This window comes from Engystomops pustulosus, chromosome 1, assembly GCF_040894005.1.
Source record: "Engystomops pustulosus chromosome 1, aEngPut4.maternal, whole genome shotgun sequence".
NCBI classification, from domain to species: Eukaryota; Metazoa; Chordata; class Amphibia; order Anura; family Leptodactylidae; genus Engystomops; species Engystomops pustulosus.
Window position 1 is genome coordinate 55964526 of NC_092411.1, and position 288358 is coordinate 56252883.

A 288358-nucleotide genomic window follows, 5' to 3' on the forward strand; every position below is an offset into this window, starting at 1 on the left:
ATCATGTACTTGTTATTTGATACACAACATAAAGTGAATCGGAATGAGCAAAGTATGAAGTATTGACAAAGACCGATTCTAATGGTGTCTCACTTATGTTCTAAATGCTTTGGTTTTAACAAAAGAATATCAGTATTTTAGCTAAACTACAATACAAAATGAGAGGTACGCAACCTGTGTTTCCTTTTTCAAGGGCCCCTACACTCATGAAAAATGTGTTAACCAGCTGGAGGTAGATTGGAGGAGTTAGTAATTTATAATACACTTACAACCATGTTGCAATCAAATGACCCTCATTTGTGTGGCATCAGTGCTCTGCTGACACGCCAATGACAGTAAAAAAAAGTTTTCCTATACTGTAAACCAAGACAGGAGTAAGAACTTTCAGCTAGTGCAGGGGTAGGGAACCTATGGCACGGGAGCCAGATATGGCTTTTATGTTGGCTGTATCTGGCTCTCAGACAGATCTTTAATAAATAGTGATGGCTGCTGTGTGTGTCTTAGACTGATCACTGGACACAGGCATCTATGTTACCGCTGCCTACGTCCTTTGTAAGACCCAGGCGCCATTGCATAAGCCTGGTCAAAGAGAAGTGTGGGAGCGATGAGGAGTTGACTGCAGGGAGCGCTGGTAAGTGAATATTCAATTTTTCTTTTGCTGTGACTACCTATCTACTGGGGGTATGTGCTGGGGCTACCTATCTACTTGGGGGCATGTGCTGTGGCTATCTATCTACTGGGAGTAGATTCTGGAAAGGAATCTAAGTGGCACCCGGTCTTCACCAGAGCCCGCCGCAAAGCAGGATGGTCTTGCTGCAGCGTGGTACCACCAGGTCGTTCCACAGGCGCAACTTGTCCACGGTGGCAGCCAAGGTCGAGGTACAGGATAACTAGGCAGTCTCGTAGTCAGGATCAGGCAGACGGTCAAGGCAGGCGGTAATAATGCGAGGTCAGGAACGGAGCAAGAGGTCAGGGCTGGCAGCAAAGGAGCAGAATCAGGAACAGGTCCGAGGTCCCAACAGGAGGTCAACACTTGAGAAGGAAACACTGTGGAAAGCTTCCTCATAGGCATGAAGCACTAAGATCCGGGTGGGAATGCTGGGAGCCGCCGGTCTTTATAGAAACCCGGGAAGTGGGTAGTGTCAATCAGCAGCGTGTTGGCCCTTTAAATCTGTGAGTGCCGGTGTGCGTGCTGGCCAGCCGAGACGGGAGCAGGAATGTGGAGAGGTGAGTGAGCACTGAGGTGCCACCACGGAGAGGGGCACGGGTGTGCCTGAGATCCAAGACTACCTATCTACTGGGGGGCATGTGCATATTGTACGGCTCTTACGGAATAACATTTTAAAATATTTGGCGTTCATGGCTCTCTCGGCCAAAAAGGTTCCTGACCCCTGAGCTAGTGCCTTGTGTATAAGCCCACAGAAACAGATGGGGATGAGTGGTAGCCATTGACTAAACAGAAAATGGTGGATGAAATCTTAATCTGTGCCTTCATGGCATTTGAATTAACATTGAAATCACAGGGAAAAAATATTTAGCTCTCATGCCTACTTGACTGTCAATATACAGTAACATATCACAAGGGTCTTCCTACTGGAGAAATATTCCTTAGTTTTATGTAATCCACAGATAGGGTAATTTAAAACAGTATATGGACAATATGAGGTTTCTACTGGATAATGCGGTTGATAAGAGGTAGTCCTATAAGCAACTCTCCCAAGAGGAATGTAAGGTACCTCACAATATCTACGTTAAATGGCAACAAAAGTGGCTAAAATATTTACACAATCCAATTGTTATGTAGTAAGAGACCAGCTTTGATGGACTAAAAAACAGACAAGGACAGTAAGGCCTTAAAGGGGTTTTCCCATGAAAGAAAAGTCTCAAATTGCAATCCCCTAGTGATGTTAACACAATACAGATAGTTTTTAACACTTTACTTAACAATTTGCTCAGTGTTACTGCTGTTTTAGCTCCTATCACTCAGTGATGGCCATTGCAAAATTCCAGGGTGCGGGCGGGGACTCTCTAAGCAGACACATTGTACTCCATCTAGTTCTGGGAGCTGACAATGTTGTCAGATTATCAGGGTACAAGGTTTATATACACTTTCATTTAGGTTGTGAACATTGTACTAGTAACTGACATATTGAAAGAGAGATGAGACAGATCAGAAATGACATCCTAGATGCCTATAGCGAATAACGACACAGTCATCTCTCCTACATCTCTGCTATTTCACAACACACAAGATCTGCCGTACCTTCCCAGATAAACAACTTATCTGTGTGTAGCTTGTAGTTGTCTCCAAGCTGATGCTGCTGCCTCAGGAACTCAGATTCTGTGTCTCAGTAGTGATTGCAGCTGTGAGTGATCTCCGTGCTGACTGCAGGGGGAGGAGCTACAGTGCAGAGACAGAAAAACTCCACAGCACGGCTGTCGCACAGAAATCCAGGATGGCGCCTCCTTATCTTAAATCAGAAGTTACAGGGTCGTGTCTAGGGACAACTAAAATTGTGTACACCAGGACTGATAGAGACAGGTTGGACTTATATCTGTGAAATTCTGTATTTTTGTTAATAACAGTGAATTAGAGAATGTGTTATTTTGTTATCCTGAGTACATGTAAGAAACTTGTCTTCGTGGGAATACCCCTTTAAGTTAAACCCCCTATCCAGCTGGCCTTACCTAATTGCCCAGCCTACCCTAAGACTTGGTGACAACTAGTCAGTGTTCCCTTCCTGTACCAAAAACTCTGAGACTAAGACTAGATACAAACAAAGAGGATAAGTCATCTATTATGAGTCAGAAACAAGAGGAAAATGGAAGGCATCAAAAGGCAAGACAGGTGTCAAGAAAAAAGGCAAAGGGTCAAAGAATCCAAGATACAGAAGTTCAAGCTATACACCAGTGTCACGCACACTGGTCCAGTAGGTCCACTTTGGAAAATGACGTAAGCCAACACCTGGGACTGGAGTGGTACCGTGCTTTCACCAGAACCCACCGCAAAGCAGGTTGGACTTGCTGCGGTGTGGTACCACCAGATCGTAGTCGGGGACAGACAGGAGGAAGTGACAGGATCAGAGTCAGGGATGTAGAAGAAGGTCAGGACAGGCAGCACAGGATTGAAGTCAATAACGGAATCGAGGTCACAACAGGAAATCACAATAATAGTACAGGGCATAGGAACAAAGCTTTCTCTAAGGCACAAGGCACAAAGATTCAGCAGGGGGCACAGGAAGGGTCAGAAACTTATCTTGGCAAGCTGCCAGCCAGTACCAATTATCGGCATATTGGCCCTAGGAGACGGGGAACACGCTCGCAAGACCCCAGGGAGTGAGGAGACCGACGCTGGAGCCGGGAGAGGTGAGTAAATGTGTGGACAGGCTCTGGGGGCAGAGTAAGGCTCACGGATGCACCTGCGACCTGGGATATGGGTCATAGGGGCACCAGTGACCACCAGCTGGCTAAAAACAAAGACTTATAGCAAGCACAGATGAAAAGGTAGAGAAACCTTTTATGAGATGTCCTGGTCCAGAAGGTGATTTGGAACAGATTCATGACATCCAGACAAAGCAGTATACATATGTGAATGGAGGAAGATTTTGTCCATCTCAATTAACTTAACTGCTTTTATCCCAGTATAGAATCAACAGAAGACAGATGGTTGTACTGGAATTTAATTAAGATAAGCCAGGAAAGGAATAAAGCAGTGTTCAAACTAGTAAAGAAAGAATGTAACATTAGAATACAATTACACTCATCCTCTCCTTTACTAGCACATCCTCAGCCATACTTTATGTACACAGATATTATGCTGATTTATATAGATTACTTGTTAGTTATGTGCTCATCACCCACCCTAGTTTTTCCTAAAAAAAAAACTAAATAATATAAAATATAAAATTTCTGTTTATTGTAATGCAGAAAACAAAGGTCATGGTAAGGATGGTAATTTGGAATGGGTATACCGTCTCCTCAGTTTTGAGGACTTGCTATTGATAGTCTGTGCATAGTAAGCAGACTTTCTCATTGACGTGCTGTGAAGAAAACAAGATTAAAGTAAGTCAAAGCAGTCATTCCTTCCAGTGGATAAAATGTGCTGGCACTCCTCCTTCTCTTTACTTCTTTATTGGGCACATAGAACAGTAAACATTTTGGAACAGTTATACACTTTGTACATCAAACACAACTTTGATTAAGAACTTTGAAGTCTGGAAAGTATGCCCATTCTGGTACGTGATTTAGATGTGATCAGTAAAGAAGAGAAGTATTTATAGATTACCAGTGCCAACATCTTCACTTACTGGATGTTGGGCATTGTAGAGTGAATGTTTTCTGAGCGAATCTTTTCTGCTGTGCTCTCACTTCTACCTGTTATGGTATTCTATCATATTCTGCTCTGTTATGGTATTTCATGTATCAACCTTGTTCATTTACTTGCTGTTTCTATTACTGTATATCACATATAAGTTGTATTACACTCAGGTCCCAGTTGGTCACTGCTTCCTTGTGCCTTTCAATATTTGTGATATATCAGTAATTGTTCCACCAATCACTAGCTGCAGTGGTGACCTAATGTACTGTGATTGGCTGAGTTCATGATATTTCCTGTGTGTCAAAAAAGGACCAGCAGGAATCAAGAGACAACATGGGTATTGAGGGTAAAGGTAAGTTTGACTTTTACCTCTTTTGCCTCTTGATAAGTTACCTACATATGAACTCGAGTATAAGCTGATGAGAGTATAAGCCGTGGTACCTAATTCTAACACAAAAAAACTTGGAAAACCTATTGACTTGAGTATAATAAGTCTAAGGTTGGAAATCTAGCTAGCCAGTCTGCACTGTCTATGCCCCTAGTATATAGCCATCCAGCCCATGCCCTCTAGCTAGCCAGCTCCAGATCCCCCAGTATATAGACAGCCTCTTGACCCTCAGTATATAGCCAGGTAGCACATGCCCCCCATACATAGCCAGCCAGACCATGCTCCCTAGTATATAGCCAGCCCATAGCCCCGAGTATATAGCCACCCCCGGCCCCCACTATATAACCAGCCAATCAATGCTCCCCAGTATATATCCAGCCTGCCTATCTCCCCCAGTATGTAGCCAGGTCCTGCCCCTTAGTATATATCCAGCAGCCCATGCCCCCAAGTATATAGCCAGCCAACCAATGCTCCCCAGTATAATGCCAGCCTGCCTATACCCCCCAGTATATAGCCAGCCCCTGTCCCTTAGTATATAGCCAGCAGCCCATGCCCCCATGTATATAGCCAGCCTGCACATGCCCCCTACTATATAGCCATCCAGTTCCCTGCCCCCAGTGTATAGCCAGCTAATGCCCAAAAGTCCAGCCTGTAAAAAAAACCTCTGTACTCACCTTTCTGACTCCCTTCACAGGACCTCTACTTTCTATCAATGCTCTGATTCTACGTCTCTAGGACCCCGCAACCAGCCTTCGCACACACCATGACATCAGATGCTTGCGGGGGACGTCAGAAAGGTAAGAAAAACACCTACTGTCTGACCCTAGTCAATAGCCTCTCACATAGCCAAACCAGTTCCCTACTCTGTACGTAGGATACCCAACCAGGTTGAAACAGTGCTGTCTACAGTTGGGAGTCTGTTCCTTCTGGAATAGATATACTGGTTTGACTTAATCCCATATCATGATTTTAGACTTCTTGTAGGTCATACTTGGTGTTAGGGGGGCTGCCTTTCAAGGTAGCAAAACGAGGCATTGTTTTCCATTTGACAGCTTGGAAAACGTATTTGCATACTTCCCGGAAAGGTAAGAACAGAGGTTGTTTTTTATAGACTCTTGTAGAAGCCGGGTTAGGTTTTTTCAGCACATTTTTTGACTTATACTCAAGTATATACAGTAATCGACTTTATATCTTATAGGTGTAAAAATAATATATTGAATAAAAATAACTTTGAAAAACCTGTTTCCTATAAAAGGGTTACTTTATTTAATAAGGTTCCTCCTTGCACACAACATATGACATGTATTTGGTACAATAAATGTGGTACATTTTTTAGCAGAAAAGCTTGAAACTTAAAAATAGAATCAGAATCCTAAGTAAAAGTTTTATGCTGTTTTGCATCACTTTTTCTAGCTGACAGCAATGTTCTCTTTTGTAAATTAAATTATTTAATCCTCACATGTTTTATTAGTATGCAGAACCTGTTAATCAGACAGCTTATATTTGATTTACTTATGTTTGCTGTGTTGGTTTACAACATCTCAGTGCTAGAAATACTTCAGGGCACAAGCGAAGAACATGATTAAAAGAAAAAATAGGTCTGCATTATTAATCATGAAGGGAAGAAAAGTTACCATGAAAAAAGTGAAATGTCTGCTCCAGACATGGTGGATTCAGAAGGATTCTCTAGGTCTTTTAGTGAAATAGGAGAATGTGCCTCCATTAGATGGCCAAAAATGTTGATAACCTTTGTATGGTTAAAATGCGAAATTACATTGTTAGCGATCCTCTTATTGCCATTGGTCTAGATTTTCTAATATCCAGTGACCTGCTGCTTATGCTGGGGATTAATAACTCATTTATATAACTGGGCAAGCATGTAATACATGTCTCATGGAATGGGTTCATAGTCAGGAGACCTCTTCTCCATCCCCAAATAGGTAGTTATTGTTTATGGGGAAAGAGAAGTTGCAGAAGCAGCCAATATGGCAAGATATCTCTATGGACTTGTAAACAAATGGGTGGGGGGCGTAAAGGGCTGGAACGAAGGGACAGGGAGGAATTTCAAAAGCAAGTATATTGGTAAGGGTTTGAAAACATCGTTAAAGGAAATCTACAATTGCTTTTATGCATTATGAACCAAATATACCTTTAAAATGCTGTAGCTACACTGATGCAGAAATATATCTTGTTTAAACCATGAACTGCGTGGTTTTGCTAAAAAAAAATTATAAAATTCAGGACCTTGGGAAAGCTGGGTTGCAACCTGGCTGCCTACATAAACACATTACACTGAGCTTCCTGAACTGTCCAGACAGGACTAATCAACCTGAGCTGGATGACAGTAAATATCTCCTCCGCTAATAAAGTCTAGTATCTGTATGGCATACTATACCAGACATTGTTCTAGTACATATGCAATAATCTACAGAGATAGATATTCCATGCTGATAATTTACATTGGGTGTGGAGCAACTTAATTGTTTTGTTTTAACTAATTAAAATAAAATGTATCTCTTAGTGATTTAAAGGGTTAACGCTTGGCATTATTTTGAAGTGATTAATCCATCACAGTCTCTCGGTCCAATACAAGCTTCAATTGGTGGGCTTCCATTACCATATATTTGGCTACACAAAAAAGCTGAGCTACGGTGTTGCATGGCTGCCATTGAGGTATAGGTTTATTATATTAAAGGACATCTACAACTAGATTTACTGATGGTAGACTGCTTGTGTCAAACCCACAGAGTCCTGGCACTTGTTTTCTTATTCTTTAGTTCAGTGATTCCAAAAAAATCTGTTTAAATAAAAATATGTAAATCAGCCAGAGACGCTCCGGCCTACATCACCTGAGTGTCTTCTGGACGCTCACCAATTATGCACGCCACCATTATTTATAGTCCCTATTGGCGCCCACAAGCTCTTCAGATAGCAGGTGACATCACCTGTAAGTCTGCAAATCTCATACATGCGCAGTAACACTAACCTTGCACAGCCAGCTGGAGAAGTTAAAGTGTTACTGCGCATGTGCAGACAACCGGGTGATGTCATTGGCTGTCCTCAGAATTTTGTGGCCGGCAAAAGATAAAGGGGGAGTACATAATTGAAGAGTGTCTGGAGACAGAAGGTGCTCTGGTGACATAGGCCGGAGAACCTCTGGCTGATATACATATTTTTATAAAATTTTATACTTTATAAACTATCATTTTAAAGGGGTATTTCGGGAATATGAACGTCTGATACAAAAATCCACAATGCTATAAAAAATGAATATAACAAAACTCAATGTCATTAGTCATAAAACCCGATCATTTTTGCTTTAGTTTGTTGATTAATCACTAAATTATAAAATATTTGCAGGATAGAGTGAATTATAAACAATGATCTAAATAAAAAATCGCATCTGTATAAGTGAATTGTACATTAATCTGAAATATTTGGTTTAATTCCATTCTTCATGATGGCTTTTGCCTATTCAGCGTCTAGTACTTATTGGTTCATTTGTAACCTTGGATTCTTTTTATCATTTCTTTATACAAATGCCATTAGCTGTCAGGCTTGATATTTTCCCAGAAACATAGGTTTATATTGCTTATGGTTTACTTAATTTGATATAACTTGAAAAGAATGTGAAATATGTATAGCAAAAATAATTTCTGCGAACAATAACCCTTTCATAAAAATCATTTCTAGAATTGATGTGTTCTCAATGTGATAAAGTGATCAATTAAATGTACAGCAGCGGTGGAGAATGTTATGCTCTCTCACATTACCAGGAATAAAATAACTTTCAATCACTGATCAGTAATCGTATCACACTTTTCTTTTTGCTTTTTGTATCTTTCTTTTTTGAACATATATAACATAATTATTTCATGTCATCCTATCACAGTGTTTGATCACTTAAAGGGGTTGATCACTTTTACTCATGTTTTTGTAATGTGTGTGTAAGTTTGGGGCCATAATATTAGGTAATTTACCGATATATATATTTATATCTATTAAATGTTCTACACCACTTTCTTGATATGTAAAGTATGACCACTGGTTCAGACATGTCTTTTAACTCATCAACATTTGTGTTCAAAAAATGGCTGCAGATGGAGGGTCATGTGTTCCCAACTGTCCATGACCAATAGCTCTTCCTGGACCTTAATCTTGTGAAGTTTTCATTGGAAATTCTACTTCTACTCACGTAAAGCTATTATCACATATCATATCTTGCTCTCTGGTAGGGTAGGAAAAGCCACCAAACATTTAAGGAAAGATTCCCATTGTCAAAGTGACCATGCTTAAAGGGAATCTAACACCACGATATAAGGTTGTGAACTAACTGCTATGTTTCATAGGGCTAACCCCATACATGTCACCCATACCTTTGTCTTTGTTTTGTAGAGGCCCCATCTCTGTCAAAGCTTGTTTTTAAATAAATATCCAACCAAGACTGAAGAACACTTCAAGGTTTCAGCTCCACAGCAAAAACTACACCCCTAACACTTCCATCACCTTCTCTTATTCTTCTTCCATTAGGTAAATCACTTCTAGGTCCAGTAAGATATGGAAGTGGAGCAGCTATGTTAATACCTCCCATAGCACCTCATTTGAATAATAGTAAAGTGAAGTTTTAGACTGAAGCAACTGAACAATAAAATACAATGGTATGGGGGGTTTATGTGGGCATAGCCCTACAAAATAATAATGATAATTCCTTTATTTAAATATCGCACACAGATTATGCAGCGCTGCACAGAGCTTGCCAAATCAGTCCCTGTCCCCATGGGGTTCACAATCTAATCAAGCTACCAGTATGTTTTGGAGTGTGGGAGGAAACCGGAGGAAACCCACGCAAACATGAAGAGAACATACAAACTCACTGTAGATTTTGACCCTGGGACTTGAACCCAAGTCTTCAGCGCTGCAAGGCTAAGCCACCGCGCTGCTCATATAACATAGCATTTACTTCCGAAAGGTAAATCATGATGAACTCCAAACAGAGATGGCACATTCTAAATCATGATAAATTGCAAAATAATTTCTACAGAATTTCTGAGTTGTCAACCAGAGCAGAAATTTATTGGAGGGGGGAATTCATTAAGTCTGGCGTTTTGAACACCACTCTTAAAATTCCTACCGCTGGCAGTCTGATGCCCACATCCACTAAGGGGATCCGGCTTCTTAGTGGATACAGACACAAATTAAGATAGTGGGACATAAATGGAAGGAGGGAGCCCTGTTACATGTAGAAGTCTTACCAACCTCTTTCCATATACAGGCAGTCCCTGGGTTACGTACAGGATAGGTACTATAGGTTTGTTCTTAAGTTGAATTTGTATGTAAGTCGGTACTGTATATTTTTATAATTGTAATCCCAACCAAATTGTCTCAATTGTGACAATTGGATTTTCAAACTTTTGGATTGTCATAAGAACCAGGATTAACAATAAATCTTAGTTGCAGACACCTTTGATAACTGGTATAGCTGTTTATTGTAGCCTAAGGATAAAGTACAGTAAATTACCAACATCCAAAGGTCCGTTTGTAACTAGGGGTCGTCTGTAAGTCGTTGGCCGTCGTTGGCAAATCTGCAGGTTAGGCCTCACATTTATTAGCCAGAAATTATAAAAAATTCAAAGAGTAAATTTGTGGATAAGCTTCAAAAGTGAGAGAAATAAACTAACTCTGAAGATGTCCAATAATAATAAACCTTTGTATATTTATATAAGGTAATAAAATGAGTCCATTCCATAATCATATAGATATAACATACACACAGACGATACTAGTCTCCTTCAAAAACCATTAACTTTTAACTCCACCATAAATCTTCTACATTTTTCTTTAATGTTTTATTACTTTAATTTTGTACTGACATTTACATTACATCATATAGCTACACGACAAAAAGCCAGGTTTCTTACCTCCATCCTAGCTTGTACTGTCAAGTGCTTCTCCTAATACTACATAATAACAGCCAGAGAAATATATAGCATCAGTGTGGGATGTTTTCACTAGTTTTATGCCTATTCAGCCATCTTCCGAATGATAAATTGAAATCATCTTGAGATTTATTGTGCTGCTTTGCTTAAACCACTAAAATGCAAAGCATAGATGAGGTTGTTTATGACTGATGGAACCTAATAGACTAAAGCCTGGCTATTTATTAAAAAAAATAATTAAAAAGCATAAATGACAAACTCTTCTACTAATTCAAAAAGGCTTGTGCCTAAGTGAATAGACCTCGGGGGGTTATTTTGGATTCATGTCAGACATATAGAAGCTTCTTTCCTGCTCGTTTTGAATTGCAGACAAGTTCTTCCAGACATTTTGTTTGTGGTTAGGGACAAATCCAGACCATCTAAAAATACAACACTGTGGATAGCTTCTTTTAATGCGTAAAAAAAAGAGACGAAAGGCGAAAGACACAACACAATTTATCTATTCAGTGACATACTGCATTAAATATTTGCCAGTCATTCAGACACAAGCATTGGATATATTTAGAACCAAATGCTGTCTTCTCCGACGTGCCATTTTGATGGAAAATGTCTCAAAAGTTCAGGAATTTTACATTAAGGTCATTGTGTGAGCAATACCAGTGATCAGCGCTGCAGATTCCAGATTATAGATGATAATAAGCTGGGAGTTAATGGCAGCTTTTTATGAAACTACATGTGTCTTTCTGCTTCATCACATTCTAAAAGTTACATTTTATCATATCTTTCCGTACTGAGGAGACAACAGATGTTTGTGAGTTGCAAGTTTTACTCGCTCTGTGTGTTATAGACTGTGAATTAATGTAAAGTCACACAAAGCACGAATAATGAAGTCTTAATGCAGATGTTTTGTTTTAGTGCAGATAAGAAGAGGGATTTAATGTGTTTGATTAAAAAATGTAATCTTAATTCATTTGTCTATAAAATCAGCTAATGCGCCCATGTGTTCTCTGGTTTGATGCTGACTTAAAGTGAAATCTCATTTGATTCACAGGAAACCTAGAAAATGTAAAATCCACTGTTAATTATCAGTTGTCTAATTACATTTCATTAGTGATTTTTTTTCTGTTCGGTATAGAAATACACAATAATGAGAAAAAAAGTACCCCTCATTGTCTTCCGTATGATTTTACCAATCTCTAATATTGCTCTAGAGGAATTTCGGTGCTCTACAACATTACAACTAGGTTACATTCTGGACTTTGGGCAGTTTTTAGCCATTCTGGTGTAGATTTGCTGGTTTTCTTGGGATCATTGTCCTGTTACATAAATCAGCTAGATGTAGTCAAGTTTAACTATTTTGTATAAAATGAAGATCATGATCAATTCATTGGAAGGATTTGTCAAGAGGCGCCCGTCTTGATGTCCGGCCCTACCGCCATCCAATGCTCTGGATTTCTAAGAGGCCATGGGCTCCTTTTAAATCCAGTGAACAATCATGTGCCCAGATCAATTCCACGCCAGTTCCTGCCTGGCATACTGTAGAATCCAACTATAACCTGTGCCAAGATCCAGGCTCAGGCTATAGTATATTTGGCCTGATGCATGTTCCCCCATGTGTACTTTTCAAAAAAAAGGTGGGAAGAGGGGGGAAAAGTCTCAATGATATCCGTTTGTCAGCAATCACAACATTTTCATGCCATGTACACCAGATAACTGGTATACATGGCATATGGGGCGTTCCACTACAGGGATCTGGCGGGACACGAAAGAGCATGGCCACTATCACATGCTGGTGCAGGAGCCAACGTATGAAGAATCTTCCCCAATGTCAGTAAAATTTATCAAATCTTTTAGGATCCCCCATTACATACTGCCAAGAACAATATTTTGGATCACTGCACTTGTTTTGCTACTTGACCTTATCTGTGCTTTTTCAAAGTCTGGCCAAAGCAACATACAGATATAAGTCAATCCATAACTTGAATTTGGTTGAGGAAAGACAGATCTATATAATACAGTGGATTTAAAAGAGAAAGAAAGACAGAAAATAAAACATCACATTGTAGGAAACACCACTAGGAGGTCAGGTAGGTTTCCAAGTAATAGCACCCAGCTGTATGTTTCCTCCTGTGAAATTTCAGTCTCTTCTGTCATGTCCTCTCAGTATCAGAAACTTTGCCTTTCTACAACTTAACTGCCTTTGTTTCGACAACGTTGACTCCAAACAAGTGTTCCCATTTTTGTTTTTTCCACTCTCTCTAGTCACAATGTCATCTATCCAGAGGTCATTTTTGATTTAGATGTTTTGAGTCTCTTTCTCAAACTTGTCACCTTCCATTTATGAAATTATGTTTCATCTATTTTTTTTTCACTGATCACTGATCAAAGGTCAAAGACTGTGAGAATTTTGTTTCAAAGACCATTGACGTCATATCAATCAGTCACATGGCTTGTTTTTAACAACGACCACAGCCACAATGTACAGAGCTGCACTTGACAAGGAGTGATGAGACTGCAGCACTTGGCTGAATACTGTAGCCAAGGTCAGACTTGCCCACTAGAGTACCAGAAAATCCTCTCAGGCTTTAGCATATTATAATAAGTCCCCAAGATCCAGAAGAAAACAGATGCATTTTGAAGTGAATGAAGAAATAACTTGACACTAAGGTCTATTTCTTGTTTAAAGAGATTCACAAATATTATGGATTATTAGGTTTTATGGATGATACATTTTTAATGGGAAGTTTAGGAATGGAGGTTGGGTCCTCAAGATCACCACATCTGGTAGGCCCAACACAACTCAGGCCAACACTGGTGACAAGGCAGTGCCCTTTATGACATCACATTGTCCCATTGTGACAGAACAATGCTTCTTAATATCTCAATGTCAATCATGAAATTACAATGTCCCTTTGTGTCATTACAATGCACATTATGACATCACAACAACCATTTATGATGTCACAATGCCCCAATATCATCACAATGGGGCTCATTTACCAAGGGTTCGCACGTGCACCTATTTCGAACAATGCACAATTTTCAGGGATTACACAGTTTGCACACAAGTTTGTGCACTGGGATTGTGGCTCATGTGACCCTTTTTTTGGTGGAGCTGCTCTGGCTTCCATGTGACACAGTTTAGGGGGCGTGCCGTCGGTCGGTCCGACTGATTCAGACTGAGTGCGGAATTTAACTTTCAAATTGTGTCACAAGTCCTAGCACTTGTTGGACCTGAGCCGGGAAGTGACACATTCACGACTTCAGGTGCACTATCTTAGCGAATCGCGGCACAGTGTATTATAGATGGACAATGCACTTTCTGTGAATTCCAGCAGCAATGTAAGTAAATGTGCCCCAATGTCCTTTTGCAACAACAGCATTTATAACATCACAATGAACCATTATAACAAAACAATGCCACATTGTGACATTCAAAAGTCCATGGAGGTATGCTGTGATTTCATGTGATCAGATACATACAGTACATGGGATAAGGTAAAGGACCTGGTAATGGACCTTAGTTGACATCACCCTGGTCATATGACCTGAAATGCTAAATACAAGGAGGCTTATGGCATGGAGAGGAGTATATGGGAGGGGCCTGCCAAACAGCACATCCCCCCTTTGATACAAAGTAAGATAACATAAAGTTGATTTTTTTTGGGTAATGGGTGGCATTTAGTTATTTTGGCTCTATGGAACCTGTCACTAGCTGTATTTGTGAAAATGGGGTGACTTGTTCCCTTTAAGAATATTAAAAAATGTACAGAATCCCACTGGTCTAAACAGCTTTACACATGAGAAAGTGATTCTTTTAGAGCACAAGTGTCAAATACAAGTCATCATGTGTGCCACCTTGAGAGTGCACACAGGAGCGGAGACTAAGAGATCGGCTACTGCTTCAGGGATGGGGGAAAGGTGAGTTTTTGTTTTGATTTTTTCACAAGGAGCAGGGCCTGCTGGGGCAAAGATGTGAGCACTGTGGCTGCTGTTGGGGGGTAGATGTGGGCACTGTGGCTGCTGCTGGGGGGAGATGTGGGCACTGTGGATACTGCTGGGGGGATTCGGGCACTATAGCTGCTGCTGGGGAGGGAAGATGTGCGCAATGTGGCTGCTGCTGGGGGGTAGATGTGAGCACTGTGGCTGCTGCTGGGGGGAAATGTGGGAACTGTGGCTGCTGGGGGGGGAGATGTGGGCACTGTGGCTGCTGCTGGGGGGAGATGTGGGCACTGTGGATGCTGCTGGGGGGGAGATGTGGGCACTGTGGATGCTGCTTCTGGGGGATTCGGGCACTGTGGCTGCTGCTGGGAAGGGAAGATGGGGGCAATGTGGATGCTGCTGGGGGTGAAGATGTGTGCACTGTGGCTGCTGCTGGGTGGTAGGTGTGGGGCCCTGTGGCTGCTGCTAGGTGGAGAAGTGTGAGGCACCATGGCTGCTGTTGGAAGGGATGTGGGGTGCTTGGGGGAGGTTAACTGGGTACTGTGGCTGCTTCTGGGGGAAAAGGGGCAATGTGGCTGCATGGTGGGGGCCTTCTGGCTGCTGTAGGGGTACTCTGGTTATTGGTTGCTATGGGGACACCTACTGACCATGCCAGTGTCTGAGGCCCCATTCAGATGTGACTATTGCTTTGTGGCTGCTTTTCATAATGCAACCACTCTTCCTGCGATCACCTATTGAAATAATATTGCGTTTGCATCACATTTATTAAATGCAGGAGGAGTCTGTGTCTTTTTAAATACAACGCAATCACCACATGTGAACGCAGCTCCAGGTTATTGTTATTCATCAATACGTTCAGCTTTGTGGTTGCGATTGTAATGGTAATTCTGTATAAATCACAATTATAAAATTACATTTGGCCCCTTTAAGGCAGACGTGAACCCCCCTCCCCCGATGAAAATGAGTTTGACACCCCTGTTCTAGAGCACATTTTCCTCATATGAAGATGAATGCTTCCATTTCTATTGACATAATTGCCATATTACAAGTACAATTCCCTCAGCTACTTTTCACTGTAATTTTGGTAGTTCAGTATAGATAAACTACTAGCTGCATTGAAGAGGCATTCTGTGATATTGTCATTTAATGTACATCTCTGTTACAGCCTTAATTCAGAAAACATTGCCTCTGTCACTTAGTTGTCTTTGCAGCTTATTTTTGTTGTTGAAACACATTTTTACTCGAGAAGAACTTCCTGTATGTTGGAATTATCGCACTGTTGCCTTGGAGATGGCTACTTTCTCGTCATAAAAAATATGAGAAAAATATGGTACAGCTGTTGTGTTACTAATATACCAATTGTCCCCCCATCAGCGAGGCATCTGTCAGAAAGTGTCTTCACACTTATTTACTTAATTATATTTACCAGGAATAACCTTAATATGTAGTCATTTTATCTAGCCTGCTGATAATGTACAGTAATAAATGGTATAGTGTTGGTTCTTACAGTAAAGAAAATTAATGTGGTGTAACTCAAAGCAATGGTATGGGAAATGTTATTGTATATGTAAAGATAAAAACAAAAAAGGACACAAAATGACCAATGCCATAGTGTAGTGAACAGAAGCACAGTGTTAGGATTGTGGATAGGAGTCATATAAATACAATGGATAAAAAAGACTTTTACAAACTGTAAGAGGTAAAAGTTATGGGCAAAGAAGACGCCCACCGGAGCCACCATTGGGCGAGCCTCCTCCATTAACCCCTTAACGCTGAAGCCACTTTTCACCTTCCTGACACGGCCCATTTTTTCAAATCTGCCCTGTGTCACTATAAGTGGTTATAACTTCGGAACGCTTTAACATATCCAAGTGATTTTAAAATTGTTTTCTCGTGACACATCGTACTTCAGGTTATTTGAAAAATTTTGGTGGTATGTTTTGCATTTATTTATGAGAAAATCAGATATTTGGTGAAAATTTGGAAAAATTTTTGATTTTTGAACTTCAAAATGTTCTACTTTTTCCATACATAGTCATAACCACAAAAAAACGTAATAACTAACATTCACTAAATGTCTAATTTATGTGGACATGGTTTTTTATGCATACTCTTATTTTTGTAGGATGTTTTGGGCCTTTGAACGTTAGGTGCGATTTTTCACATTTTCATAAAAAACGCAAAATCCTGCTATTGAGGGAGCTGCTCAGGTTTCAAATCACTTTGAGAGACCTAAATAAAAGTAAACCCCATAAATTACCCCATTATAGAAACTACGCCCCTCAACGTACGTGAAACAACTTTTATGAAGTTTGTTAACCCTTTAATTGTTTTACAGGGGTTAAAACAAAATCGGATGCAATTTTGAAAGTAAAATTTTTTTGGCTAAATTAATATGTTTTTCAAAAAATGTACAAATTCTCAGTGGATAAAATACCAAAACGCTCCACAAAATTTGATACCCAATCTCTTCTGTATATAATAATACCCCATATGTGGTGGTAACCTGCTGTATGGGCACACGCCAGGGCATCGAAGGGAGCTGCGCCATTCAGAACAGATTATGCATTGTCAATTTTTATTGGCTATGCAATCTTTATTTTTTTTGACAATTTGGACATATAAGGGCTTATTTTCTGCGACATGAGATGCACTTTACAAATACTTCATTTTAGTGGGTCATTAGCTTATTGATGAGATTTTATTAACTCTTGAATGTATGGGTGAAAAGAAAATTGTCAATTTTGGTTTACTTTCTTTTCGTATTTTTTGGGGGTGGTACACCGTACACTAAAAATACTAAAAATATTATATTATCTTCATTCTATAGGTCACTACGATTACAGTGATACCTCATTTATATAGTTTTTCATTTATTTTTACAATTTTACTGGATAAAAACTAATATAGAGGAAATCTCATTTGTTTTTGCATCGCCATCTTTTCAGAGACGTAACTTTAATATTTTTTGGTTGACAGAGCTGGGATGCAGTACTATTACGTCAAATGTCGGGAAGGGGTTAAATAAACCATTCATGTTCAAACCGATGTATATCACCCTGCCCAAAGAAAGACAATGGGATACATTTACTAAGGGCTTTGCGCCGCACTTTGGTCAGACTGTTCACGTTCTTCCTGGCGAAAAGGAACATCTCTCATAGCACTTCTGGCTCATTAGCATAGTTTTAAAAGTTGATTTTAGAAGGAAGGAAGCCATGAATAACAACTATAAGAAGTTTACCACAGTGATGGTGTCTGGATTTAGCAGCAAGTACCCCTGGTCATGCTTGATTTTGATGATAGATTCCTATAAAGGGATTTTACCTTATGTTTTTGTAATGTGTGTGCAAGTGTGGGGCAGGATATTAAGTAATTTATCAATATACATCTATTAATAGTTCTGCACAACTTTCTTGATATGTATAGTGAAGCCTCCTGTCAGTGTCCTCATCAACCAGACATTCCTGTCCATAAAATGGCCACAGTTGGAGGGTCATGTGATGTTATCTGTCTATGAACAATCATCCTGCTAGGGCTTCATGATAGTATTCATGAATTTAAAGAGAACCCGTCATGCAAAATAACTAAACTAAATATATTTTCATAAACTGCCATTAGAGAGCATTGCCTCTATCCCTTCATTGTCCCTCTACATGCTTGTAAACCTAAGCAATGAGGTCCTAAAGCTGCATGCAAATGACCTGTGAAATGTCCAATGAAGCATTAGCATATTCAAGCTGTCCACCTTATTCATGAGTGGGAGGCACAGCCACACCCCCAGTGCATGACTGACAGCCTGTATAATGATGTGAGGCTGTATAATGATGTGCTTCCTGGTGTTGGGGGCCATGCCCCCTGCAGCCTGTGTGTGTGTGTTTAGGGGAGATACAGCAGCTCCAGGCAGCCATGTTACAGCAGAACATCTCAGATTCATGTGTAGCTGATGTCTGTGTCTCTCACCTGTATATTAGGAGGATGCAGCATGTCAGCAGATGCAGCACACACACTAGCAATGCTTTACTATACATTACACACAGACATGAGCAGGGGGAGGAGAGGGGAGGGGTAACAGGAGTGACATCACTGCCTCTGACCATGTGACCAGCCTCATTTACATGATAAAAAATGAAATAAATTTTACAATGAATAATGTATGAAATAACTAGATAAAGGCTGGGATGGGTCCTTGTGAGCTGCTCCAACAGGTAGTAGTGACAGGACAAGTGACACAGACCTGATGACAGGTGTCCTTCAAGATCAAGGTCCTGGCAGGATGATTGCTCATTGGTAGTTAGAGATCACATGACCCTCCAACTGTGGCCATTTTATGTTCAGGAATGTTTGGCTGATGAGGTAAAAGACAGGAGGCTTCACTTTACATATCAAGAAAGCAGTGCAGAACTATTAATAGATGTATATTGGTAAATTACCTAATATCCTGCCCCCACACTTAAACACACATTACAAAAAACATGAGGTAAAGTGGGGAAACCCTTTAAGGATGGATAATACTGCATAGTTATTGATCTTGAAGACTTGGGTGTGACATGTGGAAGCATTATGTGTCACCTGGTGTAACATATACAGTATGCAACATGCATTCATATAATTTTTTTGTCTGTGGTCCTGGGACAGGTAAGACTTTCTTTATAATCTATAGGGATATTCACTCACTTATGGGACTTACACGTCTTATACATATCAGGATTGGAGTTTATTTATTAAGTTATTTCATGTCTGTGTAGATAAAAAATATGGACTGAGCATCATATAGAATATATTCCAGCATGTCGCTCTGCCCACTAGGGAAATAAGTACTATACATAGAGAGGAGCACTACACACATCCCCGGAGGGAAATACGTTAAACTAAATATACCTTTTTGTTATCATAAGATTGAAGTCTAGAAACCAACTGCAGGCAAAGCGAGCAACACTTTTTGTGAGCTGTGAATTCAATCTATATCAGCTAGAAGCATCAAGGCAGCTTCATCCGGCCTCCAGCCTCAGAATACAGATAAGCCAGATGATATATCGGGTACACTTAGCTGGGAAATAAAGTACATCTCAGTCCTTGAACTCTTCCATTTTGGAAATGTCATTTTGTTTTTTGGTAAAAATGTACGATATACAATATTACATGAATTCTGTGTATTGTCATCTTATGTCAGCATGTGAAAAGTGACTGCATTGAAAGCCTCATCTAGGTAACTTTGGTCACTTATGGCATACATAATTGTATGACAGCCTACAATTAAAGGGTGAGTCTGGACACAAAACATATACATGCACAAAAAACCTTAAAGGGAACCTGTCACCAGGGACCTCATTTTCACTAAAGACATGCTACAGAAGCCCATTACAGCTTCATTGCAAATATGCCTTTCTGCTTTCTCTAAACATTTGCATTACAGTCTAATTGTGTGTTATAACTTATCTTGCACCCTGACAGAATCCTCTGTGTAGACCTAGGAGTTGGGCTTTGGATTGGATGCATCCTGCTCACTCTTCACCTCCTAGCCCCCACCTTTGTGCTCCTGTACAGTTCATCCCTCTCCCTCTGATGGCAGCTCACCTGGCTGTGAGCTCCGTGAAGTAACAGGAGGGAGGAGCTGTACAGGAGCACAAAGGTGGGGGTAAGAGCTGAGGAGTGAGCAGCACATGATGTTTTTTGAAATGTGTGCTTGGTTTACTAACCTTTATTCCTGGTGGTAGATGTCCTTTAAAGAAAAGGTTTATTTTCTGTATTTGCTGATGTCTTAGATTCAGTGCAGTGAACTCCTAAGCAAGATATTTGATTCTAGACTTACTGTGCTGAAAGGCTACATTAGGCATATTACAAGTCTCTGATACATTCTATTCTGCCTTTAAAAACCTTTACTGGAATATTTTCCATTAAAGCGTTATCCTTTTTCCCCCCATTTACTTATTCACCTGCATACATTGCCTCTGGCGTCTCATGTTAAAATTAGATAAGCTTTTATAGTAACTTTGAGAAATTCATTTCTCAACAGGAAGAGTGCCTTTTACAGAACAAAAAAAAAAGAAACTAAAAAAATAACCGTACTTGTGAACCCGCAGCTAATTGAAATCCTTGTCATGTCACAGCGCTGGGGTACAGTGCAGACACATTCTCTCCTATGCAAGACAAGGTGAAACCATGGCAGTGCAAAGTGCAGAATGTACAACAGCAGTGACTTCATTATTCCAGTACAATCCATCTAGAAGTATACAGTGTGTGTATTCAATGGATTCAATTGATTAAAGGTTATTTTACAAGTCATGTATTTTTCATGGGCATGAGTTATTTTAGTAGTATGTTGTTTTTCATTGATTTATTGGAAGTAAATGAATTAAGGGACATCTACTTTCACAATCAGGCATGATAAACCAGGGCCACTTAGTGTGGTAATCTTCTCATATTTGTTATTTATGGCCTCCGTCCTTCTAAAATCAACGTTTAAAATTATGCTAGTGAGACAGATAGATTAGGGGCGGTAACAGAGCCCCTAGTGTTGCAACCTCACAGGCTGTTATACTGTCTCCCCCTTACCCTGCTCATGTAGCACTTCCCCATTCCTCTGTCTGATGTAATATCACTGCAGCACACAAAGTTTCTTTGCATACTGTTACAGCCTGTGTAGCCACAGCATGGATGAGCTCTGGTAATGCTCTTCCTTAGCATAATTTAAAATTTTGATTTTAGAAGGAAAGAGATGATGGATAACAAATAAATGAAGATTAGATGTATAAGTAAGTGTCCCTGGTTTATCATGCTTGATTTTGATGCTAGATTTCCATTAAAGGGAACCCGTCAGCAGAACTTGACCTGATAAACCACTACCAGTATGTTTCAAGCAGCCAAACACCTTCCACATCATGTTTCTATTATGACCCAGTGGGGTGGCATCTTCGAGAAAATCTTCTTTGCAGTGAGATGCAAATTGTTTAATCAAGGAGGCGGAGATTTTAACACTGAAGCCAAGCTCTCTCTTCCTCAGAAATCCCCCTTCACTGTAATTGGTGGTCCTGCATCAAGACACATCACTAGCCAGATCTCCTGAAGTCTGATGCATGTTTTTTTTAATCACAGAGGAGGGTTTCAGAGCACCCCATCTTGACTTCAGTGTTAAACTCTCCTCCTCCTTGACTTCATACACCCAATTTACAGCTCACTTCAAAGTTGATTTTCTGGATGAGGTCACCAGGACCAGGACCATGAAAGAAAATATAACTAGAAGGTTTCTGCTGCTTGAGAATATTTTGGTAGTGGTTTATTAGGTCAATTGTTGATGACAAGTTTGCTTTAAATTTCTATATTGTGAGCATTTTTATACATTTTATATTAAGGAAAACACCTCTACAAATGCCTTATAATTATCATAGAGGGAGGCCCTTAGAACTCCTTCTATAATCCAGATTAGGGGTTGGTGGTAACTGCCAGATCCATCGCATGGCTCTATCTAACCTCAGCAATGACAAGACACGTGTACTGCAATGCAGGCGCAAGCAGACAACTTCTAGTCCCCCCCCCTGTAAATAAAAAAAAGTTAAAATTAAATATATTTTTAAAAAAATCTAAATATTTGATTTCTTTGCAAAACCATATTTTTATCCACTTTGATGAACCCTGTAAAAAGAATTCAACTTTCTGCATGGAAGGTAAATCCTATCATATATTGCCAGGCATTGTAGATTATTTGTACAACCATTGCTACTTTACTACAAGATACCATGTGATTTTGTAATTAATGCCAATTTGCCTTAAAAGGTTTGTCCCATTGCAAACATGAATGTGCAATCTGCAATTTGATCACTGTAAGCTTAATTGATCAGTATGGGCTTATTCCTTTTTTGTTCTGTTTTAGATCCACAGATTGATTTCTTGAGGATGACCTTTCACCAACCATAAAATCATAGGCCTCACCATCCCCAAGTAATCAATGTCGATATTTTTAGGGAAGTACCAGGCTTTTTGTTGTAGCCCAAACATGCCCATCACCAAACAGGCTATTAAGGTTGGGTTCAAATCACATTTTTAGTATACTTTGAAAAACTTTCCATACACTGAGGGTACCCATTGACATATACTGGCAATCAGAGGCATAGTTGTTCCCTCCATCTGCTCACTATTCCATGCATCTTGCATTGCATGATGCCTAGTGCAGCCATACCACAAAATGGTCGCAAATGACACAAAGGTGGTGCGGACACTTCTTAAATACCCGTACAAGCAGTTTGCACAAGAAATATGACAGCCTTGAGGGCAGTTTCAATGACTTGATCTTAATAGGGGGGCAATTGTTTTACAAACACTTTTTTCATAGTTGTACGAGGATAGAATAAGAGGTAAAGATCCTAGGCAGATGCATACCTGTACTGCAGCTCATCTGAAAACCAGCTCCCTACTGCTCCTGACAGTAAATATCGACCAACTTGTTATTGTCATACACACAATGGTCCCATGCCATAAAGTACGAATGAGACATAGATATAAAGGTAAAAAGGTTTATTCAACAAATAACAAAACAAACAAGTGAAAAAAACATTAGATACAGAACCTATCTACAGTGTGAATGTCTTTGAAAAACCTACATCTATACATAAAAAAAGGTTTAAGGAGAAAACAACAGAGGCATAACACCAAATACATAACATAGCTCCAAAAATACAATTTATTAAAATTTAAATAGCTTCTAAGAATATTACATGTTTAACTAACTAAATACTATGACGAATACATAAAACGGCATATATGAGTTAGCTTTACACCAATGGCCTTTGTGATCAAATACATAATCCCATTTGTCACTCTCCAACCATGTACCGACCAATTATCTGCTTCTACCATTAATAACATTACCTTTAATGCCTACATGTAATTATTTATTATCTGCTTCTACCATTAATAACATTACTTTAATTCCTACATGTAATTATTTATTGCCTACACAGCAATGGCAAAATGTTCTGAAAAGCAAATGATTATTTATAAGATAAACACATAGAAATAGTCACTTCATTTTCACATAATAACCATTAAAATAAAATAGGTAAAAAGGTTCTGTGATAAGCGTTAAAGTCCCAATGCAAAATGGCTACTGCCCCACCCCCTCTAAAATTGGTTATACACTTTTGCCCTGGGGACTACAGTCCTATTGCTTAGGAATAAATGTCATGACATCATTTGCTCCCAAACAAAAATTCATATAAAAATATTTTTTTTAAAATGCCCTTTCCAGATATTCCCAGTGTCGAGAAAGGACAAAAAGTAGAAACCAGCTGGGGACTGGTAAGTATCAAAATGACAGTGGGAAGGGATATTTTTTTTCAACAACTTTTCTTTTTGTCTCTTTGTTTTCATCCCACTAGGAAATACCCTAATAGAGTCCATACCTGTATTGCGTATTTTAGTGACATATACTCTAAAGGTGTAAACCGTAATACTCATACTTGTAAAATAATAATAATAGAAAACATATAGACAGTCTGTTGTACCACCAAATATGAAGGTTCTGAAAATATTAGGAAACCTTACCTAGTACAAGTCTCTAATTCTTTCCCAAACTGAATCACTTCTCAAGCAGGAGAAATCTGAAACGTTAAAAGGAAAAACCAACAGAAGTGAAATTCCCATCAGTTTCCTCTCACCTGTCAACAAGCTACGGACTGTTTTTTAACAGATTGCCAGAAGTGGAAATCTATGATCTGTCCACGAGATCTCAAAATATGACTTGTCATGAAGGATTTTAGGTTTCAGCTTCTATTCTTAAACATGTAGCAGAAGCAATTTTGTAATAATAATATATAAGTAAATTAAAGGACAACTACAACCATATTACTGGTGGTAGTGTGTCCTAAATCGGTTGCTCATTCCATCTAGAGGATGGGTGGACGGTTCTTACAGCTTTTATTGCATGTTTACTACCGCAATATTAACTTTGTAAAAGTGCCAGAGGCGATCAGGCTGACGGTGTCCGAGCGCCTCTCTGCTTCACCAGCTTTTAATATATGTACCCCCCCTCCCTTGCGAGCATTATCCTGCTCCAAGCTGGGGAACTAGCAGAGACCACAGCCCTGCTCTCTCCATGCCCCGGCTCTCTGACATCACCTGCCAGATCCTAATTCCCCAGCTGGGAACAGGAAGAGGCTTGAGTGGGGTCATGCATATATTGAAAGCTTGTGAATTCGAAAGCCTGAGCGCCTCTGCCACTTAGAAAAAGTTAATATATTTCGGTATTAAATATGCAATAAAAGTTGTACAAAACAGTCCCCTATCCCCTAGACGGAACGAGCAACCTTATTAAGAAAACTCTACCACCAGTAATCCGGTGGTAGATGTCCATTTAATGTCCAGGAACCTTCAAATAAGTGGTCACCACAAAGACAACACTAATCCAGCATCTAAGGATTGCTTTACTGTAGGAAAATATAAAAGTGAGATGAGTGCTTTCACTAGTAGATTACAGAGAAGTTATTTTCCTTATACATTCCTGCTACATCCCTGAATGAATGGTTGATGTAGTTCATTTATTTTCCTATTTCCATAATTTTGGATGTGTCATCTAAATAAAATTTAATTTGAGGCATAAAATCGAAATGAGCAAGAATTTAGTTGAAAACCGACGTAAAATATGTAAAGTTTTTGAACTATTCTTGACAAATGAGCATGGCTTAGCAGGGAGGAGGTGTGGCTTAGAATGAACGGATGCAGCTTAAAATTCAACATGAGTGTCAAAATGTTGTGCAAAGCAAGCCAACCAAATACACATTATTGTCAAAGGATGTTACCAACTTTAGCATACAGCTTGGGTCACTGTGATAAATTTGGCACATTTTAAGATTGTCTGGTTTAAATTTACATCGTCTAAAAATACCCGATAAGTAAATCTACCCCAATGTATTCCCCATTCCAACACTTGAATGAGACACCTCTGACAGCAGCTTATCTTTAGGTACCAGAAGGAGATCCCGGCACTCCGAGGTAGCAACAAAGTTTTTTAAATTGTTAAATAATTAAAGAAATTAGCATCCAAACACCTAAGGACATTATCGTCTCCCTTAGCTTTCTTAACTGCTGACATCTGTCTTCTGATGACATATTTTGACTTCTGGGTCAACAGGTCTCATTGTTCCAGTTGCTATGTTACAATGATAATGTTCTGATCATGTCATCTGATCACTTTATGAGAAAAGTACTACTGTGATTTATCTAAGGAATGTAAGTAATGGTGCTACTTACTTGTATGGAAAATATGAAAGGTGATTGCCTTGTCTGTAGCTTTATTAATATTAGGAATGGCTTGATCAGGTCACATGATCGGAATATTGTCATTGTAGCATAGCAACTGTAACATAGTAACTGAAAAGTAATTTTTTAGTATGTGTCAGCAGTTGAGAAAGGCTCAGGAAACATGTCCATAGGTATATGGATGCTACTTTTTATATTTAAAAAAAAAAAGGAAAACTTTATTGCTACCTCAGAATGCCAGGATGTCCTTGACTTTCACTACATTGTCTTACTGTAATCCACAAGCAAGAGGTAAGCATAGTTGAGTGCCGTCCAATCTATGGACATATTTCTAGGTAGCACAAGGGTATGAGGTGTACAAATTCAACATAAACACACTGAAAAGGTAAAATCAAAATCTGCACACTTGACTATTTGACTGGCCTTTATGCACACAACCATATATGGTCTTTTCTATTTTGTATATATGGCTGTATTTGGGACGCAAATATGGGACGTATTGCAACAGTATGGAAATGTATTGCACCGTATCCTTAAAAAATATGGTGGACTAGGAAATGATGGATGGCTGACTATTGGCTGGCTGACAGAATGCATTTTCCACTGGTACTGGATACTGCACGTACATACAGCAGCATACGGTGCACAGCTGTATATTCCCATTGACTTCTATGGGCCCTATGGAATGGAAATACGGTCGAAAATGAGACAAGCTCTATATTTTTATGCATCCCTTTCATGGTGCAATATGGTGGGCAATACGGCCATACACATGGATGGCCGTATTACCCATTGAAATGCATGGGGCCAAATCCTGGCCGTTTTATACGGTTGTGTGCATGAGACCTTAGTGTTACAGAGTGTAAATCTCTGGAGAATATTTTTGTGCTGTATTAATAAAGATTAGTATCATTATGTTATTAGGAACAAGAGTGGCATTTGTTTCATGGCTCTAACGGTCTAAGCATGCAGCGGCATTGGTATGGTAGATAATTCTAGCACAATATCTGCAACAGAACTAAATATACACAGTATAAGCAGTTTATATTGGTTTTTCCCACAATTGTGGTCATTGTTTGTAACATATACACTATTTGGTTTGGTTCAGACGTACTGTTTTTGGTGCAGTTTTTCATGTGAGTTTTTAGACATAAATGTCATACCTGTATTTTGTGTACTGTATATTGTATGCAAACTCACAACCACAATTACAGGAAAAATTTTAAAAATGCATGCAAATACCCAGGTTTTTTTTTGGAAAGAAATGGTGTAGCTATTCTAACATGCAATACAAATATTTTGGAATGTAAGGATGGAATGTAGAAATCTAATGTATACCACACTTGAATTTTTAATAAAGATGAATATATAAAGTTATTTTTCAGGACCCTCAGCCGGTCCTATGCTTTATCAGGACCCTCAGCATTTTGTCTAATTTTGAATTACTTAGTGCAGCTTCTAAAAGCGAAATAACACTACCATAGCGATACAGCAGCTAGAAGGGCACCATGTTTGTGAACGTACCTAATAGCCCTTAAAAACTATGCCATTGTATCTAAGGCTCCGGCATATGCTACGGGGAATGTGCTCTTGAAAGGAATGTATTAAAAAATATTTTGTTACATACTGCTGTCAATTTATATATATAGTAGAAAAATAGACATATTTTAATACCTGCCTAAGATGCTTAACATTAATGCATAGTGATTTAGAAAAATACTTTGTGAAAAAAATGCAATATTATTAAAAACATCAAAACATACAATTTTCTATAATAAAATAGAATACCCTTACATTGGAAAATCTGCCTCTATGTAAGTGGATCTGTGCAAACTAGAAGTGATAATAGGAGACAGATATCTCTTTGTTCAGAATCAGAATACAGTATATAGCAACCTAACGTCACAACTGATACCAACTGCCCACGATTACTATTGTGATACTATTGTTTCCCATGCCCTAGTACAGTGGATGGAGGGGAAAGAGAACGGCTAGGCCTGTGTATTCTACCTCCATGAATTCGGGAATTACTCTTAAGTGGACTAGGGCCTACAGTAACATGCTCATTCTTCAGAGAAGAGGAAGTCTCACTGGTGCCACCACCACAAGTCCTGCTGACGTAGGTAGCTTCTTTAGAGGCACTCAACAGTTGTATCCCCTGCTGCATAACACTCACAAACATTTGTGCAGATTGCTGGTGATGTTGAGACATTAATAACAGATTTGAGGCAATTTTTTCTAAAATTGCATTCTGCTGCATGATGAGTTCGGAACTGGACTTCTCTGAAGCCATAATCTGCTTGAGGGATTTACTCATATCCTTCACATGACCATTAAGAACATTCAGCTTTCTGGACATAGTTTTGCGGAACTGGCTCTGTTCTGAGTAAATGAGGGCTGTGTGCTCAGTGATATCATTCCTGATCGCTGGTGGTACTTGATCACTGCTGAAGGGAGACATCATCGGCAGTTCATTGAACGTCTCGTCAGATACAGCCTTTTGAACGTTTGTGCTGTGCTGCTCTTCTTTTTCAGGTTGTATATCTTGTAACATGAAGTAATCTTTCTTTTTGTTGCTATCAAAATGGCTTGAGAGAGGAGCCATATAAATTTCTGCTTTTTCTTCTTCTTCTGCGTCACTGAATTCTGACTTGTCATGAAGGATATCGGTCAATGCCATGCTGGTCGATATTTCTAAATAAAAGCATAGAAAAGTGGTTATAATTCAAATGACTTATGTAGTAAAAAAAAATTAAAATTCCTGGATATTGATTTGATCTGGATTTTTTTAAAAAAGAACTTTAACAGGATATTTTATTTTCAAATAAGAATTTACTTCTGTTCAGACGAAAAAAAAATCTAAATCGCTTTCTTAATTTCAATCAAAAGTTTAACTATCCTTCAATATATAAACAAGCATAAACAATTATTAAAATGTTTGGTATGTATCAAAATGCTGCTTTCTCCATATCTTTCTTAATCCCCAGCAGTCTCTGTTTCTGGGTACCTCTCAATAGCCAATCATTAGCCTCCAAAGTTTTTGAGGAGTCCAGTGATTAGCTTTAGTGGTTAGTGGTGTAAACTGAAGTATAATTGGACGCCCATATATGTAAACAACTTCAGGGAACTCTCTCACTCATAAAGTTGCGGAAAAAGTTGGTAGAATTTCTTTTGGTTTTGTCGATTAGGTCTTGTTGGCCAAGGGAGTGATATTTTGATTACTAGATGAGCTAATCATTCAAGATTTGATTTGCTGAAGCGCCATTAAATTTTTCAAATGATTCAGTTGAGGTCTGTATTGAGATTACTCCAATTGTTCTGGAAATGCATTTATAATGCCCTCTACTCCACTAAGCCACAGATTTTTATGAAAAGATTCTCGCTTTGGTAATTTTTTATGATTTTTTCAAACAAACCTCAACATAATAAAATGATTGAATCAAGCAACTTTGTAAAATAAAAAATGCAGTGTTTTAGTGTGGTAGTGGGAGTTATATACCGTACAAATTTCTAGGACAATTTAAGCAATATTGATTAGATCTGGTGCCGGAAAATTAGCATATTAGGACTGAACCAATGAAATTATTTTGCTCCTTTTAAACGCTAATGGTAACTTTTTTATTTTCTGTATGCTTTGAAAATATAAAATGCGTATTGCCTCCCTGGCTATGAAGCGATAATTATTTACATGTAAATTTCAAGCAGCCATATCTTTTGATTAGGTTGGCAGAATTAAAAAAAATGAGCAGGGACAATGTGACAATAAAATCATTTATTTTTAATGTCATTTAGCACTATGTACTTGGCGATAGGCCCTCTTTACTATGTTCTCTAAACACTTTATTCCTCTGCACTGTATAGAGGGTTACATGAAATACATCTTTAGATCCCTTTTAGTTATCCCTTTCAAAAACTTTGATTAAATCCTCACAACAATTTTATATAAAAAAAAAGGTTTGTCCATGAACCAATCTGCAATATGAAACCAACTCTGCAATATGAAACCTGAAAAAAGCAGAATGTTGCGGAATAAGGACTAGACCTCATCATCATACGATCCAACTACTGTCTACAGATATCTTGTCAAATTGGATAATCTTGAGAGGAAAATATAATATTGATTTTTGCCAACTCTTAAAATAAACAATTGAATTTCTATTATGAGAGGAAAAAGTGTTGTTGCTAAACCATAACCAAACATCCAAACAGATTATTTTGTTATCATTTGCTTCGGAGACTTGACAAGGAAGCGGTCAAGTGTTGATTTGTTACAAGCAAGAATCATCTTTCTTATGAAGCGACCTGAATGTATCATGTTCTGTGCAGAATTAAGGTTACCGGTGTTATCTCTCTGCTATTATCTCGCTATTCATTGTATTTCTATAAACATTCTTACACTGGAAGTTTTGGAAACAGGGTGAATCAGAGAAAAGAAAATTACAAGCACATACTTTAATCAATTGCAAAGCACCAACTGAAGAGCAGGACCAGACTGATAATAGAAACTTGGCCAAAATCCAATCTCCTGGGCTATTCTCAGTCGTGAAAATCAAGATATATTCTCGGCAGTGACAGAAAATGTCAGAATCGGCAGATAACTGCTACAGTACAGAACCCCGGCCCAGGCCTCACGGGTGATAAAAATTTTAAGTACCAATGTTTATCTGTTCTGGAGGATTCTATTTTTCCCCCCGTAATGAATGTACATGCCGATATTTTATGTCAAAAATGTTGATAGTTCTCTGTGTATGTATTTTCTATTACGCTCAAGGGCAATGGATCTCGGTGCAGCTGGTAATAGACATTTTAGTAGTAATTGTTTTATTAGATAACATAAAGTGCCAAGCAAACTTTTTTTTTCACAGCTGTTGAACTTCTAACTGCAACATGAATGGGGAATGAAAACTCCCAGCTAATTAAATTAACCGTTCTGTTAAATAAAGCAAAACTTTGTCATGAAATACTAAACAGATGGGTCGCTGATTTGTTCTCCAGCCCCAGAGCTCAGCTATGTTGCTTTCAGGCCAAGGAGTTGATGTGGATGATTTGACATTACATTGATTTTTATTTTTCCCTATTTCTCCGCTATTACCCTTCTGGATATGTTGACAGTCTACTTGGAGTAATGGGTATAAACAAACAAGAGACTGGTTGACAGAACAAAAGCCATGACCTGGATATTGATGAAATGTAATTGAATGCAGATGTGCTCCTTGGTTGTACTTCACTTTGCCTACAGAATACTACGTTTGTCGGAAAGAGATAGGACTTATTAATAGAAAACCTAGTGCATGCTTCATAAGCTCGTGATGACGTCATCTGATGTCTGAGAGAGATTTTTTTCTGCATCTTGTGCAAAACAGGTGAAAAACTTGTGATCAATGTGCCTGTGTCTCTCACAACTTTGTTATTTTTCACACCATGTTTACTCTTTTGACTGGATTAATTTACCGAATGAGTGTGAAAAAAATTCTCTTTCAGAAATATACTGAAAAAGACGATAAAGACTTATAAAAAGCATGAGTCTGACCACTGAGTAAGATGAGCAAGCATTTGTGAAGTTTAGGATTTTGAGTAGATTTCGAGCAGCACCTTAGGCCATTCTTGAGCTTCCCAAAACAGATTACATTGATGCAGGTATAAGGTCACTTAAGATAATTTAATGTTCACAGTCCTGGGAAAAGGGTCTTCTCATTTTTTCGATTCTCGAAAAGCTGTTTTTAACCTTCTGTGAGATATATACGCTAAGCTTCATAGGCATCAGACTAAGACTATGTCAATACATTGCCATTCACTTTATAGCATTTAATACACATTGGATGCATGCACAGATACAAAGAAAGATGTCCTTGACTCGGTACATAAAGCCTATTCAGCAGAGCACATGCATACTGTGTGAAACGGTAAAACGTCTCTCTAAATCTCTCGTTACGGTGATCGCAGTTTCAGGGAATGCACCATACCTGCCGCATAGCATACAACAAAGAGGCAGCTCCACGCCTGACCTTGGATACGGCATGGGAGCTTAGCTGCAGCACCAGTACAATTCATGGTCTGGTTGGGTGCTGCTTTTGGAAATGTTTTTGAAATCCTGAAAACCTTTTTCTTAAATACCGTATTATTTGGACGATAAGACGCACATTTTAGCAAGTAAACATCTTGCTAAAAAGTGCCAGCATCTCATAGTCCGAGTGTGCAGGATCCAGCAATGCCAGACACTCCTGACCTCTGTAATGGAGATTTAGGACATGTGGTGATGTCATCAGCTCATGTCAAAGTCTCAGGTCACATGACTCAGAAGCAAGGCTCTGGTTACATGGCATGAGCTGCCTGTGTTCTGCAGCTACAGATTGTTTGTAGCTGGGAGCTGCAGGAGAAGTGGAAGCAGTTTTACAGAGGGGATAAAGAGCTCATGATATTTATGTATGTGCCTGTATGTATGCATGTGGGTGTGCATGTATGCGTGTGTGTGTATGTATGTATGCGTGTGTGCATGTATATGTATGTGAGTGTGTGTATATATGTATGTATGCATGTGTGTGCATGTATATGTATGTGAGTGTGTGTATATATGTATGTATGCATGTGTGTGCATGTATATGTATGTGAGTGTGTGTATGTATATGTATGTGAGTGTGTGTATGTATGTGTGTGTATGTGTGTTTGGGGAAGTGGGGGGTAAACACAGGGGATGGGGAGCTGATGGGTATGTAAGTAGTAAATATAAGTGGTTGAAAGCTAATAGTGTGTGTGGTGGGGTGAGGTTGAATGTAGTAGAGCTGTGTCTGTTTGTGCACAGATGTAACAGAACTATCTGTTTGCATGTTACAGAGCCTTTTGTGTAGAAGCCATTACCGAGACATTTGTATGACAACCAGGAAATTGTAATTAGTGTGAAATATAATTTTTTTTATGTCCAAATCTGGAGTGTTCTTATGCATCTTTTTTCCGAAAAATACGGTACATACTGTAGCATTTTAGAATGGTTAAAAAGACTTGAGAGACCTATCCACAGCATTGTAGGACACAAGTTTTGTTGACTAAAATGGATCAAATTCCTCCACATTTTTCAAAAAGTCGCACATGATAGGATGAATGAGTTGAAATGGTTTAATTTACATGTCTGTTCATCAAAACTCCATATTTATACCCTTCTTTCAAAAACATTCGATGCCTTGCTCACTATTTATGAATTTGGGAATCAGGATGGCTTAAAATTCATTGGCCTCACAGATGAACTTCTATAATTCTATAACTTCACCCCAAAAATAGGGGATGATAAAGGGTCTGGTAGATTTGGTAAATTTAGGATTTGGTGCAGGTGAGGATTGTTGTGCCATTTTTAATAGATTTGCCCAATGACTATAACCAAATGCATTTTAAGTGTCATTTGCTTCCTTATGGGTAATAGAAGCACTCATGTATACCACAGTATCAAAGTAAGATTCAAATGCCATAGATTAGACATAGTTTGGTCTAATCTATTTACTATACTGGCAATGGCCAATCAACTGAAAAATGCTCAGATAAAGTTTATAACATCTACAACTGATGAAAAAATGATTTAGTATGGTGGATTTCAAAATACTAAAAGCTTTGTTCTCAAGGGAGATACTTTGTGTTCTGAGGGTTGGAGGTGTTTCCAGAGCCCCTCAGTGATGTATTTTCAGTGTTTGTTGCATTGAGAAGGTCTACCCTCCCCCTGCACTTCCGTCTGCTGCTAGATTACACATGCAGAGGGAGGAGGGTAGAGAGCAGGGGGAGACATATTTTGCTCACTGTAACAAGTAGTGAAAAGACATCCCTGAGGGGCTCTAGTAATACCCCCTGAGCTGCATTGCTCATTAGCATAACTTTAAAGGTTTATTTTAGAAGGATAGAGGTCATGGATAATAAATATGAGAAGACTATCACAGTCACAGTGGCTGGTTCTATGAGCAAGTGCCCCTGGTTTATCGTGATGGAATTTGATAGCAGATTTTATTTACGGACCTAATCAATGGATATGAGATCAATATTGGATCTGGTTCTGGAAGGGAGGAGTTGTATATAGTTGAGGAGACCTATGTTATTAGATACATTACATGTTACAGAAATCTGTACTGCCACAATTTTTTCCATCTAGTATTTTCTAGAGCCTAGAGCCAGGCATTGTCTTTTCCTCTGTTACTTGTGCCCATTACTTACAATAATAAGGTCACTTTGTTTCTCTGCTGTTCTGTCTTTTGGAAAGAAGCTGATTTTGTTGCCTGATCTTAGTATATAGATTAAATATCAAGTCACTGATATGTGTATATATTTTTCGCTTAAATTAGTGATTATGACAGTATAATTTATTATGTGCATTATGGGAAAAGATTCAAAGCCAGATAATAATCCAAGCTTCAAGGGTTCATGTTTTATTTAGTCATTTCTTTGTATCGGGGAAATAAATTTTGCAAACAATTCCACAATTCAACCTGTGAAAGTCATTCAGACTTCGGCAGGAAGAAGTTATTGGACACGGTGAAACCATAGAGTAAAAATAATGACCCGCTGGAAGCAGAAAAGTAGTAGATTGTGCCGATACTGGTGTAGAGGAAAGTTCCAGGTGGCAAATCATAGTTTAGTGTCACTTGGCTTCTGCTTTACAGAAAGTGAATTATAAGTGATCAACTCTGGTTTGTAGTAAATTAGAGAACAATTACATAATTTAATTACATTATTTTGTAAACATTTTCGAAGATCACAAATGCTTCCTTGTCTCTTATAATATTTAAGTCTGTCTCTTCCCAATACTCGGATTAAAGACCTTTTATCACCTCCACCAACTGAAGCGCCTTACAAACTTTAATAATTGTTTTTGTACGGATTAAGAAGCAGTCACAATTTCTTAGTAATCATCTATTAATTTCTGTACCCAACATGCTAATGTTGTTCTGATGTCAAAATGATGGTCCTGAACGTAAGAAAGTGAGCACACAGTAGGGGTGCAAAGCAGTCCTACAATATATGCACATCAACAACAAAAAATAGGACACAATCGCACTCTGCACACCCAATAAATTAAGTCACTTACGAATCACTTTTATTAGTTCATAGCCACACAACATACACATTAAAATACATATATGCAATTAAAAAGGTTCTGCCCATGGCCCATGATGAGATCTGCCATACAGGGGATCCCCTTTACATCAGATATATAAACACATTGCATAGACAACAAGATGCCGTTGTACAACGCGCAATAAGGGGAACCAGTGTCTAAGTATAATAGAAAAATGGTATATGAACAAAGTCACTAGATACCAACAATTATATTAAAATACAGGGTCCAACAGATAAGGGGAGACCCCACAAACAACACCCCATCCCACGCATCTCGCCAGTGTGTCTGACTTCCTAAGGAGTCTGATCATAATTTTTCTATAATACTTAGGGACCGGTTGATATACAACTGCATCTTGTTGCCTATGCAATGTATTTATACATATTATGTACTTATCCTGTATGTATTGGATCCTTGAGATATTACTATGTGAACGGGAACCCCTCTATGGCAGATGAGTCTCATCATGGACCATGGACAGAACCTTTATAATTGCATACATGTATTTTAATGTGCTTGTGGTTTGGCTATGAACTATTAAGAATGATTTATAAGTGACTTCATTTTAATGGGTGTGTAAAGTGCTATTGTGTCCTTGTTTTTGTTGTTGAGATAGTCCTGGACAGGAGCAGATATTTAAGAAATGGAAATGGCCCCTTGATAGAAGATTGCCTATTTAGCATGTTGGGTGAATGAAGAAAGTTTCAACTGTGCTAAAATCAGTGATATCACAAAAACTAAAAGAATGAAATCTGTTGCAGTTAGCAGAGGTCATCTGTAAAGGGAATCGGTCATCGGGACTTCACATTTGCACCTAAGGACAGGTTCCCATAGACTTTTTAAAACTAAAATTACAAATACCTTGCTCCCTGCCTGCAAACTGTTTCGAGTCATGTGAGTATATACCTGTATATCTGTGGCATCATAAATAATGTGCTCACATCTCACTCTTACCCCCCTCCCTCATGCAGATGTGAGCTGACCTTGTGTATCATTAAGCTCATGTCTGCATAATGGAGAAGGGAGAGCAGTGCAGATAATTACAGAGGAATTTGGATGCCCCCATGACGCAATGAAGTTTGCTGACAGTGAGCCAAGTAACTTTTATATACTTTTAAAAGTGATTTGAAGCAGTAATGTTAAATCTTAAAGGACAACTGTCATCAGGTCTCTGCCACTAGTCTTGTCACCTCTACCTGTTGGAGCAGCTCACAAGGATCCCATCCCAGCCTTTATCTAGTTATTGCATACATTATTCATTGTAAAATCATCTATTTTTTCTCATTTAAATGAGGCTGGTCACATGGTCAGAGGCAGTGATGTCACCCGTGTTACCCCTCCCCTCTCCTCCCCATGCTCATGTCTGTGTGTAATGTATAGTAAATCATTGCTAGTGTGTGTGCTGCATCTGCTGACATACTGCATCCTCCTAATACAGGTGAGAGACACAGACATCAGCTACACATGAATCTGACATGTTCTGTTATAACATGGCTGCCTGGAGCTGCTGTATCTCTCCTAAACACACACACACACATGCACACACAGGCTGCAGGGGGTGTGGCCACCAGCACCAGGAAGCACATCATTATACAGCCTCACATCATTATACAGGCTGTCAGTCATGCACTGGGGGTGTGGCTGTGCCTCCCACTTATGAATAAGGTGGACAGCTTGAATATGCCAATGTTTCATTGGACATTTCACAGGTCATTTGCATACAGCTTTAGGACCTCATTGCTTAGGTTTACAGGCATGTAGAGGGACAATGAAGGGATAGAGGCAATGCTCTCTAATGGCAGTTTATGAAAATATATTTAGTTTAGGGGGGTTATTTTGCATGATGGGTTCTCTTTAAGAGCAGATTGGAAATTAGTATTAAAAGGGAACCTGTCATTAGTTAATGTGAAATCCTGAGGACAGATTCCCTTCAGGTTGGCCATAAACATTAGATGAATATCAGCTGCTTGGCTTATGTATATGTGTGGTTTTTTACTCACCCCTGCTGGCACTTTGGTTGGGCATCTTTGATTCCCAGTTGGCCATTTATTTATTTTGCAGCCTTGAGATGTATATATGTAGCACTGGCTCCTTATATTGAGAGTCCTTGCCTGAGTAACCACATGAATGCATAAAAGCAAAATGACAACTATCTAAGTTTCTACAGCTAATGATAAATTCAGAGAATATACAGCTTGTAAGGAATTGTCACAGTTAATTACCATGCTACAGAAGAGACTGATCAAAGTACATTAAGATACATATTTAATTCATCCTTTATGCTACAGAAAATCTACACAAGAGTGATTGGATCTGATGGCAAGCAGATTCTAAGTGCTCTCAATTCTAGTAAAGTACCAACTACTCTCTCCCTTGGTACCACTTGAGGTTGGAATTTGTTATAAACTGGAACTCCATTTTAGATGTCTACAAGAGAAATAAAGTAAATACAAGTGGCAAAGCTTGTTAAAGAGATTTCAAAGATATACTTAGGGCTCAATTGTTAACTGTCAAGATTTTTTGTAAAAAAAAAAAAAACATAAAATGAAAAACAAATTCATCCAAGAATATTCAATTAATTTGAAATTTTTGCTAAATTGTGTTGCATAAGGTAAGAAGACCTGCCCGGTCTCCCATGCCACAGTACCTCTGTGATGTGCCCCTGTTTGTTTACAGGGGCAAAGATGCTCCGCTACGACAGCTTCCTGTATCATGCTTTTGGATATGGTGATATGTGGGCATGTCCGGCTGCCCAGAAGCTGTCAGAGAGGAACTTCTGTGCCCCTATAAATAAACCGGGGCACGATACGGCGGGAGAGCGGTGCGAAACTGGGAGGTAAGGAGGAGTTAAGGATATGTTAATTTATGCAGAACCCCCTCCCACCACCTCACTAGTTTTTCTAACTATTGGGCAACCCCTTTACAGCTACATTCAAAACTCCTTTTAAGGATATGTTGAGTGTATATGTCTGGAAAGCTCCTGGTCTATATGCTGAGCATATCAATAGACATTTACTGGCAGATGGGGATATCCTTTTTGCCTAACTCTGCACCGTATACGGTGGATCCTGCAGCAAACACAGGATGGAAAGACTCACAAAGCTACGTCTTTCCATCCTACTCCTGCCTACTAAGCACCACGTATGATCAGTGGAGGTTATAATAGTCTGTGGGGGACAGAGGCATGAGGGCTGCATACAACCCCAGACTCAGCTGGGCATATGTTCTAGGTGGTCCCCAGTGATGTATTTGTCCATATAAAAACTGTTTTAGGGAACACTCTGATCATTGACAGCCATTTTTGTTTACTGTGGAACAGGAGCATGCAGTAGTATATGTACAGTGGGCATCCTATGTATTCTTACAATGGAGGGCAATAGCAAGAAATGAACACTGCCTTACTGCCATCTACCAGGGATTGCAAGGTAGATCAGGGCCTGGTATTTGCAGTGCATGTGTTATTCTAAAGGGTCTCTATTATAAGTATCAGTAGAAGAGTGATTATTGAAAGGGCACATTTTCACCAAATGATTGCTCTCAAATGAAATATTTTAATCACTGGAAAAAATTTAAGAAATGTTGAAATCACAACATTTATAGCAAGTAAAATCTATGATTGGAGCCCCCTCCTTGCTTGGTCACAGCCTATTCATAAGGTGAGGGTGCACAGGTCATTTGTGCAGCAGGGCACTGCTGTACTACTACTAATGAATGCACTACATTAAATTACTCACATCACAGTTTGGTATAAATAATAGGTAATAACACCCCCATACTTTGTATCAGAGCTGGAATTCACTGTACGTGGGACTATATAATGTATAATGTAGGAATAGCTGCAAGATGGAGGTAGACTGCGCACATTTGTGTCAGGACCAATCAGAAGAAGGTACACACAGGGCATCATAAGGCTTGTAGGAAACTACTATCAAGTGTGGATCCTCTGGATACCACTAATGTTATTTTCTGCACAATGGGTTCGAATATCTGCACAATAACATTCATCCACTGGTAAAACTTCCAACTTTACTATAAGTATGGGAGAATATAGAAGTAATTCAATGAGACAGGCAGTCTCTTTAAAAGAAACGTGAAAGACCATAGAAAGTGGAAATTTGCCAAATCATAGTCACAAATGACTAAACATTGTAAAATCCTTCTAGTGGTCTGCAAATAAAGCTTTTATATACTGTATTATTGGCACTGAAGGCCCACTCAGTAGGAATGTGGTTATTGGCTGTAACCCACTTAGGTCCATAGTGTATTGTTCAGAATGGCTGTTTTTTTCCATTTCTGGAGAGCAATGTGAGCATTTCCCATCTGTAGCTGATACGTAACTAAGCCTTACATGTTTTCAAACATGAATTACCACCTTGCAAAAGTTCTCAATAAAAGCACATTTCCCACACTGAATATTTCCTAATCTTTCTACATTATGAAATACAATATTCAATGAAACCCCAATAGTGTTTACAGTGTAAAAATTGCCTAAGGTCCTGAATAAGAAACAATGGAAACCTACAATTTGTCCATTATTACTTCTTTAATGTGAGTTTCCCTCAAATTACACATTCTGGCCTCCAGTAATTACATGCATCGGGGTCTTAAATTGCCCCAAAAGAATGGAGTAGAAGTAGGCAGGGTCCGGTGAATAGGGAACAATAGTTTTTTTTTGGAAAACCCCTATAAAATGTACCTCCAGGTTCTGTGATTTTTCATAAATGTATAGTACAAGTAAAATGTAAGAACGGTGGCACTTCTGCCTTGCAGCACTGGAGTCCTGGGTTCGAATCCCACCCAGGTCAACATCTGCAAAGAGTTTGTATGTTCCCTCCGTGTTTGCGTGGGTTTCCTCCGGGTACTCCGGTTTCCTCCCACACTCCAAAACATACTGGTAGGTTGATTAGATTGTGAGCCCCCTGGGGACAGGGACCAATTTGACAAGCTTTGTGCAGCGCTGCGTAATCTGTGTGCGCTATATAAAGAATTATTATTATTAAGAACTTTAGTAAAGATGTATTACAAGCATCTTTTCTTCAGCCTCCACCCGCCTCCTCCCCTGTCCACAAACTTTTAAAGTACAACCCACATCTACAGCTGGATAAAGATAAGTGATAAAGTGACATAGTGGCGGCATTTATTATGCCTTGTATACCTGTTTTCTAGCCTAAAAAGCATTAAAAAATGTACTTTACAGACGCTTTTTTAAAACTGAGGGTTGTGGTCCAAAAGGTGGGGCCTTTCAAATTAACTATAGCATGCGTCAGAATAGGGAAAATGTAGGTAAAATGTATGCTATTTAGGTCCATAGCTTATGGAGTTATAAAGAGGCAGGCACCCCTTAGTAAATCCAGCGTGTCCTGCATCTCTGCTGGGATTATAGAGAATTGCCCATGATGCACCAGTCTTAACCCCCCCCTCTCACTGATCAAGTATACAACAAGTTTGATGTGGAGAAATAAGGATTTTAATTTTATAGTAAACAGTATATTGCAACATTTTAATCACTCACTGGGGCAGATGTATTATTGTATATGCGCCAAAAAAGTGTCGCATACAGTGTTTTTTAGGCGCAAAAGTGTTGCAGAACATTTATAATGCGTTTACGTCAGAAAGAACAATCCAATTTTTTTGGCGCAAGTGGGCATGGCCTATATTTTCCACATCATCCGTCACATTTACGTTTGCCAGCTTTTTTAGGTGCAATTTTTGGCGAAGAACAGACCAGGAAAAAAATGGTCTGAAATCAAAAGAAAAACAGCCCATGTAAGATTTTGGCGCACATCTCATTTGTGTCGGCATTTTTATGGCGTCCAACTGATTAGTTCCGTCTGCGCATTAATTACTTACAGCCGTGCACTACTTTAACTCCTTAACACTCTGCGCCGTAGCTCTACGGCGCAGAGGTATAAGGAGTGTATGAAGAGGGCTCACGGGCTGAGTCCTCTTCATACAAAGGTGGGGCTTTTTGCATTTTGCAGAAAACCCCCACCGCTAATAACCGCGGTCGGTGCTTGCACCGATTGTGGCCATTAACCCTGTCATTGCCGCCGGCAAAGTCGCCGCCGGCAGCACGCGGGCGCCGCCATCTTTTTTTACGATCGCCGCGCCCCCGAACGTCATCGGGGGGCGGCGATTGGTTGCCATGGTAGCCTCGGGTCTTCTTTTGACCTGAAGCTATCTGGCTTCTGGAGATTCATTACAATGAGCCAGTGGCTCATTGTAATGAATGACCTGCAAAAATGCCATATATTGCAATACAGAAGTATTGCAGTATATGGTAGGAGCGATCTGACCATCTAGGGTTAATGTACCCTAGATGGTCTAAGAAATAGTGGGAAAAAAAAAGATAAAAAAAAAAGTTTAAAAAAGAAAAAAAAATTATAAATATTTATAATATTATAATAATATAATATTTATAATAATATAATATAATATTTATAATATTAAAACTTCAAATCACCCCCCTTTCCCTAGAACTGATATAAAACATAATAAACAGTAAAAATCACAGACACATTAGGTATCACCGCGTCCCAAAATGCCCGATATATCAAAATATAAAAACGGTTACGGCGGGCGGTGACGTCCCAGGCGGAAATGGCGCCCAAATGTCCGAAATGCGACTTTTACACCTTTTTACATCACAAAAAATGAAATAAAAAATGATCAAAATGTCGCACAGACCTCAAAATGGTAGCAATGAAAACGTTGCCTCATTTAGCAAAAAATGACCCCTCACACAGCTCCATACCCCAAAGTATGAAAAAGTTATTAGCGTCAGAAGATGGCAAAAAATTTTTTTCTTTTTTGTACACATTCATTTAATTTTTGAAAATGTATTAAAACACAATAAAACATATATAAATTTGGTATCACCGCGATCGCACCGAACTGAAGAATAAAGCTGAGGTGTTATTTTGAGTGCACAGTCAAAGTCGACTGCTCATCCTGAGCTGGTGCCGGTACTTACTGCTTACACCGACCATTCTAAGTGGTAGGTTTCCTTTAAAAAGAGAACCAATTCCCACCTCTACCATCTTCAACGTTTTGCAGCCTTTAACTTATGACTACTGATTCCAGTTCCTTAGCACATTTTCTGTTTATTTCAGTATCCTATAGGTTTTTTAGACAACTATCAGGTTGGTTGTCCCAGGCTACATTTTGTATCCCACGTCTAGCCATCAGGCAGTAAAGAAATTTATTTAAAAGAGGGGGGCAGAAAGTAATGGCCCTGGATGCTTAAGAAATGTGGGAGAAGAAAATTCCAGCAATCCTGAAATCAAAGAGGTGGGACTTATTAAAGGATACTAATAGATTGCGGAAATGATGAAATACCCTCTTCTATGGGTTCAGTACAGTGTATAGCAGTGATTGCAAACCTTTTAGAGACCAATTGCCCCAACTGCAACTCAAACCCACTTATTTATTACAGAAGACACCAATACTGTTGAAACTAGTAAGGGAAATGCAGATTATGATTAGAACAAATAGCTGGAATCCCAGGGTTCAGAGAAGGAGCTGACCCTATTTACACCTTCTCCCTCTGCTGCAGTTCCAGGATTCCCACGATGTGTTGCTTTAAAATTGCACTGAGCATATTCTGGGCCATTGGGGACTTCAGGAGGAAGGGCTAAGTTCTGTCTGGAAATAGCTGTGCTGTGGCAATGGTCTGGGTGCCCAATGAGTGCACTCCGTGTGACACCTCTGGCCCCTGTGCCATAAGTTCGCCACCACTGGTATATAGATTTTTGTAATATAATATGTAATATAATATGTAAAATATGTAAAATAAAATTCACAGATTTAAAACCCAGGTATACACTAGGAGTGCTTATTCATACGGCCATTTGGGGGGCTGTGATATGGTCACATAATTTGCATCCGGATCACGGCTCCCATAGACTTCCATGTCTTCTGGTCAAAATGTGGTGACCTATATTTAGACATATTTGCAGCCCGGGGCTCAACCTCTCACCCCTCCGCCACCCCTCCCTACGTTCACCTGGACCCAATCCTGGGTGTGTGAATGCAGCCTAAATACAAGTGATTTAAAAAACAGATAAGGAAACAAATTGGAAGCAGATATCTATACATCATCAAAAAATAAAATAAATGCTTTTGTTGGTAAAACAAACCCACAATCATTGGCAGGTTTTACTTACAAAGGTATCAGCAAAAATAGCAAATCAACAAGAAGATGTAAGTCAGCATTAACAGCATAGTATAACTTCTGCTTTCCTCTACAATATAGCCGATGCACAGAGGTGTTTCTTCTATACAAGAACCAACATGCCCAGAAAGTCATTGGAGAGGCAACCATTGCCTAGCTATACTTCAGGACACCAACATACAAATCCCACACTGAATAAATGTAGATCTGCATAGTGTTATATACTATGGATATAAACTGGTAGATTATTATTGAGCGTCATATTTGATTCAGTCAAATGAAACCACTGCAACACGCAACAATCAACACTTCATCATACCCTTCATACCCAAATATGATTACCATGTTGGTATTTCACAGCCACATATAATTTTTTCTGATAATCTATAAGACAAGGACACATGTTATTTAAATTTATGCGTAAAAAGGAAAAGCAATATTCCCAAGAACACCCTTTAATTCTCAGAACACAATCCAACACTGTATGAAATCTTAAAGGGTTTTACTCTACTTAATGAGCCCATTGGAGGAGATTCACCCACCCATGGCAGTAGGTTAATTTATCTTATAAATGATACCAGCGTATAGTAACTTTCTAGTTCCCTGACTTGTATATCTTGCCCTGCCATCATAAGTCCTTCTGGCCAAATATAAAACCTTTCTAAAAGGGAAAGATTTACCAATCTTATCATGTAGATTGTAGGAACATCTGTGTCTGGGGGCATCAATTGTGACTACAGGCAAATTCCTAAGCTGCCAACTAAATTTTATGTTAGGCTATAGATGCTGGACTATTGCGTAGCCTCTACATTTGGTGTGTCATGCTTAGATAGAATCACAACTGATACATGAATTGTCTCACCAAAGTTTGAGTGTCCTCAGTCTAAGGAAGGAAGTAGAAGGCAGGGATACAAGAATATGAGCATACTTAAAGGGGTTGTCCAGCCACATCAAGTTTAGTATGAACTCTACAGGCAGATTCTTCATTTTCAAACTACTATGCCTAAATAGTGCTCTTAAAATGCTACTGCTACAAATGTAAGATGAAACACCCATCAATTTTAATAGTGAAAATGGGCTTGAACTTAAACATAGTTTAGATTTTTACTTCTGGACCAAACTGTTCAGCAGGCAATGTTGGGGGGAAATTCCATAGAAGCCTTTTTTATTCTTTGAGGCTTCCATTAAACCAATATTAACGAATTTCGCCAATCTATTGAATGGTGAATTTTTAAATAACCTTTTTTTTAAAACAATAAAATGGAAAAAGTTATTACAAACCATTAAGCTAGTAACCTGAGCTAACAAAGCCTCTCAAATTTGTTTGCCATTTTACATAAAGCTTTCAGTAATGTGTGTGGGGCAAACTTTGATAGGCTGTTACACTGTCTTACCTTCCCCCTTGCTCTCTCAGGACTTCACCCCTCCCTCTGCCTGATATAATCTTACTCCAGCAGAGGAAGTTTCAGCATACAGTGGGAGTGGGAAGTGCTCCAGGCACAGTGTAGCAGCCTGTGGGTCTACAGGATGGAGGGGCTCTGATAACATCTCCAGGAGCTCTTCAGGCTCATTCGCATTTTTTTTAAATGTTAATTTTAGAAGGAAGGAGGCCAGGGATAACATATATAAGAAAATTACTGCAGTCACAATGCCTGGATCTATGAGTAAATTTCCCTGGTTTATGATGAAGGATTTGGTGGTAGAATTACTTTAAGGAAGTGATGAATTATTAATTAGCATGCTTATAAGCTGATGGAAATCATCCAAAATTTTGCAAAGCTATTTTTAAACATTTTACAATTCTTCTGCCTTCAGCAGAGCTAAATGCATTTCTCTTTTAACAATCTTCCATTTCCTGTCAACATATTTGAGAAAAGTAACTTAAGAGACTACACGTAAGGCACAACAAAATTTAGAACAGTCTTTTTTATTACCTTATGTAATAAAGTTTTTTTTTTCATTTTTTGTACAACATACATTAATTTGTGTATCAGATGTTAAGGGATATGAAGAAAAAATTTGGTGACATCACAATATCTTACAACAATACACAATTAGGAGTCTGAATTTGTTCAATCTCTATGTGTATAGCAAGGGTGGATAGCAAAGGCACACGTAGGTTTATGCAAAACTGGGTAAAACCGGCTTGAAATAAATACAAAGATATATAAAATCAGGGGGACAAAGAGCCACTTGTTTATATAAAAAAAATGTTTTTCAATTTTCCATTGTAAACTTAATACAGGGTCTCTTTTGTGGGAAGGGGTGGATTCCAGTATTTTTTGTTAACCAAAATAGCCCCACTGAAATGTAAACCTCTAATTATAGATTCCTTCATGTATTTCTTGGTTACATAAATTTACATTTAAAAAATCCAGTTAAATTTTATTGACATCTGTTACTTTCTTAAAGTACGGACTAATTTATTCATAAAAATGGGTGGGGCTAGTTATTTTTAAGTTTTTCTTTTTAGGCCCAACATTTGCATCTAAAAACCGTTTTAACTAAATGTTATGTTGAAGTTTCGTCTTTTAGATGGACTATATTCTCCGCAAAATATATAGTAAAACTAAATGTATCTGGCAGAGTATGATAGGAGGAATGTTGAATTCTAAAATAGATAATTATTACAAGTTTGAGCAGGATTATTATGCAAGATGCGGAATAAATCTTAACCGGACTCTTGTTTGCTCCACCCAAAACACATTGATTGACAGATTTTGTTTCTACATCTGTTTTAGAGTATACAGAAGACTAAAAATCATCCTGTGTGTGGAGATCTTTGGAGCTTATTTTGTTTGGTATTAAAATAACTACATTAGGACCTAAAAATTAAGGCTAACAGTTAAAAATTTATTTGAAAATTACATCATTTGTAACATAATTTTTCATTACTTATTTTCAAACTTATATAGAAAAAAAAATTAGCTGGCTTCAACTAAATAGGCAGTGGATGCATTTATCATTTAATATTTTGCTTGACTATATCTTGACTTGGTGGCTTTATTTTCTTGATTTTTTTACAGCATTTAAAGGGAAATATCTACCGTACTTTTCCTATCACCTACATTTGTGTATTGCAACCAAACCTCAATCACTACAAGGCCTTCGAAATGTAAGCCCAACCTACCTTAAATAGACATACACTATACATTCTAAATCCTCCTTAACCATGTTGTTATCCATTTATCACAGACATTGTAAACTATCTACATTATCACATTAATTTAGTTCTTTCCAACTCATTATAAGTTGTCCCTAATGCTTGTAGTGTAAAAAAGTTGACCCCTCTTGCTGTAGCTGAATAAATTGCCCCAGAACAGATATATATCTCACACACTGAAAACAAACATATTTCAGTAGTTAAACAGAAATAAATACTAATAATGTGAATAAAACAGGCTGAAAACAATGACATAAGAACCTGTTGGACATACAAGGAACTGCAGAAAACAAAAAGTATAAAAAGAAGTTAATCCAGAAAAGAGAAATGGAATGATATGCAACCACCCTTGTTATACACAATGTTCTAAACCATCTTGATTTTCTGAAAATCAAACCCTAATGGGTCTCAAAATAACTCATTTCAGTCGATTAGAAAATAAACTTCAGGAAAAAAAAACAGATATAAAAGCCAACACAAAACTTTCTTAGGTTTAAAAAAAAAAACCTCAAAAAGGTGTCAAAAGTATGATGATGTTAAAAGTATTTTTAATATATCCAGAAATTAAGCAAAGGGACAAAAAAAATCACCAAAAGGGATTTTTCTGTGTAGTGTCCTTGGGGAATTCCCTATTCTAGCAGGAGCCAGCCCGCATTAAACTAACTAGCTTCATTTCAGACTGTACATATATACTGTGAGTGTGGTTAGGACGGTTTTTACGGAAAGCAGCTAGTCACATTCCGCGTTACATCCAGTGTGCACACCAGACATGAAGACAGTACATTAACTGATGCATTATATCACCATACCGAAATGATATTATAGTGTAGAAAGGAGAAGATTGGGAAAGGAAAATGCCACCCACAATAGTGGACATACCATTAGCATGACACAAGGGTGGACTCCAATTGGCACATCCAGAATGATCACATGAATTACCAGTTGCAGTGTTGTTGGCGGGTTGATGGAGTTTTGTATTACCGCTACATTCTTCTCCTAACTACCATGTTATGAACTCCAACATACCCTGCAGGCACTGCACTAGTCAGGAATAGAGGGGTATGGTTAAATAAATATCTGCATCTATCTGTCAGGAAAGGGTTTAAGAACTACAACTCACAAGTACACAAAACTCAGGGTGTAAGGCACAAATTTACATGTGGAAGAGAAGGTTATTCACAGATAAAGTCTTCCCATAAACAACCTGTGAGATCAGTCTTTGTATGGTTTGAAGGCTGGCAGATTACTCAAGTTCACACCAGTGGTGGATTTTTAGTTGTCGACTTACATGCAACATAAAACTGAATGGCACAACACAAAATAGTGCCTTCACAAAAATAGTCACTACTGACAAGGCAATGTTGACAGCAATGGTATATGAAGAGAAGTGCAAGATAAGTCACAAGGAGGATTTTACAGTTCCTACTTGAAGTCAAATTACAATGAGATCCTGGCTTGTTAAAAAATAAAATAAAAAATAATCATCATAGGCTCAGCCAATGATTTCTTTCAACGAAAAGGAAAATAAATATTCCCCTTTTATTCCTGTCCGATCTGGATGGTCCTGCAACATACTCAACCAGTAAGTCACAAACCCCTTGCCAGGTCTGAAAGAGTTAGGATTTTGAGAAATGGTGATGAAAAAGAAGGAATGGAAAATGAAGGAGTAAAAACATAATCCAAACACAAATTTTAGAATGCCAGCTCAAAATTATTTCCTCTGACAGTTTATTTGAAAAAAATAATAATAAAATAACTCAACTACTCCAGTTAGCAGTATCATGTTAAATAAGAATCATAAGTTCATTGTCATTTATCTCTTTAAATTTTGTCCACAAAGCTGCTCAGAAGGTGAATTCCAGGACAGTCATTTCCTTAGGAAAGACAAAATGAACAATAAATAATTGAAGTTACTATTGTTAACTGGTCACATGTTATTCATTAAAGAGAAGAGAAGCAGAGATCGAGAGTAGCCGTGCCCAGTTCGTCGTCCATCTGCTTATCAAGTGGCTGTAACACTGATGGGCATTTCACAGTATCTGTTTGTAGTAAACGTCTGCCATTATTAAAGTATGAGTTAGATCAACTGAAGTCATGCGTCTAGTTCTCCTTCCTGTTGTCGGTTACTCTTCTACCCTCCACCTTGGAGTCCAGGAGGTAACGTTCAACATTCAACTTTGTGCTTTTGGCTCATGAGATGTGATGCTCTGGGGGTAAAGTCATTGTTGTGTGCAAGTCCTGCAGTTGCAAACATAAACCATACATCACAGAATTTCATAAGAAAATATCTCATTTTCCTTTCCAAAGAGTCATTAGCTAAACAATAGCCTTCTTGGAAACTGAAGTTCAAGATGAAGTTGCAGTACACTGGCTCAACATGGCAAATTCTTTTCAGCTGGTATTAGCTCTGCCCCAATTATGTACATGCATCATTGGGCATGATAGATGATGAAAATGAAGGTTTGGGTGGTACATCTGGCTTTAAGGAGGGAGTACGTTTCACACCTGACCTGGGCAGTGAGTTGTAGGCATTGATACTAGGCTGCCTAGAAACAGTCACTGTCTGCCCTTGAGCAGCATTGAAATGTATAGAGTCTACTCTTTGCGGAGCAGGAGGAGGGTTATCCCCTCTACCAAAACTCTGATGTCTGGAGAGATGAGAAGAATTTGATGAATTAGTATTGTTTCTTTTGAGGGTTGTCGACTGATGAGTTCTTGTTAGTGAGTTTGTAGGATAGTTTCTCTTGTATTCCACACTGTATGCTGAAGCGTGCATGTCAATGCGCTTGCCCATTCCATTTTGTGACATTGAAGAACTTGGTGGACCTAACGAAGCTTCTCTTTGTGGTACCTTTGGAGGTATGCTATCTAAACTGTCCACCAAGTTGACGCCATGATTAGGACTCTTACTGGCAAGATGTTCTTTAATTGTTTTGTATTCTAGAGTGGAGTTCTGGTTTTCGATAGAAATTTGTGCCACCTCTGTCAGTTTTGGCTGGTCCACATAATCATGTTGGTAACCTTGTTGTGTTATTGGCAGTACCACTACACTTGGAATGTGGCTGGGTGATGCACGAAGAGGCAAATCAGTGGGTATAACAGGGGATGGCATAGGTGGTATATCTTTTGTACAGGCGTTGATAATATTTTGGTTTCTTTCCCAATCTCTGCTACCCCTGCTAGGCTTTTTCTTCTGTTGCAAAGTTGGTGTGGACTCTGGCGTGGGTAATGCTGCCAAGTCAAGGTGGTGCTGTTCAGCTTTAATTAACAGCTTAGCAGTGGTACTTGGTGTGGCAAGTTTTCCATTATGCATTAAAGGTGTAAGGATAGCCTCTGGCTTAGGCTCCTTGCCCTGACCATCACTGAAGAGGCCGCTTAACTTGGTAACACTTGCCATTGATCCTCTACGGGAGTGACTCAGGTCTCTGTCCTTCCTCTGGACCACATCCACATCTCTTCTGCGATGGTCACAGATACAGTATACAATAATACCAGAGAAGACAGCACCCATGACGAAAGCTAGAATTACAGCTATGGCCAAGAGTGTAACAGGAACAAGTTGATCATGACCTTTTAGATAACTTTCTCGAATTATTCCTGCAATAGATAAAAGAAAAAAAAAACTACACTTAATAAAATATATTCATTCCAAAGAACTTTTTTTGTTTTGCAAAGTGCTTACAGCTAATCAAAGCATTTCTAATTATTTCATATATAAACATGTAAATATTCTACATAATATATTCAATATTCAATTCACATTCTACCTCTATTTGTTTGGTAATCTTAAAAAAATCTACTGCAACTACACATATGTTTTCCAATCATCTAGACAGCAGAGAAAATTAATGTGTCATATTGTCATGTTTCATTAAATAAATAAAAATTAACATATACAATTCCAAATGCCATAACAGTGACCTGGGGAGAATTTCATGTACCAAATATAATCCTGACAGCATTATAATTAATGTAATGAATTATGTGCAGTATAAAAAATGTCATACATTGTCAAAAATAATCATTTATGTCAGAATTAGTGCAGAGATTATAGTGGGATATATCTAATTGGATTAGTTTGTACATGAATAAACAGAATACTACGAATAGAATAGCTCTGTTATTGGATATACTTGATATAATGTATCATATAACTATAAACACAACTAACAGAAGAAAAGGTTTATAAAATTTCCAGATACATTAAAGATTTATGGTTTCTGATTATTTCTAAGTAAGGATCATGTATCATTTATGCTCCAAATGTATTTATAATTGAAAGGGTAAATGTATCATTGGTGTTATGATATAATGACATCAAATATCACCAATAATGGTGACTTTGTCATAATCTCCTTAAAAAGGCTGGTGACATCTCTATACTCTTAACACTTAAAAATTCATTAAGAAAGTCAGGGGCCCAACCTTCTTGGAATAAATATATTTAAAAATTTTCCTTGATAAAAAAAAAGTTCTTGTATTGCTGTATTTTGAAGGGTAAACGTTTTGTACATTCATGACAAATCCTGCCTATGGACTGGTGATAGTATTAAAAAAAAATCACTTGCAATATTTGAGATTTCATGCTCATCAGTTCTAGTATGATATGTACATATGATATAACAATGAGAAACAAAAGAGATTTTAAAAAAATATTCAAAACATTGATAAACAGTAAATAATATCATGTCTGTATACTGGGAGAAGGAAAAAAATTATAAAAAAAGACCTTTTGAATCTAGATAATTTCAGTAGTTTGTGTTTTCTGAAGACGTAGGTGTATTTTGTGTATTATGTTACACATATGTAAACATTTTTTTTAATTAAAAACTTTTATCATTCTAGCAAAATATGCTACAATAAGAAACTTATTGGTCTAAAATGGAATTGAATTTTTCATTGAATGAAAAAAGAATTTTTTTTAGCTTCTGATCACTATCTTATGCAAGTTGACCATCAATTAAGAAAAACAAAATGAAAAAAAGAAAAATGAAGTCCTAAACCAGAATTTCATGCAACAAAATAGTGTCAACTTATTGGAGTCAAATCTACACCATGGCTAAGCTCTCATGGGGACTGGGAAGTGATGCATAGATTTAGCTTCAATAAACGGATTCCATTTTTTTCATGAGACTTTGTTTTAGGCTCAGAATAAGGAAATTGGGCAACTTCCATGAATGGGTATTAACTTGGTGCTTCTTTACCTTTGTTCTTCTATAGGTTAGATAATGATTATACTGTATCTGATTGATCCGGTCATTATGGTTACATGTGTCTATTATCTGTATCAAAAATTCTTGGGTGGATCATGGTAGAAGCCATGACATAATACAAGCCAGGCTAAAGGTCTGTGTGATTATGGTCATTTTTAAGGTGAAAGTCTTCTATGTTTAATGTTCAACATTTCATTTTCATAAAATTTAGATATTTTTGTGCAAAGGCCATCTCTAATTAAAAAAAAATTACAAAAAGAGTTGTTCAAGGTGTTCAATTGATATCTAGTTTTCCGTTTTGCACTTTCCGGATGTCAGGAAAGTTGGAACGAAAGGGCAAATTGTTTTGTGACTATTAATGTCTAAATTCTGTAATGGTCTACAATGTTATTTATCATGGTATATAAAAAATGTTATATTTATTTAATTAATCATGAAAAATCTAACTATAGATAAATATCTGCATAGTAGCACAGCATTATAGGAGTTAGGTGTGATAATCTATCTTAAGGAAATAGATTACAAAATCTAACTAAACTAAGAACAAGTTTACCCAATAAAATAGTTACTTATTTCATTCACAAACATTTGTGTTCAAGCAGTTCAAATTTATGATGTATGTGACCAAATCTACCCAATATAAAGCTTAAAAAACTACAATTCCTATTGTACACACACAAAAAATTGTACAGTATGATCAACACCTTTGTCTATTATAGTTGCTAAAAGTTTGTGAATGACATTAGTAGCAGTTTTACATGAGCACCTTGCATCTTAGGTGTACATTATCTACAGTTTGTCTAGGTTTAAAGATATAAAATTAGAAAAACAAAATGAAAACATTTACAATAAAAAATAAAATGTCTTGCAGTACCCACCTAATGTTTCTGTGTTAGCTTTATTTGTGTGTACAGTCGTATCACCAGTTCCCCTTTTCTCTATGGCAAGTAGTAATGGAACAATGGAGCCGCAAGAGTCTACAGGTCATATCCTGTAGACCCCGTTCCAATTTGCGTTTAGAGCAATGCAAATGAGCTGCTTTTGTTTAAAGAAATCGTTTGTGTGGACATCAAAAACAAAAAGTTTCACAGCGTTGATATAGTGCCATTTGAAAAGAATGGTTCATAATACTGATGGAAAATAAGTAGTGGGCAATAGAATAAGAAATGATAATGGATAGTTATAAAGATAGAAAAGAGGAATGGAAGATATGGAAGTAGTTGGTGAAACTAGAAAAGTTCATCATTTTGAAAAAAAATATATATAGTAAGACACCAAAATACTTCTTCAACTTTGTTTTTCATTTAATTATTTAGTTTAAAATTAAAAAAATATATATTTGTTATGTGGGAAAACATCTGGGCAGAGCAGGGTGTGGTCTAATAGTTTTAATTTTAGAGTAATCCAGAGAGGCCTTCATATGCGAATTACCTGCCAATATGTTTATTGTTCTCTGCCAAAAACAATAAAAGGAGAGCAAATTCTCACTAATTATTCCTTCACATGTTTTAGGGAATTCAATTGCTGAAGAATACAAGAACAATATCTTTGACTAATCGGCTCGCTCTACCGATGTCCAAAGGAAATGTTTGTAGAAATAGGACCAGCTCTATAATTTGCGGCAAAGCCACTCAGCACATGCTAAATGGTTCATGCACCTAGATTCACCGCACCTTGAATATGCACAATATAGGCTGTAAATTAGCTACCATCACGTTTTTGCGGCTACCATCACGGTCCCCATTTACGTTTGTGTGCATGAGGTCTAAGGCATAGTTGTATGCTCACAGATTTAATTTTTCTAATTTCAGTTAGTAAAGTTTGTTGCTTCTTGCTACCACTAATTCAGAAAGCCAGAAATTACTCTTCTACAATACAATAAAGCCGTGCTGCAAGCTAACCTATGAACAATAGTTCACACCAAGCATGGAACGTGAAAAAGAAATAAAAATACTGGTTTAACAGAACAAAGAAAAGCCTGAATGGTCTACATTAACCTACATGGTCTACATCTCCTAATCTTGCCAATCGAGGAGCTGTCAGCCATGTATTCTATTGATTGGGCCGGTTATACTGTACATGATTGATGGATCAGGCACTAGCATAGATTTGTTAGAGTCTACGCATGTGACCCCCCCCCAGGGTTGAACAAAGGCCCTTCTGTGCAGACTATACATTCATATACAAATTCACATTCCATTGGCTGAACTTGGTCAAATCCTTAGCTAATAAGTACCATTTCACTTTAGCTGTAGTAGTTTCTTTTAAGAAATAATAATGATCTCATATTAAAAAAAACAGTTTTGTCTCTTTCTTTTACAGTAGCCATATCAGTATTTGGCACTCATAAGCTCTGTGACTGTTGTGATAACGCTCTTTGGGAATGGGGTGTTCAGTGATGATTAGATGTTGGTCAAAGATGCATTGGAATTACCAGGTGAAATATATTTTGACCTAGTATGATTTTCATGTTCCAGGAGTATACTTGAAAGCATTTGGCATGACATGGTAGATATTTACCAACTGAGTGGTATACATGCCTACTTGTTAAAAAAAAAATATGGTTGAACACAAGATGCAGTAAAGCATGAATAAAAGGAAAAACTGCATACTGCATGTAGTCCCCGGTCTTGTAGACCAATATACGGTAACCCACTACACCCCCTGCCTCTTCTTTAGACTCAACACTTGTTTCCCAACTTCAATATAACCCCTATGCCTCCACTCCTATACAGTATGGAACCTTCTCATCCAATAATTATGGACCATTAACCTCTACACAACTATACATTAAACCGCATTCCTTTACACTTTTCTTGTCTTTCTTTGCTGAATCTCTCATAGTTTATGACACTGCAAGCCAGGGTGGAAAAAAATTAAAACAAAAAACTTTCCTACTCTTGAAAGCAACCTCTGTAAATAGATGTCCTAGTCACAGGTCCTGAAGTGTCGAATCACAAATAAAGTCCTAGTGGCCTACAGAAACAAGATTGCCAAGACTGGAGGTCTTGATGCAGTCCGTGCGAGGAGGTTCAAACACCCACATGAAATCTCTTATTTATTTTTGAAACTGGAAATACTCAGGTTAAAATAACATGGTATCACATGGATTTAAGCTCTCCATAACACAGAGAATGGAATGTACTGCAAAACCGCAGAATTGTACTGTAAAATTTCACTGTGGCGTGTTAATGATCTGAGGTTAAGTAGATATATGTACAAAAGAGGCTCTTCAGGCTTCTGCAGACGCAGCGTTCAATTCAACCACTTGTTAGGAAACTAGCTGACTTTATACCTAGGTTAATGCGCTACGAGCAAAAGCATACAGTCAAAACTGTGCTGAGCTGGCTGAAGCCACGACAAATAAATGCACTCCAGACGTGCTCCACCATGAAACACTCACATTCAGAACATTTTGTGTGCATGTACACAGATACACATCATAACTATGAGATTGTTTTGGGAGGCTGTTAAGAACCTCCAGTATTATTAAGATTCGGAGCAAGAATTTATCATCTCCCTGATGTGAACGTTGAAAAACCCAGCAGTTCAGTAAAAGAATGCACAAAACAGGTCAACTCCCTCTTAGAGGCATTAATCATTAACAACAGGGGACATTTACTTGGCGCTAACACAATGTTCTCCTTGCACAAAGCCAAACCTCTCTAACTGTATAGATTGATAATTCAGTATGAAAAGGAGATTGATAGTTAAACTAAAGATTGAACCTACATGAAAGAACTGTGTGTAATAGTCCAAAGCCGATAAAACCAATATATTTTATTTAACTTTGCCAATGTATATTTTAACTGAAGTAGAGGCGTAAACCAACATTTTGCAATATGCTGAGAGAAATGAATCATTTGATATGAAGCTTATCAACTGATAAGAGCAAATAATTATGATGGACACATACATATTGCCATATATTTTAAATATCTAGGGGTTTAATATATGTATCAGCAGAGTGTGCACGTTTTTTAAACTGGGATCGGAAAAAAAAGGATTTTACTAGACCTTTGATGGCAGCTTATCTACATCAAGAACAAAAGCTTTTGGCTTGTCTGAATTCAACTCACAGTCCCCTGATATTTTATGTTGAGGAAGCGTCGGAAAGCCACCATCTACATTAAACAGTTCTTCAAAAATTGATGCTTTGGGCTGACGTTGATCAAATGTATCTGATCCTTTATATTTGATTGAAAGGCAACGGACTGCTGTATATCAGGCCATTCTGTCCAGGGGTTGGGCTGGTGGACATGATATTTGTATAATTAGTGTACATCATTACCAAAGCCATTTAGTTTGATTTTCAGGGTGTTAAAATATTTACTTAAAACATTATGTTTAATGTATTTATGACAGCATCCCTCTCTACAACCAGAGTATCAATAACGATACATATGATTTTTCTTTTAAATACAGTAGTGAATAAGTAGTTAGTAGTTGTAGTACTAAATTATCCATGTTTACAATCCAATTTAACAGTGTGGAGTCATTATTGCTGTCTAGAATCAAACTGGGAGATTTATCAGAAGTGTCTGAGAGCAAAAATGGTGTTGCTGCTCATGAACGTATCAGAGCTCAGCTTTTATTTTCCCGCAGCAGTATAATCTTAGCTTATTGGTTGCCCTTTGCACTTCCCCAAAGGGTAAGAATTATCACCACACCACATTTATTGTACTACTTTTTGAGACACAAATGTCTCAACTGAGACAAAAAAAAGCCTTAATGGAGACAAAATTGGGAAAATGTATGATAAGTCACACATGTTGCCACCCCTCTAATAGTGCCAGATACATCAGGAAGCTCTGGCCTTCTTACTTATCTGGTGGCTGGGCTGCGCAAATGTAAGCTATTAACAAGAAACTGTTCCGTTTGAGCGGTTGCAGGCAGAATGGAAGGAATGAACTGCACCACCCACTCTGCCACTGGTCACACCCATTTACATCTAGTAATTTAGATTATTTTAGGACTTGTATGTCAGATAACTATTGTACAAGTCCTGGTAAATGCCCTCAATTGTCTCAAAAAGTAGTACAAGAAACCAAAGTGATATTAAATCCCCTCCAAAAACTTTTGAAGATTTTGTAACAAGCAGTATTCCAACATTTCCATTTTCAAGGTTATCAGACAATGGTCATTTTTAGGCAGCCTGTAGAATATATAAATGATGTCCCTACAATGCATACACCCCAGAGATAATGGGTTAAACCGGGTTAAAACCGTTAACTGACCAGTGTAATGGGGGCGACACAGAATCTGTGATCTCAAATAAGGTATATGGACTCTTGGTGCATATTTGAGTTTCAAGGACTTTAAGAGATCAATCAAGAGACCCAAACACAGATCCTGGCATCTCCCTTAGAAACATTGCCAACAGCTTCCACACACAAACTGGCAGACTGCTAAGAGGCAATCTTAATTCGCCACGTTTCTCTGTGGCAGAGAAAATTGAGGGTAAATGTAATAACTCCATTTAGAAAATACAAAATTACATAAATATGTATTTGTCACAGCCAAATGACAGTACAATTTGTCTAGGAAGAAGAAAAGTACAATTTACTTGGGTCTGTTCAGTACAGCGATGTTATTACCAGTGAAATCCACTTTGCAATAAAATGAGAAAAATGATAGTCACAAAGGCCAAATCAGACACAGTGATGAAATGGTTACCGAGGTTTTCCAGGCTCTAAATCTATCAATGATGCATCCTCAAAGCTAGATCTGGATAAACCTCCTTGATCATCCTGCTGACCTTTGCTTTACTTTCATGGGATATGACAGGTGGCAGATTTGTTGCTGAAATTTTAAATTTTACATTCTAGATTTGTTGCAGAAGATCCAAAAAGTTTCTGCAAGTGAAAGAAGTTTGTGCAGCATGAGCATGAACCTCTCGAAACCTCTATGCAGATGACTAGACAGTCACGGAAACGGCTGCAAGAGACTTCTATGTCAACATATTCTCGTCCTTGACAAAATCAATATATAAAGTATTCCAATCTTGTATTGTGTGCTAAGGAAAGCTTCTCATACATTACACACCGACATATATTTTCACGAAGTCAAGCTGTTTCACTTTGGCCAATGAACCTTTCAGTACCAGACCCGAAATCTCCAACACTTGTGTCTTCCGCCTGTTCCGCTGTGCACGGTTAGCTAAATGCAAAACCAATTGGCACGTTTGAAAAAGTATTTGAAGAAGCCGTCTTCACTTTAGTGCTTAGAGAGTAATGTAGAACAGATGGCTTTGTATGAAACTTAAACATTGGCAAATGGACGTGGAATGCCCTAAATTAAAGACAAGATTTTTTCACGAAGCTACTAATTAGTTTCAAACTTCCAATAATGGAGCGTGTTGCAGCCGGTAAGTTTTGCATGCAGTGGGTGTTAAAGCTATTTTGAGCTTTTCATCTTCAGGCGAAGCTTAACGCGGATAAATGTGATTCAGCCCACTTGCCTTCCTACCACCTCGAGATATCATTTGCCTGTTGTGCCAATTATAATCTGCACATCAGAGATGCTTAGTGAAATTGCGAGCAATTATTTCCCATTTATATATTCCTTTTTTGCAAGTCCTGAATTGAGACGATTGTTGTATTTGGATAGGGAAGCCGTCTTTATGCCAGAGTCATAACAAAGTTGCAGGAAACATGCAGAGAATTAACTAATATTGTCCCAGAAGTATATAACATGAGTCTGTGCTAAGACCTCTGATGTAATATGCATTAGTCTACCACAATGATTTAAAACGTTTTATTGACAGACTAAATGGCTGCTTTACATCTCACAAGACAATAGCACCACTCCTGTCAATTGGAAGTTTATGGTATTACAGCTCAGTCTAATTTAAGCAAATATAATGGAGCTGCAGAACCAAACAACGCTCATTGGTGCATATTCTGGAGAATAAATACATTATTTTTAGCCATTTACTACCCTGTAAATATTTTAGGTCCTTTTCAAGTCTGTTACAAGGCATATGACCTTTGTTTTATCAATCTACAGACTGCCCTTCCTGTAATATTAGATTTCTACTGTATATTACTTTCTATATTGGGAATTTGGGTAGAGGGGATAAAAAACATTTTTGTTCCTAATTATAATTTTCTTTTAAGCCTCTAATTTTAGATCTGTGTTTTTGTTCCATTGAGTCATTTGAGGCTTTTTTACAACTAACGTTAAGAAACATGTGCAATGTATTATTCAGGTGCTTCTAACCTTCACCTGGGAGACAGCAATCACATTGAAGGTCTAGAGGAGTTTTTTTTTTTTTAAAGTCTGGTCTTGCAAGCACCAGGACAAATAAATCTGAGAGACGTCCTTGGTGGATACATCTAAATAAAGCTAATGCATCCTAATTGAAAAGTCTGCTTGACAAATCCTGTCTAGCTTTATTTGGTTGAGGACGCATAATGCAGCCATAGAGCTGGTAACTGTAGAAGAATAGAGCAAAAACCCCATGATTTTAATAAAACATTTTGATGTAATTTATGCAAAGCCACTGTAACAGACATATAAAACTCAGCCTGCACTGTATTGTTGCTCTATTTTACGGGTCTACATCAGAGCTGCTTTTAATCTTTATAGCAGGAAGTGCTTCAGACTGCAAACACCCATAGACTAGCATTTAAATGAATGCAAAATACTTGAATATCATTTGCCATTTTGGACACTATATACTGCTATAGCTTTTGTACACGTCATATTTCCATGTGTACTGTAAACTAAGGCTTTCTTGGGTTTTCAATTCCACTGAAAACCCTTCAGCTGGAAGAATTTGCTATGAAAAAACCCCCCACCTACTTACCACAGTGGAGGTTCTTCCAAGGCTCCAGTGGCGGCTCTCAGTCTGCAACGATCCAGTCTTCCAACAATGCGCAAGACAAAGCTTTGTAATTTTGGAAAAAGATCTTCTTTGTAAACCTCCTAACACTGAAAGCAGATTTTAATAATCATTTTATTCTGCATGTGACCACTAAGCCAATTAATGGCTTCCGTGGCCATGTCTCAAAGAATGTCTCATGCCCACTAGGGTAATCGGTTGACTCACCAGTCACGTGCATAATAAAATTTAAGATCTGGCAGGATTGGAAGCACCAGAGACAGGAAGCTGCCACTTGAGCCATGGGGGAGGTGGGAGTGATGCCTATTGGAAGGTACAATTAATCTCCATTCCTCTTTTAAAGGGATCAAATTAAAGTTATGCAGTCATGTAGAATCATGAGTAAGGGTGTCTAGTACACCAGAAACGCGTCGGCTTTTTATATGATGTGTTTAACGTATTAACAAATGGATTAATAAAGCGGAAAGCTGTTTTTATGGAGCTGGATGCTTCAACTCTTTCATGTTAATATTGAGGTCTGCTTGAAGACTTTACATCCGTGCTGAGGACAAAACAGCAAGTGGTCAATTGGGTGAGCTGGAGAGCCCTTATAGTGACTTTACAGTATAAGTACTCGCTGACCAAGGAAAGGCAAGGTTGATTTCTATAACAAATATAGTCAAATAAAATTGACCCAAATCAATAATGTTATTTGACTCTATGGATTCAATAGTATTGCATCCCATCATAATACTGTGCCTGTTTTCATGATGTTGAGTCAAGCTTTTACCAGCTTGCCAAAAAGTATAATGACCAGTTGGCATCTCTATCAGCTGTTAATCACAAGGGGAATAGTAATGACAGATCCTTGGCTTAACAGAGACAGGAGACACTAAAAACATAGACAAGGCTACCCCAGACCGTGCTGACAGCATCGCTTACTTCTACAGAAGTCACATAAAATATTGCCGTGTCCATTACAGACCAATACAGCTGGAGAAACCATCTATACCACCTTCTCTATTTCAGATGGAAATGTGCTATTCAGAATTAGGGCATCTGATCCTCGATGGTGTCATGAGGTCCACGACAAGAGTTCTGCAAACAGATGCTTCTTATCAAACTTATCAGATCACACTAGAGTTCTTGGACTAGATTCTCTCTGCTGATACCGCAAACTGCTCTGGTTTGCATCTGGGAAATATAATTATATGTGCATATGCTAAGCACACAACCCTTTTGGGTATACTGGAAACAATGTCCTTGTAGGAAAATGGATCACAGAACTATAGAGCCTTCATCAATTTAAACTCTACTTGCCGTAGTCGAGTTGACAAGGAAACACTGTTTCTTAGCACATAATAAAATTTACCCAAAAAATGGGCATGCTATGACAATAGTCACTTTGTTATGTGGAGAGGTGTAAAGCTTTCTGGAAAAGTATATAGGTCTTAAAAGAAAGAGGTAATGGAAAAACAGCAGGTCTCATTTTTACTGAACGGAAAGCTGGAGACTGGTATCCATTTCAGATTGGAGAGACATCTGCTTCCTGAAATATTTATCAGTGTTATCACAGGTGCCTCAGCTGAGCATTTTATCGACAGATGAACAGGACGCTGCAGCTGCCTATGAGCATGTGTGAACTGTGCCACTTGGCAGCCATTTTTTATTTCACTAACAATAACACCGGATTACAACATACCATATGGATAGTCAAAACATATTTATAATAGCAAGTATATGTTTCTTTAGGATGGGGTCAAACGAGGAATTGCAAAGATCAGAAGTCATGGGGTAAACCAACAGCATAAAGAAGTGCATGTCTTTTTGCTCAGTGGGAGTTTATCTCCATTAGCCTGGTCCTATGCGATGCAGGCATACCACATACAAATCCAACCTTGAAGGAATATACCACTCTGGCAAGATCCACTCTTCTTTTAGCTGTTAGTGACCCTGTTTTTACAAAAATAGGATTTAAAAGTTATGCAAATTATGTTAATGGTACCTGAGGCCCATCAAGCTCATTTGCATAATTTTCAAGCCTTGTTTACATAAAAACACATGCATCAGCTGCTAAAAGAAGAGCAGATCCTTCCAGAGGGGGTGCATGCCTGCATGCAAGTGTGATTGGTTTACAATCTTTTAAGAAGTCCTCTAAAACCACAAATGGAGGCACAGCTCAAGCGTTGAGTCTTCTTTATATAAGAATGTAATATTCAAACAATCTATTAAGAAGTTTGATATAATTGAGGGGCCCTTCAGGACCCTCATCTATTATAACCCATAGGACCCTTATCTACTGATCAGAAGAGCGCACTTTTTTACATTACTCAGAAGAGTCTTTTGGTTCAAACTGCCATACTTTCTCCATAGCTTTTGTTCTTTTAGCTTCTCTAGCTTTCTTACAATCTGTGACATTATGTCTTATGGACACTAAACTGCAGAGACCTCCCACTTGACAGTTCACTTACACAGAGTGGTAAAACTAATGTCACTGATAGTTAAAAAAATGGGGATGGCTAGGGAAAAAAAAATTATATATACAAAAGTAATTGGTGGCTATTATATTACTATTCTTCTATGTCGCTATGTGTTTCCTATTCATAACATTTTCATAATTGACAAACATGCTAATATATGGAATATCTCTATCATTGTGCCTATACCAATGAGCAGTGGCTGGGAACCTATATCACGGGTGCCAAAGGTGGTACTTAGGACCCTCTCTGTGGGCATGTGGGTCATCCTTGGCTGACTGGGACTGCAGGATGAGGCATTGAGCACTGTCTGGCAAACTCTGTGCTGGGGCAATGGCCCATGTGCCCACAGAAAGGGTTCTAAGTGCTACATTCAGTTCTAATTTAAAGCACCACACCTGGACCTAGAGGAAAAGTGAAGATGTGCAGATAGGGTTAGATTACCATTGCAGCTCTTGCTTGGGGCCCCAATGATCCTTCCTGTTTGGAGGCCCCGGAGGGAGGCTACTATGATAATCCAAGTTTGCCTCCTTTTTTTCAAGGGAATTGGTGTCCTTAGGATGCCAATACTGTTAAAATAGGTGGCATAGCACGGAGCGATATGTTAGCAATAAATTATTGCTCAAATCATCATGTTGGCACTTTGCAATGAATAAGTGGGTGACACTCAGTCTTGCCAATCTTTCCCCTTATAGCCATAGGGCACATATATACAGCATATACATTATATGTGCATTATACAGTTAAGAAACACATTACAGTCTCCTCTTGTCCTCTGAAAGTGTCAACTTTGCTGAAACATATGCAAATGTTAACATTTGCATTTTCACGTGTTATATCACAGCGTAAGAGCTAATTTATGTAAATACAGCACAAGTTTGATAAGCCTATTTATCAGCGCTGCATCCTCGTGTTTACCCCTGATAAATATTCTTGGGCAAACATTGACTTAAGCATGTGTCATTTTATATTGTGTAACGTTAATGCATGAATTGAAATGAGATGTCCTCTTTTATTAAGGGAGTCGAGCACATCAAAACCAGGGGAGTGATTTTTTGTGTCACAACATTTAATACATTAACTGCGTCGTCAACACAAAGGCCAGTTAAATCTTTGTGAAGAAATGTTTACCCACAAAAAACAATGGCCTTTATGTATTTACTGATGTGTATAATAGATACCCGATAGGGGAGAAGATGTCAAGAGCTTTAGTGCAGAGACTGGCTTGATGCTTATATTTTAAGACCGGACAGATTATAAGATTAAAGATTTTGCAGTAGGCAGATGTCTCCTTATCAATAACGTTAAACGACACAACAATGTGACCACAAGGTGGCACTATTCTAGTAATGTCTATGAATAGTTTATTTTTTCAGTGGAAATGTAAGATGCAAGGTAACTTTTATGTAATCCAAATACACACAGTTAATCCATGCATGGTTTATTCACCTGTTAAAAGACAAAGCAAAAATCCTACTAAGCTCTGTGGAGAGATTATACAGCATGTTTGTGATGGATACATTTTTATTTATTTCTTTTTAACACATTTGCTTTCTATACCTTTTTCATTGATTTCTTACATGGATTATAAAATAAAAATAGGATAAATAGAGCACTGGGAAATGTCAGGAGATATGGTGTAGCATGGACCTAAAACATGATGGAAAAACCTTGCTGCATAGAGCGTTTTTAAGTTCTGACTCCACTTTTGTTAGAAATAGGGAAGATGTACACGACAATGAATATCAATTCAAACTATTGGGTTTGAAAAAACCGATGCCAAACTGATGCAATTCGGTTGAGAAAAACGGTCTGCTTATCTGCAGGTACCTTCGTTTTCTCAAATATATCGACACAATGCTTTTTCATATGCCAACAGAGCCCCATGAACCCTGCTGACTAAAAAGTGGTATGTTGAGAAGCTCTCATCATTCTACAAGGCAAAATAATAACGTTGCACTGTTTAACAAAGTATTTCTTCAAAAGATCGCCGAGCCAAGATGTACCGGTAAACAAAAAAAAAAACAAAAAAAAAAAATCGATATGTAACGATTGCTATTCATAGGCTAAAATATGGATGGTAGATCTCTCCATTGACTTTTAAAAAGAATGTTAACACAAAAAAAAAATATCCAGTCTAAAGTGAAATGTGAAATATCTGGTCATGATTTGTCAAGCTACGATGTTTTAACGTAATTATATAATTTTTTACTATAATGCTTATCAATCTGAGTCACTGTACAGGTTATCAATTACAAGTCTCTGTCTTCATCCAAAACTGTTTAGTTTTAACCCAAAACCACTGAATGACTATTGAAGTATTTAACATTGATTTTGACTGTGACTTCAATTGACTGTGGAATATCATTTGGTCATAGTGATCCTCAGTTTGAAACCTAAAAATATCATAATGTTTGTAGTGAATGCTCAGACCCTTTTCTTTCATGTCCCCGGCCACAAGTCGTGTGTGAGGAATAGAAGGACCATTAGACTAACATTACTTGTCATCTCATCCCACTTGTTTATTCTAAGCTCTGACCTCTGTGTTCAGTAAGGAAAAGTCAACTCCAGTAAACATCAATATAACTGACTAAGTCTAATGAAAGAGAACTCCAGACAGAATGCCCCAAGGAAAAGTCAGCATTCAGCCAGGGTTTTTACCACTCCAATGAACAGATCTGGGGGGTTGTTTATCAAAAGTTTAAACTTGGATTTTGAACTGGGGCAGAAAACCCATAAGCACCATTAAAAAATAGTCCATTACATCCATTAACCTCAATGGAAAAAGAAGGCACAGTGGAAATGGAGCATGTCTTGAAAACTAACACTGTGCATTTAGAGTGTTCTATGAATAGGTCATACACAGTCCTAAGTGTCCTTTAGCTCTATTATAGATTAAATGACCTATAAAACAGGTGAATTCACATAGTAAAAAGCTAGATTTGAAATGTCATGTATTTTGCATATGTACTTTTAACTGTAATTTAACGTAATAACAAAAACTGCAGTCACTTAGTTACTAGCATTCTTAATAGAAATATAAAACTTTCATTACAAAAAGGTTTTGTATAAATTAAATAAAACATTGCAAACCTTTTCAATTTAATTACAATTTCCTGTTTTTCTTATTTTTTTGGTTTATTTTATGTTACTTTGGCAAATGTGATTTTACTGTTCACTTAGGCATCCCTCCAATAGGAGTTTTCCAACACATCTGCAGGGCATTTATTCTTATCATGTCATTGGACAGGAACACATTTCCTGTTCCTGAGAACATTTCCACTTAATCAGCTAGTTATCCTAGTTCACTGTGATGTCGCCATATAAATATTGGCATCTATATATTTTTAGGGGTAATATATGCCGAATAATCCACTAATAATAATAATAATATATATATTTATACATATATTTTCAAATTTGGATATGATTACATGATTTGAGCCAGCTGAAGATATCCTCTGTTGCTTGCCAAAGTGTTGAGCAACCAGTTAGCTGGAGATATGGCCTTGATAAAAAGTAATTCCAAACATGAAATGTTCTCAATTTTACAAAAAGTGTTTACAGGTGCTCATATTAACCAAGAGATCAAACCTTGCTCCAACAATATAAAAACTGCTAACTAAATCCTCTACACACCACTAACGACAACAATCTACCACTTTTTGCCAGCACTAGACCCTAGATCTGTTAATGGAGACTGGTCACATTTATGTGGTGTATTTTCATCTAAACAATGGCGCTTAATTTTTGGAATATATTTTGGCAGGAATGTTTCATAAAAAGTGTTTCAATTTTATTTATTACAAATAAACCTGTCCAGAAACCAACCCATTATCCAGACCCTACTCACTGAGATGTACAGAGGTATAATAAATCATATCATCACACGCCTACACATTTCAGTGAATATATATTGTTGCTCTAGTATGGACTCACAAATTGATTTCAGTGATACCTATTATGCAGACCAGATTACCTGTAAAAGACTTTTAGGCGGTTTTTGAATTGTGTTTTGAAAAGAAATTCAACCACGACGAGGAGGAGCTTCAACCAAAAGCAGATCCGTTTCGACCCAAAAGCTTGCCAATTGGGAATTTAACACTAGTGTGCCAACAAAACACATATTTTCCAAACCCAATAACAGATGTCTTTAGAAGCTTCTTCCCCCTGTCTTTGAATTGGGTTTCTAAATACAATTCTGATACAGTGTTAAAATGAGTCCTCAGAATTCTGGACGTAATTTTCTACTTTGAAAAGACCACTTCCCAGTGGTTACTTTTCAATGCAATTTTGGGTAGATTGTCTTAAAAAGGTTTCAAGCATATTTCAACTTAAAGCTCTCAGTCTGTTAGATCACCCCTGTAATGTAAATTTAACTAGGTATTACATTAAACATATTAAACATATAGGCACATAAACAATTTTGGTATCTCAGTCTGCAAGGCTGTAAGCTACCTTTTTTTGAGACCTAGGGATTAAGTCACATATTTACTGAAATGCCATCATTAATCATGATTTGTCAAGAGTAAACAAGAACGTAAAGTGATCTACGTGGAATAATTTTCCATGACAATATATTAGAGAAGCAGGAAGACAAGAAGCGAATTGTTAACAAACCCGAAGTTCAACCTCGAAGACAATGGTTCTATTACTCGTGATGAGGAAAGAAGAGCAGCTCACAACTGCGCCTAATTTATCAAGCTCATTAAGTAAGCTGGGAAGGCTCCAGACACTAGGAGACATCAAGATAAAACAGGGAAGTAGGCAGCATTTACCTATAAGTTATAAACATCTAAAGAAAGGTGCAAGGAGAAAATAAACCAGACGAGGACCAACAGGGAAGGTCAATGGAAATGCAGCTTAATGAACGAAGAAAATGACTTAATTTTCTCCTTATTGCATGTAGAGCTGCATCTGACACCTACAGGTTCAGTTAGTATATCTATTACACATAGACACAAGCAGTATGTCATTACCAATAGGATAAAGCCTTGGAATATCACAGAAAGACTGGTTTTCTTAGATGTTCTTGACTTAAAAAGGCATCAACACCTTTGCTTACAAAAGACCATTCATTCTAAGCCTGTATTTGTAAAATGTTCTTTTGTTTTATTTTTCCAGGTATACATATTGACTTCCAATGGATAGACATTAGTAAATGTATGAATTGAGCTAGCTACAGACAAAAAGATGGGGCTTTCATTCAACAAGCATATCATTGAGCTTTTGGAGGTGCAACTAAGCTTATAGATACAATAAGCAGGAAAACTTTGGAGCCATAGTTCAATGGTTTCAGTAAATGTAACAATACTTCCTAATGATTGAAGAATTGCTTGACCTATTAACAATTATCATTTCTATGGAGATCTTTACAAGTCAACTAAAATTCTTCTAGCTATCCAGAACTGTATTACTTTAGTCATATTCCTTATATTCATGCCCATAGGTCTTGCTATATCAGAGGTTAAAGGGGGTTGTCCCAAGATTTAACATTTTTCTATCCTTATGCTTGTGATTCATGTCTGATCAGTGGTGGCCCTACCAATAACTGTAGCTGAGTGGGGTTAAAAGGGGTTGTCCAAGAGTTGTGAAAAAAAACCAAAGGTGGCCGGAGGGGGCTTCTTAAATTAATAAAGATCTACTTATTATTACTTGTTTTTTTTTTCACAACTCTTGGACAACCCCTTCAAGTTGCCTTCATCCTACTAAAGTTGTGCATGTCAATCTTGTGTGAACTAACATCTCCTCTTGATACAACTATAATCCACTGTTTGTAAATAAAATGCTAATCTAAGAATTCATCAGTTTTACTTGAGTAGCTCCCTGTTAAGTCTGAATGTTAACCAAATTTTAATTTAGCCAAGAGTTGTCTATGTCTATGGACAACTATAAGGAACAGGTATAACACGGTCAGCATTGGACTGGCCAACCTGAGTTACCAGAGGATCTTTTTCTTGGGTTCATCTTCTTCTAAGGATCTTCTTCTATCCTAATTCTGAACCAAAGAGAAACAGTAGAAGACAACTTAATTTAGAGGCTAGTGGGGTGTATATCTTAGGTGGTGATAAAGGGTGGGCATCCAGAATAATTTATCTGGTGGGCCTGAGGATCCTCAGTCTGTCCCTGGCACAGCTGCATAGAACACTGTATTGAATGAAGCCCCATTAGTCCAGCTGGTAAAGACATGATTCCCAAAATCAGAATTACATGTAATGTTCTTACGCTATCCATTAGAAGTTTTATGATAAATATATAGATACGTTTATCACCAAGAAGTAGATTTAACAAATATATGCTAGGATGAATGGAAAGAATTTTAGATGTTAATGTCACTTTAAGGGAAGGAACCGAGGAGGGAGGCTAAGTACAATGGTAGCAGGAGGAGGGAGAGGGGTTAGTGTAGGAAATGATTTTAGTAAAACTTGCATAAGTGAGAAACACACAAAAGTCTATGAAAATTAAAAAAAACACTGCACAGTAATAAAACATACACTGGAGTTGTATCACAATTGCTAAGCATATGAGGATAAGCCAGCTTTCTGACAAGCAGCAGTATGCTGTGTAGATATTCATTTAAACATATTTTTTTTTAACTTGTATGAAAATGTATTTGTCTGCACAACTCCAGAGTATATTTAGCTAATTAAGCAGTGGTGTACAAATGTCACATCCCGATGAGCCAAGCAATTTCAAGGGCCACCTAGCACATCCTAATCCTCCAGGTACCTGTGCTTGTGCATATGTTGAACATATGGATGTGACATCATCAAACCACTAGTGTCATTGCAAACCAAGCAGCAAGTGAATTAAAAATTAGTACACAAAAGGTTTTGACTGTCAGTGTGAAAATGAAAGAAGACACCTTCCACAGGAATTACACTTAATAACACCACATAGCACTTTGCAAAACAAAAAGTGAAAACAAAAACTGTAGTCCACAAAATCAAAGTCATCAGCAAAAGTGAAAAAAAACTAACACAAAAATTAAAAACAAAACATCAAGCATTTAACTGGATTTTGTGTAGAGCACGTTTACTCGTTGTCTTCCCGTTTTATGCTGTTGCGGTTTATTTGGCAATAAGTGGACAGACAGACAAGGAGTATTAAGCACACAAATGTGATAATGATAAAACACCCATGCGTAACCTCTGCCACCATTGTCTTGTATTCTTTACATGTTGGTGTGTGGGATGCTTTCAGCTTAGTCAATATGATAGTCACAATACCATTGATGGAAGCCCATCTCCCAATAGCAACAAAATAAGAATAAAGCAAACAATTAAAACCATTATGCAATGTTACCACCTAAATATCAGACACGTGTGAAAATGTATTGTCTATTGTCTCATTGACTCCTCTTTTATCCAATGACATCTACAGATTCTTAGCATGTCTCTGGGTTGCTTTTCTATTTGCAGGGCAAGTTTTCTGGTTCAGCACCTCGTTCATTAATCATGTCTTTCTTTAACACCCTGGAGAAGCAGTCGAGCACAATGTGATATCTATTATTTGGCGTAATGACAGGAGAGAAACATCAAGATAATGTTAAAATTAGTTCTTTGGATGATTCGGAGGAGATAATGGGCTGGTTCAGTGTGCCATCTCTTCATGAATAGGTCAGAAATCATAAAGAGTTCCAAATTTCTACCCTTTTACAGAAGATGATTGAATTACTCATTGCATAAGGCATTCTTCTCTTTTCATGGGTTAATAATCTGAGGCCACTACTTTAATCAGTAAAATAAAATTAGCCAATGGGTTCTGCTGTGTAGTCAGTGGCTGAGGATATCATAAGTTAGGGGTCGATTGTTCTAGGTTATAGGTCAATGACTTTCATATTGTCTGCATTCCCTTATTGGAATAACAAAGGACATCACCCTTTTATCCTACCAAGTGCCCATTATGAGGTAATGTGTATAGAAAATGGGTCACACATGCAGGATGCTCGTAACCAAATGTTCACGACAGTTAAGAAATGGTAGTCATTATCTCCTTAAACTCAAAGTCATTATCTTCTTTGATAGGTTATAGAAAAACGGGTGTATTAAATTAGTGTACAGTCACAAAACAATTTAGGCCTAATATTATTATAGTCCCGACCTAATAGCTTACAGATTCCAGTCTGACATGGCTGTGTAGAGTTGAACTGAAAGGTTCTTCTGATTTTTCTGGGACATTATTTGCATTTTGTGGCATTTGCTTTATGATAAAACTATACATATTTTAGATGAATAAAAAAAACAAAAACAAAAGAAACATTGAAATACAAAACAAAACATCAACATATATTATGCATGTACATAGATCGCTTATCTGAGGACCACCTGATTTGTCCATCATATTGAACTAATTCAGCTGAAAGCATCCACACCATGTAAAATCACCTCCCTCCCCGATTGACTTCTCATAATACAATTATTTATTTATTTTTCCAAGGCCTTACCCTTTTTGTCCGGGTGATTATGGAAAGTGTCAGCCACATGGGGGTCTGTGTTCTCAGAAGAGTCATAGGTGTCCTTCCAGTCCAAGATTGTACCCCTATCGTAACTCTCGTGCCCTCTGGAGTGGGAGGTTGTACTGGGATCTAAGGAATTTGAGCGTTCAATTTCATCAGACACATTATTAGCAATAGATTTTCTCATAAGAGTATGATTGTTTGATGCTTTAGAACAATGCCTACATGAAACAGACATATTTTCATTATTTTGTTGTAGTTTTATAAAGAAATCAATAAAATCATCTATCCCTAAGAAGGTAATAGTCTCTACACAGAATTTTTTTGTGTCATTTACAGAAGTAGCTTTTAATACTTTCTAAACACAATTTTTTTCTTTTTTTTTTTTACAAAGCTTGGATTTTCCTATGTATTTGGTAAATATATTTGTTTCTGTAAAAGTTTGGTGACAACTAATATGGTTATTAAAATTTCCACCAATTGTGACATCATCTTTTCCAGAAACATGAATAACAATTCCAGCTACAGAGTTATAGAAGTATACCTTGTCTCGTGGTCAATCAGGACTATAGACTAGGAAATGCTCTCTGACCTATAATGGTGGCCAATTTTAGAAAACCGAATATTTAAACAAAGTTCCCCAAGTAGGACTGGAGGTCTTAGAAAAGATTGAAGTGAAAAGCTTCATTTTAATTTAATCTTAGGAAATGTAAGAAAAGGGCCCAGAGTTGTAAATATTTCATACTCTAGGGTTTATGGTTTAGAGCAGCAAGTGAAATATTAATGTTCAATGTCAACATTTATAAATTTCTTTGCATTTTAGTGAAGATTTTGTCATTTGGATAATGTTTTGCATTTGGCAATGTAATATCTTCCAGCACATTTTGCAATAGGCCTAGAATGAGTAATGTAAAGAAACTAGAACTTTATGCATAACAAAAGGGCCATTTCAGAAGATTATGGAGTGTATAATGCACTTAGCCTCCGGCAAGAGATACTGTAGACATACAATTATTTGTTCAGAAGCTACACATCAGGTGACTGAATGTCTTTATGGGTAAGAAGTATATATTAAATGTTTTGTCTCACTTGTTTTTTTCACTTATGAATATAGTCAGTTGTTTAAAAGGGGATACCATGCGTAAAATTATTTTCTGACCCAGATGATGGTCAGAAGATTAAATGATGTCTGTGACCTTGGACCAATTTCTAGATTGAGGCTAAAACATGGTATAGATCGTGGCTTCTATAACTGCTATACATCTTGCCTTAGGGGCACAGCTCTCTGGGGCATACTTACACTGCAGTCATGATAAGTGTTCAATGTGCAGCACAGTGTATGATCATAGCCATAAGGGTACTTTGACATAATGAATTAGAGTAAGGGGTATTTGGCTTTAATACCATGAAAAGCACTTCTTCATAGACCTTTCAATTTGTTCTCATTTATGACCGCAGACGCTACCAATATGATTTTAAGACTATGACATAGCAGAAGATGTTCATAGGGATCTTTTATTTATATGCTAGATGCCCTTATACATTCAATACCATTTTGCTAAACAGCTGCTTCTCCTATTCCCACCTATGAAATATCTATCATTAGAGGAAAGCATTACGAAAGAAGAAATTCAATGCTGCAATGCTATAAGCATCTCTTTGGTCGATGGACATCTACGATGAGAAATAGGAACACAGTTCCTTATGCAAGGACAAAAAAAATATAAGGTATTGTGTTCCTACTCTTTATCATAGATGGCCGTTGTGTGGAGAGACTGCATTTCATTATTTCAATTATTTGACCTGTTGTTGGTCCCTTCTGTCTTAAGGGGTTTTCCCACGAACATAAGTTGGGCCCTATCTACAGGACAGGGTCTAACTTGCTGATCAGTGGTGGTCCCAGTGATGAGACCCCCACAGATCACTAAATCGAGGGGTCCGATGGGGTCCCACGTATTGTCTCTAGAAGATAGACTATCCCCATACAAATTAGATAGTCAGCTGGTTCTGCAGAAATAGGAAGATTTAGCTGTTTCTTGTATTATTTTTACTTTGTACTGTGCTAGTTGTATGTTTATGTTGAATTGGATCCTCTTTGTGCAGCACTGGCTCGTTGTGCCTCGAAATTTCGCAATATTGTTGCTACACTTAAACTTTCTACATGGTTTCTCCTAATCCATATGTATAATTACTATTTGCATTCTCTTCATTACAGTATTTAAAGTGGAAGAAAATGCAGCACGCCGTGTGCATCTTCCTTGACAAAACCGCTTAAAATAAATGAATAAATCGATACATTGAGCAAACAATGCCGCGTGTGTTTGCCCGGACTATAGCGCTTTCAAACATCTGTCAGTAATGTTCCATGTAGAGTCAATAAAATACAAATCTTGCTACAATGAAACAATACATATTTAAGACAAATGCTACACTGTGTGACCCACTTGTGGTGTCATTTCTTCAGGTAACAAAGAGACACCCTTCCTTTTATCAACAAAGAGGCTTTGTCGGGGAACTGAGCACAGAGTAAACAGTACAGCTTGAATCTTAAAGGCTATTGTGCTACGTACAGAGTAGAGAAACAACGGTGCACAGCATGATACTGACTACGTGTTTGGTCATTTAAGGAGAAGGCAAGAAAAGTAGCACCATCTTGTTCGCTTCTGTACCTTTGTTGTGCATTGTTTAGAGTCTACAATGGGCTCTTGTCCTATTTAGCACTGATTTTTCTTTATATGGCTTTTATTCTGTAAATTGATTGATAGATGACATTATATGTGATGCAATTAAATCAGTTCCCAATTTAAAATCTTAAGATTCTCTGCTTTAAAGGATGTAATTTACCTTTCTTGGGTTTCATTTAAAAGAATCATGAAGTAGTTTGCATTAAATTTACCTTTTGATCTTATATGTTCGTACATCATACCTTAGCAAGCTTTCATTTTATCAGGAGATGGATTTAATGGAAGTAATACTTTCCCCAACTATAATTTCGTGAGTTAATGGTTGATATCAGCCTGATAATAAATCACTGCCATAAATGAAAGATTGGGCTATTATGATAATTACGTGAAATCATAATCTTTATCATGATTAGATTGATCATCCGAGTTTCATTACGCTTAACCTGTCTAGTGTGATTAGTTACAGAATAGATTTAATGGAATCATTTTAGATCATATTTCTTAAAGGGTACCTCCAACCAAATGATGTACTTACCCGACATTTCCCTATCTTAAAGTATCACAATTTTGCTTCATAATTTATTATCAATAAGAGATATTTTTAAAGGGGCTGGACATAACAACCAATCAGACTGCTACTACAGTATATATCTCATATCTGGTTGAAATAGACAGCCCCCTTATTTGTCACAAGTGCCATTTTTAGCATTGTGTGTTGATCCAGCAAACATCATGGAGAAGAGAAAAGTTGTATGCATAACATGGTCTGCCAAATTTTAATTAATTAATAAAGTTATAATATATCCAGCAATTGGAGTTCAATATTCCCAATCCTGTTCTTCTTGGAGGAGAGGAGTCTGAAAACAGAATGCTCACACGCTACTCTACTTGTCAAGATGAAATGAGAGATACTCAACTAAAGAAAATGAAATCATTAGGTATGGGGGCATTGAGGTTTTCGACCATAGATTTTCTCTGCAGAATAGAGGGGCACTTTCCAACCGATTTTATAGCAGTGAGAACACTATTTTGAAGTCCCGACCCGATGTGCTTTTAAAATTGCAAATTTGAACAGCATATAATGTATGCACTGTATATTTACTTGACGTCTTTCCAGCTGTTAAACTACACAATCCAGTAAGCTCTGTCAAATCATTATAATTGTAGCTTTCAAGGCTTGTTGGGAAGTGTTTATCAACAAGAGCAAGACGTGTCTTGGATCAACAGTTGTTCTAAAATTGATTTAGATTCTACATAATAATTACTATTTTGCTTCTTAACACCACGGAATAGATACAGAAAATCTGTAATATAAAACTGAAATGTATAATATATCATTTAAACCAATCTTAGAATTATTGGATTGATTTTCCACTAGATTTAGTTTACTTTGTGTTATGTTTACACTGGACATACATACAGAATAGGTGTCAGTCCAGTTCTTGTTCAACCAACTTATGCATATGTAATTGGCTTGGCTAAGTGTACATGTTTTTTTTTTCAACACGTAGAAGGGAGCAAGCTGATGGCAGACTCTTCTAGTTACTCCTCAGCATATTTCCCCTGGGAATCAAAGGATTGGGTGTGTTAAGCTACAACTGCCCAATATCAAAACCATAATTTGCCATCACAGAGGAGTTTGGAGGTCTCCATATGTATGCCTGGTCATTTTGAGGCCATCAAATATGGACAATAATGATCTAATATACATGGCCATCTTAATATGTCTAATGAAGTCTTTTCCCACTGTGAACAACCCAAGAGATTATAGAGAAATATGGAAAATATGACAATTGTTTGGCTTACCTTAGTAATGACATTAAACACATATTGCTATGATATATCAAGAATATCTTATTGTCCGGAGGATGCCCTTTATCTTTCCTACCATATGGCATGAATGTCTTTACTGAGACATTACGGGTTATGACTCTTTTTGACAGTGATATGTAGATTTGCATTTTTCCAAAACATCAATATTTGTAAATTTTTACCATTACTAAAGACTGGTGGACACACACGGACTTCATCTATTCTAGATGGACTACAACAATAAAGATTTATGTTCTACACATTATATGTTAGTGACTACAAAAATTGAGTTAGATGAAAGGGGACAATAAGTACTACTAAGTAGGAAAGGGAATATTACATTGTAATAATGGTCTTAGTCACCAAAATTGCCTCTTGCCCAATATTAGTTTTATAAGAGCAGAACATAATATTAAACCTTCATAGGATAGGCTTAGTTATTGTACATCGGTGAGAAATTCAAAACTAAAATCTAGTTTCGGTATATGTTTTCTTTGCCTTTAAGAAGTACAAGTGAGCAACTTATACCACATTGTATTTAATTAGCGACTTTAGTGACTATGTCTTCACATGCCAAAATAAACCCATCAGAAACAATAGGGAGCTGTCTGAGAAGTGCATAGAGTTCTGTATAAATTTAGATGTGCCATTTATCCACCTACATGCACAATAGGAAGAAATATCATTTTTATTGTTAATTTGTATGAAAATACTGTCAGGAAAGCAATTTGGAAGGTCATTAACTAGGCATTATCAGATTAAAGGAACTGAATATATTATTAATGCTATATCAATTTATTAGCTTTGTCTGTGGCAATGGATATGAGACTTCCAGAATTATTCCTACTTAAAAGAAAGATTTTTCCTTTGCCCGCAATGTTTCAAGTTTCATATCTTATATCCCCTTATCGGTGAAATATGAGACTTCTACTGGGAGATAAGTAAATATTAATATGCCTGCTACTCTGCATTAATAGCTTAGGAGGTGCAAATTGCAACCTAGAAGATCTCTGAAGAAGGAACATTTTTAATCTGGAAATATAGTATATAGAACATTTAGAATCTGTCTTTTCCAATTATTTAAGATTCTTGTGCCATAAATCCATTTTCTCTCTATTGTTCAAATGATTACACTTAGAAGTCCAAAAAAAACCCATGTTTTTTTTAAAGCAATTTTGGTTAACTCTAAACCACAGATAGAAATAGTAGAAAAGATCTAACATGGATAATATTGCTATTTTCTACAACTGCTTAAAGAATGGTTTACAAAACATGTAAAAACTGACCATACACTGTGTAAAATATTTCCTGATCTGGAGGTGCAGTTGAAAACTCTATGGAAAAATAGTGGAGGATGGCATTTGTAATAATAAATTTGTAAAATAATAAAATAAATATATTTTTTTTTTTTAAAAAGAAACAAAATAAAAGTATAAAGCAAAAACCTTTTTTTTTTTTTACAACAAAGTTAAAACCTAAAAAAAAGTAAATGTTAATCTGGTAGGTTTTTCTTACCATTTAGTGCCACAAAAGAATCTGGAAAAGAAACAAAGAAGGAAAATGTTACTATTGCTTCCTCTATACAATGTATGGCCTATGAAATCTAACACCTTCTTTACAGTCCACCTACAACACATCAGCTCAACACTATAACTGCCCTCTCCATTTCCCCTTTTGCAAACATAGAGGTTCCTCTCATGTCAGAGTCACAATGATAGAATTCTTTCAGCTTGTTAATGCAAAGTGTATTTGCTATTATTGTTGCAGGTAATGTTGACTCTGGGAATTTAGAAGGCTTATTTCACCCAAAGTAAACACAGGGTTGATTCTTTGCTTACTTTGGCAGTCGCCTAGGCCGTCTGTATTGCCATGCTCTACGTCTTGCTCAAATGGCACTCTGTGAAGAAGGAAGAAAAACAGAGGATTAGGAACCCCAGCACACAGGCTACATGCAGCTGGTGTTAAAACATCAAAGCTCCATGTGCACATTCGGACAAAAACACAAGTCAAAAAGTGCAAAAATAAAAGACATAAAAACAGAATGCATAGAGACAGGGTGACCTTGACTATATTCCATTAAAATATAAGTCTAACAAGCTCCAGGCTATTGTGTTTGGGACATCTGTTCTGTTTTTACAAAATAATCTCAATTTGAAGTCTAGAAATAAGCATTTTAATAGAATATTTACAGTTAAATTAATCAAAACTAAATGCACTATAAAGCAATTCGAACAAAAAACTTCTGTAAGCGTGAAGCCTAGTGGTGATATCACATGTAATCCAAAAGTCTGTACACCCCAATGCATCTATAATTTATGTTTGGAGTCGCAACCTCAGATGTGTATTATTAGGAACCAAGCAGCATATATTACCTAGGGGCTTTACGGGATCCACATTTTATAGAGACCATAAGTGACCGGATGTGCTAGGTATTCACTGGAATTCACCATGTGATGGATGTACACTACATCAATTGGTGTAGAAATAAAGCTTAGTAGAGACCTGTGACCACGTCAAGTGGTGGTGCCGTTTTTCTGGACCCCTAGCAATCTCAACTTTGAGGATATGTGAAGAATAGTTAAAAATCCCAAACCTTCTAAAAGCCTACCTGGCTATCAGGGAAATACTTCTTCAGCTAAGGGATATTCTTCTTACCCATGCATACACATGAATGCTCAATACTGACCCAGTTTTCAGTTCAGGCCAAAAAGAAAGTAGCTGCTAGACACCAAATAGATAAGATTCATCATACCTTCCTTGTGACTTGTGCCCACTTATAGACATAAGAAAGTTTTCCCTTCCTGGAGAAGCCAGGAACAGCTTCAGACAACTGTTCTCTTATAAACAATGTTTTTCTATCTGTAAAGCCAACTTTCCCCTCCGCTATCTCATTGCAGCATCTATAGTTCACAGTATGGTTTTCTATAGTTTTGGTTTGGTTTTATATGCTTATCAAGCTAACATTTTACAAGGTCTTATTTTTGGCCGGGGGCCAATTTGTAATGGGTATGGTGATTAAAGATCACAGATTACCATAAATATCATTGCTGGCTTCTTTATACACATAACAGTTATGTTACTACTAGCTTTTGCAGCCACACTATGCCAACTGAGATCCTACTGTTGTATTTATTAAAGTGTATACCAAAAACTCCATAAAGTCTGAATCTCCAGATCTTTGTGGACTTCCTTCACATACAGAGTTATTTTCTTCCTAGTTGTGTTATACTTATGGCATTGTGAACGCCATTAGGAGACAAGAACTCAACAAGGTGAATAGTGACACTATCTTTCTGGAGCTGAAGAATATGTTAATGATATGTAAGGAATATAACATAAATAAATTATCTATCTATATCTCTCTCTCTCTCTATATATATATATATATATATATATATATATATATATATATATATATATATATATCTATATATCTATATATCTATATATCTATATATCCATATATATCTTATAGTTAGAGGTTATTCATATAATATAATATGTACTCTACGAACAAAATGAAAATATAAAAAACAATCCTTTTCTAACAAGATATCTCAAATCTTCTTGAGGTGTCAATTGTAACTCTGTGAGGCTTAAGCATTGTATAGTAGCTAGGAGAGAACAGCATGTGTCACCCAAACAACCCCTTGCACAATAATCATATTGTGTCTATGCAATAGGCTTTGTCCTGTCAACTGTGGCTTGGAATGCTGCTCAGATGTCCATGTATTTTTAGAAAGTTACTCCATACGTCTGTCAGATGTGAGCCCTCTACCCAGAAGTGTTTGCTTCTAATTCAATTTTGCTAATGAAACCAATGTGTCGATGACTTACAATGGGTGAAGCAGCTTCTTATTTTTGCTTCCAGTAAACAAACTCAACTTGTACATAATAAATATTCACATTGGATGGAGGCTATGACTTACTACAACAATGAAAAGCCAAATAAACCCAAAATAACGATTTACCCATGGAAGTCATTAAGCTTTTAGTGGTTTGTGATGTAATAAGCTGCACTTATTATGACTATTCACATCTGCTTTCGATTTATATTGTTCTTACTACTCTTTCTTAGGCACCTATAATGCTGCAGACTCTGCAAACTCTTGTAATGGATTTCACTTAAAATGGCTTATGTGCCAAATATGTAATACTAACCATTTACGCAAGAGCCAAACTGGCCGTACCAACAACAACCACTCTCAATGGAATAGTTGACCATGACCACACAGATGGTAAAAATATGCCTTCCATTGACTGTGACCTGCGGTGATCACGGTCAATGGTCAGCTATGCTAAGCGGGCCCCAGAGGATCCAGACATTTAGAACATTTGAGAATGTGTGTGGCCAAATGAATGAATCACAGCATTCCCGTGAGGACAGGTTTTAATGCCAGTCGTATAGGAGATGTATTGAAGTATATCCAATAATAATCAGACTCTCTACTGTGTAGTGAGCAAAATAAGATTCTCTACTGTAAATCCCCCATTGAGCACAATAAAGTTCCTGTGTTAGTATTGATCTGCAAAAACAAATTCAAATTGTTTTCTTTGCTTTAAATTTCTATTGCATATTCCAAACATTTACTGTGTGGATAATATGTGGTGGCTCTGAGTAGTTCCATGAATTGAAAAGTCCTATTATAGTGATTATAATTACAGATATCTGGCATGGAGGCACATGCTTGCTAAGGACAACTTTGTCTTGTTACAGAACTTGCACTGTTAAAAATTTCTTTGGCAAATCTTTATACTGCAGAATGGAAACATTGTGTCATGTGTCAGGCTGGCTGTACATTATGAATTCTGGTTTCTTCTTTTTTTTATTATTATTATAATTACCCCTGTTTCGCAGCAGTCAGACCTCCGAGACAAAGTCAATAGCGTAGCCAATTAAAACATTCACTGACATAATCTCCGGAATGGTTAAATCTTGTGATTTGTGTCAACTTACTTAGTACCAGGTGACAGCTGTGAACATGTTCCCGCATCTCGCAACCAAACACAGTATGGGTCTCTGGAAGCAATACAAGTCCTAGACATAAGGGATAGAGAACACACAATGAGGATTTCATCTCAGTTTAACCCAAGCGGTGACAAAAAGAGCATCCTATCTACTCAGGGACAAGCAACAATCCATTAACAATGTAAAATCGGTTGGAAAAAAGAACATACTTTTTACACTTCATATGACGTTCACATCTTGCAAGCGGTACCCAGACGATACAGGTGGAAAATGCAACATATAGAGCATTGTTCTGCTTGTCCAGCTGCATTCCAATAATCCTCTTGTCTTCTGTTCCTTCATAGTTACACCTACGCAAAAAATGTGACAAGGTGAGTTGTGGTGGAATAGATCTTTATGTCATATAGATTTCCAAACTGAATGGTAGACGTTTACTGGAAGAATGATTCTTTCTCTATGGATTTACTGTAGTTGAGAAGAAAAATAGATTTTCCTCTGATCATCTGATTGAAGGGTTATGTGGTGCTTCAACCGCAAGCAATGCAACAAGGGACACTCCTTATATTGTGTTGTGGTTATATATGTTATAGGGAGAAAGCTGCAGTTCTATTAACATCCACTACACAATGTCCTTTATGGTTCCTAATACCTCTGCCCCATACGGTCAGCTTCATCTCATACATGGAAGTTAGGATTTAGTGATCTAAACTCCAGTACCTAAAGATAAAATACTAAAATTAAAATTCTTAGCTTGTCATCTTTTATGGGTTTCCCATTAGAGAGGACATGCCAAAAGTTTATACAGGTAGTCCCCGGGTTACTTAGAAGATAGATTCCTGGGTTTGTACTTAAGTTAATTTTGTACGTAAGTCAAAACTGTATATTTTATAATTGTAGCTCCCGTCTTTAACTAGGGGTCATCTGTAAGTCGGGTGTCCTTAAGTAGGGGACATCTGTAATAGATTTGGGACATTCAAGAAAATCTGGATCCCCTGACCCATCTATTGAGGACAAATATCTAAAAAAAAAGATCATCAAGATATGGGAACTTAAATGTATAACAAAATCAACAAGACTAAAATGGAACAATTTACAGTATACTGTATCTAGTATAATGAGGACTCTCTTTTAAATTCTTAGCATGCAGACAGCATGGTATATAAGATGGCACTAAAAACTAGATAGAAGGGTTTCAACAAACACATAACACGTATAAACAGTTTATTCTTGGGTTATCTGGGGAAGCAATAAGATTCACACATATCTCCCTCATTTCATCTATTAGAAGGCGGCTGTTGAAAGCTTTTCTCACACATGATAGAGATAACAGATGAAGCCTACATTCTTATTACACCTCATCTGAAAGATAAGGAATAGAGGCATAGAAATAAGTCTGCCTGGTTTTATATACGCTGGGATGTCAAGATGAGTTGTATACTTTGCTGTATGTAGTCTTTCAATATCGGTAAGTGTTAGTTAATGTAGACCTTTACTGTCATGAACCTTCCTTTCAGTTACACACAGTCTCACCCCCCACTGCTTCCTTAGCAGCCCTTTCTGCTCACTACATAAGTGCTGAGCAAGCATGGTTGATGGTGAGATCTCTAAAGCCAAAACACAGAGAGGCTAGGGTAGTCCCCCAAACTCATTTGCATGATTTTAAAAGTAGATTTTAGAAGGAAAGAGGCTAAAGATTATCACAGTCATGTTGCCTAGATGTACGAGTAAGTGTCCCTAGTTTATCATGCTTGATTGTGATGGTAGATTTCCTTTAAAGGGAACCTGTCATCACATTTTTCACAATACAGCTAGTGGCAGGTTCCTATAGACCCCTTGTAACTATCTGGCCTCTTTTTTTAGCTAAAAATAGTTGCCCATAAAATCAAAGTTATAAACTTGTCTGGTATCTAGGGATCTATACAGTGAGTCAAGGGGTATGGCCTAATGTCATGCGACCAGGGTGACATCATCACAGGTCCTTTAGCATCTTAACATTAGAAAACTTTACCCCATGCACATATCTGACCAGATAAAAAAAATTTACAGCATGCCTGCATCCCCTCCATGCAGGCTGTTGCATGGCTGTGGCATGTAATATGATATGCTGTGATTTCGTGAGATACATGCTTGCTGTACAGTTTGCTAATGGTAGAAGGCTAAAGGACCTGTGATGATGTCACTCTGGTCACATGACATTACTGCTGCATGCAGAGAAAGCATGGGAAGGAAATGCTTGATTCAGCTAGAGAAGGCCATGCCCCCATCGACTTGCTATTGATGTCCCTGGAGAAAGTTCAATATTTGGGAATCTGAGGTGAACATTTTTTTAGCTAATAAAAGGGTGTCAGTTAGTTACTAGGGCTCTAAGGGAACCTGCCACTATCTGTATTTGTGAAAAATTTGGTGAACCTGAAATATTAGGTTCCCCTTAATATTATAATATGTTTATAATATAGAGTGTAGCAATAATCAGTCAATTTTATAACTTGCACAGTACAAGTTTATTACAGCAGATATACCACATAGGTGGAAGCGCAGCTTCCCTGACCCTTAGTTTCCTCCGACATTGTCTCATATATACGTACAATGGGTTGGTCCTTCCAAAATCAGGAGCTTTGGACAACAATGACCCTTATGTCAGATATCAATTAGCAAAAACACACAGTAGAATCTGTACTTGGTAGAACACTTACTTTTCAGTATTGTACACATTCATCTCCTCCAAAAAGAGACTGTCACTGAGAAAGCCACTGTATCCAGTCCTTGCCAAAAACTTGAGTACAACACCCCTCTCCGATCCCAGGAACACCACTGTGTTATTATGGTATGGACCTGCGGCAGTGTCAACCGCAATCTTTGTTAGCCGGTACCTGGAAACAAATTTTCAGAAATTTCATGTATTATAACTGGGTCACTATTTTTGTACTATAATCATTGCAAATCATTCTTTCATAAATAACTTTAAAGGTTATATTAATGTTAATATTTCCCACATACTGTATGTGGAGGAGCTAAGCTGTTAACCATCTGCTTAGCAAAATCGTACATTTAAAAAAAAGTTTAGATAAAAAAAGTAAACTTTCAATGTTAACTTAAAATGATTTTATATCATTGTATATTTAATCCAATATTTATATATCCCGGCCATGGCATTATTGTTTTTGTGCAGATGTTTCATGAGTCTTGAAGGATTTCTATGAAACAGTGAATTAATTAAAATAATCTGTAAATCTCATCTAGAGACAGAGGATAATGGCACAAAAAGTAAATTGGCCAATATGCTGGTGTGATATTGAAAGTCCCCTTACCACCACCATCAAATCTCAAGAGGCAAACTAATAACGAAGGACCTCCTGATCTCTATCTTCACAGACATCTGGTTTTAGCACAGCTGAAATGACATTTCATATCTTGAAAGCAGCCCTGGGACATTTGTGGCATCTGCCCTGAGCTCTCATCACTTCATATTGGAGAAAAGCCAAGAACAGCAGATATGTTTACAGACCTTCAAAGTATCCAAAGCGCGTTTCCTACTATCAGTACAAACCATGTTTTTTACTGCGAGACATTGGAAGTGACTTACCTAACCATAGTTCGAAGAAACAATGGCTTGTTTACTATAGAGGGCACTGCCTCATCCATAAGGGGATGGGTTTTAATGAAATTAAGAGTGTCATCTGGCAGGTCGTTGGATGTGGCATATCTTTCTACTGTTGCGGATCCAGCACAGCAGCCTGGTCTGGAAGAGAAAATGGAAAAATTATTGCATCAAACACATAAAAAAGCATCATACATACCATGGTTTCCTGAGCACAACCTCAATAACACTTGTTTACTCAACAATTCAAATTGCTCTATATCCAAATGGAAAAGAAGGATTCCATAAACAGGGCTGTAATTACATCCTCTCCAAGCCCCATATAAAACTAAGAGAGGCAATTATTCTTCAGGATTGACATATATTAATATGGTCAAATCCTGACAGATTGCTCATTATCATAAATTCATCAAACTGGCAATTAGAGTTTTATTGGAATAAAATGTCAAAACAGACATATCCAACGTTTTTATTTTATAATAAAGTAACAAACATGTTCTCCTCCTTTATAGTATAAATGATACATAATGTCAAGTTTTATGGCCAAATACAATATTTAACAATTACTGTCACCCCCCCCCCCTATTTGTTGCTTTTACTGGCTCATTACCTAATATTATGAGGAAGATAAACTATACACTTCATCATTTTTAGAATGGGAGACATATAATTAAAGTGTAAAGTAAACCTACATTTATACATTGCGGAAAAGTGCACTAGACACAATTCCCAAATATACTGTATAATTAGAAGGAGTATTCCTAACAAGTTGGAACATACAGTGAGGAGTTTCTTTACAAGTCGAAGCAAGATGTGAAAACCTTTCAGTTTGGACAACCACAATCTTTTTGGCTTCTATAAGATATGGAGGGGATATTTATCATGACTGGTTACGTTGATACTCCCCCTGCAAGCGCAATCTGCCTGATATACCAAGAGGCTCCAGCCCAGGATGCCCTTTTGCCACCTTTGCAGCCCCTCCTGGCATTAAGGTGACGCAGGGCTGGAAAATTAATTGCATATTTTTCTTTTCTTTTTTGACAGCAAATTGTGTTCAAGCATTGATGATTATACCCCATGTTATTTTGTTGGCATAATAATATGGGCAGCAGAACCCCTTGTTGAGTTATGGGCCCTTTGCTTTCCCCTAAGAACATAATTAGTAGTATATAGGTTTATTTTAAGCCCATCTGAATTTCAAGAGGTTCTACTTTATTATTGAAATATTTTGCAAGGAAAGTTTTGAAATATTACAGATATGTTAGGTGGTACATTAACTAAATACAGATGTATTAAACACATTGATTTTTAGCAAATTATATAGCATTGAAATGAAGGATATAAGATGCTTGAAAATCAATCTAAGGCTTATCAGATGTGTATTGCTGTTTCAAAGATAAATAAGGGAGCATTAGGTTTTACCTGGGCTTAGGCACACGTTCATCCGGTACTGGGGTCCATGTGGAATCAGGCGACTTCTGCTCCTTGAATCTCCCAGTAAACACGCTAGCAATGTCAGCCATGTCGTAAGCGCAGACAGCGGATCCAGGGATGCTGCAATGTGACATTTCCCAGAATTTGTTACTCATTCCACAGTTATGCATACAATTTGTCCCTCAAACACATGCCGCATTGAAGCCTTACTGTCATAAGAAGCTTAGCTCTGAACTCATGACCCTCATCTATTGACAACTCAGGGCGATCCCATGTAAAACAGACAAACGTAGCGCCAGTCGAGTTCCTGTTAGCAGCCTTTTTCTCAATGGCGTCTAAAAAAAGACCTAATTACAAGGAACTTTAAAAGAAAGAAATATCCTGAGAAAACATCTCCACCGTGGGGATTGCACAGCAGGTAATGGGCTGTTAGAATTATGGCCTATTATTTTGAAGTGTTGGCCCGTAGACATTATCAACACATTTCTAGCGTTAATTCACAAAAAAAACCTACTGAGCCACAGAGAGCAATCTTGTCTTGCAGTGAATGCCGCCTAACACTAAAGCATCCAATTAAGACGATCAAAATTACATCATTTGGCATTTGTGTTTCCCAAGAATTTGATTTAAAAAAAAAATGGCCCAATTTACTATCTTTTTCAGGGAATGTGATGCATTTTAAAGGATGTTCAATAGCTGTTGTGTTATATTTTGCACCACAGGTTATAACAGTTATAATTATTTAGATCCTGTCAATAATAAACTTGAGTTCTTATTGCACAATGAGGATATGTTGTGCCTCAGACCTCTATAACATCAAACATATAATTTATTGCTGCTGTTGGTAAAAACATAATATATATTTTTCTTACAGATTTGAAACCAGTTTAACTTTATAATCACTTCCAATTGAACCCCTTACTTGGTTCACTCTAACACCTTTCCAATCCATGATGTACTATTAAATCTAAAGGAGTTAGGACGAAGGGCAGCAATATAGCAATCTAAACATGCCATCCCTAGAAGTAAATATTCACATTAACATGTAACTGATCATCTGCATTTTACCACTTAGATGCCATAGTCAATAGCATCCACAGCCTCCAAGAGGCTTCACAGATCCACAACCTCCTAACCTAATTCCGCAATGAAATTAAAAAGATGCCAACCGGTTTCCATGCCAGTGGGGGCCTTGTAAAAAGCTGATAAACTAAATTAACAGATGTACGGTAATATAGTGTATTATTGAAGTGCAGTTCAATAAAGACAAAAATAGGTCAAAATGAATATGACATCAGAATATCACATGACATTACTGCTGCATGCTGAGAAAGCATGGGGATGTGTTGCTGGATTCAGCCTGAGGAGGCCACACCCCTCCTCAATTCGCTATAGATATCCCTGGATTCCTGACAACATTGTAAAGGTGATCATATGGGGAATTGAGGGAAACAAATTCTAGCTAAAAGAAGGGTGTCAATTAATTAATAGAGCTCTATGGGAACCTGCCACTAGCTGGTTCAGGTTCCATTTCAGTGCCAAATTAGGCAGTGATATAAGGAGTTAAATGGAAACTTATGACAATATGTATTAGATAGTCTTTTAGACAAGTGAATATTGTTCCTCCCTTGCTATGGATGAAATACTGCATCGGCAAGCTTTTATATGGTTATGGATTCGGCTGATAAGATGGAAACATATTATAGGGGTGGTCTATGTCTTCACCGACATGATCTTTAAACACTAAAGTAACACTTAAAGTAAGAAATACCTAGCAAAAGCTTTTAGAAGGGCTTAAAACAGCAGCCGTTACCTGTTATAGGGTGTTGAAAATGTAGCCAATACAACATCGCGCCCATTAATATGAATGACATCGGTAACAGCTTGCAGTATGTTGAAGTAGAAATGGGAATCACCAGGAACAGAGCAATTCAATCGAGCTTTAAGAAATGAAGTCCACTGTTTCTCGAGCACCCTCTGAGAGCCCCCCATGTCATTCTTGCAGACCTGGGCAACTCTCGGAAACACCACCTACAGAGAAAAACAATATTTCAGCAACAGTGTCAAAAAATGCCAGGATTTGTAATTGGATACAATAGCTATATAATCCTCCAGAGAAAAAATAGCCACCAAAGGGAAAATTCAGTGCAAGAACCGTGTGTTGTAAAAGATAAGAATGTGCCATTTAAAGCTGTGCAATAAATCCCCTAAAAGATCAGATGTCTGCAATATATAAATTAATTTCTAGAAAGACTGCTTAGCTTTCCATTTCCACAGACAAAAGCACATTCTCCTTGTGCAGAACAGATTACTCAGAAAGCCGGATGCTTCTCCAAATCTCCACTTTCTAGAATGTTGAGAAGATCTTCGCTGACTTTATTCCATAACCCCCCGACAAATCTTTTTCTTTAGAATTCTGCCTCTGCTGTCTCATTCTCTTCTAACAAGCAGAGAGTCTCCATGACATTTCAATCACTGAAGTCATCCGGATAGTATTTTGTTTTTGTTTAATTAAAGATTATGCAGAATTAGCATTTGCACTTATGAATTTAGAAGCTTGTTTTACTAATCGTTTCAAGCGCTACATATTCCCCACAATATGTGTCAGATGAACTATACAAACGGTTTCCCTCTCTACATGCTAACCAAACAAAAGCTGACTCAATTGGAAATAAATATAATCAGAGACAGCCATTTAGCTTCTCTGCCTCAACATTTGCTGACTGTTTAGTCCATTCTACGGTGAGAAGGATTGTCCAACCCTACTGATAACACATGCACACTCATGTACACTTGAGGGAGTCAGGAGAAATGATGTTGGCTGAGAAGGTATTCAGTCAACAATCCTGAAACTTCACAGTAGTAGAGAGCTTTCGGCCAACAAGTATGGTATATTATATAAAAAGATGAATCCTTTATTTGTCTTTCGTATACAAACAAGATCAAGTCATTTCATATAGAATGATGTGAAACAATATCCTGAATGCTATCTAAGGCTCTGGTCTTTATATTTCTCCATGTGGATTTAGTAGGTTACACCCCATGATTAAATTAGAATGGGGGCCTTTTACCAATCCATTGCAGAAGTAAAGATTGATGTGTGGAGGTATAGCTTGAAACTGATAATTTAGAATATCTACCACAACCCCTCCTTTGCAGTATTTGTCTCTTCACAGGGGATTGAGCTACCTTTGTAGGCCCTCAGAGATCATTGGTATGACTTATCTATCATGTACTGAATGTCCAGGCAACCCCATATAAATTATACTTTGCATAGAGATAAGGACCTTGAACTATCCATAGACCTACTGTCAAAGGGGACTCAAATAAACCTAGAATATGTTAAAAGTCAAATGTTACCATCAATGGAGTCTGGTATGAATGAATGCATATTCACCAAAATAACATTTCCTTGACAAGAGAGCATGGCCCCAGGTCATGTACCCAGTAGGAGGTGAGATACATCCTGGAACAGTTCTAAATTTAACAGACTGGAAAATAAAGGCATTTACTGATGTGACGCACTTCTGGTTTTTACATATCTATATACAGGCAGTCCCTGGGTTACGTACAAAATGAGTTATGTAGGTTTGCTCTTAAGTTGAATTTGTATGCAAGTCCAAACTGTATATTTTAGAATTGTAACTTAAGACAAATTCTTTTTTAGTCTTTGTGACAAATGGATTCTAGAAATGTTGGTTTGCTTTAAGAACTAGGATTAACAATAAAGCTTCATTGCAGAAACCTTTGATAGTTTTTTATTTCAGCTTGGGGCTAAAGTACAGTAAGTTACAAATTACCAGAGATCCGTTTGTAACTAGGGTTTGTCTGTAAGACGGGTGTTCTTAAATAGGGGACCGCCTGTACTCCATCTCTGGAGATTGTCCATCTACATAATACTCTTTGAAGAACAGAAACCATCCCAGATATCACATTAGCATCTTACATCATAACTTAAAAAAGAAAGTTTATTTCCAGCTCTATATTTGTTGGATGTCAGCATATGTTGCTGTGAAATACAGGCTGATAAGTATATGCACTGTGAAGTGACAGAAGATCATATTCCAATGCTCCTTCTGGTCAGTGTTCCTTGGTTATATATTCTTGTCCCAGACAGTTCATAAATAAAAATAACTCTTTGAAATTTGTCTGACTGTCTGGGGTATTCTTCTGTATACATCATAATTATTTTAAGACTTTATCAAAGTCTTGATAAATCTGGTTTACTTGTGACTCTTGTCACAAATGATACATCTTTTACAAAGATAAATCCAGTACTTTTAGGTTACATTTATTGGATGTTTTATTAATTGTTAAACTTTGTGATTTGCGATCATATTGCACCGGTCAATCCAAATCCAGAAACAAGGAAGAATTCCCATCTTAATCCATTGACAATGTGTCTACTCATTGTGCTTTTTTAAATGGCTATTAAACCTTAAAGGAAACCTACCACTTCTGATGGTAGGTATTAGATGTAAACACCGGGCACCAGCTCAGGGTGAGCTGGTGCCGGAGCTTACCTTAGCTAGTGTTTTAAACCGCTGTATCGCGGTTTAAACACATCTTGATTTACAGCCCCGAGGTAGTTGCGGAGCTGCGCAGCGCCGAAGCTACCTCGGGGCTGTAAATCAAAATGTTTTTACATGTAAACGGTGTTAACATCTAATAGCTACCATCGGAAGTGGTAGGTTTCCTTTAAAAATAAGGCTGGCTGGCTACGCACTTTAGATGATTTTACTCTCCCCCAAAATATATGCACATTTAATTTGAATGAATATGTGATCTCAATAAGGAAAGTGAATATGGCTGTTGGACTCCTCTGGCAATGGCTTATCACCATTAAGGAGAGGACAGGGAAAGTCAATCCATATCTCCAGTGTGAGTTGGGACACCTCCAGAACCTTTAGATCATCTGCCCTTCCTGCTAAATTTTGTGCATTTTCAGGCAAATGCACCAGCCCTTGGTAAATCTCTCCAAAAGTATTTACAAGTTTGCTTTTATTGCTAAAGAAATTTTCAAACATTTCATGACTTATACACTGATATTCTTGATAAGTCAGTGATCATGGGGTAAACATATTTCTAGATCCCTACACATAATCCTATTAATAAAAGCTACTGTAGGATGAGCTCCTTTCCATCGTGAAATAGATAATAACATAGAATAAGATTGCATTCAGCTGTTCATGTAGATAAGATAAGCTTTAAGTATCAAGTCTGCTTTTCTGCAGGGCAACAAATGGCAAATATTCAGTTTTCTTAGAACCAACTGTAAGAAAAAGTACTGTTTGGTCTTGATATCACATGGTTTAAATCATAGATTTGATCTATAAAGAATTTTCTTTGTGGGATAGAAATGATGTTTGACCTTTGTGTGTATGCTTGGCAGATGAATACATATGTTTATATTACTAGAATGGAATTTTTATCCTAAATATAGAACCTATCATTTGAAATGAATAGCAGTTTACCCACATATCTGTTCCAAGCATTGCAGACCTCCAATACATGGCATTTCCCTGAAGCAGTAATATCCTATCCCAGAGTACTGCACTTGAAAGACATTATAAAGTTTCAAGATCTGCAATGCAATCTTCCCAAAAGGTGGCCTTGTCAGGGTGATTAATGGTTCTCATTGCAAGGTCTCTTATTGCTAGGATGACTTAAGAGCAGTTGCACAGGTAATTTACGTCCATTTCTTGCCCTACCTTTCCCATACTGTTGTATTCAACTGCAATTTCACGATAGAAAAAGTAGATAAGGTCTCCATAATCCACAGCGTGTACAAAGTATGGCTCTGGAAAAAAAAGCAGGAAGATGTAGGAGTTACTACTTTCTATATGTACATTCTTTTTTTATTTGGAAAGTTTAATTACAAATTATATGTTCAATTTTTTTTTGCAAAAAAATACACCCAGTAGTACCCAGTATTTTTATACATTGTGTGATTAACTTGTAGTAGTAGTAGTTTGTAATCTTTCTAACAATCTTACTTTGATGCATTTGGGTCATACCCAATGGTAATAGATACTGGGTGACACCTACGGGTGCCAATGTGTATGATGGCCATAGTGACAATGTAGTGTCTGTATTGATAAGATAAAGCTAGCCTTCAGACCTTTTCCTGTAAGGTTCAAGAGTACATACTATTTCATTACCTTTTAACCACTTGGAATCATATTTGACTGTCCGAAGAGTCGGGCTGTCTCCTAGACTCCGATAAATGACGGCATCAATTGCAAGGAAGTCAGTCACAGTTGCAGAGTAAAGTTTTCCATCTAGAAGAGAAAAGATTATCTAGATTTAAGAATTGTGAATAAAATGCTTTAACATATAACTTCATGTCCTGGTGCATTACGATGCTGCCAAGAGCAAGATGTTAATATAATCCTGGTCCGATATTGATAATGATCTATCGTAAGAAAAGGTCATCAATTTGTAGCCTTAGACAAACATATTATAGTTTTAGAGACAATTTGCATATAGTATTTCAAAAAGTTTGACTATAGATTTATTTCTATAATCTTTGTGAACAAATCAAGAAAGTTCTGTGCAAAAACCAGAAATATAATCTCAGCTGTGAACTGTGGGTATATGGGAAGCACAGGACTATATCCAAGAACTTGTGACCAGATTGTTCCTCATTGGCTCGATGTTATAGTGTCTACACCGTGCTTCAAACATTACAATGAACACACTGCACTGAGCTAATGAACTAAATCCTCATATTAGCCAGACTTCAGTTTAAATTATACATGCACATGACTGCACAAACCTCTACGTTACATGGGATTGTTGAGGGAAGGATTAGGTGGTTGAAGTATTAAGGAAAAAATGTATGGCTCCCAGTAGAACTAATGAGCTCAGGCTTCCTATGGATTTGTGTCTATTCGATGATTGTTTCCAGAAGAGACCAGGATGAAGCAGATCCCTGTTCAAGCTGGTAATAATCAGAATACACCCCGACAGGCGTAATATTCCAGATTTCCAGTACTAATTTAGATTTTAAAGTGGAGTATTAAGTTTCATTTCACTCATACAAGTCTTTTTTGTATTACATAAAGTAGTTTTACAGAACTCAGTGGTAGTGGTGGTGGAGGGGGGGGGGGGGAGAATGGGGGTGATGAATATGGTCACCCATGCTGCCGATCGGCATTCTAAATCACACTAAATCTGACAAAGCAATTGCTATTTTCCACCCCACAAAAAAAACAGGCAACGGTTTCTGAAAGTTTTATGTTATCACAGAAGTTGTTCTCGCTAACTGCTAATTAATTGCATGTGAGGTCTCCTCTAAATCACCACCTCAAGATCCTGCTGTCACAGCTCTAGTTAGAGTCGTTTCTAATATATTTTGAGGCAAAAGGGGTCAATTTTTATAATAGGCCCATGTATTTTAAGGTTAAGCTAGGAAAACAAAAGATAAGTGTGAAATTATTGTTGGCTTATTAACATAATTTCCAAGAAAATATATAATGACTATAACATTATGTATTTTTGTAGTTTTTGTTTAAATTCCCATTCAAATTGCATTATATTTCTATTGTAGCAAATTGGGTGTTCAAAGAGAGGACATGAACAGAAAGTAAGCATACGCATTGAGATAAGGTAGGTTGAACCACCTCATTTAAAGCAGGCACAGTTGACCAGCATGTCCATTTGGAGACATGAAGACTATTCCTTGACATATGATGTCCAGGAAAAAGTGGACAGAGTAGGTTGTAAATCACAATTCTTTGTTCCCATTGACTATAATCTGTCACTAGAGGTGTCTGGCAGTCTACTTGTTCATAGAAAGGGTCAAGATTTGCTTTTCCAATAGCTGTTAAACATGTTCAGACAATGTCTACTTCTTGAGATCTGTTTACGCTTTTCTTTATGGTATTTTGTTACAAGAATTAAAATTTGTAATTCCTGACTCAGTTCTCTGTCCCCCTCACAGTTCTCTGTGCCAATCTAATAATGCGAAAATAGTGCTGCAACCTGTGCCTTTTGTACATGTAACCCAGTATTTAATGGAAGGTGAATGCAAGACCTTCTGTTCACCTTCCATATATAGCTTCTGTTATGCTCTTTTACAAGCCAATAGTAGAATGGAAAATAAGTTGTTGGTGTGAACAAAGCCAAAGAAAGAAACACCATTTCTAAAAAAAAACCATCCTGAAATGTAGTGAAAATATGATATAGAGTCTCGTTACTAGAATAGTTTGTGAGGAAAGGAACCACAGTCATGCTGATAATGGAAACATAATGTGGCCAACATCTTATGTTCTAGAAACACGGTAACATCCACAGCAACATTACAGAACTAGACTATACACAATGTTCACTGTTAATGTCAAATGCTTACTATAATATAGGAGATGCATAAATTATGTTCTCACGTATATGTGTTTACATGGTCATTTTGGACCGTGCTCAACACAAGCAGAGTCATGGGAAATTACGCTTCTTTCCACTCTCATTATCCCCTTTGGATTATTTTTCTTTTCTTGTCTCCATTATATTTTACTCGAAGTAGAATAATGAGAAACAGCTCATGACTTGGCTCTCATCTACACCTTCCAGGGATAAGTGTCCGACATCCAATTGATTGATACCTTTGAGGCATATTTCAGTGGTGGTCGAGTATTATACAATACACATGCTAATAGAAAGAGGCATAAAATGGCATCTAAATCACCATAAGAAAATATAAAGTTTCTACAAGGCCACTTGGGGTTAGTACTGAAACATCCACTGCATATAATATATAATGTGATAGACCGCCCTGGGGTCCAATGCAGTGATGAGTTCTTTCTATTTTGCCAGCAATAAAATTTCATTCAGACACATCCATCTTGGCTTTCGAAAATAGATTTGTTTTATGTCTCAGTCGCTGTACTGAAATGAACAGCATTGTAAGTGTGAGGTCATATGCTGAAAGTAGTGCTACAAGAAAAATGTCATCAAAATCAAGAATAAAGGAGAAAACAAGTTCATGTTCTCTGGAAAATAAAATCCCAATTTGTGTTTTAACAGATCCCATTAGTTCATAGGCCTCAGTGGAAAGGTAGCCTTACGGTTTAGACTCTAGAGTATTGTATTCCCATACGAAATACCTCCTCAGAAATTCAATATAATAACTGACCTTGAGATTCAGCATAGAAATTATGCATTGACCTTTCTGAACTCCTAAAGTAATATTTCCAATTACGCCTGACATTTCATTTAAACAATGAAAGTTTTATACATTCACAAAATGGCACTTCAAAGTCTAATAGAAATTCCACCGAAACGACAAGGATCTATATTAGCAGGAGAGGACACATTTTCAATATGCTCCACTAAAAATGTAAACTACAACATAAAGCTCAAAGTGGAATTTAGCATTCATGAAAAATTAGGCATCTGATTACCTTCGCACTTTCATTCTCCTCTTCTAATATACAACTTAGCTGATGTAACATATGTTGGAAAGCAATAATATGTTATGAGAGGTTATATGTAAATATGTAAATTGTCACTAATGACTATATCTAAATGCTATACAGCCTCTTCTCATCTGGCCGCTGAGATATACTATACTGTAACATCCCCTCCAAGGCTTGCTGCACTCTTACCAAGCTTAGTTTCTTGAACTTTATAATAAAGTATACCCCACACCTAGTAGACTTGCTTACAATGAGCAGGAAGATAAATAATAAGGCAATATACAAAAAGAAAAAAAATCATACCTGCAAAGAGGGCAACATTGGCATGCTTGGCATCATATGGACATCTGGCCATGCCACTTATTTCTTCATCTAAAAACTCAAGCGTGTCCATCTGATGGATAAAAAAATTAAAGATGTTAAAATGGATAAACATATTGGTAGAACCAGCTAAACTGACAAAGCTACTGGCAGACATTTAGGTTCTAGTCACATCTGTATTGGAGGCTTTCTAGCAGATTCTACAAATTTTTCGAGCAAAACGATGGTCACAACGATGTATACCAAGGGACCCAATTATGAGACAACAGGGTTCAGCAGGTACAGTTGTCTTTACTCATGTGGCAGGTCTGGCATGACATCAATTCTATTTCCCCAATGAAAGAATTTCTAACAGAAGTAAACTCCACGTAAGGCCAGACCTGCACAACAGTATTTTGGTCAACATTTTGTATCTGTATTTGCAATTTAAAACCAGGAGTGAAACCTAAACCGATATAGTATATGACAGGTTTGTACGCCTGAGACCCAGATGTCAGAGGTTTCGTGATAGAAACAAAAAATGGAAGATCTTCGTTAGGTTCCCCATAGACGTCAAAAGACCATCCGTTTGTTATAGTAGAAAAAAAAACACTGGTTGGCGCACTATTTTTTCCACTATAAATAACAGGTTTAGCTAAACCTACCAAACCCAGGTGAGAATTAAGTTTTATGTAAATAGGATTCATTTCAGGTTTAGGCTATCAAATACTGGTGTTAAATAGCAACCAAGAATACCGCCTTGAAAATTGGCCAAAATCCACCTATTTTATAAAATGCAGCAGAACAAAATGAATTATGCTACATTATGAGTGTTTTGCTTGTAAAAACAAAGAGATGCAGTTACTAGAGAGCTACCCTCACCACGACCATATATCACCTAACACACTCACAATTGTATTTTCGCCAATTCTAATTCTCATTTTAACGTCAACTGATATTTTATCCCTTTATGGGATTTCTCCTGAGCTGTGTCTGATTATGTGGTCTGTGGTGACTGGCACTTTCTCAACATGCAAAGACATAATAAAGTCCCCTCTGTTCAGAAGAACAAACTTGGAAATCTACCAACAAGAGTTTGAATTGTAAGAAAACTGGGCTTTGGAGGTCACCAAGTGATCAAATAAGCCCAAGAGCAATTATTATGGTGGTCCATTGATTCTACCTACTAGCGTTAATAAATGTCTTTATAAAATTGTCAAAAAATGCTAATATATTTCAAAATAGCCCATAAAATGTGCACAATTCTTTCAATTAGACCATATAGGATTATTGTATGTAAGTGTTCTTCATGGCACCTTGGCCACCAGGAGTCAGAGCAGAACCAAGTAATGGGAAATATAGTATGAGGAGGTATACATTAACCCCAGCTATTTTGTAAATTTGACGACAATCCATCACAAAGATACATGCAATAAACTGGTGAACCTGGCATAAATCAAAAAACCGCTTAGGGTTCTTGAGAAACAACCTCGCTTGCTATACCAGGTAGCAATTAACTTTTTACTCGAATGGTACAAAGCTTTCATCATTCAGCTGAGGACCTGTCATCATTTGTTTCCTGTCATGAATCTCTGCTGTCCAGTCTTTCAGAAAGCAATTACTTTTCTAGGCAGCACAATTAGACTGGGGTATGGAAGTGTCAGTATGAAGAAAATAAGCAGAGCCTGTACTACACGAGAGCACTACAATATCAGATGCCCATCTGCATTTTCACTTTGCAACCCAAGAAGGAGTCTTGTCTGCTGTTCTCGAGTCAAAGGTTGATGACGAGCCATCTGCAAAGCTAGAAGAACAGACAAGAGGAACACAGGTGTCCTTGTTGACTTGTGTGAGTTCCCTTTACCCATACCACTTGTGGTACGAATGACATGGGCAGCGGGTGATGAAATCAGCAGAGGCAAGAGATTATTGTAAGGAAACATCTGTGAGACACAAGGAGATGGATGACTTGTATTGTGGAAATGATGCTGTCAGAAAAAAAAAATCAGACCCAGAAGAACAGGAGCGACTTCATGAGATTTTTTACATGAATTTATTGTAACAAACGAGAATGAAGCGGTGACAAGGGGAGTTAGAGAAGTCACTGCTTGGCACAGTTATTGGAAAGCCAGCTGCATTCTGCTCCCTGCTACAAGCAGAGAATGGTGGAGGAGTAGAAGAAAATATGATTTTCTAACATATCAGCGCAGATAAACAAAGCACTGTAAAAGACAGAAGCACACTCTGTATCTGTTTGTAAAATAACTTGTCTATTCATTGCCGGAACAGGTGGCCACGCTTATTTCTGGTCTCCATAACAAATGACAATGTCAGTCATGTAAATACTCATGAATTATTTCATGAAATTAAAGAGATTTCGGGGAATAAAAGTTTTATATGATATTTGAGTTGTTTTCTGCTTTTTTTTCTCAATCGATAAAATATTTTATATATATATATATATATATATATATATATATATATATATATATCGAGTATCCTTTTTGATACATAGTGATGTCACCATACTCAATGACTTAACCCTTTGAAGTAGTTTTCCCTTTTCAGGACTCTTAAAGGAGTAACCCCAACTCCACAGGATACGGGATAAGAAGGTGATTAGTGTGGGTCTGACTGCAGGGACCCTCATCATTTATAAGAACAGGACCCCCATGATTGATTGTATTCTATGGAAGTGCTGGAGATAACCAAGGACTGTGCTGTGTGTGCGCTGCCACTCCATCAATTGGTGCAATTCCCGGTTCTCCAGATCACAGGGGTCCCAGCAGTTGGAGTCATACCCTGTAATCCACAATCCTTTGGATAGGGGATAGTTTCTAAATTGTGGAAAAACTATGAATGGAGCTGTACCAGCTGACAGCAAGTGCTGCATCCATTGAAGTACATGACAGCTGCGACATAAGTGAGCTGGGACAGGTGCTATACTGTGGTAGGAGATGTGTGCTTCCAGCTCTGTCCATAAGGTACATCATCTGATCAAGGAGTTCTGGTGGATAGGTCATAAGAATATTTAGGGTCAGGAAAACCTCTTTAAAAAGTAAACACTGACACCTATCTAAAAATATATGATTTATGCATACCGTTGGATTATCAAGACTGTTTACGAGACAAGGCATGATTAACTGATCCCGATGCCAATGGACCTTGGGATATTACAATGGACAATGTCATCACTGCTAATGTTAACCTATAAACGAGGAACAGCCAATACAGCAAATTGATGCCCCTAGCAATTAGCCATGGCTATGATTGCCTGGAGGGGGGAGCCAAACAGAAAAATCGGGTCCGCTCATCTCTAGTTGTTGCCAATTACTAGCAATGGTGGTAGTAACTTGTATATACTAAAGAGCATGTCTTCACAGAGGGGACCACTGATGTACCAAATGAGGGATTTATTTTCCCATATTGCCTGCCTTCACATACATTTTATGTTTTTACAAACGATTACACAATACATGTGTCCTGTTGGCAGCTTCCCTTGACGTTAAATATATGTGTGAAGAAATGGGGTTTGCTTTAATCACTTGTATTTTCTTGTACTTCTAAAAAAAGCAATTAAAATCAGCAAACACTCATAGCTAAAAGCAATAAAAAGCTCTTGATTATCATATTAAGATGTTATTTCAAACAGTGATAGCAAATAGTTTTGATACGTCTTCATTGGCCTAAAGTATCTACTGAAATGCTCACAGAGGCTATAAACAATAAGCAGCCGACCCCGACAGCTATGGATGATTATATCAGTGAAGCAGACAGCCCCCAAGCAACAGTTTATTTTTCAGGGCAGAAGAAAAGATAAAAGGAGAGATAGTAAATTCCGGCACATACAAGTGCACCTCCCCAACAGCCGATTCAGCTCCCTGCAGGGGCTGGTGGAACAATCCGGCTGATAAGACTCTTACTTTTGTGAAGAGATATCATAGGGAAGCAGGTAATTTCTGCATAGGCTCATTATTTCTGTGGCACAAGATGCAAAGAGAAATTAAATCACTCAGTAATTATTATAAGCCGCACCAAACAAACATATTTATGGCTTATTACAGTCATACGGGAATGTGTTTGTTGCTTTTTGGGTTTCCTATTTTACTACAAGGGCACTATGTAGGGTTTTTAAATATACAGAACATGCATTTTATTTTTATCATCCATTTCTGTCAAATTTATTACAGTTCAGTTTTCTAAAATTGACCTTTGTTATTGGCTTCATATCCGATCAGCTTGCAATGTTTACTCTTGCTTACTCTTGTTTGCACCTGGAAACCTCTGGTGGTGGCTTATCTTCCATAACAACAAAAGGTTGGGTATGTTAAAGTCCATTGTGCCAGTTGTTCCCCCTGACATTTGCCCCTGGTGCACATCTGATGGTCAGCATTGAAATTGACAGACTTTGCCAATGTTATCTTTACGTTTATAGCCTCTTTAAAACCAGGTATTAGTAATTGTTAAGGATGCTTAAACATAAAAATCAAGCATAATAATCCAGGGGAACTTACTCATAGATCCAGGAACCGTGACTGTGGCAATTTCTTATATTACCAATGGCCTCATTCTTTTTAAAATCAAATTTTACAATTATGTTAATGAGCAAGAAGAACTATGGGCATATTACAGAAGCCCTCTGTGCTCTAGCTTCACAAGCTGTTGTTACACTGTGCAGAAGCATGTCTGAGTGTCACCCTCCTCCTTGCACTTCCTGCCATCTTAGCAGCTGTAAGTAATGAGCACGGTGTGGGAGTGGGAGAATGCTCTTTCAGAATGTAACAGGGGCTCTGGTAACATGCTCATAGCCTTTCTGGTCCATTATCAGAATTACAAAAGGGGATTTTAGAAGATAGTAGGCCATGAATATCACATGATATAATATAATAATATAATATAACAACATGTGCCTGGATCTATGAGTAAGTGCCCCAGGTCAAGCTAGATTTTGATGGTAGTTTATCTTTAAGATAACGCAAAGAATACCCAATATTTGAAAAAAAAATTGTATGCTTGGTAATTCACAGTGGTTTGCGTGCTTGTGTATTATGGTCAAAATAAGAGCCAAATATATCCATCTCTTTTGCAGGACTTTGGGGGATAATAGGTTGTCAGTTCTCGTGGATTATATTTATGGCAGTGCTTGACAACTTACCTGATCTAATAACACGTAAGTGGCCAGCATAGTGGTGCACTACATGTAGCAGTGTGAATGGCACCTTAGAAAAGCAGTTAAAACAAAACAGGACTTACCCTGTAGTTTCTACAGGCAGGATTGAAAGCATTTGTTCCACAGACAAACAACGTTTCTTCATCCCTTTTTAGTAGAACCTTTATAAAGTTATGACATTCATCCTGTGGAGAAGGTAAAATGTATGCAGATGTTACGCGGCGGCATAATCCTAATCATTTATCCCATTTATCCACTCTGTTACAGTCCCTCTCCCTTAGAACTCTAAAGACTTTGCAATGATCATGTTCATACCCCCCATAGTTGTATGAAAATATAGGGAGGATATATTTATCACTGTGGCATTTTCTGGTGATTTTCTTATTTCACAATATGGCATTACCATCACATTAAGTCATCCAACAGGGGCTAACTCCATACCTAGAATCTATTATAAATGTGATATTTTACAGTAAACAATCAACCACTCTACAAAGGAAAGTCGCTGAGTTAATTGAAAAAGCAATTACCACCAGAGCGACACCGTGTGCCGTGATCCATAGCACATTACAGGCGGCACCACAGATGACTGTCCATGGGGTAACTCTTGGTGTCTGTGAATTGAATGGAAACTGCTTACCTTATGCTTTCCCTTCATTCTGCAGGTGTCTACATCCGGCTGCTTAGATTTCCATGTCAGTTTCTGTAAGGAGCAAGAAAAAAAAAATCAATTAGATTCCCTAGGGCGGTGAGGTCTTTGATTTTTAATGTCAGAGTTGAAGTGAGGAAACAAGCAGCAGGATATAGGTTTACGTGTCGCATCTGTCTCCTTTATGATTAATTGTCGTCGATGTAAAGTAGCATAGAATGTAATGTTTAAAATGTCCAATATTTCTTGTCTGACAGGTGCATAGACAGTGGGGTAATCCTACAGTGCAGTCCTAAGGGACATCTTTACTCATATATACATAAACCTCATCTCATCCCGTTCCTACATTCTTTACTAGGCCATGACATATTTATTGCTTCAGATCACTGTGTCAATTTTAGCACTCTATCGCAGATTCAAGATCTTCATACTTCAGCACCAAAGGTTGAAATGCAATGTAAAGAGGCCAAGGACTGAAGTATATCAAGGAGAAGGATTATTAAAAGTTCTTCAGTTCCCCATAGGCATAACAATATGCTAATGAAGCATGCAGCTCTTGCAGGCCGTATAGAAGTCCCTGGGTAGAGTTTGACGCCATCAGCATAATAAAATTGATAGAAGTATAATGTTGAAAAAAAAAGATGCTCAGCATTCCAAAAGCAGAATCCGAGTACTTTGATGTTAGCACTGGCACTAAAGCTACTGTAGTGGGACGGCACCTATGCATATTCAAGAGATTTTGAAGGCTTCTCTGTGGGCAATTGCACATACAGCATCCTTGTTAACTACATGTAAGAAGTAGGTCACTTCATATGTGCACATCACCACTTCACAAACATAAGAAGTCACGGTATCTTTGTGAGCAAAGAAAGCCTTTCAACAACAGAATAATGGTTTGATCTAATCAGAGAACACTTTCGTTGGAGTACTCTTCTTGGATCTATTTAGAAAATTTATATGTACTTTTTTAGCTTCAGGTATGTATTTGCATGTCGATCTTGGAGCTGGAGATGTGACAATTACTAGACTTTTAACCAGGTATACTAAAAATTGTAGGGTGGTACACTACTGCTCCATAATAGGGAACCATATGGACATAAGTACATGTCTTATGGGGGTGTTCCCACCAAGTAAGGCAATCTCCATCAGCTCCATAGAGCTGACTGAAGCAGAACGGATATGTACAACATTCTGCTCTAGTCAAATCTCCTCGGACCCCGTCAGACCCCCCATTTTCATGATCTGTAGGGAAGACTGTCACCGATCAGCAATCCTGGGTTACAGGATTACAAGACTAAACAAAACTTGGGAGTCTGACCTGAAATAAAAACTAATCATAAAGATTTTCTTGGCTCTTGCTCTCAACAGCACCACTTCAAAGAACACGTCACCACAGCTAATTTAATGAATAATGCATGGAGCAGGGCCAAAAGGGAGGAGCATGCCTTATTTTCATTGTATTCCTAGGACCTTGCGAGAACCTGGACTCAGGCCCTGCATAAGGTATAATTCAATGAAGCAGCTGTGATCTGAGGGTTCCTTTAACCTGTCCATCCATGAATTTGCTGTCTCATATGTAACATGGAGAGACAATAACAGGTGGAATCATATTGTGGCAGACTAAGAATAAAAGCCTTATGCAAAGAACAGAAATCTTATCCAGCCTGTCCTATGCAAATCACCAACCAGTTCAGTGAAATGTACTTTACTAAAAGCTTCTGTCCTATCGCACAGGATTAGGATGTGTGTGGTTTGTTTGCCTTCTGGATCATGTGATTTCCTCAGTGGTTGGCCTAAAACATCTGATTTTGATAAGTACATGCAACAACTGGAGGACACAACACTTCCATGTACATTTTTGTCCTTAAGATGTTGCATCTGTGGATTTGTGCAATAATTTTTTCATGTCATGTGTTTGTCATTGAGGGGGCGGGCAATATAGAAAAATACTTTCTACTAAATGATGTGGAAGCGCAGAGGTAAAGATGGTTTAGGTGTTTACAAATTGACCGATAAAGTGCCAAATGTCCATGACTGCAAGTGCTTTAGCTCATTTCTTCTTCAGTCACAGCTCAGCAACACCCAGAGGCTTTATGAGTCAATAAAAGGGCAAGGTTGGTTAGCGCTTAGCAGAATTGCATTGTGGTCCTGACAATGTATATGAACCAGAAGAAAAAAATGGAAACCTATAGACAGAACTGGACAACCCGAAATATATCCATTATCTAAACTTTTTTTGGTTCATTTTTGGTTTATAACAGAAACAGTACAGTCACAATATAACGTTGAAGAGAAAATCGAAGAATAAAAGCCTGGCACGAAGGCAATCACTTATTAACAGTGAGACAAAACACTGGTAAAATGGCTGTTTGTGGTTTAAGTAAATGTTAAAGCATAATGCAAGTGCATAACTCAGCTGGATGAAAGCCATTTGATGGATAATCCTGCAGGGATTCAGAGACATTTTCATAAAGAGAACATACTGCACCAGATAAACCCCCCTTCACAAACTCATGTATTAAATAATTGTGTTTTTTTCCCATTTTCAAAGGTGCTTTGTCATCCCAGAGTTTGATGGGTACAGACAGAATAAAAATGCTTCCTATGGGGAAGGAAATACTACAATATACAGGGTATGTAGTTTTGGTTACTTTAGAAGCTATACTGTATATATACACTTGCTATAATACGTTTTACATTGTGAAATCAGAATTTTATTAGAAAACTAATTATTTCCTTTATTATTAATGTACCTAAAGAGATGTAATGTCATTTATTCACAGATTTAATTTCTATAAATGCTCAATGATTAATTTAATTTTGTATTTTTGAATGATCAACTTACGGACAATTATTATTATTATTGTATTTCCGCTTTATGTTACTTATGGAATTTCCAAGGGATAGGATAAATATCTTATATTTGGGGGCCTCAATAGTAAGGGCAAATGGGAATGAGGCTTTGTGAATTGGTAGTTGTGGATGAATAGCTCTACCTTGTCACTTCTATTGTGATGTCCAAGTAGGGAAATAGTGCTAAACTATAATGCATATCCATGAATTTCGATGATCAACTTTATGTCAGGACCATGGCAGATATATGGCTACTGTCTCTTTAAATAATGGCTTAGGTACAGGGCCTCTTGATGTATCCGGCAGGGGCCTACCCAGCATTCTTTTTCTACGCCAGGTCCTACAGGTCCTAGAAATAAGCAGAGCAGACGACTTTTCGCGTATGAAATGTCGTCTGCAGCAGCGAGTGCGCTGGATTGGGGACAGGATCGTCCCCGTTCCAGCGCACTCCTCCACTGGCTGAACCCCCCTTGCCTGGGAAAGGGGAAAATAATCGCAAGTGCTAGCAATAAGCAAGCATTTGCAATTAGTTTAGGGCCTCTACGCCAGTGTCCTGGCACAGAAATCCTGATATGTACCCCGCATAGTGACTATGTGCCACCTGGTCGCGTCTCCGTTACTCAATCCTATAGGACACTTCGCATTTGCCACTTATTTTTCTGTCAAATTCTGTGAAAATCATCAAAAATAATAATAAAAAAGAAATCTGTATAACTCCAATAGAGGCCCTATGAGACTGACAAGGGCCATAAAGCTTTACATAGCTCATAATTAGTTCAGAAATGTACAATATCCCTAATATACTTAATCTTAACCTTAAATTGAAAAACTTTATTACATTTTAACTACACCATTGTAGGTAGGTCACTTTGTGAGAGAGATGATATTCAAACACATAAATCTTACTCACTTTACTGAAATAAATTTCTTCTGTGTGTGACGTGTCCAGGTCTATTGTGTAGATGTGGTCCCTGGAAATTAAAAAAAAAAAAAAAAGTTTTTAAATACAAAAGCTCGAAATATTACTATTCATAGAATTGCAGCCAGTTATAAGCAAGTACCGAACCTTATATCTGCTTTCTCCAAGCCTTAGGTTTACAGTATAATTGTGTGTTATAACTTACCCCGCACCCTGACAGTATCCTCTGTGTAGTCCCAGGGGTTGACTTTGATTTGGATGCATTTAAAAAAACAACATGCGATTTATCTGTGCTGCAGACTGCTCATCTCTCAGCCCCCACCTTAGTGCTTCTATACAGCTCCTTCCTCCCCCACTGATGTCAGATCACAAGGATTTGAGCTCTGGGAAAGAGCAAGAGGGAGGAGCTGTACAGGCCTTTCTATGACAAAAGACTTCACTAGAATACTCAGCTTGTTCATGTGCATACAGTAAATGCTTTTAAGCATAAATGTATCACTTATTTTCCTTTTGAATTTATCACTGAACATTTCATATGTTATTTTCTCACTATGGAAACTGCCATCTTGAGTAAACTTCTCAATATTTACTGATCTTTATCGCAACCTCATAGCCATGAATTGTCTGGAGCCAAGTCTATGGGAGAGTTTTCTAGGCCCTCTTCGTGCTGCTTTGTGACTTAAGCTTTTGTCAGGAATGGATGCAGTGATAGCGTGCTGTGGGTTGTTTTCATCTTTTGAAATCCTGTTTGTCTTATCTGTTATGTAAATTAGGACCCTTTGAGAAAGGCTTGACCAAAGGTACACATGGTAGGGTGTAGGCTGGGCAGCACATTATCTCTTACAGATACTTCGGTATATAACATAAACTTGTCAAACCTTTGAATTCTTTTCTATTATATTGTCTCATTAACTCTTGGTTAGCTTCTGTAATTTAGTGTTATTTATGACGTGCTGCTTTGGTGTCCTTCTGTTATGGTTTTTACCAAAATTACGATTTTTTTTAAAAATGAATTTTCAATAAAATGTATCTATTTTAAACACATTTCATGTTAGTTTCCTATCATATTTTTTTGTTGTTTTGGTATTTAAATTACGTGACTGCTGCAAAGAATATGCCTGCAGAATTTTAGGCTTAGTGGACATGAAGCACTATTTTTTTTCAATTAAAGTGTTTGGGATTTTTTTAGAACGTGCTTTTCATGTAAACCTTGGTTAAAAATTAAGTAATTATCTGGCAACACATTCCGAGATCACTGTGGAGTAAGTTGCAGAACTGGCATTAAACGGGTTAATAGGAGCATCTGGGAGCGGAGTTAGTAAACCATTTACATTTGAAACCACGTGCCAAAATAACTAGAAATGAGTTGAGGATTTCCAACAACTACTTAACGCTTGTGGCTAAATTCTTTTGTAATTAGGTTCTGTTGTCTGCCAAATGTTGCAATATGGAGTGTTCTGGATTTGCTAAAGAAAAGAACTTCTGTTTGCTTCCTAGGAGCTGGACGCTGCACTTTATCATGCAGTTCACTTTAATGGCTAAACCACAGTCTGGGTCATTAGAAGAATAACATTAGCTTTCAACTTAATTTGCTGTGCCCATTTTGTTCTTCAGCAGAGCAATGCCACAGCACTACACAACAGACAAAATAATCGTTTTTAGCTAAATGCTACAAAGTGAGCATTATCGGACACCCCCCATGTCGCCTGGGCTGTGCCTTTCCACTGTTAATTTACGGTTTTCATTTTTGTTCTTGCATTGTGCTTCACTGAACCACATTAGAAATCAGTCACAATGCAGCAATATAGGTCTATTCACTTGGATACCTAAAAATTGCCAAAGAATCCTCATTAAATATGGCTGCATTGAGAAGACCTGAAAACCTTTCTGCTTGGTTTGCTCTCTCACATATTGCTAAGTCAAGTCCATGACATAGGCAGCCTGGTTTCAATGAAACCTAATAAGAGTATAATTGTACTTCCCACCTCTGTTTGCTAACACAGCGAGACGCCTCCATTCCTGGTTTACTGACTTGAGTCCTTTCCGTTTTAGACAAAAAGACTTTGTTTTACCCAAACACTAAGTTCCATAAATTGTATGTGATAAACCAGCTTTTCATTCCGCTGCTTTAGCACAAACAGAAACCAAAATCCTCGTGCTCACACCTCCGTCTAATGTTGCCAGATTTTGTTACCATGACATAGACTTGTTCAGAAAGACTATTCTGCAATGCTACTGGCTGTTTGTGACCCATGACCACCCATATAATGTACATCTACAGGAGCTTTGCTATAACAGCTGCTGAATGAACGACCCTGCGGATTCCAGAAGGGTGTGAATCTTTTGACATGTGCTCCTGTGCACAGTGGGAAACCTTTCGGGGCTTCAGGCTAGGTGGGTGTTTTTGTAAATTCTTCTATCTTAACCCATTTGTGGGGCTACACACAGCTTATTCTGAAACTAATGTAACAAATCAAATAATATAATTAAATTAAAATGGCTCAATTTTTTTTCCTAGTCTCTGGTACCAATATGTAAAATTGATTTAGGGATCACAGTTCCCTGATCTTAACGTGACCACACAAATGAGTAAAAACTGATCAAAACTGCTAGCTGCAAAAAGAAATGTAATTCCTTAAACAAAACAGAATCCTATATAATTGTGGCTAGATACTGTTGTCATGCATTCAAAGCTTAGAGGGGGAGGATGGGTGAGGAAAAATGAAGAATTAATTAAAAGCACCTTTTAATTTTTTGAGACCGAAGAAATCTGGGTTTAGAAAACTAGATGTGGTCAACAATTTCCAGGACAATCGGAACAACAGTTTGGACAGACTGGGTCCAGACCCAAACAAATGTTTTGAAAAATTCAGCAAAGCTTCAGTGAAACAAATGATTTGCCCATCTCTAATTACAATTAGAGTTGAGCATTCGGTTTTGTCAGCAAGACTTGGACATATTTCCACCTGAATTGGCAGCTAGACTTGACCTAGGAATTGACCAAGCAACTAGTATGGCTATAGGTGTTGGGTTCGCTTATCTCTAATTATAAACAACCAACCACACTCATCTTCTTAAATTAAGTTATCCTATAATTGTTAGTCCACTCATAATCTTTTCTTGAAGGATATTCCCAGTAACATTTTTGTCCACCTCCTATTGTTATTGAACATAAAATGTTCAGTCTGAAAAATTATCTTTACTAAAAAGTTTATGTTCAGTGGTTGTTCAACAAACTTCCATCTAATGCCTACGGCCACCATTATAGTAACCATATACAGATGGGTTACTTACACATAATGCAATTGACACCCATGTTAAGTGCCAAAGTAAAAGTTCCAATTATGACAGTCCTAGGAGGACAGTCATAACGTATAGGTATGCCACTGTGATAAACCGTTTTATAATTGCCTAGGGTATATTAGTGAACACCTACGGAGAAATAGTGAAATTGTATTTACATTTCTTTAAGGTGCCAAGCAACATTGGAAGCGTGAACCTAACATGAATTATTATTTTACCTCTTACTTGAGTGTAGATTATACATTTTGCTCATCTTAGCTGGTAAATAATCATCTATAACATTCAAAGGCCGATAATTAGAACAAATCCGTATCTCCACATTTATTCCAGTCTGCTAACACTAGGCAAGCAAAGCTTATCGCCTCTATTGTCTGCCATGGTAATTACCCGGGTCCTTTTAACTGGTACAGTATTCTAGAATCGAAGTGGTAAGAGCAGCAAGATGAAACCGTAGACTGTGATAATGAGAAGAATATCACGCCAGTCAAAGGTCTAAGGCTCGCAGTAATTAAAAAGAGATAAGATACTTCAGCATTGATGTCACAGTGATCGGGATGATCTGTGCATATTTCTCACTCACACCTTGTAATGGAAAAATAAAAAGTTATGTGAAAGAGGAAGCCTCAATAGCCAATCAAAAAAAAACCTTAGAGTCTTGATGATGTCTGCATTGGCATAATGAGGTACCAAAAGCTGCATGAGGTCTATCAGATCTCATCCACACATTCCTGGAGAGTGTTAGACAAACAATGGGTTTTCTGTTAGGGACAGATGAGATTTTTTTTCTTGCAATAACAAGTCATTAGGAATCAACTCAAGCAAGTAGCAGGGAATTGTGTATTTTTTTTTCCATTTGCGCATTAATTCTCTAGAAGCGACTCAGCTTGGTCATTGTATCAACATTTACATTCAACATTTTACACTTTTTATTTAATTTTAAGACAGACTACTCAATGGCACAATGCATTTTATTTGTTCTTTTGTCAAACTACTGGCAGATGTGTCTGAATGTGGGTTACTATCCTCTCTCTATGGAGAACATAATCAGCTGAGGTCAGGGGCATAGCATGACTTCAGCCAAAGTGAGCCTTAGTGGGCCAGAAAGGTGTCCTATCCAATGGGAGGAGACTGATACCATACATAATTTAGTATAGTTGGGGTGCAGATTAGGCATTAGGATCAAGCTGCTTCAAGTTGAAGATATATGAGTATTCGAAAGGTTTACAAACCTAGCAGCTATATACAGTGTCCGATTCATAATCATGATCTGTTGGATGTCCATTTTGTGCCTTTGTGTGTTGTTTCTTCCTGGTTTGTGCCCCACAAATACCGGATACTGTTTTGTATCTGAAAGAAAAAGAAATACATTTAGCCAAGGAGACCCGTAAAGACAACCCAAACTTTTTTTTTGGTTTTTGTTCTGATATAGGCTACAATGTTCACACAATACACTCTCGCACATTAAGAACAAACTATTCTTGAGATGTCCTTTAGAGCACTGACAATTGAAAGGTGACACATTGGAAATGTAAGAAACTGAACTCAACAATACATCAAAAGGTTACAGCTCTCAAGTAGTAATTCACATTGGAGCTCACAAAAATTTAAGACGCTTAAGGGTTTCATGGATCAACTTTCTTGAAAACCCCTTTAATCCAGAACAATCATTGAAGATTTATGACTGGAAATCTAAAACCAATAATTTTATAAAATTATATGTGCTGAAATATTCAATTTTATGAACAGTACATGACTCTTAAAGTCATTAGAAGTAATATATGTTATTTTAAATTAAATAAAGGCATGAATTCAGCGTTTTTGACATTAGTACTTTTATAGGCTGAAGTCGACATTCAATAAAAGGTCAATAGTACATTACGCTGATCAGATTACAAAAGAATAAGGAATAAGCTATGTTATATATGTATTTATGGTAAAAAAAAAATAATTAATCAAACTTATATATTACATACTCTTTTATACGTCAGATAATACCCACATTCAGGGACAGCCATACAAAGTTTATTTGTTGCCAGGACAGAACTTGATTTGACAATAGATATGTGCCTGCAACTACACAATGGCATAACCAATTGCAGTCCCAGTTTAGACTCAGGAGAAAACTAACATTTATAGGGATGGCTTAAAGGAAACCTACCACTTGAAGTGGTAGGTGTAAGATGGGAATACCAAGCATACTGGGGCTTATTTTTGTTAGTGTCCTAAACCGCTGTATCGCGGTTTAAAACACTTTTTAAACTTTATAGCTGAAGCTGCTTTGGCACACGGTGGTACAAGCTCGGCGCACCATGCGCGCAACCGTGCGTGCGCCTACATAGGAAAAGAGAGCCGCGCACACGGTTGCGTGCATGGTGCGCTGAGCGCGTACCACCGTGCGCCGAGGCAGCTTCGGCTATAAAGTTTAAAAAGTGTTTTAAACCACGATACAGGGGTTTAGGACACTAACAAAAATAAACTCCGGTATTCCCATCTTACACCTAACACTTCAAGTGGTAGGTTTCCTTTAAGGGGAGCCTGTTGTGATGCAAATGCAGTGCAATATAAGTCATACTTTATTTCAGCAAATAATTTATATTGTTTCTGTAATAAAAAGTTGTACAATTTTCCAGTATAGTGTCTAAATCTATTCCTCATGGTTTTCTAGATCTCTGCTTGCTGTCATTCTATAGGAAGCTCTATTGTTTACTTCCTATGGATACAAACTGGTCCTTGGTCAAGTGGTATCACACACGTACACGGCTCATGATAACACAGAGTAATCAGAGTTGTGTGTTATAATGAGCCGTGAACCTAGTGACATCACACGAACAGTTTTTATCTACAGGAAGTAAATAATGAAGCTTCCTGTTAACGGATACAGAAAATATATTGGAAAATTCTATTACATTTCATTATATATAACAATATCAATTATTTGCCTTTTAATTTAGATTTTCACATCGATCCTAAATCCAGAATGAACAGAGGAGATCTAAAAGAATAAAATGACTTTTTCTAACAAAATCTTTTTGGTCTAATTTTGATCTAATTTTGCTCATTTCCAATGTGATAGGTTAAAGCACTCTATATTGGGCTATAGTGTGTATAGATCTGTTTTTGAGAGATGGTTTCCACCAGACTACATCTATTTCCCTATAAACATTTTAAGACAGTTAAATTAGTCTATGCATGTGAGGTTTGTCAGGAGGTAAAGCTTTCTTTTATCTTTGTTCGTCCACGGATTGATATTTCACTTCATTATATTAAAAAAAAAACATTTTATTTCCTCAGCTTTTACAATAACATGCAACCTTTATACTGTACCGACTCTGCATGTTATCTGTCATAATCAACATAAATTAGATAATTAGTTCATCAATTAGCATCTAATTCATGAGGCTATCTGCCAAATCGTTCTCTCTTAAGTAACATCATAAAATAATATCCTTTTCTAAATATGACCCCCCCCCCCGTTTCAATAAAATAGAGCAATTCATCTAATTATAGGTTTTTTTTTAAAAAATGTGCACCATAGTGGTCATTTTTACTGTACCACATCAGATCTTTTCCTCTCTCTGATCATCATGAACATTGCTTCTTCTTGGAACAACCCTTGTTTTAACATGTAAAGTCTCATCTGAAGCCAACATTTAGAATAAAACTTTAATGTGTAATGGAACTTGAGCCAGATCTTGCACATTTTTAATTTTGCTTCCAGATATAAACATTTAGTATGTTATGTTAATTTTTCCTGTCCCAGTAATTTAAATACATGTAATTAAATTTGGTGTTTCTTAATATCTCAATTATAGTTTAGTGGTTGCATTAAAATGAGTTTTGTAAATATCGTAAGAGATCTTCGGCTTTCGCACAGACTTAAATGATGCAGAAAAAGTCATCTGCATACAAATCCAGGTTAAGCCAGTCGGAAGCGCACTTTTCAGTAACACTAAATCCATTCTGCCGGCAGATAATGCTCAAAAGTAGAGGACTGGTCATGTTCTTAAGAACCTACAGCTTTTAAGACGGTTAGTTGAGGAGATTAACAGTGGATATGCCAAGAGTTTATCCGCTGTACAGACAGAAGACTTTGGCTTGAGTCTGCAACTTAAAATACTTTTCCAAGAAAGTTGTAAACCTATCATAGGCATTTTCTTTAACATAAGGCACATGTAGCTTTCTCTATAATGGATAAAAGCTTCATAAATGAGGACAGTAATTACTAATCATATTCTTATTATTACTCTATTGACGTATTAAAGGGGTTTGCCCATGAAAGGAAGTTCTCAAATTTTAACCCCCTAGTGATGTTTATACAATAATGATAATTTTAACCCCTTACTAAACAATTTTATTGTTGTTTTATCTCCTATAACTATAAGTGATGGTCAGTATTACATTCCAGAGTGTCTCTCTAAGCAGACACTTCATAATCCCTCTAGTGCTATGAGATGTTGTGTGCTGCCAATGTGCTTAGATTATAAGGGCACAGGGTTTATCTACACTTTTATTTAGCTCCTTAACATTCTACTTGTATCTGATACATAGAAAATGAGAGATGAGGCAGTAACACCCATTCAGCTCAGTAGAGTACATCTCTACACACTGTTGCCTGCTGGCAGGAAATGCCTGTGATGAGTTGTTCTTGTAATGCAGGGGGAGGGGCAGGAAGGAGAGAGCACTGCAGTGTGCAGACAAGAGAAGCTATTCATGAGATCAGTCCTACCATAGTCACAAGATTTATGGCCGTATCCAGGGACAACCAAAATTCTAAAACACCAGGACTGATAGAGACAGGCTGGAATTATATCTGACAAATGCTGTATTTTATTTAATAACAGGGAAATAGAGAATTTGTTATTTCGTTATCCTGAGTATATTTAGGAATCTGTTCTTCATGGAAATACCCATTTAAAGTCCTGGAGGATGCAGGTTACATACAGTTAAATGGAGCATCCCACACCCAAATCCACAATAAGTGGAGGGTAGCCCAATAATAACTTAGTATGATGGTCTGAAGTCCTTCTTTCTAGAGGAGTTTTAAAGGAAATCTACCATAAAAATCAGCATGGTAAACCACAGACACTTACTCATATATCCAAGGACTGTGGTAATCTTCTTTAATCATCTGTATTTGTCATCCATGGCATCCTTCCTTCTAAAAATGAACTTTTAAAATTATGCTTATGAGTCTGAAAGACTCCTAGGGGTGTTACCAGAGCTGTAGCTTTACAGGCTGTTACACTGTGCAGGAGCACATCCGCCCTCCCTCTGTGTTGTAAGACTTCCTCTACTGCAGTCAGATTACATCAGGCATAGGTAGGGGAAAGTGCTGAGGAAGCAGAGGGGGAGAGCAAGACAGGCTGTGAAGCTGCAGCATAGATGCACCTTTAGAAGCCTTTCAGGCTCATTAGTATAATTTGAAATTATGATTTTAGAAGGAAGGAGGCGATGGATAACACATAATAGAAGACTTCTACAGTCACGTTGCCTGGATCTATGAATAAGAGCCTCTGGTTTATCATGCTCGATTTTAATGATGGTTTCCTTTAAAAGAGCAACTCCATTTAAAGCATTATTCTATCCACAAAATGGGACTACCCCTTATAACAAGAACCAGAGCATTGCTCTTTTCATCTGTCTCAATGACCCTGATGGAATGACCCATGAGCAACATGAATCAACATGGTTTATGAATCAGGCCATACAGTTTCCTGCGCATAAAATAATAATAAAATAATATTATAAATGTTGTTTAAGAACATTTTTTTTTAACCAGATTCAACCATTGTCTAAAGTACAAAGATTTTCCTTTTACTGATCATATAGTAGTAACACATTTTACAGAGTTAACTTACATTGAATGGAATATTGTAAAATAAAAACGTAGTTATACAAGGACAGTGTAAAGCTGCCAGAAAGGGGAAGACAATAGCATGTTAATTGTCTGATACATTTCAATGGAGCAATCATCATAGGTACAGTAATGAATAATTATCGATACAATCTATTGTCCCTGGTAGAACTTGCATATTGATGTTGGCCATCCCCTTTTACATCGGTATTAAAGATGAGGCCACCTGGCAAACAATCATTTGCTCTCTGGCAATAATCCCATTTAAAAAGTCAAACAAGTGCATTTTCCAAGACCTGGGGCTATAACTGAATACATCTAGTGTTGGGGCAACCAATACTATGATGCCTTTATGAGGTTATACTTCACACCACATATTTGTAGGTGTACTTGCTTTGAAACTTGATGAAACATCCCTCCACCCACCTGAATGTGCCCAGGGAACATGGGTCAGGAATGTTAAGCTTCATTTACATAAAGGAATGCTGTCCACTTACAACACAAAGAAGACCCAACCTCTAAATTCCCTTCAACGCCTGAGATTTCACCGTAGTGGAATCACTAATGTAGAATATTTGTTAGAATGACAAAAACAAGCATCTTAATCCGATTGACTTACAGTTGCCATGCGAAATACTGATTGGCTCAGAATCTTCTGGGAATCCAGCCCCAGCAACTTGCAGTACTGTGAAATATAGCAGCAAAGCTTCTGACCTCATAGTAGTTTAGCTCGAAGACTTTACTTTTCACTTCACCCTGCAAGACCAAAAAAATATATGTTATTCTAGATTCTAAAAACCACGGAATGTTCAGAGCAAATAACATTGGATGAAGTTTCACAGAATAAATGACTAACATAAAATAAGGGCACATGAATAATACATGGATTTTTACTGTATGTAAAGATAATACAAAAACTAATTTTATATTCTCTTTCAACTATTCAATGCTGCGGGAAAGAGCACTATCTAACATATCCACCAAACAGATGAACATATTAATATTAAAGCACAGCAAAATAAACCAGTCCTAGGACATCCAAAGTAAGGAATCTGAGAAGAACTGAAGATACCAAGAATATAAAACAGAAAAGAGCTGTAAATGCAATAAGAGCTTGCAATCAAAAATGAGAATGACTGCCACCATACAAATCACCTAAAGCAACCAAAACAAAAAATATTAATTCACAATTACTGAATTCATGATCTTCATAATATCTTAATTATCGGCTATACAGTAGGACTGTTGCTCAGTCGTTCAGTCATTACAGATTTACTTAATCTTATTCATTTAATCCTGAAGAGATTTTTATACACATGGGGTATCTATATATCACTTGTATTGAACATTATTCATTACTGAGCACGTGCTACTACACACATCCAAACTTAGGAAAACTGGAACCATACTTTATGCGAGTATGTACGCCATGTATTTATTGTTATCAGACATGTTTATGAAGAAGGTCAGAAGATGGTAATTCAACCTTCCCAAGTGTGTGCCAAAGTTATTTAACCATGCTAGTAAGATGTTGCTTGAAGATGGACTTCTATTTTTAAGTGGCTTACCAACTATTATTGGAAATTGTAAAGGACAGCGGATACTCACATAGACAGTAAACGGGAGTGTTGGAGATAGTTCAGTGCTGTGCAATATCAGACAATCCCATACTACTAATTGCAGCCGGAGGACTCCATCAATTCGTGGTGGGATCAGTGTGGGTCCTAGTAATTGGACCTTCACTGATCAGCTAGTTATCCCATATCCAGTGGTTAGGGGACATCTAAAATAGTTGGTACAACCTGTTTAAGAATCTTTCTTGACAAGTGTTTTTCTTATGCTCTATTTGGCCTTGCACTGTTTAACTACTGATTCTACTGACTTTATGCAACCACCACCTGAATGCTTGTTTGAACCGATTCCTCATATATAAAAGTGCATACATAGCTTGTCTAAGCATGCTGGTCAATTAATATGAGGAGCAGGGAATAAACTGTATTCAGATTCTTCTGGAGTTAGAAGAGATTAAGCATATATAGATTCAACCTGCCCAATCCTTCTTTCTCCATCATGTGTTGTTGTGGATGAGTCAGGAGGCATCCAAATAAAATAGACTGACAGCGGATGATGCCAAAATGTGCACCTTAAGATATATTGTTGACACCTATAATCAGTTAAGGATATTCTTAGAAATTTTCTGAATTTTTTTTTTAGATGTTGTAGATATAACATTAAGTCCCACCATATTCCACAATACCGGTCCCTGGCCTCCAAGATACAGATACAATAAATTAACTTTGGAATACAGCTTGTCAGTAAGCCACACATAGTTCAATTGTTGAACTTTAATATAACTTGTGGTTTTGTGATGCGGTTTCAAATAACTGGATACATAGTTATGAAAATATTTGGCAGAAGTATGCCCTTTTTTGCCTTTTTGTTAATTCTTCTTCTGCCGAAGTAAAAGGTAATCTTTTAAGCTCAAAAAACATGGCTTGGGAGACTTCAAAGAAGGCCAAAGTAATTAACTATAGACTTCCATCAAATCTCTGTGACTGGACTCATACCAGTGACCGACTGTTCAATCATTTATTCAGGCAGGGGGCAAAGAAACAAAAGGAACACCAGAAAGGTATGCAGGGCTGAATGCAAGGGTTTCAAGAGTCCTCCTAAATGCTAGTGAAATGTTACTAGTGAGGTCTCTATTTGTGTACTGCATTCATCTAAACAGCCAATATAGCCTTCCCTTGAGGGTTCTGCTTCCTCTTCTATGTCAACAAGTTAATGCTGTCAACAAGTTAAGAACACACATATTGTGGAACAGACAGCCTCGCTGAAAGCAGCACACAGAGATCTTTCACGTGCTAACACCTAGGCAGCATACATCTGCTTGTTTGATTTTCTCCTGTTGTGGTTGGGACATATCCATCGTGCATTGTTTTCCTCCGAAAGCTTTGTCTGACAAGCATAAAGCCATTGCGATTGGTTCCTGGATGTAAAAGCAAACAGAAACTGCAGGGCTCTCTCTTCTTAAGAATGTCCAAGTGAGCATAGTACTCCTGAAGGTTGACAATAGAGATGAGATGACTGGGGATAGAACCCAAAGTTTTGTAATAACAGTTTATAAAACCGATGGTAGACAGGCAATCTAGGAGTATTGACAACTTTTTAAGCTAGTTGCATGTTCAAGCTTATGTATAAAGTAACAAACTATCTAAGAGTGTGTGATTATTTCAGATTTTTAGCCTTCATATTTTTAATGATCTCGCTGACAATTACTAATCCCCTTGAATGGAAATATTCTTCTCAATTCTGTGATCAGTTTAGACGGGACTTTACATAGCATTTTACCTACATATTTATGGAGATATATTGAGGCTGATAACTCCGAAGATGTGCATGGAGAATGGTAGAAGGCCCCTTTGAGACACCACGGACATGGGCAACCCAAATATATTAAAATATTTATTTGCTTTTTTTAAAAACATATTCCACTAACTTGTAGTAAAGGGTGAAGTTATCAACACAGTAGAGAGAAGTGCGGCATCATATTATGTGGCTTAAAGATTGTATGGTTGAGAAGATCTGCAACAACCATTTTTTATTTAGTAATCTATTATATTGTGGATTGGGAACCCTAATGGGAAAGCTCCTCCTTCAACTTGAGCAAGATTTGTTTCCGTTGTACCTCTGTAGACTTTTACATAGCACATTATGTAAATAATATTACCCTTTCAAAATAAAGTAAAACTTTTAACCACAAACTAATATACATAAAATCTGCATATTTTACTGATGTAGTTTGTTTGAGTAGTAACCAGGAGCCAGTCTATCTTCATCAATTGATGTTACCAAGTTATTTAAAACTTTACTAAGCACAAGATTCCACCAGCCATTTTCTTGCCGAGTTGCTGAAAATAGCAGAATTAAAAAAGTAAATATATCTGTAAGCAGGTTGCATCTTGGCTTCTTAACAGAGACAGGGAACTTTAATAAATGCAGCTCTAATGAGATGCTGCCACTTTGGGCAGTGAAGACAAACGGCCCACAATGAAATTGAAAGCGGCTGAAGGCGATCGATGCTGGTTGTAACCTTTACTGTAAACAGTCTCTGGGGATCCCATGAGCCACCTGTTCGGTGATATTTGCATTGATATATAGAAGAAATAGAAATGAGAAAGCAGCTTCCAGTTTTTGATAAAGCATCTGTTCCTCTTCTCATGTTTTCTTTTCAAGATGCTTTTCAAAAAGGGGGAAATGGAGTCGGGTGAAAATCCCAAGGCGTTATAACTCATGCACAAAAATAACAAAACCTGCTTATTTTACTTCGTGAAAAAAAAAAAGGATGACGCTCAAATAACAAGAAATAAAACCCTTGTGTGAGCTTGCAAAAGCCTTTGTACGTGTTGCAAACACTGCATTTGTAAGTGTGACCCTGCGCACCTAGAACACCTTACAACCACGTCATGCCAGCCACTTTGGAAGATGTTCTTATATACTTCAATCACTTTCCCTTCCGTATTGTTACACAAAAGATAAAGGGATGCTACCTGTAATAGAGAAGCAAGCTAACAAAGGCGAAACGTATCACCTGACAATAATCACATATCCTATTTATATAGCTGGTCAGATCTGGTGAGATCTGGTTTAGCCAATTGGACTTTTGAGAAAGTTTAATATATCAGATACCTAAACAGGACCAATATAAAAGTATGTACAATTAAAGAAATTAAAGAAAATCTACTATTTCATTTGATCACCTAAACACACCTTGAGAATTCTGTAGCTACATGGATGCAAAATCATATCTTGTTTAATCCCCAAGTTAAGTGTTTTTGCTGAAAAAACAATTATAACATTCAGGACCTTATGAAAGCTGGATCCACATTACACACAAGCTTTCAGAACAGCCAAGATGGGACTAATCAACTTGAACTGGATCACTCATACACAGCAGCTGGGGATGGTGCAGCAATCGATTATTATGCCTGGCAGGGATAACACTGCTATTACACCATCCTCTGACACAGTGCATAACTAATCTGAAAAGAAAAGCGTCAAGCCCAGGCAAAGAAGCGACAGAGCTTTATTATCATAATTTTATAAATGTTTTTTCAGCAAAACCTCTCAGCACAGGGATTAAACAAGATATGATTCTGCATCAGTGTAGCTACAGCATTCTCAAGGTATGTTTGCTTCATAATGCATCAAATCAAATGTGAGGTTTTCTTTAAAGTAAACCTGTCACGTGGGTAGTATCATGGTATGAGAGAAGCTGAGGTCTTTGATATACGTTTATTGGAGTCCTAGTAGGATATTTAATCTCGTTAGGAGAGACACAGAGTCCTGTTAATCCCACCCACATACAGCATAAATCATTTTAGGCCTAATTCATACTCCGTAAATATATTTTCCACTTAAACGATAATAGTGAAATAATTGATTGATGTCACTAGACTATGGATGGGTTCTGTTATCTGTTTGCGCCACTTCCATTGGGATTCTAGAGACAAAAAATTGCGCTGCAGCTCCTGTAAAATTTACCGCTAGTAACGAAAAAGCTCCCTTGGCTGGACCATTATACAACCTCTTGTGTCAACCCCCTCATCCTCATAGTCTGTAAGCTCTTGTGAGCAGGGCCCTCATTGTTCCATATGACTGTTTGTTCTGTGTAAAATATTTGTATATGTCTCCTATAATTTGGAAAGAGATGGAATAAAATAATGGAGGTCCAAACACAGGTGTGAACTGGGCCTTAAAGGTTCTGTGTTTTGGAATTTTAATAAATGATGATCTTAAATAACTTTTTTTACCCACAGCTAAACAATCACAGTGCAGCTTTCTTTATTTCACAGCAATTTAAGGATGTTATGGGCAGCTAGTCAAGTTGGAGATTAAGCATCAGACATTAAGAGAACCTTGGCTTGGCAATTGACAAAACGTAATAATTATTGTACAATAAAGATTTATTAAAAGATTAAGCTTAGTCGGGTGTAGTATTTCCATACATTCTTCCCCTGAATAGAGTTGGCTGCTGTATATAAAGCTTGTCTTCACATGTGAATTATTCTTAGAAACCCTTTGTCTTTCTGTTCCTTGGTAACAATTGTTAAAAAGCAAAAATTCTTGTCAGAAAGCTCTAAAATTAATTCATAACTAAAAATGAAGGGGAGCTGGTGAAGATGTATGTGTTTCTATATATTATATAAGTGTGTGTGTGCATAAATTTGCAAGTGTATTTCTGTGCGTGTCTGTGGCTTTTTCTCGATTTCTTGAAGACATTCCCCCATTTTACATGTCGTTCTTTTAAAAAGACGGCTAAAAATAGTTTAACTAAAACAACAAGTTATAATGAAACCAACATGAGCGAGAACAAAAAAAAAACAAAAAAAACATAACAATCCTGAGACTAAGAGCTCATGTTTCAGCTCTTATCAGAAATATACTGCATGCCATAAAACACAAATCTGGGTAAATCTGCATAATACTATTAGAATATAGCATGCTGACAGCACTGATCTGCTTTAGAGATTACATGAAGGAATTGCCTATAGCTGTATGTATCTATCAACAAACTACAGACAAAAACAATCATACACTCGGCTGGAGAACTGTACGTCAGCTTGTGTCTATAGTGCATTGGGAAAATGCAGGCTACCATAAATAGAATCATATTGAAATGGATGGCTTATAAGTACGTCAATAGACTGTTCATACAAAAGGCCACGATTTTCTAAAAAAAATCTTAATAAATTACAGCTATTTATTCTTTAATTGAAATAAAGACAATCATTGTAAAGTAAAATAAAATAAAGCAAAAACAGACAATTGAAGGGAACCTGTCAGCAGAAATTGATGTAATAAACCACTATCAGTATGTTGTCAACTGAAAATATACCTTCAATGTCATGTTACTTACATGTCCTTCTTTCATCATATAGTAAATCATATTGGAAGTGAGATGTATATTAGTTGTATAATTCATAGAGGTGAAGGAGAGTTTAGCACTGAACTCAAACTCTTCCATCCTCACAAAGCTTCTTTGCTGTAATGAACCACCCTGTGTTTATGGACACAATGGGGTTTATTTACTAAGGGTCCGTGGCCACACTTTCGTCGGATTTTCTGATGGTTACTGGTTTTGCACGGCTATGACAGGTATTTAACTGGGGATTGTGTTGCACGCGATCAGATTGTGGGGCAGCTGCGCTAGCTTTCATGCGACAGAAATCGGAGGGTGGACAGTTGGTCGATCAGACTGATTCAGACTGAGCACGGGATTTAACTTACAAATTCTGTCACAAGATCAAGCACTTACATGCACCAGGAAGAAGAAGGTGAACTCTGGCGGACCTGAGTGGAGAAGCGACACATGCAGGATATCATTGGACAATGCAATTTGAGTGAACTCCACAGATGGGTAAGTAAATGTGCCCCAATAACTAGCTTTCCAAATGTCTGATTGAATACTGGGGCAATCTAAGGCAGGGAGGGATTGACTTCACTGCTAAACTCTCCGCCTCCATGACTGTATACAACCGGTTTACACTTCACTTCAACATTGATTTTCTAGATTATGTCACCAAACCACACCAAGAAACATGATCTCGAAGATATTAATCTGTTTGGTTTGTCTGCCCTAGATCCCAGAATTCCCTAAAAACAGTAAATCCCTAATTGTTCTACAGCAAACATATGTGAAAACCGTATTTCAATTTACTGCCCTATTTAAATTCGAGCAACCATATACAGTAGCTGGTGCTAACTGAGTGATCTGCCAGTTCTCCTATTACTCCATACATAATGAATGTACTGAGCATTAATCAGAGTAGGGCTGGAAAAAGCCTGGGGGTGGGGGGACATGCGACAATAGTGACCTACATTCTGTCTTTACAATAATATCATGTTATGAGCAGTAATACAGTTATAACTTGGTGTAATGACTTTGCCTTTACCTTGGGATAGGTTGACTATTGTTCTACCAATATTCTCAATGAGCCTGCGGAGGAGGAATTTCTAACAACTGACCAGGAAAATGGAGCATCATCATATAACAAGAAAGCTGACATTTCACATTCACGCTCCATCTCTATAATCCCCTTTTGGCTCTAATAAATGATGTTTTTAGATAATCTGGAAGATGATCAACTTGTTTCGTACTGCCAAACTCACCACCTTTAACATGTTATCAAGTACAAACAGTACAGTGTAATGTAGACCATACACTGTAAAGCTTGAAATAATAAAAAGGCACAATGGAAAATTTATATGAACAGGCTGATACAGACCAAAATACAGATAACCGTAAAATCAACCAGCTGTATAAACCAAATACCTCATTCTCAATGTGGTAATCATTCACGACTCAGTGCGGACGCTCATTGTAAATATTATTCTACTCCTTACCAGTAAACTTGATACAGCACAGAATTTAACTATCCCTTTTTTACCTGGCTCCTGGACAGGTGTGTTATTCAGCCTCCTTCCAAGATCCACAGTAAGATGCATTACCAAAGGTTTTCTCTGTATCCCACCCTACAGGAAAGACCTCCTGTCTGTCATGACTGAAGATCTAAGCAGTTTTGGAGAATGCCCTACTTGAAAAAGGCATATCAGGGCAGGATTACCGGCAGATAAGCACAACTTTCTTTCCTGTCTCTGCTCAGCATTAGCACATTACATAAAGGTTGTTAAAAGAAACTCGACACAGACAGACAAATGCGTTCTTAATGTAAGAAAGAGGCCAACGCGCTTGAGTGATCAACGTACACCCCTATCTACACCCGAATGGTTCTATTCTTGGTAAATTCAGAACTTTCATTGCCCTTATAAAGTGGCCACATTCACAATACACAGCAGATCCAATACCAAACTGAGTTTTGGAATGGAGCAGATCCCCCTTTTCCACATATACTGAAAAACCACTTGAACATTTTCCCATCCAACAATTACTTCTTATATAAACTTCAATGTTTTTCAACTGTATTCTCTGCACTCATTCATGCTTACCCAAACCCAGGACTGGCTTATGGTCTCATGTTAATGGAATGACCCACCTATAAAAGGTGGTAAGGAAAACAGATAGGAATGTTGAATTTCTGCATGTTCATTCCTTTGTTCTTATGATGGATAAGTCACATAGCTAAAATCCCAACTATCGAAGACTATAGTCATGGTATGCAACCGTTTCCATACATTTGAGGAATTTGTCTCTGTCTCGCTTTGATTCCCTGGTGGGAATAGAATTGTAGGGGAGTAGATAAACTTGGAATGTGAATAACACCAATACATGTGAAATTAAACCAAAATTATCTTCTTCTGTTCCAATCTGTGAGACCTTTTGGACTACTTATAATTTCACATTGCCTAAAGCTGAATTTTAGCAGAGGAAATGACTTTATAAAACAATTTCCATACAAAATTATAGCCATGGTTTAGAATCGGAAACTCTTATACATTAAGTACTCACAGAAACTAAGCAGGAGGGCTACTGTATGTAAATCTTCACCTTTACCTCCATTATTCTGTTACCAAAGGACATAATCTCGCTTCTTTCAGATTTCTATGTATTTACTATGTGACATTCTGCAAGTCTCCTATGAAAACGGCTCATTAATCGAATCAGCAGTATCAAGCTCCGCAAACTGAATTATTTCCATGGTAACAATGGACGGCTAGCTGAGAAGTCGGTGTCTGTTACATTGTAATTTAACATGTAAAAAACAAAAAAAAGGTTCACTCTGGGATCTAAATCAACACCCTGGTGCCAACTAGAAAAATAACTTTATAATAAAATTTCAGCCAAAGCATCCGCCATCGTGATGTTTTACCCCTAGCGTGGGATTTGGCTACTGAAGTTGAGTAAGCTTTGCCCGGGGCAAGGTTCTGAGCACACATTAGAGGGAAATAATTGGATAGTTGTTGTAGAAGCAGATTAGGTTATCAGAGATATAACCCCCAAGTGCCTAGATGTACCGGATAGCCAGGGGTTGGTAATGGATGTAATAATTCTTCTACAGCATACACATGTCAATACACCGAGATCCAATAAGAAGTTTCTTTTTCAATCTACCTGCCTGTGCTTTACTGCAAGCCTTCAGACCCGCAAGCCTTCAGTTGCCACCAATTATCCCGCTTGTATGTAGCACCGATACTCTACAGCACCCACCCTGCAGAACAGCTCCCATGAATCATCACTAATCCTTTTTCATAAAAAACAATTCTATATGCCTAATCCAGAAAATACAGGTAGACTGCATGAATGGAGCGAGTAATAGAAGCTGCAAAGAAAATACATATACAGATTTCATTCAGCAATAAGCTGTAACTTAACCTCTTCTGTAAAGCCTGTCCCACGGACGGCTTCACAGCCCCACATCCTGTTTATAAGGAAACACAAAGAACGTCATTCTTTAAAAGAAGTAAGGAAATCGCCTGTTTCCACAATATATGTTATCAGGCCCAGGGCAAATCTATAGAGTTTATTTTTAGATTCTTAGGAGTTAAGTGAGAATTTAGTCGTTAATGGAAAACCATTAGTGTGGACTTTACACCTTGGCAAAACAGAGGCAGATGTGTGAGTGGAAGTGATATTTGACATATCAATTTAACAGACGTTATAAATATGATGGAGATAGGAGTTCCAACAATGTCTTATGCCTCACAACCTACAAAATAAAAACCAACTGACACAGAACTAAAAGTAATACAAATTGATATATAATTTATCAGTACATAAACATCAATAAAATATATGTTTTTATTTACAAGATGAAAATGCAGCATTACAGGAGTCATCTCGGAGTATATTATAGCTATCCAAATTCACAAATAGTTGCCAAGCACATATACATACATACATACAAGACAACGACACCCTGACACGCGTTTCGCCTATTGTAGTTTATGTTCTAATAAAGTAGATATGAATTTTCATTGACAAACAAAATAATCCATGGATCCAGCTTTTTGGAAACAATAAAGCCAACTTTATTTGTCGTTACATGGCATCCAACAGCAATAAACAGGTATACAGGACAACTTCAACGCATTTCTAGCACTAAACCGTGGTCTTACTCATGAGTCATTATATATTATATATATATGCATACACACATATGTATACAAACACATATACGCTTAACTACTTCCACTTGCCTGATACAGTGTTAGATTCAATGCAGTACCAGGCGCGGAGCAATGGATTTAATATTATATCAGGTGGTGGCGTGGGACAACAGAAGTGGTCAAAATAATAGTTTTTTTGTAGCCCCCCACACAGGCCGGCTAGATCGTTTTTGCAAAGCCTGGACAACCCCTTTAAAAAGGGGTTTTCTAGGTTAAAAAATATTGATAACATATAAATTGAATAGGTATTAAATATCAGATTGTTTGGTATAAAAACATATCAGTTCTCAGCAGCTGATAATAGAATAAGGGTATATGCACACGTGCTCTCACCCAGCCGTAGGCCGGGGAGTCACCAAAGCCGTCTATGTATATCCAGCAGCAAGATATGTCCCCACAACAGTTGTGTGAATGTGGCCTAAAACAGGAAGCTCCGTTCCCTGTGTGAAACTGCAGTAATTAAACTCTGCCACTAAACTGAGAATGACCCCCATTATTCTAATATTGAGGACCCTTCTTTTTAATAACACATGATTTTTGCCACAGTAAACCTACCGTATAGGAAAGTGGAGTTATCATTTATCAATATGTGTCCCTTTGAAGAGAACCTGTCATTAAGAAGCCAATTTACCAAAAGTAGGCTCTGGTTCTAGGCCTGCATGTCCCTAGACCTATATTACACCAACTTTAATCAACAGCAGATAATTAATAAAACTGACAAGACAACAGATTTCAACCATAGACTGATAGAGTCCAATGCAAGTATTCCTCCATCAATAAGCAGAAGAATGTGCTGTGATCTGTGATATATCATTACATCTGTGGAATTTTTCCTGAATTTATTTGGATCATTCTTTGTTTTTCACATTGTCCAAACTTGTTTATTGAGCGTTCAAGTTTTCCTATTTTTTTCACCAACCTCTTATTTACCCCTTTGATCTGCGCTGACTCTGGCTTTATCACTGTAATTAAATTGTTCCCACGTTCATCTCTTATTTATCTTGTAAACCCTTCCTAGCTTTATCATTATCATGGTGCAGCTTCCCCAGGTCCCCTCCAATATCTAGCAATATGTAATTTATCTGTACGAGCAGACATTTAAACACTGCTTTATTGCAGGAAATGAGGAAACAGAATGCCATGCTTGATAGACCTATTTAATAATGGTGCACTTGCCTCCTACACTGTATGAACCCTATGTCTAATTATAGGTCTGCACACATCATGGTTTCTAATGGAGCCCATGCTGTGTCAGTGCAGTCAGTACACCATTGGAATATAGTCTACAGCTCAATTTTTCACTGATTAGTTTCCCGTCGTGTACGGTATGGCATTTATTTACGTACTTGTATCATGTATGTCACAGCATAGCAATGTGTGAGACAAATACAATAAGCCCTAGTGAAAACAAGTGGTGGCCTTCTAATGGAGGTCTGCCATATTACTCAGACTTTTCATTGTTTGGCATCAAACACCTGGCATGTGAGGGCACACATGGACAGATAATTGCTATTGACATAATAATATAGAAATAAATATCTTGAAAGAATTTAACAGGCAAACTGAAATACATCCCAAAATATGGCAAAATATTAGGATTTGGCTTAAATTAACAAAATAACAACACATACATAAGCATATAATATATTAAGTGAAAATCTAAAACCTTTATGACTTTCAAATCTTAGGTCAACAAATATTTCATCTCTTCAGTAACTCATGGCTCAGTGGACTATATATGGGTCATGTTTATTTATGTCTGGCCAACTTTATTGGCTTTCTGTGGGCCTGGTGCCCACAGAAAGGATCCTATAGTTTTTACAGTATTGTTCCTGCCATCGGGGCACAGTCAGTTTTGTTGCCAGATGCCACATCGAAATCTTAAAAAAGTCATTTCTAAGAGGCTATTCTCGCTCTTTGTATGCCAGATGGATGCATCCAGTCCTAGCATATGTCATCAGTTTTGTCAATCTGTAGAATACAACTTCTGGCTGGACACAACCAATATGTGTGTGCAGTCTAACTCTATAGGAATCTGACACCAGCTAACTCCACTCTTCCTATTGGCAATATGAGAAAGGACTGTTGGCCTTCAGCTACTCAAGGTATATCGGCACTCTTAGTTAACTGCATACACTTACCAAAAGCCATGGATCGAAATTATTCTAAATATTCATAGTATGAATAGCAAATAAAGTGCTATATGTCAACACTCAAAGACTGTAGATGATTCAATGAACCAAAAAAACAAGTGACTTCACAACAAACCGAAAGGTTTCTAAAAATGCTCCCAATAAAACACCCTATCAATCAAGGCGATTACTGCATAAACAGTGGTATAGACATATAGCACCAGCCTAGACGCTTTCACTGCTTTGATGATCATTTTCATGTATCCAGTCAAACCAGTTAATTCTAATTAGACCTAATTATTAGTCTCCTGACAGCTGGCTCCAACAATAGCACACCTGTTGTTATCAGGAATAAGAATGAAACAACAAATCTGGCTTATAACAATGTCTCAAGTCATGTCCCGCGGGATTTACATGAGGCATAAACTACATTCTAGTCAGTACATTTGTGTTTTATGCTGGGGGGATAAAGCATCTGTGAATGCATTATGGAAAATTATTCATCACAATAGTTCTATGGAAAGAAGCGGAAAATGTTTGGGGACTCCATTACCATGTCCAAATGAGTTTGATGAGAGATTAAAACTGCTGAGATACGTATGGTCAACAAAGGGTAACCCTATATTCTAAATTATATACAATGGTTGGCAGTTTAGCACAGTGTTATTACCACAACTTTACCCCAATTTTTGGAAGTAAGGTAGTGGGTAAACTTTCAATCATGGTAATAAAATCTGACCAAGTCTCCATATTATCGTAGCCAATATGTATAAATGCGAAACCCAAAATTGACTGTCTGCCTCCAAATAATTCTGGGTTACTTATAATAGCTGTGTATATTTTGGCTAAACCGGCTTCAACAAACTGCAAGCACAATCCATTTTGAATACAGATTTGACCCCAAGTTAGCCATCTTGACCAGAAGTTTGAATGCCAAATATGTTGTGATTATTGGAAATCAAGTCCATTCCTAAGTCTATGACTGCATATTTTGAGGGCGCCCACATGAGTAAACGAGAACTATAAAATACACATGAAAGGGTCCTGTTACAATTTTTGCTATTAGTGTCCATTCATAGCTGCAGAGCTTGGAAATTCACCATTCAGAGGTCTGAGAAACCTGGGTGACAGCTCATGTTATGACAGCTATTTTTCAGTTGTCACCGATTGTCAAAGAACTTTACTACAAACATGTACTAAATGTATGCTGCAATACAATGTTGCCGGTAATATAAACAATAAAAACACTAAGCAAACACAATAAGGGCATTTTCCCCTTCAAATAAGACACTTCAATGTAACAACTTAATGTATAGCAGGATATGCAAACTGATCCTCTACAAGTGCTTTCATGTTCCATACTCATGCCAATAACAATCAAATCCACAGACAACAAAGTGGATGATTAAGGGGAAAAACTCACATGCTAAAAATAAATAAGACTTAATTGCGTTCGTGAATGCATAGCATTTACTGTGAACTTGAGTTTTTTGTCGGTAAGTACAATGCTATGGCTCATGCGATCCAAAATTTAGCTGCTATTATTCTCGCCCCCATTAAACAAATACGTCATCGGCAATTTAGTAAATGGATAGGAAGTAGTAGCTTCTGCAACTTGATGCATTAAATTGCTTAAAAAATTAATTATCATTCATGTTTAGACAAGCTAATACTAATTCAATGTAAAGTGAAGCCTCATTATGACAAACATCCAAAATGTCATTAAAAATGGTCTTTTAAAAGGGGTGGTTAGGCCATACTATTCATTGTACACTACGGAACAGATAGTCTGCCAAGGGAAATCTGATCTGTATATAGGGTTGATTTTTTTGGAAAAAAAAAACACTGAACCACAAATAACAGCATGTTGGATTGAAAAATTATCACAATAAATGCATAAAATTAAACAAAAAAACTTGCGAGTAACATTTTTGAATCCCTTTGAAGAAAATATCATTAAGGGCAGCATCATACTTGCCGAGTTTGGTCAGTGAACTTTAATGACCGAACCCACTAGTAGGGATTAAAATGCAGGCTCCACTGTAGCTCAGGGACTTGTGGGCATTATATATATCAATATGCTCTCAGAGCCTAATCCCCAGGAATGGGTCCGGTCCAAGAACAGGACCAAGCACAGTTGTTGGTGGAGATATTGGTTGTTTCCTAAAAAAAAAAAATGAGAGGCCCCTTAAAATTATGGAGCTGTGTGGATAGTAACTCCAGTAATTTCACTTAACACTCACCAACTTTAAACCAATACTTAATGGAATACAAGTGTGTATAATTATGGAACCTATGGAAAGGAATTAATGTACAATCATACATGGTCAAGGAGATTCAATATCAATGGATACCGTAATAATTTTTAGTGGTAGTCACTTAAAAAGCTAATTTATTTCTTACCAAAATAACTTAAAAATGACCAGACAATTGCTAAAATTCTACAGTTTAGACTCTCCAATCTTAACTTTTGAGCGCAAATTCTTCCAATGCTCTCATATATGTTAAGAGAACCAGGAAACTAAAATGTACTATTCTGCAACAAAGTCTAATTTCTCAAAGCAGTTTATTGTCAGCAAACAATTGGTAGATCAAAAGCAGATTCATAACAACGCCTAATTTTGTCTGACCATATCAGACGTCTCAGGAAAACGAGCTGTATACGCTGGAGGTTTTAACAGGATGTATCCAAGTTCAGAGAAACCTTTTCTTCTTTGTTCCCAGAAAACTGAACAAACAGAAAATTTACCAATCATGTTTTTAATGTTAGCTCTATACTGGATAACGGAGCAGCTCATTGGAATAACCAAATTGCAGCTGTGTTATTCTATAGACGTGGCTCTGCTATTTTAGTAAAATAATATTGCTATAAGAGGTTTTCCATATATAATGTGTTTATATAGATTCCATTTAAAAAATCAATAGGATTCAGCATATTCCCAAGATGCTCAAATAAAACACTGCAGAGGGCTTTAATGGGTCTTAGGCGTCAAAATATTCACATGACCTGAATAAAGCGCTATCCCTAAGCAGAGATATTAAACTAATGAATTACATTAATGTCAATATAAAGTTGTAGAAATATTAAAAATTCTAATTATTCCGTAAAATGCTTTCAACAAGACCAAAAAAAAAGACAAATAGTAAAAATACCAAAAGGTCCAATATGAAGCTTTGGGCTGAAGTTTAGAACAGTAATGGGGGTTTGTTTAGATCTTGAAAATAACTTAAAAAGTGTTAATAATAAAAGTTATGTATTTTCTGGATGTCTTCCTGTATATCAGTTAAATTTTAATTATGGTTCAACCATTGCTAGATTTGTTTATCAAAAGATTCTTTGGTGGCGTCAAGTCCATGTGATCTAGCAGGACAACCGCCTCGTGAAGCCAGAGTAAGATGGGTCATTGGCTATTATAGTTTGGGCCATTTAGGCCAACATTGGGATCAATGGTCTCTACAGAATTGTTCGTTTGTCCAATGCAGATAAAATATTTGGTATAATGCCCGCGTTCGGGCAAACAGATTTTATTTATCCTCGCCTAGATACAATGTTTCTTCTCACAATGAGAGGTCAAAGACAACACAATATATTATGTTTGTTGTGTCTAATTAAAAAGTATTCCTATTTTTTGTTAAATGAGATAAATATGTTATGAAGTATATGGTAATCAGACTAGGATAAATGTATTGAAAAACACACACACACATGCAAAAACCTGGAAGAGCTCCCATTCCTTCATATGTATGGCCTTATTTTACCACCCAGCATTCTAGGTCACCAGTGCTACGTGAAGAACTGGATTGACACGGAGACCTAAGAAGTAAAGCCCTGGAAATTAGCTTAATGAAAGAGAAGACTGACTCTCCTTTTGCTTTATTCCAGTTAGTTTCAAATATCCACTCAGCTAATTAGAGACGGTGACATGACAGCACCCGTCTTCCTGTGCGGCCGCGGCTTTCTATAGTGCCGGCTGCTTTATGCATGTGACAAAGCTCACAATGGTATATTGCTGGAGATGTGCTCTACACGGAAACACAAGTAACTAGACAGAAAAGAAGCAAAATTACTAATAATTACCTTCCAAAGATCAGTAGTCTGTAGTGTGTTCCACTAAAAGGCATATAGTTATTTGGGCACACATTGCTCAGATGGGGAGGGGGGGGGGGCTATGTATAATGCCACATTCATTTTTTTGTGACATGCCCAACAACAAGGTGTTTTTCATCAGTAAAGGGGTGTATCTTAAGATGTCACCCGTAAACAACATGGTGACTACATATTTTTTCCAATAAGCAGTGTCACACATGCCACAATTCTGACTGTACTAAACATGTAAGAATCTGAGAGAAGAATGAACCCTGCCTCAGCATAGAAATCTGAGGTCGTAATGTTCCTAATAGAGTCCTTCAAGTACTTTTTCAATGAATTGTGAAACCAATAACAGTCACAATCATTTATTTCATAAGTGAACTGTGCAGACAATACATAGTTAAAGGCACGTCTCTTCAGATGAAAATATTCTATAGGTAGCAGTAGATCGATATAAAATAAACAGGCTCTTATCACTTTGATGTACCCGCTGCATGTTGCACCTACATTGGTTCACTCAGGTCCCAGCTGGCAATGCTCCTTTAAATAGACTGCTTTAGCTGTACAACTCCCCTCATTAAAATCAGCTGTATGGCTCGACGCCACCGGTTCTCAGACGACTTAATCACACATTGCCCTAGTAAAGGCAAATACCCACTTTAGATGTCACTTGGGAGTGGGTGTGTCACTGAAGATGCTCTTCTTCTTGTCAACATTTTGTGTGGTTTTAAGCAAAATATAATCACATTTATTAAGACAACCCAAAAAGTGCGTACACAGAGAAGTAGATTCTAGAAAATTAACGTCATGCCGGATTTCCAAAAACCTCAGATGCGATGGATTTGTTTGAGGTTATGTTTGATGTTTAGAAGTGGACAAATATGTAGTCACTGAAGTCAATTACTTTTTGGTTGTAATGATGTCACATACAAAATATGACCACTGCAGCCAATCATCAGTCTTTTCGTATGCCAGTCTCCAATGCTTCTAGTGGCTAGCCAACGGTAAGTCATCATAGGAAGCATTATCACCAGCAGTGGGCGCCAGCACAAAGATTAGGCTATAACTATGGTGGATTAAACAGATGAGTGTTGCCTTTTTTTGTTTCGTCGACTTTCTGGTTGTTAACCCTTTTCTTTACATTCTAGACAATACTTTAAAAAAGAAGGGTGATGCGTAGTGAAGGACCCTTGCAGTACTATTATTAGTTAAACCAGCCTTAATTGGCCGAATAGAAACAGGTTGTCTTCTTTTTTTGAGAGCATTGCTGCTTCAGTTCACTGACACAAGTGTGTTTGACAGAGGAGTACAGTCTTTATATATAGCAGCACAGATACATTTGTGTCAGTAGCAGTCTGTTTTTGCAGGTGTCTTTGGCCTCAGTTAAGCCTGAATTATTCAAACAGACAAGCCGATGCAGGGAGCAGAGCCGCTGTTGTTACAATATCTCCTATCTGGACAAAGACATATAAATATAAGTGGCCTAACGCTGACAGGTGTTTATATAGTGCTTGTAGGATAAAAGCCGAGGACTTTTATTATATCGAGACTTTATATTAAGGGTTAGAAAGCGCAGTAATGAGTCAATCTCTGAGGCTTCGAGTACAATTAACTAGGGATTTTTGTTACAAACCACTAGTGTGCCAGTCTAGGCGTTCTCATTTATAGAAGTATAAAAATTGCATCCAATTCCTTGGTGATCAGTCGCAATGTAGGTCATAGTGGAATAAAACAATGCAGAAAGCCTTAAAATAACAACATCATTTATTTTACTACAGTAACACCTAAAAGCATCCAAAACACAACTATCAAGAATATAAACAAAAAATTAAGGGGGTGGTCTCATGTAAAGTTACTAGTATACAGGCAGTCCCCAGGATACGTACAAGATGAGCAGAGAGGATTGTCTAACTAGGGGTCATCTGTAAGTCTAATGTCCTTAAGTAGGGGAATGCCTATTGTCCCATAGGTGGGGCTTCAACCATTAAACCTCTGGGAACAAAGTAGCCTAGTTATGAAAGTGCCAACCTTTAAGCTTGACACGCCGGGATCACCTGGAAAAAAGATGCATAATTAGCAGCAAGAAGTGCGTGGACAAGAAGTCCGGTGCTCCGGCCATCTAATCAGGCACGCCCCCGTCTTCCATCTCTCTCATGATATCACTCCCCTCTTCTAACATGGGGATGGTTTTCAGAAAATGCCTTTGAGATAATTGGGAAAACTCTTTACAACTACATTTGCCTGTCCGAAGAATTTACAAAATCAAAATGTATATGGAAAATGGATTTTTTAGGGTCACTTACCTAGTTAAGTAATGTAAGACAATTGCATAATAAAAACATGTAATAGGAAGCACAAGCAATCATTGTAGGGGAATTTCACTGGGAAATTTCAACACTGTATGAGTCAGTTAGAAGGGATAAATATCATCAGAATAATTACTAGAACCTTGCTGGAAGTGACTTGGTCTAACAAAATACTGAATCACTGACACACTGTAAAACACAATAAAACAACCAGTTTCTACCTCTATTATATTATCTGTTATATCTTAAACAGTGCCAGCTGGAGGACTTCTCAGTGGGTGGCATAAGTCTACCTCGCCAACTTTGTGAAACACAAGCTTCATAAATTGGTACCAAGCCAAATACATGTGATTATTATTCAGTTTATTTTATCAGCCAACGTTAGAAAGATGATGAAACTTGCCTTCATTCACCCCTGACCATATCCAGGTTTTTAAGGAGCAAGAAATTGGGTTTATAAAGTCTGTACTAAGTGGATAAAAACTCAACTGCTGTTTCTATTCTACTCCAGGTTTCTGAGCTCGAGACCATGTCTATAGGGGTAACAGGGTTTGTCTACACTTAGAATATGTATGGACAATGTGTAGGAACAGAAGCTCATCCTACAAGCTTGTCAATTGACCCAGAAATGAACCTTAATTACATATATATGCATTCTTATATAATAGAAAAGCAAATAGTTGAAAACATAAAGCTGCAGTTTGAGCAACAGTTTCTTTAAGAACAGACAACGGAAAAAGTTTTCGATATTACAAGGATTTGTTAGGAAAAGGTCAAACACGCTATGGAGCAACCTGGCAAAATCCCAGTTTTCAACTTCTCTGAAAAGCTCACACTGTTAGTGTCCCCTGTGGGCTCTATACTGTCAACAACAAGATGTTCTTAGTCAGCACTAAAATGCTGGATGCCTAATACAAGAAACAAATGAATGCTTGACCAGCTTTTTTCAAAACAACATGGTGTGTCAAAGCCGGTGTTCTTTTGTTCAAGGCAAAACATTTGTGCTCAGCTCCTAGCTTCATGGTAGAGCACACAACAGCTTAGGTAAAGGAGGATGATGTGATCACCCCAAATAATACAAACTGGACTTAAAAAATGCTAATATTTATCATCAATGCCTCATAAATTTGACCTCAATCACCTCACCTTAACAAACAAGCTTGGAAAAACTCCCAAAGCAAAAAAATAAAATAAACGTAGCAATAAAAATGAAGCCATATGATATAATTTTGGGCAGAGTTCCCATCACATGATAAGATATACAAAGCTGGCATTCATTGTGATATTTTTATAAAATGAGTGACAGGATCTTGGCATCTAGTGCGACATAAATGATGATATTCAGGATTATAAAGTATCCCCACCCATAAGGCTTACGTCTCGTAAGACTTTGTTACTTATATTACTTGCTATCCTTGCTCTACCTGTGCAGCAGTTTTATATTTAGATGATGAGATTCATTACTTTAATATATCTAGACAAGTAACAACTTCTATATACTAGAATTATAGCTATAGGAACTATCAGGGATGGGTTGTTCCATGACAACCTACAAATATTAAAGAGTGTTACTTAAATTCTGTCAATGATCCTTGTACCTTTTTGTCCTCACTTAAGTGACACTTCTTTTGTGAGCTAAAGACTCAAGAGCTAAAGTGTGTTCTTAGCAACCAGAATGTAAAAACCTCAAGCTGGAGGTGGATGGTGATAATAGCAGAGAAGGAGAAGCCAATTAGAAGTTGATATTTCATACCAGTATTTATACAAAATTAGAGGAAGAAAACCTTTGGAAGGTCTCCAAATGGCATCTGATGGAATGGACCCTTTAAAAACTTTGCCATACTTCTTCAAAACGTCAAGCACTTTTTCAGACAATACTCTTGACTCTACAAAGATTGGAGGGCGAGTTGCTGGCAAATGTCTTGGTAAGAATTTGGCATAAACAAATGTTGCATCTTTTCATGATGTAAAAAAGAGTCAGGAAACCCCCATAAACATAGAATAACAAAATACAGATTTATATAGAAGGTGCAGCTGAGCTCCTACACAAGTAATTGGAAGGTAGAGCGAGGTTCATGTGTCCCACTATTAAATGTACAATGGATCAGGTCCACTCTCTGTTATTTTAGTGATAGAGGTCGGCAGAATCAGCTGATTAGTGGGGTTCCCACTGTTTAGCTATGGATCTCTATTAATCTGATTGTTAGGATAGGTCATTAATAATTATTCTGGAAAAAAAACAACAATAAACAATCAATACTTTTACCTCTGAGGGTAGTGTCATATGGGCCATTTACAATGAGGTTTAGAAACACAATGCAAACGCCCTGGCAGAACTTGCAACCTCGGCCCAGTTGCATATGCACTTCCTTTGAAATTATTCGATTGCTAACAACCACCCCCTGTTTTGCATTGTTAACAAGCATCTGGCGCTTTACTTGTAAACGATCGTATATATTTCAACAAAACATACAAGCCGTCAAGCCAAACTCTGCCCTGGCACTTGCATCGAGTTTCTAAACGCAAAGTAAGTGCCCTGTATAACCACAACCTTAGGGGTACAAAGTCGTATAACTTTTGAGTTGCACACCTCAAACTCGCTTGTGGGCAATAGGCACTAGACTTAAAATTACACATTTCTGATGTGATCAGCCACGCTACAATTACATCTCAGCTACCCAGTGGACAAAGTTGTGCTATGAATAATATAAACTATTATTGTAATATTACTTCTCAACAAATATAGGACTATATCTAATAAATATAATCTGCTAACCTTCTTAAATCATATAGTTCTCCATATGTTTAGAGCTAGCAGCTCAGCAAAGAGTTAAATGCAAGTCAGAATATCCCGAGCTATTTATAAACAGCTAATTGCTTTCAAGTGAATATTGCCATCAGCTGTGACACAGGCCTTGGAGAGGTCAATAAATGCTGCTTCAACAATGTGGCCGAGATGCATTTTATAGCTACATCATAATATGTTATGGTGAATGCAGTGACTGCTTGATGGCTTCTTCTACAGTCTAAATGTGAAGAAATGAATCTTCAGTATTTCAATTGTAGAACTGAATATAATAATCTTATTAGAACCAGTTAATGCTTCGCCGGTGTTCTACCCACACACAACACACACCGGCTCGAGAATCAGGAACGATCTGTGCTTGTTTGGTTACTACTCCATACATTTTATACCTATAGAACAGATGAGTATACAGAATTTAAACCCAAAACCTATAAAGTTGACCCCTAACCTTTTATCTTTTAGTCTGAGGATAAAGATGATGGACTAAGTTGACAGGTCAGGTTCTATGTCTTAAGAATGGAGATGGGTTGCTGGTACAGGCAAGTACAAATATGTTCTTAAGGATTTACTGTAAATGATGACATCTGTTTAATGGACTGGAAGAGGGATGGGGGGAGTGAAAGTAATGCAACCATCCAAATGACGTATTGAACACATCTAGTCACCTCATAATTACTGGACATCAATGTCTCTACTCTATTTGGGTAAATGTTATTATAATGATATAGATGATAATGGTGAAAAAAGAAAAAAGCATGATAGCGAATAAAATCACTTTGACCAAAGACATTATATTATCATCATCAATAAGGACCCAAACTGCTATGTTGGGTCTGGGATTGTGGTTTTGTGTCCCAAACTTCAGGCAGCACTTAACGGGGCTCATGTACTAAAACTAAGGGTTTTCAGGGCTACCAAGGCTTGCACAGGTATTTAAGAAGTGTCTGTAATGGGATTGTGGCACACACATGATCCTTTTTTGGTGCAGCTGCACTGGATTTCATGTGACACAAATTAGGAGGTGTGCCATCGGTCAGTCCTAGTGATTTGGACTGAACACGGGATTTAACTTTCAAATTGTGTCACACTTAGATGCACCACTAAAAAGATGGTGAACTCTGTCGGACCTGAGTGGGGAAGCGACACATGCAGGATATTGGGCGCACAATCTTAGTGAATCGCGGCACAGTGCATTATAGTCGGACAATGTACTTTCTGTGAACTCTGGTGACCGGATAAGTAAATGTGCCCCAATGTTCGTTGTTTGCCCCCAACCCCTACTGGGTACACCTACAATCACTGCAGGCACCACTTGTGGGTGTTTACTCTTTAAATGCCCAATAACATCACAAAGGTCAGTGTTTGGATTCAGGTAATAGAACTTTCAGGTTTGGGTTTGTTCAAATTCAGCCAAACCTCAAATCATATCAATAATTAGAGATGAGCGAACATGCTCGTCCGAGCTCGATGCTCGTTCGAGCATTAAGGTACTCGAGACGGCTCGTTGCTCGGACGAGTATTTCCCCTGCTCGAGATCGAGCATTTAATTAAAAAAACACAGTGAAGAACAATGAAGAATAGAATAAAAACAGTGACCACAGTGAACACAGGATCATTTAAGTGAAAAACACAGTAAAGAACACAGTGAAGAATAGATTACAGATGTTCGGCACATCTGCTTACTTGTCGGAAGATACGCGCGGAACCGTGCGAACAAAATAGTATGTGAAGAACAATATATATGTGTGAAGAACACATTGCACAACAGCACAGAGACACCGGGGAGCAGCACAGAGACACCGGGGAGCAGCACGAAGACATGGGGCAGCGGCAGCACGGAGACATCAGGCAGCGGCACGGAGCAGCACGGAGACATCGGGGCACGGAGACATCGGGGCACGGAGACATCGGGGCACGGAGACATCGGGGCACGGAGACATCGGGGCACGGAGACATCGGGGCACGGAGACATCGGGGCACGGAGACATCGGGGCACGGAGACATCGGGGCACAGAGACAGCGGGGCACAGAGACAGCGGGGCACAGAGACAGCGGGGCACAGAGACAGCGGGGCACAGAGACAGCGGGGCACAGAGACAGCGGGGCACGGAGACAGCGGGGCACGGAGACAGCGGGGCACGGAGACAGCGGGGCACGGAGAGAGCGGGGCACGGAGACAGCGGGGCACGGAGAGAGCGGGGCACGGAGAGAGCGGGGCACGGAGAGAGCGGGGCACGGAGAGAGCGGGGCACGGAGAGAGCGGGGCACGGAGAGAGCGGGGCACGGAAACAGCTGGGCACGGAAACAGCTGGGCACGGAGACAGCGGGGCACGGAAACAGCTGGGCACGGAGACAGCGGGGCACAGAGACAGCGGGGCACGGAGACAGTGGGGCACGGAGACAGCGGGGCACGGAGACAGCGGGGCATGGAGACAGCGGGGCACGGAGACAGCGTATCTCCCGACAAGTAAGCAGATGTGCCGAACATCTGCAATCTATTCTTCACTGTGTTTTTCACTTAAATGATCCTGTGTTCACTGTTTTTATTCTATTCTTCACTGTTCTTCACATCTGCTAACTTGTCGGGAGATAATATACGCGCGGAACAGTGAAGAATAGATTGCAGATGTTTGCATACATCTGCTAACTTATCAGAAGACATTCTTTTTAAATTAATTAACACATTTTATTCCCGAACCATGGTCCCTTTGAAAAATGCTCGAGTCTCCCATTGACTTCAATGGGGCTCGTTACTCGAAACGAGCACTCGAACATCTGGAAATGTTCGGCTCGAGTAACGAGCACCCGAGCATTTTAGTGCTCGCTCATCTCTATCAATAATTCAAGTTTATGCCAGCTTCATATCATACACGTGTTCAATTTGTCTATGTTCTCAGTAATAAGAACTGAATCAATGGCAGTCATTCATTATATATCAATCCTTCTTTTCACTGATATGTACCTTACGAGGGTCAATAGGAGAACCTCATGCACGAAGATGGTTCCAAATGGCCCGTTCAGCTGACATTCAGCTAAGAGGTACGGTGTAACCTGAGAGGTTAATAGTAAGCGATATGCTAGGGGCCACAATACATATATAATTGTATTCATTGTACAGTGTAAGTTAGATCCCATGTGAGCAAGGACATAGAAAATCAGATGTCATGAGTAATTATATTATCATTTCACGAGATGTTTACTTAGGATCATATTCACTGTGTATTAGAGATTATTTAATGTCATTGAGAATGTGAAATCACTGACCTTCAGGAACACAACAGTAGCTTAGCAGACACCTAACAGGTAATTTTTAACCATTAAATATCTGCAACACATAATTTAGACTGCGATATGTTATAGGAACTGGTCGCCAGGTAGGAAATAAATAGTCCTTTTTTAGAATTCCCTTTTATATGGTAATCTCCAACTTTTAATCGATAAAATGTCTCCTCCAAAGTCAAGTGATAATGAGCAGAGAAGAAACAGAGTTTGCCTGAGATGAGTCACTATTAAAAGCTGGGGAGTGTCACTTCAGATACTCATACCTTTCATTCTATATAACCTAGAAAAATGCTTTTGGTGTCTGATGTTGTGGTTTCTAGATACTATAGAACTGAAGGTAAGGGTAATCTGGCAGCCTTTAGACTTGACTCATCACAGGCAAATATCACTCTTCTCTATGCATTCTCAATTCACAGAAAAAACGGAATTTGAGAAAACATATTATACCCTACCTGAATGGTGTAGTAGTTAAATAAAACCTGGTAAGCAGCAAACATTCCATAGATTAAGAATGAATTCTGAATTTAGATTTGGAATGAACAAGTTGAAAGTGACAGAGGAAAGTTTTTGCAAGGAAAAAGCTATTTAAACGTCTCTGAAACAAGCGTCTGAAAGTCAATACTTCAATGGCCAAATGGATTAGCGCAGCCGCCTGAACATTTTACTACCATTGTTTTTCCTCATTCACTAATGTAGGCTAATTAAAATAAGAGGGCCTTCTTTACTAGAGTAATTCTGCAACACATATAGATTATTGGTGCAGACCAATCTATTCCATCTCTGTGGAGGTTGAAATTCACTAATTCTAACAAATAAAGAAAAGATATATTCATTAAAGTAATGTCTTGGGTCATGTTCAATGAAAACAAAAGTTCAGGTAAGTGTAACTTTTCACGTTCTAAACTACAAAGCAGTGCGTCTGATTACTCCATAGTTCTCGACATATCCATTCCTTTTTTTTTTCCCCTGAAAAGTTGAAACAACCCTATAGGTATTGGATATTCACCTGGTCCTGTCAAATTCAGGAGGTTTAGCCCATATTTATTAAATGTGGTTGGTCATCTCTTTCTCTGTTAGACTTTAGTTATCCTCAAGGACGTAACTTGAAGCTGATGGGGCCCCAGAGCAATGTCTGTGCCAGGCCCCCCGACTATAGGGTATCATTTATAGTGCTAGTCTTCTCATTTGGTAAAGTGACACCTTATGAGCCCCCGTAGTCTCTTGACCCTGTTGCGACTGCACCCTCTCCACCCCTTCAAGTTACGCCTCTGGTTATTCATTTGAATGGTTATCCACTAGTCCCACTAACTTTCTACCAAACTTATATGTAGCAACTGGAGATGCATGGACCAGAACATCTCATTTGACTTTGGAGACTCGGAGCTGTTGCCGGATCAGCTGTCGAACAGCCAATCCGGCAATTTTTAACCCCCCCCCCTAGCTACCAGCCATGACTGTGATGGCTAATAAAATCCTTGGCTAGTTTGAAGGGGCGTTAATATGCCAAATTTGCGGTTTTGAAGCAAATCTGGTAATATATGTCTGGGTCGTGCCTGATCCCCAAACCCAACCGGGAAGTTCAGATTTTCTCATCTCTAGTAACAAAAGAATCATCTCAAATAATCAAACTATCTTATCACACCTTTCCGAGATCCGATCAGAGCACAGATTGGATCAATATCCAGACTGGTTTAAAAGGGTGTTTTGGGCATTGTTGTAGATTATACATGATTGACTATACCTATGGCACCCTACCTACTGAGCAGCTGAAGAAGAATTTACACTCATCATACTGCATTTCAACACTTTGGGGTCATAATGTGAAATTCTCATGGGTGAGATCACTTTGAACTTAAGTTGTTGAAACAGAATAACTTACTATATTGAAAAAAAAAAAGCTCTTTCTCCTGATCAGGTACGGGCAGTAATATGTTACAGAAACACTCATTTCCTATCCTGGCGCCGCTCACCTTGAACCTGCCAGTGATGATTTATACAATGGCAGCTCTATGGTCATTCATATCTACGCTACCTCTGATAACCTTACCTGCAGGAACACATACAGCTATAGTTCTCAGCCGCTGAACTTCAAAGTTTCAAAGTAAACGTATTTGAGGTTGTTCTCGGTAGAACAAACAGAAAACAGACTGCAATTATGTCTGCAGTAATAGGATTTCCTTGTTTGATACAGTCGTTCAGCACTTCAGTCACTCTCTGTTTGCCCAGATAGGATATGGCACCAGTCATACCACTTATCATTATTCTACCTCAAACGTCAGGTACGGCAAACATCAATGCCACATAGATTACATTGTGACACAGAACACTTGTTTAGCAGTGGTGAACAACTGAATGCCAACAAAGTCAACCATCTATTAGCCAGTAAAAAAATGGAGAATTAAGTGCAAAGCAAAATACTCACAGTCCTTCTATCAGACAGATGTCTAAACGGCTCAATTAGTTTTCCAAAAGAGGTCTGTTTTCCAATTGCTTTTGAAATGTCATTAACATCATATTACGCTTGATGCCTCATACACAAAGTTCTGCTATTAGATTGTCATTTTAACAGAGCGATCATTCAAAAAAAGACTCAAATTGTTTTTATGCCCACAGAATTGACTTAACACGTCCGGTTATGGAGACTTAATTTTCTCTAGATATATTTGAAAAGATATCTTAGGCTGACCACATATATTAGATTATTTTCTGCTAAACCGGTTGATTTTGGCAGTCGTCTAATGTTATTGTGGTGGGAGGGGGTTGGAAACAACTTGTGGAAGTGTCTTATCTTCAAAAGGATTGGGCATATTAAAAGGTAAGTGGGAGACAGCACAACTCCATGCAATGAAGATGGTCTCACAATGTGGTTGAAATTGCATAAAAATAAGTCCAAACCCTCTGAATCTGCCATACTGTAAGAGGAAAAACAAAGGAGCAATACCAAAACCTTAAAAAGATTTCCAGGTGGACATACATTTCTATTAATGGCCAATCACATTTGTTCATTGCCCTTTGCCCATGTCCGAGTTAGTGATCACAAACCTGCTCCATGCACTGTATTGGACCAAACCAAAAACTGCTGGACTGAACTTGTCATGTCTGATCAGCAATTCTTTGTTTGGCTCAGTAAAGGCTTCACGCTCTAGAATAAGTTTGTCGGAACAAAGAAACTCATCAGAAATGGGTCTAGTTCTCTGAAGTTTTGGAAGATCCTTTTATTAGGCTACATCAACTCAATGATATATGTAATAAATATGAGTTCCCTTAACCATTAGAATATAAAATAATATACATACTCCAATCCCATCTTCAACGTAATATGCTTTCCATGAACAATTTGAGGCTACTTTTCTGGAGGTTGCCTAAGGGCATATAGTTTATAGAATCAAACCTAATTATAGAGGCCGAAACTTGCTAAAGGAAATTTCAATTTTCATTAAGAAGGTATCAAACATGACATGAGGGAAAATGAAGACAGATTTGTCATAATTTCCTCATGTACACTCATGTCAAAAGACTAATAGAAAGATTAGGAGCTGGGAAAGCATTGCTAGTTTATGTAGGGTACTCATAATAATTTACAATAAGTAACACAACCGTTCACAATTTTCAATGTTTTCAAGCACCTGAAACTACAGTAGTTTTCAGAGATTGAAAAATTGGTCAATTTGCACAAACTAAAAGTCTGATATCACTGTAAAAGGTTAGCTGTCAAAGTGCACAGAGGCGCTAACTTTCCAGGCACTGATTTAACAATACAGGTTGATCACATATTCCTCAATGTCAGCAATGTTTACACGACTCTGTAAAAGGTTACACTGAGAAATATTAACTGTAACGACTTACTGTAGAGTCTCTCTCAAGGTGTACACCAGCTATACACAGCAAAATAATATTTTCTGAAATGTATTTATAGAGGTACTGCGTATGATTCACTTATCAGAGGTCATAATATATTGCATGACAGATGTGCTGCTGTATATACTTGTCTTTGACCACTATAGACATCACATCAAGAGTCTTCATTCACTTTTTAGTTATGCAAAATGGAAAGTGATTTTATAATTGCACAATATCTATACAAGTGCACCATTCTGTACAGTACATATGTTATGAATCAATACAATAGTACCAATAAACCTCTAGCGCCATAGTGTTGAAGTCTAATAGAGCTACTTTTTCCTAATCACAATCACTAAATCAAGGACCCAAGAAGACCATTTAAAAAGGTACCAGTTTGACATTTGAGTTTCTGAGCCACAAATTTTTATAGACTTCAACAGATTTTGTTTTAATTACGAGTAGAAAAATTGTAGGCCCATTGCCAACTTGACTCAGGAGACTTTTTCAAGCACAGCCAATAATGCTTAGCCCTTTGAGATGCTTTATTTTATAGCCGAGCTCCATTTCTGTCTATGACTGCAAAGTCACTGCACTATACTGCAGTATAGATCAACACAGATAATAGATTTCCAATATAATCACTGCACAGGGAAGACGGCTAACATTGTAAACTATCGTCACTGGGAGGTATCTACCATGGCTTTGTGTGACATGCACTAGTCTTGATACTTCCCCTGTCTACACATAATGGGACTTATTTACTAAGGGTCCCCGGACCTCACTTTCGTCGGGTATTCCGACGTTTTCAGGTTTCGCACGGCTGGGACAGGTATTTGAAAGGGGATTGTGTCACATTGTATTTTGGCGCAATCGCGCTGGCTTTCATGCGACAGAAATCGGGGGCGGCCGTTGGACAATCTCACGGATTCGACTGGAGTGCGGGATTTAATTTTAAAATTGTGTTGCAAGACAATGCACTTACATACACCGGGAAGAAGGTGAATTCTGGCGGACCTGAGCGGGGAAGCGACGCATGCAGGAAATCGGGCGCATGATCTAAGTGAATCGCGGCAAAGTACATTATCGTCGGACATTCCGGATCGGGGATCGCGCCAGGGAGGGGTAAGTAAATGTGCCCCAATGTGTCTGATATACTATACCAATGCAGCCTTTTGCTAGATCGGGTGCACATTCAATTTTAAGCGTGATTAATTCTACTCCTGGTCCAACCTGCCAAAGAATTGCACTATAACCTGGTACAGGCTATGGTTAAAGCAGTAGGGTGGCATGGAATAAAAAAAAAAACCTCACAATTATTGGCCAGGAATTGTAACTTATTTATGGCTTGATAAATCTTTCCCCCCCTCCCCAGGTGATCTGAATACAGGTTGGACTAGAATAAATCCTACTTTTCAAAAGATCAGTCCCACGGTCCAATGGTTTGAATACAGCCGTATATCATCTGTTCAAAAAATGACCGGAGAGAAGTTTTATTCAGACCTCTCTGGCAGTGGCTTATCGTTACTCGAGAAAAAAAAAAGGGTCAGGAGCGGGCAGGCCTTATAGTAGACCTTTGTATGATCCCCTACATACCCCTTGCAAAAAAATATTCATATTTGTACACTCACACGTTTATGCACTCATATATTGGTGCAAGTTTCTTGAATAATACACACATTCATACACTCATATGCTCAGCTGTGTAATGTTGAAGATGTGCACTGCACTATATACATATTCTATGCTCCTTTCTTTAATGTGGAAGGCCGGGTCCCTAACACTGTTGGTCCCATAGCATTTGCTATAGCTACTGCCCCTGTAGTTACGCCCCTGGCTCTAATGTGTATGACAAGCTCTACATTTAATGTGTCATATCAAACTGAACAATAAAATCCTTATAAATATAATCATTATTTCACAGATAGACTACTGTAGTTCAATAAGATTTAGTAAAATCCTTGTTTGACTTGCTCTCTAGATGTTAACATATAATCCACTATTATTATTTTAATTCTATTTATTGGAATCAATAATAGACCAGACAGACATTAATCTTTTAAATCTTTCACAGTTGGGTCAAAAGAAAAGAAAAAAAAAAAAGAAAAAAAAACAGAAACATCTCATTTGCTTCAAATCCCAAAAGCTCCCAACCCATTAGCAAAGTGTAGTCAGAGGACAAGATATTGGAGACATTGCGAGCTTTGTCTGCTTGGCTCATTAGTATGGCAGTCATACATAATTCTGTGTCCCATTTCATGAAAGCGCAGAATATCTGAGATGAGAGTTATGATTGTACATGCAACTGCAGTGATAAAGGACAAGAATAGAGAGACAAGAAAGCGTGTTGTCTTATTGAAGTAAACAATTCTACCAGATATTGTGCTATAAATGAGATATGGGTTCTCAATTGAAACGGGAAGACAATGGATTCAATAGCAGCGAGCATCGCCAATTCAACTTGTCCTAGCTCTTTTAATCAGGACTGTTTTCCATGCAAGTCGTAGTAGAAGGGAAACAATCAAAGCTCTTACATTCTGAATGCTATCACGTTCTAGGGAGCACTGCACCATGAATAAGCCAATTCAGACATGGGTCATAAACAAACACTAACACAGGGTTTAATAAATATATTCAGTGATAAAATATGTTTTTATGTCTTTTCCTTAAGTAACGTTCTTTTTTATGTTTTGGATATAATCATAGTGAAGAAGTCTGTGTTTACAGGCAACAGATTTTTTTGGCAAAATTTTTTAGAAAATCTCGAGCAATGACCTTTTCATAATTCGGCCATAAAGAATAATCTGTATGCTAGTCTCCCATGCCATGTGCATTCAATAGCCCCTTCGACAACGGCAATATTGAGGATCTTAATCTAGTGCAAACAGGGTCTGTTATGAGCAATGGGGGCTCTGCTCAGCCGGGGAGATCGGCTATGAATCTGTATATGACAACACAACTTTAACAAAGCACAGGATGTATTTGCATGAGTATTTACCGTAATTTCTTAAAGATGTAATATATTTTTAGAATTTTGTCCCAATATGCTGTGTTCATGCGAGTTATTATTTCATATTCATGTCATGTACACACCATATAGTTACGTAAGTTCGCAGGTGTGTAGGACAGGACTTGTTTTTATACTTGGCTCCTATAACCTACTGTTAGATATTTTTTTTTCTCTTTAGGTTATTGAAATAACATTTGGCTTTGGTCTACATCCAGCCTCGACATTTAATGGTAACAGGCGACAAAATGCTGCCAAAAACGTCAACAAAAGTTAGTGAAATAAGTCGTGCCTATTCTCATCCTCCCCATTGTATATTGCAATATACATTTCAGTGCTAGGGATCTTATGCATTGCTGAGAATGACTCATTGGATCCAAAATCACTACATATGCATATTAAGCCATGAAACCAGATATAAACAAGGAAATTCTCAAACTCTACATGAACGGATCCATACGTTTGGACTTGTTCCACATTCTTGAGGAGTAAGAAAATCTGGCACAACAATTGTAATCTGTAATTCGGGGATTTACAGTTTTCATTAAAAGTCAAAAGATAAAAACAAAAATGCAAAATTAATTAGAAGCGATAGTTTCCCAGAAAAGGTAGTCTTTCTTGTGTTCAGGCTTCCACTATCTTAGATATTAATTAAAAAGGTGTTGCTATGGATAACTTTTATTTCTTTCTCAAAACCATTCAGATTTTTGTTTTTTTAGATGGTTCAACGAAGAAAATTAATACAGTAATTTGCATAAAGTTGACTTATCTATCATGTAACCTGGAAACAGAGTCCGATAAATGCATTACAAGTATTTCTGCTTTGCACGGAATGGGGAATTATAAACATAATTTATTGGAACTTGTTCCAAAATAGATTTTAAAATATCAGTTACATGTAACATGAGTGTTGTGTAAATGCTGTGCAGATGCTTCAAGGGCAAATTCATAAAAATATACACATGGTACCAGCTCTAAAACGCAAAGCAGTGTGTGGCCACATCCATGAAATATTATTATATTATCCTAATAACTAATCACTTTGTACAATGCTGCAAGTCTTGGCATGTTCCTTGACTTATGTTTCAATCTGATTATTGAGCACCATTCAAAGGCTTAGACAGTTCTTATGGGCTGTTTGAAAGGAGTATATAGTTTCACTGGTGCTAAGCCGACATGCAAATCAATACACTCCACTTTGCAAATACCCTGAGCCTTTCCACACATACAGGTCAACCATTAACTTTTCTTCTAAAATATAATCCCCTGACATTGAATATTTTAACTGTGCACTTTCGACGTCTAAAAATGCCCAACTACTATACCAGGCCATTCATCAGCCGGCATGACAGCCATTATTTCACCCTGAATGACAACTCCTTGACATGTCTGAATTTCAATTTATTTCCAATTCTACTTCACACTGAAATCAGAGACTTTAATTAAACGCAGTATTTTTAAAATATGTAACTTGTGCCTGGGTGCGCAGGCATTTTCAGTCAACTTGGCAATATGCTTATGCATTAATAGCCGGCTGCCGGGCAGATCAGCATAAATACACTGCACGAGGAAGCCAGTTTAATGGATTCTATCAATTAATTTAAATAATAAACCAAATCCAACTAACTGTGAAATCTCATGCTCAGAGGTTACAACACACAGAAGCTGTTTTTTCAGATGCCCTTTTCACCAACCTGTATTATACAATGTTTAAAGATTCCTACAAATATAACAATTTAACAAAGGAGCAAGCACATTCAGTATAAGAAAAGACTGATGGATTTACCTAAATGTTTTAACATTTTTTTAGATTGTTCACTATTTTTTAGAGGATTGGAGAAATGCTAGGGCATAGTTGATCCTGGGTTCCTACATGGGCATGGTGCTTGTATTTTTATGATGGGTTGTCTATTGGAGTCTGGAGAAGGTCAATATAGTCTACTGCTATAGTAAAAAGGTGGTTAGTTTTTAAGGAGAAATATTATCATGACTTATAGAGAGGTCCTGAATATCATAATTTAAAGCCTCCCACAGATCAGCTGTCCCCAGTAAACCAGGAGGTAGACAGCTCAGTACTCTGTGTAGTTGCTGAGTCTTTACCGTTTATTACCATTTCTAAAGAATGGTGGCTGATCAACAAAAACCTGGTCTGACTATTGCTTAGGTAATGTTGCCATCATCCCCTTGTTTCACTCTTTGTTTATCAGCTGCTGGTCACAGCTAATAAGTGGGGGTGCTGGGTGACCTCAACCAGATTTCTTGGACCTATCCTTTTACAGTATGATGGCCACATTTTGGTGGGGTTGGCTGACACTCTCTAGTGTATTTGGGGATCCATCTCCTTTCCAGCAGAAAGGAAAGAAGTCAGCGGAGAGAAGGTAGTTTAATTTCAGCATGTTTGACCCTTTTGTACTACTGGGAGTTATGATGCTTCTAGAAAACTCTGGCACTAGTTTTGTCATCTTTTCCCACTAGGAAAACATACAAACTCAGCTGATGGTCAGAGAAGATGGAGTAGATGTTGGCCGAATCAGAGTTCAACCAATGTCATCTGATATCAGTGGCCAGTTTACCTAGCTCCAACAGTAATAATAATCTTCCAGGTATTTTTCTATCTGCTAGTGTCCTTTACTGCCTATATAAATAAGAATATAATTGTGCCTCAACTATGGCTCTCCATCCACTCGAAAATGTTATAAATTATTCTAGTATGTGGATTGAGCACAGAAATAGAAATAGTGCATAATAAATAGTCCAAGTTTTTCAAACCTGTTCTGAAACCAAATAAATAATAATAAGAAAAAAAACATGTGGAATTGCTTATTATATTTCCAGGCTTCATTTTTCCAACCAGACAACTGCAACACAAAGACATCCAAACAAAACAATCTTCTACAATCTGCTCTGACAATGGGCTACAGAAATTTGTGCATAGCAGACAATGCTAATGGTTTTCAGTTGAATTAGAAAGAATATGGACATGAGAATTATCTCTTCATTTATCTGAGGCAGGCATGGTGCTAACACAATACGTCCTGACACCACCACCCAAAACACCCAGGTAAGCAATAATCACACATTGAAAACTAGAATACAGATTTAAAAATGGTTGTTCAAGAAGTTGCATTGAGAGCTGAAAGCTGCCGAATGTGATTGTATAATGCTATGGCTGCAATTCCAGCATTTCCATAAAGTTAACAATGGAGAACATTTCATGAACGCTTCTATTACGGTTTTATTGTGTTGCTGGAAATGTTCTTAAGAATTGCATAGTAAAGTTTAAATTTATATACTGTATGAAAGTATAATCAACATAGGGACCTTCATTTACGGAAAAGGCATGACAAGTGTTTATGGAAATTCATAGTTGTAGATTAAAAGTGTAATGCAAACCAGTAGATGATGGTTACAAATTCAAAGAAATTACAAGAAAATATTTACATTTTAAGTGTTTTTCTATTAGGATTAGGAATAGTTCTGAGTGGACCCGAGAAAGTTCAAACTTTAAAATTCTGTCCGGATTTGAGCATCGAGCCGAAACCCCGACCCAAACGCCCACCAGTAACATCCACCATTAGTGCAGACACTAGGTGTTATCTGTTTAAAATGCCCACAGTAAGCCCCACACTAATTATGAGTTAGTAGGTGCTGGACTGCAGTAACCTCACTTGGCCATTATTCAGTAGACAAAGATGTCAGCTTATGGCTCCACACTGGGGCACATTTATGTACCAAGTCACCCGGAGTTCACAGAAAGTTCGTTGTCCGGCGATAATGCACTGTGCCGCGATTCACTAAGATTGTGTGCCCGATATAATGAATGTGTCTCTTCCCCGCTCAGCTCCGACAGAGTCAGGCCCTTAGTAAATGTGCCCCACTGTGTTCCACTTTGAAGGCTATGGCTATGGCCATGTGGGAGGATGAATCAAGTACAGGTGGCTTGAAGTTAACCCTCCCCCACAGGTTGGCTGAATATATACCAAGAGGTTCCAATTTGCTAATATAATTCGAACAATTCTACTACTGCTGAATGCCATAATGAGTGTGTTGGGACAGCCCATTCCAAGCCCCTCCATGGCCACTTAGCCTGGAAGTGGCATAAGCGGGAAAAGGAAACCAGTACAATCCTTAATATATCCCCCCCTGCAGTGATTTTCGTTGCAGTGAACACAGTGTAGTCGTCAAACAAAACTGGCACAAACACGACATAAACACATGTGGAAGCAGTTTGCACATGTATTTATTTGCAAAATAACACAGAAAACTGCCAGTAAGATAAATCTGGGCCTGTATATTTTTCAAAAAATATATGAACTCCAAAAGATTATCATCTCATTCTTAATATCTACAAAAGCAGCAGACCCTGAATTGAGTACTTTGAGCAAATTGCATCATGGCACGAAAAACACACACGCAGTTATGCTGACACAATTAATGTGCGTGCCTAAGCATTCTAAATAAATCTAAGTCTTAAAAAGCTACAATGCTGACTAATAGCAATATGCATCAGCAAAATCAGCAAAGCCACAAGTTCAACAAAAAAAAACGGACATTGGCTATGTCAGAGGGTAGCTACTAGGTGCTTCTTAATGATGGTCAAGAATATTTTAATTTACACTGGATCTGGATTGGCTTCCAAGGGAGGCAGAAGAGGCAGCTGCCTCAGGCGATGCTATATGTGAAAGTCCTGGACTAAATAGAACAGTGATTCATGCTCTGGAATATCAGGAGATGAATGTTGTCATCTGTATGAACTTTTCACCAGACTATAATCTGCATGGAGAATTGGCTGCTTGTTCATGAATTGTTAAGTATTTCTTATAGCAAATAAGACGACAAACTTTTAAGCTGTAACACAAACTTTAAAGCCGTGTATAATAGAGAAGGATTGGATAAGATTAAAAACTATATCTGTTTATATTTTAGAAAGAAATCCATGCCCGCCCTTGGGCTGTGTCTGGTATTGCAGCATAGTCTCATTGATTTGAAAGTGGTTGAGGTGCAATAGGTGAAATTCCCGACACGGCAGATGGGTAAGAGTAGAACAGTTTCTGGATATAATACTTTTTCTAATATGACGCTCATTAAAACTTCCAAGGGTATCAATGACAACTAGATTTTATCTTTACAATGATTAACCTTTATCTTAACACATTCAAGCATTACAGGAACATATATTGAAAGATAAGAGAAAAAGGTCACCAATGATCTTACTGAACAATATCACTTTCCATCTGCTGCATAAATGAGGAGAAGTATCATTCATCTGACGATCCTTGAATCTGTTCCAGACTAAAAGCACCCAAGGCTGGCGTGAATACATAGTAGTAGGTCATCCCATTTACCATGCAAGACCCAACAGAAGTCATTCAGCATCAATAGCTTCATCGTGAACAATAAGAATGAGCTCTGGGAAACTGAATATTTCTCCTTATATGTTCAACATTGCTATTAACTACGTGAAGAAAACCTTGTTGAATACAAGATACTTTCTTCGTCTTTGTTGCTCTAAATGAAATATTCTTATCCCAATTTCCTTTCCATCACTGTTTAGAAAGAACACTCTTGGTAATTGTCAGCATAGGTAAAATATAGGTTAAGGCCAAGGATTTGTTACATGAGAACATGTCCACTGACCAGAAATAACTCCTCTTACGAGGTCAATGAGCACAAGCTTTGAGAATTTGCTAAAATCTCCAGCAATCATAACTCAGATCTGCTGCTCCCTGTGAGATGAAAGTCAGGATTTCCAAATATTTCATCATAAACAATGCCCGATTCTGAAGAGAAGTATTTGAGGACACTCACAATTTTAACCATAGACATCTGTTTATCTTTTATTTATAGTTTACCCTCCACAGTTCTGAGTTCTTCCTGTGCCTTTATTTTAATAATTCCTCCCTTAGGAAGACCGCCAGATATCTACTAATATTAAGCCACAAGCAGCTGCACAAGTAAAGTCTATAAGGTCCCTACTTAAAGAAACTGGAATATCTAAATACCATATCGTCAACTGTTCGTGAAATTCTATCAGTAATGCCTTAGTCTACCGGCACATGGAAATGAATGATTGCTCACAAATTCAAAGAGATTTGGAGATTGCCAATGGATGCATTAGGACTTAGAATTCTAAGATAAGCATATCCCAATACAGTCACAGTACTGGGCACTGTACAGGGTAGCACTTGCCAATCAGATTACGAGAGTTGGCACTGGTTGGCACAGACTCTAACATAATAATGGATTCCAGAAGGCCACCATTAGTCAACCAAATTTAACGGTTACTTAGGTCTATATTATAAAGGCGGAACTCCACAGAATTACATTTATCTGGTGGGCGCAAGCAGTCCAGATTAACTGAAGAAAAGTTTAATTATATCTTACCATAACATAGTACCTGCCTTGACAGAAGCAACCTTTTGAAGAAGATGCTGACCATGTCTTATCAGACAAATCTAAATGTCCAAGAGGATCATGATATGTAAAGAGTGCCAAATAAGATGTGTTTTGCCCTGCAAATATACATTCATGCTCAAAATATACTCTGCCATTCTATATTCTAAAAAGTTAAATTATAGTGATGTACAAGAACCGACTATCATCTGTCGCTCTGCTTAAAAGACAACATCATCTAATTAGAAAGTACAGATAATTCTCGAGTTTGTGGTTAGATCCTACAACGTTTGTAAGCTTTAAAATGTGTTGTTCACACATTGGAATTAAATTCAGATGCTAGCACATGATATGTGCTTTTTTCCCCTTGTTCAAAAAGGCGTCTGTGAAGCCGAATGTTGAATTCTGCTTGCAAATTTCATGCCAGGAGCTGTTGTGGAGCACACAGTGTGCAGAGTAAGGTGTTGCTCACAAGATACGATGTAGCTAAGACAGTGCGCCAACAATTTCATACTCCAACTCCCTTAAAACAAGGGAGTGCTTTGTTAGACCTGCTCTGCAACAACCAGATCATCACAGCTCTATTGTCTTAAGGTTCAGTAAGCTTTCTGCACCGTAATAACCATTGTCAGCAGATTTGAAAATGTATTTCTTGTTCGGAAAAACATATTCTGTCTATGCGTCGCTGAAAAAGAAGATGCTGCCATTTTACTGCAAGAAGGAAAGCCACATGCATAATTACTGCGCTGAACAGGGGGGATTAGCAATTATTTAAAACGGTTTTGTTCCAGTAGAACTATCAAAAAAATAAATATTGGATTACATTAAAAAAAAACAACACATAATTTTATGTGCTAGGAGCAATTGGGCCACTTTACAGACTGGGGATTTACAGACTTCTACAGATTTCTGTTGCAGATACCACCATACAAATAAAGCGAGACGTTATGTGCAACATTAAAAGATTTCTTAGTCTTCATTCAATTAACACATGATGTGGATACATGCACACCGAACCGCTTGGTAGTAAATCTCTTCTTATTTATACCTAAACAAAGAGCCACGCCTCCGAAACATCACAGCCCTGTGCTCTGTTCACCCAAATGCTACACACATCTTATTGGATGTTTACATGATAAGGACTCTATGAAGTAAGGTAATGGGGCAGATTTACTTACCCGGTCCATTTGCGATCCAGAGCACGTTCTCTGCGGTGGATTCGGGTCCGTCCGGGATTCACTAAGGTAGTTCCTCCTACGTCCACCAGGTGGTGCTGCTGTGCTGAAGTTCCCCGAGGCCCGCCGGAATGCCCTGAAGTTCACCGGCCTATTCCTGGTGAAGGTAAGCACGAGTCCTGGGGCCTTTTTTTTTTTTTTTAATGCGGCAGTTTTTCAGAATCCGTTGGGTTTTCGTCCCCCCCCCCCCATTTCCATCGCGTGCATGCCAGCGCCGATGTGCCACAATCCGATCGCGTGAGCCGAAATTCCGGGGCAATTCAGGGGAAAAATTTTTTTTAAAAAAAATTGCGCAAAACGGAAATATTCGGGTAACACGTCAGGAAAACGCGAATCAGGCCCTTAGTAAATGACCCCCATTGTGTTGTCCATGTTTATCGATGTTGTTTTTGAAAATATAAATAAGAAGAGAATTATTATCATTTCGGTGTACATATATTCATGTGATGTGTTTCAAATTCCACTACACAAATCTGCAGTCGCTGTGGAATTTACGCTGAAATTAGTGGCTGAATTCTCTCAACGTTTCGAACTGCCGAAGGCAGAAAAAACATAAGGTCGGAATTCCTAATTTAAAATCTAGCTTTTATTAATAAATTATATAAAACTTCACAATTGGGCTAAACTCTTTTTGCTACACATAAAGCGGTTATATCTAAAAATGTGTGATTTTTTTTTTAAGTGCACGTGGAGTTAGCCAAAGTCCTAAATATGCTTCATATCGGATTCTGTTATCTGTCTGCTCAATTGATAGTAAAAATAGTATGCAAGAATGGATGACCCTTCAATTAACCCAATTCAATCAACATTAAAGGGCATCTACCACCAGGATGAAGGACTGTATGCAAATGAGTCTGAGAGGCTCATTTCCATACAGTCTTTCATCTTGGTGGTTGATGTCCTTTAAGCACTTTTAGATAAAACAGGCACCAATTTCTTTTTTTGCAATTTATTCAAATTAATGGGGCCACATCTTTGAGAAGAGCACCCACTTATGTAGAATACATTTTTGGTGATTTTCATTCAGGCTTCTATGTGCCTCAAATGTGAAGAAGTGGTTGCAAGAAATTTATGTTCCTTAGAACTAAAGGATCTAGGTCTACCCTAACATGTTTTACCAAGTCACCCAGCCCCATACATTGGGGCACATTTACTAAGGGTCTGCATTTAAGTGGAGGTTTTAAGATTGGATTTTGGCGCAATCCCACTGACTTGCATGCAACACAAATCGGGGGGCGTGACCGACGAACAAACAGACTGATTTGGACTAATCGTGGGATTTACAATTCAAATTGTGTCACAATGCACTGGGATGAAGAAGGTGAACTTTGGCGGACCTCAGCGTGGAAGCGACACACAGAAAAATGGACGCATGATCTTATGATCTTGAAGAATCGCACCGGACTTCATGCTTGTTGGAGAACGTACCTCGGCGATTGCGACAGGATCGGCTAAGTAAATCTGCCCCATTATCTCACCTGAGTTGAAAGATTTAGCCAACAATCCAATGTGTAGGATTGAGTTATGACCAACAACCTAAATTAGTAAAGGCGTAGAACTAGTGGACTCCTTTCACCACATATACAGCTAGCACAACTGAAGGCATAGAGCCACATTTATCAGGGTTTGTACACTAGTGCACCATTGTATGATAAATTCTCCCCATAATCTCCGACTTCTAGGAGGGACTTGGGGAAAGGGGTCTAATGGATTGATGGGCTGCCAAGATTATGGTTTGGTCAGCTTTGTTATGTGTGTAATATGACCAAGACAGATCTATTTTCCAAGGTTAGTTCATTCATTGCACAGTGAGCAGGATAAGTCCGCACATGTTTTCTTTACATAGTAGCTGAGGTTTGGGTGATAATTGCAGGCTATGGTAAAGTCAGACGGGGAGATCAAACAATACCGTGGTGCTTAAAAGCGCGAGACTACTCCCCAAAGAATTTTGGCGTCTGGGATTCTAGAGCAGCTAGTCACAATAAAAGCCACATTATCCTGTTTTATTACCTTTAAAATATTACGCTTTCTTTTGAAGCCTCTAAAATTTAAATAGTGGAATATATGGAATAATGGCAAATAAAGCAAAAATTTGATTCTATAATTTATCATTCAACACACATAAGCATGGCATTTTTGAATATAGACAATAAAAAGTTACAAATCCCTTTAAGGCTGAAGAAATATAGCACAAAACATAAAGGTTATAAAATAACCTATAACTGCCAGTTAATCCTTAATGGATGTTTAGATGTCACACAAGTCTCCATAGGGATGTAGCAGTAGAGAACCCACTGATCTCAAGATGGATAGTGTCCTGCACACCATAAATCAATGGAGAAGAGGCCTCACATGAGGGCTCCTGCTAAATGAAACTACCTGGGACTTGTGGAATTCTTTAACTACTTTGACGCCTTTAAACAAAAAGTCATAAATATTTTTGTCTGTCATAAATCCCTTTAATACAGATAACACTTTGTTCAATAGGATGTAACCTGATCACTCCTTTCAAGAGAAGACACCCCACAGTGTGTCAGTCTGTCTGATAATATTGTAAAATAAGTCTAATGTGAATGAAACCTAAGGGTTTTTTTATGTTTTTTTGTGGTGGCTAGGAACTCTGGTGCCAGAAAAATCATAGTCATTCTCTGAGAAGTGGCCAGTCCCAGAACTGTAGCCAAGTTAAAATGTAAGTGACTTGGAGTATTGGACCCCAACTAATCGGATATTAATGAGCCATCCATAGGACATTAAAACCTGGAAAACCTCTTTAAGGCAATATGTCTGAGGAAAAGCCCAAAGCCATTATTTGGGCTTTGGGCACAGGGTGTGTACATCCTTCTAAGACCAGCCCTTCTTCAGGTTAAAATGGTTAGCAAAGGGTTACATCTTATCAATATTAATATACCTATTATTCCATCTAAGCAACCATTACAGTCTGCCATAGCTTCAATGGGATTATTGAAGCAAGTCAAGAAAAATCCCAGCTTCCATGCTCACTGCTTTGACATGTCTCCAGGAGCATTTCCATACATATTTCAGAATCTATCACGGACTCGTTTAATAAGCTGTGTACTTACATAGTGATAAAAAGGAATAGCTTATTTTACATTCATGTCTCCAAGAATTTCCATATTTGGCCTGCCCTTTAATAGTGAGGCACAATACCATAAAATAACAAGTTTCTCCCATGCTGGCGGTTACTGAAGCCAGAATATGTCATTTCACTATCAATCACTTGCTTTCTGCATATAAAGCTCAAACTGCTAATTCAATATTTATCGACAAGCTTACTGGCGAGGGCCGTAATAACATTCAGAGCCAACAAACAAAAAGCACATGATTTCACAAGGAAAAAGATTGCAATTAAAATCCACCTTTACAACTAAAAGGCCACGCTATTTCTCTGAACGCCGCTCTGAAAGTGCACGGTAATAAAAAAAACAATTGAGAAGGCAGAAATAAGATTTGATGCACATGTAAATGATCGCTTAGGTGAAAAATACAGCATAAGTAATTCAGCACGCTGTATGGATAATGTTTCCTGTTTTGTTCTTAGAACAGTCTACTCCATAACAACCCGCCTCAACCTATCACTCCAATCGCCATTTCGCTTAATTAACTGGTAAGAAATACCTTCAGGACACTTTGTCAGGAACTAACAATATGTGCATATACAAACAAATGACATATACAGAACAATCTCTCTAAAGGAAACCAGTCAAAAAAAACTGAAAAAAACTTTGAACACTGTATATAAATTACATGGAAGGAGCCAAGAGTACACCCTTGGTGGGGAGTCATGCTAAGAAGTCTACCCCGGTGGGATGTTCTTCTGGATAATCTCTATCCTACAAATACAGTGTGTACTGTACTAACAATGTCCATTTAAGGTTGGTTCCAGTTCCTTCAGGTGCTCATAAAACCTGGTTACATCTTGACCATACACAACGTATAGGAGATTAATGATGAACCGTTTGACCATCCATGTACAATGCCACCAGATAAAGGACTAAAGGATAAGTTGGTGTGATGCACCAAGTTGACATACTCCCTCATGGTCTTCTGAACTGAGAAAATTGTTCTATTTAGACAATGATCATGTAACGTATACACGGTTTAAGGTTGTAAGCTGCTTCCAGACATATCAGGCAGAGTCAATTCTCCCTTGAGAACAACAGTATCACGTGTTGAAAATCAATATGCCTGATGTGTCCTTCTTATGACAGCATCTGTTACAGTTGGGAAAACCTTAGATTTTGAGTTTTTTCTTATATACCCAATATACCAAATGATAATGTACATCCAGCACATTGGAGTCTTACATATCTTGCCCTTGTGTCCTCTAACGACTGGCATGTCAGGAGACCCAAGACGAATGATTGGTCATACCAAAATTAGCAGGTTTGGTACTAGTCATACATCTCATGTATTGTCACCTTTAAACTTGAAATAAGAGATGTTATCAGTAAAATAGGATTATTTGTCACTTTAAATTGTCTTGAAGCCAAGTTCTAGGAAGATTTTCTGGAAGAATAGGTAAAATGTCCTCTATGGATGATTTAACTATGGTTAAGGTTTAAATGCTGAGGTAGGATTTCAGCCTCCATTTTCTTCTTCTATAATAGCCCTAAACCCTATTTCTTCAGTAATGGAGAACTGTCTAGCCAGTTATTGAATGAATGAGCAATAGACTTCTTACCCTATGTAATTTCATCCTGCTGGGAGATAAGACCAATTGCTTAAAGGAACATCCTAAAGAAAAACAACAATGGGATCCATACTGAATACACCTTGAGTGACTGACATTACCCAGGTCTCTGTAAATAGGAGCAGATGGCAAGCTGCACGCAGCAGGGGTTGAATTCATTAATATATATATCTACACACACAGAGAGCAAATACAGCAAAGCCATGTGTCCCAAATACGTCACCTTCATCAAGAAAAATACAAAGGCAAATTATTTATTTCTCAGCGGATAATATGGTATGTGTCACCCTAGTCAAGGCCTGGACTTAAGAACATAATGACTAAACTAGCTTGTATGAGAGTCATTCACATAAAATAATGGTTAATACAGGTCAAAGGTTAAATTAACTCGTTCTATCCTGTCATCATCCGGCATTCTACGGAAGGGACTGGCTGGAAACAAAATCACAAGACTTATTTTTGAACTCTCCAAGTAAACACAGAGGAGATTAAGTCAAAAGCTTGCACCAGGAATTGTTTACCCAAAATTGGTTGAGTTTCGTTGCGAGGCCTAAATTCAGTCATTAGCCCCGGCCATTTATCATTGGGAGAGATAAAATGTACTCCCTGTTCTTGCTGATAGATTAAAGTCACCTCTACTCTCTGAACTGTGTTTCCATTTTCATTTCAGAAGAACAAAGAAAAAAAAATATCCCAGAAAAATACATATCAGCTGGATGTTCACATAACAAGGTCCACAGAGACACATCTAGGAGTTGCCTCTTTTAATCCAATACTGAATAATGTTGGATATTGCTCTCTGTTCTTTTCAAGCTCTGCTACTGCCAAAATAACTGCAAGGCTTGCAAGTCCTGCTATACAGAGAGCCTTCCCCAAGGCACCCCAACACTATCTGAGGCACCGCCGCTATGGCAACCGCATAAGAAAGCAGTTTCCATGATTAATAGATGAAGATCAGGCTTACGGTCTAGATAGCTTGCTAGGCCATCGTTTGAAGATGCTAAAGGAATTAACTAAAGAGCAAAGCATGTAAAGCAATGTCAGCTGCACTCGGAAACACACACAAAACGAATATGGATTCCAGCCATCAATATATCAGAATTACATAACAAAATGCACCGGTTTATTGTTTAAGAACATAGACCACAAAGTCAATAAGCCCAATGTTCTACTAAAAGTCCGCCCGTTAATTACACAGGTATGAAGACAAGGCAGCAGCTATTATGAATGGAGATCTCCTGCTGCCCAATGATCTCACTAATGCCACTCAATACAAATCCATGGGCTGCGGTATTAACAGAAGAGGCATGTGGTGCCTCATGCCAGGGCTTCATCGCCGGAGGGGCTTTTAAGTCTTATTCAAAATGAATGAAGATTGAAGCTTTTTATGCAGTCATGCAAATTTACTAAAACACTGTACAGTATATAATAAATTACGTATCTGAGAGAGACATTAAAATAATATCTGTTTATAACAATTAAGATTAGAATTTTGTTTAGAACTAATTTGATTAGAGATGAGCAAATCATAAAAATTCGATTAGCTTGAAAATTAGATTAGCTTGAAAGACATTTATAAATTGATCTGTATATTTAACAGAATATGTTATGGCTAGCACAGAAAAGTAGAGCAGTAATTGTATAGTGCCTCTAGTGGCCAGGGCTGGTTTAACATTGTCAGCTCCTTTAGCCATGGTGGGAAAACACAGTGAATACACATTTGGAAAACACAAATGAGGTTGCCATTTCTATGGGAGAAGGACATGTAGGATTTAAAGTATTCTAGCAACCATTTATGAGGCTTCACCATTGCTGAATAGCCACAGCAGCAGCAAGTACAGCCTAATCTCCTAGGCACATGAGGATCCAACAGACGGGGCTCATAATTCTTTGTGTCTTATATGCTTCCCAATTTAATCCTCTCACATGACCTTTGTATATGACCAAACAGGAAATCAATTTATCCATATTACCCTGTCTGGAGAGCTGGCTTCCTATAATATGTCTCCAATCATATAAGCCATTAATTAGGAAAGATGACAAGAAGCCCCTTATGTTCTTCATTTTGGTTAAACCTAGTTTTCTATACATGCCATACTAGACTTCGCCAAGAAGTTCTTTTTGATGTCACCTAAGCCAACAACACAGAAAACCCAAGCTATAAATTTGCGGTACATTCCAGAGATACGACAGTGAATTGGTTACATTCTTTCTTGCTGATCTACAAATTTGCAAAAAAACATTTTTCAATTCATGAGATCCTAGATTTCAACGTTAAAAAGAGTTGAAAGTTATCAAAATATACAAAAATCGAAAGAAATATAAGAAAATTAAATGAAGGCTGTTTACTCTACAGGTCAACGTCCGGACACGTCTGTAAACATTTAATGCTCTGGAGGTTTCATTAAAGTTGTTTTTATCTGCGCCAGTCAATCTTATGATGTGATATATAGGAGCAGTTGGATTACAGGATAGATGGTTATAATGACATGTCCAATAATACATCAGAAAACAAACAAGGCTACGACTGTCTTACAAAGACAACATGTGGTCACAGTTATTCAGATAAGTGTTTTCTTCTTCTAAAGGAAGGACCACCAGGTTTACCAATTAACTAACTCATTTAGCCGCCAACAGAAGCAGAGCAAATGACAAAGCAAACCATGGTCTGGACTCTATCACTGATGAAGACCATATCAACCACTCATTCAATCACCGAGTAGACAGGTCAAGTGATTCACATGTTACACTGAAACAACTTGTCAGCTATAAAGGCCATTGTTTAACCAAAGGGATAAAAAAGAAAATCTTTGCACAAAAAGAATAGCGCAGAGAAATAGCTTGATAAATTAGATTGAAGAGTAATCCATCACTGCAAATCACTGTGTCGCCACCAGGGGAGCCATAGACAACTCATTGAGTAAAACCTACATTTCATTCTATACGCTTTGTTAGCCTGTGAACAATACTGAAACACAAGTCACATCATCTGAATACACTGCTGCGGGTTTACAAATACGATCATTTAGCCATTATTTATTATTGCAAGCCAAATGATATAAAATTAGACAGGCTACCAGCCCATGCAGTGTCTTTTTAAGACCAGAGTAGAGACAATAAAAGCAGGCTGGGTGTTGTATTTTCTCATCTGTGTCCAACATGGCCTCTTTCCAGTGAAGTGTTATCACAAAATAAATTAATTTTCTCTTTGATATAATGATGAGTGACAGATAAACAAAGGGCTGCAGTCACCATATCTGTCTGCACTGCCCCCACTGAAATGTCATTCTGAGGAGCTGGCGGAGGAATTGAAGTTCCTTTTGTAATTGGAAAGAACCAAACAAACAAATCTGCTGTCATTTATACAAATGAACTGGTGGATTTATCACAGGATATCCAAACTGGCTGCTTTAGCAATAAAGGCACCTACTAACCCTAAAGACCTCCATCTACTAGATGCATTTAGCAGACAAGTCTCCCACACATCAATTACCAGCCACAATCTGCTTTTATCCTTAAGTAGCAATGTATCACAAATCCATATGTCCTAAAACAATACACATACACAGAGATACATTTCATCCCTCTTTGCAGAACTTGCTTAAGATTATCACTCATCTGATCAAAACTAAACAACCTTAGAAGATTGGAGAGCAGGAGGCATGTGGCAAGTCTGTGGCCACATCTAGAAGAGTTCCTTGGGGGCACAATGCTGAAACCTCATATAGACAAGCTTAATCCTGCAAATTAACCCTTCCCCAGAAGCGCTCAGTGCTCCTGTGTGATCATTATAACAGACATCAATTCAATGAGACGTTTCTAGCAGATTATCAGCATAATTCACACATCCACCAGGCTTTACAATGAAAACACTGAATGTTCAGATCATGGGGACAGGAGAAGATACTAAAGGTGATAGGAGGTTTCCAAACACACTAGTGAACTGTGAGGTCAGAGAAAGTTATTTTTCTTATATCAATGGGTCTTTACTAAGTTGACTTGGTAAATGTGGTTATTAGATTACAATAGAGTTAGGTTAATCAATGCTGGCGTCAGATTGTGATGGCATCACTGGCTTAAGATAAGTGTCAGTGGTTTTCACTGATAAACATTGTAACAAATAAAATATACACAATACATAAGGATCAAGTCAATATTTAGAAAGCATCTGCACAATTCAAAACACATCCACGCTTAACAATGAAGACTTATTGACCACAACCTCCAGATAAAGGTTAATCAATAGCATCTACCTCTAAAGATTGGAGACACAATTCTGTCTGGTTAAAGTTAATAACTAAACTTTTATGGCAGGACAGACTAGAAGCCAGCACAGGGCAACCAGCAAGGGGTAGCCAGGCGGCTATAACAATGTGCCCTTTCTATTCTAGATAACTGCTCTGTAATAAACATACAGTAAACACTTTCTTCCTGCATTGTACATGCTATTAATATTTTATCATTGGTGCCTGGGCTTTCCCTTATAGGCACAACACAGCAAAAATTTGCTTTCAATCCAAGTTCAATAAAAAAGGATGACTGAAATGGCCACATGGGTATTAAGTGCAAAGCATTGATCCAGATGAGATTTAAACAGAGCCTTCTCTCTTTTACATGCTTGAGAGTTTGGAAATGGGAAAGACAAATCAAACCTTCCCAAAGCAATAAAGGAAAGACTCCTGACAGAGCGGTTAAAAACAGAAGCACACTTAAGGGAAATAAGCACTTTTTATATTGTATTGCCATTAAGAGATTCACTGCTGTGGGCACAATTGACTACCTAGGAGCAGTGAAACCGCTGGGTGTCCACATTACAAGGTACTGCAGACATGGAGCAGACACAGAGGTTTTTGCACAATTAACCTTTGTTGTATCTCCCAGGCACCACGTGTATTTTCTACTTTACCAACTGACTAAAAGAAAAATCCATGTTAATACAATCAATAAAACTTAAATGTCCCCATTCGTCTCTAGGCACCAGAGCAAAGTCATCTGTTCTGCACCGTCTCAATTCCATCATTAAGTATCAATGTTAGGATTGTGACCATTTCACTGCCCAGCTACTGTATAATGGCTTTCCAGGGTTACCATTATCTGGCACATAAGGCAGTCAGGAATTAGCATGGCATTGACAGTGGGTGCTCATAGCACCAAGGCACATGATAGCTGAGTGCTTGCAGCAATTTATGACACAGAGCTACCCACTCTTTCCCCAAAGCCATCCTTAGCATTTGATTATAATGATCTCATTTTGCTTTAGGGCCCCAATGGGAGGAAAGCAGCCCACCAGCTCCCTGACTTTCTGCTCCATTTCCCCAAATGTACCAGTCAGAACCATGCTCCAGAAGACAGCCGGGGAAAACAACACATGGGGGGATTTGCAGCCAGGTTCCCAGAGCTCCCACTATCTTTGCTTCAAATTCACAGCCAGAGCACTTAGAGAGCATTACTCTCAGCTGACTGCCCCTCATACACATGGGAAAGCAGAGCATCAGCGACCATGCATCTGACAGCCCCCCATCACTGCCATCACCATGGGTAATTTACCTATTACTTATATAGCACCAACATATTCTGCAGGGCTGTTCATAAAACATACTGTACCCGCACCCCTCAACCATCAAAATCTAAATTCTACTTCTAAAACTGTAGGAACAATTTATAGGAATATAGTTGACAATGACAGTAAGGTAAGAAATCAGAGCACCCATGAAAACTTCATGCCTACATTGCCCTGGTCATATCAGTTCACTGCACTTCTACTAGGTCCTTGCCATAAACTTGCCCGGTGACCTTGTTTCACTACAGTAACATGTCCACAATATGTATTATATTATGTAATAAGCAGAATTTTCTGGTTCTCCAGCTGACTGGATTATCTCTGCTTGGCACAGAGTTGTCCTTCAATTGCAATGCATCACAATACGCGATGCACAGATGCCTAGGTGGGTGTGCCAGGGCTCAGCACCCATTCAGCTTCCGATCCCCTACACGCAGGGCTCGGATGCAGCCTGGCATAGTTATCATTATAATAATAAATATTTATGTAGCACCATCATATTCCACAGCGCTTTACAGATCATCTGGAACATGAACAGACATAAGACATTACAGAGTAACAGCATTGTCAGATTAAACAATAGGAATGGGGCCCCTGCTCGGAAGAGCTTACAATCTACTAGCGGAACAATCTGATCCACAGTCGCAGGGACGGGCAGGAAACGTGCGCCGTGGGATGCTCTGGCTGCAGATGCGCTGCAGTAGGGTGCCCACCACCCCTAACCCTCAGACAAGGGGCACAATCAGCCGTTCAGCAGCAATTAGCTACCCCTGAGCCTCTCACAAGTTTCTTTAACACTCGCATTTCCACGCTTGGTTCCAAGCCATTCACTCACAATTGAAGAGGAAGAAGATCCAGCCAGACCATCCCTGCCTTTGTATCTGTGTGCAGCCAGCCAGAGGGTGATGGAGAGGGCGGCCGGTGCACCCACTGTGCTCTGTGCCCTCACCACTACACGTGAAACCATGGGCATGACCACTATCTTCATTCATTCTAATAGAAGAGAAATAGCAGAAGAGCATACCTTGGGAAGATGCAGAAGCAGTGCAGAATCAGGGCTAGCTCATGTAGAGTCCCATTAGTAATCCACTGAGAGGGATATCTCCATTCCACAGTGTTCTCCTGAGCAATCCTTAGTCATTACTACACATGTGACACAATGTTACTACTGCAAACGCTGCACTTTCTTCTTCTTCCTTTCTTCTAGTACAATCCCAATTCCACAATGACTCCACTGTGAGGTCTCCTTCTTCAGTGGCATGCAGGAGAACAAGTCCTATCAGGGCTGTGATGAGTGGGGTACAATGTTCACCCAAACTCCTGGGATCTCTCCTGATTCCCACACAGCTCTCCACACACTGACTGCTGCTGCTTCCTCTGCTGCTCATTGAACTGGATTTGGAGAAGAGTTGAGCTCAGCCTCCCTGCTCAGAAGCCCAGCCTACTCCCTACTGATGTCTCCTAACTCCTCTGCTACTGGCACTGGCATCTAGTGCAGCAGGCAAAACCAGGAGTGGATTCATTCCTCCCATCTCCATGTGGGAAAATGTGAGACACAATCACACTGGTGGGAAAATCATCCATACACTATATATACATTGTAATGTAATAGAACAACATTTATTTCTGAGAATTTACATCTGCTATATGATGACTGATCTATTCCCCAAATGTTACAATCCAGCAATGGTTACATTGGATTCCTGGAATAGACTGGATGACATGACTAATGAGTAATATTGTGCCTATTATCCATTTTGCAGAGATAAGCCACTTCTTATATAGAAACATCAGTAAGTAATGTGATATTTATTATAGCTGAAACTGCATTTACTGGTTGGAAGGCAAATATTTTCCTATTATCCCTTATCTGCTCTAAACACATGCAGTGCTAGGAGGTTTGTTTCCATTAACTGATTGAGTTCTCATTTATTTTCCTCAATAATGGTGACACACATTTACAACACAACAGATTATTGCAGCTTTGGACACTATACAGAACGCTTCTTCACAGTCTTGTCTGCATGTGTAGTTGTAGTGAGCAGTATCGTCCTGTAGATGTCGCCAGTCTAGCTGAACACAACAGCTCTGCTCAGGATTCTGCTGCTTATGGCTCATTGCACTCAGAGCCCTGTGCAGCCAGCAGCAGGTGCCAGACAAGACCAGCTGTATGAAAGCAGCTCTTCTCCCATTGGCATACTACAGTCTTTTGGGGCTGACTGTGTGTACTGCTTGATCAAGCCTCATTTGTAAAAAAAAAACCTACTGTACAGATATAGCACTACAATAAACAGGCACAGGGGAAGATGCAAATCCCACTACTGGAGAGAAAACTCTAACATTTCCTTCTTTTTTGGTTTCGCCTGGTTAAATCTCAGAGAGTGATTTTTTTTTAGGTATCTGCTATTGTTCTGATCTCCATCAGGGAGTTGGAGCTTCATGTTTCCTCCACCCCTTATCATAATATAATTAGTTCTAAAGAGAAGTTGCAATCAGATTATCCATATTCCCTGCAGACATAAAGAGAGAAAGCAGGAAAGTGCAGGGTCAGGAGAGCTGCCATCTCTGGAGCATTACATACAGTGTATTCCCATTGTCTGCTCATAGTTGTCCTCTGATGACAGATCTGAGGATTATGTTTCCTTTACAATATGGATGTGTGAGTGCTCAGGTCCTAATACTCTCTTTATCATTACTAATGGGAAGTAGATTTGGATAAGCAAATAGTCTACAAGTTACACTGTTGTTATTGATTTAAAGGGGAATTACTAGGTATCATGAACATAGTGGAGGCATCTCCCTTTAATTCCTTCTGTCATCAGGCTTTTAATCTATGTAATTGTTGGTATTTGGACACCAGTAACTTCATTCATGGCAGCAGGAAATAGTCATTCTACCTAATCTGTAAACTGAGGTTGTCTGTATTTCACCCGCTTTTGTGTAAGTAGTTACCTTTCATAAGGGAATGTTGCTAGTGGGTGGCATCTGTATAAATCAAATAGTTTACATCATAGCTACACATAATGATATATGTTGTACTTGAAGTGAACCTGACACCAGATTTTATCTCCACAAGTCTCCTCAAAAAAGTGAAAATGAGTCATATTTTGCCAGAGATGAGTGAAGTTTAAAGGCTGCAGGGGCAGTGTCACTACAGACTCCCTTAGCTCCAGTTCTCTAGTAGCTAGAAACATGCTTTGATGCCATTTCAAAGATTAGAACCTCATCTTGCAGATCTCATCAGACATGTGAATCTGTGATCTACAGAACCAAAAATACACGCAGTTAAAGGTGGGAATTAGATTTTTATCTGTACCTCGCATTTCCAATTAGGGTATTTATCAATTGTTGCTCAGAGTCTGTGTTTTTGACACACAAATTGTGCGGTAATTTACACTGGAATGTTAGATATTGGCGCAAGGGGTTAAAGAGAACCCGTCATGCAAAATAACCCCCCTAAACTAAATATATTTTCATAAACTGCCATTAGAGAGCATTGCCTCTATCCCTTCATTGTCCCTCTACATGCCTGTAAACCTAAGCAATGAGGTCCTAAAGCTGTATGCAAATGACCTGTGAAATGTCCAATGAGTCATTAGCATATTCAAGCTGTCCACTCTATTCATGAGTGGGAGGCACAGCCACACCCCCAGTGCTTGACTGACAGCCTGTATAATGATGTGAGGCTGTATAATGATGTGCTTCCTGGTGCTGGTGGCCACGCCCCCTGCAGCCTGTGTGTGCATGTGTGTGTGTATATAGGAGAGATACAGCAGCTCCAGGCTGCAGCCATGTTACAGCAGAACATGTCAGATTCATGTGTAGCTGATGTCTGTGTCTCTCACATGTGTATTAGGAGGATGCAGCATGTCAGCAGATGCAGCACACACACTAGCCAAGCTTTACTATACATTACACACAGACCTGAGCAGGGGGAGGAGAGGGGAGGGGTAACAGGGGTGACATCACTGCCTCTGACCATGTGACCAGCCTCATTTACATAATAAAAAATAGATGATTTTACAATGAATAATGTATGAAATAACTAGATAAAGGCTGGGATGGGATCCTTGTGAGCTGCTCCAACAGGTAGAGGTGACAGGACTAGTGACACAGACCTGATGACAGGTGTCCTTTAATGAATTGTTGCACAACCAAAAAGGTTCTGAACTGTCTCTAAGTTCATGAAGGTGCAATAGACCAGCTTTTGTCTGTTTGTGCACCAAAACTTGTGCCAAAAAAGTGTTGGTGCCAACACTTCATAAATATAGCGCAAAAGTTGAAAAAAATAAATCTTCCAAAAACTGTTGGAAAGTCAATAATAAATGTCCCCCGATGTCATTAGCTGCCTCTATCTCTGCTTCTACAGAATGCAGATGATGTGCTCTGGAAGATTAGATACTTATATTTGATATGACACTAAAAGCATGTTTCTACGTACTATTAAACAGAAGATAAGGGCATATGAAGTAACAATCCACCTGCAGCCTCTTAATGTGACTCATCTCCGGCAAATATGACTGTTCTCTGATCATTTTTACTTGACTTTGGAGATGATTTTTTTTTATAGATAATTGGGTGAGATTTCACATAAAATAGAGAATTCTAGAAAGGACATTTCATACCCTATCTGAGGGTACTAGTATTTTTATGGGGTAAAATCTGGTGACAAGTGCCCTCTAAAGATGTACATAAAGATGGCGGCTAGTGAAGGATCATTCAGTATTGCTTATATATCTATTTATTCTAATACCTCACAAAAGAATGGCTGGACCTTTTTATAAGCAGTAACCTCCGCTGTCACCCATTACTCCTCATAGATTGTAAGCTCTTGTGAGCAGGGCTCTCATTCCTATTGTTTCATCTGACAATCTTATTCTTCTGTAATGTCTCTCTTTGTATATTGTATGTACCCTATAATCTGCGCAGCACCACTATATGGGCGTGGCGTGGAAGGGCATGGCCGTTGGCAGAGTGGGCTGTCTTAGGAAGCTCCTGCCCCTTGCTTATGTCTGACCTAGCATAGTTTTTCCAGTGGCGTGACCACCTGATGGCCTATGCCTGTTGATGTATCTGCCGCTACAGTGGGGCATGGCCTTTGTCATACGCTGGCTTACGAGCTCCGGCATATGATAAATTCACACCATGGTACCTAATATAAGTCAAGTTGAACAGAACTGACTTGCCCCAACACTAGTGTAAAGCCTGAGAAGTATATAAAAGGGACTCTATATGTTTTATGACTATGACTGCTATCAAAGAGCCCATTGTTCTTGCCCATCACTGACTAATATGACAAAGGGGTTTTGTGTTATACCTGTGTCAGTTGAAATATTTCAGTTCTCCAGCCTTGGGGCATGCAGGTCTGCCTTACTCTATACACATCTGACGACTATTTTCATGCACTAATGACAGATTGCGGTGAGTAGGCTCCTTGAAATTTGTTCCCCTAGGTTGTAGTTAATAGGATTAGTAGACAAAAGTCAGGATAAAGTCTAGCATTTCTTGCTGTTTTCCAAAAACAACATTTTCTTTCTGTTTTTCAGAGAATTTAAATAGATAATGGGGCAGATCGACAAATCCTGTCTAAAATGCAATGTAAATTTAGACAGGACGATGGGGGAGATGTATACTGTAAGGGCTTGTATGCAAGTTTTCTGCTGTACATGCCCTGAGATAACCACAATGCTTTGCAAACCAACAGTCATTGCAAACATTATCCCTTTTACTCCAAATAGGCATAGAGGGTATGAAGGAGGCACGGCTGGCGGCGGAGTGGGTCCTGCCCGATGCCTGCGCACTTGTTACAACTTGCAAACTTTCATAAGTGGCGCAGCCTCCCTGCCAAATACATCAGGAGGCCGGAGCGTAATGTTGTTTCCAGCTGAATCAGAGAGGGACCTTATCACATGCCAGCGCAGGAGTGCCAGTGTATGACAAAGATCTGATCTTCACTGATATCATGTCACCAGGTTACTACCTCTAGGAGTGGCGACAGCTACTCAGGGGTCAAGTACAGAGTAGTCAAGCTGAGGCTGGCAGTTGTTGGCATTACATTGTGATTGATGCAGGTTAATAATAATAATTCCTTTATTTATATAGTGCGCACAGATTACACAGCGCTGCAGGGAGCTTGCCAAATCAGTCCATGTCCCCATGAGGCTCACAATTTAATCAACCTACCAGTATGTTTTGGAGTGTGGGAGGAAACCGGAGAACCCGGAGAACCCGGAGGAAAACCACACAAACAGGGAGAGAACATACAAACTCATTTGGTTCCTCTTTAATCTATTTATCCTACATTAATACTATTTACTGGCTGGCTTAGGGTCAATGTCAATGAATTTCTACAGACAACACGTTTCCTTTGGGGAAGTTCACACAAGTGGATATGTTGGCAAATTCGCACAAAACGGGCTTGAAAAATGTGCTTGCTGCTAACAACCCCAAAATGTTACAATCCTGAATACCTGCTGATATGGCACCTGATACATACATAACGTTTCTGGTTTAGCTTATATCGTTCATTGATTTAGTATTCTTTGAGGGGGAACCAAGAGGTGCACAACGTATAGGCATTGCCACAGCATTCAGCATTTGTATTGCTTGGCTAGTTGAGAAATCTCTGGACATATGAAAGATTTGTGTCAATGTAAGTGTTAGGATTTATTGTTAACAGATTATTTTTTTTCTTATTTTTTTTTGTAAGAATAATTTGTTTATTTGTTTTAGCTGACTGGTAATGGGTTTTGGATCCACCTTTACATGGTTATGTCCTTATTGTATACCGTTCATTAATCACTATGGTATGTCATCTTTAGATCTCATTCAAGAACTGCATTAAATACATCCTCATTGTGTGCATCCTATAAGAGAACTGCCTGTGGAGACAAATACAAAAGCTTGGGATCAGAGTTCTTAGACGCTATGGATTAGGCATGGGCTTAGGCTCATTGAATAGTTTATTGGTATTAGGGAATCTGTAAAAGGACTACCCTGGTTGAAAGATCCTTGTGTTGTACGGATCCATAATGCAGAATACTTAACCACCATGTGGCTTTGATTCGCTGCAGACATACATAGAGTTTGTGAAACAATGAGAAGTAAAATCTTGACATTGTCCTTCTCCTGTATTATTAAACAGGTGTTCACCCTGAAACACATTGCGTCATGTAAAGAGAAGTCAACTATAGTTGCAACAATATTTCCACTTTGCTCCACAGTTGGGAATATGTTCCTTTTGTAATAGATATACTGGTTTGGCTATGATCCTGCATAATGTCACTAGGCTTCCCAATCCATGGTTTATGTTAAGGGGGGCTGCCTTCAAGGTAGCTTTGAAGCAACGTTTTCCTTATCCCACCCTGGAAAACATATATCCATAGTTCCCATTTTGCGCCAATACATTTAAATAAAAAAATAAAACAATTGAAACCTGTCTCTATCAGTCTAGATTTAGATTGCCCTGTTATCTGATCGTAAATCATAAGTCTAGGGTCATGCAGGACACATTGTTCTCCTGTTTGCCGCTGCACTGTGCTCCTCTCTGCATCGGCCTCCACCTTTGCATTCCAAGACGAGCTCACACACAAAGAGTCTTCCTGCAACAGTGTGAGGAGAGTAAAGCTACAAGCTACAGATAGATAAGGTCTTTATCCAGGGGAGGGGAGACACAGCAGAGCTGACAGTGTATGTTATGGCTGTGATAGCAGAGCTGAGAATGTCATGTGTTATATGCATCTCATGGATCTCATCATCTCTCATCTCTGATCGGCCTCATTTCTCTTTCTATGTGTCAGATACTAGTGAATGTTCAGAAGCAAAATGAAAGTGTATATAAACCTGTACCCTGATAAGCACATTGTGAGCACACAGCATCTCATAGCACTGGTGGACTCACAAAGTGTCTGCAAAGAGAGTACCTTCACACAGTCTGGAATTTTACTCTGACCATCACTGAGTGATAGGAGCTTAAACATCAATGAAACTGAGTAAAATTGTAAAGTAAAGGGTTAAAAATTATCTTCATTGTGTGACCATCACAATGGGCTTTAAATTAGAGAATTTTCTTTCATAGGCAAACCTCTTTAAGGTTTGCAGTGGCTTCTAATGACTGGCAGAGAGTGGAATGGGTGAGAAGACTCCCAGTAAAGCGACTCCCATTTTGAGATCCAGCAAAAATTGGAATTATACCTCCACTCAGTGGGGGGAATTTATTAGCACAGATGTATTAAATGGCAGTCCTAATGCTACACCCTCCAATGCCTTTACTAAGACAATCCAGCTTAGTAGATTTGGGCGCAGTCTCTGCCAGGTTGCTCCTATTTAGACCAGGGGGGATGCGGGGCCGAAAAAATGGAGGTTAAAACGTTGAAGTAGGACATGAGAGGCTATTCAGAAAATTGAAAGTGGGTTCACTTTCTTAACCCTTATAACCTCAACAATTAGACAGGTATGTTCTTGCCCTGTGAGGGTATGTCCTTGTTCCTTCTTCATTACTCTTCACATTTTGGCATCATTCAATCACTTTGTCTGTCACGTTAAGAAACATTCTAGAAACACTCACTTGTCTATTTGTTCAAAAATAAAATTAGGAGGTGTAACAGGGGAATGGTACAACACAAAGTTATTATATAAGATTTTACAGAATGCAGGCAAACACTTATGCAGACTTGTCAGGAGAGATGACAAGTCCTCTTTAAAGTTGAGTTTACTTATTGCTCACAAGGACTTCAAAGCAAGCGTCAGGGCTGGGTATACCCATAATGGACAAATGGATGATTTCACACTAAAAGTTAGTCATAGTGTTTTTTTTTGCCTAGTGAATGACCCTTAAAATGTGAATTCATCTTGAATGACTTACAAAAATAAGAATCGACTACGTGGAGCCTTTAGGAGAGTGAACTCATCACCTGTAATAGAAAGTGCTTCTGAGCACATTTCACACTTCCCAGTTAATATTTCGTTATTAAAACAAAGAAGAGGTAAAGTCGTAGTTGTTGTGGTTTCACACATAGCCGGCAGAAGACGTATCTTTGAACTTCAGGTACGGTTACTCACCAGGTGCCATTCTAAAGAAAGCTTTGAGTCCCGTCTATGGTGAGTCATGTCTGGAGGGTATACTAATGATATCTGCTTACATAAGGAAAGGCTTTTAGTTACTTTTAGAACATCTGATGTTTCATCTCAGTCGTCTCCTGAAGTCTTGTCCTATAATTTGTGATGATAAATGGAAAACCTGAAACATTAAGCCGGGCCTTTTATTTTTAGTTTGCCGTTCAAACGAATCCAATAGAATTGTAATAATTTATGTACGTGTAACATCTCCGCAGATGGCATAAACAAGATTTATTATTTACATGGATAATGAATAAAAATAGGACCGCTGATAGATTTAGCTCCTTTCTGGAATTTGTTTATTGGCACTGATTCCTCAGTCCATTTGTTAGCATATTTTCTTGGTGTGTCTGATAGTGGAAGGCAGCAGAGAAAAGTTGTACAAGTCAGAGACATGTACACAGTTCTGCAAAGTTGGCACCAAATCTAGACTGGCAGATTTCTTAAGCCGTACCTGCATACATAGATATAAATTATTGATAAACGTTAGAAAAATTTATATAACAAGGTAAAATAAGGTTGCAGAGGTCGGCCATTTTTACCACTTTGCAAACTTTAAAATTGCTGATTCGTTTTAAAAAGATTGAAAATACTGAGAAGTGAGGAATAAAAAAAAATTGGGTCACCAACTAATTTTGATTCAGTGTACAAATTGTCTGAAATTGAGGCTACATTGTTATTCATGCAGAAGCATTTGGGATAAAATGTTCAGAATATTATCAAGTATAGTGGTATAGTGGAAGAAGTCATTAGTGGTCTGGGCTGTATGGAGGAGAAAATGAAAAACAATCACTACCATCAGAAAAGAACTGAATATTCAAAGGGAACTTAAAGGGAGGATACTTGTGTTAGCTTTTAAGAGATCCTTAAAGGGTATTACCAACTCGACATAAACATTTAATTTAATTAATCTACCACATACATATATTTCCTTAGAAATAAAGGACAGCTGACCTTGTATACGACCACCTTTGCAGGAGTAATTGCAAAAAAAATTGTTTTTGAATATGAAATGGCCAGGAGTTACTGCATGTCCCAAAGCTATCCTATAGTGACCAACGCTGAATCCAGATGGTCAGACAGGGCTCAATAGTGCAAGTGTAGCCACTGCTGGAAGAGTGAAAGGGTGGTCCTATGCAAGTACATCTATCTTGTTTCTAAGGGACAGCATGGCTACAACTATCTATCTATCTATCTATTGTTAACAACACCCCCACAAATCTCACACAGAACCTTTTAGATGTCTTTATACATGTTCCACTGATGGGATTAGAGACAGCATTTTTCTAAAAAAGGGTTTTATTAATGTCCTCTGTTCCATTTATGGAGGAAATGAGCTGCAGTATACAGTCTGTATACCCCACCTTCTCACTGATGTGTCACTCTCACTCCCTTCTTCCCGAGGGAGTGTTTAATGATGTAGCGGAGCCAGTCTCACACCACCATTGTCTCCCTCTCAAGATTCCAGAAAGGCATAGTGTAGCATGTCATATCCCTGATAATAACCCCTGAGAAAGTAAAGAAACCTGTTTATTTCTGTAGTTGAATATTGGCAGATGGTCCCTAAGTACTTGTTCCATATGGTAGCATGTTTGTAGTAGGGTAGTGCAGTGAAGAATGAATATGCAAGACTCACTTACTATGATACAAAATACAAAATATTTAGATAAAATCTGTTGTCCCATTAGAGAATGTAAAGGGACATTGTCCCCTTGAATCAGCTCCATACTCCATAGGAAAGTGATTCACCACTACGCAGCATAATTTTGACAAAAAGTAAGTCAATCAATAAGGAGTATAATGCAAAGCAACCGGCACAACTACCAATCAGCCAAATAGAGGTGTAGTTACGTATCTTGGCCACTGCACTGCTCTTCTTCTAGGTATATTACTTCCGGCACTGGAGGCAGCTTATCGGTGAGGTTGTTAGTGTTGGATTTCCCGCTCATCTGAAAATTATGACCTACCCTAAGGCTGTGTTATTAAAATCACTAACCTGGAAGACCCCGTACATAAAAACACACAATGTTCCCTATAGAAAGCAAAATAATAGTCACTACCTCATGTGATATATTGATGTTCCCAGAGCAGTAAGTATGAAGAAGGTTCTTATATTACACATAAAATGTTTAAGGACATTTTTATTAATATTCTGCCCGATGAGTGTGCCACGGTCAGAACAGCATTGATCTGTGGGCTGCAAGTCATAAAGTACATAGATACGTTAGAACAGAATTGTGTTTGTTAGTGGGAGCTGATTATAATTAGCTTGTCAAGGTGAGACATAATGAATGGAGGAGCAGCTTGAATAAAACACAATTTAGAAACTCATCAGGCTCAGGAGTCTGACAAATATATCATGGAAGGTAGAAACACAAAGTTGTTTTGGTAGAAAGTTTCATGCACAGTAGCAAAAGAGAGAAGACAGAACCGGCAGAAAGATAGGATTATGATGAAAATTCAAACTTGTTCAGGCAACACCTTGTAAGACCAGGGTTGAGTGTTCCCAATTTTTAACACCATGTTAGGCAATAACATGCTGGTCTATGGCTTCTTGAATGTACACTTGATGGCCCACAAAATATTATTTCCACAGGCTTCTCATCATTCACTCTACCCTTTAGCCTATTGTCCCTTGGGAAGGAGAAGAAGAACATACCTCCATCAAACTGACATCCTACTATCAGGCCATACAGGCACCAAATGGATCATCCACATTCCCCCTCCATCAGATTTTCTCTGTCCCAGTGTCACAATGGATGCACCCAAATCAGCATCAGTCTCTCCATGGGCCTGCACTAGCCTTCACCTGGTACTACATTAACCGTTTTATGTCTATGTATACATATACCATAGTGATATTTCTTAACATACTCCATGGTCACTAAGATGAGAAATGATGGTGGAACAAAGGGGCATTACAAAGGTACTGTATATACTTGAGTATAAGCTGAGTTTGTCAGCATAACTTTTGTGGGGAGGCAACTGGGTATTTTATTAGTTAGGGGAGGCTGCTGAGTATTTCATTAGTGAAGGGGGGCTGTTGGGCATTTTATTAGATGGGAGAGGCTGCTGGGTATTTCATTAGTGGGGTGAGGGTGCAGGCATTTTATTAGTGGGGAGAGGCTGCTGGGCATTTCATTGGTGAGGAGAGAATGCTGAGCATATCATTAGAGAGGGGAGTCTGCTGAGCATATCATTAGAGAGGGGAGTCTGCTGGGCATTTCATTAGTGAGGGGAGGCTCCTAGGTATTTCATTAATTACGGGAGGCTTCTGGACATGTCATTAGTGGAGGAGGCTGCTGGACATTTCATTACTGAGGGGAATCTGCTGAGCATTTTATTACTGGGGAATCAGTTTGGCATTTCACTACTGGGGGAATCTGCTGTGCATTACATTAGCAAGGGGAGGCTCCTAGGCATATCATAATAGTATAATAGTCTATGTAGGAACTTTCAATGTTTTCTGTGACTTTTCATGCGACTGTCCCAAACAACCTACTCAGCAAAAACCACTGTTATCAGATTTATCAAGGAGGAAGAGCCAGTTTAATGAATCTGACTGTAGCGGAATTCAAAAGACAGACATAGAAGTGTCTTAAAGGGGTTCTCCAGTCACTATATGTACTTTTTTTTTAAACTAACCAGTTTGTTTGCATTTATTATAGTTACATGACCTTACCTCACCACCCTGGGCTGAATGCTTTTTTTTTCTTAACTTGTCACTTCACAACTCAGTGCTGCAGCTGCATCACTCCAAGATGGCTTCCCCCATTCTGCTAAAAAAATTACGTCTCCCACAATCCCCCTGGTCAGCATAGCCTCTTCTCACAGGAACCTGCAGCCACAACCCCACAGCAGGGAACAAGGAGCTGACTGCACATGTCCGACTGGAGAGCAGAGAAAGTATACAGGTAGTTTCTATGGAAAGTGTAAGTGCAGCAGGAGCTGGCAGTGCACATGAATGACTTTGATTTCATGAAAAGGGGGCAGAAGATTTAATGACACTGAATTGGCGAAGTGATAAGTGTGGGGAGATAAGGCATAGTCAGGTCAATCTTTGTCCCTGGAGAACCCCTTTAAGGAGCAGCTCTAATGATAAATTACCCCCAATAATTGTTCCAAATATTTTTGTGGTAAAATTAGGTGCTTTGACTTATCTTCAGCTTGGCTTATACTCGAGTATATACTGTAAATGACTTGGCTTGTGGGTGTACTTTACTGTAAATGTCAGATATAAGTGAATGGGAATTTAAAGGGATTGTCTGGGAACAGGGTCAGAGAGAATTAAGTATATTGTGTCTGCCATTTTTATACTCCTGGGATCTATAGAAACAAAAAACCCTTTCATAGACAGAATATTAAAGGAATTGCACAGTATTTTCTTTTAAACCACTACAAGCTCCAGCCGATCACTGACCTCAATCACTTGCATGTATAGCAAAGGACCAGCGAAAGGCAGAGATGAACTTGGATAAACTACTGGTTAGAGTTTGTGTGTGGTTATAGAAATGGTTATAGAAACTATTTTACAAGTCTTGGACAATCCCTTCAATATGATTATTTAAAATCCCAGCATCTACAAAGTATTTAGATTTATAACTCAGAAAAAAGAACATATCGTACAAACTAATGTACAAACTAATGTTTTATCAGAATCTGTCACTTCCACCTCTTTCTAGGAACATTTGACGCTCTATAGATTAGCTAATATATAGAACTGCAGAATTCATACATTTTTGAATGAATTTTATAAGATAGGAATATGACCTAGAATTAGTGTGCCGCTGCTTACTCCTTTCTACTCATTGATGCCTCAGGTATTTATGAAGCATTCGAGGTTTTTGTAGAAAATATTGATTCAGGGAGAATTACGTCATGCGATTTGTATGGACGATACATAAAAGTCCATGATATTTAAAGCTCAGCGTTGGACTAATCCCCTGATGTGTGGGGCCCCAGTCCCTTTCAGGCCTCACCGTGCAATGTGAGTGTTACCAATGACGTCATTTAAACATCTTTTAATGCCCCTCTGGCTTCAACAAGCTCTTTTTTATCCTCCCCTTTATTTATTGGTATAAAAGACTTAGGCGACATCATCTTCACTCTCCTGGACTGATTTACATGTTTATTGTGTATGAGAAAACTTCTTCAATTCTCCGAGTAAGACCGAGCAAACGAATTGTTTCACAGAGTGAACCAAATTAATTCCCTGGTTTAGCTCCTTCTTCCCTTAGAGAAACAAACAATTAAGTTGTCTTGTTTGCATCACGGATGTGCTCAGAAGAATGCCGCCGCTATTTTTACCCTGTTTAATTAAATCATCTCTATATTAATGTTTATTTTACAAACCCATCCAAGGTTTAATTGTGGTAGAAACTGCAAAATACATAAAGGTTTCAAACCAGTAGAAAAAAAAAAGCTATTTTCGGGATCTACAGTGCAATGTTCATGTAGTAGAAAGAGCTTTAAATGGATTGTCGGGGCCGGTGAGGCCTGTCAGCGGTCTGGAGCTTGCCTTGACATTGATGAGAATTGCACAGTCAGATCAGCTTGCAAGGTCTGATCGTTTGCAAGTAACTGTAATTATTGTCTTGCAGTCCCATTTTCTTTCTTAAAGAGACTTTATTTCTGCACAATTGTCAAATAAGACAGATGTATGTTTGTAAATGGCACCTTTTTTGGAACAGTTATATTGGTCTTTGGTTAATATTTTAGAGTACAGTACATGTTACTGATGTGGTCTCATTTATTAGAAATACATGTGACAGCCACAAGTATCCCCATAAGATTATATGATAGTCACAAGTGCCCCTATGAGTATGTGTCATACAGTGGTCCACGCCTTTCCACGTCCTCCTGTAGTCCCAGGGAACCGAGGATGTGGTGATTTATAATACTTAGCATGACATGTCCTGAGTTGCGTGGGACTGCAGGAGGATGCCAGGAGTCCTGTCTGGCCAACTCAATGGGTGCCCACAGAGAGAGCTTTGAGTGCCACTCTAGCACCAGTGCCATAGATTTGCCACCACTGCTATAGCCCCACTGCGAGCATCATCCAGCCACAAAAACTTGGATAAGAGTGCAAGTCACTGGCATGCTACACATATTACCTTTCGCTTCCTCTTCAGCATGGAACCTAGGTCAGTCACACATGGATAGCATCAGCCCTTCCTATCTGCACAGACCACATTATCTGGGGGTCAGTGTTACACCATAATGTCAAAACTTTGAGGAAGAATAATGCTTTATGCCAAGTTATTCTTTTTATTGAATCTGACAATGGAGCCTTAATTTGTTAAAATTTTAGATTCTTGAGGGATGAGAGATACGACTCCGCAAAAGTCGATTTCTACTTATAAAGGGATTTGGGAGCTGGTAGACTCTATGCTAACATATAGTATGCCCCCAGTGATCACAGCAACAATAGGGCTGCTTAGGAGCCAGTATATAGCACTTTGATCTCCTATGACCTCTTGAAATTTATGCATCATAAACCCATAAATTTTATTCTTTGCACTAAGCATTATCTTACAAGCTGCCGGACATTCTTGGCAGATCATTAACCTTTCAATATCAGTATATATGTAGCTTTTTCAGCTACTATATCTAAGGTAAAATTATATAGAGCTGCAATGCTATATCTAAGCTGCCTTATAAGAAATTATGTATTACTGAAAGTCTATTCCAATGTCGATTTTTTGGGGAAAGAGGAAATACATTTCTTTAGGCCTGTATCCCTCATTTTTAAAGTGTATAGCAATGAAACTGGATGTGTGTGCTGTGTCAATGAGGCATGTTAGCTGCTGAATGGTATTGATGGCATGATGAAAAGTTACAAGGAAGCCCCAAGCTAAACTTTTGCCTTGGGGCCTGCAAGTCTTTAGTTAGCCACAAGTACCCCCAGACTGGTTACAGGTGCCCTTATGAATGTGTTTTAGCCACAGGCAAGGGTGCACTTGTCACAAGGCAAGTTAAGACACTTGCCTCAGGCAGCACTCCCTGCTGGATACACTGGGGTGGCATCTTGAAGGCTGGTACTGAAACCCCCTGGGACATTTTCATTGTGTTTTTACCAAAAATTCAATGAAACGTGTACAGTAGGCACACTTCATTTCCCTGCAGGGTCCTGCTGTCCAGGAGTATACAGCAAATGTATTTATTTACAGCTTAATCCTCCAGGGTTAAGGAGCTGCAATGATGTCATAATATGTCCTTTAAGAAAATCTAATATATAGGGGGCATTTTGTTGAAGATGATTATAGGGCTGCTCACTGTGAGGAGAGGGGGAGGCATGAGTGTTGGGGCTGACTTTGAGGAGAAGGGTGTCTTTCTATAGTTCGCCTCCATCAGCAGAGAGACTTTATTCACCCCTTTACACAGGTTCCATGTATAACATTATGGGGCACATTTACCTACCCGTCCCATAGCAATCCCCGGGGTGTGTTGTCCAACAAGGATTCATAGCTGCCGCGATTCACTAAGATCGTGCGTCCAATTTCCTGCATGTGTCGATTCCCCCGCTAAGGTCCGCCAGAGTTCACCTCCTTCTTCCTGGTGCATGTGAGTGCTGATCTTGCGACAAAATTTATTTTTAAATTCCATGGTTTGTCCAAATCAGTCGGGTTTTCTGACATCCACCCACCCCGAATTGTGTCGAATGCAAGCCGGCGCTGATGCGCCATCATCCGATTGTGTTCGCCAAAAACCCGGGGCAATACAGGGCAAAATGGTAAAAAGTCGGGAAACCCGACAAAAATGCGGTGTTTGGATCCTTAGTAAATATGCCCCTATGTGTCTGCTGTAGTCCCATTTGGGAATGTTTAAGCTTCATGTATTTGGGTAAGAGAGACAATAATTAGAGAGACCATGTTAGTGCATACCAGCTACAGATACCCCACACATTTACCACAGGTGCCCCAATAATAGTGCATGCCAGTTCCAGTTGCTCCAACCATCGGTTTCCCAATAACAGTATACCTGCAACAGGAGCTGCATAATACACTGTACAAGCCATATATATACCCCCATAAGAGAATTTTTCTCTGCCTGCTACACAAACTGCTTTTTTTCTTCCTCTTTAGCGTGGAAGCTAGTTTGGTCAGGTAACATACATCTTTAGCTCCCATTCGTTGTTTCACAGACCCAACTGCTTATATTGTGTCTGTCAGAGGTACATCATGGTGTCTAACACATTGATAAGAGGAATAATGCTACATGTTGTATTATTCATTTACTCATTTTTGTTACTATGGGAAACATGGCTTGAAAATGCCATACATCACACTTTTTTCTATTTATAGGATAATTTTGCGGAATGTAGACTCCCCTTAAATTTAGTTTTACTGCAGCAATAAAAAATGGTCACAGGTAAACTTCATCTAGAACACAATAATCCATCTTAATCTCATTTAATTTGTAACAACTGCATAGAGGAGGATATAGGACGTAAATGTCACCCATGACATATACATACACACACCCAGATGACGGCATACGCGTACATACACCCACTATAGCTGGAAATTATAATTGTAAATGGATTACATTATTTATTTATTCTCTGAATTTCCTACAATCTGGATATCATTCTACCTAGTACTGTTTAACATGTAGTGCAATGTTTACTTGACCATGTTTCCCAGGAATGTATACATGGGAATTTTCAATATCTCAGCAGCTGATAAACCAGCTCTTTCTCTGACAGTACAGAACGCTAGCGCCCTGGCAGTCTCTGGCAAGTGGGGTCAGGATACAAAACACAGTATCAAAGCATCTCTCCTCAAAGAAAGTTCAGACCCATGTAGAAAAGTATTATACCACTTCCTACAGTGGCTTTTACCCACAATCCAGGAGTCTGTTTTCATGAAATGGAAGGTCTTTCAGGGCAGCGAGAAAAATGTGATCTCAATTCATTAAATTTAATTTAAAAACACATCCCACAGCTTGAGCGCTGAGCATTGTGAATATAGCCGTACAGTACATCGCAGATACTTGGCCCCTTTCATGAATGCTAGACAATGGCACCAGTGTATCACTACAATCATTCATGCCACTTTTCATCTGGAAATATTTGGAACATAACTTAAATGATTGCATATAAAGAGGTGGCAACTGTATAAATGAAATCACGTTCAAAGTAAATGGTTGGGGAGCGCTTGGTCATCGGGAAGAAGGAAAGGAAGGGGAAGACTTGCAACTCACAATTATTGGTGGCAACTCATGAGCCATTCTGTATTATTAATAACTTAAAATAACTAGTAATTAATCAATATATTATTACTGCACATTATGCAACAACATGGAAATTCAATAGTGATAGATAGTCTACACAAGCCCATAATAATTCTTTGGCGCTTGATGAACTTGAAGGCTATACCAATAACAATGACCAATACCAATGATCAATGACCAATACCATGAAGGCTAAACTGCCAAACATCCAACACAGGGATTTCTATATCACAGATGCAGGTCATCCACATCGACATCACAAGTTTGTGTTAGACAGGTAACATGTGACATCATGATTTCCATTTATCTAATATCCTGTGGAAAGGAATTAAAATTTAAAAGAATACATGGCATATGCACAAAACAGGACAGGATGGGAAAGTGATCACCAACACTAAACCCCCCAAATTGTCCCTACTTGACAACCACCCTGAATGTTCTCTATACTAGGGAAAGTGCTGAGGATAGGGAAATGAGTTATACAAAAGTCAGCAAGCCAAGGTAAGTACCAGGATTGAACAACAATATCCAAATAACTAACCATTAGATCTTCCAAATTCTCACCAAAGGTGATGAAACAATAATACATCAAAGTCCAAAGAAAAGTCACAAAGTATAAACAGAGATCATTCTGGCTTTTTTTCTCTGCCCTCTTACCATAAGCCATATCTTTTTTTTATTTTTCCAGCATAGGAGGGCTTGTCATCTGTGGTACAAAGTGTACTTTCTAGTGGCACCATTATATATTAAGTTTATTGTAGAAAGAAGCTGAAAAAAATTCTGAATGTGGTAAAAGTAGCCCCCCACCCCCCAGTTGCGCCATGTTCCTTTAGGCTTTATTTTACAATCTGACTGAACTAGAGCTATTCTGCAAAGAAAAATGGACAAAAAATTATAGCCTCCACATGAACAAACCTGTTAAAAGATGCAAGTATTTAGGGGGGTATATTTCTATCAAAGGTGGTCCTACAAAGTAGTGACTCAGGAGAGTTGAATACATATGCATGCCAAGTCTCAGGTTTTAAATTTTTTTCAGATTTTTTAATTTTTAAAATTTGTTAAAGAACCTATCATTTTCTCTACACTTCACAAATACTTGGTACTTTGTGCTCTATCACATAAAATCAAAATAAAAAACATTTATGTTTGTAACATTTAAAAATTTGGAAAACGGTCATGCGAATGTATATGTTTGCCACCCATTACATATGGAACTGTTAGTTGTTGGTGTAAACAATGTATAGAGTTTTACATAATTTTTGTAAATCAGAAAATGTTTATTTTCAGACAGAAGAAAATAGCTGAATAGTTTCCACAATACATATGCAATACTAACAAATATTAGTGAAAATCTTAGCATAGTATACAACATAGATCCCCCAGCCCCATCCCTCCCTTAGGTATGATTGTTTCCTTATACCACTGTACGCAAAGCATGATCCTTCAATATGATATAACCTCCAATGATACGTAACACGTATGGCGTTCCATTCACTCTCATAACAGTCCTTGAGACTGCAGGTGCACCCAACTCTTCAACATTTCCGGTAAAGCCAGCCCCGGGCATTCCATCCACTTTCTCCGATGCTTTTTAAATTTTTTTAACCGCATCTCTTTTGCTGTATACTTTCGTTTTTCAGTTTGATTGTGATGTTCTACATCCGCTTCACCTCTCTCATAATTGGTGGATGCTAATTTTAACATAATTTTAGATATCATAACAACACACATAATAAAAGACCATTGTAATAGCTTTAATAATAACCCTAAGAAAAAATAACTGGAATGCCGGCATCCTTACCATGTGATGACTATCAATTACCTTCAAGCGTGAGAGATGTAGAGTTGTAATTGTCAGCAATGTAATATGTAGTCTGAGCCCTCCTGAGCTGTTTATATCAGGGGGTTAACAGGAAGATTGGTTAGTTACATGATTAGAATGATTTAACCTTAATAAGATGTAATTCGGGAATGATCATTTGTAGGCAGTTGGGCTCAGGAAGACGGTGATCTTGTCTTGCATGTTTCCCAGGATGCTCATGTAGCCACATGACCAGTAATTAGAATGTGCAAACAATAATAGCTTTATTAAGGGTTGATCACTTTTTTTTCTCCCCAGTCTATATAACAAGATTTCCCATGAACTGTGGGTAATTGCCTACAGGGTCTCTTGTCTCGCATAGTTCACATATAAAGCAGTTAGTCTTCATTAGGAGCTTGTATTGGCAGTTCTGTTAATAGGTTTCTGTATTTCACACTTTGATTTTTCCCTGCATCAACACTAGCACAATGTATGGTCAAAGATATACTATATACTAATTTCATTTTACGTAAAACTTCTATGTCTGCACCAATAAAAAAGGAAATGAGAAAATAAATACCCATATAACTGAACAGCATACGGTTCCTTTGTGAATAAGAAATATAGGAGGTTATTAAAAAAATATTTCTTGGCATGTAAATACTAAAATGTATCAAATAAACAATGGTATTTCCATCTGTATGTAGTTGCTAATAACAATGAAGAGTTTTTACCAATTCCGTATGAAGGGAATGTTGACCAAATCCTAACGCAAATTTCAGTTCCTCCGACGTCCACCAGATGGCGCTGCTCCGCTGAAGTTCCCCGAGGTCCGCCGGAGTGCACCATCCTATACTTGGTAAAGGTAAGTGCGTGTCCTGCGACACTTTTTTTTTTAAAATGCGGCAGTTTCTCAGAATCCGGCGGGTTATCGTTCGGCCACGCCCCCGATTTCCATTGCGTGCATGTCGGCGCTGATGCACCACAATCCGATCGCGTGCGCCAAAAATCCGGGGCAATACAGGAAAAATCGGTGCAAATCGCTAATATTCGGGTAACAGATTTTCACATGATCTGTTGTCCTCTGTTTTATATGTGTGTTTGTCAGATGTTTTTATCACATACAGAAATACAAGTGCAATCATATTGAGTAACAAAAGCTTTTATTGACAGTTAGAATGAGTTAAGTCAATATTTGCAGTGTTGACCCTTCTTCTACAGGACCTCTGCAATTCTCCCTGGCAGCTCTCAATCACCTTCTGGACCAAATCCTGACTGATAGCAGTCCATTCTTGCACAATCAATACTTGCATTTTGTCACAATTTGTTGTTTTTTGTTTGTCCACCGTCTCAGTGCGTGCAGATGCACTCACACCTGCCTGCTGCCATTCCTGAGCAAGCTCTGCACTGCTGGTAGCCCAATCCCGGAGATGAAACACTTTTAAGAGACGGTCCTAGCGCCTGCTGGTCCTTCTTGGGTGCCCTGGAGCCTTTTTGGCAACAATGGAAACTCTCTCCTTGAATTCCTTGATGATGTGATAGATTGTTGACTGAGGTGCAATCTTTCTAGCCAGTTTTGTGCATTGCAATGATGACTGCACGTGTTTCTTTAGAGATAACCATGGTTAACAGAAGAGAAACAATGATGCCAAGCACCAGCCTCCTTTTAAAGTGTCCAGTGGTGTGATTCCTACTTAATCATGACAGATTGATCTCCAGCCCTGTCCTCATCAACACCCACACCTGTGTTAATGGAGCAATCACTGAAACGATGTTAGCTGCTCCTTTTTAGGCAGGCCTTCAATGAAGTTGAAATGTCTTTTGGGGGAAAAAGTTAATATTGACTTTGCAATTAATTGCTGTTAAGCTGATAAGCTTTATAACATCCCAGAGTTTTATGCAAATTACCATTATAAAACCTGATGCAGTAGACTAAAATTAACATTTGTATCATTCTCAAAACTTATGGCCATGACTGTATATATGCTTCTACTTTACATAGTGGTAGACAAAGAAAGTACACAATGGGTTCATTTATCTTAGGCTTTTCTCTTTTATTTGTGGGGGAGTGGGGGTGGAACATTTGCATAAAATTTGTGACTTTTTCACCTGCCTCTCAAACAAGAATTTGTCAGTGTTCCGTTTGATATATCTTTAAAATCCACATGTGGACAGGTAAAAATGTTGCAATTTTGGCACAAAACACAATAAACTGGCGTGATTTGGGGCTAATTTTGTTTAAAAAGTAGCAACTAAACCGTAGTCCCTACCATGTGTGGGAAAATTTTTAGAAGGGGTTGCAGAAGAGTTTGCGACTTTTGAGCAACTTTTTAATAAAAAGTTGCAAAAACTCCACAGACTCCACTGCCTACACACACAAATGTCCTGACTAAAGATAAATGACCCCCAATGTGCTTTAAAAAGCAATGAGCTGGCTATTTGGGAAATTCCATGATCATTAATGGGGTTGTCCTCTTTTATCAATTAATTAACATTGCTTGTGTACCAAAAAGTTATTCAATTTACCTTTCTACTTTTGGTATAATTTCGTCACAGCTTTCTAAAGCTTTTCTTGCTGTTATTCAACAGAAAACTGCATTGGATATTAACCACAGGTGTACAGCGCGATATAACACACAGCTCTGATTACTCTCTGTGATGCTCTTTCATTACACAAAGAGTATCAATTATTTGCTGAAAGTGGACAACCATTTTAAAGTTTTTTTTTTCCCAATGTGATGCTCATCCAGTTTACTCCTGGTTTTCTGATGCCTGCAATCTCTAAGATGGTATAAAAATGCATATTTTTTTAGAAGAACTCCACTCAACATGAAGAATAATAACTTACCTTCAAGTTTCTCCATAAGGTGCAGGAAGAGTGACATATTAATTGCTTCTCCCTCACACAGTAGTGAAATGCTAATCTTATAGTGATCTAGTTGACCAGCCAAAGCTACCAAACCTACTTTATGAGCAATTCCTCGTGATAGATTCCCGGTCTGGGCAGCAGCTGCATCAAGTTTTTCACTAATCCATTGATGTAGCTGCCGCAGAAATCAAGTTTAATTTGTCTATGTAAATTAATTTCTAAGGCTACTGGGCGCATGGAGTAGCCTGAGACAGCTCCGGTGGTGAAGCCTTTACTGACCTGCCTCTACCCGCCCCTCTCTGGCATCATTTGAGCTACTGCACGGGCGGGTGGCAGGTGGGAAGAGGAGGGTCAGTAGTGGCTACTGGGGGTGTGGAGTAGCCTTCACCCTTCCGGAGCGGTCTGAGGCTATGCCACGCCCCCAGTAGCCTTAGAAATTAATTTGCATATTGACAAATTAAACTTAATTCTGCAGCAGCTACATCCCTGGATTAGTGAAAAACGGGATTCAGTTGCTGCCCGGATGGGGAATCACTCAGAAAGTATAATCCCCATGGTAGATTTCATTTAATGACCGCTTCATTGATGGGTGTGTAGAGCCTTGGCCATTCAGCTGATTGCATTGGTGAGAGAGCAGAAATCAGACAGCTCCATCCACAGTTTAGTGGCTGTCCAGGCTCTTTCCAGGCTCAGCTGTCACTGACTTCAATAGGACAGAGACTAGACAACTGCTTTACCAAGGTCAGACATCCAGCTAAATCCTTAGTTTAGCAGCCAGCAAGCACCGGTGCTTCTATTAATGGACTATTTCAAAAGATTGGGAAAACCCTTTTAATCTATTGATTAACAGCCTCAGCCATCTTGAACAAATCAAGCCCCCTCAAATGTTTGCTAGAGCATCCAGAAGACTGATAATTGTCCGCCCCTCTGTGTGGGTGTCACCATTAATTAGCTTAGCCCATGATACCCTTCCTGGCCCTCGACACATACTTCATAGCTTATGGTAGTACATACAGCACACAATGACTTACTAAGTTCTAACAAAAAAAAATTACTACAATAACTTAGTAGCACAGTCTCTACGAAAGAATAGAACAGCCTTGATTTTCTAGCTGTTTCTTCATCCTGAGCCTTTGCTGTATAAGAGTATGAATTCCTTTATGCAAAGTATATGGATGAAAATATTATAAGTTTTCCTTTTCAGCCTAAAACATGATAAAAACTTACATTTTTTTAAAAGAACTTTGCCTTTCATCTCCTTAACTGAACCCTGGTCCTTGCTAGATGATTACTTTGAATTGCGGCAGGCACCGTAGAACACGGTACGAATGTTATTAATGACAGTATTACAGTTTTTAAGCATTTGTTCAGTGTTTTAGCTCTGGAGTTGACAACTCAGTTTCATGTCCAAAGATTTGTTCCAGGTTGGCCTGTAATCTACAGAAAATGAATGTTAGGAAAGGGAGGAGGAATGGAAATTATCTGTGGACGACTAGTAAGAAACTTGACAGGTCTGGCTTGAGGCCAATAAACTATACTTACAATTCAAAGCTGCTACAAAAAGCTGTTCTGCTTCCAATGTGGTTTAAAGCCAAATGCTTAGAGACTCACAGGGAGGACTGACAATGCCAAGTGAAGATTTAAGGTGGAATTAATATAATTCATTCACATACATTATCCAAACACAAGAACAACATCAGTAGCAGACAAAACTTCTGTGGGTCTTGAGCTCACTTTATGGGATTACCGATCTAGTCTTATTATGATTTAGGAAAAAAATCTTGAGAAAAAGACATTAAGTACAAATGACCTCAGACTTTTCCACCTTTAATGTTACCTTTAAATTCCTCACTTGCTGTTGTTGAGCCTCATGAGAGAGGTCGATACTGGATTAACCTATCAGGACCTCGTTGGCATCGATTGTATTGGATAATACCCTTCTGATTCACAAGCAGGACTTGTCTGATGTTTATTGTGGTCTTATAACTTTTCTAACTATTCTAACTATTGTGGTATTCTAGGCAGCAGCTTACCCCGTATTTATATTGCAATTACATGGATGGTCCGTCAATTCTGCAGTGCTTGTGTAGAAGTGATTCAAAGGATAGTTTACCGCCAAACACAAGTTGACAGCTATGTAAACTATATTACAATTCGATTCATCGAGGGAACATGGGATCATTTAGAGCGCAGAGGTCAGAGCCCTTCTGATCAATAAGTGGTTTCCTATCCTACTATAGGAGACCATATGACTGGTGTATGTGCAAGTAGCCCCATAACAATGAGGTGGTCTGCAATGGTATTAAAGCCACCAAATGTATGAACCTGGTCATGAAGAGGCATGATTATTCACTGGTGGTAGTAGTGGTCATAAAGAGGCATGATTATTCACTGGTGGTTTTCGGTCATTAAGTAGTGGTAATGACCATAGTCAGGATGTGGCTGTATTATTTAGTATCATTATTTTGATATTATTTAGTCATTATGCAATGGTATTGGTAATGGTCTGGTAGTGTTATCTGGGTCTTGTACAACTGTATTACTGGTAATATGCATCATTAGTGCACTGTAACAGTAGGGCATTAATATTAACCACTTGCCTCATACCACTATAATAGTATGTTGGCATTCAGTAAGAGGAGTATGGAGAGGGGCCATGGGTTAAGCCATCTCTGTACAGCCTGGGTGTTTGCTGCATTTTGCATTGTTTAATACCTCTGACACCATACCCACTATGTTGTCTATGGGAATCGTCGATCCTTTTTCATGACACCCCAAAATCTCTGTATGACTGCAGGACCTTTAATTTTTATACAAGTAATGGTCGTCTGTCCGATACAGATCAATATCATAATACCCATAGACTCCAATATAGCGATCAAACTCACTAGGGCTAAAGAATCCTAGGGGGCCTAAAATTCTAAAGTAAAAAAACTGAATTTCCCCCATTTCACTAGATTCAAAATAGAAATAAACAAACATGATCATAAATATGTAAGGTATCGCCGTGTCCCACAAGTCACAATCTAGAAAAAAATATTGTTATTCCTGGAGGTGAACCTTGTATCTGAAAATAGCAAATGTCGAATTGCCACTTTTTTTGCTATTTCACAACAAATAAATCATACTGACCCAAAGTATAAATGGGAGGGGTCATTTACAGTGCTAAGTGGCAAAAATAAAGCCCACCAGAATATGGTGCAGATGTGATTTCTTTTCAATTTCATCACATTTGGAATTTCTTTCCAACATCTCAGTAAACTTGCATGTAATATTATATACTGTTACTAGGAAGTACAATTTATTACAGAGAAAACAAGCCCCCGCATATCTTCATACACGGTAAAAAAAAAAAAGTTATGGATTTTTAAAGGAGGGGAGCAAAAAACGAAAATGTAAAAAGAGCAACGGCGACACATTACAACATTTATGCTTTGGGGCCTGATTTATGCGATAGGGCTCCATGATTGCTTTTTAGACTCATGGTCCTTGCCTTTAGATAAAATAAATGTTAGTTGAAAATATCTCTTGGTATGTCCCCTAAAGAGGGTGGCATTGTACAGTCTGCAAAAATAAACATGTAATTCAAATTTTGGAAGATGTGTAAACCAATACAAATATGCTATGTAACTGTAATACAGATAAGTGGTCAAGAACACCAGTAAAGAAGCCCTCCAGGTCTCTAATGGGTCTTGGATATAAAAAATAAAACCTCTGTGTGCTGCTATATGGTAACTATATGGTAAACATGGATTTGCAATTACAGTCAGTTTTTTACACTAGTGATAATAATACTTAGGCTGCATTCACACGAACGTATGTCCATCAGGCTGTAGTTCGGCAGACATATGTTTGGCGAAATGGAGAGGAGGAGTAGTGACCCCTCCATAGCAATGCACAGTGCACAGCGCCGTAACACGAGAAAAGATAGAACATGTACTGTCTTTTCCCCTTGTACGGAGCAAACGATTCTGCACGTGTGCTGCACCTTAACTCTGTGCACTTAATACCGGCCTTTGGGAGGCGTATTTACGCCCCGCTACGGTCGTGTGAATGCAGCTTTAATCAGTTATAGACTATATTATGGTAGCTTGTAGTTTCTGGTCAGCGATGTTGTACTATTTCCTCCCTCCATCATATAAAAGATATGGAAGGAATGTTAAAATATTTGACAGGGTGGTTTTCCACTGGTTGATAAATGTTTTTACTATTAGTTTTGCTAGTATCACAATCCTATTGTTTGAAATATAAACATTTTAGACACAAATAAGAAGTAATAATTGCACAAAGCCGTTTGTTACACAATAGTATTAAACATGAAAGTTTCCTAAAATAACATATTAGGTTGTTAATATTTGCCTGATGATCTCATTCAGGCTCTCTTAATTCTAGTATCTAAATGCCTGAACTTGCCATGGCTCCCTCATACGTTGTGTCATATGTTGGACGATAACTGCATCTATTGAGAATCTGTGTTTGCTCACAGGGACGTTCTCCAATTCATTACGTAATTCTGTTGTTGGCTCTAGAACATCTCCTTAAAGTGTCTCCAAATGTATTGTTTATTTATTTCTTTCCATTAAAGGAGATTTGTCACCTGTGTGACAAGATATCAAACAATGCGTGAACCAGTGTCCCTTCCCTCTCTGGATGCTCTGTGATTCTCCCTGCTAATAATGAATTCTAATCATCCTAGTTAGCATTGCCTTACAGCCTGGCCCGCATACTAATCACGGTCATTGCTGTCCTCCTGTTCTACGCTCAACAATAACAAGCATTGATATAGCAATGGTGGAAGTGGAAGGCACAAACATACCAACAACATACATGGGATGGCATGCATGATGCATGGAGTGGGCAGAGAAAATGGCAGTCAGGAGGTGGGGCAGTCTCACTGCCTGGATGAGCGGCCCTACCTCCTTTACTGTGTATTACATTCAAATAAAATGACGTCTGAGTTATGTGCAAAATACATAACAAGGCACTGTTGGTGGGTTTAGTGGGATAAGGTGCTGACAGGTTCCTTATAAGGCACAACAAAGGTTTTGACCATATTTAAAGTGTGTTGAAAAAAAGTTTCTGATACATATTATATTCTTGCCATTTAATTTGATCTACCATCAGATATCAAAGTTGTCATAAGTTTATATCATTTTTAGTGTATAGTCAGCTGTTCACACCAGTCACTGGACTAGACTTAATACTGTGGTCACACACTCTCTATATGGTTTACTTTAGTAGTGCTGACATTTGTACAGTTGTAGAGTACAAATACATATAATACACATTGTACATTACATCCTTCTTGATTCACAATCTCCCCTTGAGTTGCATTGTAGATATATGTGTTAAACATAACCTGGGAAATAGCTCCTATTACGGTATTTCCAACTGTCTTTCCATATTAAGAAACCAGGATATGACAATCAGGAAACGCTGATTGCTGCATTTTTATTCTGTTGCTTCCTGTCGCACACCATGGAAAATGTGAAGTTGTGGCACTCACTTCTTGCTTACCGTTTGTATCCTATGACCTTTTATTCTCAGATTCCATGAATTTTATGAAATTGTTGTACTTACAACACTTGTAGAATGGTTGGAATCAGTACAACTTTTTTCTGTGGCTTAAAAAAATCCTCAATATCTAACAGTATGTGAAATGTTAAGTGATAAAACAGAAACACATTTGAAATATTTGAAATAAAACTTTAGAGATTGGGAAACCTCTTCAAAGATACCCTACCTGTCACCTCTCCTGTCATTTCTGGTTTAATTAAACCTCTGACCGGCCCTAGAAATGGAAAACTTTACCTTAACCATACATGTACATGAGTGCAATTGGTTTTAGCTGCACTTCTCTACCTTTGCTGAAATAACAACTTTTATTCCTTCTTTGCCATTTCTGATATAAAGTCAAGGAGGTGGGGCTGCTGAATCATACACCTAGGCTCCCCGCTTCCTCACCCCTGCTAATTTACAGATCAATAACCCATCAGTCTCTCAGCACTCATCATCGTCTCTCATCAGTCCGGCCGGCTAGCTCATACTCACCGTAGTGGGGCATGGTAGGCGCTGAACTGATAGGCATACTTGTCCCCGGCTAGCTCATACTCACTATGTGAAGCCGAGGTCATGCAGAGCTGCACATGTTTAGTGCACTTATCAGTCTAGCATCGTCCCCCAGTGAATATGAGTTAGTCAGCTGGAGATGCGCTGCTGGCTTACCTCTCCACCCTCCACTTTTACCCTACTTATGGATTGCTCAGTGAGCAGCATACTCCTCTCAAGATTGTCGATTTCTCGCAGCCGTGCAATATCTTCCTCCAAATCTCCTGCTCCAGCAGTGTATACATACGGCAGAGTGTGCACTGGAGCATACCACCAATCTTGCTAGCCATATCCTAGTTACAAAACTTGATGAGTATATAAATCTGTGATAAGAGATATAAAATGTAGATTGATTACAGTTCTGTGGACTTCTCTTTTTCAAAATCCGCTGTTTTCAACTCCACTTATGCTCACATACCACTTAGAACCACAAGCCATAATGAGCAAGCTCAAAACTGAGTAACTCCCACTTAATTTATCAGGTGTGAACACTAATCCCTCCTCCCAATTAGCAGACCAGGCAAAGAAGAAAAAAAAAAGAAAAGTTATTTAAATTGTGACACTAAGAAAAGTGCCTTGCTCTTACCTATATACTCAGTCCACAATCACCCACACCACAGAGTCACTCTTAGCACACACAAAACTCCGCTTTTTTCAACTCCACTTATGCTCACAAGCCACTTAGAACCACAAGCCAAAATGAGCACACAACTAATCAAACACCACTGAATCTGGATTATATAGGGGTCCTGTATGCATTGGAGATGTTGACTGGTTGCTATAAAATGTGAGAATAAAGGGAACCTGGCAGCAGCTTCATGGTGCTCTGACCACTGGCAAAGTTAAATAGGTTTCTCTTTATATTTTTGTAATTTGTAGATGTTGCTGTATTTAACAGAAAAAAACATACATTTATAAAAATCAGGTATAAGCAAAATATTTTGAGGGGAACATGGAGAAGAATCTCTGGGGCTACTTTCTCTTGTCCCATCATGATTGATTTCTCAGTATACATGCATTATTGTAACCCGGTGCCTCATGTTCCCCACTTTAACCAATTTGTAACCCATGTCCCCTATTTCTTCAGGCTGTACCTCTTTCTTCAGCCTTCATGTCTTTCTCATCCACTCAGCCTTTTTCTCCCCATTTTAGTTCTCCAACTGATGCAATTCACTGGTGTACATACTGGTCCTGCAATTAAGATCCCTCTAGTAAATTACACATGGGACCAGTTTGAAGAAAAGGATGTTAGATTGGATAGGAGCAGTGTAAGATCTTCAGATAGCTGTCATCTAAATGACTGATGGTGGTTGTGGGTCATCCATTGTAGTTGCCTCAGCAACAATATGGAAGGCATGACAACTTTACCCTTCAGAAACACTAACACTTGGGAATGTATAGCATTTAGACAGATAATACCCAGCATTGGTACCTAACACCGACCCAGCAATTTAAATGCTGCTGGTGACTTTGCCAGTGGCGTTTTAACGGTTAACACCTGCGATCGGTACCAGAACTTACAGATGGGACTTCAGTTCCAGGTTTGGTACACCCACTTTTGATGTCTAACATGAGCATGTTAGTGCTGGTGCGTGAGACGCTACGGTGACTTTACCAGCCACATTTAAACAGTTAACACTCGTGATTGGTGCCAGCCCTTATTGCAGGTGTTAATAGCGGGGTTTTGGTTTCAGGTTCGGTACACACACACAAACAGATTTTTTAAACTTGTGTTGCGCAGAATACAACTCATTACTATTCCTGAGTAATCAATGTCATCATTGTCATGTACTTTCGTATGGGTGGGGTAAGGCTCTCCAGTCAAATTTCTGACCCCCCCCCATCTGACAGTAGAAAACCTAATTAGCATAGTTCCAGGGTACATTCAGCATTATGCTAATTAGTCTATTTACTTTTAGATGGGAGGTCCAGGGCTGAAGTGAATAATATATCTTATCCCCATTTGACATAATGGGGGTCATTTACTAAGGGCCCGATTCACGTTTTCCCGACGTGTTACCCAAATATTTCCAATTTGCGCCGATTGTACCTGAATTGCCCCGGGATTTTTGCGCACGCAATCGGATTGTGGCGCATCGGTGCCGGCATGCGCGCGACGGAAATCGGGGGGAATGGCCGAACGAAAACCCGACATATTCGGAAAAACCACCGCATTTAAGAACGGAAAATGTGTCGCTCGGGATGCGCTTACCTTCACTCATCCCGAGACGGTGAACTCCAGCGCGTTCAGATGCTTTTCAGCGCAGCCGTGCCACCTTGTGGACGGCGGAGGAACTACCTTATTAAATCCCGGCTGGACCTAGCGCAGAGAATGCGCCGCTGGATCGCGAATGGACCGGGTAAGTAAATCTGCCCCAATGACCAACGTAATGACATTGATTACTCCCAAATATTGGAGGTTAGAGAGAAAGTTTCAACTACAACCGGAAGCAGTAGAGCAGCAGTTATAATAGGATTCAAGGAGTTGGAGTTCATGGAGTTTGTGAAATGTCTTCTTTAATGCAGAATATATCTCTTTGTATAAATAGGTTTCCATCTTCATGTTGGCGATGGACGTCATTAGAGTCCCTCTGGAGCTATATCTTGTTATGCATAAAAATATCCATTAAATGTCAACTAAACATTTTTGCACAATCCAGAGTCTGAGACACAATGAATGATTCATTCATTTTTAATTGTTTTAGCCTTGATAATATAAAAACTTTTTTCTATGGCTTTGCCATTTCTAATCTAGCTAAATACCTAGACTATTGCCTGTTCCTGAAATATTTTATAAGCTTTGTATAGGTTAAATGTGTCCATTCACCTTTTATAGTTGTTGAACAAATTGCTCATTCTGGTATTGTCTGTACATTTGCATGCTTCATTCAGGTAAGTGTGTACATGGTGTAAATAGCAGCAGAGGAGAACATTTACCTCTTATGACTTACCTCCTGCTAGAACATATAGATTACACTCAATTTTTATCGCCAGCTACACATTGGATAGACAACCATTACCACCAGGATCTTCAGTTTCAGTCAAACTTGATCGAACATGCATGGAAATCCTAACCGAGTTTAACAGGGTAAGTACAATAACCTGATAGGGTCCATATTGTAGTTACCCTGGTAAACTTTGCACCAGTAACCATGGATCATGCCAAGGACAACTCCAGTCCCCTCTGTGAACACCATCTAGAAGTTTTAAAGAGACTATGGGGCACATTTACTAAGGGTCCGTCGGACGCATTTCCGTCGGGTTTCCGAAATATTTCTGATTTGCCCTGAATTGCAGAAGGATTTTTTGTGCATTGGTGCCAGCTTTCATGCAACACAAATCGAGTGGCGTGGCCATCAGACAACCCGACTGATTCGGACAAACTGCAGAATTTAAAATTCAAATTCGCAAGACACGCACTCACATACACCAGGAGGAAGAAGGTGAACTCCAGCGGACCTGAGCTGGGGAGCGACACATGCAGGAAATTGGACGCACAATCTTAGTGAATCGCGGCAACTCTGAATCCTCGTCGGGCAACCACCTCGGGGATCGTGACGGCACGGGTAAGTGAATGTGCCCCTATGTCATTAGTAATATATGTTACAGAGAGTCTCAACTGTTTGATCCCTTACAATCAGCAGAACAATAAATATTATTAATGACAAAGCCCATTCAAGGTTTAGGTAATCCTAGCTATATTTCATTTTAGGCTTTAGGTATAGAAAGGTTGCTTAACTTTGTTGACCAATGTTTAAGCGGGTTGTCTGGGATTTAAAACATGGATATTCTTCTAAAACCAAGAAGAACTTCTGTCTAGTTCTTACTACATTCATGCTTTTTTATTGTCTTGAAAGCACTTAGCCTATGTTTCAATTATGGGCAACGTGTTTTGTACTATGAACCAACCTGAGGCAATTTCCACAGATACATTACCTGAGTGTGAGAAGATCTGAAGAAGCCACCATCTGAATGAACATCTGTGTAAGCTCCTCACAATAAGACGCTGCTATATAAATTGTCCTGCAGATGGCACATTGTCAAATTGCCGCATAAGCATAAGCATAAGCACTACAACCATGGCTCAGTTTTGCTCTTGCTATTTTTTGCTATTCCATAGGGATTCGTTATTTATTTTCATTGAGTCATGTGAATAGAAATACTCATCCAGATTGCTATAAATCTGGCCAGGTCCTCAAGATCAGGTCCTCAAGAGCTAACATGGCAAACAGGAAATGGTAGAAATCTTGGCATGACAGATTGGTGTCGATATGTGGGGCTCAATTCTCATGACAGGTTTGAAAAAAATACATCTACAGAGTAATAATGAAGAACAAAGAACAGGAGAGACAGGGGCAGTAAAGTATCACAAATTTAAAAGCCCATTTCGACTGGCTGATAAATATTATAATTCTCTTGCAATTATTTGGATAATTACTGACACCATAGAGAAAGAGGATGTATACTGTCTCTTAAATGATTGTCTCATTGTCATTTCTATTTTTTTTATTAATTAACAATATTTTATTAATTCCATGGTGCTGTATCAACAAGGGGTTCACATATATTACATTAAGACAAGAACAAATGCAAATACAAATATCAAACTACAGTTATCAGGAGACAAATGGAAGGAGGACCCTTCCCATGAGGGCTCACAAACTATATGGCGGGGGTGTGGGGGATTGGAATGATTGGAATCCTTCAGATTGAATTTGAATGATTGGAATGATCTGCATATCAGTATATCATTATAAGAGTTTTCATTGCTCCCTAGTGCAATGTTCTAATAATGTGTAACATTTACGCCAGTATCATCCTCTGTATTTCTGAGAATGCGCTGATAATGTCATTAGGTTTCACGTCATTGCTAGTGTGAACAGTAGCTTATGCTTGTTGGCTGCTTTAACTGAATTGCACTACATCCATCAGTTTCCTGCAACTCTTCCTCTGTTAACCAATAGTGTACCCGCTATTACTGAGAGGCTCTCCTTCCACTCACATGGCTCACTTGTTGTTCTGTCTGGTCTGGATTTCAGAGTTCTGCTCTAAACATTCCTAGGGCCAGGGCAGAATACATTCTATATTCTGGTATTTTAAGGGACAGAAGAAAACTCATGCCGCACCAGATGTAGATAAAAATGTAATTCTTTAATTCCAATTCTTCAGATAAAAATAGTAATGGCAATAAGCATGTGAGATAAAGCTGTAGTTATGCATCCTGATTGACAAAAAAAGTACCAGAAAAAATGTGAGGCAGTGTGGCCTACACGTTTCGGACGCATCACACATCCTTACTCATGGCTGGTTTTTGAAATAATGAAACATGGATATATACTCCCGCCATCAACCTGCTCCCACGCCCATTTCCGCGTGTATGGGAGGGGAGGTGGGGTCACAATCCTAAAACTATAAAACAAAACCTAAAACAAAGCTGCCATTAACACATATATGTATATGCCGATATTAGGTGTTTACATATTCCAAAAATAGAGATACATGCATAGTAGGAACATTCCTAATTCTCAATATTAGCTCAGTAGCAATTGTATGATACATACCCTGCTATGCCTGCGGTCTCCCGGAAGTATCTGGTGGACAACTCCAACCGGAAGTGTTCCCCAGCGTTACCATGTCAACCCGTGACATCAACGCAACGGAGAAACCCCATGCAAGAGAAACCTCCAGAAAATACATCATAAGAAAGACTGACGGGAGAGATATAACCAGCACATACGGTAAGTGTAAAATTATTAACAGTATTAATAACTGCAAGTATGTAAAAGGAACCGTCCACCTCAGAAAACCTCCCTCATCTGATGTAATTATATACAACGAGACAAGATAAAGGGAAAATGCAATTGGATGAGATCAATAATGATACATAAGTTCCCTCCTATAATTCATGCCCATAGGATAGCTGGTATTTAAAACCAGTGTCCAGTAAGCTTCGCGATCAAGTAATACTTTGTGCCTGTCTCCACCCCGTCTGGGAAGATGAACTTGTTCTATGATAAATGTTTCTAAGGTTGATACCTCCCCTCTATGACGTTCAATAAAGTATCTTGCTGCCCCTGAAAGAGATTTTCTTTTGTCTATCTGCTGTGGGGCAGTGAGTTTGTGCCAATTCCTAGTGGTGCACCCTACATACATCTGGTCGCACGCTCTACATCCAATGACATAGACAGCATGATCTGAGTTACAATTGAGATATTGTGTGATGTCATACATCTGTGTATTTTCTGAGTTGGAAACATTTTTTGTCAGTTTCACGAAATTACAGGTTTTACATGGGAATGATCCACATTTATAAAACCCCTTATGGTGTAACCATGACGATCGGTGCCGAGTCCTAGTGCCAAAGTAACTAGGGGATATTTTGTTACCAATTGTAGGTGATTTCTTCGATATAATCTTAACCCCATCGGATAAAATTTCTGCCAAGCTCTCATCACTTTGTAAAATGGGTAAATATTTCAAAAAAATGTTTTTGATATCTTGGAATTGATTGGGAAATTGAAGGGTAAGACAGGGTGTGTCAAAGGTTGTACCTTTGACACACCCTGTCTTACCCTTCAATTTTCCACTACATTTGAGTTTGTACTACATTTGTCTTATTGGTTTTGACCCAACTCTGGAGAATATTCTTATGTGTTTGTACTGTTTTGCCCTAATTTCTGTGTTTTGCACTTTAGTGCAGGAATTGATCATTGACTAGATATACCTTACTGTTTAGGATTAATTAGGTAAGCAGGCAGGGACAGCCGGGAGAGCATGCAATACACAATAATTGTTACTACTAGGCAACAAGTACCCTTCTTTTCATCTTGTGGAAAAACCTACCCACTTGATCAGGACCAATGATCTTATAATTTGCTGGTAGTTAAAAATGGTTGTCCAGGATCTGAAAAAGGTGTCTGCTTGCCTCTAAAAACAGCTCTATCCCTGTCCATTGGGTTGTGTCTGGTATTGCAGCTCAGCTCCATTAGTGTAACTGAGCCTGGAGTGCAATACTAAACATAACCAATGGATACAGGTGGTGCTGTTTGTTTACGAAGAGCGGCCATCTTTTTCTAATCCTGGACAACTCCTTTAAACAATATATATATACACCAACCAGATATGAAAAGGAAACCAGTGAGTGGTGAATTGAATATGTCATTACAATGGCAGCAAGTGAACATTTACTTCTTAAAGTTGCAGAAATCGATGGAAGAAGCAGCACTCCAAAAAGATAAAGTGAAAATATTTATTCCACCGTGGATACATCCTTTTTATTTACTTCTAAAAGTTGATGTTACATTAATACAATATATATATGTATATATATATATATATATATATATATATTACAATTACCACTAGATGTTCTTGTCGTAGAAAATACCAGAAGGATCTGTTACCAGGTAGTAAATATGTGTTGTAGTAAGGCAAAATTATACCATCAGTGTTAAGCAAATAACATAAAGCCACTAGCTAATAATGTAGCCTTGTAGAAATGTTTTTGGATTCCTTTGGAAGTAGTTATATGGGAGAAAGCAGAACTTATCTGTAGCTTTCTCACTTTTCTGTATGACCAGAACAGCTATGTGCTAAAATAGGTATCAGATTAGAGCAGTTTATGGAGAACTAATGATCCATACGATGAAGTGAGGAGTGATATTATACTCTTACCGATGCATACTTCTCAGGCACAGAAGAAAGTGAGAACGATATTCTGGTGAATAGACTTAATTAAGTTGTGCCCTGTTGACATCCACATTTTAAGAAAAGAAATATTGGCAGAAAAATGATGTAGAAGTGAACAGCACATCTGCTCAGCGTCAAACAACAAATAGTAAGTAATGTATGCGTATTTGCAGAGAATGCGTGAAATGAACTCATTGGCATGGAGAAGCAATCAATTACTTAAGTCTTATATCTACAACTGTGATTACTTTGTGGTGCCGAAAAAGAAACATACATATGTAAAATTCTAGAAAATGAGCACAGCATGCAAAAGAAAAATAAAATGCATATTCTATTTCTATGATGTACTGCAAAGGGGTAGAGAAAAACATACTGTGACATTTCTCTAGACATTCAATTTGTAGATCTGATTTGTTTTGAATATAACAGATTAAAAATTTTAACATTTCAAGCAGTGAATGTAATTGTATCACGGAGATTCAATCTGGTCTACACGCGCTAGATTTGTACAATTATAAAATACTATAAAGTTGACAATCCCATTGGAGATGTCGGTGCCAGGAGTGTTCTAGTATGTCAGGTTTTGTTTGGTTTTTCTTTCCTATTATCAAAGTGGTTTATGGTATACCTGTCCTAAAATTTAATATTTTATAATGATTAAAACTAAGGCAGTATCCTGGAATTTATTTATTAATCACCTATCCCCAATATTGGATGGGTGGAGAGCCAAAACACAGTGCCCCTACATATCAGCTTTCTGAAGCAGTTACTACGCCTGAGTGAGCACCAATGCAGTATCAGATGCCTATGATGGCCTCAATTTGTCACATGGCCTATGTGATGATCCTCTAATTCAAGAGAATGGTCCTGAGCTGCAATACTAAGAAGTACCGGGTTTGGGTAGACTGTTAAGAGAATACAGTGTTAGTCTAAACATTGAAATCTCTTAACCTCTTAATGGATTATGACATTTTTCTATTGTATAATGGCATTAAGGACATTTTAAAAGGGTTCATGGGCTAAGCCCCCTTCAGACATGGTGATTGTTCGCTGCATTATATATTAAACACCCACGATTGACATCCATGTTCAGTGCTGGCACTGATCACGAGTATTAAGTATTTAAATGCGTGTTGGAGCTGCCAACTTGGTTGGTATTAATGCCCCACATGACAGCCTGGAGTTACCTATAAAGATTTGTCTGTAACAAACTGTTACAGATCACCAGCAGATCTGCCACATACTGCAATACAGTATATTGCAGTATATGGTAGGAAAGATTAGACCCCCTTGGGTTCAAGAACCCCAGGGGTCTAAAAATACAGTAATTTTTTTAAGAATTATTTCAAAAACAAAAAATTCTAATCAACCCCCTTTCCTTAGAACTGATATCAATATACAGTTTTTTCGGACTATAAGGCGCACCGGATTATAAGGCGCACCATCAATAATTGCCTGCTAAAACGTTTAGGTCCATGTATAAGGTGCACCGGATTATAAAGCGCACCTGATTAGGATGAATGACCAGCAGGTGGCAGACCTGTGCACAGTTCAAGGTGTGTAGTCTGTAAGTACGGTTGATATATAAGGCTCACTGGACTATAAGGCGTACCTTTGATTTCTGAGAAAATCAAAGGATTTTTTGTACCCCTTATAGTTCAAAAAATAAGGTAAACAATGGTAGCAATGAAAACATCATTTCGTCCTACAAAAAATGGCCTTACACAGAAGTATAAAAAGGATTTTTACATCAGAATAGGGAAAGAATTTATTTTGTACAAAAGATTTTCATTTGTTTAAAATCTATTAAACTTATGAAAACATAATATAACCTATACAAAAGTGATATTCCCCTGATCCTACCGACCCAAATAATACATGAGAGGTGTCATTTGGGGAGCAAAATGAAAGTCCTAAAAACAGTGTCCAACGCAGTCCGATTCAAAACTGGATTCCATTTTAATTTAATTGCATTTGGAACTTTCAGCTTCCCAGAACACAGCATGGAATATGAAATACCGCTGCTAAGCAGTACAATTTGTTACACAGAAAACCAAACCTCACACAGCTCTGTACACAGAGAAATAAAAAATTTAAAGACAGAAAGTGAAAAAACGAAACATTAATAACAAAAATGGCTTGGACTGTTGGGGATGTTAAAATAGGACCCCTGTTTATCTCAGAACCATTATCTCATATGAAAAGTATAGGTAATCAATAACTAGATCTAGAATATCACTAGAGCATCTATAAAAGCAGACTGAAAACTAAAACTACTGTTTCACATAACCAATCCTATCTAGAAATTTTAATATATTTTGTTATACTTGATTTGCATGTAAATATATGTATTGATCATTCTGAAACTGATTTTTATTTTTTTATTTTGAATTATTTACCTGAATGCTAAATACAAATAGCCAATGTTTTCTAAGAAATAGCCTAGTTTTGCCATCTCAGTGTTATTGCCATATAAAAAACTATAAGGTATTATTGCTTGTAGATATTGCAGACATAAATTGCAAGTTCAGCGCATGACTTTGGTGTAAATGATTAAAAAAGTAAATTCTGGGAGAGCCAAGAGTTGGAGAAATATATGTGCCATTTTATATGATTTTTTTTATATTGAGCATCAAGTACAAGAAATCTACCATTGGAAATTTAAAAAAACTATCTTTGCAGGTGTCAGAAGACCACTTGAATCCTCTGCCTGCCTCTAGGCATCCGTATACACCATGTCACAATAGCAGCTTTATGCTGGGATAGTGAAAAGGAATCCAAGATATTTCATATGTGTCAAAACGTTCCTTACTGTGTAAAAACAAAGTAATGGTTGCTGTCATTATTGTCAGCAGAATAAAAGGATTTTTGTAGCATCATATGCTCTATAGCTGAAGCCACATTGACTTTTGCCTTCAACAAAGCTGACTTTTATTTGGAAAAGTTCTCCAGGTGCAGTCAGCTAGTTCTTTGTCCTTCACCCTTACATTCTTGTTTCTTATGGAGAGCTGAATAGTTGGAAAGTATGTGAACTGCATGAATAAATCACAAAAAATAGTTTTCTCTAAAAATTTAAACAAAAAATTTGCAGACATCCTCTTCAGTGGAAATGTTAGACATTCAGTTCTCCTCAACTTAATGAACTTGACAGAAGAGGTAAAGTGGATTGATCAACTGAACATTATGGAAGCATATTGCGTCTCATGGCCTACGGAGAACCGAGCAGCATTAATAAAATCACAACAGTCATGAAGACTCATTGGTTGTCCACTGGCACAAAAGAAGGAATTGAACGTCTAAACTTGAAAGACACCTGAGGTTATACTTATACTACAGAGGTTGTCATAAAAGAGCGAAGCAGGTGCTTCCGACATTCTCCCTCCCAATCTCACAGTTGCCTTCCAGAATGGTAATTGTTTGTCAATTCTTTGTATGCTTTTCTTGAGCTCCATTGTACAATGTGGTAGTATTAGGGAAGTATTTTGTGCTGCATCTTGGAGATTCCTAGGTACTATTTAGGAGGTATGATGTGTCACACTATAATAATTGATAAAGTTAAAGGGAACCTACCACCACGATTCTACCTATAAAGGTAGATCGGGTGGTAGGTGGATGTAAGGGACGTGAGGAGAGCTCTTTTTAGAGCTAATCCTCACGTCCCCGCTAACTTTTAATAAACTTTATTCCCCTAATATGTAAATTTACTTATGCGGCTACTGGGGCGTGGAGTAGCCGGGCACAAGGCTACACAGCGCGGCTACTCCATGCCCCAGTAGCCACGTTACTCCTCCTACCCTGTGTGTACAGCGTGCAGCATCCGACAAGCCGGAGTTCTGCGCATGCGCAGTAGCTCCGGCCTCGGAGCTGTGGCTGCTCAGCCGCGGACCTGCATGCGCAGAACGCCAACATGTCGGGCGAGGGCGCGCAGCTACGAGGAGCTGTGCGCTGAACACACAGGGTAGGAGGAGTAACGTGGCTACTGGGGCGTGGAGTAGCCGCGCTGTGTAGCCTTGTGCCCGGCTTTCTCCACGCCCCAGTAGCCGCATAAGTAAATTTACATATTAGGGGAATAAGGTTTATTAAAAGTTAGCGGGGAACGTGAGGATTAGCTCTAAAAAGAGCTCTCCTCACGTCCCTTACATCCACCTACTACCCGATCTACCTTTATAGGTAGAATCGTGGTGGTAGGTGCCCTTTAAGGTGTATAATGGGTCATGAAAAGGCATATAATGTGTACTGTGATATTTAGATATTGATACTATGAACATTGGTATATCACATGGTACGGTAGTATTGGCATGGCATGGTAACAGTGAATATTGACTATTGAATGTGTCTGAGAAGCTCTACAGAAAGGAATTAAAAGTTGGGTTGGTAAGTTGACCCCCTGATGCAGTGTGTAATGGTATTATGTGTTTGTAAGAGACCTATGACCTTTCATGATCCAGGTCGAAGATTGCTTTGATGATCTATAAGATTTTCAGCCTTCATAAAGTTACAATTCCTGTCTTTTTATGCCCCTCCCCTTTACGCCACCTCCATACCAAGTGGGTGACAAGTGTGGGCCAATGCAAGTTCATGGAGCAGCCTGGCATAGAATTATCTTACATTCTGCGAGGCTGGAGACTTTTGGCATATCAGGCAGAACCTTGGGGGCGGGGATAATACCAAGCACTCAATGATTTGCCATCGCATAACAAACTCCCTCCAAAGTGACCACATTTTAGATTTTCAATAAGAACTTGAAGAAATATTGGAAGAACCAGAGAATGAGTCTGTGATTCAAATATTTGACTAAATAGACATATAAGTAACACTCAACTGGATAGTTTGATTTATGTTTTAATAGAAATTTACCTAAAATTTCTATAGTTAACATTCCCTGAAATGTGTACAAAAGCATATTATACTGAATAGTATAAGGAACATGTGCATTAATGCAAAGATCACTAACATCATACACTTCCTTTCGAGACCCTGCATGGAGCATAACCCATATACAATGTCCCTGGAGAGTTCCTGTAATGACCTTGGACAAATCAAGTTGAGAATATCCAGATTATAGAACCTACTGGCTGATGGAAATACATCAACCCTGTCAGATATTTGCATCAATTTCTTCTAAGGAGCAAAGTTTCATTTTTGCACAAGTTAAATGTCAAATCCTAAGTTGTCTTAATACCTAAATATAAGCAAAGGGAATGAAAAAGTTTAAAAACTTAATTTAAAAAAGATATAATATTTCTTAATATTCTACTCATTTCCCTGCTAAGTCCCTGGATAAACGAATCTGAAGCATACAGTGACATTTATATTTTGTAATTGACATTTTGAAGCTGTCTGCGTCGAAGAAAAAGGTTTCCGATTAAAATTATGCCATAACCCTCATTCTGGAGCCAATTAAAGAAATAAAATTGAATTTTGCTATGTAAATCAAAATAATTTATTTTACTGCCTATCAGGGTTTCGTGGAGCCACCAGGAACATTAACTAGACCTATTACTGTGAAGGCGCTCATTAATATTAAATATTATATCAAGTGAATTGAACATTTTGCTTGTCTTTCTTTGAGATGATTACAGTAGATTTATGATACATGCATTGTCTATTACTTGCAATGACAAATGAGAAAGATCAGACAAAACAGGTCAAGCATCAGGTCTCTGAAGGAGAACAGGCTTATGCATGTGACATTGAGAAGTCTGGAAGTAAGATATCCTTTAAGTAGGTCACTGTGTAATGATATTGTAAAAATATCATAGTCAAAATATCACAGATTATTGTAATTCACCACATAGTATGTAAAATCTTTTTTTTTTATTCTAAGCAATGGGGGATATTTATCATACGCTGGCGCTCGTGCGCCAGCGTATGATAGCCCCGCCGCTGCAAATTCGCAGCCAGATACATGAAGAGGCTTCTGCCTCTTGATGTATCAGGCTGCCAATTGCGCAGCGTTTTTCACGTATGAAAAGTCGCCGGCAGCAGCGAGTGCGCAGGCGCGGGGACAGTAACGCCCCGCGCCGGCCCACTCCAGTCCGGCCGCGCCCCCCCCTTCACGCCCCTTCACGCCCCACTGGCGTGAAGGTGGCGGACTGTGAAAAATAATCGCAAAAGCTAGCAATAAGCTAGCATTTGCGATTATTTCAGGGCCTCTGCGCCACTGGCGGTGCGCAGAGGTCCTGATAAATATCCCCCAATGACTTTAATCTCAATAAAATTATGGAACGCATCTACAAACTTGCACTATGAGCTTTCTATTTTCTGTTTTATTCCTCGTGGTGCATTCACTTTATGGAAAGTTTTAATTGTCTTTCTTGAGTGGATGTCTTCATTGGTTGTAGAAGGTGCCTAAACTACTTCGCTTATAAACATGCCTTTAAGACGTTCAAAGTGTGAGGTAGCACCTGGGCACAGGAACCGACCCATAATATATCTATAGATGATTATTATTTAACAGGCCCCTCATTATAGTAGTGAAGGTTGGTGAATATTTTGTATTGACCACCCCATAGAATTCTCTAAAATGCTTATTATGTTGGAATAAAATTAAATGGGGTTGTCCTGGATTTTAAAAAAGCTATACATGACACGGGGGGGGGGGGGGGGCTATTAAAAGAATAGACAACTTCTTTTTACCTACTCCGACGCTTCTGTACACCAGTTGCACTGTACATCTTGCCGGGCATCTGTTCTTTTACAGATGCTGGAAATGCTACCCTGGTGCCTGACGCATGTCTACTACACAACAAAACTAATGCTGTAGAAGGAACGTGGCAAAGGTCAGGGTGGCAAGCCTGGCAGCGATGTACCATGCCGTGGGTAAATGGGAACATGAAAAGATATAAGATATTTAGTGTTTTATTAGCCCCGTCAAACCATATAAAGCTTTTCTAAATCCAGGACAACCCCTTTGTAATGGTCAAACAAGACATAATACAAAGCACATACAAAAACTCTGCACTTTAAAGGGATTGTACACATTTTTACAAAGCTTTATTACAGGTCCACCTCTACAGTTAGAATTTCATACATAATGGGGGTTATTTAATATGTTTTGTCCACCAGTTTTCTGCCAGACAAGGCCTGAAAAAGTCTTTCTCTCAGTTTCTATTGGGTGTGATAGGGCGGGGAGAGGGACAGTCATGTTTTTCTAGTTATGTAGAATATCTAGAATAAAATTGAGGTTGCTCTGGCTGGACTGTTTTTCACATCAATAAGTGCTCCTTACCCAAATCCTAACCCAATACCACACTAACAGGACTATCGCTTGTACAGCTCATAGATTAAGGGAAACAAATGACTGTGATCTTCTTCATCATTCTTGTAACATAGCTTAGTTAATATTTTATTATTACTAATACGCAGGGTTTTTCGGCTTATTTCTCGCTCTCCAACTTCAAAAATCCATAACTTTTTCATTTTTACGTGTACAGACCTGTGTGAGGGCTTATTTTATGCGTAACAAATGTTACTTTCCCGTAATGTTATTTATTTTAACATGCCGTGTACTGCGAAGCTGAAAAAAAATTCCAAATGTGGAAAAATTGAAAAGAAAATGCACATGCGTCACGTTCTTGTGGGCTCAGTTTTTTCGACTTTGACTGTGCACTCAAAATAACACCTCAGCTTTATTCTTTGGTTTGGTGCGATCTCGGTGATTTCAAATTTATACAGGTTTTATTGTGTTTTAATACATTTTCAAAAATTAAACGAACGTGTACAAAAAATAAAAAAAATGTTTTGCCATCTTCTGACGCTAATAACTTTTTCATACTTTGGCGCACGGAGCTGTGTGAGGTGTCATTTTTTGAAAAATGAGCCAACGTTTTCATTGCTACCTTTCTGAGGTTTGTGCAACATTTTGATAATTTTTTATTTAATTTTTTATGTGATGTAAAAAGGTGTAAAAGTTGCATTTCGGTCATTTGGGCGGCATTTCCTGCCTCGGAGGTCACCGCCGGCCGTAACCATTTTTATATTTTGATAGATCGGGCATTTTGGGACGCGGCAATACCTAATATGTTTGTGATTTTTGCTGTTTATTATGTTTTATATCAGTTCTAGGGAAAGGGGGGTGATTTGAATTTTTAATATTTTATAAATTTTTTTTATTTTTTAAACTTTTTTTTTAAACTATTTCTTAGACCATCTAAGGTACATTAACCCTAGATGGTCAGATCGCTCCTACCATATACTGCAATACTTCTGTATTGCAATACATGGCATTTTTGCAGCACATTCATTACAATGAGCCACTGGCTCATTGTAACGAATCTGCAGAAGACATGTAGCCTCGTGTCAAACGAAGACCCGAGGCTACCATGGCAACCGGTCGCCGCCCCCTGATGATGTTCGGGGGGGCGCGGAGATCGTAATAAAGAGGGCGGCACCCGCGCGCCGCCATCTTTTAAACACCGAGGCGGCAATGAAAGGGTTAATAGCCGCGATCGGTGCAAGCACCGACTGCGGTTATTAGCAGTAGGGGTTTTCTGCAATATGCAAAAACCCTCACCCTTGTATGAAGAGGACTTAGCCCGTGAGCCCTCTTCATACGCTCCTTATACCTCTGCGCCGTAGAGCTAAAATATGGTTTTATTACATTAATTTCTTCCTTAATGTTGCCTTATATTAAAATCCTCCTAGTTTCCCTTCCAGACTTTTATTAGATAATTTGTATAGTGTAATTATAGAAAGATATAATTTAAATAGAAGAAGCTGTAATTAGTTTATTTGTAGGGACCTGAATGTTTGACCCACTGATCTTATATTGATGACCTTTCCTATGAAGTCATCAATATAGTTATACTTATTTAATGGCCATGTGTTATTGCAGAGAGAACCGTTGGCCCTGATGGATCTGTTCAGGGCTTCTAAGATCATACAGGCGGTCCCCTACTTAAGGACACCCGACTTACAGACAACCCATAGTTACATACAGACCCCTATGACCTCTGGTTAAGCTCTCTGGATGCTATCACTATAATCCCAGTTTGCAATGATCACCTGTAAGGTGTCTGTAATGAAGCTTTATTGATAATCCTTGGTCATATTACAGCAAAAAATGTTTAAACTCCAATTGTAACTGGGGCCAAATTTTTTTTTGTCTGGATCTACAATTATAAAATATACAGTTTTGACTTACATACAAATTCAACTTAAGAACAAACCTCCGGACCCTATCTTGTACGTAACCCGGGGACTGCCTGTACTCTCATGAGCTAACCCAGGTGCATGCAGACCTTTTCAACCACAGCCTCAACTGTGGAAAAGTCCCGGAAATATTCGCAGACATCCTGTGTGTGACAACTGTAGAAGTCAACAAAACCAACCAAATGTAGTGACTTCAGGCAAATTGCCCTCACCTCTTAAATTATGAAGGTTTTTGTAAAGAGCATAATGTCTTATCTGAGGGGAATGGTAGAGGGGAAAAGTCTACACACTGCAATTTGCCTACAATGAAAAAATGGGAGTTGAGGATGCAATAATGTTTCTATTACACAAGGTCTATTCCTATCTGGCACACAGGGGCTCCACTGCGAGGATGTCTTACATTGATTTCTCAAGTGCGTTTAATACCATTAATGCCACGTTATTAGGAGAAAAAAATTATGAATCTTGACTTGGATCCAACAGTAATCAACTGGATTCTCGACTACGTAAGGGACAGGCCAAAATTTGTACAAATGGGCATGTAGCAAGTATGCTCAGAGAAATTAACAACCATGGAGCACCACAAGGCACAGTCTGGTCCCAATTTGACAACACAGTTATTGTTGGTTGTATTAGGGACAGGGAGAACTCTATCAGGAGGTCATTAACAAATTCATTGAGTGGACTGAGAACAATAAACTCATCTAGATGTGAACAAAACTAAGGAGATATACCTAAGGAAAAATAAAATCATATCCAGAACTATTAAGATCAAGGACCAGGTAATAGAACAGGTTCACATTTAAAAATGTCTTGGTGTAGTCATCAACAATAAACTTGAATGGTTGACCAATAGCCACAAAGTAAGTAAAATGCCAGCTCCCATATGCACTTCCTTAGAAAACTGAAATATTCCAATATCTGTAATAGGATCCTAAAATGTTCTATGAATCCACTATTGCAAACATCATCTTCTTTGCTGTTACGTGCTGGGGACGTGTTATCAATGGAAGGGACAAACATAAGGTGAAACAAATCATTAAAAGAGTACAAAGCACAACTGAGGTACCTCTGAATTTATTCGATCATTTATGGAAGAAAAGATTCTTCCACAAATTCAGTGAAATCACAATGTGCAAACAGCATTCCATATTCCCTACATTACAACTGCAACAGAACACCATCAGCGATTGCAACCTCCAGATATCCTGCCAAAGTGTGAGATTCCACAACTCCTCATTCCCAAATCTATCAAACTTTTTTAACGGTAACCTGGGTACCAGGAGTACTAGAGAATAACCACCCCCCTTTAATGTGCAATGTGTGCGTTTTTGTCTCTTTTTCTCATTTTCAGAGCCTTCTCTCTTTTTTGACTTTAGAGTTTTTATTAATTTGTATGTAATTATCTTCTTTGGTTTGTTCTTAGTATTTCCAAATGTGGATTGTAAGTTACAACCAGCGGTACATAATTGTAGTTCCCTTTTTCTTTGTACTGGATAAGATGGCTCTTCATGTTGGAGAAATGGGACAAAAACTTAAAGCCTGGTTAAGGTCTCATCACCACACAATAAAAGAGGAGCCGAAACATCTACCTGTGGCAAAACACTTTTGCAGTCCTGGCCATAATACCCTGTATATGAAGGTTCGAATATTAAAGCATAATTTCTAGTCACAAAATGAGAGACACATTTGGGAATACAAGACTCAATCTATCAAAGGTATTCATGGCTCACTACAACCTCTAACAGATGTTATCTTGAAATAATGGTCATCAGAGACTCCAGAGTTTTTAACTTAAAGACAATAAACCATCACACTGCCCTGGTCATCTAATTAACACCTTAGCGCTCCGCGCCGTAGCTGTACTGCGCAGCTTCCGACGATTAGCGCTCAGCGCAGTACAGCTACGGCGCGAGCGCATAGGATTTTAGAATTGTCACCACGTCTCGCGACGTGGTGACATCGGGACGAGAATTGGGTGACAGAGGCAGGAGGAGTTCCTGTCTCCGTCACCCGACCAATCAAATCGGTCCCGCCCGCCGATCGCCGTGATTGGCCAGTCAAACCTGACTGGCCAATTACAGCGATTTTGGGCTGAAAAACGTGGTTTTAGCCCCTTCCTCTTCCTCCAGCGGCACCATTTTGGTTTGGTATCGCTGGAGAGAGGAAAGAGCGTTACTGTGTGCACCAAAATACACTTTTACACTATAAATAGTGTTCTGATCCTTATCTGATCCCTATTGTTCCCTACAAATTCCCATCCTATCTGTTTTTTCCTGTGTCCTGTGTGTTCCCTGTGTGATCGCCTTGTGTGATCCCACGTGTCTTCCGTTTTTCCCTGTCTTGTCCTTCTGAACCCAAACGCACTTTTCAGTGCGCTGTGTTAGCGTTGTTCTGCACTGGACGCACTTTTCAGTGCGCCGTGTGAATAGCGCTGCACAGAATCTTTAGCAGTCTTAGCGGTAGTTAGTTTGTCTTAGGGCAAGCTAGGTGCATTTGTAGCGCCTTTTTGCGCGGTGCACATAGGTTTTTTTTCGGTGCCTGGTAATATTTTTTTTCAGAGCGCCGTAGGTGTACCCGTACGTAGCTACTTTTTGTGTGTGCCATCTGTGCGGCTTGTCCGTGTGGTTTGGTGTGCATTCTCTTTTTTTGTGTGTGCTATCTGTGCGGCTTGTCCGTGTAGTTTAGTGCGCATTATTTTTTTTGTGTGCTATCTGTGCGGCTTGTCCGTGTAGTTTAGTGCGCATTATTTTTTGTGTGCCATCTGTGCGGCTTGTCCGTGTAGTTTAGTGCGCATTATTTTTTGTGTGCCATCTGTGCGGCTGGTCCGTGTGGTTTGGTGTGCATTCTCTTTTTTTTTTTGTGTGCTATCTGTGCGGCTTGTCCGTGTAGTTTAGTGCACATTATTTTTTTTGTGTGCTATCTGTGCGGCTTGTCCGTGTAGTTTAGTGCGCATTATTTTTTGTGTGCCATCTGTGCGGCTTGTCCGTGTGGTTTGGTGTGCATTCTCTTTTTTTTTTTGTGTGCTATCTGTGCGGCTTGTCCGTGTAGTTTAGTGCACATTATTTTTTGTGTGCCATCTGTGCGGCTTGTCCGTGTGGTTTGGTGTGCATTCTCTTTTTTTTTTTGTGTGCTATCTGTGCGGCTTGTCCGTGTAGTTTAGTGCACATTATTTTTTTTGTGTGCTATCTGTGCGGCTTGTCCGTGTAGTTTAGTGCGCATTATTTTTTGTGTGCCATCTGTGCGGCTTGTCCGTGTGGTTTGGTGTGCATTCTCTTTTTTTTTTTGTGTGCTATCTGTGCGGCTTGTCCGTGTAGTTTAGTGCACATTATTTTTTTTGTGTGCTATCTGTGCGGCTTGTCCGTGTAGTTTAGTGCGCATTATTTTTTGTGTGCCATCTGTGCGGCTTGTCCGTGTGGTTTGGTGTGCATTCTCTTTTTTTTTTTGTGTGCTATCTGTGCGGCTTGTCCGTGTAGTTTAGTGCACATTATTTTTTGTGTGTGCCATCTGTGCGGCTTGTCCGTGTAGTTTGGTGTGCATTATATTTTTTTTTTTTTGTGTGCCTGCTAGACGGTTTATCCGTGTAGTTTGGTGCACATTATCTAATTTTTCTAGTTCTCTATTTTTTTTGTGTGCAATGTCTCAGAAGACGTACACCGTGTTGGAGGCATATAACATGCTTGCCTCTGACACCGAGTCAGCTAGTGGGGATGATGGTCCCTTTTACTTATCATCATCCTCCTGCTCATCTTCTAGTGACCTGGAAGGACCCCCAAGAAGGCGCCGTAGGGTTCCAGGGACTTCTGCAGGAGAAGTGCCTGGGACTTCTGCAGGAGAAGTGCCTGGGACTTCTGCAGGAGAAGTGCCTGGGACTTCTGCAGGAGAGGTGCCTGGGACTTCTGCAGGAGAAGTTTCTGGGACTTCTGCAGGAGAAGCGTCTGGGGCTTCCACTGACCCCACATGGGTAGCCCCAGATAATTATACCCCTCAGGTCCCTGACTTTACGGGCCATCCTGGAATTAACTTTGACACGACAGGGCTCAGAGCTGTGGACTTTTTTAAGTTTTTTTTTGATGAGGCGCTGCTGAATATTATTATATTTCAGACAAATCTCTACGCTGCACAACATATTGCCCAAAACCCCACGTCCTTTTATGCACAACCCTACAGGTGGACCCCTGTCACTGCAGCAGAGATGCACAAGTATTGGGGCATAATACTCCTTATGGGGATAGTAAAGAAGCCTTCAATCAGGGACTACTGGAGCACAGACATACTGTACCACACCCCCATGTTCCGCATGGCAATGAGCAGGATGCGCTTTGAAGCCATCCATAAGTTTTTGCACTACACTGACAACACACAGTGCCCACCCAGAGGTGACCCCAGTTATGATCGGTTATTTAAGGTCAGGCCCATATTAGATCATTTTAGTGCCAAGTTTGCCCAGGCATATACTCCCGCCAAACATGTGAGCATAGACGAGTCCCTGGTACAATTCAAAGGGAGACTTCAATTCCGCCAGTACCTGCCCAATAAGAGGGCAAGGTATGGTGTGAAGATGTATAAGCTGTGCGAAAGTTCATCAGGGTACACATACAAGTTCAGGGTATATGAAGGGAAGGACTCCACTATAGTGCCCCCAGAATGCCCCCCCTTCCTGGGTGTTACAGGGAAGATAGTGTGGGATTTAGTGCACCCACTGCTGGACCAGGGATACCACATCTACCTGGACAATTTCTACACCAGCACCACCCTGTTCAAGTGCCTCACTTCCAGAAATACTGCGGCATGCGGCACTGTACGCAGAAATCAGAGAGGTCTCCCTAAGTCGCTGCTTGGGCAAAAACTTAAAAGGCACGAAAGCAGGGCACTATGCAGCGACTCTGTACTGTGTGTTAAGTACAAGGACAAGAGAGAGGTCCTTGTATTAACCACAATACATGAGCACACCACCACCCCTGTCCCAGTACGAGGTGCCAGTGCAGAAGCCCCCAAGCCAGACTGTATTTTAGATTATAATAAATACATGGGAGGGGTGGACTTGTCTGACCAGGTGCTTCAGCCGTACAATGCCATGCGGAAGTCGAGGGTGTGGTACAAGAAGCTGGCCGTGCACATCATGCAGATGGCATTGTATAATGCTTATGTGCTGCATCGATATGCCGGCCAGAGGGGAACTTTCCTGGAATTTCAAGAGGTGGTAATAAAGTACTTTCTTTTTGGAGACCAGGAAGGGGAGAGTGCTAGCACATCTGGAAGTGAGGCCACATCACGTATTGTACCAGGGCAGCACTTTCCAGGAGTAGTTCCCCAATCAGCCAGCAAGGGAAGGTCACAAAAGAGGTGCAGGGTGTGCTCCAAAAATGGCATTAGGAAGGACACCATTCATCACTGTGAGACATGCCCAGAAAAACCAGGGTTATGTATGAAAGATTGCTTCCGAATTTATCATACATCCCTGGATTTTTAGAGTACCCTGTTGTTACCCTGACGCACAGCTTATACATCATGCCGCATGCCGCATCTTCCCTTCTAAGCCCTGCCATGTGCCCAGCCTGTAGATTACTGTCCCGTATGCTTTACCCGGGAAAACATGCATCATGATTTTTAGGGTGTTTGTCTCCCGTGGCAGCAGCTGGGCACAAAATGACATAATGGATATTTTTTACTATGCACTATCCATTATGCACTTTTTCAGGGGTCCACCTGTGGGGTTAAAATGCTAACTATACCCCTAGATTAATTCATGGAGGGGTGTAGTTTCCAAAATAGGGTCAGTTCTTAGGGGTTTCTACTGTACTGGCCCCTATTGCCATCTACAAATCTTTCATGATGCCAAAAAGAAAAAAAAAAGTACAATGTCTGTGCTCCAACAAGTTATTCCCTTTTGAGCCCTGTCGTGTCTCCATCCTACAGATTATTGCCTCCTATGGGGTATTGCCCTAACCGGGGTAACCCGCAGAATGATTTTTGGGGTGTTTGTCTAAAGTGGCATGAGTTGGGCAAAATACTTTTGTCACTTCAATGGCATATTTGATAAATTGCAATACAATTGTTTCTCTGCACTACTCACTTTGTATTACATTTGAGCCAGCACCTTAGTGGTTAAAATGCTCATACAAACCTACATACATTCTTTGAGGGGTGCCCTTTCCAAAATGGGTTCACTACTTGGGGGTTTCTATTGTACTGGTACCTCGGGGGTACCCCCCATTACCAATCTAGTGAAAACGAAGCTTGAAAACCTAAATTGTGCTTCTTTATTCCTGACCCCTGCCGTGTGCCCAGCCTGTAAATTATTGGCACATGTGTGGTATTGCTGTACTCGGGACAACCCGCAGAATGATTTTTGGGGTGTTTGTCTAAAGTGGCATGGGTTGGGCACAGTACATGAGGCACTAAAATGACATTTTTGAGATAAAAACACAATTTTTACTCTGCACCATTTACTTTGCACTCAATTTTGGCCAGCGTGTTGGGGGTTAAAATGCTCATACAAGCCTACATACATTCTTTGAGGGGTGCCCTTTCCAAAATAGGTTCACTACTTGGGGGTTTCTATTGTACTGGTACCTCGGGGGTACCCCCCATTACCAATCTAGTGAAAACGAAGCTTGAAAACCTAAATTGTGCTTCTTTATTCCTGACCCCTGCCGTGTGCCCAGCCTGTAAATTATTGGCACATGTGTGGTATTGCTGTACTCGGGACAACCCGCAGAATGATTTTTGGGGTGTTTGTCTAAAGTGGCATGGGTTGGGCACAGTACATGAGGCACTAAAATGACATTTTTGAGATAAAAACACAATTTTTACTCTGCACCATTTACTTTGCACTCAATTTTGGCCAGCGTGTTGGGGGTTAAAATGCTCATACAAGCCTACATACATTCTTTGAGGGGTGCCCTTTCCAAAATAGGTTCACTACTTGGGGGTTTCTATTGTACTGGTACCTCGGGGGTACCCCCCATTACCAATCTAGTGAAAACGAAGCTTGAAAACCTAAATTGTGCTTCTTTATTCCTGACCCCTGCCGTGTGCCCAGCCTGTAAATTATTGGCACATGTGTGGTATTGCTGTACTCGGGACAACCCGCAGAATGATTTTTGGGGTGTTTGTCTAAAGTGGCATGGGTTGGGCACAGTACATGAGGCACTAAAATGACATTTTTGAGATAAAAACGCAATTTTTACTCTGCACCATTTACTTTGCATTTAATTTTGACCAGCATGTCGGGGGTTAAAATGCTCACCACAACCACCGATAAATTCTTTGAGGGGTCTAGTTTCCGTAATGGTATCATTTATTGGGGGTTACTATTGCACTGGCACCTCACGGGCCCTGCCAACATGACATGGCACTCCAAATCCAAACATGTGAAAACGGAGCTGGAAAATCTAAATTTCACTCCTTCCGTTTTCATCCCTTCTGTGTGCCCAGTCTGTAAATTATTGGCACATGTGTGGTATTGCTGTACTCAGGACAACCCGCAGAATGATTTTTGGGGTGTTTGTCTAAAGTGGCATGGGTTGGGCACAGTATATGAGGCACTAAAATGACATTTTTGAGATAAAAACGCAATTTTTACTCTGCACCATTTACTTTGCATTTAATTTTGACCAGCGTGTCGGGGGTTAAAATGCTCACCACAACCACCGATAAATTCTTTGAGGGGTCTAGTTTCCGTAATGGTATCATTTATTGGGGGTTTCTATTGCACTGGCACCTCACGGGCCCTGCCAACATGACATGGCACTCCAAATCCAAACATGTGAAAACGGAGCTGGAAAATCAAAATTTCATTCCTTCCGTTCTCATCCCTTTTGTGTGCCCAGTCTGTGAATTATTGGCACATGTGTGGTATTGCTGTACTCAGGACAACCCGCAGAATGATTTTTGCGGTGTTTGTCTAAAGTGGCACGGGTTGGGCACAGTATATGAGGCACTAAAATGACATTTTTGAGATAAAAACGCAATTTTTACTCTGCACCATTTACTTTGCATTTAATTTTGACCAGCGTGTCGGGGGTTAAAATGCTCACCACAACCACCGATAAATTCTTTGAGGGGTCTAGTTTCCGTAATGGTATCATTTATTGGGGTTTCTATTGCACTGGCACCTCACGGGCCCTGCCAACATGACATGGCACTCCAAATCCAAACATGTGAAAACGGAGCTGGAAAATCAAAATTTCACTCCTTCCGTTTTCATCCCTTCTGTGTGCCCAGTCTGTAAATTATTGGCACATGTGTGGTATTGCTGTACTCAGGACAACCCGCAGAATGATTTTTGGGGTGTTTGTCTAAAGTGGCATGGGTTGGGCACAGTATATGAGGCACTAAAATGACATTTTTGAGATAAAAACGCAATTTTTACTCTGCACCATTTACTTTGCATTTAATTTTGACCAGCGTGTCGGGGGTTAAAATGCTCACCACAACCACCGATAAATTCTTTGAGGGGTCTAGTTTCCGTAATGGTATCATTTATTGGGGTTTCTATTGCACTGGCACCTCACGGGCCCTGCCAACATGACATGGCACTCCAAATCCAAACATGTGAAAACGGAGCTGGAAAATCAAAATTTCACTCCTTCCGTTTTCATCCCTTCTGTGTGCCCAGTCTGTAAATTATTGGCACATGTGTGGTATTGCTGTACTCAGGACAACCCGCAGAATGATTTTTGGGGTGTTTGTCTAAAGTGGCATGGGTTGGGCACAGTATATGAGGCACTAAAATGACATTTTTGAGATAAAAACGCAATTTTTACTCTGCACCATTTACTTTGCATTTAATTTTGACCAGCGTGTCGGGGGTTAAAATGCTCACCACAACCACCGATAAATTCTTTGAGGGGTCTAGTTTCCGTAATGGTATCATTTATTGGGGTTTCTATTGCACTGGCACCTCACGGGCCCTGCCAACATGACATGGCACTCCAAATCCAAACATGTGAAAACGGAGCTGGAAAATCTAAATTTCACTCCTTCTGTTTTCATCCCTTCTGTGTGCCCAGTCTGTAAATTATTGGCACATGTGTGGTATTGCTGTACTCGGGACAACCTGCAGAATGATTTTTGGGGTGTTTGTCTAAAGTGGCACGGGTTGGGCACAGTATATGAGGCACTAAAATGACATTTTTGAGATAAAAACGCAATTTTTACTCTGCACCATTTACTTTGCATTTAATTTTGACCAGCGTGTCGGGGGTTAAAATGCTCAGCACAACCACCGATAAATTCTTTGAGGGGTCTAGTTTCCGTAATGGTATCATTTATTGGGGTTTCTATTGCACTGGCACCTCACGGGCCCTGCCAACATGACATGGCACTCCAAATCCAAACATGTGAAAACGGAGCTGGAAAATCAAAATTTCACTCCTTCCGTTTTCATCCCTTCTGTGTGCCCAGTCTGTGAATTATTGGCACATGTGTGGTATTGCTGTACTCGGGACAACCTGCAGAATGATTTTTGGGGTGTTTGTCTAAAGTGGCATGGGTTGGGCACAGTATATGAGGCACTAAAATGACATTTTTGAGATAAAAACGCAATTTTTACTCTGCACCATTTACTTTGCATTTAATTTTGACCAGCGTGTCGGGGGTTAAAATGCTCACCACAACCACCGATATATTCTTTGAGGGGTCTAGTTTCCGTAATGGTATCATTTATTGGGGGTTTCTATTGCACTGGCACCTCACGGGCCCTGCCAACATGACATGGCACTCCAAATCCAAACATGTGAAAACGGAGCTGGAAAATCAAAATTTCACTCCTTCCGTTCTCATCCCTTCTGTGCGCCCAGTCTGTAAATTATTGGCACATGTGTGGTATTGCTGTACTCGGGACAACCCGCAGAATGATTTTTGGGGTGTTTGTCTAAAGTGGCATGGGTTGGGCACAGTATATGAGGCACTAAAATGACATTTTTGAGATAAAAACACAATTTTTACTCTGCACCATTTACTTTGCATTCAATTTTGACCAGCGTGTCGGGGGTTAAAATGCTCACCACAACCACCGATAAATTCTTTGAGGGGTCTAGTTTCCGAAATGGTGACATTTTGGGGGGTTTTCTATTGTACTTTTACTTCAGGGGCTCTTCAATTACACTGTGGCACCACAAAATATTTGCAGCCAAATTGGCCTTCCAAATTCCCGGTATCGCTAACTCTGTTCTGGACATCGATGTGCGGGGAAACAGCAGCTGACATCCACATGTCTGGTATTGCCGTACTCGGAAGAAGCAGGGCAAGAAATTAGGAATATATATTTACCTCAAATTCCTTCTGAATGTATCCGTTTTAGGGCTAAATTGGAAAGATTGAAATCAAAAATTGAAATTTCAAAATTTCCACTCCATTTTCATATGCTTCCGGAAAAATAATTAAAGGGTTAACAGACTTCTTAAATGCTGATTTGAATAGGTTGAGATGTTAGGTTCATAAATTGGTGTTACTTGTGGGGGTATATAGTACATAAGCCTTTATAGAGCACTTCCAAACTGAATTGATCACCAAAAAGTTCGCATTTTTCAAATTTCAAGAAAATCTGAGAAGTTGCTACTAAAACTTCAAACCTTCTCACATCCATAAAAATAATGGAAACGTAAAACAAATTATGGATATAAAAAGAAGACCAATGGCAAAAGGTTTCTATCAAAAAAAATTTGTGGTATCACTTTTTGTCTAAAAATTATAACATTTGAAACTTTGAAAATAGTCATTTTTTTCAAATTTTTCCTAAATTTTTGAATTTTTACCCCCCAAAAAAGGAACGGATCACTGAAATGACACTACTAACATAAACTACAATGTCTCACGAGAAAACAATCTCAAAATCACAGAGATATCTTAAAGCGTTGAAAAGTTATTACCACAGGAAGAGACACTGGTCAAATTTCCAAAAAAAGTTGCGAGCCTTAACCTGCAAACAGGCTGCGTCCTTAAGGGGTTAAGGACCTGTTGTCTCAACGTTGTTATTGTTGTTGTCCTTTTGTTTACATTTTGTTTGCATGTCTTCTCTGTCCATGGTGTATAAGATTTGTGTCACAGCAGAAATACTGTCATACTCTGCCTAATGAAGGGATCATAGCCATCCCGAATGCATGCTTGTAACATCTTATATTTCAGTTAGCCATTAAAAAAAGGTATCAGAATTTCAAGAAGGTGACTTTATTTGACCTAACATAACCAACAGGAATTTCTTCAACTGGCTAACAGGGTAGAAAATATTTTTTCTTATGTAATTATCTGTAACATCATGTCTGAACACTGTGTACAAACGGGATCAATATGGTTGTATTGTATCGTATCGCAGGTAGATCTGCATAATCTGAAACCATGGAGTGAATACTTGTTGCAGTATTAGAATACTGTGTAGGACACCATTTTGGTTTGGACTTCAGCCGTTCCTTGTGACCTTTTGCTGATGAGAGCAAAGACTACAGGAATTAAAATGATACACATGATTTATACACCTTGCCCTAACTGAAGTGAAATAATTCACTGTTTAAACCCAACCTAATGTACAACCGTGAAAAATACAGCACATCTTCCAACATCACTCCCAGTGTAAACACAGTATAACAATAATGCAGTTATAATGCAGTAAATTGCTAAACATGGCTTACATTTCAGGTCAGCTCAGTTTGGTTTTGGATAATAATCCATAGTCATTTATTCTCTTCAAGTCATAAAGGACTTTAATTCACTGTTAAGAAGTAAAACATAACAGAACCATAAATTCCTTAAAGACTAAACAAATCCTGGATTGCAAAATAAGGGAAAGGAACAAGCTCAGGCATAGTGGATTTATAGAAAAGTAACTACAACTGACAAGAATCCCCTAACTTCTGAGGTAAGTATAAGGGTTTCAAAATACTCATTTTATCTTAGGGCTCATTCATACCGGTATTTTTATACTCTCAGCTTATACACTAGGGAAACAGAGGAATGCATCCTTTGTACAGTATGTATTGGAAACTGGGGGAAAGAGGAGGGTAAACAGCAAACCACATCTTTGCATCCTGCTCCCTCCTGCTAAAGGTTGTATATTTCCATTACATAGCCTGTGGTGGATGGATGCAAAAGTATTACATCCATCCCTGGCCTCCCCGTAACAGTAAGGACAGTTACATCACTGAGAAAACCCTGCTGCCATTGTTCACTCCTCCTCCTGCTTTCAGTGGTGATGGTGGTGGTGGGGGCAGCAGCAAAGAAAGAGAACAGAATATCTCACAGTGGGATACAGTGGTATACTTCTCAGCCTTCTATTGTAAGGATATGTCAGGAATCCTCCCAATGTTTCCTTAAAATGGAGAGAAAATATCCCCCAGAGAGCCAAATTTCATGGTTTTAATACCTGAAATCTGGCATAAAAGTCCTGAAATGGGCTATTTCCCTACTTACGCCCAATGTGGGGCACGCCAGGTGGTTGAGTGTACAGGGATAGGCAACTCCTGCCCTTTGTCTTTCCACTAGCTATAGCGCATGCCACAGTGCAAGGACCTGGCGTAGAACTGCAGCCCAACAGCACAATGCTGCTGTCTGCTGGAATTTATCAGGAGGCCGAACCCTCCTGACAAATCTAGGCGGGGATAACATGATACATTGGTGCATTTGAAGATAAGTCTCTCCAATAGTATCACAGTAGATAATGCTTAAAAAGGCAGGTTCATAAAGTCTGAACCTAAAATCTATCCAGAGGATTTGTATGTTTCCTTTCCAGAATCCCAGGGGGGCACACATGGCCTTTAAGTAATGTCTTTAAAGGGAAATTAATCTTATGAATATTATCTGTCATTACCATCAGTCACTACTATCTGCACAGTATGTTATGTGCATCTTGCAATGGTGACAACCTTCAATGAGTTCTTGCAACTGGTTATATATTTATTACATCAAGTTGTTGAGAATCAAAATTAATTAAAATTGTATGTAACAAAGATACAGAATAGAATTCTCTCCATGATTCAGTCTTCTTAGGACATTCCCTCTGAAGCACAATTATGCATACAGCCCCATGTCGCCAGTGTAGGGTAAAATCCTGGCCTCCGAGAGTCACTGACCTGGAATGTGACCCGTAGTCAATAATAATGTCAATACTTTGTGTCATTCAAAGCTGTAAACATATAAACTAGAGTAGTCAGCAATGCCAAACCTTTCATCATTGCAGCATAATTATATTAGTGTACTAGGTAAAGTCAATTAGAAACAATTTGGGTCCTTTGGCGTATCCTACAATCAACAATAGCCTTCATCTTGTACCAACACAGTGTCATAGCAGCATCACCACTATCAAAGGAATTAAATTATGGACATGCTCATATGATGAGAAAATTACATTAACAAAGAGTACAATGGACGTTCTTGTCTGTCAAGTGGATCATTGATTATATGGTGGGAACATTGTAGAAAGACACAGGACCCCTGCATCAACAGCTCTATTCTATTGCGTCTGTATTTGCCGTGTTACCCGTGCTTTCATACACAGATTTAAAAAAAGTTGTTATTGATGTCTTGAATATCACGTTCGTGTTTCTTTCTCTTGAAAATGACCCTGAAAAGAAAAAAAGATATCACAATGGCAGATGGAGACTTAGTATTAGCTGGGTAGTGGAAACGCACCCTCTTGAAATATTAACTTTGACTAAGCACTTATCAATCACGAGAAACTCAACATTTGAAATAAATTACAGTCCGAAAGAAAGCTAAATTGCTCTTCATTTTTTAGATGTAAGTATTACTGTCAGTGATCTCATCATTCCAAATGTGTGTAATTTCACATTTCCAAGTACTTCATGTCAAATGGCATATGAAAAACCTATGTGCAATGTAATGTAATAAATGAGATTAATTATAGGAGAATCCTCCAGTGGTAAAATTATGCATTCTGTATTTGGTATTACAAAGACCGATAGATAGTAATGAAATGTTTTTAGGTTGGAGAAGTCATGGAATAATTTGTTGCTACAAAGTATATTTTTACGGCATGCTTCACTAAAGCCTCAAGGTGCCTTATAGTATAAAGCTGACAAATAACCCTTCGCTATCCACACCAATCACAATAAATACACATTCTCATACTCACTAATATAAATCAATGCTTTGGTTTGCCTCCAAAGACATTAGAGTGACTCTTCAGGCTGCTGTAATTTCCAGGCTGCCATATTTTTGGAGAATGTAGTGAGGGCGGCTGTGTCGAAGCCAAGAATAATGTATGTTGAGTATAAGGGAAAACCTCCTCACATTGATTTGCATATGGACACGGAATATATTTTCCATGGCATGGCTTCAACTGAAAATATTTTTCCTTACGACACAAAAATTTCCAATAGGCTTTCTTCTTAAACATTGGCCATACATATTAGATTAAATTAACCAAGTTTACGGATTTGGATGACCAACTTATAGAAACTTTTCTGACTCCTCCTTAACAAAGGACTAGTTTGTAGGTTTTTGACATGTCCAATCCTTTAGTACTGAGGGCAGGGATGGATTAAGACTGCCACGGGCCCTGGATGTATGAATATTATAGCCACTACAATTCATAATTCTACATATTGTACAAGAATACAGTTTCTCTGGGAATGGAGGATGTGTCCCTTCTGCCCCAATCTGTGGTTTCAGGACCTTTAGAGGACCTTCAAAGATCTTGAAATGGCTCTAGTGTACATGTGTAGTGAGATCTGTAACATATGTATGAGTATTTCATGGGTGTACGTCCTTCTGAGTTTAAAATGTGGTGGGTGGTTTGTGTGGCCATGGGCCCCCTAGGAGGCTTGCATCCTAGGCTACCACCTATACTATAATCCACTATGGCTCAGGTTGACAGATATTTGATATGTATAGCCCCTCCTACGTTCAATGATAAACAATATAATTCATGTGTCAAAGCAACTTGTCCCAATATAGCCTCCTACCTGTCACATTATTATCATGCTGGTGTGGCACTCCTCCCTCTGAGTCACCCCACAAAGATCAGGGATCTACGCACACCTCCTAGACTTCTCAGGGTGTCTAGCCAGCTTACACCCTTTGTGATAAAATAAAAGCTCTAGTGGACACACATTGATAAAAACACTTTACGCTTTAAGAAGTTAAGATGTGCACCATGGTTAAAGCAAGGTAGAGCTATAAAAATCACTCCTTGCCAGCCTGAGCATATTGTCCAGGAAAGTGTGAAAGATGAAGTATGAACAAATATCACCTTACCCCACGCTCTAGAAAGTCATGGTACTTCTGCACCGCAGGCTTTTCACACACTTCTCTATAGAAACATCCATTAATCTATAATTTACACTACATGGATTGTTTCTTTTCTTTTTGTCACTGCACTATAAACAAAAACTTACCTCATTATGGCAATTTACAATATACATTTGGACTCACCTTAAAGCCTTCATGGAATTCAATTAGAAGTTGTTGGGAAAGTGGTGACCACAGGGTCAAGAAAAAATAAAACCTATTTTCACTTGTAGACAGTTGTGGTGGTGGATAATTCATGCTTGTTATCAGTTGTATCTAGTTGTCAGAGTGTATCTATAGCCTAAGGCTGGACTATAAAGCAGACATTCAGGTGGAAATGTTGAAGGAACTTGTTACCTACAGTGATGTCATTTTGAAACCTGACCTATAAATCACAATGACGTGAGGCCACGACTGTTTTTATTTCACGGTTTCCTGATCATTTTTTTTTTGCTTCTTGTAACAACAAAGATGGACCTTATTCAGTCATCATCTTGCTCACAGTTATTATCTTGGATTACATTAACTTGGTTTAACATTGGGTGACCCTGGGGGTCATTTATCTTATCTCTGTTTGTTTTGGCTAGTTTTTGATCATCTTTCTCCAACTGCTTCTTTGGTAATTTATCAATCTCACTTTTTCAGATCTCTTTTTGGGACATTTGTTACAAATATCGCCAGTCACTTCTTTCCATTTTCTACGTTTTCCTTAAGTATGGTTTTGTCTGGAGTATTTTGCCCCCCCAAAAATGTCGCAAATATTTGTCGACATTTAGCACATCTGGAATAGAAGATAAATGTGTCTTACTGATGAAAAACAAATGTCTGTCGTACATTTCAAGATGTCCCCAAAAAGGCACAAAAATTCCAATGTGCCAAAAATGTCTCAAAAAAAGCGCCAAAGAAAAAACAGGAAGAAAAATGACCCCCTATGTGTTCTAAAGGGCATTTAGAAATCCCAATTATTTGAGCCTTTTTGTCGCTACTGGGGGCAAACCAAGTGTATTGGAACCTGATCTATGATTCTGGTCAGTTTATAAAACAGATTTATTGGGAAAAACTAAACTGGTTCGTGAACACCAATCTTTCGTAACTTAAACTTTTTAGATCAATTTGCTTAACTCTGCTCATGTTGTAAGTCTGTTACTGTTTGTACTGTATCTACTAAAATCAATCTCACTAAAGAGAATACACATATCTGTACTACGTGCAAACCTACATCTATCCAGCCCCTCCACAATGGGTAAGTACTGCCATTAGGATAACTATTAGGTAAGTATATTTTTAGATACTTCTTAATTTGCTTATATAGTAGCTTAGTAGCAGGACTGTGCTTCTTTTCAATTATATAATATAAATTATGTAAAACTTCAGTGACGCTTGAAGAGAAAATGTGATCTTGCTTACGAGCAAATCTTGTAAACGCTGCTCTGTCAGCTGTGCTACATTTTTCCCACGTTAACGTCTTCGGGAAGCCTTTTGTTGTTTTTCCTTTAAGCCAATCCTTTAAAACATCACAAGCAGCCATTCCTCATTATGTTTAGTAGTGACATTTTTCATATATCTCCAGATCATAAGGTATGTTAACCCCTTGGAGACATCTGCATTTTTTCAGAAAGTTACCGTTCCTTAAAGAACCCTATAAAGTTACCACTTAAAATTCCTGTAACTCGGCTATTTATTATGTTTGCTCCGTAGACTCTTTCTTCTTCTTGCTCTGCTTTCTGTTAAGATCCTGTTTTAATATTCCGCTCAGCTCTAAGACAATAGATGAATTTGCTCAGCAGTTTGGCTGCTTCTGAAATGATGATGGACACCAAATTATGCCAGAACTAAGAGAAGATGAAATGACACATTCCCTCTCAAAGAGGCCTTGTGAAGCTTTTATTTTTCTTTCCTGCCCTTGAATTTCCATTATATGACTCAGATCTCAGACGACATTAGTTGAATTAATCCGTCTTGCAAACATATAAATTCATAAAGCGTGGACACGCTGCTCATCCTCAAAGAAGCTCGAGCAGCAGGAATGTATATCCTTATGCAACATTCCTTACACTTTTCACTGCGTAAATGGGCTACCACAGAAGCCAATTACAGATAGCCGCGGAGTTATGTTTATAGAAGCTATATTATAAAACCTATATATTATAGGTTCCATGCTGTAAGGTCGAAGACTTTTATGAAGTAGTATCACATACAATGCTCACCTATATTTCCACTTAACAAACTCCAGCGCATAAAAGTTATTGGACAATAAACCTTGTGAAAACAATTGCTTAAAGTTCACAGTATATAGTAATCCGCCACCTAACTTCCTGCATTCCATCTCTCAGCCGCACTACATAAAGCATGTACGGATTTCCACCGTTCTGACAAAAGAAGGCAATTAACACTTCTTTCTTCTACCCGGCAATTACATCAGCATTTGAAAGAAAAATATAAATCACTCCCGTGTTTCAGCATTAAAGCCACGGGAAGCCTATAGAACAGGAACTTTCCTAAAACTTGAATTCATTTCTCAGATATTATTTATATGTCTTGTCATCTGACGAGTCGAGATTTCTTATTGTACAACCATATCTAAAAACATTCTGCTTAATTAGTCATTAATTTTTATATAAAAATGTTCCAAGACCTTTTTTTTTTTTAGCTTTTAATCCAGAATATAATTGGTTTGACGAAATAAATGTTGTATTCCCTCTAGTTTTTATGGCCCTGTAAATGTGCAACTCTTAGCCTCTTGTTGTATCAGCATGGGGTGGTAAAATTCTGTGTTCCCAGACTTTTAAACTATTGCGGACATTGTTTCATTTCTCGTTAAGAAAGACTGTAAAAAATATATTTTTTTAACCTACTGTGGTCTAAAATTTTTAGGCAATTTTATGTCTAATGCATATTAATAACTTGTGTTGTTTGCAGGTTTAACTTTAGCAAAAAAGAGCACATGATTTCTTACAGATAAAGGCCTCTTGCAGAACGAATGTTAGGCACAAACACGGGACATTGGGTTTCTTTTTAGTGGCTCGGTAAATAATTCCTACAGAAAAGAACACTGTTTGACCACAAATGTGGACTGTATGCATTGAGAAGACAGGGAGAGATTGTGTAGCTTTAAAAAGTGCTTGGCCTTCACCTTGAGTTGGGGAGACTTGATGCCTGTGGCATGTAATGCGTCCCTTATGTTCCTGTCATGAGGAACCAGCAAACTGGAGAGACTTAGGAAAGGCTGGAATATCAGTGAAGCAGAAAACATTAACCCTTTTCCTATATAAAGCAAAGTAGAGAAATGGCTGCAGCCACACCCCCCACTGGCACTGTCGCAGCCCTTTTAGGCGTCAACAGGAACGACAACCATCCCCCAAAGAGGTGCCAGCCCGCGCATGCTTGGCAGTATTCTAAATGCTGCTGGTGACTTTGCCAGCGGAATTTAAACAGTTAACATTGCCAGCATTGATCAAGGCTATTACTGGTTGAAAGTCCATGGACACCCGAACAGGATTTTAACATTTTATCAGGTCTACTCATCAATAACCTTGCATCCAAATTGACAATAAAACTGTAACTCTACATCACTGCAGATTTTACTGTCCCAAAAATATAAAATATGCCCAATTTATAGTTCATATTTGACAGACCGAAAATCGCTGTTCAAAAAGCTGCCAGGTATGTGACCACTCATACAACTAATTAAGGATGGTTGGCGTCTTGGATGACTATCTTTAATTAACTCAATGTTAATATACCGTAATATAGCAGATGTAATAGCTGTGGGCCAGATTTGTCATACAATGGATCTTACCTGGGACCTGTCAACTGTTAGTCAAGGTTTCCATTATAGTTATATGACTGATTTTTTTAGGGCAAATTGATGCTTTTACACTAGCATTTAATAGAAATCAATCAAAATCCAGCATGGATAAACCAGGAGCACTTTATAAGAGATCCAGGCACTTAAAATTTATTTAAAAAATTCTTTATTTATATAGCGCCTACATATTATGCAGTGCTGCACAGAGCTTGCCTAATCAATCCCTGTCTCCACGTGGTTCACATTCTAATCAACCTACCAGTATGTTTTGGAGTGTGGGAGAAAACCTGAGGACCCAGAGGAAACCCACGCAAACACGGACAGAACATACAAACTCTTTGCAGATATTGACCATTTGTTATCCATGGCCTCATTGTAAAATCAACTTTGCAATTATGCTAATGAAGAAGAAGGGTTCTGAGGGTGTTACAAGAGCTCGTTTATGCTGCAGATGCACATGCAGTTACACTGTGCAATGAGCAATTCTCTTCTATAGCTGTGTACTGAAACTTTCTCTGCTGCAGTGAGATAACATCAGGCAGAAGGAGGGGGAAGTGCTGGGGGAGCAGAGGTGAGGGTGAGACAGTATAACAGCCTGTTAAGAAGCTCATTAGCATATTATTAAAAGTTGCTTTTAGAAGGAAGAAGGCCATGGATAACAAATATAAGTAGCTTATCACAGTCACGGTGCTGGATCTATAAGTAAGTTTCCCTGGTTTATCATGATGGATTTTAATGGTAGATTTTCTTAAATGACATCTGCAATCAGGTCTCTGTCACTGTTTGTGTCACCACTACCTGTTAGAGCAGCTCACAAGGATCCATCCCAGTCTTTATCTAGTCAATTCATAAATTTTTTGGGTGTAGTTCTGCACTCTTAACTTTAACCCTCTCGGAGCTAAAACAACGGTCCAGGACTGATCCAGAAGTGGGCTACTCTTATCTGGAGAATCTGTGGATTTGTGCTGTGAGCAGAACGGAGGACAAACGAGAACAATTATTGTGAACGTTTGGAATGAAAACCTCTGTGAACGTCTGGAGCTCCGGTCAGATAAGAAATCTATATATTTTTATTTCTATCTCTTTAAATTCATACATTAATCAATGTAAAATCATCTTTTCTTTACTATGTAAATGAGGCTGGTCACATGGAGAGAGAAAGGGATGTCGACCCTGTTACTCCTCCCCTCTTCCCCCCTGGTCATGTCTGTGTGTAATGTATAGTAAAGCATTGTTAGTGTCTGTGCTTTACCTGCTGACATGCTCTCTCCTCCCATACACATGAGTGAGACACAGAAATCAGTTACAAATGAATCGGACATGTACTGCTATAACATGGCTGCCTGGAGCTGTTGTATCTCTCCAAAACACACACAGGCTGCTGGGGTGCCAGCACCAGGAAGCACATGGAGGAGCCATTACACCATTATACGTCACATCATTATACAGGCTGTCAGTCATGTGTATAGGAGTATCTCATACACACAGGCTGAAGGGGACACCAGCACCAGGAAGCACATGGAGGAGCCATTACACCATTCACATTTCACAGGTCATTTGCATACAGCTTTAGTACCTGATTACTTAAGTTTACAGGCATGTAGAGGGACAATGAAGGGATAGAGGCAATGCATTCTAATCGCAGTTTTTGAAAATATATTTAGTTTTGGGGATTAATTTGCCGGACGGCTTCTCTTTAAAGATCTTTTTGACTGAAATGCCCAATGTACTTGTGTCAGGTCTGTGTATGTGACAATAAACTATCCAGCCAGGCTGAACAACTGGCTAAAGGCCTCATGAGTATCTCTATTAGCAAAAGCTTCACTTAACTCCCTCTCATCATATTCTCCTCCGCTTATCGATTGCTGAAAAAAATATTGTAAACATGAGAGGAAACAAGAATACTAAAGGTTCGGTGAAGCTCTTTCTACATCCCGAAAAACAAGCAATGCCAGGTCTTGATTTATAAAAACAATATGTCGGTATTGCATGGTGTATAACCCTCTGAAGTACAATCTTCCCAGGGATCTGGATATTTCCCAGGCATCGCTCCAAGGTTGTTTAGGTAGAACCTATTAGGATGCAGGTAAAGGAATCCCAGACCTGAATAGAATTCTCTTCTAAATAATTCATGTGGTCCTACCAAGGCTTTCTATGCAAACAACTGCCATTATCATCATTTTCCTGAGTCACTCAGCTTGAGATGGCAGATATTTTACATTTCTGTTGATAGAGAGACTCTCTTAATGACATTAATATAGAGGTGTCATGTGAGCCCATGGTCGCGCCGGCAATGTTTGTAATGCAGAGAAATGACAGCGCTATGATTATTTAAATATATTGTGACAGAAAGAAATAGAAAATTGTCTTCAAACGACTGGTACAAAACCTGACAGCCGCTCCATAAACACACAATATGACAGCTGTAAAGAACGAGACTGGGCTTTACCAGCCCATTTCCCTTTATGTTTTATTTCACTCTTACAATTTTTCACATTTATTTGCGGTGACATTGAGAATATAATTAATGCTGAAATAGATTTACTGTTGTAGTATCTGTAACATTAATTTGTGTCATAAATGCTTTAATCAGCAACAGATTATTTAGCATTTGCATATGTGTGCGTGTGCGGCTTGTAGACTACTGAAGGTCGATCTGTATCTTTTGTACCCAAGACTGATTGTGGGCAAACATTTATCCACATGTTCAATTGAGCTGAGTATTAAATACAAGTGTGTGATTGGTTTGGCTGATAATGTATAGGTTGTTAAGAAGGGGGTGGGGAGAAAAAGAAAATTCAATACCAGACTCCTGCTGGACAATATCTTCTGAAAACAAAGGATCATGATGTTGAAATTTGAACATCTCTATTCCTTTTTTCCCGACCATCATCAAAATTTCTTCCCCCTCAATTTCAACAAGTGTTAACCTCTTACTTGTGACATATCTGTACGTCATAGGTCAGCTCCCACTATATGGAGACGGCTCACAGGTTGAGCCCTCTCCATACAACGTGGGCGTTTGCTGCATAATGCAGCAAACAGCCACCGGTGACACCCACGGTCGTTGCTGGCACCAATCATGGGTATTAACCCTGAAATGTGTGGGAGTGCCATACAGTATTGGATTTGATCGCCACCCCCTGTGAAGTCATCAGGGGGCAGCGATCGGTTTCTTCATACAAAAACCAGAGGCGATTTTGACATTGTAATGGATGACGTGTAAAATCCTCATATACTGCCATACTGTAGTATATGGTAATTTATGGTAGGATCAATCAGACAACCTCGGGTTAAAGTACCCTAGGGGGTCTGAAAAATAGTAAAAAACTAATGTAAAAAGAATTAAATTTAAAAAAAAACTAAAAATTCAAATCACCCCCTTTTTCCTCAAACTGATAAACAGTTTAAATAAACTGATAAAACATTTAAATAAACAGTAAATATGATAAATATGTTAGGTATTGCCACATCCCAAAATGTCTGATCTATCAAAATATAATAACATTTTTTCCCGGCTTTTAAACCTGTATCGGAAAATTTCGGGAAAAGTTAAATTTGCTACTTTTTGCCATTTAGAAAAACATTCAAAAATTCAATAAAGCGTGATCAAAACGCTTTATTGAAACGATCAAAACGATAGCAATGAAAATTTTTGTACAGGAAGTTTTACTCTTTCTAAATGTATAAAAACATTATAAAACCTATAAAAATTTGGTATCCCCGTGATCACACTGACCCAAAGAATGAGGGAGATATGTTATTCGTGGTGCACAATGAAAGCCATAAAATTCAAGCACACAAGAAAATGGCGCAAATGCATTTTTTCACCAATTTCACTGTATCTGTAGTTGTTTTCCCGCTTCCCAGTGCATGGCATGGAATATTAATATGGAATATTAAATACCATCACTATGAAGTGCAATTTGTTATGCAGAAAACAAGCCCTCCCACAGCTCTGTACAAGATGGGGAGTAAAAAAAATGCAAAAACAAAAAATGGCCTAGTCGTTAAGGGGTTAAGAACATCATATGAATAACTATGATATTCTTAGCACTTGATGATGTTGAGGGAGAGGGGATTTCTCATTCCTACACTCCAGAATTTAGGCTTTACAAAGCACAAAATAGGGAATTTGCAACTTTTACTGCTCACTTGCACAACAATGTGAGGCATTTTGCATGTTTCCTCAACTCTAATTCGCATCTTGACGTCAAATAAGTCTTCAACAAAACTACCATACTTCAAAAAGTCACACAATTAATTTCCTGTAATGAAATTAACGTTGACTTTTAATTTTGACTATTAAAAAAGGACAGAAAAAAACCCCAAATCTTTCAATAGGCTCTCGATACAGCCTCTTCCACAGATCCTCTACTGTCCACTAAAATAACCATTCAAATCTTAAGAAAAACATTAATAACAACTGAAATACTTCAACTCTACACTCTAAGAGTTGTTTCATACCTAGTTTAATCAGCAAAACTAGTACTAATAAGACACACGTAGAAGTAACTTCCAGACACTCACAAGTGATTTGCCCCATCGGGTACAGAGCTGCATTAAGACTTTTCCCGGTCATAACTTATGGCTGCAGAATATGCTGTCCATATTTTTCTACCTTCTTACAAAATACAGTGGGAGAAATAAGTATTTGATCCCACCTACAAAGAATGGAGAGAGGTGTAATTTTTACTTTTCGTACACTCCAATGAGCAATAATAATAATTCCTTTATTTATATAGTGCACACAGTTTACGCAGTGCTGCACAGAGATTGTCAAATTCGTCCCTGTCCCCATGGGGCTCGGCTTCGGCGGCTGTGTGCACGGATCCCCGACTCCTAGGGCGCACGCCGACTCGTGAAGTGCACCGCTGATTGGTGCTGGCCATTCCAGGATATGGAACTTCGTCCTCTATGTCGTTGAAAAGCTTGTAATATTGCCCAGTGCCTGTTTGTTGATTTCCTGTGGTGACCCTGGTTCCGTGTTCAACTTTGATTCTGATTGCCTACTTTGAGCTGTTGCTACGTCCCCGACTCTGATCCTGTGCTGCCCGTCCTGAACTCCTGCCTACGATTCTGCCTAGCGTCTGTGCACCTCGCCTTGGCTGTCACCGCAGACAAAGTCGCACCTGTGGAACGACCGGGTGGTACCACAACACAGTCCCTCTGCGGCGGGATCTGGTGAAAAACGGGTGCCGCTTAGATTCCGGTCCCAGGTGTCCGCTTATGTCATCGTCCGCAATAGACCAGTGGGCTCACTACCCCTGACAGAGTACAACTCTACCATTTTGTACTTTCTTAAGCATTTTCTTCATACTGTGCTAGAAGCATATTTATTTTAAGCCTTATTTGTGTTGTGGAAATTTACAAACAGAATAGTAAAAATAGATGCTATTCCGGCTGTTGAACTTGCTGAATGATTCACTTTATGTGTGACCAAATTAACGGTAAGGAAGTTTGAGTTTGTTTGCTCTAACCAAACACCACTTACTGCAGAACCTTGTTGTACTAAAGATTAATTACTGCCAGTGATATATTGCAAGAGACAAGGAAATTCACTGAGCAAGTTATTAAGTGTGAAGGTTGCGGATGTGTAAAGGACATCTACCATCAGTTTACTGAGTAGTTTCTGAGGAACTATGTTCCTTAGGACTTCTTTTATTGTATCTCTATCGGCCGCAATTGCACAACTACTTATGATAAAAAAAGTCCTGAGGTGCATAGTTCCTCAGAAACTTCTTAGTAGGACATCAGTAAACTAATGGTAAATGTCCTTTAACTACTTAACGTTCCATGCTGTACTTGTACGCCATTTAGCTGTTAAGGATGTATGAAGAAGGCTCACAGGGTGAGCCCTTGTCATGCAGACAAGGGGTGTGCTGCATATTGCACTAAACACCCACCGCTAACAGCCGTGATCAAAAGGTTGTACCATCCACAAAATGGTAGCATTGAAAATGACGTTTTACACAGTTCCATACACCAAAGTATGAAAAAGTTGTAAGTGTCAGATGGCGAAATCAACATTTTTGTGATGCAGCTGCACTATTCTTTATGCAACACAAATTATTGCACTGAATGGGGCACTACATGCACCTTATATACAAAAGCCTCTTAATATATAGGGCGTCTCGTGTGCCGGCCCGGGGGGGGGGGGGGATTATCATGACTGGCACATGAGGTGCCATTCTGGTCACATACCTGTAGACTTTTAAACTGTTCTGTAAAAAAGTATTTGGGACAAAACATCCAAGGCCCACCTTTTTGCCATTATTGACAATCATGACATACTATACTAAATGTACTGTGAATTTATGGATTTGACCACTTTTGATTCACTTTCATAGTAGTGAATAAAGAGCTATGCCCGCGTGTTCTCTAACTGTATATAGCAACGGAAGGAACTAATTGGGTGGGATGGGGCTTTAGTGGATCCCATTATGGATATAGATATGTGCTCTGGAGGACTCTGTATAGTCCATAAATGTGGCAGAAGGGAATACCTTTTTATTTCCTGGGTGATTTGACCATGGGGTACAGATTCTTCAGGAGTGAGAGACTAACAAAAACCTATGAAGACTGAATGTTAATTTAGCACATAGACATTTACATATATCCTTGTTTTGTTTCCTTTGTTTGGCTACTACCTTGTCCATTTTCCCACCATGTTATTGAAGGAAACTTACTTGAATTTCCTGCCTTGAGTGGATGACATCATTTCTTAAGAAAACTACAACTGTTTTCCATGAATAAATGAATAGTAAAAAAACAAAACAAAATAGAACCATCCACATCAACAAACATTTCATGTTCATGATGTTGTACAACTCCACAATAGTATGTATGTGCCTATACATGTGCTGAATAAAATACACAATACACAACTTTCTATGTAGTAAGTGTTTAGTATGTATTTAGGAATCTATTCACTCTTAGACCAAGAAATTTCCATATTATACCATTCCTAAATGCTATAATATTAAAATAATTGACCTGATAATCGTGAATCGTGAAGTAAACTGTGTTACTTAGCTTTAGGATGGCTAAAAGGGATATTCTCATCTTAGATATTCCTGGCACATTTACAAGATTTTCCAGGAATGTCTGATATTTACTACCTCCAGGACCCACATCTTTTAGTCTCTAAACCCTGTCATGCCTGGAGGCTGCTGTGAATAACACCAACTTTCTCTTTCTGGAAAGAACCAAACACCCTTAGGCCCCTTGCACACTAGCGAGTGTGATGCGATGAACTCGCATCACACTCGCAACGCAAGCTGCCGGGAACGCACGGCCCGAACGCTGCACCGCGGGAGTGAACTCAGCATGTCCGGCAGCTTGCGTTGCGAGTGTGATGCGAGTTCATCGCATCACACTCGCTAGTGTGGAAGGGGCCTTAGGGTGCGGTCATACGTAGTGCTTTGACTCTGTTTAGAAATGGAATCAATGTACACCAGGGTGTGCCACGACCCAATCGCATATGCTTTATATGGAAATGCATGTAATCAGTAACCAGCACCCACAGGAGGTAATTCCCACAGTTGGTGCTGGCACCAATCGCAGGTGTCTACTGTTTAAATGCTTCAGGCAAAGTCATTGCATAATTAAAATCGATGCAGTTAGTACGTTGCGGCACTAATGTGCGGGCACCTTGCAAACCGCCATTTTGTGGAGCTCCCCAAGATGTCAATAGTGACGCCATTTAAACAGCCAGCGCTGATCGGCGTTACCAGCCAGACCCAAACTCGGACTCAAACTTTTGATGAAGTTCAGCTTTGGGTCCAGGGAACCCGAAGTTCCAAAGTTCGACAAGGACCCAAACTCTGTGATTCGGATCTGCTCAACACTATTCTTAAACAGACTGGTTCTGTTATCAGTTATCTGACTTGTATGACAATGTAAAGTTGGTCTTTCAACAAAATCTGAAAGTGATTTCTTCACCGAAAATAAGCGTTTTCATCTGCAGACAGCATGCTATAGAGCAGGAGGAGTAGAATAGATTGTCAATAGAGTCCTATCTGCAGGCAGCATTTTATAGAGCAGGAGAAGATGACTACATGGTACATAATTGCCGATATTTGTCAAAAGCAGTGGATGCACTTTGTACGGTTTGCCTCAGTAATGTACAATATGCGCCAGATTATTGAATACTGGCGCACGGTCTTCATTAATCTGGCGCCCTCTGCATTTCTTGGGAAGTCACAGCAATAAATTTGGCGCTCAGTTCTCTTTAGGAGTTTTGTGGCACGGTGGACAAAGTGCGGGCGCAACACAATACGGGCGCTAACGTGAATACAGGTTTTGAAACTTGACATCTATGGACCCTGGAGCTCCCCAGGCTCATTTGTATAGTTTTTAAAACCTTTTTTTGTAAAAACAAGGTCCTTAAAAGCTAAAGGAAGAGCGGATCCTGCCAGAGGTGGTACACACCTACATGTCAATGTGCTTGGTTTACAATCCTTCATCCTGGTGGTAGATCAGGTCCGTTAACTATAAAGTTATTTTTACCCATGTTGAGGAGTTCGGGAGTTGGTCTTGGTTCTATTAGTAATTCACAGCTACGTTTGTGGAGCATATGTATCCTTTATTTGGCTTGGTTTTTTTAGCACATGGCAGTTTTGTAACCTTTTGTTGTTAACGGAGTCCCTCAGTGCTGCAGCTTCACAGACTGTTACACTGCCTCCCCCTCTGCTTCCACAACACCTCCCCCACGACTTCCCCCATGCTTCTGGGATTCTATGATTCATCAGTCTCATTAAAGGGATTAGTTTTACAAACAAAATGCTATCCTATATATTCAGCGGACCCTGTTCTAATAATTCCCCCTGTAACCAAACATACATTCTATAGTAAGGTGATAGGGGCTGTTTAAAGATCTCTTTAAGTCAAATCCAAAGCAAGAAATTTTATAATAGGAAAGTTTTAGGAGTGGAAGATCGAATTCTAGTGTTCCTTGGAAGCTGATGTGAATGGAAAATACCTTTCTCTATGCAGATGAACCTTAAAAGGAAGTTACATTACGCTCAGGGATAAATGCATTTGTTTTAATGAAATCATAAAATAATAATGACATATTGGCTTTTTTAAAAAAATACCGAAATTCAATGTATTTATAGAACTGGAGACCATAGTCTTATGTTTATTCTACCTTTTCTTTTTTGTGATTCTTGAGGCTCCAGGAGGTTGGAGCTACCTATGTCTACCCCCAATCCAGGTGTCTGCTCCTAGTCATGGCTGTACTCACACTAGTCGTCTAATTCCTGGAATTAGTGACATTCCTATTGTCCAGGTATTTGGGCTTTCGGATGTAATTGTCAGCGCTTGCTGGGACTCTGCGTGGAATAAGAATGTATCCCTGGGAGTGCGTTTCCCTGGTGCGCAGTGAATGGATTTTCTTCGGCAGGAAATAACTTTTCTTGAGTCTTCCTGACACACAGAAGGGCTTATAGCCTGGAGGTAGAGACAGATTATAAATTTAGAATTTGCCATAAATAACTACTGTCAATGGTGACTTAAAAGCTGTTATTGAGGTGTGAGACCCGGCTGTGTCTGTTCACAGACATTTACGTGTTTTTGTAAATGAGGATGTAAAATGAGCTAATGCCTGCGTTATGTTACCTGATGCATACTAATTCCTTATCAATGGGGTATAATAATAGCCTCACCATAGCGTTGTAGTATTAATAGAGCTGATAATGACACTTACTCACACAATGTTTGTAATACTGCAATAAGTATATCGCAATAAACTACAACTTAGTTCATTTATATGGATTCCTATTGGTCTTTAAAGGGAACCTATCAGGACAATTTAAGACACTATAACCACTTACAGTTTCTTATGAAATGATGGTTTAGTGTCCAAAATCGCCCTGTATGATTTAAAAAAAAAAAATAAAAAAATAAAATAGAAAAAAAATGATTACTCACCTATAGAGTTGTGTTCTGTGTGTAGTGGTAAGACCAGGTTACTGCAGACAGCTCTGTTCTGTGTGTAGTGGTAAGACCAGGTTACTGCAGGCAGCTCTGTTCTCTGTGTAGTGGTAAGACCAGGTTACTGCAGACAGCTCTGTTCTCTGTGTAGTGGTAAGATCAGGTTACTGAAGACAGCTCTGTTCTCTGTGTAGTGGTAAGACCAGGTTACTGCAGGCAGCTCTGTTCTCTGTGTAGTGGTAAGACCAGGTTACTGCAGACAGCTCTGTTCTCTGTGTAGTGGTAAGATCAGGTTACTGCAGACAGCTCTGTTCTCTGTGTAGTGGAAAGATCAGGTTACTGCAGACAGCTCTGTTCTCTGTGTAGTGGTTAGATCAGGTTACTGCAGACAGCTTTGTTCTCTGTGTAGTGGTAAGACCAGGTTACTGCAGACAGCTCTGTTCTCTGTGTAGTGGAAAGACCAGGTTACTGAAGACAGCTCTGTTCTCTGTATAGTAGTTAGATCAGGTTACTGCAGACAGCTCTGTTCTCTGTGTAGTGGTAAGATCAGGTTACTGCAGACAGCTCTGTTCTCTGTGTAGTGGAAAGATCAGGTTACTGCAGACAGCTCTGTTCTCTGTGTAGTGGTTAGATCAGGTTACTGCAGACAGCTCTGTTCTCTGTGTAGTGGTTAGATCAGGTTACTGCAGACAGCTCTGTTCTCTGTGTAGTGGTAAGATCAGGTTACTGCAGACAGCTCTGTTCTCTGTGTAGTGGTAAGATCAGGTTACAGCAGACAGCTCTGTTCTCTGTGTAGTGGTAATATCGGGTTACTGCAGACAGCTCTGTTCTCTGTATAGTGGTAAGATCAGGTTACTGCAGACAGCTCTGTTCTCTGTGTAGTGGTAAGACCAGGTTACTGCAGACAGCTCTGTTCTCTGTGTAGTGGTAAGACCAGGTTACTGCAGACAGCTCTGTTCTCTGTGTAGTGGTAAGATCAGGTTACTGCAGACAGCTCTGTTCTCTGTGTAGTGGTAAGATCAGGTTACTGCAGACAGCTCTGTTCTCTTTATGGTGGTAAGACCAGGTTACTGCAGACAGCTCTGTTCTCTGTGTAGTGGTAAGATCAGGTTACAGCAGACAGCTCTGTTCTCTGTGTAGTGGTAATATCGGGTTACTGCAGAAAGCTCTGTTCTCTGTATAGTGGTAAGATCAGGTTACTGCAGAAAGCTCTGTTCTCTGTATAGTGGTAAGATCAGGTTACTGCAGAAAGCTCTGTTCTCTGTATAGTGGTAAGATCAGGTTACTGCAGACAGCTCTGTTCTCTGTGTAGTGGTAAGACCAGGTTACTGCAGACAGCTCTGTTCTCTGTGTAGTGGTAAGATCAGGTTACTGCAGACAGCTCTGTTCTCTGTGTAGTGGTAAGATCAGGTTACTGCAGACAGCTCTGTTCTCTTTATGGTGGTAAGATCAGGTTACTGCAGACAGCTCTGTTCTCTGTGTAGTGGTAAGATCAGGTTACTGCAGACAGCTCTGTTCTCTGTGTAGTGGTAAGATCAGGTTACTGCAGACAGCTCTGTTCTCTTTATGGTGGTAAGACCAGGTTACTGCAGACAGCTCTGTTCTCTGTGTAGTGGTAAGATCAGGTTACAGCAGACAGCTCTGTTCTCTGTATAGTGGTAAGATCAGGTTACTGCAGAAAGCTCTGTTCTCTGTATAGTGGTAAGATCAGGTTACTGCAGACAGCTCTGTTCTCTGTGTAGTGGTAAGATCAGGTTACTGCAGACAGCTCTGTTCTCTGTGTAGTGGTTAGATCAGGTTACTGCAGACAGCTCTGTTCTCTGTGTAGTGGTAAGATCAGGTTACTGCAGACAGCTCTGTTCTCTTTATAGTGGTAAGACCAGGTTACTGAAGACAGCTCTGTTCTCTGTGTAGTGGTAAGACCAGGTTACTGCAGACAGCTCTGTTCTCTGTGTAGTGGTAAGATCAGGTTACTGCAGACAGCTCTGTTCTCTGTGTAGTGGTAATATCGGGTTACTGCAGACAGCTCTGTTCTCTGTGTAGTGGTAAGATCAGGTTACTGCAGACAGCTCTGTTCTCTGTGTAGTGGTTAGATCAGGTTACTGCAGACAGCTCTGTTCTCTGTGTAGTGGTAAGATCAGGTTACTGCAGACAGCTCTGTTCTCTTTATAGTGGTAAGACCAGGTTACTGAAGACAGCTCTGTTCTCTGTGTAGTGGTAAGACCAGGTTACTGCAGACAGCTCTGTTCTCTGTGTAGTGGTAAGATCAGGTTACTGCAGACAGCTCTGTTCTCTGTGTAGTGGTAATATCGGGTTACTGCAGACAGCTCTGTTCTCTGTATAGTGGTTACATCAGGTTACTGCAGACAGCTCTGTTCTCTGTGTAGTGGTAAGACCAGGTTACTGCAGACAGCTCTGTTCTCTGTGTAGTGGTAAGACCAGGTTACTGCAGACAGCTCTGTTCTCTGTGTAGTGGTAAGACCAGGTTACTGCAGACAGCTCTGTTCTCTGTGTAGTGGTAAGATCAGGTTACTGCAGACAGCTCTGTTCTCTTTATGGTGGTAAGACCAGGTTACTGCAGACAGCTCTGTTCTCTGTGTAGTGGTAAGACCAGGTTACTGCAGACAGCTCTGTTCTCTGTGTAGTGGTAAGACCAGGTTACTGCAGACAGCTCTGTTCTCTGTGTAGTGGTAATATTGGGTTACTGCAGACAGCTCTGTTCTCTGTGTAGTGGTAATATTGGGTTACTGCAGACAGCTCTGTTCTCTGTATAGTGGTTACCTCAGGTTACTGCCGACAGCTCTGTTCTCTTTATGGTGGTAAGACCAGGTTACTGCAGACAGCTCTGTTCTCTTTATGGTGGTAAGACCAGGTTACTGCAGACAGCTCTGTTCTCTGTGTAGTGGTAAGACCAGGTTACTGCAGACAGCTCTGTTCTCTGTGTAGTGGTAAGACCAGGTAACTGCAGACAGCTCTGTTCTCTGTGTAGTGGTAAGACCAGGTTACTGCAGACAGCTCTGTTCTCTGTGTAGTGGTAAGATCAGGTTACTGCAGACAGCTCTGTTCTCTGTATAGTGGTAAGATCAGGTTACTGAAGACAGCTCTGTTCTCTGTGTAGTGGTAAGACCAGGTTACTGCAGACAGCTCTGTTCTCTGTGTAGTGGTAAGATCAGGTTACTGCAGACAGCTCTGTTCTCTGTGTAGTGGTAATATCGGGTTACTGCAGACAGCTCTGTTCTCTGTATAGTGGTTACATCAGGTTACTGCAGACAGCTCTGTTCTCTGTATTGTGGTAAGATCAGGTTACTGCAGATAGCTCCATTCTCTGTGTAGTGGTAAGATCAGGTTACTGCAGACAGCTCTGTTCTCTGTGTAGTGGTAAGACCAGGTTACTGCAGACAGCTCTGTTCTCTGTATAGTGGTAATATCGGGTTACTTCAGACAGCTCTGTTCTCTGTGTAGTAGTAAGACCAGGTTACTGTAGACAGCTCTGTTCTCTGTGTAGTGGTAAGATCAGGTTACTGCAGACAGCTCTGTTCTCTGTATAGTGGTAAGATCAGGTTACTGCAGACAGCTCTGGTTTCTCTGTAGTGGTAAGATCAGGTTACTGCAGACAGCTCTGTTCTCTGTGTAGTGGTTAGATCAGGTTACTGCAGACAGCTCTGTTCTCTGTGTAGTGGTAAGACCAGGTTGCTGCAGACAGCTCTGTTCTCTGTGTAGTGGTAAGATCAGGTTACGGCAGACAGCTCTGTTCTCTGTGTAGTGGTAAGACCAGGTTGCTGCAGACAGCTCTGTTCTCTGTGTAGTGGTAAGATCAGGTTACTGCAGACAGCTCTGTTCTCTGTGTAGTGGTAAGATCAGGTTACTGCAGACAGCTCTGTTCTCTGTATAGTGGTAAGATCAGGTTACTGCAGACAGCTCTGTTCTCTGTTTAGTGGTAAGATCAGGTTACTGCAGACAGCTCTGTTCTATGTGTAGTGGTTAGATCAGGTTACTGCAGACAGCTCTGTTCTCTGTATAGTGGTAAGACCAGATTACTGGAGACAGCTCTGTTCTCCGTGTAGTGGTAAGACCAGGTTACTGCAGACAGCTCTTTTCTCCGTGTAGTGGTTACATCAGGTTACTGAAGACAGCTCTGTTCTCTGTGTAGTGGTTAGATTGGGTTACTGCAGACAGCTCTGTTCTCTGTGTAGTGGTAAGATCAGGTTACTGCAAACAGCTCTGTTCTCTGTGTAGTGGTAAGATCAGGTTACTGCAGACAGCTCTGTTCTCTGTGTAGTGGTAAGATCAGGTTACTGCAGACAGCTCTGTTCTCTGTATAGTGGTAAGACCAGGTTACTGCAGACAGCTCTGTTCTCTGTGTAGTGGTAAGATCGGGTTACTGCAGATAGCTCCATTCTCTGTGTAGTGGTAAGACCAGGTTACTGCAGACAGCTCTGTTCTCTGTGTAGTGGTAAGATCAGGTTACTGCAGACAGCTCTGTTCTCTGTGTAGTGGTAAGATCAGGTTACTGCAGACAGCTCTGTTCTCTGTGTAGTGGTAAGATCGGGTTACTGCAGACAGCTCTGTTCTCTGTATAGTGGTAAGATGAGGTTACTGCAGACAGCTCTGTTCTCTGTATAGTGGTTAAATCAGGTTACAGCAGACAGCTCTGTTCTCTGTGTAGTGGTAAGACCAGGTTACTGCAGACAGCTCTGTTCTCTGTGTAGTGGTAAGACCAGGTTACTGCAGACAGGTCTGTTCTCTGTATTGTGGTTAGATCAGATTACTGCAGACAGCTCTGTTCTCTGTGTAGTGGTAAGATCAGGTTACTGCAGACCGCTCTGTTCTCTGTGTAGTGGTAAGATCAGGTTACTGCAGACAGCTCTGTTCTCTGTATAGTGGTAAGATCAGGATACTGCAGACAGCTCTGTTCTCTGTGAAATGGTTAGATCAGGTTACTGCAGACAGCTCTGTTCTCTGTATAGTGGTAAGATCAGGTTACTGCAGATAGCTCCATTCTCTGTGTAGTGGTAAGATCAGGTTACTGCAGACAGCTCTGTTCTCTGTGTAGTGGTAAGACCAGGTTACTGTAGACAGCTCTGTTCTCTGTGTAGTGGTAAGATCAGGTTACTGTAGACAGCTCTGTTCTCTGTGTAGTGGTAAGATCAGGTTACTGCAGACAGCTCTGTTCTCTGTATAGTGGTAAGATCAGGTTACTGCAGACAGCTCTGTTCTGTGTGTAGTGGTAAGATCAGGTTACTGCAAACAGCTCTGTTCTCTGTGTAGTGGTAAGATCAGGTTACTGCAGACAGCTCTGTTCTCTGTGTAGTGGTAAGATCAGGTTACTGCAGACAGCTCTGTTCTCTGCATAGTGGTAAGACCAGGTTACTGCAGACAGCTCTGTTCTCTGTGTAGTGGTAAGATCAGGTTACTGCAGACAGCTCTGTTCTCTGTGTAGTGGTAAGATCAGGTTACTGCAGACAGCTCTGTTCTCTGTGTAGTGGTAAGATCGGGTTACTGCAGACAGCTCTGTTCTCTGTATAGTGGTAAGATGAGGTTACTGCAGACAGCTCTTTTCTCTGTATAGTGGTTAAATCAGGTTACAGCAGACAGCTCTGTTCTCTGTGTAGTGGTAAGACCAGGTTACTGCAGACCGCTCTGTTCTCTGTGTAGTGGTAAGATCAGGTTACTGCAGACAGCTCTGTTCTCTGTATAGTGGTAAGATCAGGATACTGCAGACAGCTCTGTTCTCTGTGAAATGGTTAGATCAGGTTACTGCAGACAGCTCTGTTCTCTGTATAGTGGTAAGATCAGGTTACTGCAGATAGCTCCATTCTCTGTGTAGTGGTAAGATCAGGTTACTGCAGACAGCTCTGTTCTCTGTGTAGTGGTAAGACCAGGTTACTGTAGACAGCTCTGTTCTCTGTGTAGTGGTAAGATCAGGTTACTGTAGACAGCTCTGTTCTCTGTGTAGTGGTAAGATCAGGTTACTGCAGACAGCTCTGTTCTCTGTATAGTGGTAAGATCAGGTTACTGCAGACAGCTCTGTTCTGTGTGTAGTGGTAAGATCAGGTTACTGCAGACAGCTCTGTTCTGTGTGTAGTGGTAAGATCAGGTTACTGCAGACAGCTCTGTTTTCTCTGTAGTGGTAAGATCAGGTTGCTGCAGACAGCTCTGTTCTCTGTGTAGTGGTAAGACCAGGTTGCTGCAGACAGCTCTGTTCTCTGTGTAGTGGTAAGATCAGGTTACTGCACACAGCTCTGTTTTCTCTGTAGTGGTAAGATCAGGTTACTGCAGACAGCTCTGTTCTCTGTATAGTGGTAAGATCAGGTTACTGCAGACAGCTCTGTTCTCTGTATAGTGGTAAGATCAGGTTACTGCAGACAGCTCCTTTCCCTGTGTAGTGGTAAGGCCAGGTTATTACAGCCAATTCTGTTCTCTGTCTTCTGATCAAACCAGGTTATTGCAGACAGCTCAATCTTCCATGTAGTAGCTTAAACAAATCACTGCAGCTTATATGATTCAAATGAATGGAAGCTAACTGGAAGCACCCTCGTCTGATCTCTACGTTAATTTTTAAAAAGTTGCATTGGTAAATCTGTCGTATAGAGGCATGAAGGCTACACATGCCGATTTTCCTACCCGCATTTGAAAAGTGGAGTGTCAAAAATCTTTAAAAAATAAGTTTTGTGTGGCAGAATTGTGGTTCTAATTTTATGGGACCCCTAATTCTCATATTGTAGACCGCATGAGCACTTACATTGTTATATATTTTCTATGGTAGATCCTTAAAGGGGGAATATTGTCATTTTTGTCCTTTGAATTGGGGCCATTAGAATCAGCCACGCTCTAACAAAAGGGGAAATAACTGGAGGTGGATGGTCTCAATATGGTCAGGCAATATGTAATAAGTAAGATATATAGCTTCATTATCATAATAGCATACACAGATTATTGAAGATATCTAGGACAAAGCTTTGAGATTAAGGAATAGGCATGTTTTAAAGACATATACTGACCAGCAGTTTAATAGCATAATAACAGCAGTAACCCACAGTAGCAGTTATATACATGATAGCTTACTATACTATAGCTTCAGGCCCTGCAGTTAACCACGGCATGGGAAATTTCACAAAAACTGCTCAAGTCCTTCCCTCAAATGAGCACATACTATACAAGTTATTGTCGGAACAGCTGAAATACTGGCGTACAGACAGGCAGTGTCTAGACATGATTTTTACTTGAATTATTGGCTGGTTCGTCACAACTAAACACAGTAACACCGTCAAAACCAATAAGAATGTGGCAAAAAAGCCTCTGTAACCTAGGAGTCTAGGAAAGTCTAAATAGACATTGTTGCTATTTTCACTAAAATGAGAGTTGTCAATCTCAATGCAAAGTCTTGTCTAATAAAATAGATACATAGCAGCGCTGGGGTCCTGGATTCAAGTCCCATTCAGGGCAACATCTGCAAATAGTTTCTATGTTCTCTCTGTGTTTGCATCGGTTTCCTCCTGGTCCTCCAGTTTCCTCCAACACTCCAAAATATACTGGTAGGTTGATTAGATTGTGAGCCCCATTGGGGACAGGGAGCGATTTGGTAAGTTCTGTGTAGGGCGGCGTAATCTGTGTATGCTATATAAATAAAGGAATTATTATTATTATGATATGGGGAATGCTACATCTTTAAAGTGAATATCTAATTGCCAGTGTCCATCATCATGTCATTTATGGGTCTGTCATTGTGTGTTGAGTAATGTCTTAATATATTTATAATATAATTACAGTAAAATATTTATATATAATGAAGGGATGTGTTATATGTGGGGAGAGTGCGGTCAGTTGTGTTGTGAGGGGTATATATTATTTAGTAGCACAGTGTTGTTATCCAGGAGACTTTATACCGTAAGTGACTGTGGTATTTTTAGGGACGCCGGGTGGAGATGCTGCACAGAGATGAAGATATCTGGCCGTGAACCCAGCAGCGATACGTCATGGATTGGAGAACCCGGAATAAAGTCCTCCTGATGGAAGAGATTGTCATCTATGAGGTACTAGATGCCACTAATGACTCTCAGAACCTGTAGTCAGTCACACAGTGTCAGGGAGCTGCCTGTGGGGATGTTAATTGTTAGTAAATAGAGATGAGCGAGCACTAAAATGCTCGGGTACTCGTTATTCGAGACGAACTTTTCCCGATGCTCGAGTGCTCGTCTCGAATAACGAGCCCCATTGAAGTCAATGGGAGACTCGAGCATTTTTCAAGGGGACCAAGGCTCTGCACAGGGAAGCTTGGCCAAACACCTGGGAACCTCAGAAAAGGATGGAAACACCACGGAAATGGACAGGAAACAGCAGGGGCAGCATGCATGGATGCCTCTGAGGCTGCTTAATCGCACCATTATGCCAAAATTATGGGCAACAGCATGGCCATGACAGAGTGACAGAATGAAGCTAGATAGCATCTAAAACATCCAATAATTGACCCTGACACTATAGAAGACGGCATGCAGAGGCAGCGGCAGCAGCGGCAGGCTAGAGAGTGGCATGGCGACATACCCTAAATGGACTCAGGCTTCAAACCAATGGGTGGCAGAGAGGAACCAAAGGAGGTGAGCAAGAAGCGCTCAAATAATATCGGTACATGATAAAAGTTTGCCAGTATATTTTGTGGATTACACAGCAGGGTGGCGACAAAGTTAACATGGAAGCCATGAAAACAACCCAAAATTCTGCCTGACACAGCTCGTTTGATAAGGGGACCATGTATGGAGGCAGTGAACTAGTAGTAGATTAAAGGTGCTGCACTTAAAACTATGTTAGTTGGATCTTGGCATGGAGCTGGCGCTCCGCTGCCAGGCGAGCTTTCGCCAATCCAAGCCCCTGTCTCTAGGCTACTCACCAAACAGCACTTCTAAGAACCTTTTGTATAAGATCAAGTGTAATAGCGTTCTTATAAGTTTAGGATATGGCGGGTGAGGGGAATGGAAACAGATGCGCAAGAAGTGCTGAAATAATATTGGTAAATGATAAAAGTTTGCCAGTATATTTTGTGGATTACACAGCAGGGTGGCGACAAAGTTAACAAGTTTGTTGGGGAAGCCATGAAAACAACCCAAAATTCTGCCTGACACAGCTCGTTTGATAAGGGGACCATGTATGCCTACAGTTCATGCCAGTCGCTGCTCTGGCTGCCAGTCTCCTTTCGAATACAGTTTAAAATAATAACCCTCATCCATAAAGCTCTGTATAATGCTGCACCCCCCTACCTCTCCTCTCTTATCTCAGTCTATCGCCCAACCCGTGCTCTTAGATCCGCCAGTGATCTTAGATCAACCTCTACCCTAGTGCGGACCTCCCACTCGCGTCTCCAAGACTTCTCTAGAGCTGCACCAATTCTATGGAATGCTCTGCCCCGGACTATCAGACTAATACCTAACCTCCAAAGTTTCAAACGTGCTCTTAAAACCCATTTCTTTAGGCAAGCCTATAACACTCATTAACTGCATGAAGTTTTAACTCTTCTACTAACCCGTCCTGTGTCGTCCTCCCATCTGTTATCCAGCAACCAACAGGCACCAGACTTCTATGCAGTCCCATTCACCCTGGACCTGGTGACGGCTGAGTGGTTTAAGCGACAGCAATTCCATTTATTATATTTTGTTCTATTCCCTAAGAAGAATGGCTTGACCTTTAAAAATTCTTTTACCTCGTGTTACCCCATCATCTTCATAAACCGTAAGCTCTGGCGAGCAGGGACCTCACTCCTGTTGTTCCATACAAATGTTGTGCTCTGTTACATTACATTTGTATTTGTTTCCTATGATTTGTAAAGCGCTACGGAATATGATGGCGCTATATAAATAAAGATTATTATTATTATTATTATGGAGGCAGTGAACTAGTAGTAGATTAAAGGTGCTGCACTTAAAACTATGTTAGTTGTATCTTGGGATGGAGCTGGCGCTCCGCTTCCAGGCGAGCTTTCGCCAATCCAAGCCCCTGTCTCTAGGCTAATCCCCAAACAGCACTTCTAAGAACCTTTTGTATAAGATCAAGTGTAGTAGCGTTCTTATAAGTTTGGGATATGGCGAGAGAGGGGAATGTAAACAGATGCGCAAGAAGCGCTGAAATAATATCGGTAAATGATAAAAGTTTGCCAGTATCTTTTGTGGATTACACAGCAGGGTGGCGAGAAAGTTAACAAGTTTGATGTGGAATGCCCTGTAATAGCTCTTGGGCGGTGTGCCTTTTATCGGCTAGGCTCAGCAGTTTGAGCACCGCCTGCTGTCGCTTAGCGACGGCACTGCTGCTGTGCCTAGAGCTACCGACTGATGGCGCCATGGCCACGGATGGTAATTCGGAGGAGGAGGAGGTGGAGGAGGGGTGGGAGGAGGAGGAGGTATAGTAGGCCTTTGAGACCTGGACCGAGGTAGGCCCCGCAATCCTCTGCGTCGGCAGTATATCACCAGCCCCAGGGTCAGACTCGGTCCCAGCGTGCACCAAGTTAAGTGTAGTAGCGTTCTTATAAGTTTGGGATATGGCGGGTGAGGGGAATGTAAACAGATGCGCAAGAAGCGCTGAAATAATATTGGTAAATAATAAAAGTTTGCCAGTATATTTTGTGGATTACACAGCAGGGTGGCGACAAAGTTAACAAGTTTGTTATGGAAGCCATGAAAACAACCCAAAATTCTGCCTGACAAAGCTCGTTTGATAAGGGGACCATGTATGGAGGCAGTGAACTAGTAGTAGATTAAAGGTGCTGCACTTAAAACTATGTTAGTTGGATCTTGGCATGGAGCTGGCGCTCCGCTGCCAGGCGAGCTTTCGCCAATCCAAGCCCGTGTCTCTAGGCTACTCCCCAAACAGCACTTCTAAGAACCTTTTGTATAAGATCAAGTGTAGTAGCGTTCTTATAAGTTTAGGATATGGCGGGTGAGGGGAATGTAAACAGAAGCGCAAGAAGCGCTGAAATAATATAGGTAAATGATAAAATTTGCCAGTATATTTTGTGGATAACACAGCTGGGTGGCGACAAAGTTAACAACTTTGATGTGGAATCCATGAAAACAACCCAAATTTCTGCCTGACACACCTCGTTTGATAAAGGGACGATGTATGGAGGCAGCTATATGGACGACTTTTGGAGGTAGCAATGGAGACAACGTGTGGAGGCTGCTATGGAGACAATTTAATTTGGATAGTGCCTGTATGTGGCAGTCCAAAAAAGTTTTCAAACCAGAGGAGCAGGTAGGTGGCCCTCCAGAAAAATGGAATAGATTGAGTGCCTGTATGTGGCAGTCCAAAAAAGTTTTCAAACCAGAGGAGCAGGTAGGTGGCCCTCCAGAAAAATGAAATAGATTGAGTGCCTGTATGTGGCAGTCCAAAAAAGTTTTCAAACCAGAGGAGCAGGTAGGTGGCCCTCCAGAAAAATTGAATAGATTGAGTGCCTGTATGTGGCACTCCCAAAAATTGTTTAAAACAGAGGACCGGGTCGGTGGCCCTCCAGAAAAATTAAATGCATAAAGTACTATAGCTAGAGCCAGTGGGCCCTGTCAAAAAATAGCCAGTTTCCTCTGCTTTACTGTACAAAGAGGAGGAGAAGGAGGAAAATGAGGAGGAGGAGGAGTGGATAAATTATTCAGGTTGAGCTTCCTTCACCTGGTGGAGATTGGAAATTATGAGAAATCCAGGCTTTATTCATCTTAATAAGCGTCAGCCTGTCAGCGCTGTCAGTCGACAGGCGTGTACGCTTATCGGTGATGATGCCACCAGCTGCACTGAAAACCCGCTCGGACAAGACGCTAGCGGCAGGGCAGGCAAGAACCTCCAAGGCGTAGAGCGCCAGTTCGTGCCACATGTCCAGCTTTGAAACCCAGTAGTTGTAGGGAGCTGTGTGATCATTTAGGACGATGGTATGGTCAGCTACGTACTCCCTCACCATCTTTATGTAAAGATCAGCCCTACTCTGCCGAGACTGGGGACAGGTGACAGTGTCTTGCTGGGGTGACATAAAGCTGGCAAAAGCCTTGTGAAGCGTACCCTTGCCAGTGCTGGACAAGCTGCCTGCTCGCCTACTCTCCCTCGCTACTTGTCCCGCAGAACTACGCACTCTGCCGCTAGCGCTGTCAGAAGGGAAATACTGTTTCAGCTTGTGCACCAGGGCCTGCTGGTATTCATGCATTCTCACACTCCTTTCCTCTCCAGGGATGAGAGTGGAAAGATTTTGCTTGTACCGTGGGTCCAGGAGAGTGAACACCCAGTAATCGGTGCTGGAATAAATTCTTTGAACGCGAGGGTCACGGGATAGGCAGCCTAGCATGAAATCTGCCATATGCGCCAGAGTACCAACGCGTAAGAATTCACTCCCCTCACTGGCCTGACTGTCCATTTCCTCCTCCTCCAACTCCTCCAACTCCTCTTCTTCTGCCCATACACGCTGAACAGTGAAGGACTCAACAATGGTCCCCTCTTGTGTCTCGCCAACATTCTCCTCCTCTTCCTCCTCATCCTCCTCCACCTCCACCTCCTCCGATATGCGCTGAGAAACAGACCTAAGGGTGCTTTGGCTATCAACAAGGGAATCTTCTTCCCCCGTCTCTTGTGAGGAGCGCAAAGCTTCCGACTTCATGCTGATCAGAGATTTTTTCAACAGGCCAAGCAGCGGAATGGTGAGGCTGATGATGGCGGCATCGCCACTGACCATCTGTGTTGACTCCTCAAAGTTACTCAGCACCTGACAGATATCAGACATCCACGTCCACTCCTCATTGTAGACTTGAGGAAGCTGACTGACCTGACTACCAGTTCTGGTGGAAGTTGACATCTGGCAGTCTACAATCGCTCGGCGCTGCTGGTAAACTCTGGATAACATGGTCAGTGTTGAATTCCACCTCGTGGGCACGTCGCACAACAGTCGGTGAGAGGGCAGTTGGAGGCGGCGCTGCGCTGCCCTGAGAGTGGCAGCATCTGTGCTGGACTTCCTGAAATGCGCACAGATGCGGCGCACCTTCGTGAGCAAATCAGACAGATTGGGGTATGTCTTGAGGAAACGCTGAACTATCAGATTTAACACATGGGCCAGGCATGGCACATGTGTCAGTCTGCCGAGTTGCAGAGCCGCCACCAGGTTACGGCCGTTGTCACACACAACCATGCCTGGCTTCAGGTTCAGCGGAGCCAGCCACAGATCAGTCTGTGCCGTGATGCCCTGTAATAGTTCTTGGGCGGTGTGCCTTTTATCGCCTAGGCTCAGCAGTTTGAGCACCGCCTGCTGTCGCTTAGCGACAGCACTGCTGCTGTGCCTAGAGCTACCGACTGATGGCGCCATGCCCACGGATGGTAGTTCGGTGGAGGAGGTGGAGGAGGGGTGGGAGGAGGAGGAGGCATAGTAGGCCTGAAACACCTGGACCGAGGTAGGCCCCGCAATCCTTGGCGTCGGCAGTATATGACCAGCCGCAGGGTCAGACTCGGTCCCAGCCTCCACCAAGTTAACCCAATGTGCCGTCAGCGATATATAGTGGCCCTGCCCGGCAGCACTCGTCCACGTGTCCGTGGTCAGGTGGACCTTGTCAGAAACGGCTTTGGTCAGGGCACAGATGATGTTGTCTGACACGTGCTGGTGCAGGGCTGGGACGGCACATCGGGAAAAGTAGTGGCGGCTGGGGACCGAATACCGAGGGGCGGCCGCCGCCATGAGGTTGCGAAAGGCCTCGGTCTCTACTAGCCTATAGGGCAGCATCTCCAGGCTGAGCAATCTGGAGATGTGGACATTAAGGGCTTGGGCGTGCGGGTGGGTTGCACTATATTTGCGTTTCCGCTCCAGCGTCTGGGGTATGGAGAGCTGAATGCTGGTGGATGCTGTGGAGGATCGTGGAGGCGACGATGGGGTTTTTGTGGCAGGGTCCTGGGCAGGGGGCTGACTATCAGCTGACACAGGGGGAGGAGCAGTGGTGTGCACGGCCGGAGGTGAACGGGCTTGTTGCCACTGAGTGGGGTGTTTAGCATTCATATGCCTGCGCATACTGGTGGTAGTTAAGCTATTAGTGGTGGAACCCCTGCTGATCCTGGTTTGGCAAATGTTGCACACCACAGTCCGTTGGTCATCCGGTGTTTCCTTAAAGAACCTCCAGACTTCTGAAAATCTAGCCCTCGCCGCAGGAGCCCTCGCCACGGGAGCTTCACTAGTTGACACATTTGGCGCTGATGCACCAGGTCTGGCCCTGCCTCTCCGTCTGGCCCCACCACTGCCTCTTCCAACCTGTTCTGGTCGAGGACTCTCCTCCGTCTCAGAAGCACTGTGTTCACCCGGCCTATCAACCCAGCTTGGGTCTGTCACCTCATCATCCTCCGATCCCTCAGTCTGCTCCCCCCTCGGACTTCCTGCCCTGACAACAACTTCCCCACTGTCTGACAACCGTGTCTCCTCATCGTCGGACACCTCTTTACACACTTCTTCCACTACGTCAAGAAGGTCATCATCACCCACAGACTGCGACTGGTGGAAAACCTGGGCATCGGAAAATTGCTCAGCAGCAACCGGACAAGTGGTTTGTGACTGTGGGAAGGGTCCAGAAAACAGTTCCTCAGAGTATGCCGGTTCAAATGCCAAATTTTCCTGGGAGGGGGCAGACTGGGGGGGAGGAGGCTGAGGTGCAGGAGCTGGAGGAGTGCCGATTTCGGTGACATGGGTGGACTGCGTGGAAGACTGACTGGTGGACAAATTGCTCGAAGCATTGTCGGCAATCCACGACATCACCTGTTCGCACTGTTCTGGCCTCAACAGCGCTCTACCACGAGTAACCCAGTAACTTCAGACATGAACCTAGGGAGTGTAGCTCTGCGGCGTTCCCCTGCTCCCTCATAAGCAGGTGGTGTCTCACCCCGCCCAGGACCACGGCCTCTGACCCCTGCAGTAGTTGGACGCCCACGTCCCCGCCCTCGTCCTCTACCCCTAGCCCTCGGGTTAAACATTTTGAAAATGAGAGTTATAACTTTAATTTTTTTTTAACTTTTTTTTGTGTTTTTTGGTTTTTTTTGTGTTTTTTAGTTTTTAAAACCAAACGATGCTATCCTATTGCTATGGCTATTTTCTAGCCAAGTATGAAAGCACACTGCTATGCCAGATGAGATGACGCTGAGTTATTAAAAAAATAAACGTAAAATAAAAAAGTAAATGGCAGACTGTGCCTAATTGAAATCCAACCCCTAATAAATTTTCCCACTTCGGTCTTTGCGATGGATATGTGCGTCACTAAGCGCAAAACACAGCGGTCGCAAGTCTCACTACAAATTGCTCACAATTTGCTAGTAGATGCACTGCAGCAAGTACAGCCACCAGCAGATCAACCTGAAATCAAATATATATAACGCTACTGTAGGCGTAAGTAAGCCGTTTGGATTCTCCTATGGCTATTTTCTAGCCAAGTATGAAAGCACACTGATGAGATGACGCTGAGTTATGAAAAAATAAAAGTAAAATAAAAAGTAAATGGCAGACTGTGCCTGATTGAAATCAAACCCCTAATAAATTTTCCCATTTTGGTGTTTGAGGTGGATATGTGTGTCACTAAGAGCTAAACACAACGGTAGCAAGTCCCCCTGCAAATTCCTCACAATATGGTACTAGCTGCACTACTAGTGCCAGCAAGCCCAGCCACAAGCAAACAAAAAAAAAAAAGTATAACGTTATTGTAGCCCTAAGAAGGGCTGTTGGGTTCTTGTTGAATCACTCCTGCCTAACACTATTCTAATAGAACACCCTAACGCTTTCCCTGACCAGCAGCAGCTCTCTCCCTAGCGGCATCCAGACACAGAATGATCCGAGCAGCGCGGGCAGCGGCTAGTCTATCCCAGGGTCACCTGATCTGGCCAGCCAACCACTGCTATCGACGTGTAAGGGTACCACGTCATGCTGGGTGGAGTGCAGAGTCTCCTGGCTTGTGATTGGCTCTGTTTCTGGCCGCCAAAAAGCAAAACGGCGGGAGCTGCCATTTTCTCGAGCGGGCGAAGTATTCGTCCGAGCAACGAGCAGTTTCGAGTACGCTAATGCTCGAACGAGCATCAAGCTCGGACGAGTATGTTCGCTCATCTCTATTAGTAAAGTTTTCAGCATTCACTGAACAGGGAGCCGACAATGGAACAGGATTGGGGGGGGGGGGGGCAGAGCATTTTAATATTCGCCTCAGCCAGCAAATATGCTAGAGTCGGCCCTGTGTACTAATATTTTTTATGTTGAATTTTGTCTTGTAATTCTTTAAGCACAGATCATTTCTATTGATATCCTACATTTTTATGATACTACTATATAGAAGTGAATAAGAACTGGCTACGGATTATTTTTTGGCTGGAGCTTGAGAGGCTCTTTACATTCTTCCTGAAGATGTCATTCATGGTTCGGAGAATGTAAGTAGAATAATCATATGTTCTAACCTCCTTCAAGGCAAATCCTCACTGTAAAATATTTTTCAGTAGAAAAAGATCTTTTTCTACCATATAATAAACTCTCAGAGCTGCTCTAATATGTAGGATTATAGAAATATTTCCCTTTCATACATCTAAAGATACTCAATTTTTAAAGTATGAGTCGCATATTCAAGTGACTTATAAATTCATGTTGACAGGTAAACTTTACAGACAACAGACAAATATAACACATTATAACTTTAAAGGGATTTGGTAACCTGCTTTTCCATCCCCCTCACATAGGGTATGAAATGTCATTTATAGCATTATATATTTTATGCAAAATATCATCAATGTTCCTGTAAAAAATCTCTAAAGTCATATGCAAATGAGCTGAAAAAAGGGACTGAGATTAGTCACTTTTAGAGGCTGGAGGAAGAACATTACAGATGCACTTATCTTGGAGTCTGCCCAACATAGAAACATAGAGGGCGGGATATGTCTTTAATTTGGTTGTCAATGTTCAGTTCCATTTTTGTTTTATCTGAATTTATTATTTATATTCGGTGAGTCTATGTATGTGGCTCTAGTTGTTTTTATTGTCTCATAATAATGTTTTTTTTTGCACTTCTCGCACATGTCTCTCTAAAGAGCAAGTGGTATAAATAAATTTGGTATTGGTTTTTGTCCTATTTCAAATTACATTCGGCTTATGGCTCTGTGTGCTGCAGAACCGAAATATGGACATATACAAACAAAGTTGGGAATTTTAGCTGTTGATTTACTGACTACAGCAGGTGCCATATACTTGGTATTCCAAAGGATTAGATCAAACCACATGTGGCTTTTGCACAAATCAAGGCTGCATTCACACGAACATATGCCCACTGGGCTGTAGCAGGGTGGGCATACGTTGGACACCATGGAAAAGAGGAGGGGTGACCTCTGCCCTGTCCATAGTAATGCTCTTTGTACGGACTGTAACATGGGGAAAGATAAGACATGTCCTATCTTTTCCCCGTGTATGTCCTTTGCGGCCGTTGCCGTCTATGGGGGACGTCCCCCATATGGTAGTGTGAATTCAGTACCACTGGTTTAGATAACGATACTTGTAGTTAGAATAATAAATTGACTAAAATACCACATCTAAAGAGTAGTCACAATTAGGTTGTATTTATACTGGATGCATGTCATACATAAATGGAATATTCTAGGGGTCAGAATCATTGCTGTCTCACCACTTTATAAATGATACTGAATATGAGAGGAATTATTATATATTTAAATTTGTGTGGTAAAGGAAGAGTTGAAAAGTTTAAAAGCAAAAACTTTGCTGTACTAAATGTAACACTGTCCTGTAAGATTTTCTATCTGTGAAAAGTGTGAAAAGGGATAAAATAAGATAATGGGGGTCATTTACTAAAGGCCCGATTCGCGTTTTCCCGACGTGTTACCCGAATATTTCCGATTTGCGCCGATTGTACCTGAATTGCCCCGGGATTGTGGCGCACGCGATCGGATTGTGGCGCATCGGCGCCGGCATGCGCGCGACGGAAATCGGGGGCGTGGCCGAACGAAAACCCGACGTATTCGGAAAAACCGCCGCATTTAAAAACCGAAAAAGTGTCGCTTGGGGAGCGCTTACCTTCACCTGGTCCGAGGTGGTGCATTCCGGCGCGATGAGATGACTTTCAGATGACGGCGGAAGAACTACATTCATAAATCCCGGCCGGACCCGAATGCAGAGCAGAGAACGCGCCGCTGGATCGCGACTGGACCGGGTAAGTAAATGTGCCCCAATATGTTTTCCTTGAAAAAAATAAATAATATAAACTATAAATCCAGGTATCTGTATAATTGGGGTGAGGAATTTCTTTTTTTTTGCATATTGGATCTGTGATATTAACAGTGTTTTTTAGGATTGTTTTTTATTTTTCTTTTGATTTTAGTTCAAGGTTGTACATGATGATCACATATACAAGCAAATAAACACATGAGAGGGGGGATTTATCAGACTGTAAAATAGCCCCCTATGAAATCCCTTTAAAATAATCGCAATTCCAGGCTCAAACGTAGGAATTGCCATTATTTACCCCTTTGCGCCACCTCCATAAAGGGAGTGGAGGAGCTTGCAGGGTGGGCGTATTGGACGGCAAAGTGGGGGCGTTCCTGCTCCACTTGCTACAGTCCCCGCCTCTTCTGGTCTGAACGGGCGTGGGTTACAGCCAGAGCCTCCTCATATATCCACCTCACAGGAGGGGCGGGGGGAATATCATACACTAATGCACCCTGTGCCAGTATATGATAAATAACTCCTATGGCAGATTATGCTCGTGTGAGCAGGTCCCTCACTCCTATTGTTCCTATTGTTGTGTGTAATGTAATATTATATTTGCATATGTCCCCTAAGATTTGTAAAGTGTTACAGAAGCGGTGCCATATAAATACAGATTATTATTATTATTATTAAACCTTGATAAAGTCACAATTCCTGCTGTGGCCTGAATTGCATCCCCCATTATGCCACCTCCTTGGCGAATGGATGTGGAGGGGGACGACTTGTACAGGGTTACCCTGTACCGGTGCATTAGTTCTTAGAACAGTGGGGCTTATTTACTAAAGGTCCGCGGATCACATTTCCATCTAACTTCCTGACATTTTCTGGATTTGTGCCACTGGGACAGGTATTTAGAAGGTGATCGGATTTTGGCACAGCTGCGCTGGCTTTTATACGGCAGAAATAGGGGGGGGATCGGACGATCCGACTGATTGGGACTGAGCGCGGGATTTAACATTTAAATTGTGTCACAAGAACAAGCACTTACATGCACCAGGAAGAAGAAGGTGAACTCTGTCGGACCTGAGCGGGGAAGCGACACATGCAGGATATCGGGCGCACAATGTAAGTGCATTCCGGTCAGGCAATACACATCGGGGAACGCGCAGGGATGGTAAGTAAATGTGCCCCAGTATATCTAGTACTTGATAAATCTCCTCCATACAATCTACTGCTAAGAAATATATCTATGGTTGCCTTTAGGATTTCATAGTAATTTCGACAGGCCAAGGGGAGGGCAAGGTGGAATCTGCACGCTAGTAATGCCAGTATATTAGGCATTTCCGTTTACTGATCGTGCCACTAATAATGATCATATATTTATTAATAAACAATGGCTTATTACCAGTAGTATAGCATGAAACCAAGTATGTCATAATTCGGATCGCATTGTGTTTGTGTCGTAGATCTGGGGCAGTTTTGCCACGTGGGTTCACTGTTGCCCTGAGCACCCTTCTAGAATTTTTGTAGTGGGTCTAGATAATAACCTCCACCTTCATATGATGTTAGGAGATAATAGGAGCTATTTAAAAACCACAGTTACAACAGGCAGCAAGTGATTTATGTCTTCAAACGAATACAATTACTTGTACTGTGAAATTACAGAAGAACCTTCTCTACAAGACAATTTTGGATAAAGCTGTCAGACCACTAGTCCCTTATCACAGAAACGGACTTGATTAATTAAAGCTCCTTAAAACAATACATTTCAGACAACATTTTGTAGAGCTGAGTCTGCAACAAAGAATTCTCCCTACAGGCAAATGGTTTCAGCGTTACTATTCCAGATGGAGACATTAATCCATATAATATTTTAAACTGAAATCCTCCCTTATGTCCAGAGAAAGGTCTGTAAAACACAGACTGTCAAGTACACATGTTTCTTGTTTCTACAATTAGCTGAAAACTGTCCAGTGGTACATATTTAAGGGATAGCAATATATTTCAAGCATTGACAGGACATAACACAACTACAGATCCCTGCTTCTTTCCATTGAATTGCTTACTATCAAGATTAAAGGCTTTTATGACTGCATCAAGCCAAGACCTTTCAGCGTGAAACTAGTTGTTACCTAAACATTTGTCTCCGTACTGCTGGAGGGGTAATTTTCCACATCCCCCAGAAATTCCACACTGGGAATGTATGTTTAATCATTGAAGCAGATTCTTTAAATCATTTTCATTCCTTTTGCTGTAGTTCACTATAACTTTTAAAACAATACAACATGTTATGTTGTTATAAGGAATGCTAACATGTCCCATTACTGTCCAAGGCATGTCAGTAATGACAGTAATAAATGGAAAAGGAAATAAAAGTGCTCCTATCTATAAGGCCCCATGCACAAGAAACATAGGAGCCCCATTGCTTTCCATATGTTCATGCACAAGGCCATAGATTCCTTGGCTCTGTGTATGAGCCGACTTCCTGGGCTGCAAAAGATATAGCAGGGTCTACTCCTGCCCGTCTTTGCGGTAGATTTCCTTTAATGTGTAGTCTTTTCTTAAAAGAGTATTCCCATAAAGGCAAAATTCTTAATTACATTCAGAAAAGAAAAATAAAATACATTTATAACCTGCCTCCAACACTTCTTCTAATGTGGAATTTCGTTTCCCAGGGATTCAACCACCAACTCATTCTGACTATAGTCGTGCAGGTCTCCTGTCAGGTCGAATTCCCTAACATAAACGTGCAGAGAGGTCTTTCCCATCATGTGTCCAGCATTGATGGAAGACTTGCCGTATAACTACAAGCCCCCTCTACCTCATATAACTAGAAGCACCCCCTGTCCGCTCCTCTCACCATACACATCACCTAAATTGAAAGCTCCCACCATGTGTCCCGCACTGCATTGTGGGAAGATTTGTCGTATATCTACAAGAACTCGTGGCCTCGCTCCTCTTATAGTACACGTCACCTGCGAGACAGACAACCAGCAGCGCTGATTTCAGTGAGGCTGAAAGAAGTGGAAGACAAGAAATAGTGCAGTGTGCGGGGAACAGCGGTAAAACATTGCTGATGTGAGTAACGGGGTTCTGGGTAGGGGGCGATATCCCCAGGGAGGACATGTGCACCTCATACACAGGGAGCTGACGGCTACAGTGAATGTCAGCACTTCTGCTGACAGAGAGGGGATATTTTACTTCACCAGGTCTTGGTCCAAATGATGTCATCTTCAGTTGGTGATGTCAGACTTCATATGATCATCCTCAGCTGGTGAAGTGGTGATAATGTGATGTCTTGTTTAGGTGATGGAGTGGGGAATGTATGATTTTATACAGAGGTGGTAAAATCTGCTTTTATTTGATGTCATCTTCAGCTGGCGAAGTGGGGTTATGTGATGTCATGCTTCATGCATTGGATGTTATGATCTCATAGATAATGTTATGTCATCCCTAGTTGATGGTGATGAGGGGGATTACATCAATGGGGAACATTAGGGTGTGCAGTATGGTCTGACGCTAGGTGGAATCTTGTGATGTCATCTTCATTCATACAGCTGGGATAAATGAAAGTGTAGCTAAACCCTGTACCATTATAATCTAGGCAATTTTAGCCTTGATATTGAGCTTTGATATTATGATGTCAACTAAATCATTTTAGAAATTGTGCATGAGCTGAGGAATCAGGAAGGGTCTGCTCTGCACCATGTGACTGTTCAGCAAGACCACGCCCACAGATCAGAATCTTACTCATTGATGTTAGGATAGGAGCAAAAACAGCAAAAACAACGGAGTAAAATTACTAAGAAAATGGTTAAAAGTTATCTTTATTATGTTAGGATCAGTAGGGTAATAAGATTTGCGCAATTTTCTTGGGCAAATCCCTTTAATGTGTAACTGGTCTTTTTATCCAAAGTTAGTGGTATTGCGGGTGTTAGCGATAGATGTTTGCTACAATATGCAGAAAACCCCATGTCTGTATGATATGTGAGCCCTCTTCATACATCATTAACAGCTGCATGACGTACAGGTACGTTCCCTTATAAAGACTGGCTGGACCATTATACAAGCTCTATATATATCCCGTGTCACTCCATCATCCTCATAGACTGTAAGCTCTTGTGAGCAGTGCCCTCACTCCTATTATTCCATGACTGTATTCTGTGATGTAGTATTTTCTGTATATTCTAAATAATAATAATGTTTATTTATATTGCGCCATCATATTCTGCTTTTTTATAATTCCTAATCATAATAATTAAGCATATGATGTCAACTAAATCATTTTAGAAATTGTGATTTAGTAAGTAATCTTTGCATTAGTTTTCACTTCCTATCTTTCCTATTTCGTTACAGGGATTTTCCAGTTTGTGGGTATTGATTCTTTTTCATAGGATATCAACAATATGAGATTCGATACTCCACGATACACCTGTTTCTCCTGTGTCAGAATAAGAACAAAGCTTGAAAAACAGCTCAGTTCTCTGAGTAGTGGCCAGGCTTTGGCCAAGTGCTGCCTAAAACGAGTTTCACCTCATTGGCTTCTTCATTACTTGGAAGGTGATGAGATACAAATCTTTAGTGTTTATATTCAATGTATGTGAACCCCCCCTTAATAAGTATAGCCCCATGAATTTTAAATAGAATAAATAGATATAGTTCACTTTCTGTTACCTGAATGAGGTTTTGAATTCCTACTATTACTAAAAAAAATAAGATAAAACTAAGGATCAGTGATACTGGTAAATACAACAAAAAAGAAAAAACAACAAACAAAGCGAAAAACCTATAGCTTCACAAAGGCTTACATTCCAATCACAACTCTCACCTTAGTAACAAAACAAAGCCACCTCCCTGTGTGAAGATAAACATTTGTCTTCCTGTAGAGGTGAATAGCAGTGGGATTACATACCAGATACTCACAAGACTTCCTACTGCTTGTATACAAATACGAAACCTGGAAAACACAAAAAAACAATATGTTGTGGCTCTAAAACCTTTGCTTTCCTTTATCATCAGGATTTATCTCTGTCCTTCTCTTCTAAAACATTTTGGGTTCTTGAGCACAACCAATTGAGGTCTATTTTTCTATCTCTAATAAGAACTGATCAGGAGTTCCTTACAGGCCTAATTAAGTATCCATTGGAGTTTTGTTGTTTTGTTTACTACCTATAAAATTAACAATTATTGCCTTAATATTGAACCAGTTATTATTATAAGAATCAATGCAATTATGTCCTTTTGTTATATACTGTTGTTCTACATACAATATGCATTGGTAGAGAGAAGGGAGTGATAGTTAAAGAACATCTACCATCAGGATGAAGGATTGTACACCAAGCACACTTACATACTGGTGTGTGCTCCTTCTGGAAGGATCCACTCTTCTTTTAGCTTCTCATAACCAGTTTTTACAAGCAAAGGCTTTTAAAATTATGCAAATGAGCCTAAATGGCTCAGGCTCCAAAGGTGTTAATGTTAAATTTTATAAACCCTTTTTCTCAAAAACAAGGGTATAGGAAGCTTAAAGAAGAGCAGATCCTGCCAAACCGATGGATTTGGAAAAACCGCAAAATGTAAAAAAAAAATTGTGTCGCTTGACTCGTGCTTACCTGCACCCGGAATAGGATAGTGAACTCCGGCGAACTCCGGCGGACTTCGGTGCAGCAGCGACACCTGGTGGACATCGGGCACACTACCTTAGTGAATCGCTGGAAGACCCGAATCCTCGACAGAGAATGCGCAGCTGGACCACGACAGGACCAGGTAAGTAAATCTGCTCCATTTTATCCACTGGAAGTGAACAAAGAAGCTTTCTATAGTAGAACAGCAAGCGGAGATCTAGAAAACTGTGAGGAATTGCTACAGAAAGTATATTAGAAAATTGGATAATCTTTCTTTACACAAACCATATCAAATATTTGCTAAAAGTGGACAACCCCTTTAAACATTTATATAAACAATTCCTTTTTTACTGTGTGATAAGCTTTTGTGCGGAAATATTTCAGGTCTAGTCCCGGAAGTACAGGACATCACTGCCGTTTTCAGTTCATTCACATGTAGCGGCCATGTTTCAGCCAATCACTGGCCTTATTGTTAACCTGTACAAAAGCTTTGATGATAGTCAAAAGAAACATTATAGTCTATCCTGTTTTGACCTAAAGCAGAACTAGCCAGACTTCTACTTATAAAAGTATACTAAAAAAATCCCATGTGTTCAACTTTTTTGAAAGTTTCACTAACCATTTGAAATTGCCACATATTCAGTGTTCCATTTAGCAGTCAGGTTAGTCTTGGTTGGGCTCAGACAAAACAGGAGAGAAATGATCCCAAGAGCCAGATAATTACAAATTTTTACTTGTAGGGTAGAAAAAAAAATTTGTAAAATTTACCAAAGAGTGAAATAGATAACTAAAATATATATATACAGTTTATACTTGGACAATCAATAAAGGCATCAATTGCCAAAGGAAATCAAGCAGACCCAGTCATTTATTGGTTGCTAAAAGAAAAAGAACAGAGAACTTACAAGCCGGCCATGGTAAATGGCAGCCAGTGAGATAGCCTGAAGCCTCTTGTAATATTTATTAATGCCAGCCTTTCAATTTACTTTGTTTGCTTGTTCAAAGTTTTTTTTGTAGCTTCCCTCTTGACCCAATACCCTGTTAACTTTTATGAACAGGATGTGTTTAATTAACAAAGCGCTTCCATGAAAATGTCACATGAGACAAAATTATTAACTGTTTCTTTGTGTAATAATATGATGGCGGATTTTGAAAGGTTCTCCTTCTCTGTCAAATAAATTGAATGTCAAAGTTACCATAATAAAGGACAAAAAACATTGGAGCCAATACCAATCTTGTCTTCAAAGGTGTATACAGACATACATACTGTACCATATGGTTTGTATTGCACATAAGTGGACAGAATGGCAGGATACACAGTGAAAACATATTTATGTACTGGAATATTGCCAGATACAAATCACAAAAAGGCAAAAGCTTGAACTGATAAAGACCAATAGAATAATGTACTTGTCTAAAGGTACTTTGCCATATTTTACGTATTGTACATTGTATTTCTGATGTTTATAGACAGACAGATCTATTGCTCGTGTGTGTTAAAGGTGTTGGCCACTTTACCTCATGTTTTTGTAATGTGTGTGTAAGTGTGTGTGTGGGGGGAGGGGCAGAATATTAGGTAATTTACCAATATACATCTACCACTTCCTGCATTTCTTTCTTGATATGTACAGTGAAGCCTCCTGTCTTTTACCTCATCAGCCAGACGTTAATGACTAGAGATGAGCGAGTATACTCGTCCGAGTATACTGCTCGGTCGAGTATTAGCATACTCGGACCGGCTCGTTGCTTGGACGAGTATCTCGCCGGCTCCAGATCGAGCATTGAATTAATAAAAGACAGTGAAGAACAGTGTTTACAGTGAAGAATAACACATTACACATGTTTACAGATGTTTTCCTTGTAAGAACACATTTAAATAACACTATTCTTCACTTTGCAGATGTGCACGCACATCTCCAAACTTATCGGAAGACATGCACGAACACTTGCAATGTGAAGAATATAATAAAAACTGTGAAAACAGTGAACACAGGACCATTTAAGTGCAGAACACATTGAAAGAACACTATTCTTCACATTCCAGATGTTTGTGTACATCGGAAGACGCGTGCGAACACCTGCAAAGTGAAGAATCGTGTTATTTCAATGTGTTCTTACAAGGAAAACATCTGTAAACATCTGTAATGTGTTATTCTGCACTGTTCCTTCAATATGTTCTTTCAGTGAAAAAATGTTTGGGTCTCCCATTGACTTTAATGGGGTTCGTTATTCGATACGAGCACTCAGGCATCGGGAAAAGTTTTTATCGAATAACGTGCAACCGAGCATTTTAGTGCTCGCTCATCTCTATTAATGACCATAAAATGGACTCGAATGGAGGGTCATCTGGTCTCTAACTGTCCATGAGCAATCACCCTACCAAGATTCATGAATTATTAGGTCCTGGTAAGGTGATTGCTCATGGAGAGTTAAACATCACATGACCCTCAATCTGAGGCCATTTTATGGACAGGAATGTCTGGCTTGTCAGATAAGAGACAGGAGGTTTCATTTCACATGCCAAGAAAGCAAAAAAGAGCATTTAAAGAGAATCTACCACCACGATTCTACCTATAAAAGTTTAATGGGTGGTAGGGGGATGTATGGGACGTGAGGATAGCCCTTCTCTGAGCTAATCCTCACACCCCTGCTTTTTTTAAAAAATCTTTAATACCCTGATATGTAAATTTTCTAGAGCGGCTACTGGGACATGGAGTAGCCGGACATGAGGCTACACATCTCGCTTACTCCACGCCCTAGTAGCCTCTTTTCTCCTCCTACCCTGACATCTTCAGCATGCAGCTCCTCGTAGCTGCACGGTCTCGTCGGAGAAGCCGGAGTTCGGCACATGCGCAGTAGCTTCAGCTTCAGAGCAGTGTCCTCCCAGCCTTCTCAGAGGAGGGCGCGCAGCTAGGAGGAGCTGTGCGCTGAATATGTCAGGGTAGGAGGTGACAAGAGGCTACTGGGGCATGGAGAAGCTGCGATGTGTAGCCTCATGTCCGGCTACTACACGCCCCAGTAGCCGCTCTAGAAAATTTACATATTAGGATATTACATTTTTTTTTTAAATAGCAGGGACGTGAAGATTAGCTCTAAAAAGTATAGATATATATAGTATAAATACATAATAAGAATTATGGATTATGAAAATTTTTGTAGTAAACGAGTAGGATCAGATCATAATAAAAGAAGTAGGATCAGATTATATTAGTGACTATGATATGGATTCATATGTATTAAAGAATTTAAGATGAGGTAAAGGGAGATGCTATATGAATTGAGTTCTAAGACCTGGATAAGACGTATAAGGTGTACATAGGGTTAAAAATCATTCAAGGGAGTTTTATGGCTTTTTAATTGGGGTTATTAATTATTGGCTTTTAAAAGAAATAATTTGCAAGTTGTTGCAAGTTGGACTATATTGTTACGAAAAAATTTAAGGATTTTTATTTGTACAATGAAAAACTATATAAGAAATTGTTACTTGAACGTGAGGCATGTCCCGAAAGAAGCCAAGTTTGTTGGCAAAATCCTGGTACGGGCAGAGACGCTGAATGTGCACTGTGTTGATTTTTTTAAAGTCGTTGTTTTATCGTTTGTTTGTAAGTAGAATGGAATAAATTGAATTATATCTATATCAAAAGACATTACTCTATGTTCATTCGCTACTCCTGACAGTGCTCTCTGGGTGAAAATATACTACACGAAGAGGTCCATTTGGACTTGTGGAAACAGATTAATACCGCAATGTCTGCTTGAGGGTCTACTCACTCTGAAAATTTGTAATCTGTGGAATTGCCATTTCTATCGGATTTTATTGAAAGAATAAAAGAAAGCTCTTTGGTTGTATCCTTGATATATATGGTAAAAAAAAAAATGAAAGGACACGGATTGCAGGACTGGTTCACATAACGAAGAGCTCCTTAGAGTTTGTAGTGCTATTCGCTTCAAAAAACATTTATTAGAAAAAATGCTTTATTATTGCATAAATGGTGCCTTACACATTACTCTCACACTGATAGACAAAGCAAAAGCATCCAGATTTTTTACTGGAAACATTATTTAACAAGCTACCATGCTTGTGATTAGATCCATCTATCACATTGCTCAGCATCTACCATTGTATGAGCCTCTTTCATTGGCTTAAAGATCTTTAAAAACCTTAGTAAAAGAAAAATGCCAGTCAACAAACTGCTGACAGGGCTCCGTAAAAGAAATAATTGTTGGGGTAGGGAGACGCAAGAGAAATGTGTTTTCACTGTTTCCAGAATTTGTGGGGTCAGAATATATATAGATGTACACTGGTTCCCCAGAATTCACTGTGGAACCATAGAGACAGATAACGGGAAATGACCTGCCCCCCATTGAAGAATTCACATTCAGAATTTCATAAATGATATATGAGAACTTTTTTTTTAACCAACCTGCAAATTTCTAAAAAAGGATTAATGGTACTTTCCTAGTTAAAGGTTATTAGGAGTGTCCGTTTCATTCTCAGCCCTGTGCTATTATCCTACGTTTCCTGCCAGTGTGTTAAATTTCAATGAAGTCCACAATTCATCACAGTCGACAAACATCTTTTTTTAGAAAACAATCCACTTAAACTATAGACTATTTTAACGGAAGTCACTTTAAACTTTTACCATCTGTTCCCCAGTCTCATTATGAATGTAAAATGAACATAATTCACAGTTGCATCATAACAAAGGAAGATGTAAATGATGAGAACCTGTGTGTATTCTTTAATTCATAAATCATACATCTGTTGTTTTTCATGTATTATCGACACAAGCCAAATAAATGACTTTAGTAACATGTTTATTTAATGGGTGGAATATATTCATCTACATCGGCCACATGAATTGGTTGTCTTTATTTTTACAAGAAATCTTTTTCTATTTTCAAATTTATGTAAGGATTTTTAGATTAAAAAAAAATAATAAATTTAGGGTAAATTGAATTACAGTAAACTATACTGAATACAAATTCCCAAACTAGAACGGTTATATATGTACCGCATCATTTTCTTTAGTAAATTGTGCATAAAATTTTAAAGAACCAGAAAAAAGCCATAATGATTTCTGCACTAAAATAGTAGTAAAACTTCATATATAGAAATAAAACTAGCCATCATCTCTATGATCACATTTTCAGTACTGCTTAGGGAAATTAGTTGATGTTATTTTTAAGAACATTCACTGGTATATAAAGCGGATTAAATGGGGAACTAATGGATGCAAAGGCAATGTCATTATCATATAAACAAGGTTATTTTTAACCTTGGTTATTTTTAAGATTCTACTTGACCCTTATGTGAGGGTTTGATCCTCACCTTTAATAATAATAATAATAATTCTTTATTTATATAGCGCACACAGGTTACGCAGCGCTTCACAAGCATGTCAAATTGGTCCCTGTCCCCATGGGGCTCACAATCTAAACAGCCTAACAGTATGTTTTGAAATGTGGGAGGAAACCGGAGTACCCGGAGGAAACCCACGCAAACACGGAGAGAACATACAAACTCTTTGCAGATGTTGACCTGAGTGGGATTCGAACCCAGGACCCCAGTGCTGCAAGGCAGATGTGCTACTCACTCAGCCACCGTGCCGCCCACCTTTCTGTTGACTATGTAAACCAGTTATAACTCTCAAAATTAAAGGGAACCTGTCCCCTCATATCTACTCAATAAACTCTAAACAGTAAGTTATACATGAGACTGTAAAGGTGTTTCAGTCTCTAGTTTGGATCACCTCTGTTGTTGCTTTGCTCCAAAACCGACTTTTATTTTCCCTTATTTCCTTCAGAGATCCAGTCAAGGAGGAAGGAGAAGTATTGGGTGCAGTCAAATTCCCCCTCCTCCTTACACAATACAGTTAAATCTGCATTGCAATCAGTTTCAAGGTGGTTTTGGTGCAGTTTTGTTCATTTCACAGGTGAAAAACATAAAATGAATGGGTCAATTTAATTTTGAAGAGGAAACCTGTTCCAAATGTCATTGACCTGTTGAGTTAATGTCTTTCACTTATAAAATTTAAAAAGAAATTGCACCTAAAAACTGATTATGATGCAGTTTTAACTGCAACGTGTGATCACACGCTGAAAGTAAGGAGCACCGGGGTCACGCACTTTACCGGAACTGTGCACCATACTCTAGCTATGGAGGAGCAGGTCAGCACCAGACAGACAGTTGCACTAACAGATTTTAAAAGGATTCAAGTGACGCAGAGCTGGGTGCTGTGCCGAGGGGCAGGTTTACGAGGCAGAGTGGCCATGACCAGGCGGGGGAGCTTGACTGCATCCAAAAGCTCTCCCACCTCTTTTACTGGATCTTTAAAGAAAATGATGGAGAATAAAATATGTTTTTGGATCAAAGCAACAACGCAGAGGATCCAAACTAGAACCACTGAAACAACTTTACAGTCATGTATGCGGTACAGGTTAGGGTTTAGGGGACAGGTTCCAGATATGCATTTGTCAGATCCAATAATTCGAAACAATACCAATCAGGCTATTTTCACAAACATTTATAATCTTTCTTTTATTTTTACTTGCTGGATTGTGTACATTTGTTGGGGCTGCTGTGGTACTATATAGGAGGATTCTTTAACAGACGTAACATAACAGATTTTGTTGGAGAAATCTCTGTGGCTTTAATATTCATCTAAATAGAATGTGCATAAATAATGGGCTTGCTGCCAAAACAGCAAACTCAAATCTGAATCCACCTTATAGAGGATGATGGAACTAAAGGAATGATATTTAATATAACAATAATAATTTCAAGTTACAGATTCATGGGAATGTAATGTTTTTACTTGCCTGCTGGTTTGGGAGCTGGTAGACTTTATTTAAAGGGAAGACGTGCTCCCGCACAGTGTAACCACCTGTGGAGCCAGAGCTTTTCAGTAAGGCCCCTTCTACACTCGCGTGTGTGATGGGATGAACTCGCATCACACTCGCAACGTGTGCTGCTCGGATTGCATGGCCCCAACGCTGCAAACCGGAACTGAATTCAGCATGTCAGTTCAGTTGCGGTTTGCAGCATTCGGGCTGTGCGATCCGAGAAGCACTTCTCATTAGCATAATATAAAAAAATGGAGGCCATGTATAACAAATATAAGAAGATTACCACAATCATGGTGCCTTATTCTATGAGTAAGTGTTGCTGGTCTATCCATACTTTTGATGGTAGATTTCGTTTACACAACTGCACTTCAATGTTGACTTTCTAGATCATGTCATCATAAATGGGATATGAACTGGGTGTTTTTTCTGCTTGAAAAGGATTTCAGTGGTTTATTAGGTTATTAATTACAAACAGGTTCCAAAAATGTCCTAAAAGACAACCAATAGAAATACAGGATCTCATCCACATGAGATATATGAACATGTTGAAGTCATAGATTGCCCTCGGCCTGAGTACAATCTCATCTAGGACCTCTGAGGCAAACTGTTCATCACTGAGCCACCATGAACTGTTCGAAAAAAATAGAATAATTCATCTATTTATGAAATGAAAAAAAATAAACAGAAAAAAGATGCAGTTCTGTGTAAACGGAAATCACTTGGCCATCTTTTACTGTAATTTTTATATATTATTCCTAGGTTAAGTATTGAAAAGTAGTAGAAATAAAATACCAATAGATGTGCTGCAAGGCAAGGAGAATGTAAATGGTTTATTTCTTATTTTTTCCTTTACTTCTGCGGACGTTTCAGTGACCTTTTAGGTGTTAGTCGAAGGTATTGTTATCGTTTTGTAAGTCAACATCACTAATTAGTGTTTTCAACACGTTTTGTGGACACATTGGCCTGAAAGGCTTTTTATCTGGGATACGAAGCAATAAAAGCCTTTACAGCTGATTGATGTGTTAAATGCACACCAATAACACAAGTATCAATGCTGAACAAGGACAACAAGGTTTTCCATGTCTGCTTAATGCCGGTTCTATTACACCAGGAAACACTTTACTAGGACAATAACCTCCAACAAAAGAAGTATCAAGTGTTGGTCAAAGAAGAGCAATGAATAGTAAAATACGTTATTTCTAACTCATTTCACATTCAGTATTTCTGCCACCATTTAGGCACTTGAAATACACGCTCAATTAAGTCACCAATAGTCAATACAGGCAGTCCCCAGGTTACGTACAAGGTAGGTTCTATTGGTTTGTTCTTAAGTTGAATTTGTATGTAAGTAGGAAAATATATATTTTGTAAGTGTTACTCCAAACAAATTATTCTTATCGTCCCTGTGAGAAAAGGATTACTAATAAAGCTTCATTACAAACACCTGAGGCTACATTCACATGAATGTATGGCTGCCAGGCTGCACACGTTTTCCGCAATTGAGAGGAGGAGGGGTGACCCCCTCCCCTCTCCATAACATGCACGCGCCTTAACACGGGAAAAGATAGGACATGTCCTATTTTTTCCCCATGTACATAATGGTGCGGTGTAGTACTTGTGTAGCACCGTATTGCTTTTGACGGTCTATGGGGGACGTATATATGACCGCAAGTTTGCAGCCATATATACTTTCCCCAATGGTCGTGTTAATGTGGCCTAACACAGCTCTTATGTTGACCATTGCAACCTGGGATCAAAGTTTGGTAAATCACCAGCATTCAGAGAGCTTCACCAGAGGACACAGTGGTCAGAGAGGTCCATCTGTAAGCAGGGGTCTTCTGTAAGTCGGGCACTGCCGGTATTTGCCTTTTGCCATTTTACATGTTATCATATTAATATAGAATTTCCTATCTCACACTATTACCTTTTCATCCTTGGTTAAACTCGCTGTACAATTATTGTTTATGTAAAAGAAAAACTTTTACAACTGTGACCCCACACCATTAAAATAAAAAATGTTCAGTTTACTATCGAGAGGGTAGTTTGACTCCAGCCCTTTATAGGATATATACAAACATAGGATGTTTCTCTCTTGCTTTGCCTAATATTTATTCTTAGTTGAAAGTGAAGTAGACTTTTTAGTAGATAATTTTATAATCAAATACATAACAATAAGCTTGAGAAATAATTAATCAATAGCAGACACTTGTATAACATTGAAAAAGTAGCCGTACTTAGGGTTTCTATACTGTATGTGAGGCACCTCTACATTTTAGCCTAGTAAACCAAATAGGAAAGTGTATTGTAAACCATTAATACAAAATCACAATTTATTACCATTGGTAAAGTGAATCTGTTACTTTGCAAAAGTACAGAATATTATTTAAAAAGGGCTAAAAATATGGATATTATATCCCATGAATAGGTCCTCCATATTAGATCCTTTGGGTCTTGCTCCCAGCACAGCTTTATTCTCAGTGTTGTGGTCAGGCCAGGTTAATGCGATTTTCTCCCACTGGTTTGAATTGGAGTTGATTTGCAGTGATTTCTTTTATCCAGTGAGAAAATAATTTTCTTGTTCCTGTGCCGGTCTCTATTTATTACCTGCTGAATAGAGATCTGTGGGAATTCTGGGAGCTGGACCCTCCCCCACTACAATTTCATGTAACAGACCTATTCCATAGCTACCCCCTTGAAAGAAACCTTTTATTTAAAAAAGTGCATTTGTTATACTCAACGGAGACCTGGTCAGCAACTCCCCTTCTCTATCTACAGTTTATCAGTTCACACAACCAAAAAAGTTCAAAGTTAAGAGCAAATTTGATGTCTGTTTCTTATTACTGGGCATCTTCTGACAGTCCACATAAGTGGCTGATGTCCAGCATGCCAAAACAAGCCTTAGTTCATGAGTGATAGTCATTTGGTGGGTGAACAATGAAAATTACGTGCACCTAAGTATCTGCTTTTTACCACACCCTTTACTAAAAACTGATTTTTCCAAAAAAGTTTTTTTCTGGATGAAGCTACTATACTCAAATCATGGTTTGTTATAAATAAGCAGGAAAATAAATACAGTCATACGACATCATTTTAGTAACTTTATTGGATATAACAGCGTTGTCTCGGCTGTTAATGCAGAAAATAGAGATAGTAACTGGCCTGTAGCATAAATCGCGGCTAAGCTTATCTCATTGCCTGATCTGCTTGACTTCAAAACAGATATTTTGGCCAAGTATATTTATCACATCAGGAAATATATTGATTGAGCTCTAGCGAGTGCTCTCACAGAAATAAATCTTCTGTTGTATTTTATTTCCTCCCCAGGATTGAACAATTTAAAGGGTTTGTTCCACGAAAAACGTTGTTTATAGTTATATCTAGTCCATAAATATTTCTGTTTTTATAGTTCTTTTAAAAACGACTTAAATCTGAATATATTTTTGGATTATGGCTTGATGTGAAAGCCACTTGAGGTTTTCATGCAGGGGCGTAACTACAGTGGTAGCAGCCATAGCTACTGCAATGGGGACTGCAGTGGCAGTGGGCCCTGACATCCAACCCAAGACACTACTTTATCTAACCTCAAATCATGCAACCAGATCACAACCCCCAGAACGGCAATGTGAATAAGAGTGTATAAATGTGTACGTATACAAATATGTATATTTTCTGAAGGTATAGGGGTTCCCATTCAGAATTCTGCTATGGGACCCTGCCTCTCCTAGTTATGCCCCTGTTTAAATGATTAACATTTACTTTATCCACAGTGTGTATGGTAGGATAGACATACATGATAAGTCTTGCCTCTCTATCTACCAAGTATGAAGAGGGATTTTGAATGCTGGAGTTGCAGCATCTTATTGGAGGAAATTGGAGTAATATTGTTTTTGTCAGGATCAGTGGATCCTCTGGACCACCGCGGGAGATGGAACTAGCCGACACCTGGGACCGGAGCCCAAGCGGCACCTGGTTTTCACCAGAGCCCGCCGCAAAGTGGGTTGGACTTGCTGCGGCAGGATACCACTAGGTCGTTCCACAGGTGCAACCAGCCCGCGGTGGCAGCCGAGGTCGAGGTACCTTAGCGGATGACAGTCTCGTAGTCAGGTCCAGGCAGGGTGAGGGCAGGTGGCAGAGATGCAACGTCAAGTCCAAGTCCAAGGTCAGCAACGGGAGGTCCAGGCAGGTGGGAGCGACAACACAGACACACGGAACACAGCAACACGGAGGAACTCGGGTAACACAGGACTCAGGAGCGGGAACACACAGGAATACACAGGAACGCAGGAATACACAGGAACGCAGGAATAATCGCTTGGCAGCTTTCTCTAAGGCTTTGAGGCACAAAGATACGGCAAGGGTTACAGGAAGAGGCAGGCTTATGAAGAATTGGGCAATATGGCCAGCGCCAATTAATGGCGCGCTGGCCCTTTAGATTTGGAGAAGGTTCCGCGCGCGCGCCCTAGCAGTCCGGGACGCGTGCGCACAGCGGAGGGGAGCAAGCCAGGAGCTGGGACGGGTGAGATGCGCTGGCAGCGCGCTGGTGGGGGCAGGGACGCACGGGTGAGCCCGCGACCCGCGATGTGGGTCACGGGACAACCCGTAACAGTTTTACTCTATGATCATTAGCTCAGTATTTCCTTTAAAAAACAGAGCAGATGCTGTAGCTGCAGAGACAGCTCACCAAGCAAGGGTGAAAATAAAAAGGATGAACATGGTTGGCCGCGTCTTTACATTAATTATGTTCCTAAAACTTATGGGGGGAGTTTCTTATTTAGATGCTGGCGAAATCAGATGTGGCACAGTTATTCAGATGCATAAAGGTTTACAAATGGACATCTTTCTGCTGCTCTTTGTGTCATTAGCTTGCTCAAGGTGTCCACCATATTTCTTAAGTGTCATCCTACCAAAGATGTGCCCCCTAAATAGTAACTCCTAAACTACCAGCCGCAGAGCTTATTTCTGAATGTACCTGCTGTCTACTTTCAGTAATATTTACTTCTTTAGTTTTTCAGAAGTGAACTGCTATAGTGTTGTCCTCTGGGCTTGTGACCAAAACTGGGGTTATGCCATGCTTGAGGATGAGTGATTGACAAGCGTCTGGCTCTCAGAGAAGGGATGTATCACCTGGACCAATAGGGGTGCTTGTCTGCTGCACCAATCTGTTCTAAGGGCAGTGTCCAGGCCAGGGGCGTAACTTTAGGGGGTGCAGAGGTTGCGATCGCACCAGGGCCCAAGAGGTTTAGGGGGCCCTTATGGTGTCAATTTCCCATATGAGAAGACTATAACTATAAACCATACATTAGTCGGGGGCCTGGCACAGACTTTACACCGGGGCCCACCAGCTTCTAGTTATGCCGCTGGTCCAGGCACTCCATTTAAACTCACCTGCATTTTCATCTAGCTAAATAATGAACTTCTGCTCTCTACTTCTGGTTACTTTGAAATTTGGCAGTTCCTTGACCATTCTATAGACATTACAATGGTACATCAACATTTGTCCTCCATGGTACTGCCAACATTAAAATAGTTCTCTGGTGCAGTACTAGTTGCCACAATGCCCTATGTGCTATGGTCCTGTTGCTCTATGTTACAATTTGGATCATAAAGAACAAAAAATATTTTTTTTAAAAAAAAGCTGTATCAAAAAATATGAAAACAAATAAATATTTGCTTGTTGTATACATATAGTGATAATATTTATGATGATGATGACTCAACGGACTAACATTTGTGTTTTAGCAGAAAATGACATGATTGTTGCAGTTCCAATAGTTGTTAAAATGAAGAAAAATGCTCATTAGTATTGCATAACACATTGCTATCTAGTTATGTATGCTGTCTAAGAACACTACATTAAAGTACAAAAACAAACTGCAGATGTTCCCAGTTATTAAATATTTGCCACAATGAATGATTTCTGAACTTTTATTAAAATGCAGTAGAAGTAGAAGGAAAAAACGGATTAACAAATTTAACATGGTTCTAAATTCTTATCAAATTGATTAAAGTGTTTGTCTATATTTCATTTATTAAATACCCTAAAAGGTAATTTCCTGTTGTTTTCTTGGACCTAACCTTTTTGAGCATCACGCAAAAGGTGAATGAATAAGCAGACAGTGGGACCCATTTACTAAGGGTCGCATTGCTCAAATTTGTAGGACTGTTCGCCTGTTTCGGGGATTACACTGCTTGGACAGGTATTTAAAAGGTGTATGCGCTGGGATTTTGGCGCAAACAATAGTTTTTTGGCACAGCTGCGCTGGCTTCCATGCGACACAAATTAGGGGGCGTGCCGTCAGACGATCTGACTGATTCGGACTGAGCGCAGGATTTAACTTTCATATTGTATCTTAAGCCCAAGCACTTACATGCACCACTTAAAAGATTGTGAACTCTGTTGGACCTGACTGGTGCAGGATATCGACACATGCAGGATATCCGGTGCACAATCTTAGTGAATCGCTGTACTGTGCATTATCGTCTGACAATGAACTTTCAGTGAACTCCAGCGGACGGGTAAGTAAATGTGCCCCATTGGGAAATACTTTATTTTACCATAGGTGCTCCTGTTAACACTTGCTCTGCTTTATAACTTTATGCTATCCAGTTAACTGAAACATTAGTTGTCAAGACATTCCCTATGCTTCCTACAACCTCTGACCCTGCCTACTTACCGGTCCTGCGTTAAACTGTAGATAATAACTGGGAGGCAGTCTCTACCCTTTACAGATAGACAGACGAGCAGAAATTAGACAAGTAAAGTCAAATAAACCGTGTCAAAATCAAGATGATGGTAAAGTAAAAATCGTGAAACACAAGAGTAGTCCAGTTTATGACAGAATAACTTACAATATTACAGGAGTCAGAAAGACAAAGGCAATAACAGAAACAGGTTTTTAAAATTAGCTGATATTAAAGAAGTAACCAAACATCCTTGTAGCCACAGGAAGCGCTTACAACTCTACTATAGTCACTGTGCCTGCATCTATGGATCATAGTTGATTTTAAGTGTTGTAGTCAAAACTAACCACAGCACTTTAACAGTGGCAGAGCATGGGCACCGGCATCTTGGTTCTGATTGGTTCAATTATTTCATAATTTTTACAGCATTCAGTATTTTTTCCAGCTTCTCAATCCACAGCACTGAATAATAGTAACCATAAGAAAGATCAAAGATAAAAATGAATGTTTATAAGAGAGGAAAGAAACCAAAATTGTAATTTAAACCATGTGGTTTACCAGTGTTTAACATCCGTATTAATTTGGATTCAACATTCTCATGATCTCTCCCTTTTACTGGAAAACAAGATGGATCACATCCATAGAACTAAGGAAAATGACAAGGATTGGGCTTCAGTTGAGAAATATCAGAATCCTGCACATTAGTGGCAGCCACAATTCTGAGAACATGTTCCCTTTTCTGAGTTTTTAACTCTTGAGCGGTCATCCGCACGTATATAAGGGTCCATGGGCATGTGGCATGACCCCTTCAGTATTGCATTCGATTGGCTATTGTAGGGATCTTCCCGGGGGATGGTGTGTTAGGACACAGTTCACAGCAGACGTAGATGTATAAAAGATCAACTTGGCGTTTATTTTTAGCATAAACAGTCCAGCAAACATAAATACAGCAACACCGTGCTTTTAAAAGTTCAAACAAAAGACCTACCCGTCTGGGCGCTTACTAACAGGTTGTCTCACCTATCTAACACTCGTAAACACAGCGGCCGCATAGACAGGAAGATGCAGGGCTCCTCCAAACCCACATAGGCTGTTTCCTGGCTGAGAGCCCAGACCTGCAAGCTTTGGAAAGCTTTTACCTTCACAGGCTGATTAGGAGCAGAGCTCACCTGATCCAAAACCCGAACTGGATCGAGGGGAGGGAGTGGCAAGTCCCACTACCAAACCTACCTGCCACTCCATGTAAATCCAGGCCCGGCAAGATTAAACAACAACTCAGCAGCATAATACTGCTGAGCAACAGATCAATCCTGGACTTACCATCTCACACTACGTAGCAACCTAGGTGAGATGTACACCCCCTCGAGCACTTCTCCAGTGAGATGTCTACATATCCCCCCCCTCTTTTTCAGACCGGAGGGCTGAGCATTTTGTCCCCACAGACAATGTACCCTTGACAGTGCATCAGCATTCGCCTGTAATTTCCCTGGTCTGTGTTCCACAGTGAAATTGAAATTTTGTAGGGACAGAAACCATCTAGTCACCCTTGCATTTTTCTCCTTGTTTAGTTTCATCCATGTTAGGGGGGCATGGTCTGTCACTAACTTGAATTTCCTGCCTAGCAAGTAATACTTCAGGGATTCTAGGGCCCACTTCACTGCCAGACATTCACGCTCCACAATAGCATAATTCTTCTCGGCCGGGGTTAACTTCCTACTCAAGTACATCACCGGATGCTCCTCACCATTCACCACCTGTGAGAGAACTGCACCTAACCCTGTGTTAGAGGCATCTGTCTGGACCAGAAATTCTCGCCTGAAATCGGGGGTAACTAGCACAGGTTGTTGGCACAGAGAAGACTTAAGGCTTTGGAAAGCCTTCTCGGCCTCTGGAGTCCACGTCACCATTGCTGACTTTCCGCCCTTTGTCAAGTCAGTTAGCGGGGCTGCAATTGAGGCAAAGTTCGGCACAAACCTACGGTAATAGCCCGTAATACCCAGGAAAGCTCTGACCTGTTTCTTTGACAGGGGTCTAGGCCAATTCTGTATTGCCTCAATTTTATTTAACTGTGGCTTAATCAAACCCCTCCCAATAATGTAACCCAGGTACTTGGCCTCTTCTAGGGCTAGTGCACACTTCTCGGCATTTATGGTCAACCCTGCATCACTTATGGCATTCAACACAACCTGTACCTTACAGAGGTGACTTTCCCAATCGGGACTAAAAATGACCACATCATCGAGGTAGGCAGCTGAATAATCACGATGTGGTCGCAGAATCAAGTCCATCAACCTCTGAAAAGTCGCAGGTGCTCCATGTAACCCGAATGGCATCACTACATACTGGAACAACCCCTCAGGGGTGGAGAATGCAGTTTTCTCTTTAGCCTCATCAGTAAGAGGAATCTGCCAGTAGCCCTTTGTGAGATCGAGGGTGGTTATGTACCTGGCATTACCCATCTTTTCAATCAGCTCATCTACCCTGGGCATAGGATAAGCATCGAACTTGGAGATCTCATTCAACCTTCTGAAATCGTTACAGAACCTCCAAGTTCCATTGGGCTTTGGGATTAGCACAATCGGACTGGACCATTCACTCTGTGAAACTTCAATCACTCCTAGGTCAAGCATACGTTTCACCTCAGCAGACACTGCCTCTCTGCGTGCTTCTGGTATCCTATAGGGCTTGAGGTTTACTCTCCTTCTAGGCCCAGTTTCAATGTGATGACGGATGAGGTGTGTACGCCCTGGAAGGTCAGAAAACTTGTCTTTGTTTTTCTGCAAAAACTCCTTAGCCTCCTGTTTCTGTGACCCTGATAGGGTATCACCAACCTTGACCGAAGGGATTGGTTGTGACAAATTATTACCAGGATTTGTTGCCACCAAGGATTCCCTGTCTTTCCAGGATTTGATCAAGTTTATGTGATAAACTTGGAAAGGCTTCCTTCTACCTGGTTGGTGCACCTTATAGTTTACCTCACTGACCTTTTCAACAATTTCATAGGGACCTTGCCACTTCGCTAGGAATTTACTCTCTATAGTGGGAACTAGTATGAGAACCCTGTCACCTGGGTTAAATGTCCTGATTCTCGCAGAACGGTTGTAAATTCTACTTTGGCTCTCTTGCGCCCTCTGGAGGTGTTCCCTTACTAGGGGCATTACAGTGGCTATACGGTCCTGCATTTGTGCTACATGCTCGATAACACTTTTGTATGGGGTGGACTCACTCTCCCATGTCTCCTTTGCAATATCTAATAGACCCCTAGGGTGACGACCATAGACCAACTCAAAGGGAGAGAACCCTGTGGACGCTTGGGGAACTTCCCTCACAGCAAACATCAGGTAAGGTAACAAGTGATCCCAATCACGACCATCTTTTTCTACCACTTTCTTCAACATATGTTTGAGGGTTTTATTAAACCTCTCCACCAATCCGTCTGTCTGGGGGTGATATACAGAGGTGCGTATAGGTGTGATTTTAAATAGCTTACATAGCTCCTTCATCACCTTAGACATAAAGGGCGTACCTTGGTCAGTCAGGATTTCTTTGGGGATCCCAGTCCTAGAGAACATATAAAACAGCTCCCGGGCAATTGTTTTAGATGCAGTGTTTCTTAAGGGCACAGCCTCAGGATAGCGGGTCGCATAGTCTAAGACAACCAAAATGTACTGGTGTCCTCTAGCCGATTTTACAATGGGACCCACTAAATCCATGGCAATACGCTCAAAAGGCACCTCTATAATGGGGAGCGACACCAAAGGACTACGAAAATGTGACACTGGGGCGCTAAGCTGACATGTGGGGCATGACTCGCAGTATTTTTTAATGTCATCATAAATTGCAGGCCAATAAAACCTCTGGAGGACTCTCTCCCGCGTTTTTTCAGTCCCCAAGTGTCCCCCAAGAACATGGTTATGTGCCATGTCAAGCACCTGACGCCGGTACGGCTTAGGGACCAGAAGCTGTTCCACAATTTCATCATTAATTTTAGTGACTCTATAGAAGAAATCATTAGTCACGGAAAAATGTGGAAATTTATTCTCAGCATCTGGTTCCTGAGGTACCCCATTCAAAACAGTAACCTGCTCTCTCGCATTTTTAAGAGTGGGGTCCTGCAACTGTGCAGTCCCAAAATTAACCCTAGACACCTCTAAGTCTGGTATATTTTGCTCAGTGGGAGGAGCTTCCTCCTCCTCTCCAGCCAGGACCTGTAAAGGAAAAGCATCACTTTCATCCTGCACAGTTTTATCATTTACAGTGGGTAATGCAACAACCTTAGGGGTATTCTCACTCCTTTCGGGGGTTTTTCTTTTTCCCCATAAAGCCCAGAACAACGGAAAATCTCGTCCCAATATTACATTATGCATGAGGTTTTTAACCACACCCACTTCATACTGTACGGAGCCTAGTTCAGTCCCGACTTTAGCCAGCACTATAGGGTAAACTTTTGTATCACCATGTATGCAAACCACACTCATGTGTTTTTTTGACCCAAAGTCCCCAGCCACCAGGCTGGCATGCACCAAGGTTACAAGGCTTCCTGAGTCCAGCAACGCCTTAACAGGGAAGTCATTAATGGTAATGTTGCAGACTTGCGGTTCAGTCTCTAGTCCAGGAACTGCAACACAAGATGGTTCCGCAAATAGCGACTGACGCCGGCTAGCGTCACACTCCATTGGCTCAGAGGTAAGGGGGCAATGGGCAGACACGTGCCCGCATCCTCCACCAATTGTAGGGATCTTCCCGGGGGATGGTGTGTTAGGACACAGTTCACAGCAGACGTAGATGTATAAAAGATCAACTTGGCGTTTATTTTTAGCATAAACAGTCCAGCAAACATAAATACAGCAACACCGTGCTTTTAAAAGTTCAAACAAAAGACCTACCCGTCTGGGCGCTTACTAACAGGTTGTCTCACCTATCTAACACTCGTAAACACAGCGGCCGCATAGACAGGAAGATGCAGGGCTCCTCCAAACCCACATAGGCTGTTTCCTGGCTGAGAGCCCAGACCTGCAAGCTTTGGAAAGCTTTTACCTTCACAGGCTGATTAGGAGCAGAGCTCACCTGATCCAAAACCCGAACTGGATCGAGGGGAGGGAGTGGCAAGTCCCACTACCAAACCTACCTGCCACTCCATGTAAATCCAGGCCCGGCAAGATTAAACAACAACTCAGCAGCATAATACTGCTGAGCAACAGATCAATCCTGGACTTACCATCTCACACTACGTAGCAACCTAGGTGAGATGTACACCCCCTCGAGCACTTCTCCAGTGAGATGTCTACACTATGTAATGGAGAAATCACGTTACTCTTTAGAATCAACAAATCTATTGCTTTTCTCTATGTTGGGATATGTGACACATCTGCCGTAAGGATTACAACCCCATTTGGGTTTGGAGACACCAAAAATTGGTCATGTTGTCTGCGGTGTATAGCATAACAATGTGTTCACTAGTATTGGATAGTGGGGCGAAACCCTTTTCCCCAAATGTAAAAAAGTTGCCAGTTTCCGCCTACATATATGTGAGCAAAAATATAAGATATATTTGTTTCAGAATTCTTATTTCCTTGGGAATACACATATTAACTACAACAAACATGTTAAAAGAGGTATCAGGTCCAGTTAAAGCCCAGTTTTTAACAATACATTTTCCTTGTAAATATTTGTGTATGTACAGAAAGAGGAAGGGGTATAACTACAGTGCTAGCAGCCAGAGCAGCTGCTATGGGGCCCGCAGTGTCATGGGGCCCTATAATCCGACCTGACACACTCAAAAGGGGAGGAGGTGCATCATTATATACATATTATGCTGCACATTGTACAGTATCCTATATTTATGCAAAATTTATGTGATATATATGCTGTATCTTTGATGTGTTATTCTGTATGAGTGTATATATGCTGTACTTTGTATATGGCACTGTATGTGTGTATATAATATAATAATAATCTTTATTTATATAGCACCATCAGTAATCAGTATATGCTTGATATGTGTGATCATGAGTGTATAAATGTTTGATGTGTGTAACTTGCATGAGTGAGTATAGAAATAAGTATACTTTTTAAGGGGCCCCATTCAGAAGCCTGCTATATGGCCCTGTCTCTCCTAGTTACGGCACTGGAAAGAGGGAGTGAAAAAGGAGGTCAAAGGAAGTGAAAGCGTTTGAAATAACCTAAACTAGTAGTCGAGGAATGTGTTTGTCTAATTATGCTGATTGTTTGATTATTTTATAAAATCACAAATTAGAATGTTTGCCCAATCTCTAAAAATGCATGAAATTGGGCTCAGTGGCAAATTATAAGTGAATGGATTGAATCTGGAAAGGAAATTGTCTCTATCAACAAACATGAGCTACTATAATTACTTTGGAAATAATACTATTTACTTAGTGTGAAGGCTGCAGCGTTTGTTGTTTACAGCATGGAGTCATCGACTAAAATGAACATTTGTTATTAGTTATAATGCGATCACAGAAGACCAGTGTAATTACAATGCTAAATTATACATAATGCACCTTAACCTGCGAGAAATAGCTGAGCTGGATCATTTGACAGGAGTCAGTTAATTGAACGCGTTCACATTCCCCATGAGTACGAACAGCAATGGATGTAACTAAAAGAACAAGCTTCAAATAAATATCGTTTTATTGATGTTCAAAGAACTAATAAAGTGGAATAAGCCGAATCCTAACAGCAAGAAGTAGCCTGAGACTAATATATCTTCAGCACTCCGGCTCCCAACATACATTGAAACAAGTAACAACAGAAACAAATGCATGGTTTATCCTTAAAGAGGACCTCGTACCCATCCACCAAATGTTTGCATCTTTTTATAGGTGTTACTCCACTGATTTTGGTACAGAGCTTTCAGTGCCTTCTCTACTGTCAGGCGGATAAGATGGAGCACACATCCTGGAAATGCCTGACTGCCTGCAGGAATCCTAAGTGGCACATTGCATGCTCAAACCAAAAGCGGATTTCTCGGGAATGGTGGCGGCTACGGAAGAAATTCCATCAGTTCCGTGACAAATATTAAAGGATGCAAAGAGATGGAATTTGTGAAGGGGGTGGAAGGTCCTCTTTAGTTGTAGGATGTAATATAAAAAAAGCCTTGTTGCTATACAGCGGTTAAAAGCCCTCCCAATATCACCTAATATTATATCCCACTCTGGCAATTTAACTTAATTACAGCAGTTTTTTTATGATATGCAAATTAGTAGACCTGAGTCAACTTCTGAAGAGAAGAGTCATTGCTGCCAGTGAACTACGCCTCCTTGTTTGATTGACAGCTCAGTGTATCTCCAAACCTCAACCTGAGCAGACAGGAAGTCCTCTACATGTCCTTACCAGAATGCTCTCACTGCATAGCGAATTTAGCAGTGAGCACTGTGTGGGAAACTGCAGATCTTGTCACCATTTTATGCACCCCATGATGGACGGGGCCAAACAGCGATGGGAGGAGTCCACATAGACAAAGGCAGAAAATGTTTGGGGAGCGATTTTACTGGTAGAAGGAGGCACATTTAAGCAGCAATGCCTGCATTTTTCAACAAAGGCACAGTGGGGAGGGGGGTTGCTATCCTCTATCACTCATCTATCTTTAGATTGCATTTTTATATGAAGTCAATGTCTATTGCAGTTTGGGTACTTCCCAGGATGTTGCCAAGGGACTCATGATATTTGTTATGTCAGGAAGTGGTGAAAATAGAATAACTAATGTGTCCTTTTGCAGTAACTTGATGGAAACATTATTTTTAACTCCCAGTAATTATTTACAATGGGTCTTTTTGGAAGTACTTACTTTCTAAATATATTTCCTCTTCCAGGAATACACTTCAATGGGAACATAAAACAACAGCAGTTTAAGGACATGGACAATGCGCTGAACAAACTCCCACATCTATAGCATCACATACTGGTTAATCTACTATCTCAATCTTTAAGTCATCAGAAATGCTTTCTTTTAGAGGCATTGCTTTTTATTCTACCTTTGGTTCATTCAATCCCTTGCAGCTACCATATGCTCAGAAGATATACAGGCAGTCCTCTACTTAAAGGGGTATTCCAGGAATAAGCATAATTCATATACAAATGAGTCAGCAAAATAAAAACAAATATGTTATTAGTTATTTAAAATGCTGCTCCGCTTAGCAGAAAATGCTGATGACATACACTGTAATTAGGAATTAAAATGCTAGTGGCCTTTTAATCAGTCCGTTAATTTCCTCCACACGGAGAAGACACAGGACAGAAGACACAGGACTGGTCACATGTCCACATCACATGCACATGCCTTGCCTTGGCTGTAGTTGGTTGGTTGCAGTGCATCCAGTATGGCCGGTGTTTTGGTGATGTGTAGTAATGGCAGTTACACATCATTACTATGGTAACAGAGAAGGGCAATCTGTTACATCATCACTGGGGGCAGAAAATAAGAAGGAGGAGGAGTTACTGAGAACTAAAGGATCTTGGGACTTGTAGTTTCCAGTGGCAGCCATCTTGGTTATAGCTTCACCTACTTTAGAGAGGCCATAAAATTTAGTGAATCATAAATTCAAACTATTTAAGCTCCATTTTGTAACTAATGATATTGAGTTTTGTTATATTCATTTATTTATAGCATCATGGGTTTTTGTATCAGGCGTTCATATTCCCAGAATACACCTTTAAGTACACTCGACTTACAGTTGACCCCTGGTTACAAACGGCCCTGTGGAAGTTGGTCATTTACTGTACTTTAGTCTCCGGCTACAATGACGTGGTCTGCTGATGCCATAGTTTGTGTGTCGGCAGATTGCCCAGACGTGCATCTTCCGGCATGGCCGGAACTCGAAGACCTGCTGTGGGGGAGAATAGGACGCTGGGGGGGCAGCGCCGGAGGGTAAGTACTAGGTTTATTTTTTTAAGGGGGCACTCTGCTGGACACTTTTTTAATAGGGAAATCAGCTTGACACTTTATTAATGGGGCAATCTGATGGACACTTTATTAACGTGAGCACTCTTTTGGATATTACATAAATGGGAAGCACTCTGCTGGACACTTTATTAATGAGGGCACTCAGTTGGACACTTTATTAACTGGGGTACTCTGCTGGTCTCTTTGTTAATGGGGGCATTCTGCTGGACATTTTATTAATTACAGGGGCTTCTGAGTAAATTTCATACATGAGGGGAAACTACTGGACATTTTATTGATGAGAGGAGAATACCGAACCTTTTATTTGAGAGTAGTGGCTGCATTTCCCGCCTTAGGTGTAAACTTAAGTCAATGAGTCAATACGTTTTTCCAGTTTTTTGTGGTAAAATTAGGTACCTTGGCTTATACTCAATTATATACGGTACTTGAAGATAAAACACTATTTTCATTTTTTGTAACTCAGACTGCTCTATAACATGCTTCCTGTATATAAGACACTTTGAACAATCTGCCCAGCTCATCCTGCATCCATAACATGCTGCCCGTAGATAGGACACTACATAATATCAGCTCAGCCCCTGCTGCTCTATGATGTCTGAAGATGCAATTGCATTTTCGTAATGTAATTGATAATATAATGTTATAGTGCTGTTCTATCACAATTCTCAGGTTTAGGCTACAATCACACTAATGTGTGCCCGCCATGCTGTATCAGGGCAGGCGCACGTTAGCGCACGGGAGAGCAGGAGGGAGTGAGCGTGCTCGCTCCTGCCCCTCTCCATAGAGATATATGGTGCACTTTGCCATAATGCGGGGAAAGATAGGACATGCCCTATCTTTTGCCGGGTACGGAACGGTACAGTGCCGTATATACGTCCCCCAATGAATGTAGCCTTACTCAGTTAATGTATTGGGGAGCAGAGCTACATAAATGCAGATGCCTTGGCCCAGGGGTCACACAGTGAATGTCTGTAATTTCTCAGCATATTATTAGCATATCCTCCTAGCAGTAAAGGCAACATCGGAGCCGTCTATAAACAACTTAAGGATAGAGGAATATAATGTATATATCAGAGATCATGTCAGAATGTTTTCACTGGGGACATAAATATTCACGTGTCAAACTTTTGCATAACATTTTCCATGACAAGGTGGGTCACAAGAATTGACACTTAATGTCCTCTAACTCCTAGCGCAATTGTTCATATCTGCTTTGGGGAAATATATCACAAAGTTGTTATAACTTCATCATATCTGCTGGTGCATTGTTTTAAATATTGGCTTCTTACAGAAAAACAAACTTTTGCAAATTAAAATACATAGTAAAATACAAAATTTAGATTTCTGCGTTTAAAAAAAAAATATATTAATAATGAAAATTTAAATTTCCCAGTTTTTACCCAGTTTATTACTTCTGCTATTTCAGTTTCCAAGCTTTATATAATCTTTGACAAATGTGTGGGGCGCCTTTGTATTATGATGGGCACCAGTCTTGTGATGTCTTAATGACTGCTACTTATTACTCAATTTTACCATATTTAATAACTGGATTGGTTGTCTAGAGTCAGCTCACCTGATCCTTTGCTTTAATTATCCCAATGTAGTTAACCTGAGACCATGGCCCACATTTACTAAGGTCTGTGCTCCAATTTTACAGTACCGTGGCTTAGTGGTTAGCATTACAGCCTTGCAGCACTGGGGACCTGGGTTCAAGACCCAGGGTCAACTTCTGCAAATAGTTTATATGTTCTCTCCATGTTTGCGTGGGTTTCCTCCGGGTTCTCCAGTTTCCTCCCACACTCCAAAACATACTGGTAGGTTGATTAGATTGTAAACCCCATTGGGGACAGGGACCAATTTGGCAAGCTCTGTGCGTAATCTGTGTGCACTATATGAATAAAGGAATTATTATTATTATACATCTGCTCTGGGAGTTTCTAGTATTATGCATGTGCTCTGAGGGTCTTCACTACTAAATGTCTGCTCCGTGGGTCTGCAGTATAATAGGTCTGCTCTGGGGGTCTCCACTATTGTTGGTCAGCTCTGATGTTCTTTTTTATTAAAGGTCTGCACTGGGGGTCTCCAGTATTATGAGTCTGCTCTGAGGTTCTCCACTATTATACATCCACTCTGGTTCAAGTAGTATTTTTGCTTCGGGCGTCCCACTATTATACATCAGATTAGGGTGGGGTCTCCACTTTTATAGTCTGTTCTGGGGGATCTCCTGCATTATATGTCTGATCTTGGGGTTTCCAGTATTATAGATCTACTCTAGGGGTCTCCTTATTATATATATTTGCTCAGGGGGGACTCCTGTATTCTAGTTTTGCTCTGGGGGTCCCTTGTATTAAAGGTCTGATCTGGGGTTTTCCAGTACTATAAATCTGCTTCAGGGGTGTGGGGGTCTCCAATATTATTATCGTCTGTACTGATCGCTGTGACAATGTGATCCTCGGACCAATAAAGGTTATAAACCCTGATGTAGAGGGAAATATTATAATTGCATGTCTCATCTGATAAAATGTTTCTAAACCTGCGTAAATCCCCACAGATAAGGAGATGAGTTAAACGTATGTCATGTTGTGGGTGTTTCATGCCAGCTGACCTCATACTGCGAGTATTTCAGATCTACCTGCTATCCAATTGTTTACATACTAGTTAGTCATACGTCATTAAGATCTCTCAAGTGCCTCTCGTACTAAACCTCTTTATTCTTGCTTTGAACTGGGTTGAAATTTAACAGGAGGGGATTAGAAGGGAAATGAGTGTACATAGCAATTACAAGTGGACTTTTGTCCTGATGACATATATGGAAAGAAATTATAATCCTCCAGCACCTGCATAAGATTCTGCTTAATGCAAACAGCCATTTTTCAACATCACAAAGTAATAAAACAAAATAGCAAAATTATTTTTGTTTATTTTTGTTAATAATGGTAATAGCTTCAGGCCAATTTTATCAGGGTGTGATAAAGTATTGTACAGTATTGTAGAGTCATTGCTTTTGGTTTTGTTACAGGAATTTAAGGTGGGGGGAACGGTAACTATTTTACAACAGACAGGAAGTGAACACTATTTTAATTAAAAGGATTTTCTTCTTTGATATTTTTAACTTTGTTTTAGTAATAATTTTAGACAAAACACTCAATCCTATCGAAAAACTGTTCATATGTTTTATAAAGCAGATTAAAGGGATGTTCCCATTTCAGCAAATAAATGTAATTTTTTTATAATGACATATTGGGGCACATTTACTTACCCGGCCCATTCGCGATCCAGCGGCGCGTTCTCTGCACAGGATTCGGGTCCGGCTGGGTTTTAAGATGGTAGTTCCTCCGCCGTCCACCAGGTGGCGCTGCAGCGCCGAAAATAATCTTAACGCCCCGGAATGCACCATCCCATAGAAGGTGAAGGTGAGCGCTCCCCAAGCGACACATTTTCGGTTTTTAAATGCGGCGGTTTTT

The 288358-nt window shown here is 39.3% G+C and overlaps 1 protein-coding gene and 1 long non-coding RNA gene across 7 annotated transcripts; both read right to left on the reverse strand.

The window, feature by feature from the left end:
- Positions 1-23077: 23077 nt before the first annotated feature.
- On the reverse strand, positions 23078-24791 carry LOC140073899 (uncharacterized). Its single transcript, XR_011849200.1, has 2 exons — positions 23502-24791; positions 23078-23446 (listed from the first exon to the last, which is right to left on the reverse strand). It is a non-coding gene; the product is annotated as an uncharacterized lncRNA (long non-coding RNA).
- Positions 24792-24877: 86 nt separating this feature from the next.
- Positions 24878-165114, reverse strand: SEMA6A (semaphorin 6A). Of its 6 annotated transcripts, none has more exons than XM_072141084.1 (20): positions 164709-165114; positions 113815-113951; positions 108571-108688; positions 104030-104090; positions 100258-100320; positions 99701-99802; positions 94451-94541; positions 90893-91012; positions 90443-90531; positions 86545-86762; positions 84720-84851; positions 83283-83438; positions 82393-82569; positions 79909-80049; positions 79688-79768; positions 76569-76627; positions 76246-76266; positions 76017-76064; positions 70223-70363; positions 24878-28528 (listed from the first exon to the last, which is right to left on the reverse strand). In XM_072141084.1, the coding sequence occupies exons 2-20, from the start codon at positions 113912-113914 to the stop codon at positions 27777-27779; spliced, it is 2670 nt and encodes an 889-aa protein (XP_071997185.1). In that variant the 5' UTR covers positions 113915-113951; positions 164709-165114; the 3' UTR covers positions 24878-27776. The 6 variants fall into 6 exon arrangements, with proteins under 6 accessions (XP_071997185.1, XP_071997193.1, XP_071997147.1 ...); XM_072141046.1 differs by lacking the exon at positions 24878-28528 and adding an exon at positions 45010-49858 and having other exon boundaries at positions 164709-165109; XM_072141054.1 differs by lacking the exons at positions 24878-28528; positions 164709-165114 and adding exons at positions 45010-49858; positions 121646-121665.
- Between the last annotated feature and the right edge of the window lie 123244 nt (positions 165115-288358).

Excerpts from the sequence above, each read along its gene's own strand:
- SEMA6A (XM_072141046.1), bottom strand. The coding sequence starts at position 113,914 with ATGAGGTCAGAAGCTTTGCTGCTATATTTCACAGTACTGCAAGTTGCT. Across the intron at positions 94,542-99,700 it reads CTGCCTGTAGAAACTACAGG|ATGGACACGCTTGAGTTTTT; the intron begins GTAAGTCCTGTT and ends TTTATCCATCAG. Across the intron at positions 80,050-82,392 it reads AATGTGTACAATACTGAAAA|GTGTAACTATGAAGGAACAG; the intron begins GTAAGTGTTCTA and ends TTTTTTGCGTAG.